At 35.1% G+C, this 282,491-nt stretch overlaps 1 protein-coding gene and 1 long non-coding RNA gene across 11 annotated transcripts; one reads left to right on the top strand and one right to left on the bottom strand.

The window, feature by feature from the left end:
* Positions 1-20,271: 20,271 nt before the first annotated feature.
* On the bottom strand, positions 20,272-43,616 carry LOC145684716 (uncharacterized). Its single transcript, XR_014131374.1, has 3 exons — positions 43,488-43,616; positions 26,695-26,816; positions 20,272-20,315 (listed from the first exon to the last, which is right to left on the bottom strand). It is a non-coding gene; the product is annotated as an uncharacterized LOC145684716 (long non-coding RNA).
* A 27,177-nt stretch (positions 43,617-70,793) lies between these two features.
* On the top strand, positions 70,794-282,226 carry Srrm1 (Serine-arginine repetitive matrix 1). 10 transcript variants are annotated; one of them, XM_081759294.1, is made up of 19 exons: positions 70,794-70,919; positions 82,318-82,407; positions 112,580-112,705; positions 143,683-143,853; positions 189,508-189,617; positions 201,567-201,596; positions 201,716-201,745; positions 201,869-202,060; positions 207,473-207,616; positions 229,263-229,346; positions 243,772-244,000; positions 247,209-247,588; positions 249,569-249,656; positions 254,738-254,836; positions 262,769-262,857; positions 264,003-264,231; positions 266,149-266,304; positions 272,347-272,475; positions 281,153-282,226. In XM_081759294.1, exons 1-19 carry the CDS (start codon positions 70,896-70,898, stop codon positions 281,264-281,266), a joined length of 2,514 nt encoding a protein of 837 aa, XP_081615420.1. In that variant the 5' UTR covers positions 70,794-70,895; the 3' UTR covers positions 281,267-282,226. The 10 variants fall into 10 exon arrangements, with proteins under 10 accessions (XP_081615420.1, XP_081615412.1, XP_081615411.1 ...); XM_081759286.1 differs by having other exon boundaries at positions 229,161-229,346; positions 249,572-249,656; XM_081759285.1 differs by having other exon boundaries at positions 229,161-229,346.
* The last annotated feature ends 265 nt before the right edge of the window (positions 282,227-282,491 follow it).

The raw sequence follows: 282,491 nt of genomic DNA, 5'->3' as shown, positions 1-282,491 counted from the left end.
ATTTTTACTTATCAATGATGAGGCCCGGTTGCGATATGGCGGAGTTAATTTTTGTATTGTTCTGTTCATTACTGGAGGGTTGCTAACTGATGTTGTTGTTTGCAAAGCAGTGGCATAGCAATAGAAACCCATAATGGAATCCATAATGGTTTTCATATTTTAAGATAATAAGACGAATGAACATAGTCCAAAACATTAAGAGAGTTTTCTCAATACTCATAGTTTAATTTTCAAATTAGTTTTTAAAAGCTCATTTCAAATTAGATGAATGAGCACACCTCGCAAGTATATATAGTTTTAGGGGGGGGGGGCAGTGGGAAAGAATTCATAAATCGTGTCACATTTAATCAATTAATATTATTAAAGTTCGTTTATATTCTTATTCATAAGACTATCTTTCTTACTAAGCCGCGGCGATAGAGCCGATAAGGTGTATACCTACTAATCGGAAGTTACGGGTTCAATCCTTGGAGAAGGAGGAATTTATTCTCTCGTTCTAGTCAACGTCCAAATACGACTTTGTGGTTTGCTCAGCGTCTTTCAAATGATTACTGGGAAAACGTTTGGGGAAGTTAAAGCTCTGGGAGTGTGGTGTTGTCCATCATTTCACATTACCCTGTCCTTTATGGTAGGAGAACGAATCTTTTTCTTTTATATTTTTTGTTGCTTAATAGGTATAATCAATCTGTCAATACAGGAAGGTCCAAAAGTCTGGAACAGATGCTGTAAGTGGATAGTATATGTATAGGACAAAACTCAAAAGAAATGGTCATTGTGAGTGTAAGCAAAGTTGATAACCATCTTGCAAGCCCACCATTCTGTATACAAGTTTTTTTTTTTTTTTTTTTTTTTTAATGGGAGGAGGTGTCATTTGATATATCGACTGATGCAGTGAAAGTTCGGGAAAACAGTGATAGCATCGGATCTTACCTGAACGCAACGGCGTGATTAATAATCGAGGATTTTTGCAGTAACATTTGGAGATAACAGCTCAAAATGTTCCACTCTATGAGTTAATGTCGGTGCTATGTGCTTTTTTCCAGTTCGCATGTGTCTGAAGATGAACGTCAGGTTAATAGTTGTCGCGTCTGGCGAATGCACTGCCGTAGATGATCAACGTCCTGGATATTGACAGCATAACCATTACCTTCAAATGATCACACTGGTAGAAGTCCAATGATGTGAGGTAGGGAGAATATGACAACAATTCAAGTAGTCCCCGACAAATTATTAACGTTGAAGAGATTTGCATGTTCTCTCGCACTGCGTTGGCGTAGTCGAACGGGACGACCTTTTACTAGAAGCATTGAGGGAATAACTCATCGGGTGAAAGCAACGTTGGTATAAAGAAATGATTTGACAATTACTGATATTCTGGTACACTGATGGTACCTCCAACGAACAATAGTTCAATGGGTCGTGTCCCGCTGTAATGTGCCATTACAGGTAATGAAATTTTTGTTTGGAGGAGTTCAACTTTTTCCCTTTTCAATATTTTCCCCAATACTTTTTCAACGCACTGTACTATGTGATTTTTGAAATTATAACTTCGGTCCATGTAGTGTCTTTACTATTTCTTATCCCAACCAAAATTATTGTGGAAGCTTTGAATAATTTAGTAGGAATCATATTTTGGGGAATAATATCTTTATTTATACATTATTTTATTACGAATCCCGTATATGGGCATTTCAGATGGATAGGCATCGAAATTATCATCTTAATGCGATACAAAAACAGGCCCGCTATTGGACAGAAATTCTTGTAATTACCCACCAATCTGATATTTTGGCAGAATAATTTAGACCCCTTTCCTCTCTCTGAGATGCCCATATCCTACTAAGATCCGGTTTTATCCAGTTTTTGCTATTTTTCATTCTTTTTATAATTTTCCGCCGCCAAAACACTCTTTTCTGATTGAACGATTTCTTGACGCTCACATATCAAGGCGCGAGAATGCTTATTCTAGACCCGGAAACGAAGCAAGCACAACACCTATCCTCTAGTCTTCCAAATGTTTGGAAATGTAGAAGAAAAAGCAGCATAAACAAAGTAAAATCAGTTTTATTTTACAAATAAACTGACAGGAAGCTGAAGGGAACCCGAGATAGTTAAAATTCAGCAGTAAATCAGTCAAAAACATTAAGATATATAATCCGATTCAGAAGACGCCATGTTTGCTGCATATAAATAGTGATGGACAGGATTTGCAGTGCTGTGTGTTAATACTCGATTTTCGAATGAAGTTTTAGTGATCTAAATATTTAAATCTCCTTTTCAGATCTCCCGAAATTCAGTTTAAGGTTACGTTAGGCCTGTTCATTTATATATCGGGGTAGTGTATATATTAGTGCATGTAGTAAATATGATTTTTTTTTACTATTACCATTAACATGGCGGTATTCGTAGGCTTCTTTGTGGATAAGTTGGTTTTCATTATGGTAGTGTAAACGAAAAAAGGGCCTCTCATTTACTCCTAAGTTGATCAAGCTTCCAACCAAAATGGGTTAAACGATTTTTCATTAGTGTTCTTTTCCCTTCAGGAAAGGGATCCTCACAATTAGCAGTGTTGATATATCTTTCAGTGACGTTGATAGTACCTTGGGAAACATGATTTAGTTTGCAGAAGGGCTACTTGGCCCTGATCATTTCGTTTTCCTTTCTAGTCCATAGAGCCGATTGGTAACATTAGATAATCTTATTTGGTTCATATATAGTTGAGTGGTGCGATAATATATGTATTAGTATGTATAGTTATATGTATCAATATTTACTTTGTTGGGTATGTGGAATGTAATGTGCATGTGTCTAAGTGAGTATGTAGATACTAGAAGTAAGGTGCGAGTGAAAGTATGAAATAGGTATCGATGGACAGTGTATTGTTGTTGGTTTATTTATCTTTTTGGTCCGTCATGAGAAGTACGTTATTCCATAGTAAATTATTTCGTAATAGTTCGTACCATAATTAGCTAATACATGACTTATAATAAACAATAATAGTGCAAAATATTTTTAACAGTGCAAAGATTATTCAGTTGTGCATGGGTTGTTTTTATATTACTAGCGCCACTGTGTCTGAATTTATTATTATCCTTTGCTAATGTCCTTCAAATACTTATGATCTGGTGAACACGAAAATGACTCCTTTCTCGCTATAAATAATAAGTAAATATTAGTTTAGGCCATAAAAATTGATTTCAAGATAAATCACATCGCAAGCTACCTTTCTGGAAAAGCATTTATATAACCTAGTAATTAAAATAATAATAATAATAATAAACTTAAGTTTTTTTTTTTTAGTTTCAGTTTCAGCTATCTCCCTTACGGGAGATTCATATAAAGGAAGTCTCGGCCTTAAAGCTGTGTAGACTGCTTCACTAATGTTGTTTTAAATGAGAATTGTTTGAAATAAGATTGTGTATTAAGATGGCTCGTGCCAAAATGGCCAAATTAGCTTGTTTTAACTATAATTGTTTTTCACACTGTTAATGTAATAAGGAAGGATAAGCAGTGCATGTACACATTGAAATTGCATATCAGTATATTAAAATTGTAACAAATAACAAAATTGTCAAAAATATTGAAATGTAAATAGTAAAAATTGAATAAAAACTGAGACCAAAGCTCCCCAATACTTAGTGTTTACAGCACCATCTCTTATCCTCCTCTCAATAATAAACTCGAAGTTTTGTCCATATGATATTGTTTTGTTGTCAGGCTGCATTTACTGCATTTACTAATCCTCTTTATCCGTTGCTTGCTGTGAGCAATCTCATTGTTGACATTTTCTGATATGTAGTTGCATGCTATTTAGCACATTGAACTTTCATTGCATATAAAATAAATTTCGAAGCCGTGAATTATACCATAGTTTGTTACGAAAAAGATTCATATTTAGTGCATATAGGATCACACGTGTTAATTAATGGATTATGGTAATCGCTGATTTTAATATAATTAGTTAGACTGCTTTGAACAGTCTTGGGCTTATCGAGAAAGTATAGGGTGTCTAAAAATAAATCAACGTCGTAGAGAAAAAGTGAATAGATAAATAAATGAGTGAGTAGTGATATTATTATTAATATTCAAGTGCGTATAGTAATGAATATGAGTAAATAACCTAACATGTGTATAGGTGCCTAGTGGTAGTTTGCTATGAAGTATTGAATATAATAAATTCCTTAGTGCAATAATTGTCACGTCAGATTTTTATATGAGGGTAGTGTAATATGTAGAAAACGATGGATAGTATTTTTCACTTAGTGGCTCGACTTTTCCACAGCAAATATACCAGTTACTTGATCAACCAACTTGCCAATACAAATAATAGCCATATGGCAAATGATCCCGGATACCTCACAGTTAATTACATGACAATAGCTGTTTGCAGAATTATTACAGTTTAGATACATGCGTTTGACTTATATTTATAATAATACCCAGCAACTTTGAAATTTTGTTTTTCTCCACGTCACCCGACCAAGCTAAGTTTATTATTGTGTGTAGAGGTGACGAAATAAACAGGATCAAATAATCTAGTAAATCTATTACAGTAGACTATAGTAATACCGTACCAACCCGTCGAAAATCCCCAATGCCCATGAATTTTCGTTTCTTCTACTTCTAGTAGATATAGTATCTTGAAATTAGTTGACACCTCAAGATGTAGCGAATCTTGCGGACTGGAAGCGACTAGTAAGATTTGGCAGACAACTTACTAGTATAAAATTTAGTTTTTTTAATCTGGCAAATCCCTGTTAGAATTTCTTCTGTTTTATCGACTTTAGTCTAGTTTTCCATACTTTACTCGTAACTTTCTCAGTCTCTGAGCGGTCGCATAATTTTTTTTTATTATTTTAGAAATTTCAAATTAGAGACTACATTGACTTCCCGGTAGTGCCGGAGTCTCCAAGGTCTCAGCCAAATTACAGCGAGGAGGGGAATTTCTTTAAAGCTTTTGTCTTTTTTAAAATTTCCTTGTGGGCACGGACTTGCTGTTGCTTAGGATATACTTATTTTAGGCTACGCATTTTAGTAGGACAACCATTTTCGGCATATAAAAGTATATTTGGCTGTGGATTGTTGTATGTTGAAATTCGACCACTTAACTTTGTAGTTTTAATGTCTTATTTCTTTGGCGCCGCTTTTGCTAGTCTTACTTTCTCTTCTCTATCTATTCCTCTATTCTATTCTTCAAGATTTTAAAATTTTTTTAACCTTCTCCTCCTCCCTCGAGTTTTGAACTTGACATATATCAATCATTCGAAATGTATCATTTGAACCGGAATTACCAACTAAGACGTCGCGAGACACAATTCGTTGAGGTATTCATTGATGTGAAGTATGAAGTAAATGCTTTCCACCATATTGACAAACAGCAGTAGCGAGCAACTGTCCGGTCTACTATTAAATTCTACTTCGTTTCCTTCTATCATTACCCGCTTAGAATATTTTGTCAAGTTATTAGCTTTTCCTACGTTTGTTTCCACTGGTAACTCTGAATGTGAAGGTTGTTGTAGTTGTTTGGGCCCATTTCAATATCTTTAGCTTCATCCATATTTATATATTTTGTGTTTACGTGCCTGTCTTGCACATTGAATGTCTACTATTTAAATAGAATATTTGAAAATATGATTTTTTTTCATTATGAGCGGGAAATTAGTTGAATTTATATATATATATATGCTATATATATCGGATTTAAGATATAAAGTGTTGCAACCACAAAATTAAATTTGTCGGGGTTAATAGTCTGAAAGATTGAATAATTAATGAATATAGATATATGTTGAGATATGAATATGTGTTGAATATGAATATAATATTAAAGTAAAATGTATAATATTGAATTGAGTAAATGAATATATGTATAAAGGGTCTTGGTACCTTACCCCGAATAGATCTTGGTTGCCACGGTCACAGAATATCCGATAAATATAAAAGTGTAAATGTTAAAAATACCGCCGCATGTTGTATATTCTTTTCAAAATGTGTGATATTCTCTAATAACAGATGTAAGAACTAACATTATTAGTACTGCACTAACCGCATGTAGCGTGGGTTTAAGGCAGGTCGGCGTAACTCTAATTTATTACTAAATCTATCCTCAGACCAGTAAACTGAAATCCTATTGTATGAATTACATTTGATTCCATCCCTCCTGTACAAATCCTAAATCTCAACCAGTGTTTTCACATTTATAAACGTGTTCTTACCAACGACGATCCTTCTGGACTTGAGAAATTCTCGTTTGCTAGTTTTTGTTTTCCCCTTGAGCTGTGCAAATTTACCAATAAATGCGCTTATTTAATGATATAAGGCGATAGTGATTCAAACCTGGTCAAGGAATTAGTAAATCAATCGAAATGACCAGAGAAGTAAAATAGTCGCCTTAATAATAGAAACAAAACTTTCTCCTCGTCATCCAAAAATGGGAGAAATATAGTAATAAGTATATCTACAGATAAAACATGTGTCGGTTATGATTAGTAACCTAATTTCGTATGTGTACACGAAAAGTTAAAGTAAAGTGAGACGTTTGGACACCAGAAAAGGGTGCTTTGATATTTAGTGTGATATTAATGCTCATCGCTAACTACGAGACAGGACTCGTAAATTTACTTAAAATCTTTATATGTGAGAATAGACTCATTCAAATCTTCATATAAAAGTTTATTTCTTCTTTTTCTTCATTCAGCTAAGATCTTGTAAAATATAAATATTTTTATTTTTTTTTCTTTGTACCGTATGTTCCAAAAATTTAAGGAAATATATATATATATATATATATATATATATCCAAATATAAAATGTTTTTAAACGCTATTGTTCAAATTCATATCTAGATCAATATATTCATATGTATGTTGATAGCATGTTCATAATAATTTGTATCTAATTTTAAAATAGATACATATAATAAATGTTCGCCAAATTGTAGTTAGATAGTTAGTTTTACATTATTTACATCCATGTCGATACGCTGTCCTCTATGTATGTGAGTGTGTGAATGAATGACAAATTTAGTTTTTAAGTAGTAGCATTAATTTTGATTTAGGATGATAGTATCTGTAATATATGGGTAATAATATGTTATATGTATTAGTGCATGACGGAGGTCATGAAGGAATAACTAACTCAAAAGTACTCAAAATCGGCTCTGTGAGAAAAGCCAAAATAAAAGGATAAGCCAGAATAACGACGGTCTTTTCAGAAACCTCAAAACTTCTATTTGTGGAAAATATATACGTGACTTTAATTTTTTTTTTTTTTTCCTGGCCGATTCAAAAGTGTGGTTGATTTTCGCCTTGGGTATTCAGATACTGGATACAGGTTATACAACATTTCAAAATAACAGATGAACTATTTAGTAAAACTTTCTCTCACCCGGGCTGGGTCGAGGCAACTCCCACTTGCGTAGTTGCCTGGATCCAGGTCAGGGTCGTATGAGGGAACATGTGTCTCTTCCGGATCACTTCAGCATTGATCCTCAAGTAATAGCACTTGGGTGTGAATTATCTCTTAATAACTATTAGAGTTCCTTCATCATATTCCCATATTTATCCAGTAATTCCTTCTCCTCTAACTTCCTCTACCCTTCTTCTTTTCCTCCTTCTTCTCTCCTACTTTCTTCTTCTTTTTCACTCTTTCTTTTCCTATTTCAAAAAAACTGAAGGGGGGTCGTGACTGGGAGTTGTCGCTATTGACACGGTTATTAAATCGCTTTGACGTTTCTCTTCGGAAGTCATATATGAATTAGTAAATTCTATAACAAGCATCTGAAGTTAGAATATTCTAAAAGTTCATTTATTTCAATTTTCATATCTTAACCGATTTATCATAAAATTATATCGAATAAGAAATTTCAAATTCACAAACTAGCGACACCCTTTTCCCAATCACGACGTCTTATTTCACCACATGTTCCGCATCATTTCCCTATCCACTAATACACTGTTGCCTTCAGTTAAGATTTGATGCTACCATCGATTTTCTTAATTTTGCTACTATCTATTGATATATCAATATATGACCCCTTCCCATTATAACATAGAAGTTGGATCGATAATGGCAGAGTGCCAAGATGGCGACCTACTCGATGAGATGGTCAAAGTACGGAGCAACTTTCATGTAAATATAAACAGGTATTAAAGAACATAAGGTATACGTTTCTTTTCCTTCTTCTTTCTTAGTTTAACATCATACAATTAAAGTAAGGAAAAAGGAGAATCCTGAAAAAAAAACATATATATATGATGTCTATTCACCACAAAGTCTATGTGGCGCGATTTGGGATCGAAGCAGAGAACCTTAGAACCAGAAAAGGACGCTCTCTATCATCCATCATGCTTCCAAAGTTAAAACAAATACAAAAAGGAACTTGTTACAAACATAAGAAGAAAGTTTAAATTTATTTTTTGTTGTTTCTTCAAAATTGATTCTGTTCTGTTATATTTAAAAAAATACTTAAATTTAGACATATCTTTCTAAAAACATTGAGCAATATCAATGAAGATACAAGTACGTATTAAGCAACTGACATCCCTTTCAAATTCTTTTAGTTTAGCATCCCACGATTATGGTCCGAGGCTAAGGGAGACTATGATGATTAGATAAATGATAATGGTATAATGAAGAAACTCGGAACCAACGGGAGAATCCCGAAAAAACCCACGCAAACGGTGTTCATTCACCACAAAATCATTTGGTGCGAGCTTGAGTCGAATTAGTAACTACCATCGCCAGAAATCAGTGATCTACTGCTGATCCACTGCAGCTCTACCTTTTCTGATTCATTGGCAATTCTCATTTCGTGCGAAATGAACTGTAACTGGACTGATACCTCTTATGTCTGGTGTTGGTCTCGTACACTGTTTCTCCCAGAGAATCTCGGATCACTCATAGTCTACAGTTTTTTTTTTTACAATTACAAGTTTATGAGTTCGAATTTTATCAAAATGACCCATGTTAGTTCGGATTTTATCTTAAAATGTAGATCCATGTAATATTAGCCTTACTTTTAAAAGTAAACATATAAATATAAAATAAAAACAAAGTTCCTTTATCCGTGCCTAATTTTAATGAACATTTCTTTCAAGAGCTATGCTATTTTGCAAATAACAATAAGGTTTATATATAGTGATTAGAGCGAAGGAATCCAAGAATGACAATGGAAACAAATATTTACCGAAAACTAGTAAAAACATTAAAACGAAAAGTACAATGTAAGCATTTTTTTTCTGTCAGATACGGAAGGAGATGGTGAATTCAGAGAGTTTCTAAGAAGCCTCCTTTCTTAATTTTTCACAATCATTCTCTGTTCTTCAATTTTTCTATCCTTTTCTTTCTTCTTCTCATATCAACCTGATGAAGTATTTGGCGAAAGGTTCTATTATATTACCTTTAAGTGTTGTACATATATGAGTTATAACAATATTTCCGAATAACATAGATTAAAATTTTAAGACTGGTGTTATGCTTTGTGTCCGTTTCAATTTTTAAATTGAAATTCTGCTCTTAGAAACAATCATTTTAGATTATAGGAATAAATTAATTTCACCCTAAAGAACTAATTTAGACATTGTCCATTTTTGAAGTAATATATCACCCTAAAGAGTAAATGGCTTTCAAGAAACCACAGTGTCTATTTTCAATATTTCTTCCAAAGCTCTTATAAAAGTTTTGAAATCACTACAATTTCATTCAATATCAAGTAGAATGATTCGACAAATTTGACAATTTGTAAATTACTTGTACAGATATAGACTTAATCAACACCAATATGTTTTTAAGATGTTCCATCTTAACTGTTGGTACAAACTATGATTGCTTTCTGCTTAAAGAAGAAACATCTTGTCAATTTTATTGTTGCTATCTAATACATTTTGTGTATTCTTCCCTAAAAAGGTTATTAAAATTCTGTATATTTTCATCATTAAATAAGTTTTTGTAAAGTTATACAGCTTCCACTTGTATTCCAAACATTCTTAATAGTGTTTACATGGATATCAAGTGCTTGGACAAGGTAGTCTGAGAAACTACTGTTAAAGACTCTACTGTGTTGTGGCTAAAATGTTTGCTCACTATGAACTAGTCAATTGCTTTCTTGAAATATAAGGTGTTTCAAAACAACATCGACAATGTTTGGGAGGTAATTCCTGACACCAAGATAAAACGAAAAGTATAGATTAACCTGGTTGTACAAATGCTTCCTTTTGGAGTTATAGGTCAGAGATGTTCACTGTCGCGAGGGTGGTCCTCTCGAGAGCATCCTCACCCTCAAATTCCCTCGTCCGAGAACAAATTTTGACAGTCATGGCAAGGGTGCGCGAGGGTGAGGAGAAATTAGCAACATGAGGGCGAGGGCAAGCGAGGGCGATGCACAACTCCCTCGCGAGGGCAAGGGTGATCGAGGGCGAGGTCCAACTGCCATTGCAAAGGCGAGGGTACGCGAGGGCGACGACTAGTTTCCAGCACGAGGGCGAGGGCAAGCTTGGGCGATGGACAATTCTCTTCGCGAGGGCGAGGGTGATCGAGAGCGAGGACCAACTGTCACTGCAAGGGCGAGGTGCGCGAGGGCGAGTTCGAAGTTTCACTGCAATGGTGAGGGTGCTCGAGGGCGAGGAACAATTTCTTTCGCGAGAACGAGGGCTCACGAGGGAGTAGGACAAGCTTTCTTAACAACAACTATTTTGAATTTTCTGTTTGACAATTTTTGGAGGAAGGTAACATTTGAAATAACATCTACCATGTCCCCTAGATGAAAAGTTGATGTCATAGCAAGATTATAGGTAGGTCATGCTATTCCTTTCATTTAATTGCAGTAGACAATTTCTCACTTCGTCATAATTACTTACATAATTATTCTGCATAATTATTAGAAATAATAATGCAAATGAATATAATATTTGCATATTTCTCATGAAAGTTTCCGGATAGAAATAGCGCTACGTTTAGAAGCGAGTCTGCCTCATTGTTGCCCTGCCTGTGCTAGAGACTTTTTAGATTTAAAAAAATGTCTACACTGTCATGTTTAATGAGTGCTAGTAGACAGACAGTCACTCACGTCATTCAGCAGTAAATGACATAATCTTAAGAGCACTGATATCTGCACAAACACAATCAGTGAGAGAACCAACAGAATGCAATAAATCAGATGGAAAAAGACTTGATGGAATTAATTTGGTTCATAGATGGCCATTTTGCACTGGGCTTGCTCGGGTTCGTGCTCATTTCTCCCAACTGGACTCGGGCTCATTTCTTTCAACTGGGCTTGTGCTCGGGCTCAGTTCCCTCAGTTCGCCCCGTGCTCATTTATTTCACTGAGGCTCGCGCTTAATTATTAAATGAATAGTTTATATTAAGTTTCTAATTCAATAGTTTGTATTAAGTTTCTGGAAACAAGCAGTGTGTTCTGAAATTGATTGAGCAGTAATTTATTTCTTTACGTTTCCAACTTCTGTTGTAAAAATAGATATTAAGTGATATGATACGTCTATGAACACCCGGATTTCTTTGTATGTTTTTTTTCTCTTCTCCCACACAAAATTAAGTTTTATATGCTCAGACACACACACATGTGTGTGTGTGTGTGACTTGGGGCAATATAGTATATGCAATATATATGCAAGTTAGTTGGGAACCTGGGATCCCGTAATATTGTTTCCAATCAGGCCCTGCACCTTCTATGTCCATTCAAGGGCGCCGATTTCTCTGTAAATTTGGGGGGGGGGGGCATTCAGATTCAGAAGGTCTATATGTAAGGATTTTAAGACAAATTGCATTCAAATTATGCCAAATATTGTATATTCATAAATACAATAGGGGGCCCACATGAGCTTTGGGGGGACCCGGTCCCCCCAGCCTCCAAGGATCGGTGTCCTTGTGTCCATTAGATTACCTTTTTTTCCCCTTACTTTGAAGCAAGAAAGGTTTAATTTCTTATTTCCCTCAGGAACAGCCTCTACTTTTAATTATGTGTTTGAAGACATATTGTCCTGCTTCAATACATCCTGCTTCAATTCCTTATTATTCACCTCTGGTGCTTGGGGTCCCGGGTTCGATCTCAGCCCCCGCCAAGTGAACTTTGTGGTGGACAAACACCACGTGCATGGGTTTTCTCGGGGTCCCCCTGTTTCCTCCCACTTTCTTCATTCCACCATTTCATTCATTACTCATCATCACCGTTTCCTTTAGCCTAACCGGCATAACCGTGGGACGTAAAACTCAAAGATTTCATTTTTTCAATTTCTTATTGCTATTATCCAAAACTATGAATTCAACAGTAATAGAGTAAGTTCGGGTATTATGGAATGGTCGGATAATATGGAATAGATCATTATCTCGCCTGTGATATGTTGCTTCCAAGCAGAGAGCGAAGAAACTATTACCTCACATTCCCATGATACTCTACATTCAGTCTCCTTTTGATTGTGACATTTGTTGTATTGGTAGACGTGAAAATCTGATTTCGTGTTCGTGAAAACTTTTACAGGTAAGTGTTTTACAACCTGTATTTTCCCATTGAAATGTAATAGAACAACGATTATCTGTTTAATATGACGTTGGATATACAGAATGATAGTTTGATAAGCGACAGTATCCTATACACCTTCGAATGCGTTTAACAACTCTTTCGTTTCCAAGATGGCGTGGAGAGCAATATGCCCGCAAGAAAAGCATAGTATTCCGTATTGCGTATGATATCCCGATTACAAAAATATCTATTGGTGATTGGACAATTAAACATACATTTATATAACTGTTTTTGAATGTGAATAGTACTCTACGTGCTATTCTACTTGCATTGACGCTATGGTTGGATCTATATTGACTTTTTAACAATTTAGCTCTTTGCCACCTACTACAGATCTTAGTGGAGAAACTGTTTTTACTGTTGCAAATAAAGACAGTCGAACAACAGGATACTATTGTCGCCAATGAACCAAGATCTGCTAGAAATTCAAATGATGCTAACTCAATTGAGTGTTTTGTATCGCCATCCTGTTCACCTCTAGCTAGATACAAGAACAATATGCCTGAGATTGTGATTACACCATAAAATAGTTTCCAAGATCCAGAAATGCAACAAGTGACACGTTCTTCTAAAACCTCAGATGTTATCCTACCACTTGAAATATCTCCTTTACCACATGACAAGAAAACCTTTGAATAAAGGATTAAAACGAGGAACCGCCTCGATTATTACCGAATCTCTTTACAAAACACAATTAGAAACTTACTACGACATTAAGCAAAAAACAAACAAGAAAAGTGATGAATGTGTGAGAAAGAGGGTTTTTCAACGTAGTTCTCATCTGCCAAGTCAGAAGAAGAAGTCGAAGAAAAGTGTTATCAAGACTTTAGTGTCAGTTTACGAAGAAGAGTCAAGCAATGACGATATATAATTTAAATCTGACACTTTATCTACCTGTAACAGTGCCTGATAACAACGATGCTAAGTTTTTTTTTTTTTTTGTTACAGTAATTTTTCTGATGATAAAAAGGGTGAGCTTTGGGTCCAGTGTTCATGTTTAATGTGAGCGCACAATGACTGTACCGTTCCTGAAGCAGAGTATTATATTTGTGAGTTTTGTAAGTAATCAGGTTCAGTTATGGCTTGACATTCAGAAGTTTCATATATTGATACTATGTCCATTGTATTTACAACAGAAAACTCATTTATTTTTATATAACATTTTTTATTCCATATTGCCCGACTATTTTATATTACCCTACAAAGTGGTTATCTTTACAAATTATCAATTTTGCCCACCCCTGTAACGAAACTTCTTTATCAAGGTACGGATAAATAAAGCCAAATATGTAAAGCGTATATTTGTTTTCCTTTTTGTTTCAATGTGCAATTATTAACTGAGGTACAAGCGAAACGAAAATGGTATTCCATAATACCCAAACTTCCTCTATCTGTCGTTTTTGATTACTTTTAAATCTCGCTCTTTCTCTGGGGAGTGGAGTATGACGTTAAAGTTGAATTGGATTAAAACTGTCAATATTCATCTCAGTGACCCCAAAAACTATGAATTCAACTCTAATATTGGTCGTTTTCGATTATTTTTAAAATATCCCCACGTTATTCTTATGGAGGTTTGCACCCCCTATATCAGCTCAGGTGTGACCTAGGGACCTGGAATAAGTCATTTGGATCATTTCTCTAAGAGCGTTAAAACATATTAAAATTTCATATTTCTATATATTATGGTTCTCGATTTGAAAGGAGCTACAGATAGACTTTTTTAATTCAATATTTTACTATTACAATCATAAATCTAAATATTTAAGAAATTCAATCATAAATCAATTAAAGTTATGAAATATAAAAATTACATAACGGTTGATTAAGAATTAATAGAATGCATTTTCTCTGGATAGTAAATTAAAACCCACATTAATAAATTACATGCCAGTATTGAGAAAATGTGTTCCCAATGGAAGAGTGGTTAAGCTCGTTGCCTTTTAATCAAGGGGCTGGTATATTTGCAAAATCACGGCTTGTTTCCTTGTTTAAGACATAAGTTTGTTCGGGGAGGATGGCGGCAAAATTATTTAGAGCACAGGGCACACATAATATAAATACAGGCCTGCCTACAGGTAATCCAGGGCTGGATTCACGATGGGCTCCCGGAAGGGAAGGGGGGCGTGAAAGGTTTCTCCAATGATCTGAAGCTGCCACAAGGCAAACGACTTCGTCCTGTGCTAACGTAGAGATTTCTTTGAAGTTAGTAGAGGCATCTTTCTCATCACCGTACTAAAAATAGAAACTAACTTCTACACACAAAAGCAACATTAAAAAATGAGTCAATGATTTTTGCACATAAGAAATGTATACCACATATTACGAAGGGTGTTATTGCTGGAATTGTAAACGAAATTCACCAAACTAATTTCGTGTAAATAACTAACTCAGTCCTTTACGTAAATCTTATATATGTATATCCTTATATGTCAATAATTATAAGAAACAATATGTTGAAAACAACACTTTTTAAATTTCATTACCGTTATCACTCATACAATGTGCACTACGAGACAAGACAAGGATTTTTTCGAATTTCGAATGCAACATTAGTTCACCCAAATCTTAGGTCTCAAACACTATTTAAGTGCGAAATGATCCGTACCAAAAACCTATAAATTGATAAAAGTGATTGTACAATCACAATGAAGAGTATTTATGAACGTTTAAAGATACTCAAATCATTACACATTATATTCCAATAATAAATATGGTTTAAATGTGGTTAGATACACCCTTCACACCTCTCGTGACGCAGAAGGATTCTGAGAAATTCTAGATAAAGGAATACATTTTGTACATAAATTTACAGAACGAGACAAGAAATGAGTCGTCGAGAATCGAGACAATAAAGGAGTTTCCGAGAATTGAGACGAGACGAGATTTTTATAAAATTTACGAGACGAGATGATAAACCTTATTTTTCGTCTCGTCTCATCTCATGGGCAACACTAGTTTGCACCGAAAGATGTAAAGGAAACTCTATTCAGATTTTATCTGAACATATTCATGGTAATATTAAACGTGGAGTGGTCAATGATTTGTTCTAATTTAGGTGATCCGGAGTAAGTTATATGATGGTATGTTTAGTTTTCTTTGTTTAGGACGTATGTTAAGGAAATAATTCAGCAAATAGGCTGGAAAATTGAGGATCTGATCCTTGCGAGGGAGGCCCTCGTGAGGGCTTCCTCAGCCTCAAATAGCCTCGCCCTCAATCATATGAGGGCGAGGGAGAGCGAAGGCCATGGACAACTCCCTTGGCGAGGGCGAGGATGGACGAGGGCAAAGGCCGACTTTTACTGCGAGGGCGAGGGTGAGTGAAGTCTGAGTAAAATGAACACCTATGTTATAGGCTGCCGAAAACATGAAGAAATTAACTTTAAAGGTCAATAGCTCCAAAACTATGGGTCCTACCGTAGCCGGGTCAAGACTTCACTTAGGAACTAATATGTGCGCTATTCAAAAATGCATGTTTCAGAATCCTAAGATACTTCCTTAACAATTTTTATAGAGACAGTTTGGATACGAGCATATAATTTGAAGTAATCACTAACTGCCTCCATAAAAATTGTTAAGGAAGTATCTTAGGATTCTGAAACATGCATTTTTGAATAGCGCACATATTAGTTCCTAAGTGAAGTCTTGACCCAAGTACGGTAGGTACCATAACTTTGAAGCTATGGATCTTTAAAGTTCATGTTTTCATGTTTTGGACAAACCATAACTTCGAAAGGAAGCACTTGTGCACTCAGGTTGGTCTATACTTTTCATCTTATCTTGGTGTCAGAAATCACCTCCCAAACGTTGTCGGTGTTGTTTTGAAACACCCTGTATATTGTAACACGAGTAGGAACTTTAATAGTCGTTTCCATATTAAACGAATGTAGAAAGTGTTCTACCTATCTTTTTTTATCGGCTTTAAAAGTATCAATGTTGAAATCCCCAACAATTATAACAATTTTCTTTATTTTTTAGAAAATAATTTAGCATGGTATCCATGTTATTTATAAAAGTTCTTATATCACTGTCAGACGTTCTACATACACACACACAATTACAAGGTTATAATCTACAACTTCTAGTGTGCAACTTCCAAAATATTTTTCTATATTTAAGTATTGAAATCTAGTACATTCTTTCGTTTTTAGATTCATTTTAGTGTATGTGCAAGCTATTCCTTTATCTCTATTACTTTTGTAGTATCCTTTTTTTTTTTTTTTTTAAAGCTGAAATTGTGGAATATTTTATATGTGAAGTGAATTATAAGCAATCTGATTGAGACCAGTGTTCTGTCATACAGATTAAATTTACATCCGAAAATAATTCTTCTAATATGCTTGATTTTATAATATAAAACGTAAATCTTAGTATATTTTGATGAAAAATAACTATATTATCGTTATTACAATTGTCTACTATGTTATGAGACTGTATAATTTGATAAAATGACTTCTATTGTTTTATGGGCAATGGCATTGTAAAAATATTATTTTCAATTTATTGGCCATTAGCCGTTATGGAAACTGGAAACTACAATTATCTACAATACTTTTGTATCTCGAACTCATGACAAGAGAAAGATCAGAACCTAAATTTTGTATTGACCAAGTACCATCTTCAAAATTGCGAAATCTCTTAGAAGAATAATTACATGGCCTTACTCTAGAAGCATTATTTACTTCCATAAAAAAATCACTTGAATATTCTTTGGGTTTCTTATTTAATCTATGTCGTTGAGTAGAAATACTTTCTACAGTTTTTGTTTTCATGTTTACCACATTTAGTACATATAAAAATAGTTTCTACGGGCTCTAGAGAACTAACATAAATCTTATTTTGTTGCCCTGTGGACTCATTAGTGGTGTTTCCAGATGCAAAATCAGCTAAATTACTGGTAACTAATTGTGAAACAAAATTCCTACTTTCACAGTATATATGAGAGAGATACAAGGTTTTACAATAAATTTATTTGTAGCATCTCTAAAAGCTTTCTGCATATAAACCTCTTACCGTTATAATTGAGATATAAACAGTGGTGCTATTCTGCCAGTTCGCACCAGTTTGCTAGAACTGGGTATTAAAATATTTCGAGTTTGCAGAACCGTTTTTTATACCCAGACATAACAGTAAATTTTACCCAGTTATAAACAGGAACAGTAAAGTTTAGTTGAACTATCTTTGCTTTTAGAAATTCTTACAGCTACAGGGTTAAATATATGATCTATAAGAACAAGGTATGAGCGTTTATTTCTTAATCTCAAATGCTCAGATATCAAGAATGAGGACTGGGATCACATGAGTGTAGGGGTGAGGGTTATTTATATTTGAAACGCATACATGCCATTATCAACGATTGTCGATCCATTGCTGGATTAAGACCTCTCCAATACTTTTTGACAACCATCTATCTTGGATAATTCGTTCCCAAAATATTCAGTGCTACCTAATTTCGTAACACCACCTTTTATTAGGATGCTGCGTAGGTCACTACTTGTCTCTTGTGGTATCCAGTAAAAAAAATGGTATCTATCTTGTATGGGTTGTTTCCCAAGAGAGTTATATCTATCTATCTACTCTCTCTCTCTCTCTCTCTCTCTCTCTCTGTGTATATATATATGGTATATATATATTGTAGATACATATTAAAGGATTATAGGATTTTTATTAGGTGATTGGAATAATTATAATTTAAAGTCAAGTCTAAGTTAAGAAACTACAAAGATATGAAATTGTGATATGTTGGAATGGCACGTGTTATTGTTATTGTTTGTTATTGTTTGTTTGTTTATGTAATCAGTTACGCATGGTTGTGTTTTGATGTTCATGAAATACTGTCGAGACGCTAACTCGCAGTATGATGTAAACAGAAATTAAGTAAATGAATGTAAGCCTGAATTTCAGAAAGATGTAACGAAACCATTTGTTAACATAGACACAATTCGGATATGGCATAATATTCAGATTCGCAGAGATTGACAGTCTGGGAATTCAGTCACAATGTAACGCGGTCTGCAACGAAAGTTTGACCAATAGCTGAGGTAATCAACGTCGAGTCATGAAATGACGAATTCCATCGTCTGGAGAATAAAAAAAAAAAAAAAAAAAAAAAAAAAAACAGATCTAGATGGGATCAGGATCAGAAGTCGGAGAGCAGAAGTCGGAGTTTGAGATCAGAGTTTGATACGAGAACTCTCAGTTTTAAGACTCGACGGTTACGAGTATTACGAACTACCATCTTATGATGGTTGGATTTTAGTCGGCCAGCTGTGATAAAGCCGAGTTGCCGATACCAGTCTTCGTAGTTATCTATTCAATCAACGTAAGCGCAATATATTCCATGATCATCACCTGGGACTAAAGACTTCCGATTGTTCCAGATCCGTCAACGTCGTCCAGAGAGAAGCCCAGGAGTGGACATTCGTCATCCCAAGAAGCCTGAACATCTAAAGGTATGTGTACCTCAGTTATAGGTGTTACTTGTGATCGAAGCTCCAGACATTTGAGTACTGTGATCTGAATGCATTAAGTCATATCCACTAGCACAACACAATTACACTATTACACCTTTCATTGATTCAAATACATGAAATTCTAGATGAAGTGGAGTGTCTCTGTAATATACTAAATAATCCTCTCGCTAGCAACTAGATTTACTCAAACCTACTCATTTCAGACAATGGGTAGAAGCAACTTCTTCGCGTCACAACGCAGTCATCCCCGAAATCTATAGGCACGGCGCGAGGAGGTTGTTAAAATATATATATATATATATATATATATATGTATGTATGTATGTATGTATGTATGTATGTATGTGTGTGTGTGTGTGTGTGTGTATAGATAGAAATAGATATAGATATATACAGAACCGGTTGTTAAAAAATTAGAATAACACCACTGAACATAAACCATACTTCGTATGTTGGTCTCTGGAAATTTTTCTGATGTATATTACCTGAACATTTCTGAACCTGTTACACAATTTCTAAACCTTTAAGTTGACATTTTTCATTTCTTCATTGACACAGGACGAATCTACAAGATCGTACCTATGAGGTACACTTAGAATGACTACATTAGTATGTGTCAACTACATTAGTAGTTTTTACGTACAACGTTAATAACCTCAGTAACTTCGTGAATGAAGATGTCAATTGTTCTCCTAATATAACAAGAAGTTCTTCTGTGTAGTTCGATTCTTCACTGCAAGAAGTCTATCAGCTGAACTAGGCTTGTCAAACTACCAGTTACCAAACTACAATTATCTTGAGTACTTTTGTATCTGGAATTCATGGCAAGGGAAAGGTCAGAACCTAAATTTTGTATTGACCAAGCACCATTTTCAAAACTGTGTAATCTCTTAGCATCATAATTGCATGGCCTTACTCTTGGAGCATTATTTACATACATAAAAAATCATTTGAGTGCTCTTTGGGTTTCTTCTTTATGAAGAATTTTCCAAAAACCCCTACTATATTTGTCAGTCAAAAGTAATAATTGACCTTGTAAGTTAAGTGTTTTAACAATAATAATAATAACAATAAAAACGATAATAAATTTTATTATCATTAAACTATACATAGCAACAGACAATGTAAGAAATATAATTTGCGGTACAAAATATGAATGAAAAATAAACTATAATTAAATTTTAACACAAGTTTCCCATAAGATAATGAATAAAATGAATAACAATAAGAGCATATATTACAAATATTTACTAACACAGTTTACAAAATCATTCAATACATTACATCTCTATTGAACAGTCAAAGTACTCCTGTAAAGAATAATAAAACGACGTTACAACTAACCATCTATAAATATTAACTCTTAAATCTATTTACATGTCGATTTGTTAGTGTTTCAGGCGATTTATTATACAATGCTATTCTGATTACCTCAAAGTTGTTTAACGTTTTAGACATCCGCTCATATGAAACATTTATATGTTTGTTATTTCTGATGTTATACGAATGAATCACTTATTTAATTTGTAAATTATGAAGATTACATTTTATATATATATATATATAGAAGTACTGTGTAAGTATATAAATTCATTATTATCATGATTTTAAGATTAATAAACGAAGGTCTAAAATGAGCTAATCTGTGTGAATTTGAAATTATTCTGATGGCCTTATTCTATATTGGAAGAATATTGTTTAAAAGATAACTGTTGCCTGAAAATAATATACTATAAAATTATACTATGAAAACAAGCAAAATAAGCTAGTCTACCTTCTACTATACGTTTTACTTACTACAATACAATACAATACCTACTACAATACAATACAATACCTACTACAATACAATCGGCTGCCATATGCCGCTATGCAGAACACTTCAATAAATAAAATGCATGATTTTAACTAAAATAATAATTCAGTGAATTTTATGATGTAATCTTAGTATTAGGTTAGTGCGAATTAAATGTCCACCACAAGTGCGTCATTTCCTAGCGTAAATAATAACAATAATAGTAGTACTAATACAATAATTGGTTAATCAAAAATAGTTATCGTTCGCAACCACACAGTTTTGCCATGGATCAGATGACAATTGGATTCCGTGGCGATAGAGTGCTGAAGTCTGTGATGCGAAGGAATCCTCAATCGTACGTTTCATCGCCCAATCATCAGAGAAGATCTCTCTCCCAAGAAGTGACCAAGATACCAGAAAAGGTGGTAGTCAGTAGGAGAGATATCGGAGGAATACTGCGGGTGAAGAATGGTTTCATTTTGCAACTCATAGAGAGAACGTGCTGACCTTTGAGCGACTTGTGAGTGTGTATTTTTGTACAACGTGAGGACACAATGTCTGTTGGCCACTACTGGATGCTTAAGATCACATTCGCAACGCATTTCATCGAGTTTAGCACTATAACGTCCTCAGTTATAATTTCACCTTATTATGAAAGGAAATCTTCCACAATATGCTTCCTTTGTTTGATTTTCATTAGTATTTGCCAGTAATATACTGATTAGTGTGAAACGACTTTAAGGTGCATTTTATGAGAATTTTGAACAATTACTGAAACTATTTCCTTATGAAACTTGTTTTAGTGATAACTATTTAGTATGTGTAATAATTTTGTTATATTTTGTATAATTTCAAGTTAACTGTATCATATTTTTAGCAATATGGTGAACTAGTGGCTCTAAGTAAATACAACTTTCAATTAAATTTAAAAAAAACTAAACATCATAAGAGAAACATTTTTTCGTCGATGAGCCCAATGGAAGAATGCTGATGTATCCAGGTTCAATGCTTACTGTTATCATGGGTTTTGTTGCTGAATGAATAGCATCCATTTCCCAGGAATTCCATCAGGTTGGTAGTCGAGTTATAGAAGATAACAGTCATTTGAAGTGATCTGTCACCATGTATATAAGATCAGCTGTAACCTTTCTCGGATTTGATTAACAGCATCCTCAAAATACTCTTCACCTCTGTACTCTCCGAGGTAGTCTTGGTCCGAATGACTTCGGATAATCGGGACTGTACTGTAGTTTATTTTGCAAAACTTCTCTATTTACACACTCTATATACATGTACATGCATAGTAGATAAAGAACCCCCTGTTTGAGAAGAATATAGTTGCTTTTTTCTGTTATGTATAGACCTTGAAATTTGTAAATCGTGACCTGGAAAACCTGGAAAAATCATGGAATTCGTGCTTGCCAAATAAATGGGAACCCTGTCTCTTCGAGAAGGCGAATAATTGTAATTATAATGATGATACAAACAAACAGTTACCGTAACAACTAAAATTCACGTAATGATTATATATATATATATATATATATATATATATATATATATATATATATATATATATATATATATATATATATATATATATATATATATATATATATATATATATATATATATATATATATATATATATATATATATATATATATATATATATATATATATATATATATACATATATATATAATTTGTGACCCTTTTTTAAGTTTCGAGTTTTCTGAGTCTCACCCCGCTAAAACGCTTCCATATGAGACTAAAGTAACCCATGAAGAAAAGTAGCTTAATTGAATAATATTGAATGGTGCCTCCAGCAACCTAAATTTTGAATGCGTTTACAATATCCAACATGAGGCAAAGATCTGTAACAGATCTTTGTAAATTACTAACGACTGGAGGGAGTAAGACCATATTTCGAATAGAGATAATGAAGGTACATTTGCATTCATTAATGTGTAGTATCGTCATGGCGGCCATCTTAAAGTCCGTCATCTTGGATTCAGGACCAAATTTCATAATAGGAAAGTAGTCATGTGATATATAGTTTTGGGATAACGTTTGTCACTAACACAAATCTCATATTATTTATAACTTTAATCGTTTAATATTCATTATCTTCATAACTTCATAATGTGTTTTTAACTTCTCCCTTAAAAACAATTAAAAGTTGAAAAGGGGAATTTCGAGGTTAGGCACCCTTTGAACAAAATACTATTGAAAAATAACAATTTATTATATTAAAATATCGATACAAAAATCACGCTTGTCCTGAAACGAAATGCGATTGATTACTTAAACTCCCTATACTTAAACTCCTTTTGCGTAATCCATTGTACGTATACATACCTATGATGTATATATGTCTTTAGAATACCAATGTTCTGACTTGGGGCATCATCGAAGACTAAGAGCAATGTGAATCAAAAAAGTGAGAAGTTCTGCCACGGAGTAAAGCTACAGTAAATATCCAAGAATTTTTAGTTTATGCTAATCCTGATATCCAACGTAACTAGCTCGCACAAGTTATAATCGAAAACAACAAATATAATTACAAACAAATGTCTTACACATGAAAATGTCTGTCTGTGTTGCCTCTATTTGTTCAAATTCATTGAGGAAACAATTAAAATAAAGCCTGTGCCTGTGTGCTTGACAAAACGTAAACGTACCGGATGATTATTTCTCTACTTGCCTTAGAAAACCACCTAAGACTTTCTAACTTCTAAGTAACGCTCGATTCCACCCATCTCATGTCGGCAATGAAAAAGAGCTAGTAGACCAAAGATAGTCAATCTATGGTCATTTCACAACAAGGGTTTCATTCAATAAGGGGAGGGGATGAATCTAACTTTATATCAATATACTTTTTCCTGTTATTTGAAGGATCGTTTCCTCATCATTTCTCTACATCAGAATTGAAACAAAAATTACTAGAATATGTTGAATTACGCTAAATACAAGACATGATCAAAAAGTATGGTGAATGTAGTTGCACGGTGCAATCTATCGATGTTATACCCATTTCAACTAGTAAGCCCGGTAGCCTAAAACTTTGGTACAGTTAGTGTCGAGTTTGAACGAGTTGTGATATGTTAATTGGCTTCCAGAGGCAAAAGAGTGAGGACGTGTTCAGTCGCGCGCCAACATTAAGTTTTGTTCTAAGCTACAAAACAAAGTGCCAAAAAAGCTTACGAAATGTCAAAATTAATGTATGGCGATGAAACGATGGCATTGAAGACTATTTACAACTGGTATGAGCGATTTAAAAAACCTTGCAAGGAGTCGGTTGAAAGCGAGCAACGATTGAGACGACCTTCGAGGTCAAGAACAGATGAAAACGTACAAAAAGTGGCACAAATGATTTGTTTAAGCATGCGAGTTACTATTTATGAGAATTTCGAAGAACTAAATATCTCGTATGGGTCCGTGAAAAGCATTTTATCCGCCGATTAAATGGACAAATGGCTTCCTTCTTCACCACGAAAACGCGCCGTGCCAAAACCTTGCTTTTAGCCTGCGAGTTTTTGGCCGAAAAAATATTTATGTCTGTCCACATTCATTGTGCTGTCCAAATATAGCACCACGCGACTTCTGGCTCTTCCCAAAAATTAAAACCGTGCTAAAGGAAAACGTTTTGACACCATTCCTGACATTGAGACAGCAGATGAACGCTCTTCCAAAACAAGCCTTCCAGTCATGAAGTCAACGTTGAGATAAATGCATTGCTAGACAAGACTGTACTTTGAAGGATATTAAATCAAATTCCATGTAATCTTATTACTTTGTTTCCAATAAAATTGTTCGCCATATTTTTCGATCACTCTTGTCCATGCTAGATCAGTAGTTTACTAATAAAATCACTAAATTTAGTGCGATATCACTAAAATTGGCAATCCTATAGAACGGTCTAGTATGCAAAATAAAGCAGTCGACAGCAGTAAGGAAATGAATAATACTTCAAGTAAAATCGTACGACGTTAAGATTGTTTGTCTACATCAAGCATAGTCATAAGTTGATTACTCAGGATGTTTAGCGCTTGTACAGTAGTCTACATAATATAAATAAACAATTAACTGTATATATTTAAGAAGTTTATCGTAGAACGTATACCTTCTAACAAAATTAAGTGGGTAGAAGACATTGACGAGTGATAATAATTAAACAAGTATATGTTATATAAAACGTTATAACAGAAAACAGTTCTTGCTCTACAAATATCGTTAAATCTTTACGTGTATGCGTATGTATGTGTTAATTCTTTTGTCCTTCGTCTATTTTGATGGTAATAGGATTAATTCTTTTTCTCTTCTTCTTTTCTTTCCTGTAGAAAATGCATCTCATAACTTCCTACATGCTATCCCGTGTTCATTTTCACTCTTCATAACTCTTTGAAGTAGATGAACGGAAAGGGTCACTAGGAAGGTGGGTTAGAGCAATGGTTCTTAACCGGTGTGTCGTGATACATTAGTGCGTCGCGCACTCTCATAGGATGTATCACGAAATGTTGCAATTAAAAGTTATGATGCATTGAATAATTAGTTAGAATCAATTTTGAGGTGGACTGTACTAATTCTCTATACCACATAGAGTTACTAATCCATAGAAACTTATAGTCTAACACTACGTAACTTATATTATTATTAATTAAAAAATCAAGTAAGTGTGTGGATGTCATGGAATTCAATATAGTGTGTCGTCAAGCAAAAAAAGGTCGAGACACTAAGTTAGAGTACGTGGACCTAGGAGATGTGAATTTCATGTTCAAGAGGAATTTTCTGTGGGTTGTCTGAGCCTGACGTCTGTAGTTCCTTGACGAGTACATTGACACGTCGTATTCACATATGAACTGTAAATTGGCAAGCTATGTCAGAATGTGAGGATGGTGTAGTACTCGGGTCATCGAGGAATCACGAGACAGATAGCGTCGTAGTTTCAATACCTCTTTCCTTAAGAGTTTAATATTTGATTTACTTATTTATCAATTTTCAGTAGTGTGCTATAGCATGAAGTACAATAAGCTATTAAAATCTTACAACCATGAGGAAGAGAATGATAGATCATCTCCACTATAGACCACTATACAAGTAACAAAATATTTTGCGTGATTTGGAAACCGTTTTGGACGTAGCTGATGTATTTTTCATTAATAGAATTTAATAATAGAAAATTGAAAAGAAAAGATAAACATATGTTCGCATAGTTCCTCGTTCCGATTCTCTAAATTGAATTGTGAACCTGAGAGTTGTTCATGAAATAGACTTTCTCTAAAATTCGACCGAAAAATCGTATTAAAAATATTGTTCGAAGAAAATCTTAACATTACTAGTAAGCTGTCTTCCTAGATTACCCGGAGATAAATGAATAATATCTGGCAATACTGTTATTAATAAGATATTTAGTTTTGAAATTAATAAAACCGTTCGAGACATTTTCGAAATAACTTTTGTTGTTGAGCGGCCTTGAAACGTATTAATTCTTTGGAAACTGATCAAATGTAAGTTTTACTCCTCAATTTCTGTCCTCGAAAGTTGAAAGAACACTTTATCAGTTAAATTAGAAGATTGAACGTTCAAAATGCCATCTAAAATTTAAGCATTTCAAATTTTCAAATTTCCTCACGTGGTTCGGATCCCACGTTAAGCTGTGGGTCTACGTCTCATGTAGCCTCTCTGCTGAAAGAGACGATAAACTGAAAATACAAATCAGATTCTCAAATTGATGTGTGTGTGTATGGTAGTAATGACAGTTTGGTGAAATTATAGTTTCAAATTGTTTTTTTTTTTTTTTTTTTTTTCAAAATACATTAGAAGGTACAAATACAAACTTTTCAAGTATTTAGCTTACAAAGCTTCAGAACAAAAGTATTAGTACTTACTTGTATTTTACAGTGTAGAGATTTCTCAACATTAAGAGCATCTTTCGGACATCTGTGTTACAGTGGAAAAGTCAAGGTATCATCTTCGATGTGAGCTGAGCAACAAGAAAGATAATTTCGTTCTGAAATAAGGGAAATAATTTTATTACTTTTCACTTCGAAAACTAGAGTAAATGTATATAAGAACAAGAGTGCATACAAGAAACTCTTGCAGATCATTGCTCTACCATCATTTTCAAACTCTGCAGCTTAAAAGATATTCACGATTATTTTATTTTATTTGAACACAACAGGAATACATCTAATACGGTAATAATGTTCAGTTAAGTCCTCTAATGTTACTGTTACAAAATTAATTATGTGAAATTTGTCAACGAGTAAAGATTGACTATTTAACTCATTTATTTCAACAATAACAACAACAAAAAGAAATTTAGCCGCCAACAAAAACTTAAAATTACTACAATTATTACTTAAAACTCTTTCTCTATACATTATGTGCATTTGAATGAATAAATATGACATTCCATATGAGTCAAATGCCATGAGTTTGTAAAAGCTGTGTCCAAGGTTTTGAATGGAAAGGCAACTGAGATAGATAATGTATGGGAGACAAGGGCAAGAAAGAATTCTTTCAACTGTGCAATGGAATATATAAAATAGGAGAGTGGCCAAAAAAGCTTCCTGACGACGATCATTATATCGATGGCTAAGAAATAGAAACCAAAGGGGTGTGAAGATTATAGAACTATTTGTATCATATCTCATGCAGCAAAAATTATGCTTCGAATTTTAAATAGAAAGTAATATGGAAGAACAAATGAAAAAGTTGAGGAGGAACAGCTCAGGTTCAAGAGAGGTAAGGGCACAAGAGATGCAATTGGATTATTAAGGTTGATAGGTGAAAGGTTTATAGAAAAAGAGAAAGAGGCCTGTTGTATTTATTAATCTAGAAAAGGTTTTTGACCGCGTGAATTGGGAATTATTGTTGGAAGTTCTAAAGAAACTTGGGTTGGAGTGGGAAGATCGAAGACTCATAAGAAACTTGGTAGTTGGGTAGAAGAAGAGTAGTTGGTTCTCACCTACATTATTTAATATCTATCTAGAAGAAATAGTGGAAAAGAGACTATAAAATGAAGAAAGCATTTCAGTAGGAGGTACAATTATTAGATGTATACGTTTTGCAGATGATATGGCGCTTTTTGCAGAATTTGAAGAGAAAATCAATAAGATGTTAGAAAACTTGAGGAAGGGCTGTGGAGAATATAGGATGAAAATACGTGTTAGAAAGACAAAAGCCATGGTGATTGGAACGAAGAGGATCGGTGTCAAATATAGAAGGAGGAGGTGAGAAAATAGAACAGGTGACTAGTTTTCGATACCTGGATATATTATTAGTAATGATATGAAATGTGAACATGAAATAAAAGCAAAGATAGAAATGGTGAAAGAAGCCTTTAGGAGGAAGAAAATGCTATTTTGTAGAACCTTGAATAAAGAGTTGATAAAAAGATTCATAAAATGCTTGGTGTGGAGTGTTGTACTGTGTGGATCAGAGACATGGACATTCTTTCAAAATGTGGGTGTGGAGAAGAATGGCGAGAATTAGGTGGGTCGAGCAGAAAACGAATGAGAGGATGTTAGAAATGGTGGGGGAAAAAGAACTATTTTAAATATTACCTAGAAGAGGAAGAGAAACTGGTTGGGACATTGGCTAAAAAGGAACTGTATTATGAGGGACATGCTAGAGGGTATGGTAGCAGAAAAAGAGGGAGGGGGCGAAAGAGATTACAATTAATGGATGATATCAAAACATAGAAATCGTACCTGAAGATGAAGAGGTTAGCGGAGCGGAAGACCGTGGAGCATGGAAGCTTCTCAGTTGCAGCAGGTGACTTGAGAATAATGGCAGAATACCTATGATGATGATTTGAGTCAGTTTTAAACAACTCAAGATTTAAAAAAATACAAGAAATGTACACATGGCCTGTTTGTTTTGGACGCTTTTGTTTTCACTCAAAACTGGCTAACTTACAGAGAATTGAACTAAAAGAAACGAATAGCAATAAGACAAAAGTTATAGTAGTGAGTATCTAATGGCCTTAATGAAAAACCATATAGATTTTCATAAAGAATGCTTAATATTCAAAACACTTATTGTAATAAAAATAATGTAGATGATACTATGGTATCTAATTTTTCTCCCCTAAAATTTGATATAAATTCAGCACTTATTCTTTAGTCGAGACCAACAGTGGCATTTCCCGTTAGGAAGCTTTCTTTACATGTTTCGTATGCCACAAACAATTTGGAAATAAGATACAGTAGTTTACAGACGTTTTCGTATTATTTGATAGTGCACAAACTTTGTATGAGTAACTTAGCATTTGAAAGTGTGTAGATTCAGTTTTCGCTTATCATGTCTGAAATTTCTATAGAGGAGGGAGCAAAGGACGCTCATTATCAAATTTCAATCGAAATTGAATCTCTGTATGTTGCAGTGGACGCCACAATTGATTCATACACATTAGCAACTTGTTATGTGTTACAGCCCACTTCAAATATTTCCCAGAAAACAAACACTTTGAAGGCAATACATCAAAAACAAAGAAATGCCATAATTTAATAAATCCTTACAGCCACTTGGCCAACTATTTGATGGTGTGGATTTTTAGAAAGTGAAAAGAATCAGTAGAAAGCTGGAAACATTATTTATAAAGATGCAATATCATCCATCTGTTAAACTATACATAGATGAGTAGGTGGGTCCTTTCTCACTTCTTCACATAATCCCTATTGAAATTCAGGCATTTGTCTCACCGTTGCATCAGTTTGTCCAAACCCTTTACCAAACAAAAATCAAGTCTCTGGCTAATTAGTACTTTCCTCACATTCCTTCTTCATCTGTTTCGAAACGTTTACCTTATAATGCAGACGACTTTAATACCGGGAAAAGATGAAGACAACTCGGCATTAAATTGAGACTGTATGGAGACAGGTGCAGCCGTTCCTATCCTAATTCACTAATTTTGTTTCTTGTTTGCATACTGAGTGAGTGTGGGCGTTATCGTCAAGAAGGAGAGATCATGTTGGTTAGCTTATATCAAACAGCATTTCCCTGAAGAAGGGTTCTGATTCTACATAAGCCACCTGGTCCTCTGTCAACTGGTGATGAAGAAGTGGAGCGGCAAGTGAGTAGAGTGCTAAATTGCCAGAGCACCGATTTTTTTTTTTTTTTTGTAAAGGGTTTGGACAAATTGGTGCAACAGTGAGAAAAAAAACGCCTGAATCCCAATGAGAATTATGTGGAAAGGTGAGGAAGAACCCATCTATTCATGCATGTATAGTTTATTTTATTTATTTATTTACAGCTTTGTTAAACATATATTGAACGAAACACGTATATTGTCTACAGCAAAATCCGAACCACTATTTAGCAGGGTGGCTTTAGGATTTTAATTTTGGGTAGGTCCGCTCCCTCGCCTATGGATACATATACACAGTGGCATATTTAGGGGGTGGCTTCCGGGCTTAAGCCCCCCCGAAATCTTACTTAGTATAGTAAAGTAAATGAAATATCTTGCAGAATTTTGACATTTCCAGGCAAAGCTCCCCCGAAAGTTAGCAAAGCCCCTCCCGAAACAAAATCGTAAATACGCCACTGCATATACACATTTGATTGATTGATGACAGTAGGAAATTACGTTTACAGCAGTGTTAAATAATTATCTACCATTAATATAGAGTGGAAACTACATTTACTCTTTATTGTATCTTCTAGCATTTATATATTTTTCAAAATTTTGGGTAGGCCCATGCCTACCCGACCTACTCGCTAAAACCGCCACTGCTATTTAGCTTTTTACTTCAGGTAAGCCCTCCATAAACCAGAGACCAGACGCGTAGAGATCACACGTGTTAAACACATTGACACAAGAGAGGTATTGATTCCATTTCTACTCCCAACGTTCTTCTTTCCTACGTTTCTTGTCATCGATGTAGGGTGTACAGTTATGACAGCAACAAAAACTTTGATAAATTTTGTTATACAAGCTTTAAATTTCATTTTTATGAGTCTCAAGAGTGAAGAAATTTAGGGATGACAATAACCATATTTGGTTTATACTAATATTTACTGCGTTTGTTATAGATTAATGTAAGCTACTACTTACTTGAATGCAACTAATAAAAGTTCTCATTTGTGCTGTTACTCTTGAAATAAAGTAGTCTTGTGACGTTATTTTTTTTAACACAATATGTTTGCACTTCTTGTAATATAATTATCCACTATTTATGTAGTGTTATATTTTAATATTTCCGAAGCACTTTGCTCTCTGTTGTGTGTTAAAATATCGTTAATACTCGTTTCTAGGTTTGCCAACAATGATTTTTCTTTATTGTTATTATTTTGAAAAAAAAATTGTTTTAAGGATTAATTGGAAACAAATTAATTTCTACCTTTAAGAGGTAAATTTAAAAGTAATATTATAAACCAGTAACCTACTCACTGTTTTGTTCTCGGTAGATGGACCAAATTATTTCCCATAATCATAAATCTTAATTGACAGGATATTAAAATACTCAACTTAAAATATACGGAATCTTCATTTCGTAAACAAATGCGAACAAACGAAAAGTAAAAAAAGAATATACAGTGAAGTATGTGTATGTTGGCCACTATCGATTCAATTAGGAAGTATCCAACTTACAGAAAATAAAGCTAAATCTTTGAAACAAAAACAATTTTAAATCGTAATAAGCACTTCTGATGCAGTTACTTATTATTATCTACGTATAAGTTTGTATTTTATAAATAATGTTGTACAGAAAAATTTATTTCTGGAATACGAAAATAACCTTTGAAATAAATATCTATCTTAGTCCGTCATTAGCATATGTCATCATGTCTGTCCGTTATTATGTGTAACTTCAACATGCTAATTAGCTCCAGAACGCTACAGCACATTGTTTTATCCTTTCTATCCTATGTCAGTTCTAGAAAATACTCAAAACATCCACATTCAATCGCCCACCTCTCTTAGCAGGAAAATATTGTAAGCAATCGATTGTGCATCTAGAAAATGGTTGTATTATCTTATTGCATTTTTCTTTTTGTTACTTTGTAACATGTACCCGATCGTCATTTGTTCTCAATTTCCTGCAGCGCCAAATAAATTAATGTCTAATATAAAATAAGCTCGAATGGTAATTTTATAAGACATTAATTTGATAGCTTGGCACAGACTTCAAAATATTTTATACATAATAGTAAAAAATACAGTCTATGAGCCAATATAGGTGAGTATAATTTGAGGGTACCAGATTTACTTCAAACCACAATTGTATTAGTACCTAAGGACCACGAAAAACTATGATGGCCATCTTCGAACGGTAGCTTTTCAAGATGTCGTCAAATCAAAGATGGCGCCCGAGTCGATTTATAAAACTGGCAATATCTCGGTTCCTAATTACCGAATTTTAAAGCTCTTTTTTTAAACGATAGCTCATTATATTTGCAACAAGTAGTGTTGCCATCATTTTGCCGTATCTTGGACAATATACGAGGAAAATAACAAAAAAAAAAAAAAAAAAAATCGAAGCGCTTTAAGTTTTATTTAATCTATATTAATTGTAACAACAAAAGATTTTATGAAAAAATACTTTGGACAAAAGAAAAGAGACATTAATTAGCTTTCGTTTGATGCATTTGTGAACATTCTATCAAAAATACAGCCGGAAATATCAAGATTGAATGTTCAAAATTGCGCGCGGTAGTACTGGAATTCAATGTAAACAATGAATAGTGTGGCGAAATGTTTCCATAAACTCACCGAGTTAATGGCATTATAATTCAGAAAGTATCAGACTCGTATTTACATCTGAGACCTATATTTTATCATTATAAGTAGAAAAGATACACGGTATTTCACCATTCATCTTTAACAGAATATATTGCAGGTAAGAAGATTGAGCCTCCCAACATTACAACACAACCAATTCCTGATTGCCTTAGCTTGTTTCCGGAATTTAAACGGAAAAACTTACTTTGGGTTCTAAGTCGGCATTGCAACTCTTAGATAGTTAGCCCTTGGACAGGATTTAATATAGTAGTCAGAAACAACGTTAGCTTATTTGCCTTCCATAAATCATCCAGAAACTGATACGTCAACAGTTTATGAAATATTGACTGGTGCAATCAAATCAAGTCAAGGCTAAATTTGGAAAATATTGTTGTAAATCAGGTCATTTTTCAAAAGCAACAGAAATTAAATGGATATATCTCAATGAATTTGACAGTATTTTCATAATGTTGGGACCTTTTCACATAGTTTGTAACCTACTTTTTAATATTGGGAAGTTATTGGTAATGCTGGACTTAGACTTAGCAGTAGAATCAGAAAGAATTGCAGTTGGCTTCATTTGTCAAATTTTAGACGGAAAGCAATACAACCATGCTGTGAGATTCCACGAATGCGTCTGCGAAACCTTAATGAGAATAATTTGAATGAGTTCTTGGATCATGTCGAAGTCGAAAATATTTAGCTTCCTTTTACAGTTACAGAATTAAATTAGTTATTTTGTTCATTTGCTGAAGACATACAGTATGTCAAAACAGTTTTGAAACGTTGTACGGAGACGACAAAATCAAAGGAAGTTTTATTCTTTTCGAAGGCTGTATGAATCATTTGAGACATGAGAATGGAGTACTTTCATCTTTCTGGATGTTTTACATAGATTTATTGGAGTTACTGTTGGACTTGATTCGAGCTCATAGAGAAGGTTATTGGTTACTCTACTTTTCGTGTTTACAAGAAATGATCCCATGATGTTTTCTTTAGATAAAATAAACTATACCAGGTACTTATCAATTCAATTGGCTGAACTATCCCAATTGGAAAATACAAATCTTTCCATTTTTGATTCTAATGTTTGTAAAATTTTCTGTCCAGCTTAAATCAAAGAATCCATTTGCACGAATTCCGGTTGATCAGGCTTTAGAGGAGACAGTAAACAAAGATACACAGACAACAGGTGGGACAAAAGGGTTCAGTTTAAAGCTTTGAGCAATCAGTAAGAACTATTTAACCGCAGAATATCGAGCTTCAACACTTGGGAAGGTGTGAACATTTGTGGAAATCATTCCAGGCAAGAAATACCAGTATCCGGACTTTCATAAGACCCGTATCTCTAAAGATGAAGAACAAGTCTCGGCCTTAGTTGAGCTTCTGTAACATGAGTAGACCAACCCTTTTGACAAAAATCCCTCAACATTATGCATATTTCAAAGGCTTAGAAGTGCAGACAGAAGTTCAAAATTATTTATTGTTGGCAAGACAGAAAAGGAAAAAAGCTTACCAAGATTTCCAACATGATCGTTTAGAAAAGAATAAATGTTTCTTTGACTCTACTAAAAAAAAAAATGCAGTTGCAAACTTTCAAAAATAACCAGAAGTTAGGCGTAAAACAGTAACAAAGAAATAATTTAAAGACAGATAGAAATATTTTCGGGAAAATGATTTTGTTAGCAGAAAACCATAACCTAAACATAGAAGAAGCTTTCAGTCATCCTTTGGGTTCTTTGCCATGGAGTCCAGCGAATCCTAATGGTACTTTAAGAAAAATTAATAAAGCTACACTAGTGAACTTTCTTGAGGGTATGGTTTCACCTACTGACCGTCCACAAGGTAAATCTGCAATAGTTATTGACGCAATAGAGCTAGTTCATAAGTTACATGGAAAAAATGTACCTTTGATGAAATATCTCATTTAATACTGCGAGAAATTTTGAAAGTAGATCATTTCAGTGAACGAATAGACGTAGTTTTTGACACTTATAAAGAGAAATCAATAAAGTCCGCTTAAAGGACTTTGAGAGGTGCTGATGAAGTGATATCATTTCATGTTTTGAAGAGTGCACATAAGTACAAACTGGAAGCGACTCTTAAGAAGTAATGACAGCAAGAACAAGCTAACGAGAATCATAGCAGAAAGCTTCCAGCAAAAGGAAAAAAGAATGGATTTGAAAGGGAAAAAATGTTCGTAATGCATGGAAACAAATGTTTAAGAAGTACAGGAAAAGATATCAATGAAGTGCCAGAACTGTGATCTCAAGGAGAAGCTGATACGAGAATAATGTTACATGTTAAACATGACTCACAAGAGCTTTCAAATGTCATATGTAAATCAAGTGACACTGATGTGTTCGTTCTGTTTGCATATGCGTCTGTGCATATTGAAAATCAAAGTAATGTTTCCAGTAAACGTGAAACAAAAAACAGAATTCGACTTGATGTAAGGAAACTTATCTCAGTTTCGTGATCTCCTTTATTGTTTGCTTTGCATTCCCTTCACACAATGACTGGCTGCGATTCAGTTAGTGCTATGTGTAGTCAAGCAAAATTAAATGCAATTGAACTGTTGCGAAATGATTATGAATTTATAAACTTATTTTCTTTCTTTGGAAGAGATTGGAATATAAATAGTGAACTTTTCAGCAAAGTACAAAAGTTTGTTTGCTACCTGTATATGAGACATAAGTGTATTGATCAAGTAAATGACGCACACTACCAATTATTTCGAAGTAAACGACGTGCAATCGATTCTGTTTAACTTATTCCCTGCGAAGATTGCCTCTATCAGCATGCTCTCAGAGCAAATTACCAATCTGCAATTTGAAAACGATGCCTGGAGAACTTTCCTGAAATTCCCGAACCTGGGAACCATGGTTGGAAAATTGACGAGAGTAGACATGTATCTGTTCAGTGGATGACGGATTACCAGCTCCAGAAGCTGTCTTGAACCGTTTGAGCTGCCATTGTTTTCGTTCCTGTAAGCTACCTAGCAGTTTTTGTTTCCTTAATAACATGAAGTATACACCTGATTGTAAGTTCGAGACTGTGACAATCTACCTCAAATAGATTCTCAGGAGTATACAGTTAACGAAAAGGTTGCTTTTTCAAACAGTGAAGAGGAGAACTAAAATTTGCAAGGTAAGTTCATATTTAAAGAGAGTAAAATAATATGAAATGTAGCTCATTTTACGTTATTTTTGCAGAAGAGAAGTTTTATTTTAAAAATCAATTTCTTATTTGAGTTTGCTGAAGGCCGCGCACCTTTGAACATTCAAATCTTGATATTTAAGGCTGTATTATTGTTAGAATATTCACAAATACATCAAACGAAAGCTAATTAATGTCTCTTTACTTTTGTTCAAAGTATTTTTTCATAAAATCTGTTGTTGCCACGATTAATATAGATTAAGTGAAACTTAAAGCGCTTCGAAATTCCTTTTTTTTTTTTTTTGGTTATTTTTCTCATATATCGTCCAAGATATAGCAAAATGATGCAACATTATTTGTTGCAAATATAATGAGCTATCGTTTAAAAAAAGAGCTTTAAAATTCGGTAATTAGGAGCCAAGATATTGCCAGTTTTATAAACCGACTTAGGCGCCATCTTTGATTCGACGCCATCTTGAAAAGCTACCGTTCCAAGACGGCCATCATAGTTTCTCGTGGTCCTCAGGTACCAATACAATTGTGGTTTGAAGGAAATCTAGTACCCCCAAATTATACTCAAATCTTGTCTGGTCCATAGACTATTTAACATTTAATTGCTTGATTATTATTATTTTCCTTTCTTTAACGCTTTTGTTGAAGTCGGCTTTTTTAAAGTTTTCTCTTTAAAAGTCAATTTTGTGTAGCGTGCTGGATGTGAGCACAAATACTTCCTCAAGCTTATTACAGAAGAAAGTGTTTTTACCTCTTGAAGTTAATTTTCTTAAGGAATTTTGGAAATAATCAAACCGAAATAAAGGTTTTAGACTAAAAGTTAAAATACTTTGGGAATACGTATTTGAAACGTTTCAACCACAGAAAATTTTATGCATGGTAATGTGCATATTTCTTCATTAATTTAAATTAGTAAATTGAACATCATTTGAGGAGCCCCAAGCCAAAACGTGCTAAATCCATCAGCGGACGATGTGCTTTTTTATGCGCATTGTCTATAAATCGCGAGCACTGAAGCGATCTGTACTACCCATTAGGTTATAAAAAGTTACTATGTCACTGGGTAAAACGGAAGTGAAATACAGCATTTGATGTTGAAAGCGCTACGTCTACCGTGCTGTCCGGAACAGAACGAGCTATTTGAGAATGCAGGAAAGTGTAGTCACATCAGCCCATAAGTTGTTTCGCGTGTTATCAGTATGAATGAGTCTACTGTGATTAGGAACGTTGTTGATATCACTTGGTGTCAGTACGGCGATACTTTGACGCTTCTACAAAGTCCATTCGATTTTTTTTTCCGACGGATGCGGTAGTCAAAATAAAACACACATGTTATCCATGCCTGAATCATGTGGTTCCTGCAAAAATCTTCTCTCAAAAATATTAATATGCATTTTTCAGTGCGAGGGCATTCCTATCTCCTCTCTGACCAATTGTTTGGAGTGTTAGAAAAGTCTTTTCGTAAACATTCCGAAATTTTAACCTTGATAGTTACACAGCGATGTACAGCAAAATTTTTGGCGTCGACTTGCATTTGAGGGATGTGAAAGTGTTGGGCAAATCCCTACATAAAATTACATGTGTTAGTGACATGAAACATGTGTTCCTGAAGAAAGTTTTGCACCAAGGACATCCCGGGGTTGTTTGCAAAATGGAACCAACGTACAATTTTGACGATCCTTCTAAATAGTATGTGTTACCACCAGTGGCGTATTTAAGATTTTGTTTCGGGGGGAAGGGAGACTTTGACTGAAAATGTGAAAATTTTGCAAGATATTTTATATACTTTACCATAGTAAGTAAGATTTCGGGAGGGGGCTTAAGCCCAGTAGTCCCCCTAAATACGCCACTGGTTACCACTAAAACAAGGGATGAAGGTTGCCAGCGTACCAGATACCCCAGCACTACCTGTAGAAAGCCCAATCGCCGATGCAAAGAAAGCTGACGTGGTAAATCTTTTTTTTAAAAAAAAAAAAAAAAAGACTCGGAGATCGCTGGAGACGTGAATCTGTGCTTCAGTTCTATATTGATACACTGGATGCACAACCGGCACGTTGTACTGAAAACGAAAGTGTGTCCCAATGTGACTGCTTAGAAGAAGAAATGGATATCGTATGAAACACAACACGAAATTGAGAGCATGTTACTGCTGAGCATATTAATGTGCATGTGTATTCTTATAGCAAAAGTTCATTGTTTTTTATTTGTAGTATGTATGTTCGTTTTATGACGTGTAACTCTTTAATATTCGCATGCAGAGCGAGAGAATTATACTTCTACACTGTTGTGTATACCATTGTAAATGAAATATGTTCAAATCTATTTTTGTATTTCATTTATGGAGTCTCAGTTACATTATTTTCGATGTGTTCGCATCAAAATGCACTTTATCCGAAATGGTTTTAACAATAACTCGGCTATTACTGAAATATTGTTTTTTGTAATGACTCCATCTCAACTTGTAGTACTTTAATTAACATATAATATTAACAGTTGACTTAAGTCCGTGAGAGTTTCGGAGCTAATAGTTTTTCTGCTATCTTCAACAAATATATATATATATATATATTTATATTTGTTTGGACTCAAAAAAACTATACAGTATAGCGTCGATTATCCGAACGTCGGTCAACCGAACGACCGCTTAACCGAACTGTGTACTCGCTCACACCTGTTACTCTCCCACCTTACCGTCCATCATCCCCCTCACTCCCAAACCAAGTTTCCCACAGTAGTCGCCGCACTGAGCCACCGCTGGCGGAACATTGCTTCTAATGGGGCCTTCATAAGGTGCTGCTGAACGGCCAAGCCGCCAGTCGCTGTGTTTCAACAATCAGCACACTTCTGTCGGTTTGGCACTTGCTGTAGAAGTAGCGGCAGTATCAAAGCTGTTCACAGCAACAGCTGCGCCAGCTTAGAGTTGAGGCATGCCGCTCCGCGCATGGCAAATAAACATGCACAATTCGATTATCCGAACAAACCAGTTTTCCGAACACCCATATCCCCCAATTACTTCGGATAATCGACGCTCTACTGTATATATTATGGACTCAGCGCTTTTCGATTTGGAGCTTTGGAGCTCTTAATTTCCACAAGCTGCTAAATTTCTCATCCATCAGAATGAACCAATTTGTAGTGCCTAAACGCAAACAATTATCATCATAATTTTCGAATAAGGATACTCGAAAGGCACGATATAGGGTCATTTCAAAAGGCTTTTTTTCTGTTTTGCAGCGATATGATTTGTAACTAGATTTTCTAAAGTGTATGTGTAGGTAATACCAATGATGTCGTGTACTGTGAAGGCAGTCTTTTTTTTTTTTGGGGGGGGGGGGTTGAAAGAGCCCATTCTTTCCACGATATAAATTTCAATCAATAGAAGTAATTCTTAATTCCAAAGGAAACGTCAGTCATATTTCATAAAAGTTACATTTTTTAAATTACAATTGAAACGTTTTATTAAATTTGAGATGAATAATTACACATTGTTAATTATTTCAAACCCAGGCAGTAGGATTCATTGAGAAACTTAAAGGAAAGTACGAGAAATATTTTCACAAAAATAGGCTATTTCCAGGAAATTTACCGTTAAGCATATTTTACACAGTGGATGTAAATTTAACCCTTGTCTGTAATGTTGGCCCCAGGGAATAAGGATAATATTTAAGTTTCAAGAAAAGAACATATTGTGTGTTATATAAATCGAATACTCTTTAACATTTATTGATTTATTGTAGAATGATTTTTTTAATGGAGTAAATTCATTCTCTTATTCTTCCTATCAGTCCTAAGAAAGGAAAATTATTGAGTAGACTTACAGAAAATATATGCCATGCTGTATCCAAACTCCCTTTCGTACCACCATATTCTTGACCGATATCAACAGATAATATATGGAAGCCTTAAAGAAAATATACATCATATTTTATGACATGAATAATATCTATGGAAGTTACCATGGCAAAATGTTTTGAAAAAATGCAATGAAATCTATAGTTTTGCGTCCCACTATTATGTCCTTTATACTAAAGGAGACGTACGATTATTGAAAATGAATGATTATGAGGCAAGATCATTGGCATCTCTGGCATATAAAATTTGGGGGGGACATCAAAGGAAATGATCTAACTGCTAGTGAGTATCTAAATAAATTAAATTAAAATAAAATATTGAATATTTCGTATTTCAAAATATTGGGGAGGACGCGTCCCCCCGTCCCCCCGCCAGAGACGCCCATGGGCAAGATTAGTATATAGTATTAAAAATTAGATAAATGAAAAAAGTATAGTGAAGAAGAAAAGTGCAATTGATAGATTATATTAAAGACAATAATTTTTAAAGTCAGCCGAAATATATTGAAATGTCTCAAGTGCAGACAGAAATATCAGAAATTGAAGATGAAGTATTCCATATTATCATAATATCATCATAAACCAAGAAAGAAAAGAAAATCTTAAAGAATATACATTCAACGCTTATGTATTAGCTGGTTATATAGCTAGAGTGGGAAGAAAATAAAGAAAGAAAAAGAGGATTACGTTTACAAATAGCAAAAATATATATCAATATAAATTATCAATTTGTTATGATCTTAAGGACTTCTATTTTCCTACTTGCCTTGCTATTTGATGAACCATTTAGCGGAAGTGCTAATAGTGTACCTTTCTTTGCCTATGTTTTTACGCAAGAAAAACATGTTACAGAAGAGAACACGTGAAGCGTTTAGTTGGGCGCCATGTTAGAATGAAAGGATAGAGTCCAGAACACTTCAGTACATTTTAAATCTTAATTCCTTAATATCGGAGCAGAGTCGCGATTACAATGATTATAGTTTATAATTTGAGATTTGAACCCTGGATTTAAATTTAGCGTTAATTTTTGTTATACAATTCCTAGATTTGTACGCATCATGTGCCAATAAATATGATTACATAGTCACCACACTAGAAAAAGAACGCAAATCATTATTACTTAGTTGATAATCTTACTCAAATCCATATTGAACTAGCACTTACTTCTTTCTTTCCTTTCTTCTGGTAATATAAACAGAAAGCAAAAATCAGCTTCAGTCATCAGTACGAGTAGAAATCAATATAGGGGAATGAGACCCAATTTGCAATTAGTTCATAATACAATGTTCAGGAAACTATCTGATACGGACAGACTATTCACAATCGATTCTCTTCTTTTTCTTGGGGAGTACGGTGGCTCAATGATAGAACACTCGCTTCTGATGTAAAGGGTCCTGTTCGATCTAAGGCCATGTGAGTTTATCATGTTCGTGGATTCTCTCGGAGTTTTCTGTTTCCTCTCATATTCTTTTTCCATCAATTCGCTTTATAATAATTCATTTTATTAATTATGGGTCTCTTTTCGTCTATAGAGTATATTCATGGAACCGAAATCTAAAAGATTTCATTTCTTTTCGTAAGATTAATTTTAGCGAACTTCGCATTGATATGTATAAATTTTGTCACTTGTACATGTATATTCTTTTTTCAAGTATAAGTGCCCTCTCTAATAAGTGCACACACTCTTGGTGTGTGTAGAACCTGGTTCGGTTTCTGGTTGGAGAACATTTAACGCATTACGGTGGTTGGATTTCACTTTAACTGTAGGTTCGTGTGTCGTATAGCCTAGACGATGATTTGAGCTTGAGTGTTCATTTTCAGATAATAGTTGGGTGCACTTTCACTTAACTTCCAAAATAGTTCACTCAACAGGACACAATATGTAACTTCGTATTTATACTGTAGTACAATTACGTTATGCAGAAATGCACTGGTTCGGTAAAGTTAAAGAGCATTTTGAACTTCCTAAATGTTGACTTATATTGAAGTGAGCATATCACTTCTTTCAATATGAGCCTTAACTAATTATTCAGTTTTTGTTTTTAAGGGATGTGAAAAGTTTTTAGATCAGTAGAGAAATAGTACATATTCTTGTGCCACAATTTATAACGCCTCTCACACAATATGAAGATGTTAATAGTTCTATATACAGTAATATTCTCGATAAGAGAAAGTCCATGTCTGTAACTGAGCTTTAAGATTTCTATACAGGGTGGTAAGACAATACACCGACAAACTGAAGGAGATAGAAGTAGACATGATATTAAGCAAAAAAACAAAACAAAAAAAAGTGTAATAAACATGGGTAGAAAGCGGTACTATTTCCACGGAAAAGACGTAAAAGCGGCGAAGGAGCTAATATAATGTCGAATATCTCATGAGCATGAAAAGATATCGCTGTCGCGTCAAAAGACACAGAAACTCGCATCCGCCAAAATGCAATGATGTACAGATGGAAGCGGAGCATGCGCCACACAACAGGGATCCCTACATATATGTAGGAAATACCCAGTGAAAAATACGTACCAGACACAAACATGCACTAAAAGGACGACACATTACGTGTAATTATATTTTACGGATTTCCTTCATTTTTGAATATAATACTTGTTTTTTCAGCAATGTATAGGATTTAGTTAAATAAGTACAGTTCAGCTGTTTACTAAGAATATCAATTTATCATTTTCAATAGGAATTTAGTTTTCCTTTTTTTTAAAAAAAAAAAGTGTAAGAAAATGTATAAATAAAGAGCGGTCTCAATACGCTTCGTTATTGACTTGTATCACAATCCTTTATATTATTTTTTTAACATTGTTTAGAAAATTATCTGCCTTCCCCACTGGTTTAATGACTAGTGCACATACCTTTGGTGCACGCGGTCCCAGGTTCGATTCCCGGAAGGAGAGCACAAAAATTAATTTCACAGTCATTTACTTTCATTAGTCATCCGCCTCCTTTAGTCTTTAATCTCTATAATGGGATGATAAACTTAAAAAAAGAAAGTACTCATGCAAATGTCATTAACTTATGAGTTTCGTGTTCAAGATTTTTCTCTTAAGCCTAATGAAAGAAACTTCGTGTAAAAAAGACGAGCGTAGTAATGATGTCACTTGTTTGAAGTTCATTTAGTTAAAGTAATTTCGGTACACATACAGTAAAGACTTTTATAATCAATGGTCTCAAGTATTGACGGATTTGATCCAATCTTTGATCAACCAATTGCGCCGATTGTCTAGGATATTTTTTAAATAAAGTCGATCTTCGGTAGTGATTGATTTCAAATTAAGTATAAGCAGATAATTCTTCAAATAATGGGTCAACAACGAAAAAAGCTATATATAGTTTCAAACATATATTTTGTCAAATTAAATAACAGTGTAACAGAACTAAAGAAAAAATATTCATAATCAAATTCGGAGGTCGTGTTGACAGCAGATACTTAGATATTGTCTGATAACTTCTCCATGGGTCAATCTGGTTAACTCAGTATTTAAAACCTCCAAGAACATATTTCAATGATGATGAGACCCCTTACAACAAGGTTTTCTCCTTATGCTCATAGTTTTCAGTGACCCTTCGAAGGATTAGTCATTGCTTTCTGTGTTGCCTAATAGAAGGCTGCACGTACATAAAATACTGCTAACTCGTATCATCTAACAGACTTTGTTGTGTAACAAACTTGATAATAAACTTGATCTACCGATCAATTGTAACTGTCTTGAAACTATCTAAAATATTAGCGAACCTCCATACCCAGTATACACTACAACTGGGTGTCAGATATGGATATAAAGTTTAAACAAAATACAGCAATTCTTAAAACCTATGAAAAAATCCATATGTATGTTATGACTGTGTGCATGTATGGATAACACAATAATAAAATAACCACACAACTACGTAAAGCTGGACTATAAAGCAAGTTTCTTACCTTTTACTCTTCTTGTTCAAATCCGAAAAATATGTGGAGTTATCCTACTTTAATATCACTTAAGATCTGAACTTAATCTTTCATTTTCTTTAAATTAAAAAAAAAATAAAATAAAAAAATAAAGAACAAAGCTCATCCAAAGTGCCAAGGTGATTTAAGGGCAACAAAACGACAAAATGAATCCATGAAATTAAAACAATGAAAAAAAAATAATAATAAAATACAATTTTTAAAAGTGACTGCATTTTTAAATAATAATAATAACAATGATTTATAATACATAAAAACTATAGTTCTAAATCAAAATAATATATTATGCATAAGAGTGATTCCATTTCAAATCGTCCAAGGTGGTCCACACGACTATCTCAGATTTAACTTATTTTTTTAAATAAGAAACTACATACAAAATTATTAGACCCATATTTTTTCTTTTTGCTGAAAAAAATTTTTTCTTCGATATACAGCCTTCCAAAATGGCTGCCCTCCTCTCGGATTGCTCGAAAAATTGAAAAACATGTCAAATTAAAAATTTTATTGTAGAGAAACGAGTGTACTTAGCAACATAATCGCAATAGCAGGAAGAGTATACAGTTGTATGTTTCGTTGGAGGGTAAAAATTCGTCTATTGGTCCAATAGGAATCGCGCAATTCACTCGCAATGTTGCCAACTTTGATGAAATTTTTGCTAACTTCAAACATTTTTTTTTTTCTGTCCTCACGAGCAATATCAACCATCTGCTTGTAGCATCGAAATCTACTCCATAAGGTCTCTTGAAAATGTAAAGGACTTACGTTTCTGATTATTACATCCCACGTTATAGCATGATGAAAACCTGAAAATTTCATTAAGACGCCATGTTTGGACGCCATTTTCTCAAAAACCCCACCTTTTAAAAAGCTGAATTTTTTACATGTATTGGAAAAGTACCTAAGTATTTAATATCCGTTAACCGTTCATGCGGCTGAAGCCCCTAATATTCGCAATTAATTATTGAAATTTCGATTTTTGTACTTGCAATGTAAATATTTCCTATGGGCATTTAGGTCCTATACACAAGGCGATTTGAAAGGGAGTATGAAAATTTTGAGAGATGAATTCTTACATCAAATCCAGTAAAAAAGTTCCTATAAACATGACTCGAATTCCGTTTCGTTTTCGAGTTACAGGGTTTCCAACTCGGGACCAAAAATCGGCTCGCGACAATGGAAAATAAAATATAAATTTCGTGTTAAATCAGAAACTATGTGCAAAAGTTATGATGAAGTTCAGAAAGTTGATTTGTATCAATATGAAAATTTTTACGTGCGTTGCAATTCGGTTGGCAGTGTTGCCAACTTGGTAGAACTTTTATTTCTTTCCAAATGACACTACGTGGTTTTTATTTGATATTTGGTATTCATTAATAATTACAAACATCACATGAAGCACAATTTTCCCCACATCACCACAGTTTTCGAAAATTTACATGTATTTCATTAAAAGGTTTATCTCATGCGGTATTGATAGTTTGTGTGATTCGGTGTCGTGAACATCGTCCTAGTGTTCTCTGGAACCATGAAAATTGTTTACACTGGTAGCATGACATTCTAGTGCACTAGTTAAGTGTTTGTGTGAATAACCATGGGGAAGTCCTATTAGAGTAAGGACCGTATTAAATGTGGTGGTTATGCTAAAAGCCGTAAGAGGATTGTGCACAGAAAAACATCTAGACAAAAAAATTATCTTGCGGTAAAATATATGGATTGCGTACAGCGTGTCAGCCCAAACGTACTATTAGGGGAGGATGATTATTTGTGTCCTGTACACAAGGCGATTTGAAAGTCAGTATGAAAAATTTTGAGAGGTGAATCCTTCACCGTAGTCTAGGTTTCGCCGATAACGGCCGTTTTAATGGGGCACATTCATGTTTCGCATGTTAACTGTCTGGTTAATGGTTTCAAAATCTACATTCAGAGGAACAATTTTTTTATCTTGCTGGTGCATAATTTTATATTTACATCTCTTTCGTGGTCACCAATATCTAACACACATTCACGTTGTTCACGGTAAATATTCAAAGCACTCTTTACACAAATAATCATCCTCTCCTTATACTACTACGTTTTGGTAGACGCGCTGTACGCAATACATATATTTTACCACAAAATAAAATGTTTGTCAAGAAGTCTTTCTGTACACAATTATCTTATGCCTTTTAGAATCATCAACACATTTAATACGGTCCTTACTGTAATAGGACTTCCTCATTGTTATTCACACAAACACTGTAACTAGTGCACTACAATGTCATGTTACCAGTAAAAACAATTTTCATGGTTCCAGAGAACACTAGTACGATGTTCACGACACCAAACCTCGTAATAAATTGTTTCGTGGTTTCAGCAGAACTTCACGAACAAGTTCGAACTTGATGCGTGGAGTTATGAGAGGTTTTGCAATAATAAAGATTATTTTTTCTTCTTTTTCTTCTTCTTTTTATTATTATTATTATTATTATTATTATTATTATTATTATTATTATTATTATTATTATTATTATTATTATTATTATTATTATTATTATTATTATTATTACAACTTACACAGACGTAGTTTTTATTCGACATTTTGGTTTTACTAATGATGACAAACATCGAGTGAAATTCACACTTAATGTTGCAAACTATCAAAAACGCACGAGATAAACCTTTTAATGAAATCCATGTAAGTTTTCGAAAACTGTGGTGATGTGGGGAAAATTGTGCTTCATGTGATGTTTGTAATTATTAATGAATACCAAATATCAAATAAAAACCACGTAGTGTCATTTGGAAAGAAATAAAAGTTCTACCAAGTTGGCAACACTGCCAACCGAATTGCAACGCACGTAAAAATTTTCATATTGATACAAATCAACTTTCTGAACTTCATCATAACTTTTGCACATAGCTCTGATTTAACACGAAATTTATATTTTATTTTCCATTGTCGCGAGCCGATTTTTGGTCCCGAGTTGGAAACCCTGTAACTCGAAAACGAAACGGAATTCGAGTCATGTTTATAGGAACTTTTTTACTGGATTTGATGTAAGAATTCATCTCTCAAAATTTTCATACTCCCTTTCAAATCGCCTTGTGTATAGGACCTAAATGCCCATAGGAAATATTTACATTGCAAGTACAAAAATCGAAATTTCAATAATTAATTGCGAATATTAGGGGCTTCAGCCGCATGAACGGTTAACGGATATTAAATACTTAGGTACTTTTCCAATACATGTAAAAAATTCAGATTTTTAAAAGGTGGGGTTTTTGAGAAAATGGATGTAATAATCAGAAACGTAAGTCCTTTACATTTTCAAGAGACCTTATGGAGTAGATTTCGATGCTACAAGCAGATGGTTGATATTGCTCGTGAGGACAGAAAAAAAAATGTTTGAAGTTAGCAAAAATTTCATCAAAGTTGGCAACATTGCGAGTGAATTGCGCGATTCCTATTGGACCAATAGACGAATTTTTACCCTCCAACGAAACATACAACTGTATACTCTTCCTGCTATTGCGGTTATGTTACTAAGTACGTTAGTTTCTCTACAACAAAACTTTTAATTTGACATGTTTTTCAGTTTTTCGAGCAATCCGAGAGGAGGGCAGCCATTTTGGAAGGCTGTATATCGAAGGAAAATTTTTTTTCAGCAAAAAGAAAAAATATGGGTCTAATAATATTGCATGTAGATCCCATATACAAAAAATAAATGAAATCTGAGACTATGATGGGGACCAATTGTGGTTTGCCTGGACGATTTGAAATGGAATTGGTCATAAATAGAATGAATGTTAGGCGGTGATCGTGGAAGTGACAACTTCCCCTAGTGCGATGTTAAGAAGAGGAAGGGGTTAAGACAAAATTTCACACTTTACATTGCTCACACTTATTTACACTTAACCATAAACACTTCAACATACACCCATAAATATCCTACACACTTTTATTTTATTATTTTTCCACTTTTCCCAAATTTTACACCCTGACCATCTGGGTAGCTGGCTCTCTTCATCCCGCTGAAATTTCTCCCCGATTTTCACTATTATACATCTTTATTGTGATAATTCATTTATTTACCTGATTTTGACATCTTACCTAGGTATATACCCAACTATGACTTTGCAGAAATATAATTTATCCCCTTTCAATTACTCTAATGTACAATTGAGGCATTGCGACTTGTAAGTCTGCTAAAAATGCAAGTGGCGTCGTCCGCCATTTGCAAAATTTCTATACATTCTATTATATAAATATTTCAATTTCAATATTAGTAATTTACTAAAACCACATTTTTAGCGTACTTGACGGTAAGGCTGATGCACCTAATTTGTAAACACTAATAATGTTGAAGATGACAAGACAAGAGTGAGTGCTAAAGATACCTAGAGAAGCCCTCTCAAATATCATAATCGAATAATTAGATTTTCTTCTAATATTTATTTGAAAATCTAATTTATCTATCTCCTTATTTTATTTATATTGAAACTGAAGTTAGTTTTGAGTAAGAATATAATTATCGTTCACGTTAGTACTAAAATAAGGAAAGGAACAGGTGTAATTGAGGGACACATTTTCAAAAGTTAACATTTATATTCGTACTATTTTTGAGAAGTATTTGGAAAGTTGGTACTTCTGAGACAAGAAACTGTTAGGAGTGCTGGAATTATTTTAAATTATTTAGTAATATAGTATACTCTGTAGTAATCGTCTTCTCAGGTGAGCAATCTTTCGATTGGTTTGGCGCAGCTTTTCACTCTTCCGCACTCTGAACCAGACTTTTCATTTCTATGTACTTTTACTTCCCTATATCTTATATATTATTTGGTATTCGCATATTTCAATCAAGGCCTCCCTTTAAGTATTTTTCCTTCTGCCATTCCCTCCATAGCTAATAGTATGATTCTTCCATGTTTCATGATGTGTCCATCTATGTGATAATTTATATCTAATAATATACTTTGAAAAGAAGAAGAAGAAGGGTTAACTGTTGCGTTTCTCGTGACGAATCTAAAGAAATATTGTTACTAACTTTTGAAAGTTCTTTTTTCTTCTTGCAAAAGTATTTGTTCCCCTAAAATCGTGTATACTTTGATTTTAATTTGAAGCTATCTTTCCAATCTCTTAATGTATTCTTTGTCTGTAACTGAACAATGATTCACCGATGATAAATTTGAGTACACCATTTTCATAAAATATGGATAATATATTAACTTTACGGTGCCTGAAGTAGATCCGTCAGCATCACAGTTCAGTACAAAAAAAAAAAAAAAAAAAAAAAAATCTTAAGGAACCAATGATCAAACTTCAGTTTTAGATCAAACAAAGTAATTCGGGGGGAAGCGAGTTGAGTTGAATTTCAGTTTAGCGTCCCTTTCAGCAGCGAGGCTATATGAGACGTGGACCTACTGATTAACGTGGAATCCGAACCACATGAGCTCCCGCCGGGAATCGAACCCGGGTCTCCCGCGCCAAGGGCGCGTACGCTAACCGCTTAGCCATGGAGGAGCTCTCGGGGGGAAGCGAACATAGTAAGCATGAAAATAAAAAAGAAATCTTACACAGAAATGGTAGCACAGATGATTGTCAATTATATATGAATAGGACAGACCTGCATTTTGAAAATAAAGTATGGTTCATATCGTGTCTGAAGTAATGTGCACCAAAAAAAATAATAAAAAAAAAATAAAATAAAATAAAAAAATAAAAAAATAAAATAAAAAAAATGAATCATACAAGGTAAATTATTCGCTACACCCCACACGTAAGGGTGAAGTGAATATACATATGGAGTGAAGTGATGAGAAGAAGTGTCCTTGACATAATGTAAATAACAAGATATAAATTGCTAAATAATGAGTATACAGCTAACGAAGAACACCTACATGATGTACAGGTACATAAGCTATTCTTGTAGAAATGCTTAAGAAGCAAATAAACATACCAATCCGAGATCGTGTCCAAAGCACCGTCTCGGGAACATTGAGTTATTTGACCTTACAAGAAAGGGCACAATATTTGAGTTTCCAATAGGTCTTGAACCCAGGTTTCTCCTATACGAGACTGAGGTTAGGAGGACAAAAAATAGATGTAAATATGTTCTTTGGTCCATATTGTATACATGGAATGGTGAATGATACATGGAATGATTAACAGGACTTTTCACGTCACCCCAAAATATGTTAGTCATTTCACCAGACCTCGTCATATTTTTTTTCAGGAAATGTTTTGTACCTTTATGTTCGCAATATATTGAGCCATATCTATATAAATGCGTAACTAATAATCGCCTCATGCTACTCTGAAAGTATTGCGTACAACATGATTACGTCAGGAAAGAACTGCCCTAGTTTCTTACTGTTCCATATTACAATAGCACCAAAAAAGGCTACAGAGCTATTCACTCCTGCTGTCCATGTTCGCTGCATTCAATAGTTCGCTTCTTTACTCTGTACACTACCTTCTTCGTCAACCGCAGACTCAATACTGAACATACAGGGGCATTGCAAGGTCAGCGCCAATCATGTTTTGTTGCCACATAACATTAACCTTAACTCTATTCACTTCACCCTTACGCCATTTCCTCCGAATTACTTCATATTGATAGAAAAAAAATGTCACCTCCTCTCTTGAATTAACTCTAAAAAAGGTATTTCGCCTACACTGCTCCATGATGTACCCAAAATAAGCTAATAATCACCGAAAGAGTTTATGGATTTTACGAATGTGGGTTTTATTTATGACATACATGATATATTTATTCAATTTATAGTTCCTCCACAGTTCTTTTTAGATTCAAGCAGTTTCGTTAATAGAGCAGTTATCATGTATGTTTCCTTTATAATTTCTTAACCAGTTCATTTGTTCCAATCTCTGTAGATGCTGCAAAATGATTGAGCCTTTAGTGATTTTTAATAACATTTTTATTGTGGTTCCTACGAAAACATATGAAATAAATGTAATCATAACTAAACTTGTTAGTTTAAAGTTGCCTCTTAATTATTTTTATGTAAGTTATTATTTTTTATTATAAGTAATTTTTGATATGATGGAAATACCTAACATAGAAATTTATTCTTGAACTCCAAATAATAGATTGTCAACGAATGCAGTTGCTTTAGAATTTCTACTTGCACGTTGGTAATTATTTTAAATAACTAAGATAAACGAATGGTTAATTAAAAATGTTAGGTAAGATATATATCTTCTTTAATTCGTATTTTTACGTTTAATTAGCAAAAACTACCATAGCATTGTTGTTGTTGTAATTAGCATGTTGATTTTTATTGCAATGATTCGTTAGGTTGGTGTCAATATAGACTTATCGTATGGACATTAGAATAAATTTTGGAACATTATCTTTCAGCATTAAAGTTATGGTATGTTTGGTACCCCTGACCAAAATTTGGTAACTGTCGGTCCACTCGTCTGGTCCCCAGGCCGCACACAGACAGACAGACAGACAGACAGACAAACACACAAACAAGCTCTTTATTTTATTTATATTAGATTAGATATATTCCAAAATTGACAACAGTCTGGAGGATACACATTTTGTAAATTTATCGGTTAGTATTAATGGGTCTATTGGATAATGTTATTTCGGTACTGGTGCGGTTACTATAATTGTTTACATTGTTTTTCACATACTACAGCAAAATTTCTTGTAATCAGGGCAATGAATCAGAACATAAAATCGTGGGTGCCGTAAACTATAATTGCTCCATATTATGTATATTGGTAATTCTGTGAAAACAGTTAAGCCCAAAATACAATAAGGAATATGTAGATGACGATGTATGAACTACGAAGTATAAATGTTATAGATGATTATGAGAATGATGAATATTTACTTTTCTGTTTGAATCTACGAAGAAAAGCTACCAAATGACAATCAGATGATTGTTTCAGAAGTCTAGTGTTGTAATTTTGTCCAAGCAAATTAATTCTTAGCTATTTAGATGCCAAGTTTAGTTCATTCATTTATGCTTATGTTATGTTTGAACATTATTACTTAGGCCCGGTTACATTTCCGGTGGGAGTTCATGTGATTTGACGTTGTAGGTCCACTTCTCATGAACATGAAGTAAAATGAAATCTTTGACTTTAACGTCCCACGATTATGCCGTTTAGGCTAAGGAAGACGGTGATTACACCAAGTGAATGATGATGGAAGAGTTGGTGGAATGAGAAAACGGGAGGAAACAGAAGTACCCCGAGAAAACCCACGAGCACAACCTTGTCCACTACAACCTTACTTGAAAGGAGATCGAACCAGAGATCCTACGTAACAGAGGTAAGACATCTACCACTGAGCCACTGTGGCCCTTCCATGTCTCATATATCCTAGATGCTAAGAGAGATGCTAAATTGGAATCAAACCAAAATCAAAAATATTATTACTCATCTATTTAGAAACTGCTTGATAATATTAAAGAGTTGTACAAATGATATCTATTTCAACTTTGAGTTGCACAACATAATATATTTGTATTTGGCATGCATTTGGTTTTGCTTTTATTGCAGGTTAGAAAACCTTGTCGACGAGTGAAATCCTGTCATTTGAAAAAGAACGTGCATACTAAAATTAAATCACGAAAGTTCAACTACGAAGGCGAAATAATACAATTCTCATACACTTTTTATAAATATATCATGTATCATAACAAACAATATGTATCATAACAAACAATATGTATCATAACAAACACAAATTGATGTTCTCTATTAACAACAGCTGAAGGTTATTTTTTTAAAAGAATATTGATGAAAGTACTGGTAACCTTCTCTTGTATTTCCCCCTTCTGTTTGTTAAGATAATGGTTTTAAATTCCGCATGTTGCTAATCGTTACATAAAATAAAGCAAGTTTTCTGCATTAACATTACTACTACGAAAGTATTTAATTGCAAGTTAATATGGATTTAATAAACTCTACCTTTTGCATAAAATTCACGGAGGATCAATTTTATAAGATTCTAATTCCTTATTGTACCAAATCGTAATCATAAAAAAGTTTTCAAGTTAAATTCTATTTAATGTGAATACGATTCTTATGTAAAATCAATATTAAATGTATTCTTGTTATTCTGGTTTCCATAATAAACTGTGCCATTTGAAAATCAATATTTCTTGAATCTTGTTTATTTGTTTATTTATTGGTCACCTATTACAGGAAAACACATTCTTATTTCCAACAGGCTTACATATTTATATGCTTTACAAATATTGTCACAAAATAAAGCAAAAGAGAGAAAGTTAAAAATAAACATACTAATAACAGTACATCCATGAGAAAGCGCCAGTAAGAAATATATCTGTAGTTATTCCACAAGACTATGTGCAAACATACAAATAGAATGTTATAAAGGCTATAAATCTATTCATGAAATTAATGCAAGGAAATAAATAAAATATTACCAATTTCTGACATGTAATAACTTAAAGAATAGTGTAAGCCGTTTTAATAAGAAATGTAAGCGATCATTATATACCGAATGTGTGACCTTATGCAATCTATTAAAACTAATTTTTATATTATGTATTTCAGAATCATAACCCTGAATCAAAATAAAATAAATGGTCAAGTTTTATCTACTATATACATACAGAGTGTTAATATGCAAAGTTTAAACGATTAGATATAACTTCGACCAAAAAGCCGCAAAATACAGGCAAAGATGTTTCAACATAATTGAAATATTATCTTGTTAAAATCACCACAATCATTGCAGAGTTTAGCTTAAAAATCTCTTAAAATCAATTATTGTTTTTAAGAGTTTTTATATAAATTGAATAAATTGAGTTGGACGGAAAATGAATTGAGATGGAGTATATTATTATAAATGGTTGCTATTTTTTATCTAATTTTTAATGTAGTGATATAACAAATAAAATTGGTATTAGTAAAATTGGAATAAATAAATAAAGTTTAGGTATTAATAAAATTATTACACTGTAGATCAAATTCAGAATATCTTTATTTCTAACTTACAAATTTTCACATATCAGAACAATTAACGTAAGTACAATATAACAAATATGTAGCAATATAACAAACAGTTATACAAAAGAACAATATATTCACCATATAGAATTATTGATTCAAAAGACAAAAGTTAAATGATAAAAACAAACAGAGGTGTACAATATATTTTCTCAGTACTAAAGTGTAGTTTACTCGCAAAAATACAGTACAAATTATAATTACATCTATCGCTTGTACAAGGTAATATAAAATGTACAAAAATATTTAACATAATTGTATATGCTATAATTACTTATACCTTATTTATGTTAAATGGATAGTTTTTGTGTGAAACAGTTACAGAGAACTTAAGACAGTTTTCATAGAATATTCTGTGAAGATTCAGTATTGTTTTGTACTGATTTTGGGTTGTAGGAAAAAAACAATATGTACATAAATATGAGCATACCTTACGTTAAAAATTATTCACTGATTTAAAAGGGTAATTTTCGATCTACGAGGCATTTTCAAATGTGAAAGCAGAATACTAATTTTAATATTTTGGGATATATTAGATTTTCACATCCTCGTCATTTCTCGACAATAATACGAAAAATTTTAGATAATGCATTCTTTCATTGAACTTTATGAGAAAGTTGTGGTTGTGACTTTAGTGAGACTCACTTTATTATGTGTGTAGCACAATGGAAATACTTGGTAAAAATGAAACCACTAGAAATTATGTTTCTGAGGATGGAAGTGTTTGACTTCAGGCAATTTAGTTTATTTAGACAAGTTTATTATTATATTCCATTTTACTGACATGAGTAAAACAGAATATAATGTTAACAAATGTTCTTACTTTCTATACTCAACTATAGTTTATTATTATTATTAAATTGTTATTTAACAAGAATCTTGAACAGATTATCTCCAAATCTAAGAGAGATTTAGGCATTCTCAAATGGATCTCTGGACATTTTATTAATGACAACTTGTGTTACTTCGTACCTCGCTAATGTTAGAAGTCATCTTAAATATTGTTCTAGTGTTTGAAACAGAAGCGTACAGTACTTTTATAATAAAAATTCAAACTTATTTCCTTCCTGATTACGCTGGAAATTTAAGTTTTGTCATTCAAAAGTAAAGATGAAGTTAGACACTTACTTAGACACTTGAAACTATCAGAAAGAAGTTTATATGATCTTCAATTATTACACAAAATTCTGACTAGTAAACTATTTAAATAATATTGTAAACTTGCATATTCCTTACAGCCAGTGTTTCTTCTAGACATGTTTCTTGGGGGCACTGCCCCCCGGAGGAGACCAAAGTAATACGTGTACAGGGTCAGTTCTTAAAGTAGGACTGAGTCAATTAAAAATAAGATGTTGACAGAAATAACACGCTTAATATTCTTAATATAACGCTGTGTGGCTTGGCGCATTGTAATGATGCAGTCGCCAGGAGTTGGCGATGGTTGGGCGGACGCGGACGATGCGTTTCCTAAGCCGTTCCAGGACCTGGAGATAAAAAACTTCATTGACAGTCTGTCCGTGTGGAACAAATTCCCTGTGGCTCACTCCTTGTGAATCGAAAAAGCAAATTAGCATGCTTTTCACTTTTGATTTCGACATGCGCGCCTTTTTGGAGCGTGGGGGATTTCAGGTGTGCCATTCCGCGCTTTGACGTTTGGTCGCAGGGTCATACTCAAACGTCCACGTCTCGTCCCCAGTCACCACATTGTCTAATAAGTTTGGATTTTCACTCACTTCTTCGAGAAGGTACTGGCAGATCCGTCTGCGAACGATTTTCTGCTCGCCTGTCAGCACCCGCGGAACCAACTTTGCACAAATTTTCCCCATTTTCAATTGTTCGTGCACAATTTCGTGAACTTGAGTTTTAGCAATGCCAAGTTCATCGGCAATCATGCGAACAGTTAATCTGCGGTCACTGTCCAGCAAATTTTTCACTCTTGCAACATTTTCCTCCGTTTTGGAGCTCGAAGGTCGTCCTGACCGTTCAGCGTCTTCAACTTCTTCTCTCCCCTCCCTAAACAGCTTGTGCCACTCAAACACACTCGATCTTCATGAGTCTTTTTCCTAGTTTTACCGAGCTTCACGCAAAATTTGATGGCGTAACGCTGTTCCAAAAAATTGGCCATGACGCCGCGTGACGAGGGTCACTCGCAGAGGTTACGATGACGAGCGATCTTTACCCTGCTATGGCTGGCAGCGGACTAGCGCTGCTTCCTGTCTTTCCTTAGATCCACCTCAACCAACAACAGGTGGAGTAACCGCCGTCAGTCTGTAAAAAGAAAAGAAAAAAATCAGTCCTACTAGCTCTACTTTAAGGACTGACCCTGTATAATATAATAATAAATAGAATAGTAACAACAGCGCCCCCAGAATACTAAATGTGTTCCCCGAAACATTCTTTCTGAAAGAAACACTGCTTGCATCACTACTAGAAATTACATATTTTTAAGTGTACTTACAAGGAACATCACCCAATTGTCCGGCTCCGATTTCAATGAAATTTTTGTTGCTAATAGAGGACATGTATTCATTACTTGTGATGACAGAAATTTTTGCCATGGTGCATTTTTCTATTTTTTAATAATTTTTAAAGGTTGTGATGTGGTTAATAGAGATTACTGCAGAAGTCCCTTACTACCCTTTGTAAACGGAGTGTTAATGAAAGAACAACCATGTAGATACGTATAGGGCCTAGGGGGAAGTCGTATGGTACGTATGGCTTTGACGCCAGCCATCTTGAAATCCGCCATTTTGAATTAAGGTCAATTTTTTTAAATGAGAATAGGGTAATATGATACATAATTTCGGGCTAGAATTTAATCAGGAAGACAAAGGTGAAGTTAGTTTTAAGATGCGTTCATTTTTTGAAAAGTTACAGGCATATAAATAGTTTATACTTACTATGTGCGTAAGTCCCTTACCTCCGCTTCTAACCCGCGTATTAATGATAATAAGTGGATAAAGGTTTCGGTAATACATATTATGCCTAGAGGGAAGTGATACGATAAGGGTATCATTGACGGCAGCCATCTTGAAATCCGCCATTTTGAATTAAAGTGAAGTTTTGAAAACTGAAAACCATAGCATATGGCACCAAATTTTAATAGTAAATTTTCCCCAAAAGCCAATGGTATGCTTATTTTTGTTCTATAGTTAACCAGTATGAATTTATGACTCTTCTAATGTGCACGAAACGTCCATTATTCGATCTTTCAAATTGGCAACACTCCTAATTTTCACCGCATGTTTTAAGATTCCAACTGGCACTTTGAAATTGTTTCCATGGCTCATGTTTTCTAAATTTATTACATTTTTTAAGAGTTGCAATTTGTCAGTTCATGAATAGCGTTGGGATAAGCATCCAGCAATCTTTCTGAATTTTGAAGACTTGCCATGTAATTATTAATTTCCTAGGCAGTGTAATTATTTATTTTAATCCACAGTACATGAGGAACCTATGGACTTATGTGACGTAAAGAAATACAAATGGAAATATAAGAAATTAGTGTAACACGAACTCAACATTATCATGAAATGTAGCCTACATGTTGCGCAAACGACAAACAGTACGTTTTTTAATTAATACAACTTTAAAGGAACAGCAGCTATGATAGAAAATATCAAAGAGACATAATATGACTGTTCCCAACACGCTGTTTGTACCATGAACAAAATATGAAAACAGGTAACTTGTTTATAAAGAGGTGTAAGTTAATCGAGTTCCCGATCAATACTGATTATAAATCTTACAAACATGAACCACCGACAACAATCGCGAGAAAACGAATGGCTTTTTTGTCTGACTAGCTAAAATATTGCCATAGAAAATAAATAAATAAATAAATATACAATAAACAAATAAATATAAAACAAAACAAAAGACCATTGATTTACACAACAATCATATTTCGTTTCCTTTTTTGAAGTGAATTTTCAACTTATTTCTCGTCTCATCTACTATCCATTACAAGCTACGTCTCCGGTATTACCTGAATGCAAAGTTGTAGTTCTTTTGTTCTGCGATGATTCATGTCAGTAAATGAGTTTCTGAAGGACAGGTATACGAAATAAATAATTACATTGCCTATGAAATTAATAATTACATGGCAAGTCATCAAAATTCAGAAAGATTGCTGGATGCTTATCCCAACACTATTCATGAACTGACAAATTGCAACTCTTAAAAAAATGTGATAAATTTAGAAAACATGAGCCATAGAAACAATTGCAAGTGCCAGTTGGAATCTTAAAACATGCGGTGAAAATTAGAAGTGTTGCCAATTTGAAAGATCGAATAATGGACGTTTCGTGCACATTAGAAGAGTCATAAATTCATACTGGTTAACTATAGAACAAAAATAAGCATACCATTGGTTTTTGGGGAAAATTTACTATTAAAATTTGGTGCCATATGCTATGGTTTTCAGTTTTCAAAACTTCACTTTAATTCAAAATGGTGGATTTCAAGATGGCTGCCGTCAATGATACCCTTATCGTATCACTTCCCTCTAGGCATAATATGTATTACCGAAACCTTTATCCACTTATTATCATTAATACGCGGGTTAGAAGTGGAGATAAGGGACTTACGCACATAGTAAGTATAAACTATTTATATGCCTGTAACTTTTCAACAAATGAACGCATCTTAAAACTAACTTCACCATTGTCTTCCTGATTAAATTCTAGCCCGAAATTATGTATCATATTACCCTATTCTCATTTAAAAAATTTGACCTTAATTCAAAATGGCGGATTTCAAGATGGCTGCCGTCAAAGTCATACTTACCATAGGACTTCTCCCTAGGCCCTATACGTATCTACATGGTTGTTCTTTCATTAACACTCCGTTTACAAAGGGTAGTAAGGGACTTCTGCAGTAATCTCTATTAACCACATCACAACCTTTAAAAATTATTAAAAAATAGAAAAATGCACCATGGCAAAAATTTCTGCCATCACAAGTAATGAATACATGTCCTCTATCAGCAACAAAAATTTCATTGAAATCGGAGCCGGACAATTGGGTGATGTCCCTTGTTAGTTTAATTGCTGTACCTATCTATAAGTGTTTGTCTACAGGCAATACTTATTCTCATCTTATCGATATATTTATTGGAGATTTTTGTATTATCAAAAACAATCTATCAGATGTCACCTTTTATATAGATAATGTAGTGATTCTTGTGTTTATTATCTTTATGCGTGCCCATTTGTTTTTAATTTATTTTAATTTTTATCGTTATTATTACGTTTTGTGTATTTTTTATGGTGCAGGAAATTGTTATTCGACCTATGTCTGCTATTTCTTGATGAATAAATAAATTAAAAATGAAAAAATCAAATTATTATTATTTGTAGCCGCCACTCTGCTTAATCTCGGCTTCCTTCATGGTCAAATTAGAAAGTAACGCCAAAAAGATAAACAATGATTGTAAGTGTAATAAGTCAACTATATTAATGAAATAAATGAAGCTCTTAAAAATTAATAATAATATAATTTACAACATTAACTACTAATCTACGAGGGTCGTTCTGAAATTTCTAAATGTTTTCAGTAATTGTTGAAAGAGATGTTGGTGGAGAATGCATAGTCATGAATTCTTGATTATTAACATATCATTCGACTATGTCTTTGAAGTAATTCATAGCCAACAAGGAAGGAAGCAATAATTCCCAAGAGCTTTTTCTTTTTACATCTGTTCATATTATCGTCCAGGTTATATAAGAAAACTCAGATAAATGGGTTTCTCTGAAGATAACGTGATGAAATCTTAATTTGTGTCATATCACTCGACTATATTTTCATACTAAATGAATAACATTGAGAGAGGGAGGCAAAAAATCCTGACTGATATTACCCCAGCCACGTTTTTGTTTAGAATATAAAGTGCTGAGAAAAATGGCTTTCTCTAAAGATTATGTTATGAAATCTAAATTAGTAGTATACCATTCGACTATGCCTTCAAAGTTATTGATAATTATGAGAGGAGTAACAATTCCTTAGGAATAATTTCATTTTCGCTCAAGTTTTCATTCAGAAAATAGTTCGAATTGAGGCAAGTGGCTCTCTGTAAAGCATGTGAAGAACTCTTAAATAATACCAATACCGTAATTCCATATTAGCTGACTATCTCAAAGAAATGGATAACAAACTGAACAATTGTCACTCCACTCAAGTTTTCATCGAGAAGGTAGAGTGAACTCAGACAAGAGGCTTTATGTGAAAATCACGTGATAACCTCTTAGTCCTAGTATATCATCCGACTACATCTTTGAAGTAATCAAAAACTGATATAATGCTAAGAATTCCCTTCATATTTTAATTGCCTTCTTAAATGCGTTTAGAATATATAGCTAATTAAGACAAACGTCTTTCTGTAACAATTATGTGATAAAACTTAAATAATACTATGTCATTACTGCGGCTTAAAAGTAATCGATAACTTCAAAAGAGGTAATAATTCCCTGGGGAACAGTTATCCCCTTAGCGGCGTCCTCATCTAATATATATTTAGATATTGTGTGACTATCCTTTAAATTTTTCAAATAACCCGGATTCTGTAGGGAAGATATAACTTTGTAGGGAATTTTTACCCTCCTCCTTCCGTTTGAATCATCTCTCTATGATGCGTATTTTTATATTTTTTTTAAAAAAAATATACCTGGGAATATTGATAATAATCAAAATTCTGGAAAGGACCAGGAAATTTAATCCCATCTTTTATTGTACCTTTTGATATTTTGTAATTATTCCTTGAAATATTTCAAATAGACATATGATTAACTAACTAACTCAGTAACTAACTAACTAACTAACCCTATGGCCTATGGAACCCGGAGGTTCAATGCCGCTTTCACAAAAGCTCTCCACTGACTTCTATCCTTAGCCAACTGGATCCAGTTTCTACTTTGTATTCCAATCTCTACGAGATCCATCTTAATATTGTCCTCCCATCTGCGCCTAGGTCTTCCTAATGGTCGTTTTCCGATTGGTTTTCCAGTGAAGACTTTGAAAGCGTTTCTACTTTCTTCTATTCTAGCTACATGACCCGCCCACCTAAGCCTCCTGAATTGACGACCCTAACAATGTAGGGTAAACCGTATAAATTATGTAGTTCCTCGTTATGAAGTTTCCGCCATTCCCCATTTCCGTTCCTCTTGGGTCCAAATATTCGTCTCAGGATCTTGTTCTCAAATACTTTCAGTCTATGTTCATCCCTCAGAGTAAGTGACCATGTTTCGCAACCATACAGAACAACAGGCATGATTATCGTTTTGTATATTTTAAGCTTCAAATTCCTCGACAGAATTCGCGACGACAAGAGATTTTGAACCGAATAGTAACACAAATTCCCTGCTTTTAGTCGACATTTAATTTCTCCGTGAATATGATTTTCCTCTGTTAATATTGATCCTAGATATTTGAAACTATCGAGTTTATCAAAAGTATTATTTAATATTTTAACGCATCCATAATTTGCTGTATTCCGGTCCCGACGCACTTCCATGTATTTAGTTTTCTCTGCATTTACTTCTAAACCCATGTCCCTGCAAGCGATCTCTGCATTTCTTTCTATTGTTCTCCTATCATCCCCTATTAAATTTACATCGTCAGCATATGCCATTACCTGGTGAATACCGTTGCTATCTTTGATTTTCCTTATAGCATATTCCAGAACGAAGTTAAATAATGGTGACAACGCATCTCCCTGTTTCAGGCCATTTTCACGTGAAAGCAGGTGGACAAAAATTTTCCTACCCGGACTTTGCTTTGGGATTAATTTAACCCTTTCACTATGGAAGGCGACGGAAAAAAATTTCCCTAACCTGCGAATGTCGATTATAGTCGACGTGTTAAAATTTGTCTCTATCTTGGGTTTGTCGATTGTAGTCGCCAAAGGTTTTCTGTGTGATTTCTATTGTTTATCGAAAACAATAGAACATAAACGAAAATGAACGGTACAGCTTTGGTGACTACTCTCGACAAAGCCAAGATACGGACAAACAAATTTTAACACGTCGACTATAGTCGACATTCGCATGTTAAGGAAATTTGGTTCTGTCGACAAAAGTCGACTTCCTCTGTGAAAGGGTTAAACATATATTAATTAATCTAATTAGCTTTCTCGGTATTCCATGTTCTGTGAGAACGTTGTATAATGTTTCTCTACTAACCGAGTCGTACGCCTTTCTAAAATCAATAAATGGTTGATGTACCGGGGTAATTGTATGTAGACATATGATTACAAAGGAAAAAAGAATTTTCCGTCTCCTGGTGGCATCTTTCTTTCATGCTTTTATACAATGCGATGATTTCTAAGAACGATGCACGATAGTTCAGTGATAGAGTGCTCACATCTGGAACGAAAGATTCCTCGTTTGATCCCAGACAATGTGAGTTATTAGTGGACAAATTGTCCCCCTGAGTTTTCCCATTTTACTTGCAGACTTTCGTTCTGCCATAATAATTGACTTTCGTTAATCGTCCATCTCCTTCAATCTAAAAAACATAATTGTGGGACGTTAAAAGTTTCATTTCATGTTTTCTTTAGGAAGTTTCAAAATAATCAAAATTCCAGCAATGTAATAATTCCCTAGGTATATTGTGAGCACAATTTGATTCTCTGTTGGAAACAGATAAAGATAGAAATGTATATAGTAATAATTCATTTTAAAATTTAATCTGTTGAGTAGCATGAGGGTTGTTGTTCACTTCTCCGATTTCCGTGGTGAAGACGACGATGATCTTATTGTTAAAGAGTTAGCAATAGCTAATCAAGATATACCATTCATACAAAGCTGGATATTTATACCTCCGTGCGCTACTACTGAACTGTGTGAAACAATAATAGAGGCAAACAAATACTTGTGTTTGTGATAATTTTTACGGAATCCAATCGAACGAAGGAGATTTCGATACTCGCACCTTAAAGAAATTATTCGCAAATATTGTATAAATATTTCATCTGTTTATACACTTTCGGCAAAGCTCGCTAGGACTTTCTGCAGGAAATTCTTCAACGTGATATTATCAATCTCGAGGATTTGGAGTGTCCACGGTACACATCTCAAGGATTCCATGTGTCAAAGTGTGCACTTAATAATTATTGCTTTAGACATTACAAGTGTAGTGTACATGAAGCCTTATTATACAGTAAATATGTAAAAGTGTGTGACTATGTTTTGTTTGTGAACAATACAGTGATAAATATATTCCTACTACAATAAAGAAATAAAAATGTATACAGATGAAATTTTGAAAGTTCTTCTCACTGATAAAAAATGGATCATATGTGAGTGGTATTTATTCCATTGATACAATTCCACAAACAGTGCAAAATTCTGTTGGACTAATCATTAATCTTGATACGTAAGATTCCGTAGGAAGTAATTGGGTTGGACTATACATAACCGAAAATTATGAAGGATTTTACTTTGATAGCTTACGAATGCCAGTTCCAAAATAAATTCATTCATTCTTATGTAAAATACTAAAGTTTATTAAGTAAATAGTCAAGCATACCAACACGAAGAATCCGTGTTGTGTGGATATTTTGTATTATTTTTCATGTATCATATAGTACGCAATAATTCATTCGAAAAAACTTTAAGTTTGTTTCATAAAACAAAATTAATAAAGAATGTTAAAATTGTATATAACCATGTAAATAAATTTTTAAAAAGAAAACAAAACATTTATCTGATATAATAAGTTTATTTTTTTATATATTATGTACGTAAACATATAAATCAAAATATTTTTATTTAAAAAGTTTTAAAAGTTTACTTCTTGTGTTTCATTTCTCAAACAAAAATTGAAGAAAGGTAATCTAATAACATTGAAAATGTGTTAGTTAATGCTGTTGATCGTTGAAACTTCCACCAATAATTAAGTTGTTGTGCACTTTGATATGCACAACCTATTTTTTCTCAAGTTTTATGTTTTGTTCATGAAAAGAATAATATTCCTTCATAACATTTGCACATAATTCATTTAATGGTGGACATTGTTTTGATTCAAGATCAACAACATTATCTAACGAAAACAGTTTCTTAATCCAAATGGATTTCTCTGCATCTTTACAATAAAAGGTTGCAACTTGCAAACATAATTGATATACAAGATTACGTATATGTGATACAGTATACCCGTTTTTATTATTCCAAGTTAGTCCATGTAAGTTTGATGTTAACCAATCAATTTTTTTTTGACATCCTAAAGATAATGGATTGTATTCAAACGTTGATTTTGCTAAACAATGCAAGTTTACTGTATCATCACACGCAGTGTAACAACATTCACGAATAATAAGTTCGTTATTTGAAATTTTAAAAGCTTGTATGTCAATAATAGGTGAAATTTCATGTTTACGATGCAAGAAAAACAGTATAATTTGTCCAACAAATTCCATGTTGTTTAAACATTCACGGTTTTTTTCAAAATAAAATTTGTGATTGAGATTTCACTATGTTGTTCTTCAAACACTTCAAACAAATCAATAAGAGTTATTTCGTTTTATAAATGCTGTACAGCAAAAGTTCCAATATCATGAAGAAGGAAACACTGGTGTTGAAGTTTCAACGTAAATAGTTCACAGGAAATAATATTTAATCATAAGTATACATTATAGTTTTTAAAACACACAGTTCACTAATATTATTGTCACTACAATATACACAAATATAATCACCACCACCAATATGAGAATAGATATTTTCTCAAACACAATCACTTGAATCAACAGTTTGCATATGATTTTTCACTAATAAGGAAATATTTACAGGCACACACTCAGATCATTAACTTAACATAAATTTCTTTTTGTCTTTATTTTCAAAAATTCTCACTATTTCCCTCATAAAATTCGCGTCCTTTTCTTGAATTAAATCATAAAATGTTTCATAAAAAGTTCTTGAGTAAATATATCTATAATATGTGATCTTGCGTATACATAAAATTTGTCTTCCAGTTCAACGTCTATCAAGGATTTCAATGCATGTTCTTCTAATTCTTCTGGACTCATAAACAGACACTCATGTCCCATTTGGTGTCGCAATCCTTCTGCACATCCGCCGTAAATTAATATTTTGTCAGTGTCCCAATTAGTAATGGCGTCAATTATACATTCACGATCCAATTTTTGACGACTACATAAACAATTCAAACTCCAGAGTACTGAAGTTGATCCTCTTAATAGCGTTGGTGATGCAGGCGGCGATGGCGACACCGTTGGAGATGGTGTCTTTGGTTCCTCCTATTCACCTTTTTCATCCGAAGTTGATGAATAAATTTCATCATTCGAAGATGATAAGTATACTACTTGCGAGGAATCCGGCCTGCTGTCGGACTTTACCGTCTTCCTTCGCGGCGGAGGAGATGATAGCGTATCCTCACCGTCAAGTTCGCTGAAAACTAACTTGCATACGGGAGCCATATTGGAATACACAGAGCAGTCTCCTCAAACTCAGTATTTAAGCGTTTACGTCACAACAAAATTGGATCCTAACAATAACAAGTTCAGCCCTACCCACTTACGTATCCAATCACGTGATCATTCCAATCACTTTACTGTCAACAAAGAAAAAACAATGCGAATCTGCATTCAACCTCTTCCCCAAACAATCATACGATTTTCTTAGAAATTCAAAACATTGTTTCCACTCAAGGAAAAAGTCTATTATTCGAGAATCTTTAATACAAAGAAAAAAAGGAAAACTTACCTGTCAATAAACTTCAATTCTTAAAAATTCCCACACGTACACGTGCGTATATTTAAGGACAAGACCTATTCTTCGAGAATCTTGAATACAAAGAAGAAAGGAAACCGATTTGTCAATTATCCTAATTTATTACACTTACAAACATCTTTGCGAAATTCCATACATTGTTTCCACACGAACACGTGCGTTTACTCAAGGTCATTCACCTATTATCCGAGAATCTTGAACACAATAAAAGAAAAACAACACACGCCTGGGCTCTCCTAAACAATCAGGGGTGTAGCCAGCAGGTTTGTGTAGGGGGGCCCCGTCGTTTTTGAGGGGGGGCCAGCTACAATATACAAAGCCAAAAAATGTATTGCTGCTAGTCTGCAAAACTAAAAACATTTTAGCTTCTTCTTCTTCTTCTTCTTCTTCTTCTTCTTCTTCTTATTATTATTATTATTATTATTATTATTATTATTATTATTATTATTATTATTATTATTATTATTATCCATAAATTATATTCAAGATAGTTTTTATTATGCTTAATCAAGAACTACTGCACGGGAACAAACGCTATACTTTTGTGCATAACTATAAAGGTAACCAAGAAAGTTCTGTCCCTTTTCGTGGAGGTCTGTGTTCGATTGGACCTCACATCGTGAGTTGAATGCGAGTGGAGATAAGGCGAAAGTCAGTTTTTGTTGTAGGTATATCCAACATACTACCTGGTTGTGGCAATTCAGACACACCATGAACTTGCATAAAGACAGAGGGAATATGGGACTTCCACAGAGCGCCATAGGAGCATGTATGCTGAACGAGTTCAAATGGAGGTCAAACACCACTGTAGCGGGACAGAAGATATGCCAGGCCTTTGGTGAGGGTGTCGTGATGACGCAGACATTGCAGCGATGGTTTAACAAGTTTAAGGACGATGACGAAACACCAGAAAACACCACGTGCCAGAAGACCAACGCATGTCCAAAGAGGAACTGGGACTACAATTCAGTGTGTGGAGAAACCATTCGGCAGCACATCCATCAACTTGTGAAGCACTACAAGTTGGGTCGATGGGTCTCTCATATTTTGACTCCAGGTCAGAAGGCAACGCGGCAGTCGCCTGTGTTTATTTACTGTTTCGGAGCCATTTCTGGACAGGGCGTTAACATGTGATAAAAAGTGTGTCCTATACGAAGCTCCACGGCGTCGTCATCATTGGTTAGTGTCCCATGAACCGATTTCAAAACAACCGAAACCAGCACTGTACCAGAAGAAGGTCCTTCTGTGTGTTTGGTGCATCGTGCATCGGGAACTGCTACCAGCTGGTCAGAGTATCAATGCAACTGTGTAATGTCAGCAGTTGAGCTGTGCTCAACAAAACTCAAAACTCTGGAGCCATCACTTCTGAATTGCAAATGTGTCCTCGTTTACGGGACAACGCTAAGCCCCACGTGGCTAGGATGACTCAGGACACCATTTTCGTCTTGGATGGGAAACAATATTGCAACCACTATATTCCCAGCGTATTGCACCGTCCGATTATCATCTGTTCCATTCTTTGGACAATCACATTAGAGGACGCCATTTCAAATCCCTAGTAAAAGTCCAAAATGCACCTCATACTTTCTTCGTTTCACGGCCCACCACGTTCTACTGCGATGGATTCCATGGCCTTCCAGAACGTTTTCAGAAGGTCGTCGATGCTGATGGGGACTATTTTTCATCTTCCAGGTTAGGTGATATATCGATGTTCGAAGGCGGTGGGTGAAAAAGCAACAACACGTTTCTTAGTTACCTTTATATTTAAATTTAAGACATTGTATACAGAACCTATCTACACAAGATTGATTTTCTTTGAAATTTCACTTAATTTCTTTACGGTTTCCTGACAAATATACTTATTTATTATTCGTGACTAAAAAAACATAATTATTTTATTACACTGACGAAGAAACGTTCTTAAGTGTAAACAACCGATTTGGCTGGGATCCGGATATGTGTTACGGGAGACCAAAGTAGCAGACACGTATTTTGGCGTTTGGGCCCATACATGAAATTTCCAAAATACGGGGCCCCAAAGTGGCCCTATATGCTATAACTAGGAAGCGAATGACGTTACTTGTACACAACCGATTTGGCTGGGGTCTGGGTGTGTGTTACGGGAGACCAAGGTAGGAGACACGTAATTTGGCGTTTGGGCCCATATGAAGAAATTTCCGAAATACGGGGCCCCAAAGTGGCCCTACATGCCATAACTAGGAAGCGAATGACGTTACTGGTACAGAATGTTGGCTTGGGTTGGAATGTTATAATATATCCAAAAGTATGAGACTTGTGTTTGTTGTTAGGTCCTACAAAAAGAAATGTCGAATGTACAGGGTCCGATATTGCTAGATTTTCAATAAGGCCATGAAGTTGGCATATGTGGTACCCATGCAATTCTCAACAGATGTTCAGCTGGTACGAGCCGTCGAGGGGGATCTGCTGACCACGAGGGTGTCAACGGAGCGAAAGAATGTTTGCGTTTTTCGCTTGTATTTCTAACTTCATGGCCTTATTGAAAATCTAGCAATATCGGACCCTGTACATTCGACATTCCTTTTTGTGGGACCTAACAACAAACACAAGTCCCATACTTTTGGATATATTATAACATATTCCAACCCAAGCCAAGATTCTGTACCAGTAACGTCATTCGCTTCCTAGTTATGGAATGTAGGGCCGCTTTGCGGCCCCGTATTTCGGAAATTTCTGCGTATGGGCCCAAATGCCAAAATGCGTGTCTCCTACTTTGGTCTCCCGTAACACATATCCCGACCCCAGCCAAATCGTTGTTTACATTTAAGACCGTTTCCTCGTGAGTAGAAATAAAAGAGAGAGCGAATGAAACCCAAATTGAATAAAAGCATTGTTTCTCACCAAATCTTCCATCCTCTATGTCTTTTAAAACACTTGTTAAAGCATATAAAAATACACTGTACTTACAAATCAGTTTAGTACTTTGTTTTATGGCTGTATTTGTAGTACCTTGTTAAAACGTTTGTCTTCAAACTGTCAAATATAAATCGCAGTAAATTGTGTAATCTGCTGTCACAAAAAGTATCCTATTTTTCGATCGGTATAAGGAAGAGATACTATACTATTTTTCGATCGGCATGGAAAAACAATATTTCTCCATACTATTTTACCATAAATTATTAATTGTCAATAAACTTTGTTACTTTTAAATGAATGAAGCGAGGTAATTTTACTATGATGTTTTAAAAGCTGGTCATTTGGGGGGGGGGCAGGAAACCATTTGGGGGGCCCGGCCCCGATGGCCCCCCCCCTTGGCTACACCCCTGTAAACAATCATACGATTTTCTTCAACAAAAAAGCCGACATGTCAATTATCCTAATTATTACACATACAAACATCTGTGCTAAATTCCATACATTGTTTCCACACTTACACGTGCATATACTCGAGCAGAAAACCTATTGTCCGAGAATCCTGAATACAAAAGACCTATTCTCCGAGAATCTTGAATACAAAGAAAAAGGAAACCATCCTGTCAATTATTCTAATTTATTACACATACAAACATCTGAGCTAAAATTCATTACATTGCTTCCACAAGTACACGTGCGTATAATCATGTACAGCGGGGGACACTTCTAAATCGTACACCTTAGCCGTAAATCTCCATATGGCTGTACCATTTAGAAGTGTCCCCCGCTGTACAAGACCTATTCTCCAACAATCTTAAATACAAACAACCTATTGTAAAGAAGAGCCCTCCTGCTGTCTCATTGTCCCCGAGAACGTCGAACCACAACTACTCCAGCTAACTATAATATTAAAATCACTAGATGCAAAATAATTTAGTACTGCTTTCCCAAGGTATTCTGTTAATTGAGCTTTCGTTTCATTGTGTGACAGTAAGGTTTTCGTGGGAACTAGCTTTATGTTTGACGTGTTTTTGTTAAAAAAATTATGGGAACGGTTTGGTCTAGCCTTTCCTTGCAAGTTTGTTCTTTCAATGAATTGTCAATGTATCTGTCAAAAGTTAGCCTGGCTTCACCCCCAACTCCCATAATTTGAATGACTCCAACAACAGCCTTTGCAAGATATGCACAAATATTCATTGATATTGCACTATGCATTGATTTTTTTATAGACTGCACTATTACCATACCATCAATGACGTATACTCTTTTATTCTGCTTGGTAGCTGAAGAGCATTCTTGGTAAAGATAGGGGGATGCTTCACTGATAACTGAACATGAGGTGTACTTTTATATGGGAGAAATGAAAGAACTCTTTTCAGATGGAATATGAAGACAACCATCAGAAGAAAACAAGGGTCATGGAATAACTGAAAATTCGTAATTTCCTATTACATCTTTTACGTATGAAACACAAGACGCAACGGCTATATTGGACCCTATCTTGAAAAAAAAAAATCTTTAAAGAAAAATGGCACACATAATTTTTGAACTCTACATACTAAATATTATATGCTGAAAAAATAATTAAACTTAGCACATAAATAAAGCGAGAAAACTTATGAAGCACAAAATGCGACGGACATGTCGGACGCCATATTTGAAAAATACAAAATCATTAAAGAAAAAAATGGCACCAATAATTTTTTAAGTTTACATCCTAAATACTATCTGCTGAAAAATAAAATCAAACCTAGCACGTAAATCGAGCGAGAGAACGTATGACGCCATATTACGTGGAAAAAGATTTTAGAACATTGTGAAAGAAATGTGGTTTTCCAACAATTACTTATTGTGACCACTTTGTACCTCATTCATGCCAAGTGAGATATTTTCATCTTGCCCGTCGCAAATACCTTACGGGGCAGTAAGAAGGAAATTACTGAAAGAATTATAATGGGCCTTTGTTTAGCGATGGAGAGCTTAGGTAAGGCCATATTAGATTAGGTTAGACATTTTCTGTAAACCACCCTGTTTTGCTAGTTTCCTCAAGCCTTAATTAAATTGAAAGCTTCAATCAGAGATAAAACATTTACCATTTATGTACACTTGCCATTTTAATGCTTAGGTTTTCTGGCTAATTTCGCCAAGAACAATCCCATTACCATCACCCGTTTCTAGTTTACAACGCAGAATATAAATTCTACTAGGTCCAAGCGGCGGCCATCTTGAATTTCAGGCCGCCTTCTTGGATTCTACCTGAATCAAACTGTAAGTCATATCACATTTTAACGCTGATCATCTGAAGATCACAAAACAAAAGAGTAGCTTCGGTAAAATTTTTCCTACTCATACCCTGGCAGATCCTGCACTATTTCATTTCTTCTACTCCTTTCCTCAAGAATGCCGTATACATAAATTACATGCTTAATTAGAACTGTTTCTTTCTAAGATACTACATTTTACGTATGATTTTTTTTACCTGAAATATTTATATATTACGTTATTATTTTAATAATAATTCGTTTATAACAGCAAATTAACAATTTACCAGTACAACAAGGGGTTATTTTCTTATTGGTTAGGTTTTAACTTTTCATCTAGTGGATGTGTTGTGAATTGCGAAATCTGATCAAGTGAAATATATTAGTGACTTGTTGGCTACACTGCTGGCGGAGCCATCTAACGTAGAAGCTATGATATTAAGTTTGTGAGTGTGGAAGTAGAGAAGTTGAAAAAATGACGGATGCCGGTTTCTTTCGGGTAATGTTCACAGTAATATACTTAAAAGTAGCATGTAATTCGTCGTGAATATTTCCCACAGATTACATTACATATAGTATTCGTCTTTAAGACGTATAGGGCAGGATATATTGGCACTATCTCCACAAGGTGCTGCAATGCATGTAGATGCGGCAAAAAGTGGTATTGGAGGAGGTCGATTGAGAAAATTTTTCTAGAAATATAGGAGTACTTACTAAGAGAGATGGTTATAATTTAATGATTCTCGTAGATTTTTAGTTTAAAACTATTGAACAATGAAGAACTAAATTATTATTACAGTGATATTGTTACAAATTTATTGAATAGTCTTCTACCGAAGTCTGTAAACATTCAACAAATTAGACAAGAAGGATAGTTGCTAAAGTACACTTAAGCCAGAATACCATGTAACCCTATTGAGAATTCGAAAATATAGTGAACAAGTGCCTCTTAAGGTACGTACTAACAAAATGTCGGTATAATTACCTTCTCCAAACGAGTGGCAAATTCGCCGCAAGCAGCGTAAACAGTAAACATACTATGTATTCGGTGAATGATAAGCAATAGCTGATTTCAAGACATACAATATTTGTTACTTATCACCCATTTTCTCGCCTGCATTTTGAGTCACATAACGATTCATTTCCATGCAGTCCTATTTTAGGTATCCATAGGTACCTGAATTTATGAAGTACAGTCTTCTTTATGAAAATGGGCTATTGGTGCCTTATAAGTTGTTCTTTTCGGTAGAGTTACATCCGTGAGACCGGATAAACTTTAGGACATTTGCGTTCATGGGAACAGGCGTGTAAGCGACGGTGGGTATGCGTGTAAGCGAGGGTAGTGACAGTACACTGTTCCTCATGATAGGTGTTTAATCAGGCGGAAAACTTTATCGTTACCGATCATGATTTAGCGCACTGCATTAACATACGAATATACTTCATCATATCTTCCTTATAGCCTATGACGTACTTAAAAGCATACAGCTTCGATTTCGTTTTTTGTTAACATTATTATGGATGTCAGAGTTAAAATCTTTATATATGTTGATCAGGGTTGGCTGGTTTAAACCAGCTGTTTTTTTCAAAAAAACCAAGTGGTTTAAACCAAAAAACAAAAAATGCTCGTACAAGTGTAAGTGTTTGTAAAATCTTGATGAACACACATTTGTGGGTTATCACGTTTCACTCCCGTATATTATTCGTATTATATTCAGACCTAAATTCTCCATTCATTACTCAAAAAGATTATACTACAAAAGCAACTTTTTTTTTGTTTATAAATGTTTATTTTGTAATTTTTTGTAGTTATTATTATTGTTATGTAATTGCAATCGAAGAAAAATTTTAAATATTGTTTCGTTTCAATCTTTACTATTGATAAAATACATCGAAAATGCCGTACTTTTTGTGTGTGGGGGAGGGGAGGGGGTCATACAGACTCCACGAGAGGCATTTAGTGAAATAAGTATCTTTGGTATCTATTTATGTATAAATGAGTCTGAGCCAAAGTGGACTCAAATAATTCGTATCTTTATTCACTTTTCTTATTGATTAAGTCGGTGTATTTCTTTAATTTGGACCAGTAAAAGTCGTTAACTAACTTGAATTAAATTAGTTCTTCTATACTCCGTAGTACTTTGAAATTGTCCATATGTAATTCTGTATAATGGTTTCACTTGTGCAACTGTTTATCTTCTTGTCCTTCTGAAATGACTCTAGACAGTTATATTAAGAAGCATGTAAAGATCAGTACAACGTATTTTTATCAGGATTCCTTCGTAAGTGAGTCGGCAGACGTATCGCATTTGTGGCCAATTAGTCCCGGTTCCGAGTTCAAATGTAGGACAATTTCTCTGGGCTGTAACTCGAGAAGCGGTTTTTATTCCGCTTTAAGCTTATGTGACCCCTTCCAGCATAACCCGGTTGTTGCATAATAACATCAAGGCGAAACAAACTTATTTCTATCCATATATGATATGAATATATAGAGCAAATTATTTAAACCATAAAAACCTGGTTTAAACCAAAAACACCTGGTTTAAACCAAAAAAAAAAAAAGTTTTTTTGTTTTTTTTAATAAAAACCATGGTTTTTGCCAATCCTGATGTTGATTATCTATATACTGTTCGTTTAGAATAACATTCAATATTTCTTGTCTTCGGAGATGAGTTTGATTCCCGTCGATTGCTCAATTGTTTTGGATGCCACAGTGAGCTGTAGGTCCACGTCTCATATAGTCTTGTTGCGGAAATGGATATTGAACTATAATCCATCCAGCGATATTTCTTCTGTTCATTTTTTCGAATCTGGATTTGAGCTTGAGATTTTACGTCCTGTTGAGCAGACGTGGACCTACTGATTACCGTGCAGGGTTGGCAAAAACCATGGTTTTTATTGAAAAAAAAAACAGGTTTTTTGGTTTAAATAATTTACTCTATGTATTTATATTAGATATGAACAGAAATGAGTTTCTTTCGCTTTGGTGTTATTATGCAACAACAATGTTATGCTGGAAGGGGTCACATAAGCTTACAGCGGAATCCAGACCGCTTCTCGACTTACATCCAAGAGAAATTGTCCATTTGGACACGGAACCGGGACTAATTGGTCACAAATGCGACTGCCGACTCACTCACGAAGGACTCCTGATAAAAATACGTTGTACTGATCTTTACATAGGCCTATTTGTTAATATAATTGTCGAGTCATTTCGGAAGGACAAAAAGATAAACAGTTACACAAGTAAAAAAATATACCATAATTATATATAAATCGGGAAACTTCCGCCTTAGCCATTGGGAAAATCCTGTTATTACTTTAAATGTATTTGTATGTAAAATTTTAAGGTCAAAGTATCATAATCACTACGCCAGAACTGAGGTATTAAATTACAAATTTGGCATGTAGATATCATCAATAAAATTCAAGTCAAATCCAAGTTGATGTTGGAAGCTACGTAGGCAACACATAAATTTTGCCAATTTCTATCAATATATTTAAACAACGTTACTTCTTTGGGGGCCGCGGTGGCTCAGTGGTAGAGCGTTCACCTCTGGTGCTTGGGGTCCTGGGTTCGATACCAGCCCATGCCAAGTGAACTTTGTGGTGGACAAACACCGTGTGCGTGGGTTGTCTCGGGGTTCTCCCGTTTCCTCCCACTTTCTTCATTTCATTCATTACTCATCATCACCTTCTCCTTTAGCCTAACCGGCATAAGCGTGGGACGTAAAACAAAGATTTCATTTCAACGTTACTTCTTTATAAAACAACAGGCAATGATTCAATAGAAATGTATAATTTGGTTTCGTTTCGTACGTTTAGGCTTAACATCCTTATGAAATACCAAGGTTACTACGGAGAAGACTTTCGCTTAAAGGGACTTGCGATTAAAGGAATCGCTACTTGGTTTATACTTGAAAGATGGGTTGTGGTTCGATCGAGAATTGAGATAAACGTAATGCGGATAGTTTGATATGGAAACGTCACCATGACACGATTTAAAGCATTTTTCGTTTTTTTTTTTTGGGGGGGGGGTTAAACCATGGTTTAAACCAACGTGGAATCCGAACCACGTGAGTTCCCGCTGGGAATCGAACCCGGATCTCCCACGCCAAAGGCACGTACACTAACCGCTTAGCCACGTAGGGGCTCTTCGAATCTGGATGTTTAAAAGGTGGGTTAAGTTCCAAAGTTGGACGTCCGTTTCCAGGAAAATTTGTAAAATTTACAGGGAAAATATGGAGAATTTGATCGTTTGTGTGCATGATAATATGTAAGGATCTCGAGAAATATGTTTATTTGTTATATGTAAGCGATTATAAACACGGGACTATTCGGGGAGAGGAGGGAGCTAACCTAACCTAACCATTACCCGAGCTCACGATGTAAAGTCAGTTAAGAACGTACAAATTGAAAAAATAGCTTAATAGCTTTTATTAAGATTTTGGTAGAAAACTATCGGACGTCCAATTTCGAAATAAATTCCCTTGTCTGCTGTTACTTTCATATACTTTACTTACAAATACATCTTTTTCATTTTAGGCGTTTACTGTTCACTCTAGGAGACGGTTCTACCAAGTTTTGACAGATTTCTTACATTTTCAGGTTTGGTTCTAGCTTTGCTTTGCTTTTTATTTAGGCAGAGCATGCACTAAATAAGAGGCTCCATTACTGCTTACAGATTGATTTTGGGGAAGCTCAATGTAAATACAGTGTGCAACGTATGGCATAAAAACTATAGTGCATAAAACTTGAACCAACTGGTCCTAGGCGACTACTAAAAAGTGTGAATGTTATCCAACCGAGTTAGGGCAGGAGCGCAGGAGGGGTGCCCGAGCGGTAGCAAGGGGGTTCATCCGTAGGGAGCAGTCTCGTCAGCGAGGTGTATACGCATAAACGAGGATAGTGGAAAAAGCACAATTACACATACAATACTTTCACTCGTTTCAATATGCTGTGCACTGACAGTAATTCCGTATATTCGAACTCTCATTCCTTCACGAAAATTGTTTCACGTCGTATTTTATATAAAAATTTTCTATTTAGTTGAACCGTCAGCTCGAGTGAACCTTTCACGTTTGATCATAAATATTTCTTATTTTATATTTCTTGCGTCGTTTGTTCCATATGGTATTACTGTGGAAAATTAGTACAGTACCTTCGAACTGTTAACTGTTGCAAACTACGTAATACTCAGAAGTTACTAAAACAATAACTCCTAACTTTCTTACTGCGATTGAGGATATAGCTTCGAAACTGCGACTAAATATTTGTGGATGATGATATCTTTCCTTGTTCGTGTTTCAGAGGCGTTTGAGTGTGCAGTCCCTTATCAAATACATATCGCTAAGATATTGAAGGTTACGAAACGCTTCTTTCCTGTGCGCTACCCATTCAATGGAGGAATACTTACGTTCTCAAAAAATGAATTCCTTTCAGTATCACACGTAGTCTTACTGCCTTAGAAAGTATTTGTTAAAGGAGAAACTGTGTATAAGTACTGTGTCTAAATGTATGACATTCAGGAGGAACAGGCGCGTCAGTAACGGAGGGTATGTCCTTCAGCTTCAGTAACGGCGGAGGATGGTAGAACAACACTTCCTACGGTATAAAACATATGCATTATGCGTCACAAAGCTTTGTGACATTTGCATTATTACTTTACATACTACCTTGACATAATTATTCCTTTCATCATGTCTTTGTTATTGCGTATTAGTGGTACAGAGCATACTTCCTATTTCGTGCTTCTTACTTATTTTACATTTAATGTGTAACATTCCGATATACTTTTTAATTACTCTTGCAAAATCAAATTCTACAAATGTATTCCCCCATAACACCAGATATCATCCAAAATTTTGCTCCATTTCAGTGCATTTATCTCAGATGCAACTCCCCTCTTATTACTCTCCGCTCTACATCTATATATTTCCCTGCATTACAGCAGCATATACATCCTACGTTAGTTGATAACTTAAGGAGTTTGGAACATGTCATGGTATACTTTAGTGCCTATTCACCTCATAGCCTATCAGTCCGCTAATTCATATGGTCCAGAATTTAACATCGGTTTTCTCACTTATTAATCAGCGTACATTCATGGTCTTCGTTATCTTTTTTGTTACTCATGATTTCTCCGTAAATTTTGCATTTCGGAGCCACCATCTGCACCACTCAACCAATCTGAAATACGATAGCATCATTATTTCATGGCTAGTGTCTAAAATTCTCAAGTTATTGGAAACTTAGCCCTGGATATGTATTGGCACTCGGATTTTTATTATGCACCTCTTATTCTATGTATGTAAACCAAGATCGGAGAATGTATAGAAGCAGTTCAGATCTAAGATGTACGTTAACAAGGAATGATTTAGGTTACCGCATAGCTGAAAATTATTGTGAAGACATCCAGTATAACATTAATTAATTATTAATATACGTAATTAATTAATTAATTAGTTAGAAGTAATTTGTTTATACAATGTAGAAACAATAGAGTATAAAACGATACAAATATAATATTGTTATGTTGAACAATGAAGAATAGGTGCTCAGAGTATTATATTCTTGTGCACAAGACGCCGTCGCAGTATATTAGTTCATCTGTAGTGCATTTTTAAGCCATGCAGTTCATACATATTTTAAAAGCGAGCTGTCAGTATCCTATAGTGGGGCAACGGTATTAAATGTTAAGATTAGAAAAATGTTAATTAAATCATTCACTATTATGACTTTTTTCTGTCAGCATTTTCAAAAATTTCCGTTTTGAAGTGACGCAATCTATATTTTTTTCGTCTCATTGAAATTGGCGTTGTTTGTGTTACAAGGAAATGTCTGAACCGTGTGAAATGAATTTTGGAACATTGTTATTACCTACCTCAAACCTTTTTTTTTTTTTTTTTTTAAATCATGTCACTGATTAAAGGGTATATCCTAAGGGAATAGAGAGGTTTGAAATGTATCCCTAAAATTGAGTATTTTATGGGTTTTTATCATTGCTATCCCATATCGCTATTCCATTATCAATGCTGTCCAAAGTGAGGATTTTTTCTCCGTGTAAAGAGCGGACATTTGAGCTAGTAATAATTAAAGTAACGTAGCTTTCCATTGTCACTTATTTTGTGTATTTTATTCAGGGTTGGCTGGTTTAAACCAAGGTGGTTTAAACCAAAGTTTAAACCAGCTGGTTTTTTCAAAAAAACCAACTGGTTTAAACCAAAAAACAAAAAATGTTCGTAAAAGTGTAAGTGTTTGTAAAATCTTGATGAACACACATTTGTGGGTTATCACGTTTCACTCCCGTATATTATTCGTATTATATTCAGACCTAAATTCCCCATTCATTACTCAAAAAGATTATACTACAAAAGCAACTTTTTTAAAAAATAAGTTTATAAACGTTTATTTTGTGATTTTTCTTGTAGTTATTATTGTTATGTAATTGCAATCGAAGAAAAATTCTAAATATTGTTTCGTTTCAATGTTTACTATTGATAAAATACATCGAAAATGCCGTACTTTGTGTGTGTGTGTGTGGGGGGGAGGGGGGTCATACAGACCTCACGAGAGGCATTTAGTGAAATAAGTATCTTTGGTATCTATTTATGTATAAATGAGTCTGAGCCAAAGTGGACTCAAATAATTCGTATCTTTATTCACTTTTCTTATTGATATGCAGATTAAGTCGGTGTATTTCTTTAATTTGGACCAATAAAAGTCGTTCTTAACTAACTTGAACTAAATTAGTTCTTCTGTACTCCGTAGTACTTTGAAATTGTTCATGTGTAATTCTGTGTAATGGTTTCAGTTGTGCAACTGTTTATCTTTTTGTCCTTCTGAAATGACTCTTGACAGAGATCAGTACAACGTTTTTTTTTTTATCAGGATTCCTTCGTGAGTGAGTCGGCAGACGTATCGCATTTGTGGCCAATTAGTCCTGGTTCCGAGTTCAAATGGAGGACAATTTCTCTCGGATGTAACTCGAGAAGCGGTTTTTATTCCGCTTTAAGCTTATGTGACCCCTTCCAGCATAACTCGGTTGTCGCATAATAACATCAAGGCGAAACAAACTTATTTCTGTCCATATATGATATGAATATATAGAGCAAATTATTTAAACCATAAAAACCTGGTTTAAACCAAAAAAACCTGGTTTAAACCAAAAAAACCGGTTTATTTGGTTTTTTTAATAAAAACCATGGTTTTTGCCAACCCTGATTTTATTTCACTTCAGTAACAACATAATTGGTCGGAAAAAAAAAAAAAGGTGTTAACATTACACCGATTTGAATCTTTTCATTTCCTCCTAAGTCAAAATTTTAGATATACTCCCTTTTAAGTTACATTATTCCTTTATACTAGAAACGTAATGAGTCTCAAGAAAAAATACACAAGTTGAAGATTGATATTTCGTGCTTCACTCAATCCACGGTATGTCTTCCCACTTCCAAATTTTACAGATTATTTTGACGAACTTACGGATTTTTTACACTGATTCAAAGTATCGATGTGATGGGTGAAGCTTTGCCAAACGTATGTCTGCTCAAAATCTGTCACGTTCTATAGTTACGTGTGTCAAATAAAATAAAATTTAAAAAATGATTAATAATTATGGAATTAAATTGGATTTACGATATATTAAATGAAAATATCTGTTTTTCAGTTTTACCCTCTCTTCCCCTTCCCAAAATTATTACCTTCTTATAGTCTTTGGTTCAAAATTTGGTAATAATGGTAATAGTGTTATCCCATTCCTTCACACAATTTTTTTTGACCAATTACGTTATTAGTGGAGTGAAATAAAACAGGCAAAACAAGTGAGACTGAAAATAAATGTTTCTTTAATTATTATTAATCAGTTACATAAAATACCAGTTAACACCATAAAAGGAAAATGCCTGTTTGCTTATTGGTTGTGAAACGTGTTCACTTACTCTGATAAAAGAACGAAAACTCAAAGTATTTTAGAATAAAGCCCTGAGACAATATTCGGACTCAAGGGGAACGGGAGTGGGGAATGGCGGAAACTTCGTAACGAGGAACTTCATAATTTATACCGTATACAAAACACTGTTAGGGTCATCAAGTCCAGGAGGCTCAGATGGGCAGGTCATATGGCCAGAGTGAAAGAAAGTGGGAACGCTTTCAAAATTTTAACCGGGAATCCAGTCGGAAAACGACCATTAGGAAGACTTAGACGAAGATTGAAGGACAATATTAAATGGATCTCGCAGAATGAAGGATACAAAGTAGAAACTGGATCTGGATCCAGTTGGTTAAAGATAGAAATCAATAGAGAGATTTTATGAACGTGGCATTGAACCTCCGGGTTCCAGAGCCTATAGAGTTAGTTTAGTTAGTGCTTATGAATACAAATATTGAGATACAAAGGAAATTTTGTGGAGAAGTCTGGAAATAAGAAAAGTAATGCTATTAGGAAGAAGAAGAAAAATAGAATGTAGTTCCATGGAAAGATACGTGCTGAAGAAAATAATAACTTTTTTACCGAAGTGTTCGTCTTTAGATAAAGAACATCCGATCATGGCTTAGTAAAAAGTGTCCACCCATCGCTAAATAATTTCTAATTGCGTTTTTTTTATCCTAGTTGAAGGGCGCTGAATCCAAAGAAACTGTTTTTAAACTTATCCGTCCATCGAATCACGAAAAGAGTATATCACTTCAAGAGAATAGAGTACAGGGCCTCGCCACTGGTGTCAACTGACAGTTCAGTGTATATAGCTACTCAAGTACATGGAATGCAAATGACGCTGTTGTCTCAAATTGTGTATGGTTTTGGGTACTTAATGTTTCAAAATCGTTCAACAATAATTCGAGTCGTCTGTTTAGGTGTTAATATGAGGAACCTGATCCGCTGGTGATTTACCATTGTGCTTAGTACGTCAGTTCTAACGGTTCTCCAGGCATGCCACCCATACCCTCAAGGACTGCGCTGAGTGAAACAAATACTCAATACTGGTTCAATATTTAGCATATGGTGTATTTACTGTATCGAGTAATGTGAGATAATTCTTTTGTTATTCTGCTGAAGATTAGCATGAACAATACATCAGTGGTTGATCTCCCTCGTAGCTATATGGTTGTTATACATTCCTTTGGGGCGGGAGATCCAGGTTCGATTCGTAGTGGAAGCTCGTGTAGTTTGCATCCTACAGTAAGCTGAAGGGTCAGATTTTGTATATATATCCTTGGTACTGGAAAGGGACGTTAAATTTCAAGACCAAGATAGCAAGCCAATGGAAAACGGTAGTCTTATTCTTACCAGTCGGTGATTTATTTATCATATAGAGATGAAAAAGTGAATATGAAAGAATGATGATGTAGAAATATTTCAAATCAAAATCTCCAGTTTATCGTCAGTTACTGTATATGCTAGGGAACATCAGTATATATATATATATAACTGTTGGAACTATTTTGTTCCTTCTATAAGGAATATTGATAGGAAGATGTAATAAATGAAACTGGAAATAAATATTTCTTTAATTATTATTAATCAGTTGCATAAAATATATATACAGAGAAGTTGTTGGTCGTTGCAGCCATGCTTAAATAGAAATTAAATTTACGTAAGTTTTGCACTATTCAGAATGTTCGTAAAATATGTATAAATGTAAGTAGTTTCGCGTCATTATGAAACGAAGCACACAAAACAGCTTCGATGTTACCACTCGTAACACTTGATTGTCAGTTTATAAAAAGGTTATTGCAAACCTTGTTGCACCAAATAGCTTAGTGCTAAGTGTTCGCTGAGTCAGTTTCAACTCTAGCGAGTTAATTCTGTCCAGAATGTAAACTAACACAAATTGGTGGAAATATACAAAATTTATTTCTTACGAAAACACTCACACACGTCAAGATGAGATATCTAACATCTGTTAGCCACAATAAAACTTCATGTGTCTCTATATTAAAATAATTAGTCAGTAGTAAAAGAATACATGGTAACTCTTTAGTCCTCTTTGCTCTGTTGTCCAGTGCGCCTTTGCAACATTTGCTGGAGACTATCCACACTTCACTTAACTGGGCATAGTACTTAACCCAAGTTCAATATGTGGCAGCTCAAAGTGTACAGTTCCAGCGCCGTCAACCGAACACACAATGATAACGAATTTGGGTTCAGTGGGAGATTAATGTGTGGTGCCTGTTCCCGTGGAGTCCACTGATATGTCCGTTGGGAATTTGTGTACAACACACATTTCTCATGCATAAGTGAGAACTCTATGCAGAAAAAACTTTTGTGACAGAGTAGTAGCGAGGAACGTATGCTAAGACATTCAAGTTTTTGCCTGGTGTCTTGGGGTATCCAATTGGATAGCTTCCGCGATTTACCAATTCGGTGTAGATGTAACTGGAGACTATCATCGGTCGCCTGAAACTTTGCAAGTTACTGGCAAATTTGGCGTGGATCTACCCCTTCCAATCACAACGTTCAATTCATCATCGTTGAACAATGGTTATTCTGCGTAAGTCATCTTCAAAAGACTCTTGTCCCGAACTAGTTGTGGGTTGTTGTTGCGCTTCCTGCGTTTTCTTCAAATGTCGGCGTAATGGTTCATTTGTACCCTGTTCATAAAGCAGGTATTCGTGAATAACAGATTGTTGCACTTTCACGTTGCAATATTTTTTGATTACTGCAGATATATTTTTTACGTGACTAACAGTCAGTAGACTTTCCAAGGTATACCTCTTACATGTCACGTGCCTATGCTTTGTGCTGTCTCGGAGTGCAAGTGAGGGCCATAAACTTGTTAAGTAAGCTGATACCTGCTATTTGAAATCTCTGTAATATTTACAGAGAATTGAGAACTATCTCTATGTGTACTAGATATTTCAATTTATTTTTTTTTCTAATATATCTTATTATTTTGCAGGGTACGTCAGCTGAACAGGATAATCGGTTTAGTGACAAAGAAAAGAAACTGATGAAACAAATGAAGTTTGCAGATAATTTAAGTAGAAAAGTAAGTACACATCTTTGTTATATTTATGTATTATTGATTGATTTTGATTACTGTGTATCGAATGCAGAGATTTTTAATAACATTCAGTGAAATTTCTTTGATATATATGAGCCTACCCATATTTGCGTACAGATTTATTTTAACTGAGCTACAAGTAAGACTTACATTATGTTAAAACAAGGAGGTTAATGGTTCAGTTACAAACGGGAAAAAGGGTAAAGAATTATTTCTGCGAATTACTCAGAACGCATTTTTACAGTTCAAGCATTGCATAATACATAGGACACAAAGTTATACACACTGTAGGATGCAAAATGTGTAAATATCATTGTAACTTACAAGGTTTTACTGAGGTCGATGGTTCGCTTATGACACCACTAATACCAATAAGCCTCATATGAAGCAGTTTGTTCTAAGTTGCAGATTTCACTACCCGTGAAAGTCTATGTTACTCCTACGTAAAATACAATCTGAATTTTGTGATCACACATACAGGACGTTTTCTCCGCTTCCCCCGGTCAAGAATAACATGTGATGTCACTGCGTACTCCTGCTCTCTACCGTCAACACTTTGAATAAGTCAGCAACCTCGTACGAGTTAATTCTGCACGATCGGAGTCAAACAAATATGTCACACAGTTGGCAATAAATAAGACATTTTCGGGCCTCGAGGGGGTTAAGTAGAGACTAAAGGATAGATATGTAATGTATTTTTGGGACGATTAAGCGATTACAATCATCTTTCTATGATTACCGTTTTTGCTGTATTGCAATCAACATTAAGACGTTTTTTTTTTTTTTTTTTTTTTTTAATTTTCTGTCACTTTCGGTTGTAATAGAGAGATTTAAATATATTCTTGGGACGCTACCCCTTACAGTGTTCAGTCTATATCGATTAAATCCGTCTCCTTTAACCTAGTCGGCAGAATCGTGGGACGTAACACTTACAGATTTCATATATCGATCAAAGTTAAAGTCAGAAGTGGTTGATTTGTACCACTCCCGTTTTAATAGAGAGATTACAGTGAAAACAGAATATATATATTTAGGACATTCATATTATTACAGAATACCGCTTCTCGCTGTGTTACTCTTTTCGCTCTGTAGTAATCAACGTTAAAAAGAAAATGGTTGATTTCTACCACTTCAGGTTTGAATACGGGTTATTTACCTTAGCGTTTTTACTGTGTACATCAATATTGACACTGGAGGACGTAGTGAATTTCTACAGTTTCCGGGTATAGTAGAGGGTTTAAGATGAAAATGAAATTTTTTGTTGAGACGCTTAATCGATTCCAGTAAACGGTTTTTCTTTATTATTGTTTTTACTCAATAACAACCAAGTAAAACCGGTATTTGATTTTCTGCCAGTGTTAAAAGAAAGAGTAGAGTGGAGATGAGATATATGTTTTGGGACGCTTAATCGTATTAAAAAAAAAAAAAAAAAAAAAAAAAAATCGCTGTTACTGTTTTCACTCTATAACGATCAATGCTAATACAGGAAGTGGTTGATTTCTGCCACTTATGGTTTGAATAGCAGGTTAGAAGAGAAGATAGTACCTATTCTGAGAACGCTAAATCGATTTCATGAAAGCACTTCTTGTTATCTCTTAACGTTTTTGCTGTATGTAGATCAATATTGAAACCGGAAGTCGTAGTTAATTTCTATCTTTTCCGCTTTTAGTAGGGACTTAAAGGTGGAAATATATTGTTGCGACATTTAATCGATCGCAGGAAAACTCTTCTCTTTCTATCACCGTTTCAACTCCATAGTGATCATCGTTAAAACCAGAATGGTTAATATCTGGCACTTTCCGTTATAATAGAAAGATTAGAATAGAGATGGGATATATATTTTTGGGACCCTTTATCGATGGCTGAAAACCGCTTTGTCTTATCAATTTCACTCTATAATGGTCAACGTTAAAACCGGAAGTAGTTCTGTTAGAGTAGTAGAGTAGAGATAGAATATGTTTTTGAAATGCATAATTGATTACAGAAAATAATTTCTCACTATCTGTCTTACAACCAGAAATGGTTGATTTCTGCTACTTCTAATTTGAATAGAGGATTAAGAGAGAAGATGATATCTATTAGAACGCTAAATCGATTAGAAAGAAGAAAGATTTCTCGCTATCTGCTATCGTTTTAGCTCTGTGTAAACCAATATTGAAACAGGAAGTTGTAGTGAATTTCTAGCATTTTGGGTTTTAATAGAATTACGGACGGAGATGTAGTGTATTATCGGGACGTTTAATCGATTCAGAAAACTGCATCTCTCCATTAATGTTTTTGGTCTATAAAATCGGAAATGGTTAATTTCTATTACTTCGGTTTGAATATAGACTTCAAAAGAGAACTTGATTCTTAACTTTTGACCCTATACATTTTTTTACAAAATTTGATGATGATTGCTAAATAGTTCTTCAGAAATTTGTCTCCCGAATGGACATACAGGGTGAATATATAAACTAGTTTAGGTAAACCAAATTCCATTAAAACCAACGGGCAATTCAAATGAAATTTGTGATATAAATTGTTCACAAATCGATGCAGTTATACAACACGAAGTAAAAAAATACATATAAAAAACTGGCATATGGTATGTTCAGATTTTCTATTTTTATTTAATTAATTTTCTTTTAAAACTGATATCTGTTGCTTTAGACCAAATACAGCGGCGCAACAATAGCCTTTCCCTTAAGTACAACAAGAGTACAAGACACCATTTATACAATACAGATTCAAATGAAATGAAATGAAATCTTTGAGTTTTACATCCCACGGTTATGCCTGGTTAGGCTAAAGGAGACGGAGATGATGAGTAATGAATGAAGTGGTGGAATGAAGAAAGCAGGGTGGAAAAAAATCATGATTTTTTGTAAAAATCATTTTTGTTGATTTTTTTTATTTAAATCTATTGTTTTGGATTTAAATCAAATCCTTCTTTTCGCGTAATACAAGTCACGAACTGAAGATAAAACATTAGGAATTAATATTAAATGTTAATTATGCCATTTAAGTGAAAGTATTGGGCTTGAATTTTGAATTGATTACCAGTCGTTAACTTATTTCAATCCCAAATAGAGATGCAAGGGTTCGGAAAAAACAGTCTTTTTTTTGGAGGGGGGGACTCGTTTTTTTTTTTTTTTTGCTTCGCTTTTTTGCTTGGGAAATTTTGTGCTTTTTTCCAAATTCTGCTTTAAATTGATAAAGCAGGTTTTGTTTCGCTTCTCTACATTACAAAAATTCATTTAAGTAGTAATGGATCCAGATAATAATAATAATAATGTCTGTTTTTGCTACACCTACAGAAGCTTCTTTGAAATGGAACAGAAATGTTGAAAATGTATTTTCTATTCATTTATTACATACGTAATAATCTGTTACCACCTATCAGGTGCTTTGAACCTGCAAAATCGGTAAAGTCCCAAATTCTGTAATGCACTGACTATTCCTTAAGCTTGTTTAGAGTCAGGAAAGTACTGAATTTTCTGTTCATGGATCATATGCGTAATACTGTTCATCTGAGCGTTTGGTTTCCAAGGCTCTGGAATATATAACCACCATCACAGTTTACCCAGTCCTGGAGGTTTCTGAATTTTTAACAAGAATGCAACATGTCAATACGGAACTTTCCCTTAAAAAAAAAAAAAAAAAAAAACACCTACGAAATACATTTAAGCCAAGCACAACAAACATGAGTGGTAGTTAGTTAGCTTTTCCGCTTCTATTGGGAAATCTGGGATTCAGTCCCGCATTCGACCATTCCGACAAAAGTTCTTAATTCCATCTGTGAATGTAGAGATAGTGCGTGTATTGTGATTCCTGGTTGATTTCATTTCTTATGTTTTAAATTGTTACCAGCAGAGACGGATTTGCAAAAGGGGTTAGGGTGGGGGTGTCTTTCGGACTGAAGCCTGTTCTCCGAAATTACGGAATTTTTAAAACAAACGAAATTTTAGTTGTGTCTGTACTCATAAACTTCAAGCTCCCCTTAAATGAAAATCAGGCATTTTTAGAAGGAAAAAAAAAAAAAAAAAAAAAAACTAACCATTAATAAGAAAAAACCCTCCCAAAACACTTTTCTAAATCCGTACTGATTATTTGTATAAAATGGTATTCAAGGTTCCATCCGGAAGATTATTGCTACATCATTACACAGCTACAGTATAACAAGAATGTGGAAGTATTCTCTGACGGATATATTGAAAAACATAAGTTTAACTATGTACTAGAAACTAGAATACTAAGCTCTAAGAATTGAAACACGAATAACTAAAAGTGAAATGATCTAAAGAAGAAAAAATGTCGATAACTCAGAAGTTAAAATAAAGTTATGTAGCCTCTAAAATTGCTCTCAAATACTACGTACTTAATGTTTAATTCATAAAACATGTACTACATCCATCATGATGGTGAATTCTACGGAGAAAATATGGCATTTAGGTTATGAAATCTTGTTTAACTATAGAGTATACTATAAGAAAGCTATTTAGATAGAAAAATCATGAAAATGAAAAAAGCCAAAATTTCTGTTTTTTCCTTAAAAAGCCGGCTTTTATGTAAAAAAAAAATCAATTCAAAAAAGCCGGCTATTTTGCATCTCTAATCTCAAACAATGTTTCTTAAGCACTAAGGAAAAAGTACGACGACGTTTATCAACATGATATTTTTTTCGCAAAAGTTACTTATACTTGGCAGGGGCATACCTAAAAAATAAATTGGAACAAGCTGCGGCACGGAATACATATAAAATACGTAAATTTCGCCTAAAGTTGTAAAATCTAAAAAAGATTTAAGTTTTGGGGAGGGAATCGGACCCCTTTATAAATACGCCCATATTATCTGGGAACAAAAAAAGAGACGCGCACACAAAAGAATTTTCGTCTTAAATGTCCATGGTGATTTATTTTCTCGTTGGAATAGTTAACGATTTAAAAACCTTATGTTACGAAGATAAGAAAGCAGAATTCCCCCGTTACCCGCTCAAAACGGGATTTTCGCTAATCATCCTCTGCATGACACTCGTTTTCATACTGTGCTGTATATACATTTGCATCTTATTGTAATATGATTATCTTCCATAATTGAAATAACATAACAGAGGCTGGATTTTACTTATTTTCCCTTTAGATTAATTTATTTCGGAATTTGATTTAAATCAACAATTTTTATTTAAAAAATCAAGTGATTTAAATCGTGATTTAAATTAATCCGCCCTGGAAGAAAGTGGGAGGAAACCCACGCACACGGTGTTTGTCCACCACAAAGTTCACTTGGCGGGGGCTGGGATCGAACCCGGTACCCCAAGCTCCAGAGGTGAATGCTCTACCACTGAGCCACCGCGGCCCAATAAGGTTCAAATTAAGAGAGAAGAGCAAAAATTCTTGATTTTCATATATGATATGACTCAAATCAGGGTGGATTGATTTAAATCAGTCTGATTTAAATCACTTGATTTTTTAAAAATAAAAATCGTTGATTTAGATCAAATTCCGAAATAAATTAATTTAAAGTTAAAATAAGTAAAAAATCCCTTTCTGTTCTGTTATTTCGATTATGGGGGATAATAATCATAATACAATGAGACTCAAATGTATGTACAGTACAGTATGAAAACGAGTGTCATGCAGAGGATAATTAGGGAAAATCCCGTTTTGCACGGGTAACGGGAGAATCCTGCTTTCTTCTTTTCGTAACAGAGTTTGTAAATCGTTAAGTATGCCAATGAGGAAATCGCCATGGATTTAATACTAAAATGCTTTTGTGTACATTTCTATTTTTTCCCAATTAATAGGGGCGTATTTAGAGAAGTCCGAACCCCTCTCCGAAATTTTCTCTTTTTAAGATTTTATAACTTTAGGCGAACTTTATGTATTTTATATGTATTTCGTGCCGGAAGCTAGTTCCGATTTTTTTTTTTTTAAATATGCCTCTGCCAAATGTCAGTAACTTTAATGAAAAAAAAAAAGTGTCATGCTGATAAACGTTGCTGTACTTTTTCCTTAATGCTTAGAAAGCATTGTTTGGGATTGAAATAAGTTAACGATTGGGGATTAATTCAAACTTCAGCCCCAATACTTTCACTTAAATGACAACATTTAATAATAACTCCTAATGTTATTTTTCTTCAGTTCGCGACTTGTATTATACGAGGAGAAAGATTTGATTTAAATAAAAAAATCAATGAAAGAGAATTTTTTAAAAAAATCATGATTTTTTTCTACCTATTCAAATACCTTTTCTTTTTGGTACTAATGAAGAGGTCTTGTGTAAAATGTTAACATTCTTAATTGAATGTTGAGACTCTTGCAGCTGTTCAGGCAACTCCGAGACCGCTATTGTCACTGGATTTAGTAGGTATATGATTTGACAGCGCTTACTTTCGGAAATTTTTATGACAAAGCCACTTAAATGTTTCATTTCTGAACTCAGGAGCAGCTTGCTTGGCGTGTGGAATTTGAATGCTCACTAGCAAGCCCCGTCGTGTCGTTTCTCTCTCTGACATCTATCACAGTAATTTTTCAATACGTAATCATTGTGTGTGGACTTCAAACCTAGTTATTATTTAAATTTATTCTTAGCTAGACGTGGAATATTAGAATTCTTTTCTTGTGGAATAATGAAGGGCAATAGTTGTAAGAATGAAGTTGGGTACACGAACAGGATCTTAAAGATTGGCTATAGAATATATTATAATTAATTTTAAATACGAGCCCGAGCAGAAAATTGTAAATCTCCAGCATTAGAGATCTCTGCTTTGCCCCATTTCAGGAGAGAACCGTAGGTACCTGTAGTGTAAGTTTACGAACGATGTAGATAATAGTGAAGAGGGGAAATTTTGGAAGCATGTCTCCGTCAACTCCCTGGCTTTTAAGATAGAGTACCAATAAGACAAATTACGAATACACAAGATATACATTTTTAGTCCTCACTGGCCTAGTGGCCTATCGTGCTTGCCTTTGGTGCGTGAGATCCCGGATTCGACTCCCGGTTGGAGGGCCATGAAAAATTTGAACGCATTACGGTGGTTCGGGTTCCATCTTAAAATGTAGATTCATTTCTCTTGTAGCCTTGGTGCTGAAAACGTACACTAAACTTCAATCAACGATTCCATCTAATTTTTATTTCATCTCCGAATCATTGTAACTGAAGGGAGCGTTATCGAAGCTTCTCCATTTGACTCGATAGGTATTTGTATATCTGTCCATCTGTCCGTCCGTCTGTTTCACGATAACTCTTGTAAAACTTAACTGATTTTGATTGAACTTGGTGTGTGCCTTCCTTCAATATGCATAAATAACCCTGTTTGAAGTTGCAATCCATGAAGAATAAGGGGATAAAATCACGTCCATGTTGCAAATTTGAGTATGTGAACACAAGACAATTTTGCACGATAATCTACGCAGAAATTATTCTGTTTCGGCGAAAGGTATTTACATTTTTTAAGGGGAATCCGATGATGATCCCCACAGCTTGGGTTTAATACCTGCCAATTATGAAATGTTCCATGAAAATTTTATTTTAAAAAAGTGTTTGATTTTTATCGATTATACCGAATACTTTCTTTGAGGATTGCGAATCATCCCCTCTGGTGGGACCTAACATTACAAAAGAATAAAGGGTGGATTACCCCTCCCCGCCACATACATACTTATTTATTGGGAAATTTCCACGATGACTTTCGTAAAAAAAAATATTCCATTTTGTTTGGATATATAAACGTTTTCTTTGAGGGTTTTCCACGGTACTTAGTCGTTGTGATTAAAAAATGTCAGGGGTGAGTGGTGATTTTACCCCACTGATGGATGGCGAATGCTCTCCCTCTTTGATTTAAAAATTATATTTCACTGTAACTATCGTATATATATATATATATATATATATATATATATATATATATATATATATATATATATATATATATATATATATATATATATATATATATATATATATATATAAAGATACAATATGGCCATATTTTGTTGTACTTTACAATCATCTGGGTTATTTAAATGTAAAATCGATCAAAATGAAAGAATGAACTTTTCTCTGTGACATACCCTCGATGTGAAAACTGTGTTCATCGGTTATGTACGTAATAGTTATTCCATTTAAACACAGTATAATATGTATGTTTAAGTTTATTGATGATCTCATACAATCCTCAATGCTTGGAGTTAGCAGTTCCCTCGCAATACTTATACGCACACAGTGGCCCCACGTAGCGTAGTCGCTAACGCTCTCGCCTTCGTTGCGAGCGGTCCCGGGTTCGATTCTCGGTGGGGGCACTCGATCGAAAAAGTGTAGAAAGCTTTTTCAGGTCAGTCATCCTGAATGAGGTTTTCCTCATTCACATCAGGAAAATGCCGGGGTGGTACCTAACATAGGTCCCAGGCCGCTTCCTTCCTTTCCCAATCCTTTATTCTTTGGGAGCCGCGGTGGCTCAGTGGTAGAGCGTTCACCCCTGGTGCTTGGGGTCCCGGGTTCGATCCCAGCCCCCGCCAAGTGAACTTTGTGGTGGACAAACCGTGTGCGTGGGTTTTCACGGGGTTCTCCCATTTCCTCCCACTTTCTTCATTCCACCATTTCATTCATTACTCATCATCACCGTCTCCTTTAGCCTAACCGGCATAATGGGACGTAAAACTCAAAGATTTCATTTCATTTTTTCCTTTATTCCTTCCCTTTCCCTGGACAGTTTGCTCGCCGAGGGCCGTCAACTGTCGAAACATGATAGGTTAACATGGCCATAGACGCCAAAAGTCCAGAAATCTAAATTCTTGTTCAAAAATAGCTTTCATTAAATAAAATCATTCGATTTTGGTGGAATGTTGCGTATTTTTTTTTCTGAGGATTTTGTATCAATAATGAGAGAGTGAATCACTTCCTCCCATTCTCTTCACACATATTTGTTGGTGAAAAAACAGTTCCGTCAAAATGTCGAAACAATATTCCTATTTTTTTGAAACAGCGTGTGTTTTGCTTGACGTTAGATACTTGCTTTTGTAATTCGGGGTTCAAATTAGTGAGAAAGAAAAGGAGGATCTCTCGCTTTAACAATTCACGGCATGAGTAAAAAAAAAAAAATAAAATAAAAGTAGCATTAAATCTAATGTGTTTTTTTTTTTTTATTTCCTAGGGTATTTGAACCCCCTTAGCCCCCATGAATGTTTCAGTGCTTAAGATATTTCAAAACATGCGTATATTGAAACAACAATTATTTGCTTTATACAAAGTAAACAACATTTCTATGATGCAAATAGATACGAAGGGTAAGAGGAAAAAAGAAGGAATGTCACAAAACTACATTTTCGAGAAAACGGCGTTTTAATAGTGAAAACCGCGTAAAAAGTATAGGGTTAGTTAAATGATTGCCTCTTTTTACACCCGAAAAAGCACATACATGGACATTCCTTGTTTTTTCCCCATACCCTGAAGAGGCTGACATGCAATAATGTACTTGAACAGTTCATTATAGATAACATGTCATTTATTATGCTGTTTTTATTTATTTATTTTTATTTATTGAACAGTTGAAGCCTAACTAACAATAATTACATTACTTCTAGCTACGATATAGGCTAATGCAGCTTTTGTAATGTATCCAATAACAACTTAAAGAAAACACAAGGTAGAGACGTGGAATGGACGTAAATAGTATTAGCAATTTGATCTTTGTTACTTTGATATTTCTATCTGTAATTCCGCAAGCTCGAGCTTTCCTATCCCGCAGTCATTTATGTGGCAGCGTTGGATGAAGTTCTTCCCGACACGGTGCGCAGTGCTAGCAGACTATCCACAATGAGACTTGTTCCCAACTCTTAATTTGTGTAATTGAACAAGTTGCACTTACATTATAATTCTTGTTGTTACGGTGACACAGTTGAAGCACATCTATGTATATGATTCTTCCAACTCTAATACCTAACTTAGTTACTATAATGGGACAAACATGTAATGGAAGAAAATGTAAGGTAATGCGAGAATGAATTTGCATTTTATCATGACTGATGAACAGTACAAGTTAATACCGAAACTTTCCAGTATAGTTCTTCCTTTGGTCTAGTGGTAGTTTGCATGACGTCCCGGTTTCCATTCCTGATGTGGAGCATTGAACGCATTACAACAGTTTTGATTCAACTTTAAACTGTACGTCCACGTCTCGTATAGTCTCATTGCTGAGAAGAAATTCTAAACTTCTGCGAAGAAACAAACAATATCAAGAGACACATGTTCATCTTTTGCCGCTAAGCTTTTTGAAAATATAAACCACAATAAGATTTTTTATTTTATTTTTATTTATTTATTTATTTATTTTATTTTATTTTATTTATTTATTTATTTTTTTTTTTTTGGCAGTTTATAATAATCTGGGTATCAACAAGGGCATAGTGGTAAAGATACCCATTTTTGTTTGTCCACTCTTATTACCAACTTCACATAACTGTTCTTGTTTTGTTGTTTTGTAAGCGACGGAATTTTCGCCCAAGAGTAGCAAACCTACAATTGGACCAGTATGGCACGTCGGTGACCCCACGGTGACTTGATATCCGCATGTAGGTGACCTACGATGACGTTGCACAAATTACGAATCTACCTGGTGTTCGTGTCTCGACCTAAATAGTTTGCAATCGACTCCACATGGTGACACTAAGATCCGACAGGCGATTTGATATATGTCTTTATAACCTCGCCATCTGGTGAAGAGATGATGACCATTTCAGGTAGGTTTTCAAGAATGACAATATCGCCTCTCAATATATGAGAATTGCCAGTATATAGTAGAAGTCAATACATTCGACAGTGTTTATGTAGGAATAATGTATGAACGTCGGTTATAACTGTACGTGGGAGATTTCCTGACCAAGGTAAGTGGATGATGTCCTTCAGTCTTTTGTCCAACCATTTCGCGAACACTATGGTGATGGATTTCTGTTTGTTCAACGCGCCAACATCGTGAAGCACCGAAACTGTGAGCTTCCTTGCGCGTGGCTAATATGTACTCGCCACATGAACTTGCCCTCTGTCACCATTTATCAACTACATTTGAACGTGGATGGTGCTGAAAGCTGTCGGAGTCCACGGTCTCCACCAACACAGCATGACTTAATTTATTCTACCAAGATGAGATAAGACATTCTTTCAGGGATACCACCAATCACCATATACCAGTGATACTTCAACGTATTGCACAATTCAAGTGAAAGTGTTGTACATTACTAAACTCCTGTGAACATGAGAGTTTGAGCACTATTTTACAAAAACTAATCGCAGTCGTCTCGTACTGGACAGCGGTGCAGTTGCTTTGTTGCCTTACTTGTGCTTTATTAAAATCACTGAGACTATATCCCCAGGTTGTATGCGTCATACAATGAACATTGTGCTTTCACATTTCCTAGTCGTATTATTTCAGATTTTTTGTGAGTTTATTTTAAAGAATTATAACTATAAATATCAAACATATGATGTGCAGATTTCGTATAAGAGTAACGGAGTACTGTCTTTTTATCGAATTTAGGGATGGAAGCGAGACGAGACTGAAATTTGTAAGTAAACGACTGATCGAAAATACTGAATTGCTTTTGCTCAAAAATTGTTCGTTGCTATCTTATATATGAAAGAGTGCGACGTTTGTTCAATGATAGTAGCAGTCACAGGCATATTGGCGATTGGCAAGAGGGTTAAATGCCATCCTTGGTTATTCGGAATACTGAAAATACTTGTAGACATTAGAGAATTTAAGCTGGTGTTTAATACAGTTTTATTATCTTCTTGGTCACTGTAATACATGTTTAAAGTTGTATGTATATTGTGAAACATATCTTCAAGTTTGTCAAATTTTAAATAAAAAGTAAAGTATGATTAAAGCAGACGATGATTATTACTAATCTGTGTTATAGTATCGGCAAGATATTATTGCCCTCATCAGACACATTATCTGATAGTTTTTGGATCATAATATTAATTAGGGTTTTATATAGATACATTTTATTTTTAAGTTACATGTTTCCAAAGCTATAATGAACAGTATTGTAAAACATCGTTAAACTAAGTTTGCACAAGAAACTATAAGATCTTAACTTCCGAACAGAATATGTATTTTCCCATTGAGTTCAGGAAACTATTTTGTTTCTAGTTCTTATGTATTAAAAAGCCATTGTCGAGGCAAAGATAACTGTAGAAAGTTGTTGAATTTTACTTTCAGTCTAATAACTAAACCGTAATGTTACCTGTTTTGCTTTGAAACTAAGAATAAAGTCTTAGGCGATGAGAGCATGGGAAGTATGTACAGTTTAAACCAAAGTATGAATAAGGGGTGCGGTTTTCTAAGACAGTGGTTTTCAGCCGCCGGTCCGCGAAATTATTTTTGGTTGAGTGAGTAGGAGTGTGACTTTCTGTTCTGCCGGTCACTAACATATCTCCATCATTTGCGAACACAGTAGCAAAAGGTTGAAAACTACTGTTCTAAGATTTCAGTATCTTACATTAAAACCTACTGGTAATGCGAGAATGAATTTGCATACGGAATAAAGTGACATTAGCGAATATGGAGGGCTGATAGGGTTATATCCAATCGATTTTCAGTGTGCTTATCCTATGAAAGACTGCCCAACATCGCTATTTCACTGCGACACACTACATTAGAACATAGCCTATGAATTCCATCCCTGTTGTTTCCTGCAAGTTTTCCATAAGTCAGTGCGGCATAGGGACGATGATGTAAACATCGCATTAGAAATCGAAATACGTAGAGATACATTGGACTGGTATTACGACTTTGTACAGGATTGTCATAAGGAAGTATATAATGGATTCCTGTTTCATACTCAATCATGGTAAAATCGGAGTGATTAACATGGCGGTGTGGCCTGACGATGTGAATTCTCGTACAAATGAGGGATGTCTTTCCGATAGATAAGGTCATGATAGACTTCTGAAAGTAAGCAGCATTCACCATCACTTTTTTGTCCATTTAAAGTACTTTAAGCTTCCCCTCGTAACCGTACCCAGCGACAGTCATAATTTCCTGCCGAAAACTTCCTCAGCGCTGGCAGTAAAACTCCGTACGGCCCTTGCCAGAAGTGTCACTGTATGTAATTGTCTGAATGTTTCCATTATGTATGAATAAATGTAGGTCTCATACAGTGTAAGTACACCTCAACACAGTGACCGGTGAGAGAGCATAAAAATTTACTTTCACAGTCGGTTCACTTTCATTAGTCATCCGTTGCTTTTAACTTAAAAAAAAGTAATAATAATAATAGTAATGATAATTGGAGTGATGAATAACGTGGCTGACAATAGATTTTCTAGGGGGAATTTCCATAGGGTTGGTTTCTTCTCGGCCTGACAGTCAACAATTTTGCAACACATCTCAGGCGATACTTTTGCTGATAACTGTTGGAGGTTGGACAAGAGGTGCTATAGAAATTGTGCACATATATGTATTGTAGGTGGGCCAGCCTAACTGGTAACTTGTAAATGAATGTTAATGGTGAACTGAGTGAACTTTGTGGAAATAAAATAATGATTATTCTTTTGTGGCGGGTTAGAGAGAGTGTACTTAAGTAATATAAATACGGTTTGATGTAGTTCCTAGTTAACAAATAAATTATTATACTTATGCTATAAAATTCTATTCACTGATACTTGAAGGCTTGGGTTCTTATTGTTGTGACTTACTTCGAAGATATCTATTAACCTTACACATCTTTAAATTACCTATCTACATGAACACAGTTACCAGTTCGTATCTACAATGCCTAGATAAACGACATGAAAGAAACAACAGCTCTGCAGAGATAAGCAAATTTTGAAATTGTTGCAGAAACTCAAGGAAAGGAATTCCATTATTCGTCAGCTACAAGGAGTCAAAATTTCGACTGAAGAACTTGAACAGGAAAAAAAGTAAGAACCCGGTGTCACAATTTACTACATGCAGGATGGCGACAAATCTGGGAAACCGGGAATAGTCAGGAAAAAGTCACGAAATTTGCTTATCGGGAAATTTCGATTTGTTAAGAATGAGATTTTATAAACGTTTGAAATGAAAATTTTAAGACGATTTCAGATGGTTGAATTTATTATTATTATTATTATTATTATTATTATTATTATTATTATTATTATTATTATTATTATTATTATTATTATTATTATTATTTTTATTTTTATTATTATTGTTATTGGCAACTTCAAATACCTAAACTACTCTTTTCCACTAACGATGTATAACTAATGTATGTTCTGCAGTTGTGCGCATTAGCTTTTGCTTTCGCTTTGCACTGTAATATCATATCGGTGAATCGTCTACAAAATGCAGTAGGGTTAACGATCCAATGGGAAATTCATTTTCGACGCACACATATTCGAGACTTTTTTCTTCCCCATTAGTTTCGATTTTATAGAAGTTTGATTAGTGCATTAAGTGAAGTAGCTTATCACAGAAATGAGAGGATTTTGGAATACATTTATAGATACATACTCGTATTTGAGCTTCTGTATTTCATTGTAATGTATTTTAATTGTCAAGGAAGTTTATTTTAAAAGTGCTTGTGAGCTTACGAATATAACTGATACAGTTGCACGTCAGTGTGTCCATTGGATCAATACTTAGTGTATAGCAGAACTGATTTAATCGAATTCTGGATCTTTACATATGGGGAATGCGTATGGGCATCAAAGTGTACTTTCTGCTTTGTAATTATAATGCAATATTTGTTGTGGTACATTTATAGATTGATCAATAATTATACATTTATAATGATTTGTCTCATAAATTAAAAAAACATATAAATTTTTTATTGTTATTTTAAAATTATTCTGACATTAAAAACGGCACAGGGATTAGCGAACAATTTTCACGGTACTTGAGTACAAATTAAGTTTCAATCTGTATCTCTTTAGTCATTCTTTGAACCAAATTTTTGTATGCCTTTTCAAGGGCAGTACTTGTGTAAAAAATATTTTGTAACTTAAATCAAGCTTTTGAGAGAGGGCACAAAAACTCTTCTAGAAATTGAAGGGTGTGCCTCCATGGGGACACCCCTTTTCAAAACCACGTAACAATTTCAAGAAAAACGCGTAGCAAGACTGGATTTCTTTATTTAGCAATTCGCAGTGAAATGAAAGACAAGAGAAAGGGATGGTCAAAATACTGTAGAAAAAAATCGTAAATGGGATCTCCATCGTATTCCTTTTTTTTCCCCTAAGGTTTTGAAACTTGGGAAGTAAACAGGTTCCTTTTTTACTGATGGTTCATTATCACGTGGTACAGTGAGTGAAGGAAACTGATCCAGCGATCTATCATATTTCAGAGTGTGGGTTTGAAATATTTTGCATGTAGATTCTAACTTAGAACACTAATTCGGTAACGCAGTCGGTAGAGCGATTTTGAAGCCAAAGTTGTGTACAATCCATGAGCGTAAGATATGAGTCTCCAATGAATAAAAACCTAGTGGGGGAGTTTTCTCAGGGTTTCTCCTGATTTTCCCCCCTCTTCACATTCTCTTCGTTCTTCATTAACTCAGCAATTACCATCTCATTTGTAAGACGTTAAACTAATGCTTTAGTGTGAAGTACAAATGTTAAGCAATTAGTTTTCATCTGTCAATAGCTGGAGGACCGTCTAGAATTGTGAAACTACGTATTCGCAGTGATTGATTCAGCCATGTAAACAATGTTCCGAGATACTATTTTATTTTTCTCAAGAATAAACTCTTCTGTACTTGCTCTCTGGCGTAGGAATTTGGTTTACTTTGGTGATAGTATTCGTTACTGGAGACAGAACTTTGTAAATGCCCAAATGTGGGAACCTAATAGTCAAGACAAAGTAATAGAAACATTATTACGAGAAATTCCGAATGAAAAATAGCAACGTGAGAATGAGTATATACGCATTATTATCATGTATTAAGTGCACGATCGTATTTAATATTTAGATGTTTTAGTTCAGTATTTTCATTTCCTATTTTAGAAACTTAACAGTACTTAAACGCCTAGACTAAACACAAAAACTAGTTGTGTCCTAAAACGAAAAACAGATGCAAGTTGATATATGTAGTGGATCGAGGCGGGTTACATGGCAGAAGGAAATATTTAATGCAGTCGTCAGCAGCTGGCTTTGTTGTTGTATAGAAAGGCGGTCGAGAAGCGGAGTGCATAGTAATAGCTTTTTGCTGGTTTAGCGGGATTGTCCAAGTTGCAAAGACAGGATCGAAAGTGAAGAGGAGTGTTCGATGTTCGTTGTATCTAGTGTTCCCGTTCAGGTAACAAGCTTGTTAGTTTCCAAGTATTGCAAGATCAAATTCAATCCTTCCTAGTTGTCAGGTAATTCTTTATCATGAATTCGGGAAGTATCAGGCAGGGTTTGCCCAAGTGGGCCCAGCCCGAAAAAACCCACCGGGTTTTTTCGGGTTGGACCCACCTGAAAAAAACCATCTTAAAACCCACCTGGGTTTTTGACTTTTTTGTTTGTGTATTATTGGTACAACTAAGGTAATCACATCGAAAGTTATTTTTATTAGATTTTAAACTTTCTTTGGGTGAATTATATGCTTTCATGTTAAGATAAATAACAATATTCACCATAAGACCTTTATAAAGCTCTAAATGCACTGAATAAATAAATAAATAAATAAATAAACAAATAAAACCTCACCTTAGCTTGAGATAATTGTAGACCATTAATGTGTGGATTATGCTTATAGCCTATTTGAAGTAAAGTAAGCGATTGTATATTTTAGAAAATACTTTCCGCGAATAGTGTGTTTCCTGACTCGGCGCCGCCGTGGGACGTTATCCCTCATACGTTGACGGGTTTAAGGTCATAGATGCCGGTACTAACAGTAAATATATAAATACATTACTAAAACTATCAGTATTATTTCTTACCTTTGATGGTAACAAAAGTATTCAGTAAAATTTGGTTTTCCAACAACAGTTAAGTTCAGTCATTTGTTGCTACCCTTCAGATAAGCATTCTGTAGAATAAACACCAGCAATAACGTAAAAATTCTTGTCAGAATTAAGAAGCTTAATGCTTGGAGCTCCGAAGACTACGTAACGCTTACTATTTCAAGTACTGCATTCAAACTTCAGTATTAATGGAAGTTTCGATGTACAGTAAAGCAAGCTGCATTTTCAGGAAAAACCCGTCGTGAAGAAGTGTTCGGGAAATTCACGCAATTGAACCCACAAAGCATCGAAAGTGAAAACTTCAACAATAAAACTATTTATTTTACACTGGAGGATATTTCATTTCATTTTAGACATTTTGAAACATTTACTTTATAAAATATGAATTATAAGCCTATCTTTGTTAATTGTTTTAAATTAATTTTCGGAAAAGAACGGTCTTGCAACAAGTGCTCGGGTAATTCCCGTAATTGAATGCACAAAGCATCGAAAGTGAACTTCAACAATAAGACCATTTATTTTACGTTGAAAAATATTTAAGACATTTTGATGAATTATGTCTTTGTTTTAAATTAATATAGCTATTTGGTATTCATATTTGGTGAACGTCTCTGAGGCTCCTGGGATGACTCGAGCTACATTTGTTCGTTTGTCTGCCTTTTCCACACAGTGTTCAACTTTCGGTCTTTTAAATTTTCAGAATACAAACCAGAGACACTCTAAATTTTCTGTTTAGATTTTGGCAGCATACCAACGTAAAATTACAAAATGACGCTCTTATTTTTTTTCAAAATATCTGATATCCACTGGCGAAAATCCCGGGGGGATGATGGGTCATATCCCCTTCAATCTTGGAACTGTCCCCCTCAATAATCCGATTGGAAATGTGTCTTTTAGGAATGGGATGATTTGTGTCCAACTGCCACAAAGGAAAGTGAGATGAAATTGATACATCCCAGAATAAGCCTCAAATCTGACCGCCTCCTAATGTTGAAGACAACTCTGCCCCCCTACCCATTGTCCCGGAGTCCCACACAGGGAACATAAAATATCACGATATTATTATTGCTTTACAACTTTAAAATCAGACTGGCAACATTGAAAACTGTTTGCAGGGAATGATCATATATTTGGATCATCCCTTGTAAACTGTTTTCACTGTTTCCAGTCGGATTTTAAAGTTGTAAAGCAATAATAATGTCGTCATATTTTATGTCTCCTGTGGAAGACGCCGGAACCGACATGGGTAATCCTCCTCAGGATTGTTTTTCGCCTTTATAAATATTTTGTACATCGCATATATATATATATTGTGGGAACGGTTTTACCCATCCCCGCAATGTTGAAAACAAATTTGCGCCGCTGCTGATATCCACGCTACAAAGCGCAATTTTAGGTCTTTCAAGTTGAAATTTAACTAGAAGCACGAGAGACTAAATTAGCTGTAGCTATATATTTTGGCAGCATAAAATTTCAAAATGGCGGCCATTTTTCAAAATAGCGGGTATCCATGCTACAAGGTGCAATTTTCGGACTTTATAAGTTGATATTCTGAGGGTAGAAGCACAAGACATTCTAAATTTGCTGTAAAGATTTTTACGGCGATCCAATATAAAATTTTAAAATGCCGGCAATTTTTTTCAAAACAGCAGTGAATAGAAAGTTGTTGCAAGTTGTGACAATGACACTCATGAAATGTAAATCATATTTTAACATTTTTACCCCAAAGAGATTGAAATATTTCGAAAAAACCCAATTAAACCCGAAAAAACCCAATTAAACCCGAAAATACCCGAAAAAACCCACATGGGCCCAGGTGGGTTGGGCTTTTTCAAAAATACCCGGGTTTTTTCAAACCTTGGTATCAGGTGACATATCTTTTGCTCGCTGCAATATTTGCCTAGCGTCTTTTCACTGAGGAACGTAGAACGGCAACGGTAACAAGTCACAGGAAAAGTTAAAACGATATGCAGATGATCACATCCGTTTTAATATTAAGAACAGTGAGTCAAGAAAACAAGTCAACACCTTCTGAGTGGGAATGTCATTCTATTTGTACCTCATCTGTACAGAATTAAAGGTAATGTTGCGTGTTAAATGTGCATTCTACGATTCAAGTGGGTATGAGTTCTGGGACAAAACAAAGTAGTTTATAGGAATTCTTAGCAAAAGACAGCATTATGAAAGTAGAATTATTATGATGTGTTTAAAGTGAAATTACGTACATAAATATGTGCTGCTGGTCAAGATGTGAAAGCATCTTAGTAAGTGATCTGAAAAGTTCTCGGCTTGATGCTGAAAATGATAATTGTTTTCAGAAACATTTTATTTTTCTATATAATCTCAATGTCAGTACATTTTTTCTAGTGGCTTTTCAAGGCCATTATTCCGTTTCTGTAATGTTCCACGGGAATGCTGCAAGGTATTCATTTACAGCTGCAATCACTTCTTGATTGGATGAAAAACGACCAGAGAGGTATATTTTAAGTATTGAGAAGAGATGAATATCTGAGAGAGTCAAATCTCGAGAATATGGTGGATATATCGGCAATTAATAGTGAAAACTCCTTAATTTCTCCATCGTCAAGACACTTTTGTAGACAGGTACATTGTCCTGATCAAAGATTTTTTAAATCTGCAAACCAGATCTGTTTTCATGATTTTTTATGTTTTCGTTAGGAGGTTAGAATAGTATATTCTCCGGTTATTGTTTTATCCTTTTTTTTTAGATTGATTAAATTGATCGACAAAATCTCTTTCATATCCCAAAACGCCGAAGCCACGACCTTTCCTGCTGATAGCATTATCTTCACCTTCTTCGAACTAAAAAAACAGGTTCTGCCCACTGTGTGGATTGTCTACGATTCTAGTGTGTAATGGTGAATTTATGTTTCATCCATTGGCACATATCAACCCAGAAAATCACTCTTGTTCTTCCGGAAAGTATCATGCGAATGCGTTTTTATGCACAGTGAGCACTCGTCTTACACAATGCTTTTTCATGTGGAATTCCTCGTGCAATATGTAACCAGTGCGTTCTTTTGATATCTCTGTAGCATCAACAGTTTCATGTACTTTTGTACGCCGATCTTCCAGAATTATATATGCACTTTTTGGATGATTTCTAAGTCTTAGGCTTTTCGGATGTCATTCACGTGGATCATCTTGGACACTTTCACGGCCACGTTTAAACTCGGCTCCCCATTTCTTTACAGTAGAAAATTAAATCGCCAGAAGCGTCTACTATCCTTAGATGAGTTTCGCTTGGCGTTAAACCTTCTTTTATGAAAAATTTAATCACTACTGTACTATCTCAGTTTTTTCATTTCGAAAGATACACTCACAGCTATAGTGTCAAGTGGCTGCTCACAGGCAACTACTGGCTAGAATGACTTGCAATTTCAGATGGTGTCTACTGAGAGTTCACAAACATGAGAGAGAGAGAGAGAGAGAGAGAGAGAGAGAGAAAATCACTTGTCTAGTGCTGTCATCGATGGTTGAGGACAATAACTTTTCGTACCACCCACATACGCTCCCAGACAGTGAGATCGCCTGGAAAATACAGCTTCAACGTAACAAAATAGCATATACTTAAGTTCATTTGTTATCACCATACTTGTTGAAGAAGACATAAATGTATGATTCTGGAGCATCGTAAAAGGATAACATGGGCGTTTTAGGGAAATCTACAGCTTCTGGCCTTTTAAACGCTTTCAAAGAAACTTGTTTCATCCTTGAACTGGAATAATATAATTCAAATTTCAGTGATAGCCCCAATGGAAACTTTACATTTTTGCATACCTTCAAGTCAGGTATCAAGACGTCGCCAGATGATTCTGTAATACTTGATAGGAAATAGCATGTTTTTTTATTCGAGTGGAGCATTTAACGTTGCAATTGAAGAACGAACTGGAGGATTGTTGAATTTCTAAGAGCTTTGCATAACTTCCTTACGAATGTTTTAGTACACAATACCGAATGCACTCGTATCCAGTGAAGTTTTGTTCCGTGTTGACTTGGAAATAGTAGTATTGCTTAGCAAGCCATTGATATTTATCCCTGTCTTCTGGTCTTCTTTTGTATATTCAAGGTGTAGGTGTTAGGAAGGATTAAGATCGTGTTGAGTATGTTGGAAGGTGATAAAATGCTTCTTCTTGAACTTACATTATTAAAGCACTTACTTCATAAGTAGAACCTTTCCTTACAGAATTTCAGACTAACTCTCCCCTCAGTCCATTGACAACACTTCATTGGACGCGATAAAATAGTAATGCAAAATAAATTTGTAAAACCAAAAGTTTTTAGTTTGTTCGAGTTCATGTATACGAATTGATTTTGAAAATGAGAAGAAAATCATCATCTTGTGAAAAGGTTGACCTTGGTTTAAGAAATATTAACCAACAACGAATTTGAACATTTTGGTTTTTCGCTGAAATTGCAGAAAGTGTCTGCTGACATTTGTAGCACGATTCAGTAGCGTCCTCGAAAAACTATGCAGGATTCATTGTGCACGAAACGCTCGTACTCGTTTGCTGAAACAACAAATAAACGACGAGAGAGAGGAGAAATAATGATAGTAATGGTAAAAAACAAATCTGAAGATAGGATAATAAAGACCATTCTGAACAAGCTTGAAACTAAGAAAACTAAAATAATGAAAGATATGCGCAGTATTGATGAGTAAATAAAGCGTTTGGGGAGGTGAAATGAATTACATAAAACTATTGATTTTTCTAAACATAAGTTGTTAATACGCTGTAGCCAGTTTTATGTACACTCATGTCCAAAATGATTGTCGCATGTCTATAGATAAGTTGTTGTAGGAATATATTTGATAACGATTTCGCCTGGTATTTCTTATAATGTTAGTACGTGTTTAATCGTCAGAGACATGTATGTGGCAAATTTCATGTCAAAAGATCAGTAAATAAGAATAATATAACGAAAAAACTTTCTTCTTGTTCATTTAGCAATATTTTGTGTTACTCGTTCCAATTTTTGTATTTATAATTCTTTTCCTATGAAATTTACTACAAATATACATTTCGTGATTATACACATAGTGACAGTATTAAAAGTACCCTGCAAGATCATGATCAAATTATATTCCCACAGCAAGACAGTTATAGATATGCGACAATCATTTTGGACATGACTGCACATATATCCATCCTTTTTCGGTGAGTGACTCACTGTTAGTTTTTCCTTTCATATGTGACGAAGCTTTCATCATGTGACTCAAGTTACAAATTCAAGTTTCATTGAAGACGTTTAATTTCTTGCTTTGTGCAGAAATTTTAACTTCATAATAAAATACTTGTATTTGTGTTGTTCATTTTTCTACTTGATTAGTAAAAAATATATTACTTACATTGTGGTTACCGGGTTTCCTTGATCTTTTTTTCCCTTCCAACATGGAAAAGCCTGTAGGGCTAATTGCATATCAGGGAAAATTTCAAAAGCATGTTCTAGAAAACCAGGAAAAGTCAAGGAATTCTTCCTTGTAAGTTTTGCCGCTGCCCTGTACGTGTGTCCGCTGTAAAATGAACTATAAATTAATTTCTGTTCAGCGAAACGCTGGAAGCGGTACTTGTGTTCCCAATACAGTCATTATGCCTCTTTTTGTATTGCTGGACTACGTACTGTCCACACCAATGTTTTGCAAGATGATCTGGATAAAGGAGGCGAACGAACACATCAGTTCAACAAAGTCTTTTCGCAGTATATTCATTGTGGTAAATGTATTCGTTACAACTACGTCAGACAATGTCCTGCCTACAGCAAATTATGTTTTTCATGTAATTGTTACAATCATTTTGCCTTAGGCTGCACTAAATGGAAAACGAGATCGGTCATTTCTCCAATAATTTTACCCCAAGAAACGATAGGATAAACAATGAAATACTAGCTCAAGGAAAACAAATTATTTCGTCAGAGGACGTCAGCTATAAGGACACTTTGGTTAACGCAAATCAAGTGGAACGAAATCAGAAAAACGGAAATTTTGAGTTTCAAAAGGCAGGCAAGAAGTTAACGAGTAGAAACCAAACACTAATGGTGGTTCAAAAAGCCAAAAGAGCGTGGACAAGCTAAAGGCTTGGCGAATTAAATCAGTGGTTCAAGAAGAAGAAGAGGTAGATTATCTATGTCTCGTTATGGTAAGAGGATGTGGATTTTGGAGGTTTGACAGGAGGTGCTATGGAAATCGTTCACATACAATATTATAGGTAGACCAGCCTAACTAGTGATCGTCAGTTATCTTGTGAATAAGTGTTAATGGTGAACTGAGTGAACTTTGTGGATATAAAATAATGGTTATACTTTTGTGGTGGGTTAGAGAGAGTATATTTAAATAATTTAAATGTATTTTGATGTAATTCTTATGAATTTAAAATACTATACCTACACTGTAAAATACTGTTCACTAATACCTCAAGGCTTGGGTTCTTACTGTGATCACTTACTTTTAAGATATCTATTTACGCTATAACCTTTAATGTAGCTATCGTTGGCGAATATTTCTTCATGGGTCCCATTTGTGTTTGCCTGACCACATTGTTTTTAGTTGTGATCAGTCCGATGGATCAACATTTTCCCGACAATGTTTCACTATTCGGTTGTATGAAAAATGTAGGAAAAACCGTGATGTACACATCTTAATAACATTCACTTTCGGCAGCATTTCACGAGCATCAATACGATACTCCGGCACCTGCGAACTGAGACTTTCGGAAGTTCATACGTGCTTCGTTGTTCGCATGATAACTTTGTAATATCAAACGGTACAGTATTTGCAAGGTACACGTATAAGAATATTTTATATTTATATTCAATTTTACTGCTTCATCCTTCAAGAAATACATACATTTTGTAGCAAAATTTTAGAATTTGTGTTGCAGAATTTTCAACTCAACAAAATTTTAAATGCGATTATATTCACACAGTAAATAATTGAAAAGGAACTTAGGATAACACAATGGTTCCTTTAAAAAAATTTTCTTTGATCGTTCCATAAAAAAAAAAAAAAAAAAAAAAAAAAAAAAAAAGAGGGGAAAGCGTTTAATGACTTCCTTGCTGTAAAATGAACGAATTCCAATGACGCGTTTTTTTTTTTTTTTTTTTTCAAATAATGCAAACATACACTTACAAAGTACATACTGTAAAGGTAACAGAAAATAGTGTAACATTTCGATACTAACGTTACATTGGATATTTTCTTTTTCAGTATGTACAGGAACGGAAGTTACGTATAATCCTCCAAATGTTTTAAACATACCTATTCAGAAGCAGTAAATCTGCTGTTGGTAGCAGCTTTTTCTCTCAGTTGTCTGTTCGTACTTGGATTCCTCTCTCCTTTTCTGCCAACGGACTAATTCAGATTCAGATAAACAGAAAACAAGAGATAGGGATTGCTTGAAGGCGTGAGCACACATAACACACAGACTTTGTGCAAGCGAAGTAAACAAAATAGATCAGCAAACTTAATAAACAGTGAATAAAGTAGATTCATAATTAAACCAATAAATAGTAACTTACAGTTGGACATTCAATTTTTAGTATGTTTAAAAATATATTTTATTCCTGAGAGCATTACGCAAACTGACTGCTACTATGTTAGAAGTGCGACCATAGATTGTGTAACGACAGAAGAAGGATTTTTAAGTAATTAAATTGTTATAGCTTTAGCTGCATAAAATACAAAGAACACTTCTAGAGTACTACAAGAAATGCAAAGAGCATTTCTAATAAAAGTAGGCCCATACAATTTTAACCACGTAGTTTACTGAAAAATTGACGTAGCATCTGAATTACGGCTAGTGAGACTTTATATAAGCTACGAACATTGTATTGATGCATGTAAAACTGCGAAGAAAAGACATCCTTTTTAAGTTTGAGAGTAGATAGATGTAAAATTTTAAAAATTTTTAGGTATTTAAATTATCGAATCCTTATCTTGCTTTTTATCTCTGTCTGTCATCATTGCATAAGCTCATATTCTTGTGGTTTTAGTGAATATTAATCGTGATATTAATATAGATTACATTTTGTTGGTAGTTAACATGGAACATTGAAAGATTTTACAACTGATTTGAATATTTCTGTTGTTTTAATTCATTATACACATATGGTGAATTAACATTTTACTTGTAGCTACAAGTAGCTACTTCATTGGTTGAAGTAAAATACAAACAAACAAACAAAAAAATGTTGACTCCAGTTGGAATCGAACCCGGAACCCTTTGCAAGTCAGTCACATATGTTACTGATTCTACCACGCCGTCATTTCATAAATTCGTGCAACGTACAACATATGCGTCGAGTCGAAAACGTTAAGACGCCTTTTCTCTGCTATATTACGCCATTGCGCTCTCCCAGTTTGTAATATGAACACTTTAAATGTGCATTATCACCTTGCAAAAGATGGCCCCGAAGTTCATTTACCAAAGTCTGCTTTCTCCTTGTTAGAAAAAAATGGCGGGCTGTTTATCCTGAACCAAGAGTTAAATGGTTTTGCGAAAGGTAAGCTTGGTAGTTTTCAGAAAATCCGAATGTGGAATTTCTAACATTCATAGCGTTGCCATTCGGTTGAATACGAATCTTGTTCCACTGTTTTCTATGGTCTTTAGCGTCTGTGTTTCGCACATTATGTGTTATATATATACACAATTTGTCCGGATAAAAATATACCAATAAGAAGTTTGAATAACTCGAGAACCAATAGTGATAGAATCGTCCTTTTTTTTTTTTTTTTTTTTTCGGAAAGAATAAAATTTTTATATCGAGCACAAAAAAATCACTCAACTCACCTGAATACACCTACACTTGTACCCCTTTTGTTGCTTGGTAAATATCAAGCAGGTTCTGAACTTCCCTCCAGGTGTTGTGTAACAGTTGAGATGTCACGTATCCACAAGCATCGATTTTTTTTTTTGGGTCATAGGTCGTCCAAATCTTGAATGGGTCTGGTACACAAAAGTCTTCACGTATCCGCAAGAAAAAAACCCAGGGATCAAGTCGAGCGATCTCGGTGGCCATTCAATAGAACCTCTCCTTTTAATCTACTTGTTCTGGAAATGTTTATCCAGAAATTCTTTCACGTATCGGGCATAATGGGGAGGAGCTCTGTCTTGTTGGAACATGTATCCATGTGATATGCGAGGTACAACATATATTTTCCAACATTGCCTGGTATGTTGCTTCTGTAATTGTAGCGTCTTGAAAGAACACTAGGCATATGACAAAATTTTCGGTCAACACACTTCACACGTTTAATTTTGTGCTGTTGCGTTCATTTTCCACAAACTGATGTGGCTGTTCCTCATTCCATATCCTGCAGTTATGCTGATGAACCTTACCTGACGTATGGAAGGTTGTTTCGACAGAAAAAACCTACTCTTTAGGGAAACCATTGTCCTAATCTATATGCGATACCATTTCAACAGCGAATTCAAATCTGTAAGGCTTGTCATTAAACTGAAGTTTTTGAATAAAATGTAGCTTATAAACTCTGAGACGTAACGTTTATTGCACGATATCATGCACAGTCGAACACGGAATTTGCAGTTGTATACTTACACACCTTATCAATTTGCATGATCTTCACTAAAAGGCTTCCTGAACCATCTCAACTTCTTCATTCACGAATTTTTTCTCACTGCCTTTCTTTCTCAACACAGAGCCTTTTCCAACAATTGTTTGTGCCATCTAAAATGCAGTGACGGTCAGGTGGTTCCTGTCCATATTGTTGTCTAAATCTTCTTCGTACGGTTACAAGGAACTTGAATTATGCGGATCAAAAACAGCACTTCACTTTCTGATGAACAGTAAAGGCAGTTTTGCTCACGAATAATGCGCATGCATACAGTCCTGTTAGGTTCCAGTCCAGTTATCTGCTGGACATAAAATTCTATTCTTTCTCCTTTCCGAAAAACAAAACAGGACGATTCAATCACTTGGTTCTCGAGTTATTCAAATTTCTTACTGGTATATTTACATCCTTACATACTGTGTAATGAAAGAGACAGGGTACATAGTTTATATTAAGTTGTTTCTAGGTACATTTGAAGGAAATCGTGCCCTATTTTTCGCTATATTTTCTTTTCCTTTTTTTTTTCGTATGAAAAAGTTCCGTAAAAGTCAATTCAATGGTCATCATAAAGAGGAATCATTATACTTCATGAAGAACTTGTATTTTTGTCAAGGGCTTGTTTGATCGCTTCGTAAATGTTAGTAAATTGAATAGCTTCTTTACATATCAAGAATTAAATGACACTGAACTGAACTGGAAGTAGCATTAAAAATAAGGGAAGTTCTAGAAAAATGAAACTTGAATCATAATCTGTTTTCTTGGATAGAATGGGAATGAGGCCAGTTTAAGGATTATAACTTAGTAAAACAGTGTCTTCTACGGCTATTACTTCACTGAGATGAGAGGAAAACAGGGTGGAAAAAAATCATGATTTAAAAAAAAAATAATAATTTTTGTTGATTTTTTGATTTAAATCGATTTTTTTGATTTAAATCAAATCTTTCTCCTCATAAATTACAAGTTGCGAACTGAAGAAAAAGCATTAGGGATTAGTATTAAATTCTAATTATGCCATTTAAATGAAAGTATTAGGGTTGAATTTTGAATTAATTCCCAATTGTTAACTTATATCAATCCCAGACAATGTTTCTTTTAACCCTTTTAAATTACGGCCTTTTTTAAAGGTAAATTACAGACTTTCAATCAAGCAGCTACATCATCCCTATTTATCTTAGGATCATACCTCATTCTCTTCAGAATACAACAGCCTTTGAAACGGTAACATTCACATTTCCCTATCGTGTCCTTGAAGCGGGAAATTTTGAGAGAAAATGGGATTTTTCTGATTTTTTAAAAAATTTTGAACTCCTCTGGATTCCCTTGTGTTAATGCACATATCTCAATATCAACTGGGAAATACTAAGGGGTGTACTAAATGTGTATATAAAATTTCAAGCTATCTTGAATAGTAAGGGCGGGGAAAATATTTAACAATGAGCTAAGGACATCCCCACAATGTCTCAGATTACCCACATGTAATATAAAAATTTCCTCAGACATTCCTATTTATCCTAGGGTCGAGATTTGTACATTATTCTCTTCAGAATAAAAAGAGATTTTCAGTCGTACCATTCAGATGTTTCCATCGTGTATATGGGGCGGAAAAATCACGAAAAAAGAGATTTTCTGTTAAAAATATCCGTTTTTACTTTTTACCCCTCTGGACCAACCCCCTGTTTTAAGGTAAAGATCTGAAACACTGAAAAATGCTAAGGAGTGCATTGAACAAATGTGCAAAATTTTAATCTTCTAGGTGCAAAAGTAAGCCCGCGAAAAATAATATTCCCCAAATACCTCAGATTCCCGCATAGAACAGGATCTCAGGTAACAGTTTCCTGAAACATCCCTATTTATCCTGGGATCATGGTTCGTACATCATTCTCTTCAGAATAGAACAGCCTTTCAAATAGTACCATTCATATGTCTCCATCTGAATCGCGAAAAAAGCTATCTTGTTAAAATATATATATATATATATTTTTTTTTACATTTACCCTCTGGACCCCCCTGTTTCCACGCAGAGATGTGAAAACATCTGGAAAATGCTAAGAGGTGCACTGAACGAGTGTGCAAAATTTCAGTCTTTTGAGTGCAAAATGTAAGCCCGCCAAAAAAAAAAAAAAAAAAAAAAGAATAATAGGCATAACAAAAAAATATCTTTTTTAAATTTATGATGTCATCATACAGTATGTCTCGATGCAGAAAGGCGTGAAAGCATATGTAACATGTTCTATAATGCCTCCAGTCTTGGAAAAAAAAAAGTAAAAAGGTTTATTGGTACTTTTTTATCGAATAATGAAGATTCGATTTTTAATAGAATAAAAATAAGTAATATAATTTAAAGGGTTAAGTGTTAAGGAAAAAGTATAGCAACGTTTATCAAAATGACACTTTTTTTTTTTTACAAAATTTACTGATATTTGCCAGGGGCATATTTTTAAAAAATTGGAACTAGCTTGAGACACGAAATACATAAATTTCGCCTAAAGTTATAAATCTTAAAAAATCGGAGAGGAAATAGGACCCCTCTAAATACGCCCTGTTATCTGGGAACAAACAAGCTGACGCGCACACAAAAAATTTTCGTCTTAAATGTCGATGGTGATTTCTCCGTTGGAATAGTTAACGATTTAAAAACCCAAACCCATTGTTACGAAGAAAAGAAAGCAGGATTGCTCTGTTACCCGTTCAAAACGGGATTTTCTCTAATCATCCAGTGCATGACACTTGTTTTCATACTATGCTGTACATACTGTACATTTGAGTCTCCCATAACCGAAATAACAGAATAGAAACGGGATTTTACTTATTTTCACTTTAAATTATTTTATTTCGGAATTTGATTTAAATCAATGATTTTTAAAAAATCAAGTGATTTAAATCAATCCACTCTGGAGGAAGATACTACAAAGTGAACAAACTTATTTTTTTTCCCTCCAAAATGTTTAAAGAATAACACAGAATCCTGATGTGCCTCCAGAAAGAAAAGTGTCCGTAATTATTAACCTCGGGCAAACGTAACAGTTAATAAACATCATGTAAATTTTCTGAATCGCTTCAGATTTATTAAAAAGTTCAGCTATGTAAGCAGGATGTACACTAATGATCCTCTTACTCCTACTTTTTGACAAAATATTCCTATCATCATTAAATGTCACTTGTCTGAACATAGATCATTCTTTCGAGGCTTCATTTGTACTGTACCTAGACTCCTTCTCACGCACCATTGGGCTCTCGTGGCTCTTATTCCCGCTTCTGAAAGTTAAACCACAGACGATCACCTAACACACTACTAAGAGCCAGGCGGTGCATACACATCCTCAGTTCACTACCTCACACATCTTAGGAATTGCAAACTTCAGAAGTTTCCATTATTTTGCCAACTATCTATACTTCTTACGTAGGTTTTGGCTGAATTACTGTATATTTCTTTTTAAAATCTGTTTCCAATGAGAGTTTGCTGTTACAGATACATTACGGAGAATACTTACGTCTCTCCTTTTATTTCCCGGATGAACATATTATAAGTGTGATATATAAATATGTCAGCTTTGTGTTGGGGGCATAAATTTATTTATTTACTTATTTTTCAATGACTACAGGGCTGCAATGTCCTGTATTATGTATAATACTAATTCTCTTTTCTTTGTATTTTAGGTAGACATGTCCAAGGTGAAATTAGATGTTATAAAGCCTTGGATAGCTCAAAAAATTCAAGAAATACTAGGCATGGAAGACGATGTTGTGGTTGATTTTGTTTTTAACCAATTGGAAGCTGAGAAGGTACTGTGCTACTAATAGTTAGAAATGTTAGATTAGCTTATAGACATGTAGAGTTTTAAGTTCATAGTTTTTTGCTAATGGTTGGATTGGATTTCAACATTTGTAATGTGAACAAGAATAGACATTCGTGTTTCAAGCTGATACTTTTTATATGGGTGGGATAGTTTTTTTTAAATTTACCTAATATTTTCTTTTTCTAATTAATTTATTTTCTGTATGTAAAAATATAAAAAAGTATATTTAAAAAAATGAAATATAAAAGAAGTAAAATTAGCCTTAGCTCAGAAGTTGAGGACTATTTTTAGATAGGTAATCCAACACATTATTAATAATAACTTTAGTGCATTTTGAAGTTACTGAATTTAAAATGCTTAGTTATTACTCAGTAGCTCGTTTTGTATTGTCTACTTGCAAATCAACCTATGGTTTTTACTTTAACCATCTGAAACATTGGTTGATTTTTATGAAAATACGTTTATACCGTAGTTTTGGACCGGTAAGAAAATTGCCAATAGTCGTCCGAGAGACTTTTGTGTTATGTACAAGATTCGAATTAATCTGATTAAATAGGTGTTTTCTTTACATAGACGCTTAAAATTGAACTGATATATTTTATTGTTGTCACATTCATTACATTACGCTCTATTTGTTTTTGCTTCTTCTTTAAAATGCAACGTTTTTATCTATTGTGGCAGTATGAATTCAGTACTAAGTGGTCTTGGCAAAACTTACACAAATAATTGCTAATTGAATGTAAGGAACACACATAAATCACAGTGTTAGCCTAGAACTATTTCTATAGGTCAAAAATTATTTTCAATTATCATCTATATTTCAAGCACATACCTCGAGTTCCCATCCTCGGGATGTCTCAGAGCTTAAATCATGTTACACTGATGGTAAACACAAGTTATGAACTGAAGTGACACATCAGAAAATGTGAGTTACTTTCAGTTTAACATGATTTAACCCTTTTGAGTACCAGGGTTTTCAAGCAATTCTTTATACCTTTATTTAAATAGCCAATGCCTTAATAGTATTAATCCAAATTTCATGATTTAGTATGTCATTCTCTTCTGAATAAAGCAGGGTTTCAAATGCAATATAATTCATATTTATATGACGTACGAAGAAAGGAAATTTAGCGAAATTCGGGAAATTTCTCTGAAAAATCCCTCTTTGCAAGTTTAGCACCCCTACACTGCCTCGGGTGTGAGCACACAACGCTAATTTACACTAAAAATATGTTCTGATACCCGACTTACCATGCTCATATTCCGAATAGTGACGTGGAAAAAAATATTTCCCAATCCTGTTCGAATATACAAAATATTGTATACAAATTGGAAAAAATATGATGCAAAATACAAATTTTACTTTTGACATTACACCTCGTAGCTTTTTGACACGTGCTTCAAAACAGTCACTTTATACGTTGTAACCTTTCAAAAAAATAGCTTAAAAAAAAAAAAACTTTTAGTAAATCAAATAGCTTATATCAATAAAATACAATAGTGATCAATAAAACACAAATGAGGGAAGAGAGGGAGAGGAAAGAAAGGGAAGAAGGGAAGCCAAATAAATTTATGTATGTTTTGCAATGCATCATAAACCCTCACAAACACATATCCTACTTATAAACATTACTCTCGGGGTAATAGCGTCACAAAACAATCACTTGAGTCACGTGAAAATCACGTGAAAGCAACATGCTTGTTCGCTATTTACTTGTGACGTCATAGCCCTCAATCTTCGACCCAGGGTATATAAAGACTTGAGATATATTTCAGTACATCTTCCGAAAAGAGGAAGTTAAAAAAAAAAAAAAAAAAAAAAAAAAAAATCCGGAAATGAAATAGCTTCTATTAATCAATATAAGACAAATGAAAGGGTAAGAAGGGGAGGCCATGTATTTATTTCCGTAGCGAACAACCCATGATGCAACCTTTACAAACACGTAGAAACATACCTACGTTTCACTGTAGGGGTTATGACATCACAAAATCACAATGAAATAAAAATAGTGATGGAACAGAAATTCTTCCCTCCCTTACGACGTCATCGCCCTACTAGTGCATGTACCACGGAGAATTCGATTTCATTATATTCAGTGGCCCTTCCAAGAATAGGTGGAACCAAAAAATACAGCCGTTGGTACATGTATGGGCTTCTACAGCCTATCAATTAGGGAACTACTCCCATTGCACCACACTGGTTTGGTACTCCAAAGGATTAAGCTTTGAACCATCCTGACGATGAACACTCGAGATATGTGCTCGAAATATAGATGATAGTTGTTGTTACAGGAGTACTTCTAAATTAGCATTATAACTTACACAAATACTTTACACATACCGGCAAAGCATGCATATGTATACCACATATCTCTTCACTTTAATATGTGGCATGCATATGTATATTGTGTTAAAACCGTAGTTCCTACACTATTACGAAAACTTACTACCCTTTGCGAATATATGCGTATGACGAAGTTGCAATGCAAATATCATTATATATATCTTGCACATATGACACTGGAATTGAAGCAATATAACAAATCAAGGTTTTTTTAGTGCCAATTAAATTATATTTATGCTGATACTTCGATATTTAAAATTGTTGAAGCTTCTAAGTAAACCAAAAGCGAATCAAATTACTATCATATCATTTCTTATTGTATCAAAATTTTCATTACAAATAGAGCTTTCCATTTTGACATGGTAACCTTTTTGAGTTAAGCAGAGACGACAGTTGCTCACTTAGTTTGTAGGGTATCGTGTTTATTATCTAGTATAAATAATCTTGTTTCTAGTTTTAAAATACATGTTAGCTACACCAAGCAAATACAGTATTAATTACAGTGATATCGTTTTTCTCGGAATTATGTTCTTTGAGAATATCTTTTTCTAAACAGCAATTGGCTTCGGTCATGTAGCATGTGACTTTTTGCTTGTAGCATATACAAGGGTCCAAAAGTAAACAGAGTATAAGTAAAAAGCAAGGTAAAGTTTAAAAAGTGTGTCTATCACTACATAAAAATATTCTAATAAACTTAAGTTGATAACGGCTTTCGCTAAATACTACAGACAGGGGAATTTAATACAGTAAATTTTATCAAGTTCTGGTAATTCAAAATTATTATATTTTCATATCGTATAGCCTAGCGCAGGTTTGTTATCGTTTTAATTTTCATCTGTTTCTTAAGACATTCTGTAAATTTTTCAGTAACGTTTGCACTGATTTTAACTAAATTTGGCAAGGCATTTTAAGTAGGTCAGTAATTAACCTCTCACCAATTTTGGTCCAAGTTCGTGTAGCTATTTCTGAAATATAGAAGTACACGGTTAGACGAGTGTGATGTAGGACTAAAGTGGCCGGTCATGAGAGCTGTAATTTGTTGTAATGTCATCGTGATATGCTGGTTTAAGCTATGATACCGTTCACTGTAACATTTATTTGATCGTCTTTCAAATGATTCAATGAAATAGTAAAGATTAATTTGAGTAAAAAGTATGAAGATATAAACACCTCCGCGTTTAACAGCTAACTCAATTTTTCGTTGAGGAGATGGAGTTCTTGTGTGATAAATGACGATATTGGTAAAATTGTACTTCATGTGTTTAATATAGAAATATAATAAACTGAAAATTATTAAGTATTTGGTTTGATATCTACATTACACCAGAAACAGAAAATAGGTAAAGTAGTTTTATAAAGATATGGAATAATGCTCTCTGCTCTCAGTAGCTCATCAAGTGACAGTTTTACTTTGAAAATAGTGCTTTGACTCACATCTTAATCACTTGGACAGCATTCCAATATGATATTTCGAACATACGTAATATTTGGTATAGGTCCTTCTGTAATGCAAAGGAAGGGGTGATTTAGTTCGTACGTTCAGAAGTGACAGAAAATCAGGTATTACTGATGACACTTTTAAGTATTTGTTTGTTTAAATCACATTATAAAGGTGTTGAAATCCAGTTGAACAATTTACTTATACTGTAATAAGAACTGGGCACTAGTACTTGCAGTTAGTCTCCCGGAAGGTAATTTTTACTATAAGACAAAAATTATTATACTTCTGATGGTTATGTAAGTTACCATATTTGTGGTGTTGATGTTTCTGTATAAAAACAATTCTTCGTAGGTCTACATTTGGATTTAGATATCTTTTGATTGATTTACTCTTTTATTGAGTATTTTGTGATGTTACCGAAGTTCTAGAAAATTAAACTTGCGAATATTGTACCTAATTATATCATAAATACTGTCACAAAGTTTGGAGTGGCACTGTAGGCATCCGTAGTGGCACAGTGCTGCCATCTGTGTATAAAGCGGAAGATGCATATAGTGTGTGTTCGACTGTTCATGACATACGTTGATATTGTACTGAGTTCTGATGGAGTGGGGTGATTACGAAAATCGTGTAGCAGTAATTGCACTATACAAGGTCGGGAAGACAGCAGGTGAGATTTTCAACCTCCTGAAACCTCTACAATTTAGCAAGAGATTCGTGTATCGCGCCATTCAGCGATACACCGAGACTGGAACGGCAGCTGACCCCGCAAGGAGTGGCAAGCCACGAACGGTACGAACCCTGCAGATCTAGAAAGCAGTCGCGGTAAGAATTTGAAGAAATCCTGTTCGAACACAAAAAGTGATGGCTGCTGAGATGGACATCAGCAGAAATTCCATGTCTCGTGTGCTCAGGAGTTACCTACATCTACGGGCGTATAAGAGGCGGACTGGTCACTTTCTGACCCAAACATTAATATCGCAGAGGGTCCTTAAATCAAAGAGACTGTTGCAGCTTTACGCCAACAATCTGCACAGAAAGATTCTGTTCACTAACGAAAATGTGTTCACAATTGAGCAGGCCTACAACGCCCAAAATGACCGTGTGTATACTACATCATCTACTGCAGCTGCTGAGGCAGCTCCAAGGGTTCAGAGGGCACATCATCCTACCTCAGTGATGGTTTGGTGGGAAGTGAGCTACTCAGGCACAACCCAGCTGCATTTTTGCGAAAAAGGTGTTAAAACATCTGCCAAAGTGTACCAGGACACAGTGCTAACACCTGTAGTAAAACCACTGTCTGCTACCATGTTCCTTGGAGAGAGGTGGACCTTCCAGCAGGATTCCGCTCCAGGCCACAAAGCGAAAACAATCGAGGAGTGGCTGGCACGGAACGTCCCGACTTTATTTCTACCGCTGATTGGCCTTCTAGCAGTCCGGACCTTAACCCGTTGGACTACAAACTTTGGGCAGTCCTTCAGGCAAAGACCTGCCATAAACGACATCCATCTGTCGACAGTCTTAAACAATCCTTGACCCGAGCAGTGAACAGTTTTCCCATGGACGTGGTGCGTAATGCCATTGACCAGTGGCCGGACAGACTTCGTGCCTGCATCAAGGCCAAGAGGGGGGGGGGGGGCATTTCGAAAAATGATTCGTGCGTTAGGTGTGCAACATATTAATGTAAAACATGTCCAAAATAAATTGCCTTGGTGTTTATACTCTGTGTTTTCTCACATTCAAACTTGTGACAGTATTTATGATATAACTAGGTATAATGGAAACAGAAGATAATGATGTGTCATGATATTCATTATTTTTAGAGTGTGATAAACACGACAAAAATAATAATTATAATTTTGAAATAGTCTCGCAGAGTATCATATACATAAGGATAATACTTCGTTTAAACATTAACGCCGGAAGGTCATAGATTAAGTGAAAATATTGTTAAATTAACAGCCGTTACAAAATGTGTTGTTTCCCAAATAGTGAATTTGGTGATCTAACACTAATATCGTACATAAAATACGCTTGAAGTTAGGATTTGTAATTGGATTATATAAAATGCCTTAAAATTTGGGAATTTACAAGTTACCAGCGCATCATCAAAGTAATCAAGGAGTTCCCCCTTCGATAGGTTGGCAACCACGAGAAAGAAAACTGAAAGTCTCAACAAACGTTCTTAAAGTAACTCATTATTTTTTAGGGTTCATGAGCTGAAGATGCTAAAATTAAGCTTCAGTAAAGTTGAAAGAGCCTTAGGTTTTAGAGTAAAGGATGGGGGGGGGGGGAAGAGATAGAGGGAGGTTGGAGCTGATGAGTTAGAAGCTGTATGAGTTCCTTCCTTGAATGCAGTCAATGAAAGTCTGTTGTAACAATATACCGATAAACTGAGTGACAGGTGACAAGCTGTCAGGCGAAAATTTAGTATTACTAACTATTCTTGAGTTCAAAAATTGTTCACATGATAAGGAATGTAAACTGCGAATATGTGACAACGCGGACTCAACGAATGTGTATGGTGCTAAATGAAAACCGCGAATAAAGTAGCGTCGGGGTTTTAGTGAAATGATAAAATATTCCATCTCTGGGTATCTAGTAAAATCGACTTTAGAAAAGAAGTAACGAATTTACTTTTCTAATTGTAAATTTATTATTATATCAATTAAAATTCAGCATAAAGTTGCAATGCGCGTGCTATTGATGTAAATGGATTAAATATTAGCATGGAAAAGAGAAAATGCTCTCGCAAGATCTGCAGAAAATAACATCGAAGAAAGGCAAATCTTTTCCATACCGTTATCTATACAAAATTAACGTAGTTGTATCTAATGACTTTTGTCAAATTATTTATGTCTTGCATGTTAATGATACTGGTACTTCAATAGAAAAAAAAAATGATATTTACTTTCTGAATAAAGATAAACTTATAATTTAGCGTTTATAATATTTTCGTCGGTACATAGAAGTTCTACAGCTCTCATATATGCTTTCGTTAAGTATTAATTTGAGCACACGTTAAGTAGTCGATGAAGGTTACCTGTGTCCATAGTTGTAGCAAATACAATAACATGTAGAATTTTTCTCGTTCATTTCGCCTGAAGTGTTGAGCGACATTGTAAGTGGCACTATAAGGAAGGAAAATTTCAAGTTGATAGATAAGGGTGAAAAGTAATATATCATTGAAATTGAAAGTTAAAAATAATTAAATAGTAACAAGAACAGTTTATAATGTTAGAAGTGAGCATTGAATAGAGATGTGAAATAAATCTCTAATCAGGTCTCGGGATTACTAGTTATGGCATAGATCAATGAGGCCAATTTATAATGCTCTGCAGCCAGGATAAAATAAGAACCAGACTCGAGGCCAGTTTCCATTTTCCTTTGAGATAACTCTTTGCTGAATGTGTGTAACTCATACATTTTCTGAATTTTCATTCTATTCTGCCTACCCTGCTTCTTGCTCTATTTGTCTAGGCCAATTAAGACTTGACTATGAAATCGGCATTTTTCTAAAAATCGGTCCGTTACTAACTGTCAGACCTTGCAGAATGACATATTCAAAGCAAAAATTCAGGGGTTGGTTGTGGTATGTTATGATGGCCAACTACACTCTTCCTGTATGGATGGAGATAAAAAAGAATGTAATACAATTTTACATTTTTAGTGACCATCACCGGTTTAAATGTATCAGACCAAAGCCCTGTTTCAAGAAATAAAAATATGTACAATTACCTCACTAGGATTAGTAACAAAACTTCCACTCATAAATATTCTGTGAAAGTTCAGACAGTTAATAGTTCATTAGAGTGAACTTCTTTATCAGAAATCGAGGCTATATGATACAGACCTATGATTTCAAGTAGGATCCGAACAAGTTGGGTTCGTATCCAAGACCAGTACCCCCACCGGGAAGCGAACCTAGGACCTTACATATAGTAAGCACGTACTTTAGCCAGTAGGTTAGAAAAGGATCGTGATTTTTCTTTTGTTTACCTACTTGGAGAAATAAAAACTGACTTGTCCTTACTGCAGTTAATTGTCTGTTAACAAACAATAATAGTAACTATATACAGTAATACATTTTCATCCAGTAACACATGTCTTTTTCATCCATCTTATCGCGCCGTGTGGACTTTGTGGTGGACAAACATCGTGCTCGTGGGTTTTCTCGGGGTACTCCCGTTTCCTCCCACTTTCTTCATTCCACCATTTTCACTCATCTCTCATTATCACCGTCTCCTTTAGCCTAACCGGCATAACCGTGGGACGTAAAACTTAAAGATTTCATTTCATTTTCATCCATCTTAATCATAAATTATGTGTTATTCTTTAATTATAGTAAGACTTTTTATGGCTTTGGATTGATTGTTTTAACAAAAGAGACACTGACCAAAGCTTAAAACCCACTTTATTTTAAATTATAATTTGTAACTGTTTCGGATATCTAGCATATCCTTCTTCAGACACTATCTTTAATTATCCTACTTTCCAATAATTAACTCCCTTTTATTCTTGAGTATATTGTTTTAATTCTTTTTTACTGTTTGCACACAAACAAAAGCTTTCCCTTCGAAAGTCAGATCACAGGTGATATATTGAAAGGATGAGCAGATAATTCTCCCGTGTGCCTTCTGGTGACAGTGACAAATGGCTAGTCCTTTGTAATTGTGACAGCATGGCAGTCCGCTAATGTCGTTTGACAGTTTCACTGCTGATAAAAAAGAAAGCTAGTTTATCTTGTAATTCCAGTGTACACGCGCCCTCAATGCTGAATTCGTGGAAGTGAATGATGATGAAACAGGAAACTCTGTTAATAATCTTTCGGACTTTGTCAAACTGTTCAAAAGCAACATGTGATAAAGGTGAAATGTCTTCCCTTCTCCATTCGATATATATATAATTTTTTTTGATGATATAAACTTTCCCCAATTCGTTGAGATTCAAAGTGTAACTTTTCCATGATGATATATTCTTTTTAATGTAATGAGATATTCACTCTTCGTATGTTGAATTTTTATATGATAAAAATTTCATTATTATTATTATTATTATTAATAATAATAATAATAATAAGAAAATAAATGCGTGAAAGTGTGACATTCAAAGGCACTGAAAACCTTATATTCAGCCTCTTGTGACCGCGTAATTGAATTCGCGTAGCAGGGTTGGCTGGTTTAAACCAGCTGGTTAAAAAAAAAAAAAAAAAAAGGTTTAAACAAAAGAAAAAAATGAAAAATGCTTTAAATCGTGTGAACTTCATGGTGACGTCGCCACATATCACACCATCTGCATTCCGTTTATCTACTTTTCACCTTTTAATCAAGGGGTCCCGTGTTCAATTCTCGGTCGAACCACAGCCCATCTTTCAAGTGTAAACCAAGTAGCGATTCGAGGTGTCCCTTTAAGCGAAAGTCTTCTCCATGATAACCTTGGTATTTCAGAAGGATGCCTAAACATACGATACAAAACCAAATTATATATTTCTGCTTGCCTGAATGCCTGTTGTTTTATAAAGAAGCCAAGGTTGCTTAAATATATTGATAGAAATTGGTAAAATGTATCAACTGCCTACGTAGCTTTCAACATCAGCTTGGATTCGACTTTGTTTTAATTTTATTGAATGATATCTACATATCAAATTTGTAATTTAATACCTTAGTTGTAGGGTAGTGATTATGATACGTTGACCTTAAAATTTTACATATGAATACATTTAAAGTAATAACAGGATTTTCCCAATGGCTAAGGCGGGAGTTTCCCGATTTATATATAATTCAATATAATGTTTTTACTTGTGTAACTGTTTATCTTTTTGTCCTTCTGAAATGACTCTTGACAATTATATTAACAACTAGGCCTATGTAAAGATCAGTACAACGTATTTTTTATCAGGAGTCCTTTGTGAGTGCGTCGGCAATCGCATTGTCCCAGTTTCGTGTCGAAATGGACAATTTCTCTTGGATGTAGGCCGAGAAACTGTTTGGATTCTGCTTTAAGGTTATGTGACCCCTTCCAGTGTAACCTTGTTGTTCCATTATAACACCAAGACGAAACAAACTAATTTCTGTCCATATCTAATATAAATACATAGTGTAAATTATTAAAAAAAAAAAGCGGGTTTAAACAACAAAAAAAAACTGTTTTTTTGTTTTTTCAATAAAAAACATGGTTTTTGCCAACCCTGTCGCGTAGTGAATAATGTAATTTGTGTATCAAAATGTCCTACATATATCAGATTTCCTACTTGTACTCAGCGATTTAAAACACAGTACGTAACAATAGTAAAGCTTATTCTCATTCTCCGCTTCTGAACTTCTGAAAATTCGAAACCTTAGAAACTTGCTCCAGGCGATATAACCTATGATACCAGTAATCCCTATCCATCAACATATTGTTTTATTTAAAATTTTGATATTCATTTTTATTAATATGAAGTAGATGTCTCCGTGTTTTCTGCAGACAGTATTTCGTAATTTCTCCCTAAAATTTTGAAGAAATTATACAAGAAAATTAGCAATCTGTGTAACATGGAGCCCATACAGATGGTCATCAGAAAAATGGAAATACCTGAACGAAATTGCAACTTACCAGATTAATATGGTGTCGGGCCACCTTTCGCCTTCAGAACAGCCTTGATGCGACGTGGGATGGAAGCATAGAGGTCGTGAATGGTAGCAAGTGGAATTTTACACCATTCCTCGTGCAGGGCATCGGCCAGTTCTGTGAGAGAGGATGGAGGTGGAAATCGTCGCCGGAGTCGTGTTTCCAAGACGGACCACAGATGTTCAATTATGTTGAGATCTGGGGATTGGGCGGGCCAGGGGAGGTGTTGAACTTCATCCCGATGTTCCTCAAACCACGCTGCAACAACGCCAGCTGTGTGAATGGGTGCATTATCATCCTGGAAGATGGCGTCATTGTCCGGGAACAACATCCGGACCATAGAATGCAAGTGGTCTCCTAAAATTGCGACATAATCGTTGGCAGTGATTCGTCCGCTAAGTGTGACCATAGGACCTAATGAAAACCATGATATGGCGGCCCACAGCATCACCGAGCCGCCGCCATGTTTCACAGTTGGGAGGAGAAACTGCAGATCATAATCTTCTTTGGGCGTTCTCCACACATAAACACGTCCCGTGGTTGGGAATAGGGTGAAGGATGACTCATCCGACCATATCACACGTTTCCAGTCCTCAACGGTCCAATTTGCATGGTCGTGGCGAAAGCGTTATGGTCCCTGATGAGCGGTTTGGCCCATGCAACACGACCCCGTATGTTCATGTCATGTAATTTGCGGCGGACTGTGATTGTCGGAACAGGGTGGAGGAGATGCTGATTGAGTTCCTCCGTCACTTGCTCCGCAGTGGCACGACGGTTCTGCGTGACAATGCGCTTTAATACCCGGCGTGACATGTCACTCATGATTTTCTTCCGCCCACTGTTCCGCTTCTCCGATGTGGTTTTCCCGTGTGTTGTGTAGGCCGTCATCACCTTCGACACTGTCCCACGCGACACATCTAACACAGTAGCCACTGCCGTCACACTCACTCCACATAACCGCGCACCAACAATTTGCCCTCTTTGAAAATCTGAGGTGTCTCCCATTTTACACTACCTCCGTCTACTGCAGCCACTGGACACTGCTGTTCCACTGCGCCTGACGTAGTGTGGAGACCGACCTAACACACCACCACCAGCGGTCCGGCGCTGCGGGCGCGACGACACCACTGCCAACCCATACATCTTGACGTGTTGCCAACTACAGGTGTTTCCATTTTTTTGATCACCATCTGTATATCAAATTTTGTGTCTTCCATTAAATGCTAAAGTTAGTGAATAAATATGTGCCTAACAGTTGAAAAGAAATTCATAGCAGTAGTGAAAATCTTTTTCGCTTCTTGGACATCCTCTGTGCTTTCTTCATAATGAATTTGCGCATGTAATTCTCATATGCATATATTTTTGAGGGAAAAAGTTCTAATATGCGAAATTTTGTGCCTTTATGTTCAACACTTCCAAGAGGAACTTACAGCCGTAATAAAATCGAGATTTTGCATTTCTCTTGCAAGAGAAATTTCTGAAGTTTGTGCAAATGAGAGATATTTTGTATAAGTAAGAACGCGTCATGCTTCAGAGCTCATTCATGTACATCCTGTAGTTCAAAAGAAATAATTGGTAATAGTGAAATACCCCTCACCCCCTCGAATGGACGTTCACTTTTCAAGTTCATGAAACCGTAACTTAGTTAATGATGTGTCCTCATACGAAAAACAGCGATTTACCAAGTAGGTTTTCACAAGCAATGTATTAAAAATGTATATATAATATTTAACTTTACTGCTCATTCTTGCTTTGAAACTACATCGTAACTTAAAAATAAAATCTGATCAAAGGACATGTTTATTATTACTAATATTTGTTATAGTTTCGACAGTATATCATTGCGTTCACCAGACGTACTATGAAAGTACAATCTAAGGCTACAGCTTACATATTTCAGAAAATGAGAATCAATTTACATACTTCTAACAGCCAATAAGATTCTTTCTTTCAGTTTTTACAGTTCATAATTTTTACTTAGGTACAAACCTCAACTTTTAATTAGGCACACCTGCGCTATTCTGTCCTTATATCTCACTATGCTGCTATATGTTTTGTCTTTTTGTCCTCTTTCTCCTTTATTCTATCGAGTACTTTGTTCCACAGATCTTGTATACTTACTAGAAGACTTACGGAAATGTCACTCACCGATTTGAATGAAACTTTGCACACTTGTAGAACATCGAAAAATAATCGACACGTATATATATATATATATATATATATATATATATATATATATATATCGGCTATGGTGAAGATTTAAGGGCGGAAACCATCCTTTGAATGTTGGGGGTGTTCTCTAAGCATAGACAGGAAAACAACCATTTAATTTAAAAGAAAACATACTGCCGGGATCCAATATAGTGCTTACAATTACAAAATGTCTTCTGGTTTGAAATTCTCTGCACTTAGTCAAGAACAGTTATAGTTGTCAGAGATTACTGCGAGGAGGTTGAAAATCAATTTGAAGCCCCTTTCTGTACTCATTTTAATGGGATGCTTGATTAAAGTGAGTCTGCATTTCTCACTATAGAGTTAACAGACACACAAACAGTAGAAAGTGCGGCACAGTCAATAAATCTATGACTCACAGCTACACCATACAGTCTTACAAATTATAATTTAAAATAAAGTGGGTTTTAAGCTTTGGTAAGGTTTCTTTTGTTAAAATAATCAATCCAAAGCCATGGATAGTCTTACCATACAGCTCTTAATTTCTGAAAATGGTGTTCTGTTATCACCGTGGTTAATTATTTTACAGGAAAAGAATTGGACATTTGACCCTATAGTCCAAAATAACCTCTTTTAATCTGAAAATGTTCTTGTGAAAGCATCAAATTCGGAAAAATAAACATCAGGTTTTGTGAGATCATGGTTTCAAGAGGATTTTCTCCCAGCGTCTAATGCAAAGTTCAGTTTGTTATTTGATTCGTGGAGTGGTCACAATTAATTAACTTTTCAATCTATTTTACGAACAAAAGAGTACCTCAAAATAGAAACCATTCGGCACTAACAACTGGTAGGATTCAGCCTCTTGATGTGTTCGGCTTTAGACCGTGGAAAAACTTTTTGATACATTTTACTGATATTGTCCTCTACAACTATAACATAAATTTACATCTCCGTAATAATATAATTTAGATCCAAATCACTGATTCATAAGCAGTTTTCTTCTCCCAGATTTGCAAATCTTATTAGATATGTGTGATACAAAAAGTTATTTGGAAAAAGATTGTGTTACATTTTGCGATTTGTCACAGTTATTGCTGTAATAAGATGAGCTTGGTGTAAACAATGTTTATGCATCGTTATGCCAACATTTTTTCTTTCTTTCTTTTTTTTCTTTCTTTTTTTTTTAACGAAATAACATTACTGTAAAGCGTTTTCTCAATAAATTCATAATTATAACAATTGAGGATATGTGAAGTTCTGACATAGTGAGAGGCGAGGGGACTCACTATACATAAGCAACCAGAACAGGGAGAGGTGCAGAGACTCACTTTAATCAAGCATTCCGTTAAAATAAAGGGGTTTCAAATCAATAGAAAAGGATTTCAAATCAGTCTGCAGCCTTCTCATAGTAACCCCTACCAACTATAATTGTTCTTGGTTAAGTGCAGAGAATTTTAAACCAGAAAACATTTTGGAATTGTAATCACTATATTGGATCCGCCATTTTAAATTTTGTAATTTTGACGTTAGATTCTGAATCAGCTGTTCTAAAACCCCTCTGACAATATGTTTTCTTCTAAATTAAATGGTTGCTTTCTGTCTATGCTTAGAGACCACCCCCAACGTTCAAAGGATGGTTTCCGCCCTTAAATCTTCACCATAGCCGATATAAAAAAATATGTGTCGATTATTTTTCGATGTTCTACAAGTGTGCAAAGTTTCATTCAAATCGGTGAGTGACACTTCCGTAAGTCTCCTAGTCAGTCCACTAATTCAGTTAATTAATCCCTCTCTTCTCTTCTTGTTCGCTGTGTTTCTTTCGACTTACAATATTTCTTCTTCCCCTTTCAAGTCCTACACCTTCTCATTCTTTTTAATGTCCTGTTTCTCTCACGTTTATAAACCACGCTTGTTTTCCCTCGTTAATCTAACGTCGTCTTAGCTCGGGCTATGTTGTTTAATTCTCTAACTCCATCTCTCTTCTTATGGGGCCGCGGTGGCTCAGTGGTAGAGCGTTCACCTCTGATGCGTGGGTCCTTGGTTCGATCCCGAGAGCTTTGTGGTGGTCAAACAGTGTGTGCGTGGGTTTTCTCGGGTTCTACCATTTCCTTCCACTTTCTTCATTCCACCATTTCTTGTCATCACTGTCTCCTTTAGCCCAGCGGACATAACCGTGGAACGTAAAACTTAATGATTTCATTTCATTTCCACCTCTCTCCTTCCTATATAATTCGTATCCCACTCTTTACATAGTTGTACACATTATCCCTTCCACACTTTTGTTGTATCTTATTCTTTCTCCTCTTTCCTTTCACTAACTGCAATATTCTACTCCCTCCTTTTCTGTGTGTTCTTACTCTTTTTTTTTTAACATTCTTAAGGACATCTGTTTTCCCTCCAATGTTTTCTTTCCTAAATCATCTTTTTCTTCTTTCACTCTTTTTCCTTTTCAGTCTTGTTTCTTATCCTCAGTAAATTCGTCTCTACTGTATCCATTTCGTGCCTTTACATCCATTGCTTCGATAAAATGTTATACTAAAAATTTCTTCTCTTCCTCTTTCACGTTGGAGAGTCTAAAAATTCGTGTTCATAAAATTCTGCCCTAGGTAATGACCTATTCTCACTTTCAAGACTGATCCTGAGCCACAAAGTAACTTTTGTATAATGGTGCAGCTTTCAAAATGTTGACATTCAAAATATGTTAGTGAAATAACTGTATGTTTGTGTAATAAGTATAACTAACTTTTCCTTCCCTGTTGCACCACCTGCAAAATAAAAGGGGAAAATTCATTAAGTTTATCGGATTTTCTACAACTATGGAAGCTAGTAAGCAGACCGAACTTTAATTAAATTTGTAATAGATCTGAACGTAAAGATCCTTTTCTTTTTGATTAGTTATTTTGACTAAGTTATTACGGAGGCTGTTCCGCATATGTGAGACCAAACCAAGTAGTTACGAAAATTCATGGCGCCTGTTCTTGATACTCCCTTGTTCCGAACGATGACCCGGCAACTTAGTCTCCATTGCAGAAGGCTTTGTTAGAGATCTACATACGTGATACATCTTATTCCATTTCTTTTTTCGCAACTTTCCACAGTCCATTAACATTAGTCGCACGCCTCTTGGTCAAAGCTCTTTTAAATAGTCCAAATTCACGTAAGTCCATTGAACTTGCGTCTGGCGAGTCCACAGGTGTCTTGTTGAAAGGTAGGCCTGTATTTTTATGTAGCCTCTTTCATATTGGCATTATGCAGGGAACTATCTTGAGGTGTGTGAAGATGAAGCTTTGTTTAGATAGATGCGAAGCTCCATCCGTTGATCTCACTTGCGTACATTTCTGTTAGCTTCTGGTCGTAGATCGGCCTCGGGATCTCCTGTCGGTAGTACTGCTTAGTGATTTTGCAGTTCTTTTTCATCTTGCGAATCTTCAGGTGGCCTCGGTGACAGTCATGAACCCATTCGAAAAAGCCTTTTGACATGCTCGGACCCATTTTGTGAAGTGCTTCATACCTTTGTGTAGATAATGGCTCTTGTTTTGCTGCAGTCATGAAGGTACAGCCACGTTTCATCCAGTACAGAGACTGTACCGCTACCTTATTTTGCCAGAATGTTGCTCGTACAACTTCCGAGCGTTACACTTGCGTTCTTGTCGGTGAGCTTTGGTAAGATGATATTAGCTAATCTTTACAACGTTTTCTAGATTTAAGTCGTTGGCGCAAAGTGTGGTTGACAGTTCCCAAAGACATATTTAGACAATTCGCCATCTGTCCTTTGGTCGAGGGATTCAATTTCGTAATCATTCTGCGAAGTTTAGCTTGTGTGCTGATGGTGGCTTCTGATGGCCGTGTTTTCGTCTTCTTTGTTGGAGAACCGAACGCTTGGGACACAGAATACTTACTGATTACATCCTTGGTTAAAATCAAGCTAATGTCACAACTACTACACTGTTTCCTGATCGTTGAAACACTAAACTTTGCGTCTAAAGGGGTACAACATAATCCTCCCCAAAAGTAGTTCAGGTTGGCGGAATTTTCAGTCCAGCAAGATACCACAAACACTCTCACAACGCATACACTACCGTGACAGATACACCAGAGCAAGGCTGGGCAAGTTCACTTTGCGCACGTAGGAAAGAATTGCGTTTGGTCAAACATACGCGGAGCAGCCTTTTGTATATGTTTACACACTTGACTTCATAAAACTTCCATTGTTTTCCTTTTTTTTAAATGTATTTTCTAAAAGAGAATCATTACAGCAAGAAGCAAATCTATTTTATGTATATACCTATGTACATTAATATAATTCTGAAGTATAAATGTCATGTATCTCTATCCTTGTGTATAGCAGTGGTTTAAGCTTTGCCATTTGACTAGGTCGCCAATGTGGAGTACATATGGATACTGTAATTTGTTCGCTGCCAAATTAAGTATACGTGGGAAATCTAAACTTGCTAACGATAATACAGATATCCATGTCTTCAAATCATAATCATGCTCGTGATATTTTCCATTCCAATTTTATGTATGTGTAGACTCGTTGCCTTCCTTCTTATACTTCGAAATACTTTTTATAATTATTTATCAAGCAGGAGGTTCAAGTTCAAATTCCGCAGACCGGAGTTTGTCAGGGTTTTCCACAGTCCTACTAGATAATTATTAGGATGGTTCCTTTAGAAGCTGTGTCATGCTTCTTCCAAAAATTGATTCTCAATTTTCACTGTAAATACAGTATTCCTGTTATATCCTCATTTTTCTTTGTCGTACACCTCTTCTTCACCAACCACACCATCTCTGCGAAGTCCTAATTGACGTCAGAATTCATCTAGAATTTCATCGGCTTCCTTATAACGCTGCCTTCGATACCCTGCCCATATGTCTTGGCTTATAGTTGTGCAACTGGAGGTCAGTCTTTACTACGGATAATGCTTCACTTTAGCTGTTGCAGAGAAACTTCATGTTATCGTGGCCTCAACTATTCGACCATAAAAATTTCAATAAGAAAACACTTGGTTCTACCATGGAACATTGTAACCGTTAAATATGTCTTCTACTGTCTTTTGCAAGAAGGAACCAACAACATGGAGCATGTGGGACAGTGGTATTTTTGAAACCTTCGTCTCCTATGCCATTAACGGTTGGTGTTAGTAGATTTCAACGATTTCTCGTTACCACTCCTTTGACAAGCTTAAGTATGATTACTTACGATTTGTGGACGACTTGCTCGAGGATGGATATAGACTGTCGCAGTCTCTGAATTTGCGAATGGTCCGGTAAACAGATCTCATAGCATTTTCAGCTTCCCCAGGGTTTGGAAAATCTTGGGAGGTTGATTTTTTCAACCTTATAAAGCACTACGGTTATTTGTGATCTATAAAAACAAGTTTCAAATGTTACAGTGTCGCTTTGGCAAAAGTGGCGGCAGTGAATCGAAGTCCTGTAGTGTAAAATATCTGTAGCTTTGCTGCAGTGCTATTGTGCTCATAAAATAAAATGCCGCAAAGAATAGACGCGTTCTAGAATGATTACGTTATTGCCCTATCCGATTTAAAATACTTAATATGTTCATCGTCCGCAATGCAAGACGCAAAGATCATCTCCAAGAAGAGTTGTATGTCTACTGATCAAGACATGTTCACTACTAAGATAAGAGACAGTTCTTGCTTGATGCCTTATTCACCTTACAGCCTCTGTTTCAAGGCCAGCAGTACAAATAGCTGTTGCATTGAAATTGAGAACTAGTATAAATATCATTATTAATCAGGATATAAACCTAGTAATGTAGCATAAAAGCAATCCATATGCTTCTGCGTCTCCATATTCCCGAATTAACAACAGAAATTACCTTACCAGTGAAAAGTGGAGATACATTATCAGGTTAAATGTGACATATCTACATTTAGGTTACTGCAGTAAACAAAACGGTTAGTGTCAGAAGGAAATAAAAACATTTTCAGAAGCGTTTTTGACAATTGTTCGACAGCGTACTTTCCACTAGAGAAAACTTTCTTGCAGGTGCAAATTTTATTCCACTCCCGCTGTGACATTCTCCAGACACCGGCAGCTATATTCACCTTACGAGAAAAAAAGGCGGTGTTTAAAAAGTCTAAAGGCACCGTAGTTCATTAAGGTGGCATGAGGTTCTTCATGGCTATGTCAGTAAAGGGAAAGCACAAATTCAGATCGTAGCTTCAATCTTATGTGGAGAGCGACAGCAGTAATTTGACTATGTAACTGGATGCCTTGTCCTGATGTAGTCTCACCTAGTTGTGTCCGCTTCATACAGTGTGGGAATATCGCTGTGCATCCGTCAAAACATGTTCTTAATATATGCAGCATTGATTTCTATATTGTTGGTAAGCGATGTAGTTATAATATTCCCCTGTAACAAAATCAAGCCTCAACAATGAATCCGCGTTAACTTTCGGTACACTGGCGAACGAAGTTGTTTCTTCCTTTTCGCATCGACTCTTCTACACGTAATTGCTCAAAGTTTTCTTGAATCGGTTAGAAATATTCACGCCTCCAGACTTCTACTACCATGTCGTACAGTCTTCCTTAGTTAATTTTCCTTTGCACTTGTTGCGTGGCTTTCAGTACATGAACATTTGCCTTGACCACTTTGAGATGAATGGCATGGTTGGTGTAGACATAAGGAACCTGACAGTCATAGCATGCTATGTCAGTGGATTCTCCAATGCCGTTGACGTCTTTAATTCCGCGCAACGCCAGTAATATCAATTTCACTGAGTTCCAGTTCAGATATATGACTTAGTCGGTGATACAGTCTGGGGAAGGTCACGCTGCATATCGTGGCTGGAATACCAAAAGTGTGGAACGGAATAAAAAAATGTAGCATTCCAAGAATAAGACAAGAATAGCATTCCAAGAAGATTCATTTTTCTGCGCCATTTGATTTCGCACAACTACTAATTTGCTATCAGATACATCACACACTACTGAGCTTTCACGTTTCAGCACTTTGCATGGGCTGTACAGTTACGAAATAAAGAATTCTATCTTTCTAGTGATGCAAAAGAGAAGAAATGTCTAGCCTGTTTTATTAGCAGGTATTAAAAGCTCTTGTTTGGTATGTGACGTTTTACTTTCAGGTAACACAAACGATTAAGTGGATAGTCATGAGGGTTTTGTTTACCTTCATCTGGAAGAGAATGAGAGTAAAAAACTAGTATATGGTATTTATTTCACGAAGAAAACAGAATAAGACTAAAATATTTATTTACTCCTTGTCGTTTGGTGTTTTAACCCATGTTTGGAAACATATCTGTTTTTTTATTTCCCACAGAGAAATAATGACCAGTGTGTAATACTTGTTTCACAAAGATAAAATATTAAACTTCGCCATAGCAGGTGTGTAGGTTTAGAATTTTTTTGTTTTTTTGTTTTTTGTTCGTTCTACGTGTGAACACTTTATGTCGTAAAAAGATGGCACACTTTCGGGACTGGGGTCAAACCCTTCTGGATAAGGCTAATCGCCCCCTCTCGCGTAGCTGATGTAAATTAAGTTTCGAATACATGTCACTCTTGCTGGGCACGCTCTTTAGCGGACAGTGTCCAATTGTGTACCTCCCTCACACTTTGATTTTTCCTGCGAACAAAAATTTTTTTGGAAGAAAGCATGGTTGTACTGTACAAAGTAACAAAAAATGTTCTTATCGTTTTTAACTTCCCATTAATCATGCGTTAAAATTCCGGTTTTGGTAGAGTGACGGAATACCAGGAATAGGTTCCATCTTCGTTAACCCTCTATTCAATACCGGAAGTGTTTCAAATTGATAGTTTCCGGTTTCCACATTTATCACCATAGAACAAAAATGGCAATAGCCACAAACGGTTTTCTTCATTCGATTAAGGGTCTCAGGAGAGCATATAATCACAACACCCAACACTACCAAAACCGGAAATGGTTCAGATTTACTGTTCCAGTTTCAATATTGATTTCCATAAAGTAAACGCTAAGAGATTCGGAGATTCAGTTTTTGAATTCGATCCAGGTCCTGAGAATAGGTTCCATTTTTTCCGTTAAGCATATATTCAAACTGGAAGCTGGTCAAACTAACCATTTCCTGTGTCAACATTTATTACCATAAAACAAAAACGATAGTAGATAGCGACATAGGGTTTTTTGTAATCAATACGAAGTCTCAAGAGTATATCATAACTCGCAACACTATATCGAAACCGGAAGTGGTTGAATTTAATAGTACCTCTAGACCCAATATTGATTTTCATAGACCAAAAACTTTGAGATGTGAGAAGAGAATTTTTTGCAATCGATTCAGTGTCCCAAGAATAGGTTCTGTTTTCTCTCTCAACTCTCGATTCAGACCTTGTCGTAGTTGAAATAAACCATTTTCGGTTTCAATCTTTATCACCATAGAACAAATACAGTAAGGAGTAGCGAATAATGCCTTTTTGATATGGATTCAGCGTCCGAGGAACAGGTTCTATATTTGATCTTATTAGTCTCTCTTGCAATAAGCAGTTATAGATGTATTACTATTTGAAGTTTGAATATTTAATTCGCGTAGTTTGGAAGTCTACCGTAGTTTCACACTGTGAAACGAAACTCGCTTGTTCTATGGTGATTAACGTTAAAATCGGAAAGATTGATTATCATGGGAGTTTGACAGAGGAAATGAAACCTATTCTTGGAACTCTGAGTCAATTGAAAAAAAAAAAAAAAAAAAAAAAGACCGAAAGATGGACGAACATAGCCATTGTAGAATACTTCCGACACTTACGTATAGCACAGTTTGGAAGTCTAATACTTAATTATGAATATCTTTTGGGGTGATAGAGACCTCACCTCTGGTGCTTGTGGTCTCTGGTTCGATTTCAGCTCACACCAACGGTTTTGTCATGGACAAACACCGTCTGTGTAGCTTTCCCTATTTTCTCTTACGTTCTTCATTCATTACCATCATCTTCGTCTCACTTAGGATCGGTGCATAAACGTGGGACGTTAAAGCAAATAAGAAAAAGAAAATTTTTGATCGAAAGTACAAAATTGTAGCAGGAGGTATAAGCGGACAAAGACAGATTTTGTTTTAAAAGGAGGAGGCAAAGGCAACCAAGTGAAGTAGTCTTTATATATATTTGCGGGAGGTGGGGTAAATTTGGGAGAATTGCGCTCAAGCACTTGGGAGAGATGGGTACTGCTGGAATAGAACGTAAATATTTTCATATTAAGTTTATTATGACAAGTAATAAGACATTCTAAACTATTACGTATGAATTATTTTGCTTGTTTCCCTATTTTCGTCAAGAATAAATTCAAGAACTTACCCCCTCCCCCACTCTATCTTAAAACAGTAAGCTTAGTATCTAAACCAAGATTGCCTTCAGCAAATACTGGATGTGCTTCGGAGAGCCGTTTACAGTAAGCTTAGTATCGAAACGAAGATTGCCTTCAGCAATACTGGATGTGCTTCGGAGAGCCTTCTACTTGAAGGCCTCACGTGAAAGCGGCAGATCTTTCGATGTAGTTACGTAAACAGGATTGGGAACATTTTTCCTAGCAAGACAGAGTTTATTTTTATTTTTATTTATTTATTTATTTATTTATTTATTTATTTATTATTTGGTGACTGTACCGTACCATTTGCATTTCGTCTGTGTGGAAGCCTCTCAGCAGTTGTGCATGCTATATTATAGTAAGATGATGAACAAGGCTTTTGGAACAGTCCACATAGAGTAGGGTTCTCAGAAAAGCGTACCAGCAAGAGTAGGATAAAATCATGATTGTACTTATCCGAACAGCTACAGTAAAGTCTGAGATGCAGAACTAGCCCGTGGTGGCTGCACTGTTTTTCATAGGCAACCTTCTGTATATAGACACCGAACACTATTTCGTAGCAAAGTAATATGTATATAAAACGCTGTTTACGTACTTCGAGTATGCTGTAGAGTTTCTAAGATGTTAATTTTTTTGCCTTTCCCTTGCGCAGCTACAGTTAACACTCTTTGTTAGAAGCATATAATCGGGTGCAAATTTTAAATCAAGATAAAGTGCATCAGACGGTTGACACATAAGTTAAAGATATACTACTGCAGTTTACACTAATGTATCGTAATGATTCTGAGCTGCAGTGTTTTCCCGTAATATTTCACTTATATATGGAAGGAGACTTTTTAAATTCTTATAAATTATTGATATATATATATTCGGGAATTAACTAGATACATTTTCTGTATTTACGAAATATTTTGCATTAAAGAAACAGTAAGTCGAATATAGAATGTTTATTTGTTTTGAAGTACCTTCGATTTACGCTACGCAGGATGAAGTAATACTGGGATATTAAAGACATTTAAGGACTGTCCCAGAATAAAGTAACCACTAGAAAATACATGTCAGAACTCCATAGACACTTCAGTAGTATCTCATAGATGTCTCTGAATAAAGCCACATAATTGTAGTTGAAATGCCACAGCAAAAAGTCGTTCTGTGTGTGGACGTGAGCGGTTAAGCCACGGATTAGCGAAGCGAAGCGAAAATTAATTCTGCACAAATGGTGCACTCAGAAGGGACTTTCAATGCGAAGGATCGCAAAGTCGGTAAATGTGTCGTACTTTGGTGTCAGAAAAGTGATACTCAAGTTTGGAGAACATTATACTATTAAATATTTAAAAGGAAGACGACGAAAAAATCAGGTATGTCTACTAAAACTTTGGATGGAAAGATTCTTCATATTTTCAAGACGAAAAGACATTTGTCAGTTCGTAAAGTAGCCAAAAAGTTACATATTACCAAATTAACAGTGCAACGGGTGAAGTCGAAACATAACATACGATCGTATCGAAAGCAAAAAACACCTAAGCAGAGTGCAGAGCAGAAACAACGTGCTAAAACCCACGCCAGAAAACCTTATGACCTCCTAGTGATAAATCCTTCTCGATGCATTCAAATGAACGATGAAACATACGTCAAAATGGACACAAAACCATTGCCCGGGCCCCAGTTTTGCACAGCAATGAAGGGTGAAGTGCTTCGTGATGCGGATAAAACTATCCGGGTGTCAAAATTTGACGCCAAAATGCTAGAATGGCAAACGAATGGTACAATTGGAGGCGAGATTTATAGAAATGAGTGCATTAAAAAGCGTCTGCTCCCTTGTACCATAAACACAAAGTTCCCCCATTATTCTGGCCAGATTTGGCCCCGGCCCATTACGCTACTGCCATCACAGCAGTACAAACCACGAATCAGGAGTGTTCCGTGACGAAAGAACTAAACCCACCAAACGTTCCCCAACTTCGCCTTATCGAACACTACTGGGCAACTGTGGAGCGCATTCTCAGGAAGAAGGGTCGGGCTTGCCACTAACCTCCAGCAATTCAAACAAATGTGGAACAATGCAGTCCGTACTATCAGTGGAACGGCTGTGCGCAACTTAATGCAAGGTATCAGAAGCAAAGTTCGAAAATTCTTTCGGGAGCAGTAACAGTTGTTTTTTGTATGGGTTGTAATATGTGTTTCGCTCTAATGTTAAAGTCAAGGAGAACGCTGAGGTCAATTTGTAAACAATGTAGTAGATAAACGCAATTCCAAGTGGTTACTTTATTTCTGGGACAGTCCTTAATTAACTTTATCATTCATTCCTACATTCGAGTAGGAGGTATTTTCTTGTCGGTATGTGAAAAGCGAAGATTCGATCGTACGGGATTCGAAAAGGCGTGTACTTCCTCTGTGAATCATGAAACAAAATTTGCCAGCTATATCTCTATAAAACATATATTTAAAAATTACCAGTTTCTTTTAAAGAAGATTGTTGTGGTTATTTTTTTCGTGCAAATTTCGAAACTATACTAGATATAATTGGATATGGTTTGGGTAAGAAACCAGCGTTTCCTGGAATTTTATTAATGTTCATTTTTTCCTACTAATTGATGAGAAAAGAAGAGAACCATTTAGTAGTCCGTTGAAAATATTAAAAGAAAATCAGCATCAATATTTAAATGGGAAATTTTCTGTAAAGGGAAATATTCTGTTAAAAGTGTAATATAAAATTTTTAAATATGTTAATTTTTTACTTTATTTCATTTTTCTATTAAACGTTTTGCAATTTTTTTATTTACGCAATGCTGTTGCAATGGAACGTTGACAATGTCATCTACTCAAGCAAGACCTGAACTTTAAAAAGAAGCTCAAATTCTGTTTCTCCATTGTTACCATTCCGTTTCTTCTTGTGTGGGTTCAGTTGAATTGCACTCTAGACACTGACGCCACGGGCTGGAATTTGCTGTCGAGTTTTTTCCTGTTGAAGTGAACACGTCGATCAGTAATCAAAATAATAAGATACAGGTAAATCTTGGAGAGAAAGACTTTTATAAAAGTGGCTGATGTATATGGTTATTTATTTTAGAACTTGTTGACATTAACAAGTTCACCTCATGGAAAGAAAACATACATATTGAAAACCTTCGCGGTTAAGAAACTTGCAGATAAATAATAACTTTGAAATGTTAATGTTCCATAGATGAAGATGGATGTGGGTATCACTATATTTAGTCAAGTAATACTTGGGTGGATATTTTGATATAAAAAGCAGTAGTTACACTTTCAGATACATACATAAAGTACGTTTTTAAATTGAACGAGATGCAGAGTATGTTCTTGCCTCTTAAATTTTTACGAATTTAATTTGTAGGTTATAAGAGAAATATCACCACATACTGTAATAGGATATTAATATGTACGTCTATCCATACATTTTATATTAGTAGCAAACTATAAACGAACTGACTTACAAGAAACTAAAGGTCAAGGAAAACGATAAATTATTTAACGAAAACCATAGACAGCTTTTCTTCACTAATATTAGTATTTACAAGGAAGTTTGTCCTTCGAACTTGTAGCGAAGGTTGTGAGATGAATGTAGAAATACAAACTATATTAAATTCTAAAGAACTATGTGACACACTCAAAAAAGGTTAGTTCTTGTTTATCATAATAAAAATGTGCCAAACTTTAATTGCATTAAAATACAAGACTTTAGAAAGGGTAAACTTCTTACAGGACTTCAGTATATTTATCAAACACTTTCTGACCTATTTTATGTTCTCTAAAATATCAGCGAAAATTCCACAGCATAAACTAATTGGTGGGTGTTACAATAGCAGGCTTAATCTGATATACATTATTTGAGCGAGTAAAGAACTATTAGTCATCTCAGACTAAATGTACAATTTAGTAAAAATAAAATGGTATGGGGACTCTCTACTAAACTGGTTATATTATGTATGAAACACATATTAAGTATGTTTGTAGGTATCTTTATTAAAATTCTTTAACGTAAAAATCTGTTTGTTTGCTTCCATACGTTGTCATTTCAACTCTCTACATATAATGATGATAAAAATAATAAATCATGTAACTAAATTTTTTTGCAGAAAATGTATATATGTAGTCATGTTCTTATTTCTTAGAATTGGTGAGAACTTGAGAAGTTTTAATATGAGCTATGTATGCTTTATACACTTACAGATAATTATAAACCATTTATAGAATAATTTTGTCATAGTTAATGATTTACATATAACATAATAATATACGTTCAATTTAAAAACGTACAAAAAAAAAAAAAAAAAAAATAGTGTAAAATAAAAGGATCATGCATTCACAGGAATTGATAAGAATCGTTAAGTACTTATTTCAGTATTTCCTGTAGAAGTTTGTTCTTCAGAATTTGAGTGTGACTTTTGACCCTTTGTAAGGACAGTTGTGTATGTATTCTATGCCTCTCACATGATCTTAATACAGTATATAAAGTTTTTAATTTGTTTTATTCATTTTGCGTGTGTTTTAAGGCTTTAAATAAATTTTTATTTACAGTTGTCTTTACAAAGAGCCAAAAAATCCAGCTTAATGCTAGAATTAACTTTTACTAGAATTACTGGAACATTCTTTAAACAATGAAGTGCTGGATATTACTGGTATTTATAAAATGTTAAGTTGACTGGAGAATTAAGTTGCTAAGATTCGGCAAAGTACACGAAGAAATCTTATTATTTATATTACAAAATTACCATCAGTAAATAATCTCTAGATTATTGATTGGTAGATCTAATGCAATGCAAATAAATCCGTGAACTTTCACTTGTTTAAAAACGCAGTATTTGTGAAAGTTCAAATGTCAGATATAGCATTGCACGAGATCTTCCAAATTATGGTGTAATTGAATGTTGTGGAAAGATTAAAAGCTACATTAAAGTAAGTTCTTAGAAAGTACTAATCTATTAATGTTAACATCATCATCCACGTTCTTTTGAATTTCTGTACTTCCTTTTAAAATTGATCGACTCGAATCAAAAGTGTTGCATTGAATTCATCTTTCGAAGATATCTTTTTAGAAACATACACCTAGTTATTATATCATTGATGCTTCAGCGTCTTAAAATGTGTATGTTTGAAGCAAGAATTGTTTCCCAAAATTTATTAAATCTAGCTTTAAAAAAAATTATCAATAGTTAAACAAAGTAGAACGTGTATAAAGTGCTATAAATAATACTTCTTCAACTTTCCTTCATTTCTTGCGTATATGTAGTTCTCTATAGTAGAAATAGTAAAAATTAATCTATGTCCTACTTTATCTCAATCTTAAAATGAGTATTCATTAGGAGTGACAAAAGTTTCGATCAAAGTTACGCACATCTTGTTCGTTGTAACTGTTTTGAATGTAATTCCGATTACTCTATGTCTGCAACCGTGTACTTTATTTCATATTTTTATTTCTTTTCTTTTTAAGTTATACTATTAGAACTTATATAGTATTTGTTCTAGTATAATTTCGTCTTTTTTAACTATTGACCGAATATGTTTTTCTAGAAGTATTAAAATGTTGTTGGTATTTTATCTTAGTATGTGAGAAGTGACTGTAGTTATGTGCGAAATTAAAGTAACAATTGAAACTAAAATTCGAATTCAATATATAGCATCGTTGATAACGTAATTTGTCATTGTTATCATTCGTCATATGAGCTAAAGAATTTACACTAAAAGAATCTATTACTTCATTTCTTCTATACTCAAAATACATCGCCATTGTATTGTTTCGAAGAAAGAAAAAAGTGAAGGAGGAAGTCTTAAGTTCATTTTTCATTTAAAAGAAACAGTACTTACATAAGAAACTGAACTCTCTTAATTTACAGATTAGAAAATCATATCTTTTTAGAATGTATTCATCAATTTATCCGTTCTTTTTCTTACGGCTTATTTTTGAAAATAAATGCAGTAGTTTAAATACAGATTTACTTGATCAATGTTTATTGGAAAAGAGTGAAATTAGTAGAAAACAATTTCTTAAATTTGAGTGACAATTTCTGTACTAGGAACTCACCAATCAATTAAACTGGAGTTAGTTTGGAATTTTGTTTGTTTGTTACAAATGCAAAGTTGTGATGAAATTAAGAAATAATTTGGTTTTCTTTCGTTATCATCTTATTTCACACAGATCATATTTACTGGATTTAGGAACATTTTTGTCGATAGTTTTTCAATATTGTATATATGTATATAATTGCATCGTAAAGGAATGGACATTTGCCATTTGTTATTAGTTCAGGAGACAACCCGATCAAAGAACGAAGATTTTGATAACAAATTGATTGTAACATTAAATGCAACATCTTATTTGGATACTGCTTTTACTGTTTCTTATTTCTTTAAGGAAATCTGTTCCAAAGTGCAGATTTAACTCAAAAAGTTCTCTAATGATTTTGCAGTAAGACATACATTGCAATCTTAGACGTCCAAATACTAAATCAAAATATAGTTAAAAAAAAAAAATTGTCATCATAAGTGTATCAGTCCATCTATCTTAAGTGCGCTGCATAAATATTTTTTTCTTTATATATTTTATATCCATAAATAACTTCAAAGTAAAGTTCTAATATTATCAGTGCACCTAATTATTTTCAGAGTAAAAATAAATGAATACATGGTAAAGTAATTCAATTTATGTTATAATTATTAGTACTTTTTTCATTAATTCATGATTACTCTTATTACGGAGAAATATTTTAAGCTGTATGCCGTAATACTTTTGAAGATAACAGTTGACTGATTTGTACGGTTTCTTCCACCCAATTAGATAGTTTCATTAAAATTAACACAGAGCTACCGCCCAGCATATGAAAGACATACTCATCATAAGTCTACAAGTATGTTGGGACCGTATCGCACAAGGATTTTCTTCATACCATCAGCTACCTAGTCGTGGGCACTGCCACAGGAAATGGCCACTTCGTGGCGTGGCCGTGGCTTCTTATTTAAGCTGTCACCTTCGAAGTTTTTCACTCTTCATTGAGTTGTCTTTAGTATCAAGAATTGAGCAGAAGGTTGGTATCTTTTTCAGTGTGTACAGACATAAATAATCTTTATTTACAAAACAAGTGCATGAAATGAAACAAGATTGAATTCCGAATGTTAAAAGAAAAACTAAGAACATGTGTTGTTAGAGATCATTTTTATATAACGTAATGTAGTTCTCATTTATATGAAAATTTGTAAAAGTTTAAAGTTTTCTTTGTCAATATTGGGAGACTATCCACGCAGGTGTGGTTAGCATTTGAACTAAATGGAAGTAGCAGGTAAACGTTAAGTGTCACTAACTTAGCTGTTTTGTTTATGTATTGTTTAAAGCTATATTGTCTAATATTGGGAACTCGTTGCTATATGTGATGAAGCAGTGAACTTATACTGTGGTTCAATTCAGTATTTTAGGAGAAGAGGAGATCTACGAAGAGAGCTGTTGCTATACGGAAGATCCGACTCAGGTGGTATAATCATTGCAGGGCACTGGTATCTTTCATTTTCCTCACTATCTTTCATATTCTTTTAGCTGTGTGTTTTGTTTTAAAGTGGGGAACATAAGAAATAATTTCCTCTTTGACGTACCTAATGTCTACTATACTTTCGCATTGTAAGTAGGAAGTTAAGTTCTCGTGCTCATTTTTTTAAGTTTGGTTTTTATATTATAATGAAAGAAACTTAGTTTAATTCTTATGTCTAGCTTTTCACTTTTCGCCTAAATATTCATTCTAACAATCAAAGAATAATCATCGTACACATTGTGACTTTTTTTTTTTTTTGTTTGTTTAATTAATACAATACAGGTAAGTGGTAAACAATCTAAATGGAAAATGATAACTCAGGTTCAAACATAGTTCAAAACGAGAATCTTTCCATGTCATTAAAGCTCGTTAATAGTTTGCATAAATGTTATAGAACTTTGGGATGACAATCTATTCAAAGAAATATTAGAGCCAAGGTGTCATAGCAAGATTAATGGTGATTGTAGATAAGTGGTGCAATTCCTAGGCCTATTTGAATTTACAATTGCACGAATGATACTTCTCGAAAGTGGGATGTTGAGTTTTTCTCCAGTATTTCTAGTTGTATTGTATTTTTTTAAAAGGTTAAAATGACTACCCAAAATAAGCACTGCAATGTCATGTAAATCATTTCATGTGAATATTAAATTTAATACTAGACCAACTAGTATGAGAATATGAAATTCACAGTGAAACAACAAAATTGAGACAACGATCGAACCCTTATCTCTGAATTACTTTGTCAGGTGCGAACTACTATGGTACCCAATTCTTCCCTAGCCAACCATGTATATTTCTGACTCTTCGGTTGATATTCAGCAATTTAAAGCACATGGGACTTTCAGTTGGTGCAATCAGGCAAGGAAGTGTCTGTTTATATTTTCATGTATCGTACATCTGTGACACTTGAAATAGATGCGCATGTGAGAAATAGTTGAAGATCGAACCCAGTCTCCGGCTTGCGGACGAACTACTCATTTTTTAGTCTTCAAATCGGTGTTCAGAGTTTGTCAAATGCTACATGTTGATATAGTGTTAACATTCTTTTGAAAAATACTGAGACGGTTTGATTAATTGAAGACTATAGTATAAAATTTCGAGTGTAGATTTTCTCATGTAAAGTAAAGGGGTCAAAATGTTAAATTTTCGAAGAAAAGAGCCTAATGAAGTATTCGGAGTGAAATTGGATGTGTTGACTGTATAGAATAAATCTGAATCTCTGAAGCAGTAATCCGAAATTTTTATTCGATTGAACACGTAAACTGGAGTATTGAATGACATGGAAGGTTCTTGCTCCATACAGTTTGTACCTGTGAATATTTCTTCTAGGATGACAACAAAAGTGTTGAACTTACCTTCATGAAAGATTGGGTTCTTTTCCACTATGATTATTCTTTGATCATTATTAAACAGTTCATTAGTATAAGAACACTGTAGAAAAATACTTGTATTTGAAAGGGACTTTTTAAGCACAGAAAAGCCATTATGGAAAAAAAAAAAGTATTAAACACGGGGTTCTTCCCACCTTTTTTCTCCGCAGAATCCTGATCCGAAGAAGATGCAAATCAACCTGACGGGATTTTTAAACGGACGCAATGCACGAAACTTCATGTCAGACCTTTGGGAATTGCTGTTATCGGCGCAGGACAGCGTTAGTGGTATCCCGGTTCAGTTCTTGGAACAGAAAAAGGAGGAGATAAAGAAGAGAATGGTATGTACATAAATATTTCATCCTGTATTGGTTCCATTAGATATTATAGTTTTTTTTTTTTTTTTTTTTTTTTTTTTTTTTTAAGATGAAAAATATTACATTTTACTTAAACAGAACTGCAAGAAAAGTAGATCCTCAGGGCTTATATAAAATTTACAGTTGTATTTTTTATGTTAGCTGCGTTTAAATTAAAAGTTTTATCTTATTTGGAACAAGCTTTAAATCTAGCCTTTATCAAATATTTACTTCTGTTTTCTTCGTGCTACTTTACTTAGATGTTACTAGATCCAAGTGTATAAGCAGACCCATTACGAGCGGGAAGCATTTCCCTATTTGTAAATGGTGATACTACGGAAAGTTAACTTAGATAATACAGTATATCATGTTGTTTTGCTGTATCATATGCACATCGTTATTTATGTTTTCCTTTGTAATTTGTTTTATACGTGTATTGTTTATTCTTCATGTCAGATATGATAGTTAACTAATGGATTTGTCATTTAGGAAAGAGCAAAATTGCTGTAAGAGGAGGTATGGCAGTCTTTTTTTCAGGTGGTGTATCAGTTAATGTGACATACAAGATTGTCCGGGCGCGAAAACATACAAAAGCTATTACAGAAAGTTAAAAGGCGTAACTACAAGACTACATCCAAAGAATTGATAGGTCCTTAAGTCAGGGTTTGAGGTGAAAATTAAGATACCGAAAAAGATGTTCGATCGAAGCCTTTCTAAATTCATAACGCAGGCCACATGGGAAAGTGTTATGTTCACCATGTTATGCGTGTTGTGTTCCATTGACTTTAAAAGCAACCTTGTGTCCAAGAATTGTTTGCAGAAGGTTGTTCCAGGTGTATAGAATTTTGTAAAACTCTGTATAGAGAAGAACATGCCGACTTATTTGATAATATTCTTGAGAGTGATGAAACTATTCCTCATAGGGTAAAGGAAGTTCGTTAACAGACATAATAATCAGTATTGGGCTGATGGGGACTTCGTGGTAACGGTTCGAAAGAATGTAGAGAAAGCCGAAAATGACAATTTGGTGCAGAATAATTCCTCGTATTCTTGACCTACCTGCTACAAAATACATAAACGCTAAGATTTTCGAAGTACCACAGATATTTTTGTAAGCGAAGAATGGTTTAGGACTCTCACTCAAACTAAATAATCAAATTGACTGTTTTTTTAACAATCCAAATTTTTTCAGTTTCATGGTCAGAATGTTTATATAAATAACCATTACTAACTGCACAAGGAGAATAAAAACAGTAAAGTATAGAACGGAGAAATGACTCAAAACGACTTTATCTTCTTCTCATAACTGTTTTCGTATTAATTTGAAAATTTTTCTTGATTTTCAAGATTTGATAACGAAATTCACTCTCTTCACAGTTGGGTAGGTACCCTGTGATTCAAATTTGTATTTTGTTTATATTAACATTTTTCTGACCAGAACAAAATTAATTATTTAATAACTATACGATTTTTGTTACAGTTTCAATCCTATATCGATTATTTTTTCTCAGTGTCTGATGAAGAGGATGTTAGGTCCTTGAAACTGTAACAAAAATCGTATAGTTATTAAATAATTCATTTTGTTCTGGTCAGAAAAATGTGTTTTAAAATGTTATTGTGATTATCCAGAACTATGGAGTATATTTATTGTTTATATTAAAGAAGAATTTTACTAAAAGGCAAGTGCTTTCACACAAGAATAGATTGAAGGTTGTTCAGAATTTAGAAGATACGAATTACTAATTTACTATTGCAAAGTTCGCAGTAGGGAAGTGATTGTATTACTTAAAACAATTCGTTTCAATAATATGTGCCTAGTTATACCTATATAAAGAACAGTCATATATAATGTAAATTTAGTGTCAATATTCTTGTATGATTGACAGATATTTCAGATTCAAAATCATGAAACCAAATGTGAATGTAAAAGTATATAATACTGGTATGATTAAACGTAATATAGTTAACGAACATACAAGAAATTCAAAAGAAAGAAGTGCAGCCACATCAGGGTTGGCAAAACCTCTGTTTACAAATATTTTGCACATACAGTAATAATAAAATGTGTGGCTTTTTCTGCAGCCACGCAAGAAGTCCAGGGCTCAGTAAGCATAAGAATTTTGATATGGCGTGAGACATCAGCATAAATAGCTTGATTAGCATAAACTAAAACTATAATAGCAGAGTTGTTACATTAAATTCTACATTTGCACAAACAAGAACTTTTCAAAACTGCAAACATACGAAACCTGCTGACGTAACACTCATCTTTTAACAGTATTGAGAGTAAGTAGAATTTCCTCCAAATTATAGTCCTGACATCTCTCTCGTAAAAGACTTCTGTACATTAAGTCAAAATGTACATTGAACATAGACTCGGATGTAGAATGTTTCCCTGTGTATTTCTGAAACACCTATTTTTGGTAAAATACTTGAAGACAGAGTGAATTTATATTTACAGTACTAAACACAAATAAATTGTTTTCATAGCAATGTTTACCTTGGTTCATTTTGTGATGGGAATCATGTATTTCAGATTCTGTCTTCAAGGCCCATTTTTTGTATAGCTTCAATGCTGAAAGAGAGAGCAACCAAAACAAACATAACCTTCGTTTTTATACTTGCACACTAAACGGTATCATTTCTGTAAAAACGAACAGATAGTTAAGAAAATCTCCTATACGTGTACTTAAAGGTATTTTGTATTTTTTCTGATTGTATCTTATTACGAGAATATTCTTAAAGGTAAAATTTCTAATGGTTCTTCATATAAAACCAGCTTGCTCGTATTATTTATCGTTCATGTTATAGTAGTCATATTAATGTAATGAACATAGGCATTTGATTCCATCTAGATGTAATGAATATAGGCATTTGATTCCATCTAGATGTAATCAACGATTACATTAATGATGTAATGAACGATCTAAAGATGTAATGAACGATTCATTTGATTCCATTTAGATGATTTTATAATGAAGATGTAAAAGTGTTACGCATGGACATGAAAATTAAAGCAAATAGAACAGATAGTATTGTAAGGTTCGGGTTAAAGGCATCCTATTTATAGTAGCAAAAGATGTTAGTCTATGCGTACTGTTATGCTTTAATAGTAAAGAGTCAAGCTAATAGTTTTCGCTGCCTCCCTGCATGATGCTATCAGATGTCGCTAGCGTGTAAGCAGTTTGCAGATTCAAAACTATTACTGGATGTCCACATTCTGGAAAGTCAGTGGAAGTCAGGGAAGTAAAAATGTATCAGGGAAAGTCAGGGAAATGGTAATTGGCCAGGGAAAAGTCCATTTACGTCCATTGTTCAGTTATTGAATTTATGAAATAGTAAGTTTAATATCGGCCTAATGCATATGTTTGTAAATTTACATTCTTTTGGATTAAAGAAAATTGTAAAAAGAAAGAAACAGAAGTACAGAGAGAACAAGGCCAGCTATGAGGAAGGTAAAAGCTGGCATTTCTTTCTTTTTTCTTATTTTTAAATTATTAAGTAGCCCCATAACAGAACATAACGTGATCTGCGATGTGATCGCAGAAAATTTGCCGCGCCTGTGCAGATTTTTTTTTCTTCACAGCAAAACTCTTTCAAAAAACTGTGACTTCACAGGTTTAACTCGAACTACGGATACCGCTGAAAACTGTTTACCATGCTACCGTAACGCTGTAATAAAAACATGATAATATCATTTTGATTTTTTATTTTGGAATTCCTGCAGAAAATTTTTGACTTACAAAAGTTCATCGCAGAAAGACAAAGATAGTTCTATTATCAGGTTCAATAGTCAGGGAAATATGGAACTTTGGTCATGGAAAGGGTTTTTTTTTTTTTTTTTTTTTTTGCTAAATTGTATGGACATCCTGTATTATGACTATTTAATTGCAACATAAACGTTGCATTGTGCCAATTTAATGATCTCAAAATAGGATTACGTGTAATATACAGCAGGGTTAAGGCTTGGTCGCAACAACTAGTGTCATTAAAAAAATTTCAATAATGAGTTGCAACTACATTACATTTTTTGGTCATCGAACTTTTTAAAGGTGCTAAACTGGATACATGTGTGATAGTTTCTGCCTACCTGTGGAACTTCCCTGAGAGAAAAATTTCACTTCTCAAAAGTGTGACGAACTAGGCGTCTTAAGAAAAGTATGGTACACAGTTTATAGTTTTATTAATGTCATCGACTCGTTGCCCTTCGTAGAGTAAAATTGGAGTCAAGTTCGCTGATGTTTATTTATTCAGAATAGTTTAAAATTGAAACAGACTCTGCTTCTTGGACAATACTCGATACACAAATTACATGGTGTTAAAAAAAAGAAAAAGTCTGTTTAATTAAATTCTGTTTCTGTCAGGTGAAATATGTCACAAATATGATCTGTTGTGTACTCCTACTTCCGTTTAATCATTTCTCTGTTCATAATGGTCAGTTACGCAGTTTACTGGTTTGTGTAATGTAAGCCTATAGTACGTTATCTGGTCATAGGTAATCTGTTCAGCCATATATTGTTAATCAATCTAAAATCTGTTTTATCTACACTACAGAATCACATTGATCAAATATGGTTTCTTCCTATGTTGAAAAGGAAAATGCAAAGTACGAACGCAAGTAGAATGCCTTGTAAGTTAGGATAAGATTTTTGTACCTCCTTTGCATATAAAGCTTGATCTTATTAAGCAATCTGTAAAAGTATTAGGTACAAATTCGGACGCCTGTAGGTATCTGCAAACTGTCTTCGCTAATCTGTGAAAGACTGATATCAAGTTGTGGTCTTTGTGGGTTCACCGGTTCAGAGGGAAGCCTGGAAGAGCTTCTGTGATGTAGCGCATGAATCGTGGATAATCACAGAATGGACAATTACGGGGATTTAGTACAGGGTCTTGTGAAAACCTACTAAGAAATGGGCTGTAAAATGTCATTAAATTTAAATGCCCTCCATTTGCGTTTAGATGTGTACAAAGTTGTAGATGGGTGCATTAAGTTGCACATTGGTGCATATTGCAAGTACCTTCCACATGTACATCGCTACTACGTGCATAGTGTAAACATCAACAAAGGCAAACAACACTTCATTATCATGGTACTAGTATGTGACCCAAGAGGAGCACCAATGCTACCGCCTACGAATATCAACGAGAGTAGCCGAACCAAAGGTTAAAAGGAGCTGCAGAACACCTCTCCGCATCAGTTTGTGTTGGGACTGGTCACTCTTACCTACGTTCTCCGTCTGCTATGGGCTAGAGAAACTTGCGTGCTGTGGGTTGGAGAGATCCTTATACGTTCTCCGGCTGCTGTGGGCCAGAGAGATTCTTATGTCTTCTTGACTGCTGTGGGCTGATAGTCTTTGTCCCTGCTGCTCTGAACTATGAAGTGTTCCAGACATTAATTTTATTCACCCAACAACAACTATTAAGGGAGTTCAAAAGGATCTTATATATCTCATTTTGTAAAGATACTGTAACATAGGTATATGTACTTCTAATTTATTTTGTAATAAACAAGATGAGGGAAACTAAATCCGTGTACCGTTGACTCTACCAAACACCCGCACAAGAAGTGTTGCAGTATTGAGAGGAACAGGATGAAAGATTCCGTCAGATCCACAACTGTTTGCAAACAGATACGAAGGACAGTATAAGGAGTGGATGTTCGGCGACTACATGTGGGGACTGCAATAGTAAGAGTAGGAAAACGGTGCATTTTTGAGACCTTGTGTATGTTTTCATGTACTTTCACAACATTTTCACTTCTATTCATTGGATTCTGATAAGTGTTCTACATTAGTATATTCAAAATTCTGTTTCATGCAGAATCGTAAAGCCACTTTATGTTAAGAAAGAAAGGTATTTTCTTAAAATTAAGACAGTTATTGACCTAACACCAAAACAATTTACTATATGAAAAAAATTGTCGTCTTCTGGTCTTTCGCAGCATATTTCATCAGAAACAGAAAGAAATAAGAAGAAGAAGAAGAAAAAGAAAAAAAGAAAATGTAAATGAAAGTGTACCTATATGGTGTTATAGGATTAGCACTGATTTCAATTACTTGACCTTGTGTAAATTTGGAATCAGTTTTTAACTCAGTTTCCAGCTGCTTGTCCACTTCGTTACAGTTGTTTGATGGAGTTCGTTACAGTTGTGAACTACTCTGAGTGAATTACAGCTATCAGAAACTTCACTGTAATTTTACTCCAGGACGGACAAGAAATTAATATCACTGTGCATCATATTTTTTTTTTTTTCCTAAGAAGCTTAATTCGTTACACTTTTGAGAAGTTAGGTGGTTTTACTTTTCTCCCTGATAAGTTCCACAGGTAGGCAGGAACCTTCACTTATGTGCCCAGTTTAAGAACTTCTAGAAGTCTTCGACAAAGGTGTCAGCGAATACTGAAACTGTTTGATTAAAACTCAACTACTTCGTGATACAAGGTAAGGCTGTACATTTGGGTTATTTATAATGTATTTTATAACATCTGTTAATAATTGGAGAATGACTAATGTGGCAGCGGTGATTATTTGTCTTTAGTAACTAATTCTGTTGCATAACAAGTATTCGTGTTCATCGTCATGGAAACAGAAACTTAGCAGTGAATTCTATTTTGTTGTAATCCCGTGCAATTAAATTTGTTGGTTCCAGTTTCCCAAAATCTCTCTCTCTCTCTCTCTCTCTCTCTCTCTATATATATATATATATATATATATATATATATTCTCGTCGTCTTTGTCTACTCAAAAGTATATTTCATACAGTCTTTTCCCTATATTTCATGCACACTTTTCGCGTACAATTTGAAGATCCGCCCATCTCAAGAGGTTTTCAACCTTAACTTTGTTTTATGATACTCAGCCGTGCATTTATTGCGAAATTCCGCATTCTTATTTTCTTTCACTTGAATTACCTCTCGCTTTGCACCAAATAATTTTGTTAAAACTGATTTTCGAAAATCTTTCTCTCGTTTTGCAAGGTAACATTCAGCTCTCACATCTACAATACAATCAGATGAATTATAATTTTAACATTTATGACGTTAATGTAACTTAGTATAAGAAAGAAAGAAAGAAAAAAAAAAAAAAGGTAATTATAGAGAAAAGGAAGGCTTTTTATTTATTCGTTTATTTTCTAATGTAAGTCAATATGGTTTTTCAGTATTGCTCATTTTTACTTATCTACCTGACCTATTTTGTATAGAGGGTTAATAATAGTAATAAGAACAAAAAGAAAAAAAAACAAGTAAATTTTTATTTGTTTACAAAACGTATCATCACTTATTGTTTTCGTGTAACCATAATGTGTTAACGTAGTTGTAGGTAATGGAATTTTGTTTTTATACGTGGATTTAAATGCAAAGCTGTTTATCTTATGTTAATGTTAAAAATTATTTCTTGTATCATTATTGTGTTTAACTAGCTTTGTCTCAATCTATTTGTCTTGTATTCTTGCTTTATTCGTCGATATTGTTTTCTCGCTGTTTAGTCCACTATTTCTTGGTGATATTTATGAAGGGTAGGGAGTTGACCAGATTGTACTAAGTACATTTGCCTTTCGTGGACATCTTCACTGGTTTTGTGTGGTAGGTGCGCTGCTATTTTGATGGACATACAAGGGTCACCAGAATACTTTTCGATTAATGAAAGGAGCATTTGTGTCTCTTCTGGAGACCATTTTGTTGTTCTTGCCTGGTTGTTGAAGTCACTTGATTGTGTTCGTGCACCGGCATTCTCTTGAGCAAGCGTTTTTTCACTGTCAGAATTCGATGAATGATACGCAGCCTTATGAACTAAGAGTCCTCTCCGAGATACACATATTTTTCCACAGACATTACATAACTCACCGATTTTGTCCTCACGTATACCTTTGCATCTGATGTAATGGCTGCTGATACCGCGGTAAGTAAGATATAAGGCGTTACATCTGCCACATTGGAAGGAATACGAGCCGTAAGTATGGCATACGTTTAAATGCTTGATAAATTTTCTCACTTGAATGAAAATTTCATTTGGGTGCATGGGACACACTAGGATTATAAAAGGATACTTAATAACTGCTGATTGCATTGTGCTGCAGCCTAATTACATAAACTAGATTTCCAAGTTCAGTTGGATTTAGCGTTCGTTTGGATGAATATTAGATAAAGGTGGTTGTTTGCTGTCAAATCCGAACATATGGTATTGAAATTTTCAGTACTTATTCATTAATTTCATTAAATTGAAATAATGATCCTATTTTAATATAGAATTTCGTGAATTTTACAGATGAAGAAATACCACATACTTCTTTTTTTTGTAGCTCTTGATCCTTTGTAGATTCAAATATAACTTTTCGGGTTTCACTTATTACTGCTGTTTCTACCTATATGTACCAAAATATTTGAAACCTTAGCAATTTTCTTAGCACTTAGCTACTGTTAAAACAACAACAATAGTGCTTTTAACAGTAATTCAATATATGTATTTCCGTATCAGAATTTTAAAATATAAATACTGGTTCTTCCGAACTTTCGGTTCGCTGCATCATCAAAGAGCGATAAATCGAAATAGATGCAAGCCCAAAAAATACATTAAAACATTATTTTTGTCCTTCATCCGTGAATAAAATGAGAGTACTTGTAGTAATTAAAGTATATTTGTACCAGATACATGAAGTGAGGTTATTAAGTGGCTAAATATGTGGTTACACTAATATTAATGCTCAGAGGTAAATATGCTTACAGCCCTTGCCCTATTTTGAAATGATTTAGTTTAAAACTATAGTTCTAAGCTGCAATTAAGTCGTCATTTTTGAAATAATTAAATTGAAACAATTCATTTTTAAGTTGCAATAGTTTTAAACCGGCAAATTGCATGCACAGTTAACACCCACTTCAAACTCCATACCATATTTATGCAATTATTTAAGGACTTGATTGTACAGGTAAGCGATAGCGACATTTGTTATCGTGGCTGTTTATTATGAGGATTAATATGACGTAAACAGACTAATTAAATTAACTTTCGAGTTCAGTTCATTTGGATAAATATAGATATAAGTGGTTGGCGTCACTCGAATATATGGCATTGAAATTATTAATTTTTTGTAAACAATTGTTTAACTTTTTATGCAAACATTAGTTCTTACAAAACTATCTGTTTATCAGTGGGTACACCTGAAAGTATGTTAAGATTTATACGACGCCTTTCATATTAAATTGAGATTACTTTATCATTAGGGAGTGAATCATTAAGTGTGCAAAAAGTGATAACCATAAGTCAAAACTTTAAAATTGTGTAGGCACATGAGAGAATGATTCAAATTAACAAAAATTGGATACTTACCAATAAATTCTCCCGTGGGAAAAATTTGGGGAAATTTTTTTTTCCCGCAGGATAATTTATATGTATCTTTTTTTTTTTTTTTTTTTGTTTGTTTGTTAAAAAGTCAAAGCTGTTTTCCTTCTGCTTTGTGGAAACATAAGAAAACACAGGATTTTATAATGTGCTTTTATGTATAAAATTGTCGCGTGATATTTTTGAAGACATGCATTTGAGGGTTTTGAGATGTGAATTAAGAATAGAGAATGGAGAGAATATTTTAGGGGTTATTTTTAAAGGGTTAATATCTGATTCATCACTTTTCATCGCGTACATTCAATGATGATGTTTTAATGATTACACATTTTATCAGTCAGTTCATTTGAAATTTTAGTAGTTACTCAATTCATTTAGTCTATAGTGTTGTATAAGAAAATTGTAAAAATGATTCACTTAACGCCCAAGACACACTACTGTGTCTAGAAATGTGGAAATTGGACAGAAATCTCTAAAGCAAGTGATAAGAAAAGATTTTATAAATGCGTATTCTAGAAAACAGTGAGGTAGAGGATGCCGAGAATTAAGTATCTCACAAATACCTGAAGGTAGATGAAATTGACATATTAATACATGGGTCAATCCAAATGAAATCGACCAATGATGGTTGCTGATTTTTAATTTTTTTCAAATTTTATTTTTATTATATTTTGTTTTTATTTATTTATTTATTTTTTTTACCTAAGATTGTACCAAATTCAGGGAGTTGAAAACGGGTATTCATTTATGTTTTTAGCCGCGCAGGTTTTGTCGTAGCGGCCATTTTGTATAGGTGCCTGATCGCATTTTGAACTTTCTAGTGCATTCCGTTAAACACTGTAACTTTTTAGGTTTTAAAGATAATGAGTTCAAACCAAAACTGTATGAAAGATAATGGAATGGACAATATTCTTTGTTCTGTGCACATTGAGACGTGCATCAGAACGTCGAGAAAAGAAGCTCTGAACATTGAGGTTGGAAACCTAGAAATTGCAATTTTGGAATGTACATTTTAAAACGAAATAAATGAGACTCACCTTCAATTCTTTGTCTACATAGAGACTATATAATAGACAACATCCTAAACAAGTTTTAGATCAGAGAACTATATACTTGATTTTTTGGAAATTTTTAAACATTGCTAATTTTCGAAAATCGTGTATTTTCACCATCAAATATCTCAGGGATAACAGAAGTAAAAAATCCCAAATTTGCACAAAATAGACGATAGTTGTGCAGTAACAAGTGGGTACAAACGCATCACTGAGACTCGAGTAGTTTCTGAGTTATAAGGTTTTTCTTCACTGGTGCTTAATATCATGATGCGCTATTGGAATGAATATAAACTTTGTAGCAAAAGTCAAAATAACAGGACAGTAATGTTAAATGGGTAAAGTATGCATAATTTATGAATTATATCTTGTACAAAACGACAGTTGTATGTTATTTCTTTTCTGCCTACAGCGATGCTGTTAAGACATGAGTGAGGTAAATAGTTGACTAATTTGTGTACAGAGTTTGGTACTGATAATTGAAAGTACGACCTGTAGGAGTTGTGAACTCGGTGGGTGTGAGTTTCCGGCGAACATTAGTGATTGGCATCCACACTTTATCATTTGTACATAGTTTAAAGGAGATTCTTGGGCCATGGAGATGGAAAAATTGATCAAAAAGATAATTATTCTTCTGACTGATGTCTTCAATTCTCCCAATCCACCATTTCTGTCAGAAATACAGGCTACGGTATCATTAGGCGCAAATGACAACATCCTGTGTTCTGGAAGTACTGAAGTACTGCAATCAGTAAATTCATCTGATTGTGAGTATTCATAACATCTGATTTGTGTTTTCGTCAGAGGTACAAATCTATGATATGATAAGGTATTAAGAATTCTTTTACAAGTAGCAAATATCCAATTTATTGCTGTTTCACTGCATTTCTTCTGATGAAACAGATAAATTGTATGCCTGAGATACTATATCAACACAAAACCTGCACATCTGTTCAGTTTTTAAAATTGTGAATTTCACATTACTGCAACATTTTATAACTCAGAAACTACTCAAGTCTTAGTGATGCAATTTTACTCAGTTATTACTGCACAACTATCGTCTAATTTGTACAAATTTGGATTTTTTCACTTTTGTCCTCCCTGAGATGTTTGATGGTGAAAATACACGATTTTCGAAAATTCGCAATGCTTTAAAAATTTCCAAAATATCGAGTATACGATTCTCAGATGTGAAACCTGTTTGGGAGGTTGTTTACTATCTAGTCTCTATTTAGACAAAGAATTGAAGGCGAGTCTTATTTATTTCGTTTCAAAATGTACATTCCAAAATGGCCATTTCTAGATTTCCAACCTCAATATTCAGAGTTTCTTTTTTCGACCTTCTAAAAGTACGTCTCAGTGTGCACAGGACACAGAATACTGCCCATTCCATTATATTTGATATGATTTTGGTTTGAACTCATTATCTTTAAAACCTAAAAAGTTACAGCATTTAACGGAATCCTCTGAAAAGTGCAAAATACGCTTAGGCACCTATACAAAATGGCCGCCATAAACCTGCACGGGTAAAAAATAAACGAATACCCGTTTTCAACTCCCTGAATTTGGTACGATCTTAGATAAAAAAATAATAAAAAACTAAATTTTGTCAGCAATCTTTGACCTGGAAATTGGTCGATTTCATTTGGATTGCCCCACATTAAAAGTAACTGAACACATGTATCAGTGCTTTCGAAAATTCCGCTACTAACCCATTTATGCCCAGGTGGGTCGTTATTGACCCAAGAACTATTTACGATATTTCATGTTTCAGGGCATGCAATACTGAAATGACACCGGAGTGTTGCTAAAAATAGACCAAACAATAAGTGGTATTTTTGTTATTTTAGTTGGGCGACTTGCTGATTCATAGGGGGCCTGAGTCTGCAAAATGTAATTTTTCATGTATGTGAAAATGTTTCAAAGTAAGTTTTATTCTCATCATAGATAATACGTTACATTCAATGCTTCGTTTATAATCACAAAACATGATACGTTAATACTGCCACAACGGTAATTATTATATCCTTGTATGTTTTTCAAAATAGATTATTTTCGCAGTGGGTTGGTAACAACCCGCTGGGCATGACCTGCATTTATTTTGAATTGAGAGTATTGGATTTCGTATCTTGTATCTTTTCGAGTTCTGTCCATAAATTGTGATTTAAATTAGGTTGAATAGGGGCGTACGCAAAGAGGGAGGGATCTGGGGTCTGGTCTCTGATAAAATTGACCATGTTTTTTATACATTCCGTCTAATTTGAGGAAGAATTTTGTATGTTTTATACATAACCTTACATTTTGATATGGAACATCTTTCAAAATTTATGAACCTTCCAAGGATAATATCCGGCGTACTTGTCTAGCCATTTCCCCTATTCAAATAATGTTTATTACTGTTAAAAAGACACTCGTAAAGTTTGTGGAAATCCTCAATGTGAATCTTTTGGAGTAAGGTTCAATTTCTTTTTCGACAATTTTTTACAAGTGGTAAATTATTGGATGGTCTCACACATCGTGACATAAATGGAACTGGGACTGTTAGGGTCAATCGTACTGTCCTATTCCCACAAAAAAAGAAGTGAAGAAGCTTTGAGGAGGTGAATTTCAGTCAATGGTTGACAAATCTGCCAGGCTTAATGTGGTTACTTGGAAAGATAATGGTGTAATGAGTACTATTTCAAATCATACTCGCGTGGAACCTTTACACAAAGTGAGGAGATATCCTTTGCAAGATAAACAAAGAATCATAGTGCAACAACCCCATGCCTTTCACGAGTATACCCGCAACATGGCAGGAGTAGACTTGATGGACCAGGACATATCAAACCTTTGTATAGGAATTAGAGGAAAAATTGAGTACGTGCCTATTCTGGTCTGGTAGTCGATGTTACAATGAATAACGCGTGAACACTCAGCCCAGCTCACGGGAAAAGTCTGGATAATCTGAGTTTCAAGCGGGCGTGCACCAAGGCTCTGTAATACAGAACAGCGCCAAGATCTGCAGGTCCATGAAAAGGTCTTGTTAAACATGAAAACCCAACTCGACTTCACTACTATGACATCTGATCATTACACGTCAAAAGCTCCGTCATTTAAAAATTTGTAGTGACAAGACAGTGAAAGCATGCAAAGTGTGAAGTTCCATTGTATGATGGGTGCTTTGACAGTTATCACGAATAGTAAAAGAAACGAGAAAAATAATGGGTTAAAATGAAAGTATTTATATTATTGTGTTTTCTAGCATTTATATTACTATGTTAAATAATATTGTTCTTTTGGCTTAGTAGATAGCATGAGTTTCACTTTGTATTATCCATATTTTAGTATCAAATAAAAATGCTTATTAATAATGCCAAGCTTATATATACTAACAAATAACCTCATACTCACATGTACTAATTTATTTGTAAATTTAAATTATTTTATGCAGCTAGTGCCCGGTGGGTCGTTAACGACCCATGAAATTTCGTGCCTGTCAAATTTTGAAAATCGAAAAAATAATAAATTTCGTGTTTATTCGTGTTAAATGAAAAGATTTATGACAGTTTTTATTTATTTATTTATTTTTTTTAATTCGTGACACAAAAAGTTTTGGGCATAAGTGGGTTAAAGGTGGGCAATTTGTCTCACTTCTCTTCGACAACATCAGGCATAACAGTTTCCACTTTCGTCTTCATTGTCGCTAGTCGTTTGGCGTCATATCGGTCTGGAGTGGCAGGTTGATATATGGTAAAAACGTCCGATGCGATTTTTTACTGGTAGATGTGCAATACGCGCATGACACCGGATGTGACAAAAGGTTTGAGTCAGCACTAGGTTAATGGGAGAAAACGTTTGTGTATCATAATTTTCCGTGGGCGAAAAACATGGTATTCTCAAGAAAATGATGGTATAAGATTGACAGTTTTCGTACATTTCGAAATAAAAATGTAATCAATTCTGCAACAAAGTATTCAGAGGACAAATATAAGATGTACATTAAGAAACGTAAAAGCTCAACAAAATTAACTACCTAAAAATAAGATGGATTAGACAATATTGATATAAACATTAGATATGTTATAAAATTATGAAATATACAACAAACCATAAGGAAATATTCATATATATGTTCATTCAGAACAATGATTGCATATCAAAGTCTCAGCGTCTTAAGTTGTTTCAAGATTATCATATATGCTTCATCCCATACACTGATTTATTAGGATCATTCATATATCTTTGAAATTAAAATCAATAAACAGAACACAGATTAGATAGAAAAATCATACAGGAAGGTACACAAGATAATACAATTGAATATCCAACGTCATAGAACTACACATAAAATAACGCAAAGACGGTACATACATAATGGAAAAGCGTTATGTTAGACATTATTTAGAAATGGTTAGAAAAGAAAAAGATGGATAACGTAGACACATTTTATACTGTAATATCTACAAACTTTTATTACACTCTTTATTCTTAATATGGCGATGTATTATTTTCATAACCGACCATTTAATTACTTGATTACTATATTTATTTCATTTACCTAGTAAATGCCCAAGAAGTACTTGAAATGAGATATTTTTGACAAAACTTTCTATGAACATTCAAAACATTTTTTTTAACGTATACATTTGTTTAGGATTATATCTTCTGCCGATCTGGAGGTACATGTGTATACATTTTAAAGTATACTGGTACAAACGGTGGCGGTAATCCTATTTATATGAGTTGGTTTTCGCTGTGCGCAAATTAGCAAAATAATATCTTTCCAGCGGATATATATACTTTAAATTTCCTATATTTCCTGACACTTCTTATTTGTGTATTGAGCAAGATTGCACTAATGCTCTGGTGAACTACAGAGTGATTGAAACCAAGGGGAATCAGTTTGCCACGAATAAATTGCTTTGATGGATAATGACGGAAATATTTCAGCACCCATTCATCACGATGAAAGAAACTAACTAAATCTAAAAAGGGTTACCTGTAGTATGTCAAAAGGAAGCGGAAACATGTGCATTCTATCTTCCTTATTCTCTGTTGAGTTATTTCTCATATTTAAATATTCTCTATATTGTTCCTTTAGATTGTTAGTTCACATACAACAGCATAAGGACACAGTTCATATTCTGGATCTTCATCTAGATACCAGTAATGGCTCTCTCTTTTCACTGTATATAAATCTCAACAACGTGAAAACCTCAAACAAGGCCAGGGAAACACTAAATTTATGATTGATCTTTTGCTAAATGTGAAGGTAGGTCTATTTGGCAATATCTTCAACCATTTCTTCAAACATAGTCTTTCAGGGAAGAGCTTATCCATAATTTGAATGGTCTGTAGTTCATCCTAAGACCAAACACTTTACAGTAAACATCTTATTCACGTAGTTTCTCAACATTTTCTAATTTCCTTCCGCTCATTCGAACTGTACTTACCTTCCAAACCAGTCGGATAAAAAACATCTATTTTCTCCCACTTTGAAAGTAATTCACCTTGATTAGTTTTAACCCCTTTCCGTTCTGGAGAGCCTTTTATTTCTTTAGAACACAATACTTCAGTGTTTACGCCGTGAATTTCAACTACTACGAAAATTCTCTGAGATCCACTTGGTCATTATCAACATCACAAGATTCTTTCTCGTTTGCTGGTGCATCTGAAGGTGGTAGAAAGCAACGTCAGTTGCAATACAATCACTGTCCACAGACTGTTCTAAAAGAAAAGATAATGCTGACTAGAAAATCTGCTCTCATTTTGAAATCAGTGTATATTTAGAGATACACCAACATTACTGAATATCATAATCAATCACAACGTGAATGAACTACTTGTAAATACTTTCAATTCTATCAATGCTTCATTCACTCACAATGTAAGTTCTAAATTGTATAAGAGCAGCTCTTTAGTGTAAGGTGTTAGAGTTAATTATGTAAAACACGGCGGGAAGGTGAGCTAAACTTGGCAGATGGTAAAAATTACTTCAATATTATTTAGAAGTTGTACAAAAAAGCAGTCTTCCGTGGATCAGTTCAATACCTGAAGTATAAGACTCATGTCTGCAAAATTACAACATATTAAGCCATCTATACAGCAACCTATAAATGAAAACTTAAGTGTACGTTTCAAGGTACATTGGGCGCTAAGAAGCTAAATTCATATCATTATTTCCTTTCAAATTAAATCGTCCTTGATACAACCATACATATTATTCATTGTTTACCACGTTGCAGCCGAACTCAATAGCGTATTTACTTATTGAGTCCATTCTTCCTTCAGTTGCAGTAGTAATAACTTTTAGTTAAAGTTAAGATACTTCATTTACTTCGTGATCTTCATTCTTCGTGCAATAATCTTCAAATCAGTCTTCTACTTACAACAAATACACCACAGTTATGTAATCTGGATCTGTACCTATGTAATTAAATATATGATATACAAGTAGTCTATTACTAAAGTGCTTTTAAAACTAGAAACAAATTGACAGCTCAAAAACACGTGCAGATTTGTTTTGAAGAAGGGACTGTACGTCACATAGTTATTGCGATTACTCAGCGACGGTCGAATCATAAATGTCATTTTAGCAACAGTGGGTGGAGGGTTTCCTTGGGGTAACAGACCTTAACATTCCAATGTTGCCGCTAGTAAACACGTGTTTTCAGAAGAAAAGAAGCTGTTTTATCTTACGTTTCTTTGTGCATGGAAGTGATTTTGTATAGCCCCCCTCCTCCCCGCTTTCCAAATGCACAAACTGGGATGACAAACATATCCTTTCATCCATCCAAACAAACCAATCTTTAAAGGTTTTCCTTTCCGTTCAGACTCACAGGACAGTTCCAGCTGATGACTTACTGGGACGCGCACGAAATGGCAACATCGTGCTTCTCCAAACGTCAATTTGTTTCTAGTTTTGAAAGCACTTTAAAAGTAAGCAGTTAGAAGTTACTGTTGCTGAAGTTTAACGTTTCAGTAACTTGTGCTTGGTAAAATTCAAATGTGAATGTAAAACTTAAATTTGAAGGAAACATTGTTGATAACAAAAAACACAAAATGCATTACTTTAGAATTTTGACTATCCTGCAAATTTATTGATAAGATGTTGAAGTCACAACTGTTTTCAGGAACGCAATAGATTAATTGAAGGAAGAGTACTCTTTTCACGTATTCCTGCATCTTAGTGATCCATATTATATTTAGATATCTCCATTAATTTAACCATCATAACGAAATCATATGTAATAGGATGAAAGTTGTGTTCCGTATCTCTCTTCAAAATTATGTTCCGTATCTCTCTTCAAAATTATGTTCCGTATCTCTCTTCAAAATTATGACTTTTGGCTGTGTTATTCAGTGGTTTTGCTTGATGTTTATAAATTCTTCTCTAAATGAATTCTATGTAGTGATTATCCGTTTATTATTTAAAATATTTTAAATAAACAATTGAATATTATCTAAAATTATAAATCACATGGAAGCAGAATTTGTTAAGTGTTGAAAATAATTTATATTTTCGAAACATCATCGAAGGCAAGCGTTATAGATTTGAGTCTTTAGTCGCGAATAACTTTAACAATAGAATGGAGCATGCAAATAAACATAATTACAATAAAATAAATGAACATCATAGTCACTTATAAAAAAAAAAAAAAAAACAATGAAATAGAATTAGAAATAAATGTAATGTGCGAAACGGATAGGAGCCACGTGTAGATCATTAGAGATTTCTATAATATTAAAATTTTAGATTATGTTATGTTACTTGATGAACATATATATATATATCTGAGCGTTAGCTTAAAGTATCAATAAAAGTATCCATTTGAAATCCACTTAAATGTAAATAATGTTATGCACGGCTAGCATCTAGTGTACTCAATAGTCGCTAAAGTAAACGTTGCAGAACAACTGATTCCACAATACATTCTTTTATTCAATTTAAATACCAGGGCTGCCATCATGCAAGAACATCATCATCTGATGCGAGTCACTCCTATTTTTAACAAAGTTCTATGAATAACCATTATAGAACTACCAAAAGTCCTTCCACCAATAATCAAAATTATTAAACTACCAAAAGTTTTTATACGTCAACCCATATGACCTAGAAACCAAAAAAGTCGTGCCTTCCACAGAATATCTCAGGTTGTCTAAAAAGTATTGAACTTTTGGAGGTCAAAATCGAGAATACATTTATTGTTATTTGAAAATAATATTATAAAACCACATATGCACCATTTTGTTCCATAATCTTCTGCCATTTTTCAGACAACACCATAATCACATAATCATAGAATTAATGAAGTTTCTAGTCAAAAATTTGTAATATGTGGTTTTTTACAGGCCTCTTTTGGAGCTTTATTAATAGAATCCAGGGAATTTTGCAGAGTTTAAAGAAATTAGTCTGACGGTGCCAACTATGGGCAATACGGTGGATGCATTGAAACCTCCCAGCGAAGTTTTCTCAATTTTTGAAGGACAATTAAAAATTTATACTAGCTGATGTTTTGAGTGTGGTATACAATATCCTTTCTATTGACCAGTTCCAGACATTTCTTTTGAATTACTAGGTGCACTTGTGCTAATTGTCTGAAATACAGATCCGACTCAATAGTTCTGCCCGGTGGCAGCAACGATGCCCTCGCACGCATGATGACCTTCCAATCCCACCAAACGCACAGCATAACTTTCCAGGGCGCCATTTTGGGCTTTGCCCCAGACTGTGCAGCTTCTCACTTTAACCATGATCTTTTTGGTACTTTGTTGTTGGTTATCTACTTTCCATCACTCGTGATCAATCACTTCAAAATTACTTCAGATTCTTTACGTTCGCAGTTGGAAATTCGATGGAATAAATGTTTTTGAGTGATCATGTGGAAGCCAAACGCCAGGCATTTTTGGAGCTAGCTTTCTACACTGCGAGATGCATCATAAATTCCATAATTTCCAGAATGAAAGCGACTAAACCGTCTTTTGACTGTTAGTTTTGATAACATATTTTACCTACAAACAGCACAAATGTCTTCATGTTACAGCGCAGCATTTACATCTTTATCGAAATAAAATTGTAAAATGTAGCGCAGTTTTGCGGAAAATTCATTCATCTTCACGGCGCAATACCTTCCGTATGATTATAAGAATTTCAATACTTTTCGCTAGAGATGCAAAAAAGCGAATCGATGGTTTTGAATCGATGGTTTTTTTCACATAAAAAGCCGGCTTTTTGGGGGAAAAAACGAGAATTTTGAAAATTTTGGCTTTTTTCATTTTCATGATTTTTCTATCTAAATAGCTTTCTTATAGTATATTCTATAGTTAGATAAGAATTCCATGACCTAAATGCCATATTTCGCTCTGAAATTCACCATCAAGATGGATGGAGCACATGTTTTACGAATTAAAGCTAACATAAAGAATGTAGTATTTGAGGGCAATTTTAGAGGCTATTTAACTTTTGAGTTATCGACATTTTTTTCTTCTCTAGATCATTATAGTTTGTCATTCGTGTTTCATTTCTAAGAGCTTAGTACTCTAGCTTCTAACGCAAAAGTTAAACTTACTGTATGTTTCTCTATATATCCGTCAAAGCGTACGGTTTTCAGTATATCCGTCAAACCGTACTTCCACATTTCTGTTATACTGTAGCTGTGCAACAATTTAGCAGTAATTTTCCGGATAAAATCTTCAACACTAATTTATACAAATAATCAGTAGCGGATTGAGAAAAGTACTTTGGGAGGGGTTTCTTTGATTGTTTCGTTTTCTAAAATGTCCTAATTTTATTTGGGAGGAGTTTGAAGCTTATGAGTACAGGCATAATATTTCGTTTCGTTTATATATTTAGCGATAATCTTCTGAATACAACCTTGAAGATCATTTTATACTGAGAATCATTGGCGGATTTAGAAGAGTATTTTGGGAGGTGTTTTTCTTACTAATGTTTAGTTTTTCTAAACATTCGTAATTTTTATTTGACGGGAGCTTAAAGTTTATGAGTAAAGGCATAACTAATAGATATTTCGTTTGTTTTAGACATTCCGTAATTTTGGGGAACAGGCTTCAGTCCGAAAGACTTCTCAAAGCCGTCACTGCTGGTAATTAGTAATAATAACGATTTAAAAACAAATAACAAAGGAAGTTGAATCCCGAACTTCCCGATAGAAGCGCAAAAGCTCCACTCAGTCATGTTTGTTGTACAGTTGTATTTATCTTAAATATATTCCGTAGTTTTTTTTTTTTTTTTTTTTTTTGTGGTGGTGGGGTGGAGAGAGTTCAGTAATGAGGTAATGATATAAAGCAGGGTTGGCTGGTTTAAACCAAGGTGGTTTAAACCGGCTGTTAAAAAAAACTGGTTTAAACTAAAAAAAAAAAAAAAAAAGAACGAAAAATGCTTTAAATTGTGTGAATTTCATGGTGACGTTTTCACATATCATACCATCCGCATTACGTTTATCTACTTTTCACCTTTTAATCAAGGGGTCCCGTGTTCAATTCTCGGTCGAACCACAACTCATCTTTCAAGTGTAAACCAAGTAGCGATTCGAGGTGTCCCTCTGAGCGAAAGTCTTCTCCGTGATAACCTTGGTATTTCATAAGGATGTTAAGCCTAAACATATGAAATGAAACCAAATTATATATTTCTACTTGAATGAATGCCTGTTTTATAAAGAAGCCAAGGTTGCTTAAATATATTGATAGAAATTGGCAGAATTTATCAACTGCCTACGTAGCTTCCAACATCATCTTGGATTTGACTTGGTTTTTATTTTATTGAATGATATCTACATACCAAGTATGTAATTTAATACCTCAGTTTTAGTGTAGTGATTATTATACGTTGACCTTAAAATTTTACATACAAATACATTTAAAGTAATAGCAGGATTTTCCCAATGGCTAAGGCGGGAGTTTCCCGATTTGTATATAATTCTGTATAATGTTTTTACTTGTGTAACTGTTTATCTTTTTGTCCTTCTGAAATGACTCTTGACGATTATATTAACAAGTAGGCCTATGTAAAGATCAGTTCAACGTATTTTTAGCAGGAATCCTTCGTGAGCGAGTCGGCAATAGCATTTTTGACCAATTAGTCCCGGTTTCGTATCCAAATGGACAATTTCTTTTGTATGTAAGCCGAGAAACGGTTTGTATTCCTCTTTACCTTGTTTGACCCCTTCCAGCATAACCTTGTTGTTGCATAATAACACCAAGGCGAAACAAGCAAATTTCTGTCCATATCTAATATAAATACATAGAGTAAATTATTTAAATAAAAAAAACTTTTTTTTTCAATAAAAACCATGGTTTTTGCCAACCCTGATATGAAGGGTGTGAGCCAAGAACATGGTAACCAACAAATTTTCAATTGCTGAGTTATACAGCAACGCATACCGCTTCGTTTAGTCCTTCATGTATAGTCTTATGTGAAAAATCAGCTTTCCGACTTTCAAAATGGATTGTGCAGCAGAAAATCTCTAATTTCTTAAAATAGTGGGTTACCATGTTCTTGCCTCACACCCTTCATATGTTGAATCCCTCTTGTTAAAGTTCAGAAAATTTGAGGACTGAGTAAACCGTGATGGTGGTTATACAGAACTATAGAATTTCAAGAATATACAGAACCAAAAGCTCTAGATGTGCAGCCTTTAAGTGTATTATATAAATCTAAGTATTTTTCTTATGTTTTATTTTAATTTTATTTTGTTCCAAAAACAGGGTATGGAATATTTTGAAGTAAAAATACTACATAGAATGTTGCTAGTTATTTGCGTATTTTATTTAAAGAAGTATTTACTTTTAGGGTTGGCTGGTTTACACCAGCTGTTTTTTTTTTTTTTAATAAACAACTGGTTTAAACCAAAAAAAAAAAAATAAATAAATAAATAAAAAGAACGAAAAATGCGAATCGTGTGAACTTCATGGTAACGTTTCCACACATCAAACCATCTGCATTAGTTTTATTTCCTTTTCACCTTTTGATCAAGGTGTCCCATATTCAATTCTCGGTTGAACCACAACCATTCATGCGTAAACAAAAGTAGCGGTTCGGATGTAACTTTAGGCGAAAGTCTTCTCCTTGATAACCTCGGTATTACGTAAGGATGTTAAGCCTGAACATACGAAACGAAACCAAATTGTATATTTCTACATGCCTGAATGCCTGTTGTTTTATAAAGAAGCCAAGGTTGCTTAAATATATTGATAGAAATTGACACAATTTATTGATTGCCTACGTAACTTTCAACATTAGCTTGGATTGAAATTTCAATGATATGTACGTACTAGATTTGTAATTTAATACCTCAGTTTTAGCGTACTGATACGTTGACCTTTAAATTTTACATGCAAAGCAATAACAGGATTTTTTCGTTATTGTTTTACATTTAGAGTAATGACGGGATTTTCCCGATGGCTAGGGCGGGAGTTTCCCAATTTAAGAAATTTACTGACCGGACTTCTTTTAAGCTTATGTGACCTCTTCCAGCATAACCTCGTTGTTGCATAACAACACCAAGGCGAAAGAACCTTATTTCTGTCAATATGTAATATAAATACATAAAGCAAAATATCTAAACCCAAAAAAGCCTGGTTTAAGCCAAAAAAGCCTAGTTTAAACTCCCCCCCCCCCCAAAAAAAAAAACGAGTTTTTGGCATTTTCAAAAACAACCATGGTTCTTCTGCTTACTTTTGTATATAGGAATTTAAAAAATCTTATTATATGCATTGGTTAATCCTTTGGAATTCATAATGTAAATACGTTGAGAAGTAAAATTGTTTGAAATATCTTTTCGAAATTCATGGTTTATTTTCGAGGTTTTATATTATTATCGGCATCAACCACTAATTAAATGACTTTTTGTGTTATAGAGAAGCGAAACAAAATCTAATTTATCAATTTAAAGCAGAATTTTGAAAAAAGCCCAAAATTTCCCAATCAAAAAACAAAGCAGAAAAAACCGAGTTTTTTTCAAAAAAGCCGTTTTTTTTTCCGAGTCCTTGCATCTCTACTTTTCGCACATTACTAGTTTCGATTGTCTGTTGTCAATGACGTTAGACCTGACCCGCTGCGATTCATACATCTTGATATTTAAGGCATTAACGCCATGTGCGCAAAAGGCTTAATACTTTTTTAGACAACGTGATATCTTGTCCATGACAATACAATTTTACCACAATAAGCATTTACCACCAAATCGTCCTTGTAGTCATCGAAGACTACTATTAATCATCAACAGAAATTCCATATTTAAACTCGTGATTGAAAATAAGGTTAGCACTTTTGCAAATTCCGCTTCTGAAAGAAGAAAGGGTATAATATATGGATTAAAATTCTTTATTCAGAAAATGTCCAATGTGGAAATTCGATTAAGCTCGACTGTCAAATTTGGTATGTAAACTCGTAATTAAAAATAGTGACATCCACGAGAGCGTCCTCGAAAATGCGCTCGTAAAGGGGAAAAAGGGCCATGTTTATATATATACTTTATATTTATACTCTTGTGTAAAACAGTGATTCAGTCATGAACTATATTTAGAAAATTACGTGATTGGAAACCTCCAAGGAAAAGGTTACTTTATTTTGAGCTGCGCGACTCATGCTAGATTTAATCATGAGCCACTGCTTACGAGGCAGAAAAGTTTCTTTTGTTTCCAATCGAATATTTCTGGTGTGGTGGTTATTGATCGTTATTCTTCAGTTTTGCGAGTTATTCCACCAAGTTGAACGATTCAGTTACGTGAGAAATGTTTTTAGTAGTCTTCTCGAGCTATCAGCCAGGTGAAAGTATTTATATCCGACGTTTCAAATGCAAACATCTAATTCATCTTCAGGGATTGTAATGAAGGGACCGAAGATCTGAGCATGTATATGTGGTGACTATTTAGGGGCAGAGCTATGAATGGGGCTTGTGATTGGCTGAGGCAAATGCTGGCTGCTGATTAGCTGAGGGATGCTGGCTCCTGGTTGGCTATTGTTGAATCTTTTTGTTTCTGAAAAGGGCCGATCAGATAAGGCTGAGTTGAAACCCATTGTCTCTGTTTAAACTGTTCCTTTCCCGTGAGATCGCTATGGTTTCCTTTATTGTTTTTTTTTTTTTTTTTTTTTTTTTTTTTTTTTCTCCCAAAAAATTGCTGCACTTGGCTACTATGGTGGTATTTGTAAAATCAATTCTGTGTCCAAGCTCTAGGCTATGCTGCTAGTTCGGACTTTTTGGGTTACTAAAGTCTTATTATAGCTGTTGTGTTCTTTGTATCGTTGTTCCATTGTACGTCCAGTCTGTACTACATATGCTCTTCTACATTCACATGGTATACGGTATACACTAGGAGTGCACAGGGAAGGTCGTCTTTCACTGGTTTGAGTAATGCTTTGATGTTGACAGGAGGTTTATAAATAATTCTTATACCATGTGTGGCAAGTGTTCTGCTGAGTTTGCCGGAAGTGCGACCGATGAAAGGCAATACAGTGATAGAGAGATGATCCACATTCTTAACTTTTTTGATCACTTTACGCTGCGAAGTAACAGCCTTTTTTATGGCCGTGTTGGTATCCGTAAAACTGTAGCCATTCTTTTGTAGTATCGAACAAAGATGGTTGAATTCCTCTCGTAAACTTTCCTGGTGACTTAACGGAGACTGCTCTGTGGAATTGAGAAATGTGTTGAAATAGAGTTTATACACGGTGTATATATCGGAACTTCATTACTTTTGTTAAAAAGTCTATGTAAAAGAATGTTTGTGTGTACACACTATCCGAATATTCTTATCACTTTCTACTACTCAGGGGACCGTTGTAGAGTGGGATTGATACGTGGAAATTGTAAACACACTTCACGAAACATAAATACCCATTTACCATTGAACAGACCTCAGTCCAGGGCAGCGCCGTAACTTAAGATTTTTTCTGGGAGGGGGGGGGAAAGCATTAATACGCGTGTTTGGGCCCCCTAGAAAAAGTTGTTTTTCCAATTCTCGGGCCCCTTTTTCCATCTTTCTCTTACTCTTTATACGCCCCCGGAGCTTGTGGGCCCTCTGCGCGGTAAGGTCTGCGGGGTTGTTGGTAACGCCCCTGGGTCTGTTCCATACATAACAAATTAATTAAGAGGACAATGTTGACAAATCTCAAAGCCATACGAATAAATATCTATTTCTAGGGCCCCTAATAGTATGCATTTTTTACTGAAATGGGCCCACGACGCATTGTTGTTTTATTTATCTTTTGTGCGCTGTTTTGTTTATGTAATGTAGTTGATGAGTTGATTTTGAGTTTAACGTCCCGTTCAGCAGCGAGGCTATATGAGATGTGGACTTACTGATTAACGTGGAATCCGAACCACATGAGCTCCTGCCGGGAATCGAACCCGGGTCTCCCGCGCCAAAGGCGCGTACGCTAACCGCTTAGCCACGGAGGAGCTCTGTTTATGTAATGTAGTGAACTTGCTTGATGCTTCATTTATAATTTCATGTTCCTATCATATATGGAGTAAGAAAATTTTTGTCTTAAAGTGGGCCTCTCGAACTGCGGGAAGCTTCGCTGGGGGGGGGGGGAAATTGCCCTCCCTGTCCCCCCACAAGTTACGGCCCTGGTCCAGGGTTGCTCAAAAGAAATTTTGGACACTGGTTGCGCTCAAGTTTTTTTTTTGGGGGGGGGGGAGGGATTTTAAATGTAAAATGACAAATTTAACTGTAATTATACCATATCGGTGGTTTTATGAACGCTAAATTGAATAAAATTTAGTCTACAAAGCAAGTTATCTTGGTTTTGCCGCATCCATCTTCGGACTCCTCTGCTACTTTTTTTTTCCTTCTTTTTTTTTTTTTTTTTTTTTAGGGAGGATGGTAAATGTGGAAAGATTGCGCCCAAGTACTGGGGGCTGGGTGGAGGGATGGTCACCGTTGCTTCTTTCTGATCCACCCTTGTATTATCTTAGTAACTAAGTGGATCAGACCATATATTGTGTGAAACTTTTCTTTTACTTTTCAGTAAATCCTTCTGAACCACTTTGGATGATTATAAATCATCCTGTTAATGTAAATCGTGTTCAAGAAAATCCAGTCACCAACCTGTTTTTTTTTTTTTTTTTGAAAGTAATAGTCCCGCAGCTGTTCGTAGGGAACTCTAATACTTGTTAAAAAGAAAACATTGGCCGAGAAAAGTTAACATTTATTTCATTTCATTCCACGTATGGATAATACAGGAACTTTCAAAGGGGGATGGGTAGCCAACAGTGGTGCTCATTTCCACTCAAGTGCTTGGCTCGAATCCTTTTTAAAGTAATTCTTTCCCCTTTTGCACCCAAAAAAGTACAACCACAATTGGTTCTGGCAAATTTGCTTTATAGATTAAATTTCATTCAATGTAGTATTCTTTAAAACCATCATTATGGCATAATTAAAATTTGATTGTATCTTTTTATGAAAAATTGTCCTCCTTTCCGCCCTGAAACTTGCGTGCACCCCTGGTAGCCAGGGTTTTCGAACAAGATTACATACGAGGTATGATCAAAAAATACGGTGAATAATTTTATTATAAACCACAAAATAATAAGTTTACATGGAATTTAATTTAATCTTCTTCAAAGTACTGTCCTTGGCTAGCAATGCACTTATCCCAACGTTAAATGCATGATTGGAAGCATTTCTGGAAGGCTTCTTTTGTAAGGACATTCAGCTGCTTTGTCGTGACCCTCTCATATCAGTAATGATGGTCCTAACGGTTTTCTTGAGGTACGGTTTTAATTTTGGGAAGAGCCACGGTGGATGTGAACAAATAGGAATATTTTTTTTCAGTCTAAAACTCCTGTTCGTCAGTCAAAAGTCGGGGAACGAATTTCCCTCCACTCACTCTTCTCATTTCCAAGTCTGTGGTTAAAATGCTTTGTACGGACCCGTGCGAGATGTTTAGTTCTGTGGAAAGCTCTCGAATAGTTATTCGCCTGTTTGAACGAACAATTTTTGCACGTTTTGTTCTGTTTTTGAGGTTAATGGACGTCTTGAAATTTGCTCGTCTTCTACAGACACATTTCCGCTTTTAAATCGCTCATACCACTTGTAAACAGTCTTCAGAATGACAGCATTATCACCATACACAAATTTCAACATTTTATGAATTTCTTTGGCACGTTTTTTGCAACTTGAAACAGAACTAACAGAACTTAATGTTCACGCGTTGTTCGAAATCAGTGATCCGCGACAGACATGGTGAACACAACCTCATTCTAGCGGCTCTGGACGCTGAATGACAAATCAGAACGTGTTCCAACTTTACGCTGCCTGTCTCAAGGGATCTGGATATAAGACAAATTACATCAAATGGTTGTAGCGTCAGCAGTAGCTGCTAAAAAAATCATTCATCATATTTTTTGATCACAACTTGTAGAAGTAACTTTCATAGCTCGCGTTTCTTAAAATTGATTTGCAAAATAGAGTATCAAGAAGTTCTTCATTCCTGTGGTGATCTTCTTCTGATTGAAAGATAGTTGTGCACCAGACGAGTTACCAAGTAACCTTATTGTGATTGAAATGAAACATAGTGTGTTCTGTTACAACTATAATTTGTTCAATACTGTTGGCTACCTATCATACCTAAAATTTCTTCATTGCCTTTAGCTATCTTTTTCAGTTTCCATGTTAACAGAAACTAGATTTTAGAAATGTAGATAGCGCATTTACGAAGACTAATAATGCAGTAGCCCATGCAGAGGTAGTACTTTAGGTTCCGTAGTATTTCGTCTCAGTAGCGTTTCGTCCGAAGACAAAATCCGTAGCATTTCGTCCTGGTGTAGTAGCGTTTCGTCCCAATGCAAATCCATGGCAGTTCGTCTCGAGCCACCGTTATGTTTATTGACTAGTGAACAGACTAATGAGTAGAGTTTCGTCCAGTGACCCACACAGGTGATGACACACGTAGATCAACCGGTAGTTGTGAAAATTAATCTAGGTGGCAGCACAGGCGGATAGGCCTACTAGGCACTTCGAACACTTGCTAATGAGCGTTCTCCAATGGAAGTACGGGACTCAGGGTGTGTGCTGCCTTACCTTTTTGAAGCCAGCAAAAATGGAAAGATGACTATATATCCACAGTATCACAGAAGACCACGAAAAACTGACTGAATTTTTCATTACAGTGAAACCTGTCTATGTTGGCCATCATCCGTTCCATTGAAAAGTGGCCAACTTAGACAGGTGGCCAACTTGCAGAAAATAACTGTGATTGGTGTATTTTTAGAATAGAACTTCTAGTATTATTTGATTGTAAAATTTTAATAAGCAATACCACGACATCTACTTTTAAATAATGTATATTGAGTAATTATAACAATATACAGTACTAGAAAAAATACTACAGTATATTTAATATATGTATCTTTTTCTTCTTGAAAACTAGTCTGGTACACTGAATTATTCGGATGGAAAACACAGTCAAACAAACAACTATAAAATTGAAACACATGTACGCAGTTTATTGAAATTGGTATTGTAGCAAACTGAGTTATTCAGATTGAAAACAAGAAAAGCAAAATTATAAATTCAAAATTTATATGCAGTTTATATGATTTTTTTCGGCAATGACAATTCTATGTAGATACTTTTCGTAAAGTAGCAAATCAGCTATTAATAACAAATTTATTCATTGTGGTTCATTCTAGACGTATGTCTTTTATTCTTTTTTGCACATATGAACATTCTAATTTTGTAGTAACTACCTCCTCTTAATGGGCTACAAGTGTTTCCCTTGGAGCGAAAGACGTTTTGAGAAAATCTTAAGGGAATTCATATCTCAAAACCTCCGCTACCTTTCGGCAAGCAGTCACGTGCCAATAAATGACAATTGAGATGGTTAGCTTTAACCTTGAGAATTTTTCGGAATTACTAAAGCTCCTCACTGATGAAAGGAGCCGATATAGCTAATGGCTTTATCAAAACAGACCGGGTAAACAAATACATACAACCATTTCGTGAATTCCTGTACGTGCTTTTTCTTATTCGCATCTTCCTTCACCACCCCTTTATGAGGGTAGTGTTCTGGCCATTGACCTCCAAGAACAAATCGTGGGAATCTATGCAGGTAAATTTATCATTATCAACATAGGATAAACATTGCTTTAATGCGGCCAACTTCCAAGATAGACAGGTGGCCAACTTAGAGAGTAATAAGTAGCGAATATCTTATGGGAAAATGCAGATTCAAGACGAACCAGGCCAAGATAAGCAGGTGGCCAAGTTGACAGTTTTTACTGTACTTTGTTGACCAGTAGTTTGAAAATCCACAAATATCAGTTGACATGTAGAACTGCTATCAAAGACGACACTGACCAAGTAACGTTGTAGAAGATTGGAACCATCGCATAAACCCAGTTGTGCGAAGTGCGGACCCCCGAATGAAAGTTTTGATTGATGCAAAGCTTATGAGGATAGAATTGAATTTAGAAAGAGTGAAAAGGAAGAAAAAATATGTTTCCATGGATGACAGAATTGTAGGAGCAACTTACTCACTAAAAAAGGCAGGAGACATCGGGAGCTTTTTAAGAAGTGTCTCTTACATAATTCTTAGAGATTAAAGAGAAAGGAAAGCCGTTAGGACTGACATATGAAAATATTGGACGAAGCTATTGATAGTGAAGAATATTCGAATATCATTTAATAAGTGACAAAGCGCTGGCTGCAATTATATTTTTGACACTAGGCCTTAAGTTTTAAGGCCAAGTGCGGTAATTCCGTGGATTTTTAGTTTATGAAAATAATAAAAAAAATAATCCATGAATTAACCGCGCGTGTCCATGAAATTCGTGGGTTACTTACTACCCCTTTCGTATATGTTGAGTGCCAGGCTTATACAGCAGGCCCACCTCTGTTAGAGAGGTACCAATAAAAGAGGGCACACAGTCAAGGCTGGTGACAACAGTGAAGCTTATCGCACTGTAAACTTAATAAATGTGTGTGTGTGTGTGTGTGTGTGTTTGTGAGTGTAACTACTGGACGAAACGCTACTCGAAACCTAAGTTTCGTGTCCGTGGAATTGGGACGAAATACTGCTTGGGACGAAACAATACGACACGTGGTGGGATTGGGACGAAACGACACGACACGGTACATTAATATGCATGGAAGAGAAAAGGGAATGCTTTGCTTGTAGATCATTCCCTCTCTAGGCATTGAATAAAGAGTTGGTACGCTTCTAGGTCTTCTGAAAGTGTAACGGATAGTATCATATCTGAGGATTTTCTTTACTTCTTTTTCAATTTATTATTTCATTTCCTCTAGCCTACAAAGCATATATAAACATTGAATTAATTAATATTTCGTTTTAAACGGCAATAAAAGCAAGTATAGGAATGAGGAAGGAGGCCTCTAGGTGAAAAAAAGATCTGTATATGTAAGTCAGTGAATAAAGAGTTACGAGAAAATATTTTCTGTGAAGTATTGTACTGTACGGAATAGGAACTCGGACGTAAAGAAAGATCACTATAAAACGGTTAAAAGTGTTCGAAATATGGATATGGATAAGACTTAAACAAACACTCTCGCCCTTGGTCCCAGTGGGCCACTCGGTCGAAAAGGTGTAAGAATATTTTCAGGCCAGCCATCCTCAGTGAGATTTTCCCTGGGCTTTCCTGATTTACACCAGGCAACTGCCAGGCCGCTTTCTTTATTCTTTCCCGGGTAGTGAGATCGTCGAGGAACGTCTCCCTCATACATGATGGGCTAAAATGGTCATAGATACCGAAATTCCAAAAATATAATTCCTAGTTTCGTGTTAAGACTTAAGAAACCTAATGGAATAGAACGAGAAACAAGTGAGACAGTTCGGAATTGTGGAAAGAAACGGTGCAAGAAAAAGTTCACAAGAAGAAAGGAAACTGATCAAGGCGTCTAAGAATAAATTGTCTTACTAGTTTAAGGATGTGATAGAATGGTAAAGATAAAAGAAAGCCAAAATAGACTTCGGCAGAGGACTAAACTGCGTCAAATGGTCTTAATTCACCGCAAGAGAATTGCTAATGATGGTAGAATTTTGCATGAATTTAGATAGAATTAGCGAAATCAACCATTTCCGTTACTTTTCCGTAGTATTTGTACTAATAACTATTGGGTTGTTGCGACACAAATGCCCAGTTTTACGTTTCGTGAGAAACCACCCTCTGTAATGCAATTAATGAATAGACGAAATCACGAGTACGACGTCACAAAGACCGTACATGTTCAGAAAACAGGCTGGGATGCCCAGTCAATTTGGAGGCAGAATTTTAACACAGCCGTGTGAATATACCATGGAGAAGACGCAGCTATGAGGAGTTTTCCTTTACGATTTATAAAAGTGGAACACTCTGCACATCTAGACATTAAAAAAATATCGTCGGTGCATTTGGGCCAGTGGTAAGTGAACGCATCACACGCCGTTGGTTTGTGAAATTCCGTGCCGGTGACACACCATTGAACAGTAAGCCTCTCCGTCGTTGACGAGCAGCATGTTTTGATGAGCTCAGGAAGGTGCAAGCGAATAATCTGGAAAATGTTCGTGCAACCGTAGACCATACCACTGTCTTCCAGCGGCTCCGCATAATCGGTAAAATGAGAAATTTGGACTTATGGGCGTCACATGTGTTGACTGACATAAGGCAACAAGGATGAGCGACGTCCATAGTGTACAGTTCTCTGAGTGCATGGAATAACCGGTAAGATTTCTTATATCGAATAATCGCTTCTGACTAAAAGCAAACCTGCTGCGATAATTGTAAATAGTCAGAACAGTAGTTGGATTGTTATCAACGTATCACGATATTTTCGAAAACCACTCTTCCCCCACATAAGGAGTTGTTTCGTCTCCCTTACCCTAAAGGGCATAATCGTGGGACGTTAAATTGAAAGATTTCATTTCATAAGGAATTTTTGCTATTGTGGTGTTCCGTTATGCATGTGAGTCATTTCATTTTTCGTCGAGGCGGAATCAGCACTGCGGATTGTTACAGTGCTGAACTCCATGAAATGCACTGCAGACTTGTTTGCAGGCATCCAGCAATGATCAACAGACACGGTGTCCTCATGTTACGAGAATCCACGTTTAAATTTCGGTCAAAGGATGGAACAGACTCTCCATGAATTATAGTATGGAACCCTTCCTCACCCACCGTATTTTACTGACTTCTTTCGCACGAACTACTACCTTTCCTGCCATCTAGATCACTTACTGACAGGGGAGGACTTATCTGATGACCGGACGGTGCAACATGCGGTTGAGGGTGACTTCTCATCGCATACTCTAGCTTCTTTCGCCATATAATTCAGTCGTTGGCGAATCAATGACAGAAGTGTGTGGCTATAGCCATCGACTACTTTAACTAAATGTGTCGTTTCTGGTTCTAATTCAAGTCCAACGTATGATGGCAAGTTAAATCATGCATCATTACATGGTGACGACTTTTCCTGCAACCTATGACATTTTTATCCTATAAATTAGTTGTTTCTTGCTGTAAGCTACTCAACCGTATTTGCAAATGTTGCAAAAAAACATCAGAAGCATATCGGTGTGGAGATTTATATTACTTTCCTTGTTTCGAAATTCTCAGTAGCATATTCGACAAGGTTTGTCCAAGTGGCACGGGTTGAGCTAAACTTAAAAAAACTTAAAAGCAACCTGAGTTTTGAGCTTTTTATTAGCATATTATTGATATAACCAAGGTGTATCATACTCTTTTACAAGATTTTGGTCGTTTATTGGGAGAATGATACATTTTCAAAGTATTAAGATATGCTATACACATAGACTTAATATTTAATAAATATTAAGACTAGTCTAAGACTACCGTGAAATTCTGAATGTATTGAGTGAGTGAATTCTCAGCTTAATCTGAAATGATTGAAGGACAAATTAATGGATAGGTTGTATTTATATTTGAAATGACAAACCCAATTTTACATTTAGATAAATCTGTAAAACAAAATACAGTAATAAAGTTTTGAGATCGTAGGTGCCTAAAATGGAGGAATTATCGATTTGAACCATTCTCTTCACAAAGCATGGTCTGCGAATGTTTCTTTGTATGTATTTATACAAAAGAAGCGGTAAACAAAGGGGAATACGCGATAGAGGGGGCCTAAAGTTTGAACTTGCACCGCAGAATTCAAATAATACGATATATAGTATTCAGTTCGGCCCGAAAAAAAAAAAAAAAAAAAAGGAGACACGTAATTTCTCTTTAAGAAGACACGCTATAAGGAGACAAGGCGGTTTAAAACTTAAATTCGACAGTATTATACAAATCTTAATCCGATGTTCAACATTCTTGGTACAAGTAGAATTTCAGCCTTGTAAAGTTCATAGATGTATATACTCATGTTAGGGCGAGAATCAAAAGAGCTAGCGCCAAGAAAAGAAACCAAAAATTAAAATTCGACATTATCACGTAAAACCGACTAACAGATTTGCTTTGATCATATCTGGGAAACTTCCAAGAAATTTATAACAAATGATCGGATTAATATTACAGACTGGAAATAGAAAACAGATAACGACAGCTCGTACTCAGTCCTTGGTGGTCAGATTCAGTAATAGTATGAATTTGTTTATGAATTCAAATCTAAGAGGGCATGGATGGTCTTTTTTCTTTTCCTGGAACTGACAAGCTGTCTGCATCTGTTTTCGCAGATGGAAGGGAGAGAAAAATAAAGAATATACCATAACTTTTTGTAGATAATTAGCATATTGAAATTACAACATTTAAATCATAAAGTGTAAATGGCAAGTTGAGCTTCCGCTTGCAATTTTTCCACATCCGTTTACTTTTCTAATAATAATAAAAAAGTGATCTTTTATTACATGTAATGTTTTTATATTGCAGAAATAATATTTGCTATTTGTTATCCCCATAGCAGAACATGCCGCAATCTTTTTGCCGGGCTTGTGCAAAAAAATTGCAAAAGGATATATATATATATATATATATATATATATATATATATATATATATATATGTCCAACAGAAAAGTGTAAAAACATGTCTGCTATGTGTAGATGTCTTAAATGTACGGACAACTTGCATAATTTTTTTTTTTACGTCGCGTAAAGCTTATTTTTAACAATCACAAGTATTTCTTCTGCAGAATTCCTGCAGAAAATTTTTGACTTACATAAGCTCATCGCAGAAAGGCAAAGAAAGTTCTGCCATCGGGTTTGTTATTTGGTTAATTGATTTGGAACTTAGTATCTGTTCCAGCACCTAGGCTATGTAAGGCGTAACTAACGCGGAATCAACAACTTTTGCGCCCAAGTTGCTTATACTACCACATAGCCACGAGAGAGTTCTGGTACATATTACTTATATGATACAAACTAATAAGCACGTAGTAAGTACTTGCTGATTTAGCCATGCGTACTATATGAACTATAATAGTTATTGCTTCAAAATGCACCTATTTTCTGTTCTTGCCACTTTTCAATGGAACCGATGATGATGGAACATAGACAGGTTTTATAGTTCATATTATCAAATGAAAACAACTTTTTACTGTTTTTATCGTTCCCGAATACAGTTTGGTCTTCGGCCATGGAAAGCTTGCGAAAGACCCAGGTTCGATTCCCAGTGAGGGTTCATGTGGTTCTGATTGCATTTCAAGCACGTCTCATATACACTAAGAGTGAAAAAATGCATGGCTGTATCGTGACCGAATCCGTAACCTTCGGTGTACCGTGCTAGTGCGTTAACCACTACGCTACCTAGTCCGTTTCCTGAACAGCTATACTCTCTCTCATACTTGAAATCGGTGTTCCTTCACTAAGACCACATGGTATGTACCATAGTTTTCCTGTTGTGCTTGGACAATCCAGTATCCATATTCAGATCACTTCTGACGGTTGTATTATCATTATATTAACGAATGGAGAAAACAGCCAATTTTTAACACACCAGTTCCTCCAGCACGCCTTTGTTCCACGCGGTCCCCGCACAAACATGGTGTTAAGCAGCCAGTTTTATTTATTTATTTATTTTTACGCTTTACAATTACGCCATTTAGGTTAAAAACGAATGATAAACATTCAGTCATCTTTATCCGCATCCCCCATTCCCTTAGGTTTTATATTTCATGGAATTCCATCTTACACATAGTCTAGGGTCTAAGGGAATATTCAGTTTCCTACACCCAGCTGTTTTGAAGGTATGATAAAAGGCGGAAAAAAGTTCTCCCTAATATTCACCGCCTTCCATCCACTAAAGGTCACATTTCGAAAAAGAAAGAAAAAAAAATACAGCCCATATTTCACAGACAATAAACAGATTTAATTTCTTTGGCTCAACGGCTGCAAAAGTTGGTGAGCAGCAGGAAAAGTTTAAATCTCTTTATTTCTAGATAGCATTTCGTAGTACCCGGTTTTACCTAGGTCCTTCAGTTTATGGAGAACATTTGCACAAAATTTTATTTCTAGCGTAGAAGGGTTTTGGAGATCTATTGAAAATCGAAGAAAATAATAACTCAGTATCTTGCAGTCCCCCGTGAGGGTCGTATTCTGTAAAATTTCGTTACATTCACGTACATGAACATTGTTTAAACAATTTCAATTACCTTTGCAAAATGAGTTAATTGTATTCCTGCGAATTAACAGGAAAAAGACATGCTGACAGAGCTTTTTAAGTAACAGTATAGATTACGTTTATTTTTGACATTATCCCTAAAATATCCCTAGTAATAGCTTTTTGGAAACATTTGGTTGGAGAAAGAGGAACTTCGTCAGTGTGTTGATACGATCAAATTGATTTCTCTGCTTTGAAAAATATAAGTCGTTGTGAAAATTGTTTGGTAACAGGTATTACAAAAAACATATTTCCTACGTCGCACAGTGGGCCAGAATCAGAATCTGACTGGAAAAAAGTAGTTTTGGCAACTACGTCTAATCTACATTCGAACAGCACAGTTGTGTTAAGTAATAAATAAGGTTTCTTGCTGCGTATCAGTAAATACGGATAACAGCATATAGTGGCGGCAGCAGCACTTCAAAATTGATAGTTCATTATCTGTTTTGTAGCGCGCTGAATTGGGCTAGTATGAACGCAAGGTTTGCGGTTTAATTGCGCATGTGAAAAGGCAACGAACGATCGTAAAATAAGCTATGAGTAAAGGTATGTATATGTACTTGCTCTTTGACTAAAGTTTTGATTGATTGGTTTACGTTGCTGTTCTGTAGAAGCATTTCTAGAGAGTCGAAGTATTCACGTATTGAAGAACTGCTATTGGAAATACAGGAAATTGGAAATACCTCGTACAGGTTCTCACGTCACGAAGAGCGTATCTGGCTCGCTACACCTAACTTTGAAAAGACGATAAATATAAAAATCGGGCAAGAACGGGCAGTAGATCACAACTGTGTTTCGAAATACATATTTCAAACTACACCATGACTAAAGATCTCAATACAGACATGAACGTACATTTTTAAATCTCAATTTCAATTTCCAATAGCAGTTCTTCAATACGTGAATACTTCGACTCTCTAGAAATGCTTCTACAGAACAGCAACGTAAACCAATCAATCAAAACTTTAGTCAAAGAGCAAGTACATATACATACCTTTACTCATAGCTTATTTTACGATCGTTCGTTGCCTTTTCACATGCACAATTAAACCGCAAACCTTGCGTTCATACTACCCCAATTCAGCGCGCTGTAAAACAGATAATGAATATCAATTTTGAAGTGCTGCTGCCGCCACTATATGCTGTTATCCGTGTTTACTGATACGCAGCAAGAAACCTTATTTATTACTTAGCACAACTGAGCTGTTCGAATGTAGATTAGACATAGTTGCCAAAACTACTTTTTTCCAGTCAGATTCTGATTCTGGCCCACTGTGCGTCGGTAAGTTGACGCAACCAGCTTTACTTCTATGCTTTGAAAAATACTGAGTCGTTGCAAAAATTGTTTCGCAACAAGCATTACAAAAAAGAAAAAAAAGTATTTCCTGCGTCAGTAAGTTTGTAAAAGAAGAAATTTACACTTTCTGGTGTTGCATATTTTTATTTGGAAGTTAAAACAGTGAGATATGTAATACACAATTCAGGATTGGTATTTCTTTGAACACGAATTAGTCGCCGTGATAATTATATTTGCAATTATATTTTATTCCACCTTCTTTGTGCTAACTTATTTCTAAAAAGTCTGATGTGATATAGTTGATAACAGTCTATGAATTTCACAGCAAGGAAGTATTATATAAGGTCTTCAAGTCTGAGAGTTGAAATCTTACTTATATATCCAGCTGGATAATTCCTTTTATCTGTGCTATTGTGAACGTTAATCGAGAAGTTCCTGAAATAAAACACTGAACTGCTGAACAAGACTGTACTATTCATAAAAATAAATACTTTACATGTTACGTTTCGATCTTCTAACCAAGATCCTCGTCAGACCTAAGTCAGTATACAATGCAACCATACTAATATAATTGCCACAAAAACCTATCTGCTCCCTCATTGGTCGGAACAAATAGCCAATCAGCGACGCCCATTGAAGACAGCCTAAGCCAATCATAGACGCACAAATCTATGACGACTCGACCAATAAGGGAACATCTCAAAATAACAAGAAAAACATGATGAAGCAGCATTAACATATAATTCCCTGTGTTTGTCAATAAACGTTGTCCATTCTTTATTAATACTGAAGCCTTTACTCCAGTTCATTAAGTTCTTATCTCCTTTTTCTATCTATCATGCCTCCTACCATTTCGCAGACAACATACTTTCTTCATATTCTAACACAATAACTTTCTCCCAATGTCCTTCTTCCTTGACATGTTTGAATATAGCATTACTTTCTCTACTATATTTTACATCACTCTTATGTTGTTTAATTCTTTCATTCAACAATTTACCCGTTTCTCCAATACATTCCATATCACAATCTAGACATTTTGTACAATATATAACACCTTTTTTCTCCTTTCTCTTTTTATCTCCTCCTTTACTTCTCATTTACTTTAACAACTTCCCACTGCCTTTTCTGTACACTCTCAAACCCTACTTTCTTAACATCTTTTTTAAGAACTTCTGTCTCCTCCCCTAACCCAATAATACCTTTCCATATTACCTCTTTACCTTCCTCCCCTTCTTCACCTTTCCTGGAACCCACAGAAGCTTTAAAAATATCCCTTCTACTATACCCATTCCCGTATAACTGTTTTTCGAACTTTTTAATGTTCTCCTCTACATTTTTGTTACTAATGTTGGTCATTCTTGTCACGATATTTCTTATAAAGTTAGATTTTGTGCTTTTGTCCACATTAGTCTCCGCATTGCATTCTTTCTGGTACCATTGTGTTCTAATTCTCTTCCCTTCTTTACTCATCAAAATATCCAGATAACAAAGGCTACCTCCCTTTTCTATCTCTATTCCTGTCTCAAGCTCTAACTCTATTCCTTTTTCCTTATCCTCAATGCCTTTTACAAAATCCAGAAGAGTTGTAATGCTATATTCAAACATGTCAAGGAAAAATGACATTGGGAGAAAGTTATTGTGTTAGAATATGAAGAAAGTATGTTGTTTACGAAATGGTAGGAGACATGGTGGATAGAAAAGTAAGGAAACAGGACCTTAATGAACTGGAGTAAAGGCTTGAGTATTAATAAAGAATGGAAAACGCTTATTGACAAACACAGGGAATTATATGTTAATGCTGCTTCATGATGTTTTTCTTGTTGCTTTGAGATATTTCTTATTGGTAGAGTCGTCATAGATTTGTGCGTCTATGATTGGCTTTAGCTGTCTTCAACGGGCGCCGTTGATCGGCTATTTGCTCCGACCAATGAGGGAGCAGGTAGGGTTTTGTGGCAATTATATTACTATGGTTGCATTGTATACTGATTTAGTATGTCTGATGAGGATCTTGTTTAGAAGATCGAAACGTAACATGTATTTATTTATTTTTATGAATAGTACAGTCTTGTTCAGCAGTTCAGTGTTCCATTTCTGTTCTTATTTGCAAGACGTGCGGCAATGTTGTGTTGTCAGTGAGAAGTTCCTATTAAGAATTCTTTGCTTTGACATCAGGATGCAGCCTGCGGTGTTTTGTGCTGGATTAAAGAAAGTTAGAAATGAAACGAAATTCCTACTTTTACGTCCTACCATTATGCCCTGTAGGCTAAACGAGACGGTTGATTATTAATTTCCAACAGAGAATTATTTTCCAGTTTGTATAGAAAGTTGTACACAATTAAAAATGACTTCCATTGATATATTTACTTGGAATTAACGCATACATTAAACATTAAAGGAACCCACATGCTAATAATGAGAGTTTGATCCAGATTTGCGTCAACCAAAGATCGAACCCCTCCCTCAAAATGTATGTTCTAGGGATTCAGATGTCTTATTTCCTAGTTTCATTTCTTTCAAATTACTATATGAGTCTTATTTCATATTACAGGTAACTACGAACCATATTTGAGTCATAAATTGTAGCTAGTCATTTCTGTTCGTTCATAGTTCTCAATACTGATTGCTGTTATATCGAATTGAATGACATAACTTCGTGCATCATGTGTAGCTTGGGTTGTACACGTTGAGAAAGCAATTTTATAATAGTCTATAAATAAACTTACAATCATATATTACCTGCTTATCAATATTTCACATATTTCACAAAAGAAAGAAAGAAAAAAAAACTCGGAGTGTATTTTGTAAGAAATTAAACCAGCTAACCTCGCAGATACACCTAGTCATGTTAAATGGTTATAGTATTTTATTTATTTATTTATTTATGACTTCTTTTACGTGGCGAAGTTAAGGCTCTGCAGCCTTCTCCGAGCACTTAACCACGTGCATACATTATGTATTTTTTTTTTTTAAAAAAGCACCAATATATAGAAAATATTAACAATTACAATAAGAAAAGTACTGAACCACATAAAAAGAGAATATACTACTTAAAATAAAAAAATGGTTAAACACTTCAAAAACAAAAATTGAAAATATCATACAATAGAGGAAACAAAATAACATGGAGAAAACCTAAATTGCATATTGCCTATAGCGGTAAAAGAAGTATGAATATATAAGCTGTACAAATTAGCATAGGTTACCTATTGGTTGTGTGTTCATATGTGGGTTATTAATAGTCTGGTAAAACGAAGATGCCTCATGTGCTACCAGTATCCTTATCTTTACTTAAGAGAAGGGAATTTACAGATTTTTTAAATTTGGCAACTGTGGAAACGTTGTGTGTTAATTGGGGTAAACTGTTCCAGAGGCGTGTAGTACTTACTGTGAAGGATTTTGAGTATGAATCAGAATTGTGACTGGGTATGGAGAGCAAGAAATTATCTTGTGATCTTGTGCTTCTAGTATGAAAGTCAGATAAATATAAAAATCTACGGGCTAGATACGATGGTTCTGACGTAGTCAGTATTTTGTACAATAGGGTAAGATTATGTAAATTTCTTCTTCCAGCTACCGTCAGCCATGACAGTTTTTTATAAAAAGATGTGAGATGTTCCCTGTAAGTTATATTGAAAATAAATCTAATGCAGGCATTTTGGACTCTTTGCAAGCGCTTTGATTGATTTTCTGTTAGATCAGAATAGACTGAGTCGCAATAGTCAAGATGTGGGAACACCAGTACCTTGACAAGTTTGATCTTCAAAGATATTGGTAAGAAATTTCTTAGTCGATTTAACGTATGCAGGGCACCAAATGCTCTCTTACAAACTCCATTTATTTGATCTGACCAGGAGAGATGTTGATTTAGTATGAGTCCCAAATTTTTGACAGTTGTAGAGAATGGAATAACAGTATTGGACAATTTTATATTTGGGAGCTGATAGATATTAATAGAAGAAAGAATTCTTTGGGAGCCAATTAAGATGCACTGCGATTTTGTTGCATTTAATTTTAACCCATGAGCCGTAGACCAGTCACTGATTTTGTTTAACTCGGTATTTATTTTCTCAATCGCATTATTAATATCTTGTTGGGGAAAAGAAGCATATAACTGAAAATCATCAGCGTAAATGTGGTATTTACAATATGTGAGAATTTTAGGGAGATCATTAATGTAAAGGGCAAAGAGAAGGGGACCTAGTACGCTACCCTGCGGCACTCCACTGTTGATACAATGCCATGTCGATATGTGATCCTGATTGATCACTACTCTTTGTTTACGTTCGTGAAGGTAAGAATGAAACCATTTAACCACTGGTTCAGAAAAATTAAACAATAATGATAATTTCTGAAGTAATATGTCAAAATCAATCGTTTGAAATGCCTTACTATAGTCAAGTAGGGTAAGGAGCGTCAGTTTTCTGTTATCAATAGCCCATCTTATATCCTCCGTTACGTTTACTAGTGCAGTGCATGTGCTATGATTACTTCGAAAACCAGATTGAAATGTATCCAATAAATTATTTGTTGTTAAGTATTCCCGAATTTGATCATTTACAATATATTCAAAAATTTTTGAAAGCACGGGAAGGACACTGATAGGACGATAGTCTGCAATATTATCAGCGTTGTTCTTTTTTGGAAGTGGGCGGACCTTAGCGAGTTTCCATACTGTGGGAAAAGTACCTGTGGCAAGAGAGTAATTAAAAATGTCAGTGATAGGATTAAGTACATGCGGTAGGATTTTCCTAATCATGGTTATTGAAATATCATCTGTACCAGTGGCTTTAGATTTAATTCTTTGGATCGCTTTTAAAACATGTGCAGGCTGTACGTGAGAAAACGAGAACATAGAGTTAATTTCCGAGGCTACAATATTATTCATTGTTTGCAGTTTCATGGAGGCTGGTATCATATGGCTTTGACAGAAAAAAATGTTCAATTCATCTGGCGTATAGTTAACTGCGTTCTTGGCTATGTTTCTTCCAACACCTAATACTTTTAGTCGTTTCCAAAGAACTGCTCCATTATTTTCGAATTCAAGTATTTCATAGGCAAAGCGCCGTTTTGCCTTCCTTACTTCTTGAGTGCAACGGTTTCTTAATATCCTATAGTTTTCGAATTTTGTATTGGAATTTATTGTGCTATCACTGGAAGGATCACTATTTTTAACATGTTTCCTGTATGCTCTATAAGCTTTATCTCTCCGCGCCATTAACGAACGTAATTCATCGGTTAACCATGGTGATGGTGGTCGCGAAACACGTTTCTTAACTATAGGGACGTGTCTATCATACAAATTTATTATTAAAGAATTTAGAGTATTTACCTGCTCGTCAACTGTGGGGAGGCAGTTTATTAAGTGCCACGGCAAGCAGGCAGCGTCGATGTTCAGGTCTACTTCATTCATGTACCTAAAGTCTCTGTATGATGTGAATTTAGTTTTATATTGCGGAACTCGAAGTTTGTAGGATATATATAGCATATCATGGTACGAGATGTCCGGTGTGTGGATTTGACCGTGGCTAATTACATGTTCTTCCTTGGATACCAGTATCACATCTATCCATGATTCTGAGTTCCTTATGTGATGGGTTGGACCAAGAGGACATATAGCAAGGTTAAGGCCCGAGATCGTATCCCGATATTGCAAGACTTCGTCTTTCGCTGTTAAAAGATCCCAATTTGTATCACCCATTATTATGGAATGCTGATAATTGGGTAAATGTTTTGCAATATCGTCAACAAAGTTTATGAAGGATGTACGGGGGGGACGATACACAACACTCAAAAGCAATGTCTGGTGACCTACAGTGACTTCGAGTATAATATATTCTGAACTACTGTTATATACACCAGCTGACTGAGACAGAAGTTTGACCTGGAAGTTGTCTCGTACGTATATTGCCACACCCCCGCCGCGTTTACCCTTTCTATTGTTTGTAAAGAGATGGAAACCTGATAAATGAACAGATAGCAAGTATAAAAATAGGAATGTACGAAAAACTTACTACTTTGTTTATAGCCTAGGATGTTCAGAGTATCAGTCATTAATTCTACTTTTCTGACAATAATTAACTTTAAACAGTAGTTATACTTAATAATAATAATAATAATAATAATAATAATAATAATAATAATAATAATAATAATAATAATAATAATAATAATAATAATAATAAACACGGTTTTCAGGTTTTTTATCATCATGCGATTGCAGAAATCTTATGATAGTGTATGTTCGAATTCTTTATCTATTTTTCCTCATTGTTTTCGACGAATTACGTACGATACTTGAGGCGTTATAAATTGAAAATAATTGCAATATTGGATTACCGTATCATGGAAGTGAAGAAAACCACAAGAACAATTATAATGAGATAACAATCTTACTTGAAATGCTTTGAAATTTTTCAGTTATTATCGGCAAATAGAAAGTTTTAAATAAATAAATAAATAAATAATAATAATAATAATAATAATAATAAAAGAAATGATATGAAACTTCTAGTTCTATGTTTCACGTTATGGTCTGTGGGATAAAGAAGAGTGCTAGTTAATGAAAATAAGCGAATATGAAGGAATTGGTAGAATGAAAATATGAGTGGAAACATGAGAACTCACGGGCAAGATACTTAACACAAATCTATGTTGCCTTTGGTCAAACTAGAGATCCCACGCACAAGAGGTGAGCGCTCTGCTACTGAGCCACTGTGCTCCTCTATAAAAATAATAAAATGGAACAAATGAGTATTGTGATAATGATAAAATACAAGACTAATGCATTGAGGGATAATTTACGAGAGAGACGAAGATTTCGAATTAAGAACTATAAATATTTCAAACTTAGTTACTTGCTACGTGCTTTACTCCTTTTAGAGCGGTACCGGGATCGATTCCAGGTGAGGGCACTCGGTCGAAAACGTTTAAAAGCTTTTACAGGCCAGCCATCCTGAATGAGGTTTTCCTGGGTTTTCCTCATTCACACCAAGCAAATGCCGGGGTGGTACCTACCATATAGGTCCCAGGCCGCTTCGTTGTTTCCCCAATCCTTTTTTCCTTCCCTTTTCGCGGATAGTATGCTCGCCGAGGGACAGCATCCCTCAAAAAGTGACGGACTAACGTGGTCATAGATGCCGAAAGCCCAGAAATCTAAATCCTAAATCCTTTACTCCTTTTAATCCGAGGATTTGACAGCTGAGTCCAAGGGCCTGTTGGGGATTTTTTTTTTTTTTTAACTCAGAATTTAGAAGAAAACTACTGTATTTCTTTTTACTGTTTCGCTTTGGCAAAGGACATTGTTCACAGAAACTAATACTACTACAGTATTTCTAGAGAATCACTAACATAACATACAAGGTAAAGCAATATTTTACAATCATCATCATCGTTATCACCATTTTGATAAGTAGTAGTTTTGAGTATAATAAACCTTGAAACAAAACTGCACAACATGTGATACGAACTGTACAACAATGTATTTTTCAGTAACTGAAATAGCAAGACTGAACCGTAAGCGAGACATGTCTTGAAAACAATCAACATCAGTATTTGTAGAGCTCCATATTTTTAACAAATGACTAGTTGCACAAATTGTTGTCAGAGCTCCTAATGTATTACACAATAAAAACTTCCTTAAATATGCTCAATACATTTTAACATGTATTTCTCAAAATGCAATATTTATGTCGACATACACATAGAGAGAAATATAATGCACTCCTAGAGCGTTTAAAATCGACTTATACAATTAATATAAGAATTTACAGACGGTTAAAAGCGATTCACCCAGCGTTAGTAGAAAAACGATCTAATATAATCTATAATTGGTAAACTTCCAGTGTTTGACAGAGTATATACCTATTCCGCAGTATATATATAGGGCTTGAAAAATGCACTCGCTTGCTCGTCAGTGGCGAGTACTCTTTTACATTTGGCGAGTAAAATCCGATCAATCAAAAACGTGAAATCATGTGAATTACGTCACACTTTTTTTTTTTTATTATTTGTAAGAGACATGCTAATAAACAAAATAAAATATATTAATATGTTGACTGTGTCGCAAAGTGATTTTTGTTTATTTGTATAAACACTGTGACTGCAGAATAGTCTGGCTAGTGGAATTTTTGGCTCGCGAGTACTTGCAACTTTTGGCTCACGAGTATATATATATGTAAACCGTATATGCTCTGTTGAATAGGTATATAACTTGTCAAACCCGGGAAGTTTACAGATTATATCAGTAATCTCATAGCTTGATGGAGTGTGTTTAATCGTCTGTAAAATCTTTTGCGTAATCGTTCTTGTTGCGTAAGCAGATTTTAATACTTACTCGTTTGTGCTTGTTAAATTTTTTTTTTTAAATAATACTGATTTTTTATTTACTTTTATTTTTAGGAGGAGCAAGAAAGAATCCAGGAGTCGTTAAAGAAACAGTCAGATAAAGACAGAGACAGAAGGGATAGAGATGATGGGAAAGATAGAAAGCGAGATAGGAGTAGAGATCGGTGAGTAAGCGAATAATGTTGAGATTTTCAAATAGCAATTCTGTTAGCAACTGATAACATTGAAATTTTGCAATTAAGAGTGTAGTATGTGGTATCTATTTAAAAAGAATGAATTTCATTTAATTTTGTAGTGGTGATAGATTAAGATGTTATCAGATGCTAATTTAAATTTTCAGATGCTAATTATTTCCTCCCTTCCTTCCTTTTACTACCAAGACCATATAAGCACAGATAAATATCACCTGGAATGGAGAAGCTATACATTGTGAAAGTGTCGTTCAGAGTGATTGTTCTCTTCTTCTGGTGTTCTGTTAGTGCTTTGAGATGAAAATACGTACTGCCAGCTCATACAGCCCCCTCTCCCATATACAGTATATATATTGCTTGCCAAAAGTTAATGAAAACATCAACCAATGGGGGAGGCAAACTGCAATTTGACGCCGATCCCAAGCTAGGTAAAATGAGAAGGGTTGACATCACGACACCCAGTCATAAAAGCTACTCCAAAACGAGCTTGATGGATTCTCTAAAATATAAGACTCAGAAAATGCTAGGGCGTATCCCGTAAGAAACACGTAGTCTTCGCCCGACTTCTGTGAGAAATGGGCAAGAACTACCGAGTCGAGGACAGGTTCAATTAAATAAGCTAGTTGACGTGAGGGTAAAAGTGGCAACGATTAATGTTGAAACGATGGATGGACGAGAAAGAGAAGTTGTAGATTTGATGAGACAAAGAAAGTTGGAGATCTTGTGTTTACCATATTGATTGGAAGTTCATGAGTAGATAAAACAGGACGACGCAAAATGGAGAGCTGAAAATTTAATTATCTATACCGAAAGAGAAAAAAATTAGGTAATCGTTCAAAGAAAGGCATGAAAAGAGTAAACTTGCAGGAATAGGATGTGGAAATGGAGCGTAAAGAATAGAATCATGCGAATGACAGCAGAGAAGACTTTGAGTAAATCATCAAGATAGAGTCGTCTTGATCGAAAGAGAAAGTTCAAGAAGCTATTAACGCGAAGGAAGAAGCAAGAAAAAGTGGAATGCTTCTGGGACAGCAGGGGGTAAGTGTAGCTTCAAGACGGCTAATAAGGCAACAAAGGGAGCTTTGGCTGTGCTGATAGTGAAATGTATGACGAACTTGAAACACCAAGTGGAGTGAAGAAGCTATACAGGTTATGAAAAAGTACAGGCAACAAAGGATATTACTCATATTATACAAATTAAAAAAAAAAAAAAAAGACCAAGCATTCATGCTTACCGATGATAACACGATCATTGAGAGATGGCCGGGAAAAAGTAGAGGAAATGTTAAAAAGAATGAAGACGGAAAAACAATATGCCCAAATGATATACTAGCAGAAATATGGAAAAGTTTGAAGCCAGAAGATATAGATACTGTATGGCAGGAAAATGTGCCAAGTAAATGCAAGGATATTGTTACTGTACCTAATGTTAAGGAGAAGGGAGATGTCCAGAACTGTAGAAACTACAGAGAAATCAAATTAATGACACACAAAATGAAGATTTGGGAGAAAATTATAGAAGGGCAATTATGGGAGAAAACTTCAATAGGAGAACAGTAATTTGGATTTATGCCCCCCCCCAAAAAGTGCAACGGACGCAATTTTTATACCAAAACCAGCCGTGGAAAAGCAGCAGGAAAAACAAAAAGAATTTAATAGATCGTGGTCTTTATTGATTTCGATAAAGCCTACGATAGAGTACAACGTCAGGAAGTTCATTAAAGTGTGCGTATAAATCGGAGACTGACTGTATGATTCATAGCAGAAGAAGTGAAATTTGTGGAAAATTTTAACTGTAGACCTTGACAGCACAAAATGTGTGCCAAAATAGTCCCAAAATATCTCACCGATTAACAAAAGCAAAGGAGAGGAAAGTGCGCAGAGACCCGTTAGAGAGGCAGAACTAAGTTTTCGGCTAATAATCACAGTCGAGGACTCTGAAGCAAAACGACAAAGTGCCCAGTGGAAAACAGCTGACTCCTATGACCGTAAAGTTCCAGCAATCAAAATCACAAATCAGAACTATGTTGATAACATTTTTTTGTATATCTATGGAATCGTACATCATGTCAGGTCGGTCATGAGGTCAGTTAACCAAGTGTAGTATTTGGGAATGCTACAAATAATTTGTGAGAAGGTGAGACGCAAACAACCAAAACTTTTCGCGAGAAACTCATGGCTTCTCCATCATGACAATGCACCTGCCCACACAGCACTATGGTAGACCATCCGCCGTACTCATCTGATCACGCACCGAATAACTTTTTTCTTTATCCAAGGATCAAAAGAGAGTTGAAAGAAAGGCATTTTTGATGACATTGGTAACATTAAGGCTAACACGACGACAGCTTTGAAGGCCTTCCTAGAAACACTTTTAGAAGTACTTTGAAGGGTGGAGTAGACATTGGCATCAACTTCCCAAGGGGAATACTTTGAAGGTGATCACACCAGTGTACAGTAAAAGTTTTGTAGCACATTTTATGAAATGAATTCGTGAACGAAATTATTAGACCTCATGTGTATACAGGAGATAAGACCCAAGTAAGAAGTAGTGCGATATTACAAGATAACTAAAAAACTTCTTACCGTCCTAGAGCAGTGATAAACAAAGAACAATACAGTGGACGGTACGTACCTTTAAGTTTCGAAAGAATCTCCATCAGCATCTAACACCTTTTACCAAAGTTACTGCAGCTGCACAATACCCTGGTGATAACACCCAGCGGTCATAAATGCAAAGAAGTCCGTGAGTGCGTTCCGCAGGTCTCCCTCATTTGCGAAGGATCTCCTACAGAGGTGGCTGTTGAGGAAATGAAACTGGTGGTAATTTGTTGGCGCGAGGTCTGGTAAGTATAGTGCATGGCACAGTGTCTCCCAGCCAAGTTGCTGAAGGGTATTTCGGGTCCTCTTTGCCACATGTGGTTTGGCTTAGCATTGCTGGGCAGGAACAGCACATCCTTGCGATTCCCCAGTGCCGACTCCTGCCGCAATGCACGGTGCATCCTTTGCAAATGCTGAGAGTAGAGTTCAACAGTGATGATCTGATGAGGTGGAAGAATCTCGTAATGCACCACTTGTCAATTTCACCATACAGAAAGCATAAACTTTCGTGGGTGCATATGTGGTCTTGAGATGTGAGGAACAGGGTCACGTGGCAACAACTAATATTTAGTACTCTCGGGAGTGTCATAGAGGTCCCATTTTTGTCACCAGTGAGCAAGCAATGAAAGATGGGTGTGTTCAGGTGCCGAGTGAGCAAGGACAAACAAACTGTCACTCGTTGTTCCTTATTGGCTGCCGACAACGTGTTGGGTACCCACTTCTTGTGTGACTTTTTATTATTATTATTATCCCCTGCAGGTTCAGTGTGACTGTTTCAGCGGAAACATGGAACCTTTCTGTAGATTCATCACGTGTTAGACCACCGTTCTCCTTGATGGCTGCTTTCAGGGCCTCGTCATCCAGCACATGTGGTGTTCCACTACGAGGTTCATCTGAAACGCTTACATGTCCCGAACAGAATTTCTGGAACCAATGCCTTGCGGTGCGTTCGTTTATGGCACTCTCCCCAAATGTCTGGCATATGCGGCAGCTGACAGATGTACTTTAAAGTGATACAACAAACACACGTGAACAAGCTGCTTAGATATTCCCATTTCTCTTCGTTACTGGAGGAGCTATGACATGTGTGCGCGCAGCGTATCTATATTACTGACGGTCAATGGTCAGACTAACTGCTGATCGCTTGGCACGTGCTTCATTTTAGTTTCCTCTCTATGAGTGCATGATTAATGGGACCTCAAGAACGGCAAGAACTTTTGTGGTTATCTTGTAATACGCCAAATCCCTGTTAGGGCTGGATTATACCAGAGCTCAACCTTAGGGGGTACCTCTTCAAAGTTATTATGGATGTTATAGCTCAAAATGTGCGGCATGCAGCCTTCTGGTGTTTGATGTTTGCCGACGATATTGTACTGTACAGTACAAGTAGAGAAGAAATTGGAAGAAAAGTAAAGAAGTCTGTGGAAGATAGAAGCTTAAAATTTAGCAGAAAGAAAACGTAATATCTCGATTCCAACGGAGAAGGTAATGGGGACGAAAGGAAGACTACAAGAGTAACACTTGAATGTTGTGGAAAAAAAATAAATATTTAGACTGGTCTGCTGCTAATAGAATGGTGGTTTGTACGTAAAAATAACACTGAGAAGGCAAAATGGATTGCGACATAGAAAGAAAGTATGTGGCGCTCTGTGTGACCGCAGAATCAAGCTAATTAATAAAGGGATGATTTACAAAACAGTGGTTAGATCGGCAATGATATACGGAGAAAAAACATGATCAGTAATAAAACACAGGAGAAAAGATCGAATGTTACTGAAATGAGAATGCTATGCTGGATGTGTGGGGAAACAATAAGAGAGAGAGCAAGAAATATGAATAAAAGAAACAGTTAAGGTTGTAGAGATATCTAAGAAAATCCAAGAGAGAACACTACAGTAGTATGGCCATCTAATAATTAGAAACGACTATGTGGTCAGAAGAGTGATGGCAATGGAAGTGGATAGGAAAATACATAGAGGGAACCAAGAGGGAAATGGAAATGAATGGTTAAGAATAGCCTCAAGAAAATATCTAACAGGGGAATAATTGCAGGACAGGGCTTTATGGAAATGACTCATCACAAACATAGAACCACAGAAGTGGGAAAAGACTGAGAGAAGGAAGACGATGATTGGAAAACAATAAGTCCTTTCGTTAAACGCTTCACTAAGTAGACAAAGGAGAGAAACAAGAAGAAAAGAAAGAAAAATTAAATGTGAATAGGCTAGTAGGAACCATGTTGGAACGCAGAACGCAGTCATGTTATGTTACCATGTAAATATGTTTCTATATATATATATATATATATATATATATATGAAGCTTCCAATGAATGTTATTGCATACATAAATATAATCCTGACATAGGCCAACTCCGTAACTATTGAAGATATGAAAAAATGATAAGACAGCATTTTCATTGCCAAGTGTGGGTTGTGAATCTAAAATGGCGGATTTTTCGTAATCGAACCAAACGTTTAAGCTCGACACTGGTATAGCACCCAATAATAAAGAAAAATGCAACGTTGTCACGTCAGTGGAGGACAAGATGGAATGAAATAATCTGGAGCGTAAAATCATTCGTTTGTCTTCCTTGTATACCTCCTCTCTTCTACCCCTACCCTTTATGGTGCTGACGTCACTGTCGTGGACTTTGCAAATAGGTCTGCTCCTTTGTTCTTTAATTTGCTCCCCTTTCTATTCTCCTTGGCCCTGGGTATTTACGCTCCAGATTATTTCATTCCATCTTGTCCTCCACTGACGTGGCAACGTTGCATTTTTCTTTATTATTAAGTGCTATACTAGTGTCGAGCTTAAACGTTTGGTCCGATTACGAAAATTCCACAATTTTAGATTCACAACCTACACTTGGCAATCAAAACGCTCTCTTTATCATGTTTTCATATCTTCAATAGTTACCGAGTTGGCTATGTCAAGGAACTTTTGACTCTCTCGGTGTATATATATATATATTAGGGTGGCAACGTAAATTCACTTTTGTATTTTTAATAGTCTCAGAGTCAAATTTTATTCCTTTTTACCTCTAAAGTTTAGTACAAAAATTTTGAAACAAATACACAATATTTAGTGGTCGCTCAACGCATCCATAAATTAACTTAAAACCACTAAAATGTGAAAATTCACATATAAATACTATGAAATTCAAAACTGTTTGGAACCATGCTTTAGTAGCATTTATGTTTTTCCAATGTATATTTTTTAAGTATTTAAGTTTGCGAAAGTATATTCAACGCAATAAACAAAAAAATGCTTTGACTGAGAATGAATTTACTTGTGGTGAGCAAATTTCTTTCTGTGCTGCTCTAGAACGTGAAGAAGAAATTGGGCCTGATCTCCTCATTGGTCAGTTTTCCATTGAAGTTTTGAATCAATGCAATCCCTCGTTCTGCCAGATAATTTACAACATGCAGAGCTTTCACATGCTCTCGAGACTGAAGGAAAATATCGTTCGTTTCCCATGTTTCAGGGTTTTGTAATAAAAACTCTGTGGAGATCTCTAATGCTTCAGATAGCTTTCTGATGTTCCTTGAAACAAAGTCACTAAGGACTTTATGCTTCATGGTCTCCTTATATCTTAAGCGCAAGAGTTGTTGTTCTTCACTTCCATTTCTACATAACGCTCTAACGCTCTTTCTTCACTGCTGCGGGATCTTCAGGATCAAAGAAACTGAGACCAATAAGTGGTTTGCTCAAATACCGCTGATGCCATGAGAAACTGTGCATTGCTGTTTCTGCAAGTTTTGCATTAACATTCTTGTAGGAATGAATGCGTCTTAAGATATTCAGATCATTCCTTGAAGCTGAAAGGGCAAGAGAAGAGGAATACCGTGCCTTACAATACATTGTGACGACAAATATATTGAAGTCACGAAGCCCGTTCAGCTCACGAATTGTAAGGTGGAACTGTGACCGGAAAATATATATTTTCAGGCAATAAATGAATTTCGCCATTCATTGTGCATGATGGTATGCTCCAAGAACATAGAATGTGATACCTCCTGGAAGAACGTTGCTAAGAAATATGAGAGCAAGTTGTAAAAGTTCTCTGTAATCATGTCTGGGTTGATAGTGCTTCAGTTGCTGCTTGAAGGAAGATATCAGTTCATATTTCTCCGGTGTCAAAGTCTCTGCGACAGCTTCGTCCTGCATTCCGGTGTCGAACTTCAGCTTGTCAATTGAGTTCCATGCCTCAGAGAAACGTTGAAAGTGTTTTATGTTTGGACCCATTGAAACATCGGAAACCGTGTCGAACACACCGCCACAATTAGTTCCATTATGTGATGTCTGCAAGGACTCTGATCTGGTTCTTCTGCATTTTCTGTTCCCGCAGGGTACAAGCTCCATTTTGTGACTCCCTATTAGGTGATGATGTCTCAAAGCACATGAAAGTCATAAGTGGTTCTGACATAGTCTTATATAAGCACTTCCTAGCACATTTAAGCATTTATTTCACTGGGTTTTTGTTGCAAAAGTAATTGATGTGTCAATTGTAAATATAATTCAAAGAACTCAGAAGCATGATTTTTACTTTTATAATAAATGTTGGACTGTTGGTAACATTTTCTGGATAACCGGTTCGTACGCATTATCCGTCGATTCTTTCCAAAATTTATTTCTAGAAAATAATCTCATCTAAGAGAGAGCATCCCTCAGCGAGTTCTCCTTGGAAAGAACAGAAATACTTAAGAAGAAAACTTAGGCTGGAAAGAACAGTGACCAGGGACTAAGTAGAATTACTTTCCCAAACTGCATTCATGATTTCCTAAAGTGTATTTCACATAGTATCTTGTTTTTAAATGTCAAATAATGGAAATAAATGCTAGATTAGAGAAGAAAATCTCGAGTAAAATGAGAAAGTCAAATAACGTTACAAGCGCCCAATGTAATATACTCGTCATGCGCCCTGTATATGAGACCTCTAAACATATCATCATCAAACTCTACAATGCGTCTGAATACATTTAGAGGTCATATACTGTAAGTATGAAAACTGTACCTCAAAGAGAAAAAGTTCGGTTGATCCAGGTTAAGACACGCTGAGTTTCGCATGTAATGTTAAGTTTCGTAAATGCAGCTATAAGTTTGAGCGTGTTGAGTGATCTTTAAATATTAAAATATTTAAATGAAATTTTGCACACATGCTTAAGTGACCAAAAGGAATAAATTTAAGGGGTGAAACTGTGATCGTGTTGCAAGTGTTCCAGGTTTGAAAAAATTGAAGAACTGTTATGGAAGGTAATGCTGATGTAACTGTTGACAGTGACATGAAACCTTTGCAAATTACGAGCTTTGCAAATATGCTCGAGTGACATCTGTAGATGCGGAAAGATCGTTTTCACATCTAAAGTGAATTCTTTCTGACAAAGGACAAAGTCTTGCTCATGAAAATCTTAAGAACTTGTTGATAATTTCTGAAGACAAAATTATGAGATAACTTCCTTAAGTGAAAAGAAACTTCTAGTGTAGTATAATTCAACTTGTTTTGAATGTTTTCTAAAATGTTAACTTTCGTGTGGTGGTGTTTTGCTTTTATCGTTTTGTTTCATTGTTAGTAATGAAAAATGATAAATGGATAGTTAATGTCGTCTCTTACGGGTTGCGCAGTTTGCCAGTTCCCAGAAGTTTTAAATTGTAAGCACTAACTGCAAAATAAATCATTTTATTTCTTAGAATCCATATTTTTTATTCCATACGGGTCATTTATTGGCTGTTGTTTCGAAATATTGTAGTAACGAAGCATGTCCCACGCATGTTATAATGGGTTCAAGTTTGGTGATCGACTGTTCTAGTCAAGTCGTCTAACCAAGTAATTCTCAACGTACTTATTTCCTATGGTAACTCAGTTGGTGTGCATTATCTTCCATTAAAATGAAATCAGTGCCCATTGCACTCCGAAACAAACAAACATGCTAATCCAAGATATCATCCCGATACCGTACACCTATGACGGTACCCAGTGACGGCCGTGGGAAGATACACAGTGATCTGGAATACGCCAACATGATTCCACATGACATCATGATTCTTCACCTTTGTAATAATCCGATTTAGTAATGCTACGTGGAAGGAACCATGGTCCAGGTTCTCTCCAGCTACATACACGTTGAGAATCACTGGTGAGACTAAACCGCGATTCATCTGTGAAGAGGATATGACTACATTGCTTCTGGGTCCGTGCGTTTTGTTTTCTCCACTAATCCAGGTAGGCTTTTCTATGGAGTGAGTTAATGAAACGCACACTGGTGGTCATCTGGCATACAAATGTCCCTCAGCTAATCGTTTGTACAGTATGAACCTTAAAACGGTGGCTCCTGTAGCAGCTGCAATCTTCCTACCGGATCTAAGGTGATACTGTGCCATTGCGCCTGGCTATTAGGTGTAATAAACGGTCCTCTTGGGCAATAATACTCCTTGGATGATTTTCATCAACCTCTGATAGACGTTTTCACCATGTTGAAATCGTCATCAGACCCTTGAGATTCTACTCCGTGCGAACGAGTTTCCGCGGCACTTCCAACTGGGTCTGGCTCCTCTCCAGTCGTCTGATAGTTCTTCCATTCATGATGTCCTTCTCGTACACATGGATTGCCAATAAGATCGACTGTACAACAATATGTGATTTCTCGAATACAAGTGCTTTCGTATTAAGAGAGCGTTCTTCACATACCCAACATCAGTAGAACATAGGGTTAGCATAGGGAACCCCATGTTTCAGACAGTCAAGAACTCGTCCTCTGACAAACACCTTGCATGTACGACTGTTTCCAACAACAGTTTTATGCAATTTCGTATTATTCTTAAGTTTTGCACAGGAGTGTAGCTGTTTCAGTCTAGAGCTGTTTTTCCGAGCTCTCGCTGTTTAATTTATATTCGTTCTAAAATTAAAAGCTGGGTTGAAAATAAACATGGAACCAAATTTGCCATATTAGTAGAAATTTTGTCTCTCTATTTACAGTTACACCCTGTCATGGCCAAATAAGTAACGCGCATGCTCTCTGTGCGTGTAGTCCTAGGTTGAGATTTCACTGTCAGCAGTAGTTGCGTTATCTCATATTTAGTCTTGGTGCTGAAAAGGAATGTTAAATTTCAAGCTTTCAATTCAGTTCATTTTTCTTAATTGTTGCATAGGAGTTACATTAAGAATTTTTAAAAGATCAAAGTAGCAATGGGAAAAAGAGAAGGAAAAAGGGAAGAGAAGAAGCATGATTTGAATCGTTTGTCTCACTAAAATGATGAGTTCGAACCTTTTGTGTTGATGTCATTTTGCAATCTTCCCTTCATTCTTTCATATTCCTAACGGCTTATTAGTTTGAATTCATATATTTGTACATTAAAGAAAATATAGTAATTTTGCATTGACGAGTTTCTAATTCAGTATCTACTGTTTGCCCATTCGGCTGAGACCTCTAGTTGGCAGAGTGCCAAGGGGAGTCTATCGTACTGAAAGGAAAAAAGTGTTAAAAAATGCGTTGGTTATTCGCGTCGGCGGTAAAGGTATTGTGTGAACAGTGTTATCAATCCGGCATAGTAAATCTATACCTGATAAGATTTATAAATAATATATATGAGAATGAAATCAAAGTGAGCCTACATCACTGAAAGCACGATAATCGGTGATTACTGTCCGTGTGACATGACTGGGGATCTACGGTGCAAGATTGAAAAAAAAAAAAAGAAAGAAAAAAAAAAGAGAACACATTTATACACACACATTCACGCTCACGCAAACATAAACACGAAACAGATAAGAGAAAGAACTAGAAAAATACAGTAAACTGCACGAGCACAAATGTATCTCTACTGTAGAGGAAGACAATAACTTAACAATCCTCCCGCGAATTGTTGGCGCAATCAATCGAATATCGAAGCCCCTAAAACACAATGCTAGGCTGCACTTAAAATCCGCGCGCTCTGTTCACTGCGTGACATCATCGCCTGACCAGAATGTACTACTGACCTGGAACCAATTTACGTAGGCTGGCAACTATGTTTAAACCTCCAACTTTCTTTCTCTCGCTCCCAAAGGAGAAAACGAACACTTGTTGTCCGTACATACACATACCTATTTTTTATAATGGACTCTTCTACTTCTGTCATGCGCAGAAGTGTCGAGAGACCTAATATCCGAGGGTAAATAGTATTTAAGTGATCCAGCTTATTACAGTAGTATATTTCATGTAAGCAGAGATGTTTCTTCTAGTTAAAAGGTAATAAACATAGTGACCTTCCATACGTATATAAATGGATTTTATACATATTGCACAATATCACTTTTTTTATAACAAGATACCTAATGTAAGTGGATATTCATAGAGTAAACTACATACTATTCACTCCAAACATAGTAGGCGATCAAAACAAGCTTTCTCCGCACCACGTTCTCATCGGGGTTTGATAAACGTAACTATTAGTGTTCTTAACATAATCCATCCTCCCTCACACGGAGGTTTTCAATGTATCGAAATATGTTTACATTAATCTGTATTAAGTGAGGTAAGTAACACACCTTTTAGTATAATTGTAGGTTTAGTTCAACATTTGCAGTTTATTTATAGCTGTGAGATAATGCTGGAATGGCAAGCAGCGATAGAGGTGGAAGTTCAAATTATACTCATGGTGTTAATATGGTAATTTCGCAGTATGAATATAAGAGCAAATACTAGATAGAGTATTTAGTATCTAAATGAGTAGAGTATCAGAACGCTAACATGATAACTTCGGAATTTCAAATGGTTTAAAAAGAAATTCTCGTTCGTCCCCTTAATAAACCTACTTCTGTCGGTCTTCGCATTTTGTTTTCGTTGCAACTGCAAGACACAAATTTTCCCTTCCACCAAAAAGACAGTAAGCTACGAATGCATATACAGCCCAACTTATTGTAAATAAATATATACACTACACAGTATCTTAATGTACACATTTATTATACAGAAAACTAAATGTATTATTTGTACATGATAAATTGTTAGAACACAAAAATTAAGTAAAGTTATTGTTGGTAGTAGGGATTGGTAGTAGCTAAGAGGAACATCAGTTTTCTCAACAACACCAAGTACGAAGAAATTGGAGTGGAAATTTAAATTTTAAGCAATAATGTATGTCATAAAAAGCTTTCTTCCCAGACGAGGTCAGTGCCTTGCTTTTCTGTTTTACATTGACAAAGAGGAGGAAGTGAGTAAGTTTATTTTGATTGCCTATCACCTTAGAAGGAATGAATAGTAATTATATATATATGTACGTTTGGCTGTTTTCATTTGAAGAGTCAGTAACACCAAAGTTGCATACTCCTTTATATTTCAGGAGACGAAGCAGATCACGTGATCGAAGTAGGTGAGTATTTTGATTGCCTATCACCTTACAAGAAATGAATAGTAATTAAAATGTACGTTTGGCTCTTTTCACTTGAAGAGGCAGTAATACCAAAGTTGCATACTTCTTTTATGTTTCAGGAGACGTAGCAGATCACATGATCGAAGTAGGTGAGTTTATTTTGATTTTCCTATCACCTTAGAAGAAATGAATAGTAATTAAAAATGTACGTTTGTTTCTTTACATTTGAAGAGGCAGTAACACCAAAGTTGTATAATTCTTTTATGTTTCAGGAAACGAAGCAGATCACGTGATCGACACCGCGATCGAGATCGCCGCGACAGGGAGAAGGATCGTGATAAAGAAAAAGAGCGCGAGAGAACGAAGGAACGCGAGAAAAGCAGAGAGAAGGAGAGAGACAGAGATAGAGAAAAGGAAAAAATGAAGAGAGAACGATCACGATCTGAATCTGCTTCACCAAAACGGTAAGTCCAGACATTTTATGTCTATGTTATTTTGCAATTATTCCTTGATTCTTTCATATCTTTAATTGCTTCTGAATTTGGTCGTATGTGTATGTAGACTAAAAGTAATAAAATTATTAACTTTGGTTTATCGAGTTCTCATTCAGTATCTATACGTAGACTACAATTAAGCTAGAGGTATATTGCTGCTTATTTTTATGTGGAAATGGGGGCCGCGGTGGCTCAGTGGTAGAGCGTTCACCTCTAGTGCTTGGGGTCCCGGGTTCGATCCCAGCCCCCGCCAAGTGAACTTTGTGGTGGACAAAAACCGCGTGCGTGGGGTTTCTCGGGGTTCTCCCGTTTCCTCCCACTTTCTTCATTCCACCATTTCATTCACTACTCATTATCACCGTCTCCTTTAGCCTAACCGGCATAACCGTGGGACGTAAAACTCAGAGATTTCATTTCATTTCATTTCTTATGTGGAAATTTACTTGTAAATTAAATAAAATGATACATAATACAGCACACAAGAGCTTTATGCCTTATGATTTAAAATAAATATGAAAATTGATATGTGCTGTCAAATAAATATATAGAAAGCGTCTGTAAAAGATTGCATCAACGTGTTTCGTCTATAGAAGATTGCATCAACGTGTTTGAACGTCATTACCACCAATATTGATAAGTATGTAACTTTTGGAGAACAGTGATGTTGAATTACTTTAATTCTGAAATACACTTTGTGGGAAGTATCAAAAGGGGGAAAATAATAAGATAGAGAATATCCGTCAATACATCGGTTATTTAAAATTTTTAGAGTTCTGGATTTTGTTAACGGCAGTTACATGATGGGATTTTAGTGATGGGTTAACATCGTTCATGAGCTTTTTCTTGAAGTATTTCATTTCGTTCCAACTTCATTATTTCGTTAGTGTATCATTCATTGCGTTTGCATTTATGATCGTTTCCTTTGACATCTAAGCCATTCGAGCCAGACGTTTAGATAGTATAGTATAGTCGAGCTATCATATCTAGGCCGTAGGCGAACGTATTCGAATCTTGGCCATGCTATGCGAGCCATATAAGGACAAAATAAGAAAATAAGTTATTCCCGTTCGAGTTTTTTTAATCTCCAGATTAGAAAATATAGTAACCGGAATCTTGCTCAGGTTCTGCCTGTCAAATAACGAGATTAGAAGAGTATATATTTCTGATATTCTAGATTACTTAATAGTGTTGGTATTAGGTTGTTACTGGGGTTATACACTTCAGAAATCGGTGGAATGAATTCAAATTCTTACTCACAGAGGATTCTGATTAGTTAACAAATAATCTCAGTACATACAGGAGTAGCATATTAATTCCTATAATAAAATAATATATTTTTTTAAAAAAATTCTGCTCAGAAAGTAAATTATTCCTTTTTAAAAGTTTGGGAAAAGTATCAGGGTGTCTACTGATACTGGAAATATACTGTAATTTTGATGCACATACTGGAAAAATCATGAAACTGGTAATTTGTCTGCAATACTTTTTTGTAATTGTTTTAATAGTCTTGGAAACAATTTTGTATTCATTGAGATTGTAAATTTTTCCAAAGCAAGACTTGTATACATTTTGTAATTAGACATTTAAAGCAATGGGTGGAGTGGAGGGCTGTGAGGGGAGTTTGAGGGTACTTTAAAAAATGTTAAAAATTCATTTTAATTCAAATAAATCAAGGCTAACTAAATTTATCTATATATATAAAAGAGAACGCACAAATCCTTTGTTCCCTCATCACGCTAATACGGCTGAACCAATTTCTTTTATTTTTGGGGGGTTATTAGGATTTGGACCCTAGATGGTTTTTATCATATCACTTTAATTTTTAATTACCAGTGTCTTGAGATAATTGACCATTCAAGTGTCCATAACGTACAAATCCTTTGTTAGTTCATCATAGGTAAAAATAAACGTATTTATATGCAACCCGCATGACCGTGTCACTCGGCGGGTTAACATAAATGACAGGCGATATAATGTTAACATTTACTGCAATCTACTATGGTTTTTATCATATCACTTGAAAGCGAAAACTTCCGGGATGACCGCAGCGAAGCGGGGCGGGTTAACATAAATGACAGGCGATATAATGTTAAGATTTACTGCAATCTTCTATGGTTTTTATCATATCACTTGAAAGCGAAAAAGTACAAATTATCTAAGTAACAAAGTTTATTGCGTTCCGGGGTGACCGCAGCGAAGCGGGGTGAACGCTGCTAGTTAAAAATAAAATATTCTTTTGATGGTCAAACAATTACAAACCTAAAATCATCAAGCGTGTGATTATTTCTAAAGAACTTTAAAAAAATCATTGTATTAGATACTGGAATTATGCCGCTAGTTATACTGCATATACTGGAAATATACTGGAATTTTGAAAATGAAACTCAGTATACACCCTGAGTAGGTAAAATAAACAAAACACTGGAGTAGACATTGTAAAATGTCATGAAATAAACTGTTTTCTACCTAACTTCCCGTACACATATTTCATAGTTATATTTATTGTGTTCTAAAAGGAAGAAGAATGATGGTAGAATCGCTGTGCAGTCTCAAGAGGTACCGTATTTACGTGAATCTAAGACACTCTCAAATGTAAGACGCACCCCAATTTTTGAAGGAAAAGTTAAAAAAAAAAAATTTGTATTATGTGACAATACATATGAGGTTATAGGGGATAAGGACATGAAGGAAGAGGATCTATTGAAGAAAGTAATGAAAGAAGGAAGAGGTTTCAAGAAATGGATAAATATACAAGGAAGGATACCAAGAATGAAAGGTTTCCCAAAATTACACAAGAAAGAGGTAAAGCTTAGACCAGTACTAGACTGTAGAGGCAACTACTGGGAGCCACTAGAGAAGGAGTTGAAGGAGATTTGTGAAAGCATAAGAGAAGGACAAGAATCGTGCAGAGTGAAGAACACAGAAGAAGCCAAGGAATTGTTAAGAAGAGTATATCTTATTGGAGGCAGAAAACTTATGTTTAGTCTTGATGTTAAGGCTATGTTCCCGAGCCTTAGTAGAGAAGCAATAATAAGTGTCATAGAGGAAGAAATGGGTAGTAAAAGTATAAAAGGATGGACAAAAGAGAAAGTAGTTAAGGCTCTGAAGTTAATATGGGAAAACAGTTATTGTATAATCGGTGAGAAAGTGGTAAAAATAAGAAAAGGAATCAGTATAGGTTCGAGGCTGAGCCCAGTACTGGCAGAAATAATTATGAACAAATGGGAGAAAAAGGTGAAAGAAGAAGGGTGTAAGAACTTGATCATATTTTGTAGGTATGTGGATGACTGTCTAGGCTTGTGGAAAGGGACTAGGAGACAATTAGAGAACTTCAAAGATAGTGTGGAAGATAAAGAAAAAGGCATAAGCTTGGAAATGGAGTTGGAAGAAAATGGAAGAATAAACTTTTTAGATATGACCATAATAAAACAAGGAGAAGGCCTGGTTACGAGGTGGTACCAGAAAGAGTGCTCAGCGGGAGTGTACTGCCATGAGAGGAGCGACGTGGATAGGAGTACAAAGAGAAATTTCATAACAAATATGATAAGAAGAATAGAAATGATGGAGGACGAAGAGGAAGGAAGGAAGGAGAGCATACAGAAATTCTACAGACAGTTAGAGAAGAACTGTTACAGCAAGAAAGAGTTAGAGAAGGAAGAAGAACGCAGGAAGAGGAAGAGAGGGAGAAAGAAGAATGAAGAGGATGAGAGTGTAAAATGGCATGGCATAGAAAGTATGGGAGAAGAAACGGAGAAACTGAAGAATTTATTGAAGAAAGGAGGGGTCAGAACTTATAGAAAGAGTGGAGAAACTTTATTAAGATCAATAAAGAAGAAGAATAGAAAAGGAACTAAAAAGATTAATGAAGAGGAAGAAGGGGTCATTTACAGGGTATGGTGTGAGGACTGCGATATGTCATATATAGGAGAGACAGGAAAGAGAATGAAAGAAAGGATAAAACAACATGAAGATGATGTTAGGAAGAAAAAAGATACCAATGCCATATACAGACATGTTAAGGAGACGAATTACGCAATTAATTGGGATAAGACGGAAGTATTGGAGATGGAGAAAAGAATGATAATAAGGAAGTGGAAAGAAGCGGATTGGATAAAGAAGGTAGGAAGAGATAAACTGATGAACTGGACAGGCGGCTTACCAATTAATGAATCATGGCAAGGAAGTTTGAATAACATAGAAATAAATAAATAAATAAAAATTAAAAAAAAATAAAAATAAAAGGCCCTTATAAGAACCAAAAATAAAGGAAGTGATTAACTGGAAAGTGAACACGAAGACTTATAGGATGGGATGAAGGCCTCGGTAAATAAGAAAAATAAATAAATAAATAAAAATAAAAAAGTACAACAATGACTCTATATATGACTGTTAAAAGAATTTAAAAATTTTTTATAACAACGAATATATATATGACGGTTAAAGAATTTAAACTCTGTTATAACAACATTTATATATATGTCTGTATTTTCATTAATTTCGATCGTGTCTGAAGAAGGATATGCTAGATATCCGAAACAGTTACAAATTATAATTTAAAATAAAGTAAAATTTTAAGCTTTGGTCAGTCTCTCTTTTGTTTAAAAAAAAAAAAAAAAAAAAAAAAAAAAAAAAAAAAAAAAAAAAAAAAAAAAAAACATTGATTTTAAAGAATGAAAAAAAAAAATAAACAAGAGAAAACAAATAATGTTATGGGAAAATAAAGACACGTTGAGCTTACTGCTGGAATTTACGATATATTCATGTGCATCTGCTGGTTTTTTGTAATGCAATTACAGTACAACACTTGTTTGCGTCAGTTTTATAGCAATCCATTATCGGTATCATATATATCACATTATTCCAGTATGTTTTGTGCCTCCAACTTCCTGATTTGGAGCAGGATTTTGTAAACTTCTTATTTTATTATCAATTGTCGTGCTTCAAGATATGTGACTCACTTGTTTGTGCTCTTTAAACGGAGGAAGACACCAGCCATGGTATGTGGGAGGGGAAGGAACGATCGCCACTGTCGTAAATTCTTAAGAATGATTCATCTCTTTCACATGCCACTGGTTTGCGGGCTAATTTTAAAGGGTTTTTATTTCGCGTAAAATGCACGATTTTCGTTCTGCATTCAGTTTGTACACACAAAATATACATTCTTTACAGAATCGGACTAACGGGATTAGCAATTCTTGGCAAAACTCCATCTAATCTGGCCTAATTTGCATAACTCAAATCTAAGACGCATCTTGATTTTGGAGGCAAAAAAGCGACAAAAAAGTACGTCTTAGAATCGCGTAAATACGGTATTTGTTTGTTTTATAATGTGAGATCTTGTTAATTATTTGTTTTTACTATTATCCTACTGTTAATTCACAGAGAGGAGTCTCCAGTGGAGTCTGATGAGCCACAAGAGAATATGTCAGAACCGGAAATAAAACAAGAACCTAACAACAATGAAAGTAGAGAATCTTCCCCAGAACCTCCTCCAAGAATGGAAGAAGACAGAGATAAAACTCCTGGGTATGTTTTTCTTATATTCTTAATCTTTTACTGTAAGTTAGTTCAACTAATTGGCCAGTTGTTACATATGATATTTAATATTATGCATCCAACGGATTCTATTTTTCACATTTAATGTGAAGTTAGAAAACAAAATTACATAGGTAATTGCATTCTTTCGGTTAGGATGATTAAACACTTTTAGACAAAATATTACAGCCGTTACAAGCTTAGGCTCGAAGAGAGTACAAGAACGTTAAGATGACCATATACAATTTGCTGTAATTAACGAATAATCGAGACGTGAAAAAGTGAAAATAGAACTAATAAACATTTATTGATTTAGTAATCTATCGAAGTCGTTAATGCATGACTGCATTCTAGGTTTCCAGGCCAAATTCTTTCGAAAAACCTTTTGAGAAATATCTTATTACATTGTGTAAAGAAACCCCTGCTTTAAATTGAAATTCCAATACTTATCAATCGTATAATTACGTAAGATTTACATTTTAAATATAGAATCGTTCTTATTTTTAGTTCATATTATGTAGTACTGGCTGCTTTCACCTGTAGTCATTACAAGTACAAGATAACCAATAAACTTGCCTTTTTTTACGTCCTATTTGAAGAAACGCTCACAAAGAGGAAGCGAAGTGACTCGCGCGCCAGGAAAGTGATGTGGGGGAAGAGGTTACTGTACCAATATAGGCACTGTTGTACTCACATAGCAGTTAAAGCTCGTAGAGCGTCGAGTTGTAATTACTCCATAGCGATTCCTCCAATAACTACACCGTGTGCGTGGGTTTTCTCGGGGTTCTCCCGTTTCCTCCCACTTTCTTCATTCCACCATTTCCTTCATTACTCATTATCACCGTCTCCTTTAGCCTAACCGGCATAACCGTGGGACGTAAAACTCAAAATTTCATTTCAATTTCATTTCATTTTCCTCCAATAACTAGAACATGGAGCAAAAGTGATAAAATTTTCTGTCGACAACAGATACCGATCCGTGACGGTATGAGTATTCACTTGTCCCAACGCAAGACGTTGCCGGTTGTCATTGATGTTGGTGATAAAGAGATCTCTCGGAATATCATATGGTCTTTGTTTCAAGTCCGAAGACTTGAAGACATCTTATCCCAACTAAATGTTCCTTTACGAAAGGGTCTCATTCAGATTCTAAAATGTTAAACGTCGCGAATTAGTGCGTAACAAATCTCTTCAGGGCCCTGGTACAGGGGGATTTGTGTGCTGTAAGAGTTAAGGCTTGAAGCGTGATAGACATTCTCCTTACCATCCATATTATAACGGGCCGTCTTGAATTGATTTGTACGCTTTCGCCTTCGATGCGAGCGGTCCCGGGTTCGATTCTCAGTGGGGGCACTCGGTCGAAAATGTGTAAAAAGCTTTTTCAGGCCAGCCATCCTGAATGAGATTTTCCTGAGTTTTCCTCATTTCCACCAGGCAGATGCCGGGGTGGTACCTACATATAGATTCCAGGGCGCTTCCTTCCTTCTCTTTCGCCGGATAGTGTGATCGCTAAAAGACGTCATCTCTCATACGTGACGAGCTAACATACGTGCCGAAAGCCCAGAAATCTAAATCCTACATCTTAAATCCTTGAATTGATTTGTATGTAGGCTATATTAGCCTGGTCTCTTCTACCGGGCCTTCTCTTGCTGCAGTAATGGCTGACTCTTTTGTTTTGGAAGCCATGAGTGGGTGACACCATTAAGATGAAGCAAGTTAACTATGAGATCTTTTTATAACAAAGATAGTATACATAAGTTTTTGATAATTATCATAATGATAGACTATTTTTATGATGGATTTCGCCGTCGTTGTGACTCGTAACTATTCGTTGTGACGGTGGCCCACAAAACCTCCAACATTTTAAAGGCTAATAAACCAGAAGTATTCCAATTAAAAAGTTGTTTTAATCAGAAATATAAAATGGTTTTGAAAACAGTTTGTAATTACTGCAGGTCTTCTTGTGAGATTCTTCCTTACTCTCTCCCTCGAAAGCCCAACAGCTGTATCTCACAATCCTTCTCCCAGACCCCTCTACGTTTCTCAGAAAGAGATAGGTAGAAACATACACTCTCGTGAATCTCCTCTACTATACCCACTCCGTTTCCCATACAATACTTTTATGTTCACCCTTGTTTAAATTCACTGGTATTTTTTCCACGTACGTTTCGTTTTATATTATCCCCTACTTGTTATTTTATAGTTGCTTAATAGATTACTTATTGGTAAATTATATTTTGTATTTATCTATTTTTTTTTTTTTTTTTTTTTAATTTCTGTTGTAAAAAAGAATTTCCTCTTTAATTCCAGCACGTCATTAACTTACCCATTCAATAAATATTTTTTCAACCCAATCCTTTCCACTTTGAAACTGGCAATATTATCGTGTGACTGCTACTTGTATTCCTTTATCTAAGATAGCGTTTAGCGAAAGCGTTATAGTTTATCTTCTTTATAGTGTTGTGTGAATGTTACCACTCTTTTCCCGTAAACATTATATGTGGGATCACGTATAATATGATTGGATACCCTGTATTATATATTTTCCCCTTTTCTCTCGTAACCTTACCAAATACAAGACCTCGATATGGCACTGGTCCATAAACGCATAGCATATATCTGGAGAAATGATGAGCGATGACATTAGAATGATTACTCACAACTTTCTATGCTTTAGGTGTAGAATCTTAGATGCTAGTGAATGTCTTTACCACATTCTTCAAATACTGGATTGGGATCTTACCGGATAATCTTAATGGAAACATCATTCATTCGTCGACTTGTATTTGGATGCTACTCTAATTATTTGTAAATTCGAGTTCGTTCTGACAACTTTGTGTATTAATCTGCCGAAACATGCCATCATGATGATACATGTGAAGTTGTGAAAAGGATACAAATGGTTACCAAGCTGTTCGCGTTAATGACTCAGTGATGTGTTAAGAAGATCTATGCAAGGAGAACTCACTCCTCACAACTACATAATCTTAACCAGCAACCTGCACGGTTTCTTGCTAGTGGCTGCTAGGAAAGTTAGGGATTCAAACTTTCGACCAGTAGGTGTAGTAAAAATAAATTACAAGTAGCCATTTGTCCAAATTTGCGAATCTAATATGTTTTTCCTTTTTTATGTAGATATAAACCTGAAGAGACCTTCGACAGTTGGTTTTTTTGACTTGTTGATAGCAAATACACACCAGTTGTTTCCGTGGATATGCAGAAAACTAGATGATAATTTCATGTTACGAACACTGTAGTTTCTCCATAGACATGTGATATTAGAGAGAAGAAAATGTTAACTTGTACTCTGTTTATTTTATGCCTGTCGGTGTGTTCTGAATAATTCAATTTACTGTATTTGTTTTAGTAATTAATAAATACTATTAAAATCAGTTCATTCGGATGCTTCGTTGACTCGTATGTAACAACTGTCTCCTTGAAAGGTCTTTTTGGTGTTACATAATGAATGACTATATGTATTTTTATAACGCTTTTTTTAATGTCCTGTAGTAATCTCTCTCTATCTCATAGAGTAAACAATATATAGCATTATACTTGTGTGTCACGATTCGTGTTTCGCCGGTTGTGTGGTTGTTTAGATTAAAACTTAATGAGACAATTGATACAGATACTGGGACAATCTTTCGGTTTTTCTTGGTGTGAAGTTTCAAAAATATAGTATGAACAATGTGTTACAAAATACAACATAAATTATGGTAATGTTGATACTCGTTCATTCGTTTAGTTCTATAATTACATGTACCTTCGTAAAGATTTTAAAAAAGATACTTAAAAGTTGTGATGCGGAAAGCGGAAAGGGAACTCTTGTCGGAGAAGTAGAATGTTCAGTATGAGCATTTTCAAAGGCTTAGGTCAAAAAATAGTTTCATTTTTCTGTTTTTGACTGATTTTGATGTCCTGTACCGGTCTCAGTGACTTAAATATGCATTGGGAACCGAGAAATACTTAAAAAAAAAAAACGCAATTAAACGAGGTAAGAATAACATTGGTCCCGACAGTAAGTCCCTTGTTTCTCAACTCAAAATATTTTAGAGAATTCCTCTTTGTCCTGCTATCAAGCGGTCATCGAGCAAAATAAAGAGGTTGTTTCTAGTATAGTATTCCTGTCCGACAAGAGGTCCCGTTTCAACACAACGTAATATGTTGTTACATTGTAATGACAGCTAATCTAAAAGACAACTGCTGTTGTTCACCGGTTTATTGATTAACAAACAGTTTCGTGTTTTCGGCTTTTTGTATCGTGGTGATTTTTTGTTTGTTTAACGTACAAAGTATGGAGGAAGATAGAATTATACAAATATTATTCGACATTGGTTTGATCGTGTTGTAAGTGATGAAGATCGTTAAGTGTTTCAAGATTACTTTACTGCAAGGGCAGCTAGTAGTGATAGTAACTCGTCCAGCAATGGTGAACTTAGCTTATCGAAAAAGAACCGTCGTTCAATTTTCCAGATGTTCAATGCCTATCTTGAACAATATTCTAGGTAATTCTGTTGAAGTAGCAATAGACAGTAGTATCATTATTGAAATTGATCAAAGTGAAGCCAAAGCAGAAATTGATGACAAGAGGGATGTCAGTAGTGACATTATCAGCTCCGAAGGAAACTGTTCTACTGAAAAAGACAGTGAATTGGTTTCGGTTTTTTGGAGGAAGGATGTGGATGCAAGGAAAATTGTTGGAGAAGGTTTCATGTTGATGAATATTTAACAGTGCGCCTTGAGTGCTCCGAACTAGACGGACTAAAAATCATGTTAATATAAAATCATGTTAACGGCTTGGACCAAGTTATTGTTGCCCAATTCAGCTGTTTAACCTCATGCCTTTAGAGCGCGGTCTCATAATAAACAAACCTAAAGAAAACAGTCAAAAAACCAAATATTTGGTTCAAAGGTTAGCAAGTATGCAAAAATACCTACTGTTTGCACATCAAATCAAAATAAAACGACTGAATTGAATGGCAAAAATGTACATTCAAACCGATGTGGCTGCAAAAGCTCGTGGCAACGCGGGAAAAATTGGAAAGAACGTTACTGAATTTTCTGATGTGCAGTATGTAGTCAGATTTTTTTATAAACTACGCAAAAGAGCATGCGATTTTCTTGCCAGGGACGAAGCACCGTGTTTAATGACAGCCTTTTAGTGATCCGAAATTTTTTTCCTTGTAGTATATGTCATAGATTCCACAAATCTCTGAGGTATACATTCGTTTACATAGGTAAAGTCGAAAAAACAGTTTCAGTGTTTTCATCAATATTTTGAAAGAAGTCTGTCCTGACCATCATAATCAAGCCCAGGTCAGATTTATTCTTATTTTGCCAAAAATCATTTCACATCTGGGACAACAATGGTCTTAGAAATAGATGTTAAAAAGGTAGAAAAGATTAAAAAAAAAAAAAAAAATCACATTTGAGTCGTGTTGTCAAGATGAGAAAGAAGATTTCACAAATACTATCAGTAATGAACCTTGAAACAATAAATCCGTACACTATAGTTTTGATATGGCGCAACAAAGGCACGTTCCAAGTAACCTAGTACAGCTCAGGCCTATGTATATTTTGGTAACCTTGAAAAATTGGAATGTTTGGAGTGGTTGTGAGATAGTGAACCAAGTTAGCTATCTCATCCCGGAGACTGTAAGTTCTACGAAAAGCTCAGAGAACCAAGTTAGCTATCTCATCCCGGAGACTGTAAGTTCTACGAAAAGCTCCAATCTCATTATTAATCTCTTTCATTATAATTTGGAACACTGGAAGCACGGAGGGGACACCATGTACGTCCATGCAGACAATTGCGTTGGGCAAAATAAGAATAACGTCTTAATTTGCTACTTTTTGTGGAGAATTTGGAATAACAAAAACAAACCAAAAAATGCTCTGTCGGTTATCCTGTAAGCCATACTAAATTTTCTTGTCTCCGGCCATTTGGTCTACTAAAGAAAAACAAATTCGAAATACATTTTTTTTCTTCCATATAAGATTTATCCGACTGTATTGTACAGTCTATACCAAACTCGAACGTCAGTTATGCCGCAGTTGTTACGAGTGAAAAGGATGAAGTCAGTATATTATGCTTACAACTGATTGACATACTTGAAAAAGAATAAATCTAAAAATTATACCTCACATCACACAGTACATGCAAAGGAAATTTTCACTGCAGAATTAATATTGACAACAGTAACCACTCATCCATAGTGACTTCTCGATTGCCAGTGAACCAGCTGGATTTCCTAAAGTGCTGATTCGAATAATGATAAGTAAGCAGTGCAAAGAGTACTTTTTCCAAAATATTTAAAAAATTTGTAAAGAAAAGTGGAAGGATTATGTGTCTCCTGCTGCAGAAGATGGCGATCCGGATGAGGACGCTGAGCCAGGTGCGCCAGAGTCGTCCCGCGCAAAAAAAAAAAGACACAAATTCTTAATTTTTTGTGTTTTCCTTTTTTTAGTGTATTTTCAATTTTTTTAAATAAATAAAATGTAAATTAAAAATTGTAAATTATTTTCATTGTATAATGTTTTTTCGATCCCAAAAATACCAGTAACACGCAAGGTATGCAACTGTGAGTCTCCCCTCCCCCACCATATTTTCGGTTCAACAGTTTGGTGTGCAGTGTGTATTTCATAATTTTGTAGTATTGAATTTATAAAAAAGTACTGAAGGCAAGTAAAGTACAAGAACAAAATTGTCCTATTACACATTTTTACGATCAGACTCAAGTTATGCAATAGTGCAATACCTTCCCTTCCCCTGCATTTTTCGCTAACAATGTTTTATTATTTGATCGAAAGTGACTTTATGAAAGTTTATTTTAACAAGTGTTTTTTTAGTATGAAAAATTAAACCGGTGCATTCTTTAAAACTTTTAAAGACGATTTTCCAATAAAACTGCTTTTTACAGTAAGGCATTTGAAATTTAATTACTTCCTCAGTGTTCGGGGTATCAGCGTAATCTTAGTGTCAAACTCTTTATATTTTAGCGCTGAATACTAAAATGAGAGTGATGAAAATCTTACTTCCCCGCCAAGAGGTCTCTTTTCGCTTTCCCCATCATAATTATCTTCCGAATTGGAAGAATTTGTGATCATCAGTTAAGTGAATTTTGTCCGAAATATAGAAGTACGGCGAAAGATTATGTACTCGGCGAAGTAACGCTTTATAACATTTTTAAAGCGCTATTCTGAGTAGAAAATATTGCACTTTACCCTTAAATTTAGTATCTGTTAGAAGTTTGTAATAGTAGGTTTTTTGTAATTCACTAAAAGTATAAAACTCTGCTAACGTCTTTTGCTTTAATTAGGTGCAAATTGAAATTCATGATATATTGTAGCACAACTTACTGGTATGAACGGATATTTGTTAGCATTGAGATAAACGGAATACATTACTTTGAAATTTAATGTATTTCATCGTAAATTACGATGCTGCGTGGAAAATTCAAATTCATTACTGATAAGAAATATGATCTCTGTTTTTTAATTGCAAGTATTTTATTCCAACTTGACGAATGATTGTTGGTAATTGCTGGCAATCGGGTAAGAAAACTGGAAGGAGGAAGGAATTGTCAAATACGTGAGGGTCGAATGTCCAACAAGTGGCGTACGCTTTCTCGGGCTAATCAGGTTGGAACTATACAAACCTAAATGAAATTACTGTACAGTGTGTCCGGAATGGGACTGATGGTTTTTAAAAGAGTATAGTTTTAATATGGTCAGAGATTCAAAAAAAAAAAAAAAATCTTATTGAAGGAAAACTCAAAAAGTTTATTTCAGTAAATTTTCATACTTGAACAACTCGGTAACGGCGCTAATATCGCCGATAAACAGAAATGGCGTCAGCAGTCGAAAAGGCACAATGCGTGTGGTGATTTGCAGAGACAGAAAGTGTGCCCTGGACTTCTTCCTGTGGAGGTATGTTAAAGATCTTGTGTATTCTGGTGAAAAGGTGCGTAATCTTGATGAACTGAAGAACCGTATTAGGAATGCGATTGTTTCAGTAACACCTCAGATATTACAGAATACGTGGAGAGAGATTGAGTTCAAGCTATATATTGTAAGAGTTAAAAATGGAGCTCACGTGGAGTTACACTGAGTTAAAATGGCTTGTAAGAAAGACCAAAAAACTTTTTGAGCTCTCCTTTAAAATGCATGTTTTTTTTTTTTTTTTTTTCTGTATCTCTGACCATATTAAAACTATGCACTTTTAAAAACCGTCAGTCCCATTCCGGACACCCTTATAATTTTATTACGTCATTTATTCTTTCGCTTTTAAATACATTAAACAGTCATACAAATTAAATGCCATTTCAATGGCTTAGATTACCGAACTAAGCTACTACCATAGCCACTAGATTTATTAGAACTCCTCAATAAGTATATGGCAACTGATAAAAGAAACGCTTTCATTTCAAAATTGATCTAGACTAAGTTAGAATTTCGGATTGTTAAGGTAAGGTTTTAAAAAACAAGAAATGCTTATTATATAGTATAATAACCATCTGTTGTTAGTTACATACAAAACCTGCAGAGGCTGATAGACTTTCACATGGACGAATACAGAGGTCACAGTACGGAGCAGGAACAATGGAAGAACATTAAAATTGCACTACTTGGGCAGTAATATATGATGTGTATGGGTAAAGAGCTCGTGTTGTGTTAAGTGGCTATGACAATGAATCGATTCAGGAAAGGGTAGTTTGTAATGCTTTACGACTCTCAGCTAAAATCTTTCAGCTTAGATAAACAGTATCAGGAATACAGATTTGGTGTTAGACCTTCTAATGTGAATGCTAAAGTGCGAGGATATGCAACGCAGCCGCTCCCGGATTGTTTATCATCGAGTAAACCACGTCCGAAACGGACGCCAGTGAAATTGACGCCATCAGTGTTGCGCAGAATTAAGACAGACGGCATCAGAGAATTCCCCAACACAGTGTGCCATGGCCACCTGGTTCCATATATATCACAAACAACCATCTATCATATCAAATTATCACCTGGCAGCCATTAGCTAGTCGTCATATTGACGCCAAACAGATGTTTTGCATGTTACCGCTGGCGGAAGTGAAGTCTGTGAAATTTACTCGTAGCATCGTCGCATTCATTATGGTGTCGGTGTAAAAGAATGTACATATCCGTCAAGAAATGGGACCAACAATTATGAGAAACGGAATCGTTGTTGCCGATGACTAGTAGGCATGTAAAAAATGTTTTAAAAGAATGTATTCGTGTTATATTTAACATACCCTCTCCCCCGAGAACCCATACGAGAAGCGAGCAGGCAACTACAGATTCCAAAATCAACAATGCATAGGGCACTTAAAAAAAAACGCCTGTATGCGTACAAGATTCAACTTCATCTGCGCATAAAACCAGGTGACAAGCTGTTTAGGATACATTTCGCAGAAGAAATGTTTGGGAAAATTGATCAAGACGACTCATTCCTGGACAGTCGCTTTTCGATTGAAGCAACCTTCTATGTGAGTGAAAATGTTGACAGACATAATTGTAGGGTATGGAGTTCAGGAAATTCTTACGAAGTGCGCGAAAGAGTACTTTCTAAAATCGAAAGTGTGGTGTGGTGTGGTGTTAAGAAGAACAAAATAGGCGACTCCTTTTTCCCTGAGGTTCAGTAAATTCCAACAATTACCTAGACATATTGCAACAATATGCTTGTCATGGCTACCACCCGATACCATTCTCAAATGAGACAGTTACATGGCATTTTTTATCGTCGTCAAAGTCCTCCTAGATTATCATTCCAATGGAAGATGATGGATTGAAAGTCCGAATTTCATAAATGGCCATAGCGATCACCAGGTTTATTCTACACAAGTTTAAAATTTGGAAGACCTGCATAAAAGAATCGTTATTGCAGTATGCAAGGTCATTTCACAGATGCTTGAGAATATTTTGATTAACGTAAAGTTTTGACTTCTGCCATGCCACACTACTAACGGTGTACATGTTGGAGTTAGTTAATTTTTTTCATTTGAGAAAATAATAATAAAACGTTATATTGTAAGCAGAACGTAGTTAAAGGCAGTTATGTAGTACAACGGAAACTAATTGCAAAAATCTATATGAGTGCCAACTTGTCTGTGATCGGTGGACGTTTGTAGTCACCGTAGAGGCGTAGATATATCTGCTTGTTGTGGAAAGGTTCGAGCAGTTATGTACAAAAATACCGATGCAGAAGGGGGGAATTCGTCATTGTACCAAAAGTTATCTACGTAGATTCATGATTGTGGCTAAAGTTTGTGACAGGGAAAATTAAACCTTAGTTGCGTTGCTAACAGTGTAAAAATAAGTTAAGAGGAGTGGAATAAAATACCCTTGTACATCTGTAAAGTCTTCTTCAGTGGAAAGAGAGAGCTGTTAGGCGATCATTAAGTGTGCTAGTCGTAACATAGAAAACAATAACACAACCTGTAGTGAAGAGGCAGACTGTCATAGGTGAGTGAGCACTTCAGACTCGTCTATGTGAAAAGCTATCGATCTCTTTACTAACATAAAAGAAAAATAATTAGATTATGGTCAGTTACATTATACATTAATGCTTCAACTCGAAAATTGAAAACATGATATGTTGTTATATTGAAAAATTAAATTTTAACGTAGTAAATTAGAAAAAAAAAAAAAAAAAAAATCGGCTGCAGCAGTTTCTCATGAAATTTAGCGAAAAATATGTAAAAAATATTCAGTGATTAGATGCATGACTAGAACTGAAACTTAAAACCGGGTGTTGGTGCGCTAACTACTACGTTACCCAGTCCACTCCCTGATAAGCTGTACACACGGTCACTTTTGAGGTTAGTACTCAGCCATTCAAACCACATGAATTGTATCACACATCCTGTTGAACCTGCACAACCCACTGTTTACATTCAAATCTCTGTTGAATTATGTGCAGCGTGCCCACAAAAACACTTCTTTGATTTGAAGTGACTATAAAATCAATATTTATTAAATTATTCTTTAACTTTTGTGGATACAGTTTTATCAGCTTGTCAACTTTCATTTGGTATCAGTTCATTACGTTCACTTTACGCGTTGTTTGGCAAACATCGATAAGATGATCTAGTTCGGATTACACTCCGAATCATATCCCTTTATTTATTCCCTGTTCAGCGTAAGCTCTAAACTCTGATAAACAGAATATTTGTATCCGTCCGCTTGTCACAATTACGATTGGCTAGTAATGTATCACTCCGACTCCCCACGTGCATTTTGACAATACTGTCTCGTGTTGTCCAGATTCTTACAACAACAGCAGAAAAGAAAGGAAAAACTCGAAAGATTAAAAAAAAAAAAAAAAAAATGAATTTCGGTGGTAAACAATTGTTACTTAGTGAGTAAAGGTTTATCTTGTTAGTGTTTCACCACAACACTCGTGAACAGGGATTCATGCCAGCCGTCGTCTTTCAGGCTTGAAAGCAGAACACGCGTCCACAGTTGAATTGGCGCCATAATTACTGCGCATGCTTAGTGTTTATTTCTATTGTTTCATTAACCACATTCGATTGCAGTATTATTAGGTTATCCGCATTATATTTTTGTCATTTATAATAATATAGCAGTTCTATATGGAGCTTCATAGTAAAAGTAATCATAATATCATATGAACTATTTTGCGGAGGAGTACAAGTGTTGGTAGGCCAACAGCAAATCAGCGAGATTTGGTTTCACGTGGCTTTGTTTATTGTAGTTTAGAGCTTAGGCCGAACAGAGAATAGTCACAGATGCATCCCTCCTCAACAAAATATTGTCTGTCTCAAAGAGCGAGCAGGCGTGGGTCAGGAGCAGACTAGGTAACGCGGCAGTAACGAGCCGGCACGTAAGCCGGAGACGGCTTTTCAGTAGGTTCAGTAATCCAGTAAGTACAGTAGGTCCTCGGTCCAGTAATGCCGACCATTGACTAAAGATTTTATCTCAGAAAATCATTCAGTTCCTATCTATGTAGGATGTAGTGTAAAGAAAGAAGACATGATAGGACAAGGCTATAATGTAAGAGTAAGAAAATGGGACTTCTTTGTGCTCGTCTAGACACTATTCCTGTAAGTGATAGTTTTGTAATGAAAAAGAAGAAACTTATGCACATAATAGAACCGAGTTACCATATTTACTCTTGTATGTTACTTTGTTTCCCCGTGTTAGCTAGATATTAAGATGTTTAATAAGACTCTTTGACTTTATGGTGGATAAATAGGACTAGTTACAAGCTTATCTCTAATAGGCATTCGAAATATTATGTAGAACCACTAAAATATAAATTGTAAAGTTATTGTTGATGTTTATATCTTTTTTGCAGAAACAGTCATTAACCTTGTAGTTACAAATTTGAATGAATAATAATATATTTAATGCCAACACTAAATGTATATTATCTCTGTCTGTACCCGAAAAATTAAAAATTCAGTTAAATATCGCATCTTCCTGCATTTGCGGGGATATAAGTTTCCATTGTAGGCCCTACATAAATTTCATGAGTTTCTTCCGAAATCCATGTAATATATATATATATATATATATATATATATATATATATATATATATATATATATATATATATATATATATATATATATATATATATATATATATATATTCTAGAATTTATTATACGTGAGTAAATACGGTATATAAATACGTAATATGTGTAAATACAGTTTTGTGTAAAAGTGACAGTCTGCTTCTTGAAAAATCTGTGTGCTTATCCATTAGAAGCTAATAAGCAAATGTGAATCTTGGTTGTCTAATTGAATCCTTACTCCAAACTAAAGTGTTAAAATTTCTTTATATAAGAAATGTACGATTGCAAATATGTAACCTTTAAAAGAGAAGTGGGTGACAAGTGTTTTAAAAAAATGCTTTGCAAAGTGTATGTTGCTTAAATAAATAAATAAATAAATAAATAAAATAATGAAAAAAGAGGTAGTACAAATTTTTGTAATCCCTGCCAAAAGAGAAAGAAGTGTCTTAATAATCTTTGGTACATGATAAATGCTACTAACGTTTGTTACAATGATACTTAATAAATATACTTAATAAATACTATTAAAGAGACGTAATCAATACTTCGAGGAAAGAATTTACTATTGTCTTCATTGTTTGTCTTCAATATGTTTATCCAGCGTGTCGATAATTCTTAACAAAGATCGGTTAAATTTAAATTACAAATTACATTGAATACTACCTGGTATAGCTGTAGAGATTCAAGGAAATTATTAATTGAGTTTATAGTAGTATCTGACTATGCTACTATAGGCGGTCACCCTGGTTTAGTTTTCCCTGACTTCTTCACTTTTTGTGTACAAATTCAATTAAGATTTTCAGTTGAGACGATTTCCTTGCAATATTATGCAGTCGTGACAAATTTTGTTCCTAATTTCAGTGAATCCGTGAAAGCAATTAAACTATTGCCAGCAAACGACTTTGCTTACATTACATTGAGTGGAAGCTGTGGTGCACAAAACTCCTCAGTTTGGGTCGTTCAGTCATGCAGTTGACATGAAGTGGGGCGTCAAGAAGTATCGTTCCGCTGTTATAGCGCTGCACAACTGCGAAAAAATTCGCCAGTGGAGATTTTCAGTCTGCTAAAGCTATTGAACATTTTCCAAAAGTTTGTTCATTGATTCATTAATCTGTAGGATCAGATATTTGTTGTCGATGATAGAGCTAGAAGCAACTCAATGCGCACTTCGAGGATGTCAGCTGCTGTGAAAGCTGCGGCTGGGCGAATTGTCAAAATCCTCTGCACAAACAGAAAATCATTGCACGGGAGATGAAAATACAAAGAACCATGTTCCGAATCCTAATAGAGAACCTAAAGCTTGGGACTTAATAATAGAAGAACCACAGGACAGAAGTTAATGCCAACTTTCAGGAAGATATGAACTAATAGATCGAAGGCGTTACTCTAATGGTACGTGAACGAGAGGTACAAACAAATCCTCTTCACTGAGAAAATAAGAACGGTAGAAGAAAATTCAACGGGGTTTAGCTTAATGCCGACAACTCTCGTCATGCTGACGAAAATGTTCCCAAGATGCAGGGAATCACCATCCATCTTAAGTCATTTTTCGGTGGGAGTTTCGTACGACGGTGTCTTCAGTTGCATTTTTGCGAACAAGGGTTAAACCAAGGCAGCAAACTACCAGAGCAACGTTTTGCAGAAAGTAGCCAACCCTTTGAATGATACACTGCTTTTGGGAGATTACCATTCCCCAGAATGTGTTCCGTGCTGCCATTTACGAGTGGCCTGATCGTTTGAAGAGGTATGTGAATGCCAAGGGAAACCATTTTGAGCAATGTATACATTTTTGTTTTCGTTTGTTACGGGAGAACAAGTGACAATAAAATATTTTGTTTACTTTGACGTTTTGTTTTAATTTAGCTCATTGGAACAACGGACAGAACTTATGACACGACTGTGTACTGTCTCGCGACTGTATGCTTTTCATAACATGCCTTAGATACAAATATAATAGTGATCGCAACGACTCGTGAACCCGGGCTCTACAACAGATATAGAAATGTTTTGCTTCATCTCTGATACATCGGAAGGCTTCGGTACGATTCGCGGAGCACACCTGTGACAACGTCAAACAGCTAGAATTCACCCACCAATGTTACCAAACTTCGAAGACATGGTAAATGAGTGAAAGAAGAAGGAAAAATCTTATCTATTCCAGACTACCAGCAACGGAACGAGAAATGTAGTTTCACCACCAGGGATAGAAGGGGTGTTTGACATTTCTGCTACTTTGTCCAAGTTTTAAGTTTAGTTTTGTGGTCTTTCTTCTGTTTTATGTCATTAGTGAAGTACATCTCATTCGTTTGTAGAGTGAGCTAACTTCATGCTTGGTTTGGGTTGAAGGAAGCAAGAGTTCCAGCAGGTGCAACCAGGCATTGAGTGTTCTTCCCTGTTTGTATGAACTTGTACAAAGTTTATTTAAAGGGGGGGGGGGGGGGAATTGTCTTCTTGCTATCTGTTACTTTTTTTTTTTTTTTAATTTGATGTTCGTTTGGTTGTTTTTTGGCTAGAATAAAAAGAACAAAGAAACAAGTTCTTCGGCCTTTTCATCCTCTTGTCCATCATCTATGTCTGTTTCCTAGAGAAGTCACTCCCTGTATCACTGCCTTGTAAATTTATACTAAAGTTTTCCTTTGCAATATCAGCAACCACTTTCAGACGAAAATCTTCGTTTTCCTACATGACCAACTGTATCTTCCAGTTGATCTTTAGATACGTTTTCCAAAGCAATATTTACATTTTCCATGTCGTTTAACATGAATGTTTGCCTGCAGTTATGCTCAGACCATCTTGTTTGGATTATAATGGCAGTGATAGGGAGGCAGTCTGATTATAGTATGCCCAGAACTTGCAGCAGCTTCGTCCAATTCGTACAACTTGATGTTAGGTTTAAATAATAATGTAAGCTTCAGAAACTCAACATGGGTTTGCTTCGGATCGTAAGGAATATTGTTTCTTGATAACTATTCAGTTGTCATTTTCTTCGTATTTGTAGCATTCATATTTCAAGATTACTGAATAGTAACTCACATTGACCATCTCAATTACCACATTTTTCACCTCTAGCTCATTTAACTTAATAAGGATATTTCAAAATCATTCATTAAAAACTGCTACATTCATTTCATGGTGGTAATCTGCGGAGCTCTATTTGCCACGGAAAACTAGTTTCCATTCTGACATAAATCCCCTTTTTGCGGAACCTAGGTAACATACTATTATTCTTTTCCCTTTTTTTTCACAGGTATCTTCAAACTATACTTCTGTCGTTGTGTTGCCATATATTGGAATGAGATTGTTTTTTATGTATCAGTGTCTCATCAAAGTAAAATATCTTCGGGTCCTCGTTTCTTGGCCTGCAAATTTTGCGTAAAAAAGTTATATACAAAGCTGCAGTATTATTTCTTTCTGGAAAGTATTTTCGACCATCTCTTGTATTCCCGTACTGGCAACCTATTGACTTTAAATGGAACGTAAAACTGTTTCTCTTCTTTTAAAAGTTAATTCACTCCCCCATCATAAAATCTCATCCTTTGGATAGTAATGGAATAGTCTTCTTTCAAGAACATTTCTATTAAAATTATTCAGTTCAGTGCTGAGAGATTTTCTGTTTGTTCATTTCCTTGGAGAAACGAAGGATGTTTTACCTGTTGAAGCTTCAGATCCCTTTGCCTCTCCAGTTTTCAATCGAACACAGATTCTGCTTATCCCATAAGCGTCTGCTTTTCTCTCTTGCATTGGTATTTATTAGAGACTTTTCTCTCTCTCTCTCTCTCTCTCTCTCTCTCTCTCTATATATATATATATATATATATATATATATATATATATAACTCTGCTCAGCTTGTGAATTAATTTCTTATTGTTTCTAATGTCACTCATATTACATATCCGAGGAATATTTCCTAAGAACGAAACATGAGCATAAATAACCTATACAACAATAACGGCATTGTAAATAACTATTAACACGAACGGTAACAGTTGTTCGAATGAAACTGTATCAGCAACACAAACAGTTACAATTGAAAATGCAAAACGACAACAAAAATTAACAAAACGAAACTTAGCGACAGTTCAACAACACTATATTCTCAGTAGATATTCTCCGTATAGCTAGGGGCACGAGTTTTTCGTAATGTGCGATAAAACTAAATGCTTCAGAATTAAGTAATTTTCAGTTTCTTGACGTTTTATGATATTCTATGTGTATTTTCATTGGTTTCCGTTGCGCGATAAAACGAGTGATTGGCAGTTTTGCGCGAAATTTCTAACAGTGCGTGAAATAACGCGAAATTTAAAAATACGTTTTTATTAATTTAAAAACGCCCGTTTTTCCCTGACGGAACGGTAGAACGTGGCATGAACGATGCATTTAGGGTGATTCAGTCACTGCTATAGAAAACATGTTGCGCGTTAGCTATCACCATTGCAGCTGGATGGGGAACAGCCGTTTTAATTAGCTAGCCAATAACATGGACTGGTGATATGTGACAAACGTACAACAATGGAGGAGAAAAATGTAGAAACATGGAACATGCTTAAGTTTAATTTTTAAATGTGCCTATGTGTTTTCAGAAGACAGCAAAACTTTCGTGCTCATAATAAGTTTAGTTACTGATTTTCCTTCAGTTCGATTAAAAAAAAATATTTTTTTTTATAAGTGGAATATACAATGTTAATTGAAATATTCAGTGTACGTTGTTGTTTGATAATTAATGGTTTATTTCTATAGTGATCTACGAATAAAAGGAACAATTTTTAAAATGTCAGGAAATATCTTTTCCACAAGAGCTACAAAATGCAAAACTTTATTTGGAAAATGCCACAAAACGCGAAATATGAAAAACGAAACGCGAATTTTCGAATTCTTAGTGGGAAAAACTCGTGCCCCTACGTATAGCGCAAGAGACTATACTGACAAAAATTAATGGATAGGGGTTGATGACTGGAATATCACCTAGCGATCTATTGGGTGGTGAAATCGGTAGATCTAGATCAGGCTTCACGACTCCTTCCGATCAGTATAACTGATAGTTTAGAAGCTAAGCCCAGTATTTCAAAGTAAATAAAATTAAAAATTTCTTGATTCAGGATTTTACAATTGCAAATAAATTTAAAATATTACTAGGGTGTTACGTAAGTTAACCTCTTTATGAATAAAAAATGAAAATGTTCTGACTAAAACAAGAAAAACAGACTACCTTCTAAGTACAATCCATTGTGTTCTTTAAATTTAGCCATCTTTGAGCGAACTGCTCGATTTCGTCCCGGTACCACTCAGCGGGCTTAGAAGAAAGAGCTCCCCAGCCACAGTATCTACGTCGTGTAGGTTGTTAAAGGTTCTAATGTGGAGAAATTATACCATTGTTCAGAATAAATAGTAGTAGCGAAATGCAAGGTTGAGTAAACAAGTTGGATGGGGAAGAATTTCGATTTCTTTCAGCACTGTGATTATTTTATTGGGAAGGGGAGTATCACAGCGACAGCACGAGCCAGAGCATTGTCTTGTTGAAGTAGGGTTCGGTCCTAGTTGACCAAATACGGATAGCTTCGAGTAATAGCGTCGCTATACATTCGATAGAGTTATTGCGAGTAGAAGTTAGTATGCATGTAAAAGCAGAGTGAGACCATCTAAAACTAATTCAAAGTGGAATCACAGTTTCGAAGTTTCCTTACACATCATCACTTGGAACCTTCTCCGTTTGACCACTATCCCCCACTGACCCACTGACCCACTGACCGTTTGGTGCTGGAAGATATCCTGGGTTTAGTTGCTGGTTTATGCAGCCACGATAAGTTTTCCATCACGAAGAACAAGTCGTTTGAAGTCTCGATCATCAAACGTCTGAGCGATCAGCAAATGACACAAGTCGACTCGCCTTTGTACCAGAACTTAGGTCGGCTTACGGAGTACCTCTCGACTGCACCTATTGACCTTCCCGAAGTTCGACGAGTTTTCAATGCACTGCGACGTAATTACCAGCTCGGACAACATTCTCCACGTGCTTATTCGTGGATTCGCTTGGATAGTTGACGTGCGAGCCGTGGAACCTCAGTCATACGTCTTCTAAAACGTGTTTAATCTTGAAGGTTGGTGTCTCCAGCCTTAAACCATTTGAGTTTATTTATTTATTTATTTATTTTATTGCAGCTGATTTGACAATACCCGGGTCTTTCACAGTACCAAATTTCAACAACAGTGGGTTTTGGTTCTAGCAAATTTTTCCTATGGGACTTAATAACTACTCTTAGGGTAATCGTTTCATCCATGGTTTGCAAAGACATAATTTATCATGAAAAATGCATATGACATTCAAAACCTAAAATAACTACTACTTACGTATACTGTCATGGAAAATTAATAGCAACTCCATATAATTTTATGCGTTTAGAAGGATTCGAAAGGAGTTACTTACATCTACACCAGTGAATGATATTTAAGACAAAGTGGCGAGCATTGTTAACTAAAGGGAAATTCACTTGCGTACAAAAATTCTCGTAAATTAATACTTGAGTGGATGTACATGTGATTTAATAACTTCATTACACCGTTTTAGCATGGAGTTCTTAAGTTTTGCAATGCCTCTAATAAAATGAAGTTTTGTCTGGGTTCGTTTATTGCTTCAATTCTTGTTTTAAATGTTCTTGCATCAACCTATTCTCTTAAAACATTCCAAGAATTTTCGATTAAATTTAAGTCAAGGCCAATGAATTGGTGTAGCATAACATAAAAACAGGATATAATCGTTTTTAACTCTGGTACGTTGGCAAGAAGCAAAATTATCGTGAAAAATAAAGGATTCGCCGTTAATTAAATATATCTATACTCGAAGATATAACTTTCGCCACAAAAATAATTTTGTATATTTGTACATTAACATCACAAATATGTGTCCTATCAATTCCAGTAAGAGAAACACATCTCCAAATCATAACACTTGTACATTATTTCGAAACTCCAGCTAGACATGCAATACACCATATGGTAAACGCGGAATGACCGACACCTCCTCCGTTTTGGGAAAAGAAGGATATCCATAAGATAAATAGGGAAAATATGGGAAGTTTCGGAAATAAAGCTCTATATTTCAGTAATTTATTAAACAACTGAAACAGCATTCGACAATAACAAAACTTGAGTATTATGCCATAGAAATATTAGTAGACATTAGTACATTACGCTTACTGTTTAGTACTACACGAAAAACATGCGACACATGTGAAATAAACCATATTACTCCAAAATTAAGGGTAATATTGGTTAGAGTGTACGGAATATGAGCAATACAAGTACATTAACTAACCGTCTCACAGTACACGTAAGTTCTGCAATAATAAGCTTCAGAACAAAAAGTAGTGACAAACATACTCTTATAGACAATATTAGGAACTCAATATTATGAAAAAGGAACTTACAAATAAAAATATTACATGGAACTGGTGAAGTTAAGAATTCTGCCTAAGAACACTGAGGAGAGAGAAACTTTTTGGTTTCAAAATGAGTACACGTAAACAGATACCATATCAAACATCGTGTACACTTGACCCACTCTTCTCCATTGTGATCATCATGGAATCACCCTTGGCACACTCAACATTGAGAGTCAGTGTTCTTCTTAGAAACTTCGGCGTCCATCGTCGTCTTACTTCTCTTTGTCATTGTAGACTTCCTTCTCTTTTTCAACATTAGAAGATTTTCGTCTGTTTGTCAATTCTTTGGAACGGCCTACTGTTCCTAAAATTTATGTACAACAGGAATATTCGTTTTACGTATAACAGGAAATTTCCCAACTTTGAATGTGTTTGTTTTCGATGTTTTATTTACTATTTTTCACGGGACGGAACAGAACTCATACTTACAAGGCTTACCCACTGTTCAACCTATCGAGCCCTGTATTTGAAACGTATCCTGTGTCACTTTCATGAGACTTTTTGTCTCTTAAACATATTCCCCACGTAAATCCACGTACCCATATTTCTCGAAATGCCTCAACTCATATTACCCCATGTTGCTCTATTTTATTTATATTTGCAACACTGTTCATATACGATTCTGCAACTCGCGCCATGTCTTGCGAACAAACGGAAACACCTTGGGCTCTACACGTGAGTAACCAAGTTTTCGTAATTGTTTTATGTATTCGGACAATATCTTATGTTTTATAGGTGCAGAATAACAACAGACATTTTATTGGGGAAGAAAATTGTACATCACTTATCTTCAAACCATTAATATTCTGTTAAATTTCTGCTTCCACGTTTCACACAATTTACAGTCGCAACCAAGACTCCAACAGTGCTGCCAACCCGCGCAACAAGAAATATCTTGTACTTGCTGTGCTACGAGGAAGGAACCTTCTTTCCGCCCATATTCCCTCTATTTACCTTATATTCAATAACTATTTTAGTTCAACAAGTAAAATTCCTGTTTTTAAGATGACGTTCTTAACGTGCTAAAGTGCCGTGTCAAACAAAGATTGATCCAGAGGATCCATGGTTATGTTTAATGTATGCTTAGGGCTATACAGTGTGGCACCATCAGGGTAACAATATGTATAGTTCCAAGCTGTCATACAAATATAGATTGAAAATCAGTATATGCAAGAGCTTTTTTTAGTTTTTAATTACAACTTGTGAAAAGTACGACCAACATAGGTTACAAAAACAAGAAATTAGAAAACATGTTTTAAACTGTTGATTTTATTGATCAAAGTATATGATTTTTTTTTTTTTTTTTTTTTTTTTTGAATTCCAATAACCTTTGGACTCTTTTGAGTTGATACTTTTGATAGAAGTTTTTTCCCCTCCCTTGGATTAAAACTTGAGAAATTTCTTTTCTGAAAGTTCTTTAACCCTGTCGTATGTAATTGTAATGGAAAGACCATTTTGTTTGAGCATTGAAGTTGTTATATCTATGACAGTGGTCGTGTACCCAGTGTGTTCAATGCCGTTTTCACTGGATGTTATTGCATTTTCCAGTGCTTTTCCTATGTCCAGTGTGCAGGCCAAATTGCTGAGCATGGCCGCTGGAAGCAAGCCAGAAGAAAATACCGAACAAAGACGCTCTCGATCTTCTTCCAGGTCTCGGTCTCCTCCTCACCTAAGAGACCGCAGGCGATCTTCGAGCGTCAGCAAGTCACCTTCCCCAGGCTCTTACAAAGCTCGGTGAGAGATTTTTTTTTTTATCATGTTCACTTCCTGTATTCTTCGTGCATGCTTATGTATGGACTTTTTATATTTATAATGCATGATGGTAGTAGATCTGTTAACTCTTGAACCTGTTAATAATGTGTGTGTTTGTGCATAAGTGGTGTAGTAGATCGTTCAAATAGAAAAGTTAAAATTTCAAAGCCAGTAACTTTTGGAAGAGATTTCTAACAAAAATTGTTTAACATTGATTTATTTTTTAATATGATGGCAGTGTATGCTGTAGAATAAAGTTACAGATAGCGTACTTCTTCAGAACAAACTACACACGATAATAAGTAAGATACATTTTGGATAGAGATTACTTTACAGTTCGCAATCAGCTGTGGGGATTGATATAGCGTCTCTTATCTCTTGGGATAGGACACTAGACCTAAATAGTGAAACTACGTTACTGCTTATACCATATTGCTAGATTATGTTCTAATTTCAGAATCAATGGGACAAATTTGAAAGAAAAAGTTTGTATAGGTGACTTATTGTAAACAAGACCAATTCATTTGACTACTTCTCTTCTGGCTCCAGTTGATCGAACAGAGAATCAATGCTATTGACTATTTCCATCGAAAGTCGTATAATTAAACCTGTAATGTTTGCGAAATAAATAAAATTAAAAAAATAAAATAGATATAATAATGCAATTTGAATTCTTAAAACATTTAGGTATTATCTTTAAAAATAATAAAATAATGTGTGTCTCAGCTTTTCGTATAGAAAGGAGTCGCCTAGAACCACCAAATCGTATACATAGGTATTTTCAGAAGATCTATTTACCTGTGAAGCCCGCTTTTTCGATTTTCGTTTCGGGAAGGTGAAATTTTCTAGGCACGGTTCTTCTCGGGTTATTTCTAAGAATTCATTACCTGTATGCAACCCACGTTGCTTGTATGTTATGTGGGTTTACATAACAATAGACGATAACGAGGACAATAAAATGCTTGTGGAGACATTCTTCAAGGACATTCTTGTTTTGTTTCTCTTTTTCTATCCAGGGTCTGAATTTAGACCGGGAACGACGGGTACTTACAGCTAGTATAATATAAACTGTTACAAATGAATATTACATATTTTGTTAATCTTCAGTTGAAGTAACAATTTGAAACTTACTACATTTACTGATGTAATTTATTTCATATATAAATACCCCCATTTGCACACTTCACAACACATACTGGCTTTAATAAAATCGTAAGAACGTTTACCTTTAAAGATACAATGCTGTTCAGTAATGTACTTGAAACGTTACTTAAAATACTTACCTAAATAAGAATAATATCTACAGTAAAATAAACATGGAATGCACCTAACATCAAGTTTTAATATTAAATTTGAAAAATTGTATGATTGTTAGATTTGTTTGTGTAAAATTTTACGTCCCTTTCCAGCCAGAGGCTGTATTAAACGTGGTTCTACAGCTGAACGTAGAACTTGCATCATATGTTCTCATCGCGATTTGATCTTTATTTTCAAGAAAATTCTTGTCATGTTTCTCCAAATTTTTAAAATTTTCACATTGCAACTTAATCTGTAAATCAGTTCATTCATCCTATCTAAATGAGAATGAATACCACGACTAAGATCGTTATACTTTTTCGAGACCAAAATGATGTTTCATTGTTGTCATAATTAAAGCCCTGAATTAATGGCGAAATAAAAGCCCGAAAATGGCTGGCAAAATTGCAAAATATACACCCAAAAATGCCAGGTAAAATGGCAAAATAAAATAAACAAGCAATCACGAACTTTGGGGGAAAAAATAGATACTAAAATATGTAAAAGCTATAATAGGCTCTAATCGAATAAAATGTTTCATTTTGCTCTTTGTACTTATCACTTAAAATTCTGGAAACTTGCGCAACCCGTAAAGGGACGACATCTAACAATTCATCCGCCATTCTTCAGTAGTAACAATGAAACAATAACTTAAAAGCACTATCACATTTTATTCACACGCGGTTACATTAGCATAAACATTCAAAGCAGAAGAAATACTAAAGTGAAGTCATTTTACACTACGCTAGCAGTTTATTTTCACGTACAATAGGATTTTCATATTTTTGTTCTCTGAAATTATTAACATCTTTTTAAGATTTTCAAAGGAAAGACTTTGTCTCCTGTCAGAAGAATTCGCTTTAGATGAGAAAAAGATCTTTCCACATTTACATATGTCACTGGAGCATACTTGAAACATGCAATTTGGGAAGGATCCATGTCACTGTCAACAGTTGCATCAGCATCACCTTCCATAACACTAGCGATGTCCTTCAATTTTCCCAAATCTGGATTAGCACTTACAACACGATCACACTTACGCCGAATGTACTCGCCCTTGTCACCAGGTACAACACTCAGATCGTTGAGAGTATCATTAAAGATTTTCAGAAAACTAGTGAGTCTTTTTTAAAGCTTGGCAATAGCATCTGGTAACTTTGCAAAATGTGATGCAATGAAGATTAAGTCCTTTGTCAAGGAATTCTTCTTAATCAAACTTTGAGCAACCTTAATTGAAGACGCATCATCCTCATCAAAAGAATCAATAAATCTTTTGATAGGTTCAAAATTGTTAGCATAATCAGGGTGTCTATCGGTCACGAATGTCACGAAAAAGTCACGAAATCAGAAAACGGTCTTGAAAGTCACGAAAAAGTCACGAAATTTAGCTTTTGGGTCACGATTTTCTAAATTGTACAAATGTAAGTACAGATTTGGAAATTTTGTTCTATAAAACGTCAAAATTCACCACCAAAAATGTCTATGGTCGGCTTTAGACGCTACCAAATCGCAAGCAAAGTACGTTTCTATCGCATGGATGAAAATTCAGCCTAATTCGCACGCAAATTCGCTCTTGAAAATGTTAGGAAATTTTATGATTTGGTAAAGAAAAGGTTACTAAAAAGTCACGAAATTTCATTTTGGAATTTTAATAGACACCCTGATAATAGAGAACAGCTGTAATCCATGCAGCCCATCTCGTTAAGACAGGCTGTGGTGGAAGCGGAAATTCAGGGTCTAATTCGCGAAACGCACTTGTTCATGAGGGTGCTTTCAGAAATACCTTTTTCACATTTGACACAAAAAGGTCAACGTCAGGAAAATGAGAATGAACTTCCTCTGCAATTCTATGTAGCGCGTGTGCCAGACAGGTGAAATGCAGCATACGTGAGAATAGAACCTTAAGGGCTTTTGCTGCACTTTTCATGTATGCAGCTCCGTCTGTGACAAAAAGAAGGACCTTATCGTATTTTACACATTCTGGCCACAGAATACTCAGCGATTTTGTAAAAACCTGTACAATTGTCGTGCCGTTTACTTTTTCCAGAACTTCCGATGCAATCAAAAATGTTTATGTGCCTTCTTCCCCTCCCAAAGTTCCAATTACAGCGTTGCCAATGGAACGTCCTAGAATATCGCAAGTTTCATTAATTGAAATCCATATATTTTGTCAGCTACACTTTTACGGATGTCGTCAATAGTTCTGCTGTACGCTCTGTCAACGTAAGTCTTTCTCAAAAATGATTCACTTGGTTTTTGTGTGTGTGTGTGTGTGTGTGTGTGTGTGTGTGTGTGTGTGTGTGTGTGTGTGTATATATATATATATATATATATATATATATTTATTTCTCGAGAAAGTTTCTAAAGGAAACATTTTCTAACTTCCATAAAGGAATGCGCACGTTAATTAGAGCTTCACACAGATCATTCGTAAAACTGTTACTACGCGAAGCGGGATTCGTGACTGTTCCAAGAAGGTTTTGAACCTTTACATAACTGCTGCGTGTTCATGCAGAATTGTGTTTTGCAGTGCTTATATGGAGTGTTACGAAATAACGCTTTTCAGCAGAAATCACAGTTTCACATAACTTACAAAACAGTACAAAACCGTCTGTTGAAAACACAGTACGCCCGAACTCACAAATTTTTCCAACTTCTGTTGCCTAGAAAGACCAACTTTCGGCATCTTGTAATACTGAAACGCACATAAATATCAATTCTGTATCACACACGCCTAAGATTCACAATAACTGCCCACCTGGCTACTTCTTGAAAGTAAGCATCTTCGTTTGTCATTCCTAGAACCAAACACTGCTCCAAAATTCCAAGAACTGAATACGCACTAGCATCCCCGCCCCTCCACTTGTCACATTCCAACAGGAATAGACCAGTTATTATCAGACACCGAGATCGCTTGGCCAGATAAGAGCGACTCAGATCTGTGGTATGGTGTCATTGATGAGTAAATAAAGAGTAGTGGAAGAGAGAACCTGTGACAATGGCAACAACTTGGTTCTAAATTGAAGGGTTTGATGCAAGAAGGAGGCAGCTCCACTTTTCCCAGTATGCAGAAAAAAAAAAAAAAAAAAATCAGGCTTGTGTTAGGTTATGGGGTATCAAATACAACTGACCAGAAGACACACCAATGCATGAGCTCAGGTACGTGCAATGGCGTTTTTCTTTTGTATGTGATAGGGTGTGCAACTCAATACCGGCACAGAGTGGAGCTGCCTCCTTGCACCAAATCCTTCAATTGTGAAATTGTACTTTTCCTGGAAATATCATGAAAATTGCAATAATGGCACTTACGGTATTTTGCCATTAATTCCGGGCTTTAGTCATAATCCATTCTTATAAAGTTTCAGTTTGTAGAGAAATGTACAAGCTACGGAATTTTACGCATTTCCGTAACAGTAGATAATTAAAGAAATAGGGGGAAGAGGAGATTGTACAGTGCACTGCAGTATCAAAACGAACCTTTAACATGAAAATTAATAAAATCACAGGGCTAAATGAGAGACTGACATTCAGATAATTTCGAATAGTTCGGTCACGGGTCATTCCATGTATGTAACATGTAAAGATAATAGACAGGGTTCGCGCAACTCCCATCTCCTCTAAACATTATTAGTAGAGTCTTTTTTTTTTTTTTTTTTCGAAAGTTAATAATCACCATTAGATTTTGTGCTAGACATCTGTTTCAAATACCAATATGGAGTATGTATCTTACTTCGGGATGTTTTTGGCAACAAATATCAGAAGACATAATACAAGAGGGAATCACATTTCACAATATTTCCACCACCCAAAGAACAGGCACGTTTATACGCCATGGTCGAGTGTAACTACAAGCTCAAACTGGGCCAGGAGATAGTGTGGCAAGTGGACTATTTAACATAGGAGCTGCCACTTCGTCAGATCTTCGTCAGTTGCAGTGACGATGAGTACCCAACAACGCCTGACACTTGAACTCTTACAATAAGAGTTCGAACTCGGGGTATTACGCTGCGGCAGCAACTCAAATAATTTGTTATGTAAAAGGGGAAGGTGCAGTGGATTACAGTATAGCACCTCGTTGATTCTGGCTGCCCCAGAATAATAAATTCTGGGGTCATACTACACGTCATTGAAGAAAATCCATCCTTTAGCACGCACGACGATTATCAAACCAACTCCATATCCCAGTTAACTATAGTGTGTCATCTCGAACTTGGCAAAACCATGAGAAGCTGCCCCATTGTGAATCTTTAGATCAGGCCTAGAAAAAAAGAGGATGTGTGTCGAAAACTGTTGCAAAATCTGCGTGATATGGGTTTCCTGAAACGGATTCTCACATGCGACGAAAAGAGAGTTTTTTTCTTTCTTTCGAAATCCGGATGTGCAAAAACTGGGTTAAGCAAGAATCAGCTTCCAGAACCGGTCATCAAACAGGGCTGTTTCGTGCATAAAGTCATGCTCTGTGTGTGATGGAACTACAAGAAGGTAATTCATTTCGAGTTCGCTCCTAATGGTCGTACCATCAATTCCGATCTTTATTCCAAACAGTTGGGGCAGACACGTGCTGCACTACGCCAAAGATATCCTGCATTATGAACAGAAAATACGCCCTGTTGTAACAGTATAATGCAAAATTATTCTCGGCTCGAAAAACGCAACAAAAAATCAGTAACTTGATGGTATTGAACTGATGCTACAGCCGGCATATAGTCCTGACCTTGCTCTTTCGGATTACCACCTGTTTTTCGGTCCATGGCGCACTGACTGACTTCTTTGTCTCTCAGGACAAGACGTGGTACCGACATGGAATCGAGGAACTGGCAAGAAGGTGACTACAGACGGTCCAACACAAGAGGTATACTTTGAATATTATCCTCCTTTCATTGTGGTGTAATAAATACTGGTATTTTGCAAGACCTGTGACTCGTCCTTGTAAAATCATTCCATGCTACATCAACTCACGGTTTTGGATCGATCCTTACAAATTGCAGTGTTATTGTATATTCCGACCACTATCATCCATGTGGAACAAATGGAAAACTTAAGTTGATTTGTGAACCGTTTTGTAATTACAGATCTCCAAATTTCTCAAATTTTACCAATAATTGCGTGAGTGGCATTTGTTCGATTGGCATATGTGGCTGATGTAAAGGGCTTAGGGCGTTGGTTAAGGTATCATTTTAATGCCTATGAAAAGAGCTTACAAATGGCGTATTTCATACTATAGATGTTTATTTATTTATTTATTTATTTTTTTTTGTGAGAAAATCAAAATTTTGAATTTGATTTTCTGAAAATGTCACGTTTTGAAAAAGTTATAAAATTATAAAACAATATTTGAACTTTTATGAATGTATCCCCAAAATTTATTTTGGGATCATCGTGCGATCATAAGTAAGTATATATAATAAAAGATTGTACAAAAGAAATAAGGATGTATTAAAATCAAATTAGTAATATACAACTAATAGTAATAACTAAAACAACGTTCACCAGATTTTTGTCTATATGTGAAAGTTCAGTCTTCTTTGGATACTGTTTACAACTTAGTTTGGAGTGAACTTGAAACACTTTTTCGGTTGTCATTACATCGTTGTCAGGCATGGTGTATAGTCGGCCTGTTGGCGTCACAGTTTATCTTGCGGAGTACATTATTCTCTCAAATCTAGAGAACACCTAGCTTTCCAGGACATGCAAAAGGTTGAGATGGGTCAGTTGAATAGAGAAACGTCACTTTCACTTCATTTTCCGGGATAGATGGACCTGTTGTTATAGATTGGAGTGATGTATCCATTTATGTATGCCACTGGCAGATTGTCGAATTTAATGAGTGTATGTTCTGGTGAACTCTGACAATACGAAAATATCCTCACAAAAAAATTGGGAGTATCTGAAGCTGCAGCAATGAACGTTTGAAATTTCTGTGTTCCGGGAATTGTTTGTGCTTTGGGAATGTAGCTGACTCAGTAGTCTCTTCTTGACTAACAAATGTAAATACACTCCAGTAAAATTGGTTGCTGCCTGCTCAAAAATTTGCCAAGGTAAAGAATTGTATTATCGTATAGATGCTGCAAACTTCCTCTCAGCCCCTATTCCAAAATCAGCTTTATGTAAGCATAAGTCTGAGAAAGTTCTTTTTTGTTTCTTGTACTGTGCACTTGATCCATCAGAGCAGTATTATAAACTGGTTTCTCAAAAACACACTAAACTTCTGCTGGAAGTAGTACACAGTCGTAGTGTTTTCTTCGAGATACTCCAGTATTACAATATAACTGATATTTTCCCTTCTATAGTACACTAAAAATAGTAACGAAACCGGCTTTAATTTCCTTCCGGAAGGGAAAAGCAGAGAAATAAAGAAAATATTTGAGAGGCAGGCGTAGTCCTCAGAGGTACCCTCCGTCTTGCCCTCTATCTATGACTATAAATGGATGAACAGTGGCATGCTCACTAATCCAGTGACAGCTTTGCGCCTTGCCGTGTTCCACAGAATTATTATTTGCATCTATTTGGAAGTATCTAAATTAAAGCGATTTTCAACTAAACGTTTGGAGGTAGAAACTCTCGTAACAAATGAGTTCATCTTAATCCTAAAATAAAACTTTGAGATACATTCATAACAGTCTGTATATTTGTTTTATGTATTTTTTGAATTTTTCAAAACATGGCATTTTGAGAAAATCAAATTCAAAATTTTGAATTTTTCAAAAAAAAAAAATAAAGAAACATTTTATAGTGCTGTATACCATACGAAAGTTGTTTTCATAAACTTTAATATGACATCTTATCCAGCGTTTCATGTTCTTTAGGTCAGCCACAAATGCCAATCGAACAAATGCCACGTACGCAATTTTTGGTGAATTTTGAGAACTTTGGGGGCCTGTACTTTTGAAATCAATTCACATATCAACCTGAAATATCAGGGTTTGTCATTTTCAGGGGTACCAAGAACTACTAAATTTCATCAAAATCTGGGAAGGTAGGGTAGAATTTGTTTGGAAATTGTGTTGATTTGACATTGAATTACACAATAGAAGCATTTTAATATTACTTTAGCTATTCATAATTGGTCCTACTGTTGTGATGTGGAACATAAATCGGAATTTTAAGTTAAAATCCGTCAATAAATTAAATTAGATTTTGCTTTGAAATTCGAATATATACACTTCTACGTATGAAACAAATGTATAATGCCGTGACACACTACTCACATATGAATACGCTCGGGGTTGCATGGTCTTTGTTGGAAATTACAGTGGAAACGGCTGTTGGATTGATTGACTAAAAGGTAGGAGGGTAATATGAAGTAGCCCTTTAGATCTATTTGTACCAAAATGAAATCAGCAGTGGATAGGGTTCACTAGCGGGATTTTGTCTTTCCGGGAATTAATCTTCCAAACTCCTTAAGACGTAAATTTAGTGTTACTAGACGTAATTTTGATTCGATTTGATTTTGTGTTTAGCGTCCTTTTCAGCAGCGAAGATATATGAGACGTGGACCTACATCTTAACGTGGAATCCGAACCACATGGTCTTCCTCCAAAGGCGCGTACGCTAACCACTTAGCCACGAGGGACTTCTAGACATAATTTTAAATAAGTGAAAAAAAATATAAATGTGTGTGTTTTAACTGTATCAACTATTCAGCTAGAAGTTCTTGTTACAATAAACATTTGTAATTACATATATTTGATAATTTTATCTCAAAACGTCTTAGAAAATAAGAAACTGATGTATAAAACACAAACAAAAACCGTTGTAAGCTTTTCTGCCATATTGCATATTTCATGTTGAAATACCATTTTGAATTGTATGTTGTTAAGAGGTACACAGTGCAAAATGGAAGTATTCGAAAAGTTCGACAAGAAAATTAAAGATCTTTTTCAACAAATTGATCATGATGCGTTTTGCGGTAAATCAAGACTTGGAAAAGGAATCTACTTAAAGGTTATGTGTAACAGTAATTGAATATATGTGCGGTTTTTTTATAATGCAAAATGTCTAAGTAAAATCCGCTTCATATTTTTCAAGTTAATAGATAGGCATACGTAATTGACATAATGTTTTAATTGAACGACATACTTTGGCTTCTAAAATAGGAATTTTTGGAAAGTAGTTTACATTAAGATACTTGTGAATCGTTCTTTTATTTGAAGTGCATATTTTCCTTTCACCTTGATATTCAACTCCTGTATATATATATATAAGCCCTAGGAAATTATCAGATTTTTTATAACGTGTGACTCAAGAAGTGCGGAAATATAATCATGTTAACAATTGTGAACATTCAGCATGAAAAAAAAAAAAAAAAAAAAAAAAAAAATCCTCCGAATACTATTTTCGAAGTAAGGTAGAGAAACTAGGTAGATTAGAATATTGCTTTGCTGTATTACTTCGAGTTTGCAGTTTCAAAGTGGTTGCGGAAACCAAAGATTCCTCTTCACATTGGTAATAGAGTAAATAGTGATTCCTGGCAACACAAAGGAGAATTGCAAAATAATAAATTTTTACTGCAAGATCATACACTCGGTAGCAGTGTATTTCTTGATTTTTCCCATGGTCTATGTTCTCGTCTATTTGAACATTATTACAAAGATTTATATTAGTGAAATTAAATTTTACCTTTAAGCCGAAGTGCTTACTTTTATATACAAGTAAACCATAAAAACGCAAACAAAGGATATGCGCAATGTTGCTTCAGTTGCTGTACGAAGATTAATTACTTGCTGTAGAACTTTAATTTACGTGATGTTTTGAAATGACTATTTGTAGCTTCTTCCAAAGCGTTTCGTCACAGTGAAGTCTTTAGTTAAACACAACATATATTTAACTAAGTTTTCGAACTAACAAGTTGGCTTCTCCATAGGACTCGAGATTTGTTTTCGGTACATTTATTTTTGTGGTAGATATTGTCGACACGATATCTACTACAAAAATAAGTGGACTGGAATCCAATCTAAAGTATTTATGGAGATGCCACAAATCCAAACAAAATAAATGTGACTATGGAATTATGCAATGTCATAATGTGATATCATATGGCACTTTATCTTAATCTATTTCATGTACAGTCCGCAGCAAAATACCTGCAACATGAGCATGTAAATTTATTGTGAAACTACGCCTAACAGCCCAGGGAATCAACATAACGTCTAAGTGGCACGAATCCCGTCTGCACACTTATTTCGGAGCAAAAGACTTCGTCGTTTCACAATAAACTTACATGCTCATGTTGCAGGTTTTTGCTGCGGACTGTACAATATCGTGTTTTTTTACCTACTGTTTTTATAAAAATCTGAACTTCGTCAATATTTTGAACTTATTTTTCTTACACGAGCTTCTTTTAAAAAGTATTTCCTGCAGTAGGATCAAGAAGAAATGGTCTCTGAAGTTTCTTTCCACGTGCGGAGGGAAAATGCAACCCCTGCTTTAGTACTAGTGTTACCAACCACGGTCATTTTGTCTTACACTGTTAATTAAACTGTCATTATAGATGCACCAAAAAAAAAAAAAAAAAAAAAATAAATAAATAAAAATAAAAAGCATTAACACGTGAGTAGTAGCAACGTCGCTGCGAGCTGTCAGAGACTTGCTGGCTCCTTTATCACACATTTCTTTCTGAAGACCTCTATACTCTTTTTAATTAAATAACTTACCTGTAGACGAGAAAAATTAAGTGGCACAAGTATTCTTGATCAGTTAAATTAATCTCCTTCCATTCAACTGGACATGTGTATGTATGTATGCTTGTTTCACACTTACATGCGTAAAATTTATTGCATAGATTATTTGTTATATATATTAGGGTGGTCCAGCATAGAATGATAAAGAAAAAAAGATCTCTGATCTAAGCGCATAGTTGCCAATTTCGATCCATGTAGTCTAAATATACTGAATAAAAAATTTCATCGCAGTAAAATAATATTTAGAGGTCGCTCAAAACCTTCAATTATGCTCCATACCTGTTATTTGAAATATTGAACGTATTCGCATTTAAGCGGTGATGGACCTTTTCGTTGTTCTGTGCAATGCATGTGAATTTCATCCAAAAACAGTTAAAATGGCCAGGATTTAGTAATAGGGGAAGAAGGGGTCCGTGGCATGAAATAACCCCGTTACAACAATATCCATTTTTAACTTACACCCCCCGTTTCCTCCACAGAAAGCTGCTCATAAAAAAGAGTAACCAAACGCTTGCTGCAGCTTTTTATTTTTAACGCTGATTCTTCTTTTTCTCGTTTCTTTTTGTTTAATCCTTCCTTAATTTTTCCATTTTTTGGTTTCGAAGGGGGGTCCATTATTCGCCCCCTTGGCTACGTGCCTGAAATGGCGTTTCTAGTGTAGGCATAAATGTAATACGTGTAAGTCCACGACTGGAAGAGAAACGGAGTTATATTTATGATTGGTATCGTCTGAAATACGGATAAATTTCACCTAATTAATTATGCACCGCCCACAATTTTGGAAAACATACCAGAGGTCCAAATTCCACTGTTTCAACGTTTCCAAGAGTTTTGACCAAACCTTAAGCATTATAATTTTAAGGCACTGGAAGACGAACGCCTTTCCATGCCATATGTACGAACACTGAAAAATGAAGTTATGTTTCTACAAAATTGTCTTGTACATAAGGAAGACAATAACTATGTTTCCCGTGATGACTATAAAGAAATGATAGAGCTTTGCCTTTTGATACTTGATGAATTTCCAAAGGAGTACTGTTTCAAGTCACCAGGTGCTTACCATGTGGCTCGGTGGATGGGAAAGGTAATATGCTGCTTCAAGATATAAATTTTCCGCGAAATGTTTAAGCTTACAGTCAAAGAGGAAAAAATCTGCAGGAAGTGTGTTTATTTGCAAGTCTCATATACGTGAAAGCATGGATTTCGTGTCCCAAGACATGTGATGCCCCCGTCAACGACTTATTTCTGTTCAAGCAGATCAAACAATACGCCATAGTGAATAAATCTGTGTCTGAATCTGCAATGAACAAGTTTCAAACTTACTTGTGGTATCTTGAAGCAGAATTAGTTCCTCTCTCACTGTTCTCTGAAAAGTTATCTTTCGAGGACAAGCGGAATATTATAAATCGTCTTAAGGTTTGTGAAGAAAATTAGAGTTCAAGAGGCATAAAACTCACAGACTGCTACGGGTAGAAACAAAGAATCTTCATAATTTGATTAATTGAGCCTCTCTTTGCTCCTTACGTTCTCTTCGAGTTGACATCAATTTCATGTTCCCGAGCACTGGAGTAACTCGGACAAATTCCAAAAGGAGAAACGAATCGTCGATTCACTTAAGGTTGTCAACGATGCTGCTGAACGTTCAATGGCCCTTATGTCCAATTTCAATGAGTCAATCACAAAGAAAAAAAGTGAAATGCAGAGCCTAATTCAGGTTGTTGAGGACCACAGGAAGCGCGTTTCAGACACTCGAAAGAGCACTTTGAAAAATTACCAACTTCGTTAGTAACCTTATTTTTTCTGTTTAAAATGAACAGCAACTGCATATTTAGAGATATCTCACTTATTTTGAAATCAATAAATGGTAATTTGGCTAATAGCTATTTGTAAGTTTAATAATAATAATAAATAATTCATTTTGTAGGGCAAAAAGTACAATTTACTTTATAAGGATTGAATTTTTAAACCTCCAATATGTGTCGTATACGACATAATTATATGCATCCTATGGCACAATTTCGTGTCGCTTGAGCGACCCCTAAATATTATCCAATTGAGTTGATTTTTTGCAGTGAAATATACTTGTAGGAAAGGAACAATATTAGCAACTATGCGCAATTAAATTCGCAAAAAAAATTTTTGGACCACCCTAATATGTATATTCCACCTTTCTTCTTTCCAGCTTCATCTGAAGATGAAATTTCTTACGTAAGTAAGTACAGCTTTTACACCTTCTCTTTAAATTTAACTTAAAATATATGAAGTTCTTGTGAAAACGCTGAAAATATTTTTAGTGTTTTGACAAATCCGTGGTTTTTGATCCAATTTAAAAAGAAGATGTAGAAGTTATACTTAATTACATAAGAAATTTGATCCTCAGATGAAGCTCACAGGAAGAAAAATGGGCGAAATATATATAAGATACATTTTTATTAGAAATATTCAATTTTGAAGGAATATAGCATATATTATTTTCTTTGAGATTTCCCAGTCAGTTCCGTTCCTAGGGTTTTTAAATTGCGTCAAGAATAAGAGGATGAATTCATCCATTCGCATGTGTTTCCACTGTATATTTCGTAAACGTCTACCGAATTTTATTAAATGTGTACATTTGAAACCTGCCCCTATTATCTTGGGTTGAAAGTAATCGGGGGCAAGAAGTTGGATTTGTCCTTTATTAGAAATTTCACATTTTCATGTACTTTCTTTGAGGCTGTTGAGTGGAATGTGTTTCTTCGAGATTGACATCAGTCAAGGGCAATGGGAATGAATTGACTCCAACTTGAAAAGTATATTCTAAGATAACTTTGATTTTGGTAAAGCTTCGGTTTTCATGAAACATAAACATGATGAACCTTTCCTTTCAGGCTTATGGGTTATATCCTATTGGTGAGGTCGAAATCCGTTTGATGCAAGGAAGTGAAAAGCTTTCAATACAAAAAGTTCTCTTCTACAATACGTGACACCGCTCGTAATAATTATAATATATTTAAACTTAGATGTCTGTTTGTATCTACTGTTGTATTCCAACGTTGAATGAGTCAGTTTATGCTAAACTTTCTAATACAATTGATGAACGCAGTATGTTCAACTTTCTTGATACACACATTACAGTCTCATATAAATGTCCTCCACGAATTGTATAAACGTTGAAAATATAACTTCATCCCTTTAGACTCGATTTTAAACGTCTTCTGTGATAATATTATCTGTGGAAACATGTACATTTCCAGAAATTGTGTTCTGAACTCTCGCATAAAATGATGATAATAATAATAATAATAATAATAATAATAATAATAATAATAATAATAATAATAATAATAATAATAATAATAATAATAATTCTTTGTCTCTATCACATATGTATGAAATAATGTTGCTGTGTAAAAGATGTCATTAAGGAATAACGTGGTTGTGTTTGTTTCTAGAATGAATCATGAATCTTCAAGGTCTCCGTCACCGAAACCAAAGAAGCGATCGCGTAGCTCAAGTAGTGAATCATCAGTAGGCAGTGAAAAAGGTAGCAATCCCCCTGTGAAAGAGGAAGACGACTTTGAGATTAGAAAGAAAGAAGATAGTATTCAAAAGAAACGACATTATAGGAGTAATAAAGATACTACCAGTGAGTCAGAAGACGAGGATGGCAGGAGGAGAAAGGTAAGGCATTTTTATTTATTTATTTATTTATTTATTTATTTTATTTTATTTTATTTATTTATTACATACTTAGAAAGTCGTGGAAAGCATTGAAGATATCTTAAAATTAATATAACGATCCGGGGATCTGGAAATCACGGAACCTAAATAGTTTGGCTTCTACCAAATTAATAGAATATCTTGCTTCATATTAAAACAGTTAGGTTATTTTTAAATATTTTTTTAAGTGTGTCTACACTATTTTAAGTGTAATAACGAAGAGTTGTTGCTGCACTATTGAAGGTGCTGTTAAGTTTCAGCGTACAGAAGTATGAAGTGTATTGTATAATTTTTGGCTTTTCATCCTAATACGAAGAGGAGGTTCAGACCTGTATGGCTGAGGATTAATGTACAAAGAACATGCTGACTACACAAAGAGAATGTATAGATGGGAAAACATCACTGGTTTATATGGTGAAATCAGAGACGATGTTTAACTTAGTACATAGTGCCATTATGTATTTCACAAATCTTCAGAATACAAAGAACCACACGCTGATGCAATAATTTAAAAAAGATAATTTGTTATAATTAAAATACATCGTTGTATAACGTGGAAAAGGGAATAGGAGCGAGAAAATAAATAAATAAAAAGTTAGTCATATGTGGAAAGTTAGTCTTCAATAATTTCTCATGTAAAACTACAGAAGGATTTTCAACCACCTACCTGACTAGTATATCCCCTTTCTTTACCACCAATTATGGTCGATGTGACGAGCACTGGCTGAACGATTGCCCGGCATCATACTTCCCATTGTAGCAAGTTCCAGCGTAGAATGGGAAAGGGAAATGCCTCACCACACCGCTTTGGCAACTTCCATAAGACCCTGCAAGATACAGGGACAGTATTAAGCAAGTGCCTGTTTGGAAGTTCGGCCCCATAGTAGTCCAATGGTGAGGAACCCGGGAATTTCACAGGGATGGACGAAAATATAACTCGACTTCTCGTCTCTTCTGCCTTTCCTGCGTAGAACGCTTGAGATGATCGATCTTTATGACTGGAGGTCTTGTTGCCATGTGGGTCCATACATTTCCGGTCTTGTCATGGTACAGGTGGGAAATGTGTGTGCCATACACGACGCTGTCCTGGTGGAAGTAAGCTGCGTTGACTTTGGAGTTGGAAAGCACTTCAACGAGGGACAGCGTTTCCCGACTTCAATATTCCACCACCACCACCAGAAATACCTTGCAAAACTTTTTCTTGCACTGCAGCACATCGTCACAACAACTCTCATGACCTATTTGACAGTAGAAAATGGATCACACCCTGCTGGTCTTCTCTAGGTAGAGCCATCTCTCATCCAGAGTACACACCCATTTCACTTGCATTGTGCAAGTTTTTGGTATTTGTGAACTACTTATTATGGCGCTCTGTGAGGCGGTGTTCGTACGCTTTGTGACGCGCTTCCGATGCGAAGTTCTCCCGAATGATGATGGAAAATGTACGTTTTGGAATACCGTGTTATTTAGTTAAAGTTCTCTGTGTTGGGGATTGTCCTGTGTTATTGCTCTTCTAATGGCACGTACTGTATTGAGAGTTCCAGTGGGCTGGGACAGTGTTCCTCACAATTTCCTTACGACCGCAAGGGTTTATTAGGTACACCATCGGATGATGAGTTCTACACCAGCTTTGGTGACAAAGCCTTCCTTCTACCATTTCACTATTGTTGAGTGACTATAATATGTAATGGAAGTTCACAAACGAATCCCTCCTAGAAAACTGTCACTTTTACCTTCATCGCTCCACAGATCGTGCTCAACTGATGCTATTATCAAGTACAGGCCCTAACGTAGCCAGCAATGTATCGGGACATAACAGTGGTTAAATGGGTCATTCGAAAGGGTCAGTGAAAGTCATCTATTTTTATCGTGGACAATCTTTGCAGATACTTTTTCACTCACGCATTCAAACCTTTTTTTGCTGAGCCGATTTTAAGAACATAAATTGCTAGTTTTGAAATGTAAGCATTCAGTAAAACATAAAGCAGATAGATATTGTGGCAATCATTCTCGTATGTTCACAATAGAAATAGAGATTAGAAAGAAAGTTGGGAAAAATTGATAACTCAAAAGTTGGTAATATTTACAAGCATCGTGCTTTTTACATCTTTTATTCTCTATCAGATTAATATCTTTAGCCATAGAAATCACCCATAGTAATAAATTGTTCGTAACCAGTCACACATTTGTGAAGAATTTGCTAGCATGGAACATCTATTACTTCTAGCAGTTTTATTAAAAGTTAAACCATTCTGAATCTTACGATTCTTCGAATACTTCTAGGAGTTTGCAACACATGCATTGGCTGCCGTTAGTAACCGTAATCTTTGTATCATGAATTATTACCTTCCTGAAATTTCTTTTCTTACTGTATGAGCATTCATATTGACGTTACAGTTAAATACCTTAGTATTTTTCGTTTGCAAACTCGCGTTAGTAACGATCCATTGTAACCAGTAGATCAATCTGTTGTTTTAAGTAATAAATAACTCGTAATAGTATCAGAAGGGCAAAATTAATGAGAAGTAAGGTAATGTAAAGTTTTTGAAGACGTCAGTCTAAGTCTTAAATTGCTCCTGACTAGTCTGACTTTTTCGTAAGGGAACTTTTCTTATTTGTACGTGATTGATAATAACTACTGCAATAAGCCAATGTGGAGTCCTTAAATGCAGTTTAGTCAACGGTGTAGCAGCGCAAGTATATAGCAGTTTTCGTGAGATCACCAAACCAAACAGTATTGGGCTTGGTCTGTACTTAATGGGTAACCGCAGAGAAAATCGAGTAGTGTGGGGTTCAGCGTTCATCGAGAATCGGAAGAGCAATTAAGGAGCTATTTATATTAAGAACAATTCGGCTTAAAAAAAATCAAAGGAATGAAATTAATAATGTAAGTTTGTAAAAGGTTAGTTATATTTTCAACGTGTCATTTGAATTTTCTTGATCAATAGCAAATTTTGTAGTTGCTTAATTTGCCTGTAAATGTTTTGAAAGATAGAACTTGTATTTGCATAGCTGTAACTAATTTTGGATTTAAGAAAAGCTTTAATCTTCTTGTCAAATTTGTACATCTTTCGAAACCACAAGACCCTATTTTGCTTCTAAAGTTACTGCTTGAAATAACTAAGTTATTCAAGTTATTTATTTATTTATTTATGTTGTGTATTTCCAGGATCGAAATCATGACAGACGTCGCTCTGCTTCACCTCCTCGCCGTCCGAGAAGCCTGTCCCGAGGTAGAGACAGGGATTGGGAGAGGAACCGCAATCGGATGAGAGAGAGACGACGTTCTCTAGACAGAGAGAGAGATAGGGAGAGAGAGCGAGAAAGGGAACGGGAACGAGAATGGAATAGACGGGAGCGAGAAAGAGAACGAGAGCGGGAAAGGGAAAGAGAACGTGAGCGAGCGAGGGAGAGAGAAAGAATAGAGCGTCAGCGGGAGCGAGAAAGAGAGTGGGAGCGAGAGAGGAGAGACAGAGAGCGAGCCAGAGACAGAGGTAGAATGCCACCGCCTACATCACGCCGACCCCCGCCTCAGTCAACGCGGAGGAGGTAAGATTACATTCTGTGCATTTTTTAAAACCATATATAAGCAAATACAGTAGTTTTCTCTACTGTTTTACTGATCTCTTCAGCTGAGTTCGATTGAATTGCATTCTGAGAGTGTAAATCAGATTATATAATGCAATATTTATTTATTATCACTAGTAGTTTTATAATGAAAACAATAAATAATCAAGAATGCAAAGAAAAGGAATTTTGGGCATGTTAGCCAAGGGCATGTGTTGAAAGCTTTCATCCTAGCACTCGCGTAGGTGAAACTAAATAAAAGTTTAGCTAGAATAATTCTCGTTTGGATTCGAATACTGTTATCAAACGATAACACTACGTGTTAATCTACATTATTCAGTATTAAACAGAATATTGCTATTTATTAATAGGCAAGTTTACTCCAAAAAATTTTGCAAGTCGCATACTAGCAAGTCAGTAATTAGGCAGCTGTTTTGTAGCTTCAAAGATTGTTGTAGCTGTTTTGTAATGAAAAATGTGCATAGATTAAAATAAACATATTTTGTAGCAACATATTTCAGTAATATTGGAAATCAACTCTTAACAGTTCGCATAAATCAGGAACTGTCATTGGGTAAATATGTAGAGATACAAAATTATTGATCTATTTCAGTAGTTCTCAAAGTGGGGTCCATAGGACCTAACCAGGGGTCCGCAGCGCATAAAAATTGAGATGTGTTATAATAAAATGGAACTCACAGCTGTTACGCAAAAAGTATTTTTTCAGTTACGAAAAGAAAGCAATTAGAAATTATACCTGCGTTTGTAAATTTAAATGTCTTCCTACTTTACTAAATTTCTGCCCTGAAGTTAGTCAAACGTTATATAGGACTACTTCAAGTGAGAGAAATTTCTTCTTTGCTAGGGCACTTTTTCAAAAACAGTTATACATTAACTGTATACGATGCCTCGAAATTTCATGGATTTCATCTTCAATTGGCGGAAAGCTTCCACCACTACAACCAATTCCATTATATATATATATATATATATATATAAAAAAAGTAAATGCTAGTCATTCCTGTGCTTATAAACATCAAGCCTCCCCCCCTCCCCAATTCTGGGATTTCTGAAAAAGCGATGAAAAACCCCTCCCAAAATGTTCCTAGATCCGCCACTGCGAGTAACTCCTGACTCAAATTGGTTTGCGTGTGTGCTGTGAGTATGAAAGAGTTGTCTAAAAAGGCATTGCAACATTTGATGCATTTCCCTACTACTTACTTACGTGAACAGACCTTTTCTGCTCTTAGCGGTATTAGAACCCGAAAGCGAAATAGTCTTAATGTGGAATCGGACCTAAGATTGATGGTGACAAAAATTATACAAGATTTCAATGCAGTTGTGGAAAAACACAAAGAATTTCATTCCTCACATTAGTGACCCCATATTAGAGAACGTTGTTTATCAAGTGAATTTCGTGTTTTAAAAATATTTTAATTGAAATTCGTTCACTAGGAAACAATCATGTATCTTTAAAGTAAATTCTTATTGCATTATTTTTCTTGATCTTTTTCTTGTCAGTGATAATTCTAATTAGTATATTTTTAATACCATGTGAAATTTCAGATAGCATTGCAAGGGAGTGCGCAGATCGCTTCCCGAATGAACGGGATCCGCAGATCACTTCCCGAATGAACAGGGGGTCCGCGTTATCGGAAAGTTTGAGAACCACTGATCTATGTAAACGTCTGTGCAATTGTGAATTGAAAATGTGATATAGAATAAGTAGGAAGCCATGCTAGGATTTCGTACTTTCACCATTCTTATATAATGTCAGAGCAGATACCGAACAATACAAAAATCATTTGATGCATAGGAAAACCTTTTGCGATAATGTTTTATGGATTAGATATATTACACTAAATTAGTAATGTATTTTTTAAACTTAATGTCACAACAAGCTTCTAAGTTATATCTGTAAGAATTGCGTAGTCGTAAAGCTGATAATTTTCTGCTTTCTAGAAGTCCACGGCGCAGTCCAGCTCAGAGAAACTATGGCTATGGTTCAGTTACACCACCTGAAACAAGGCGTTCTAGGTCTTCTGAAAGTGTGAGTTTTTAATTAGTAAAGTTTTGTTACGTTGCATCTATTTATTTTATTTATAATAAGCTAGTCTTTTTATTATTGTTGTTAGTTTTGCTATAATTGTGAAAAGTTCTGTTGATTTTTGCATTCCTGTTGCTAGGGGAGAAAAATGAAAATCCTGAAATATGTCTATATGTCTGCAGTATACGAAACGTCATCTAACATTTTATTTATTTATTTATTTATTTATTTATTTCGCTATCTCTGTATGTTCTGCCATATTTTGCTTATTTCTAAGCACGTACTTTTAAAGTGGTGTGATGTTTCTTGCCTATATGATAATAGAGACGTTTTAAATAGAATTTAGAATTTTCAAATTTATTAATATGGATATGATTACAAAACAGTTACTTCAATAATCTTTATAAATGAGTCAGGGAGAGCCGATATTTTGTTCTTTATGGTTCTCCCTTTCAGTTTTTTTTTTTTTTTTAACATAAGATGGCGGGTAAATGATTGATATATGTAGCTAACATAAAATTACATGAGGTTATGAATACTTAATAAGTTAATAATAATAATAATAATAATAATAATAATAATAATAATAATAATAATAATAATAATAATAATAATGACACACTAACATGGTGGTGTCTCAGTTTTCAAATACACTTGTCAGTATTTTAAATTTGTAGTTCTCTGACACTTAATGGTAGGGCGTTTCAGGCCTTAACACATTGGTACCTGATACTTTTGATACCATAATTTAGCCATGGTTTTGGTTTTTCAAGTTCTTTTTTGTCTTTGTACGGGTACTAACTGAGTGCTTTAGTTCAACAAATTGTGGTGGAAATATATTTGCAACTTTTTTGAGGATTCTGTACATTTAAGCAATTTATCTTATAAAAAATAAAGTTTATCTCATTTTATTATGTTCAGTTTGTGGAATAGCGGTTTTGCATAAGCAAGGGAATGTTCATTATTTCTTGTTCTTGTTACCTTCTTCTAAAGAACCAGGAGCTTATATGTAACTTGAGTACTTACGTTTCTACACCAAGCCTCGACTCCGTATGAAAGATATGGGTGGATGAGTGTATATTCTTGCAATCGATTCCGGAAACATTTTTGATATTTTAAACATTAATCCACTGTGTAGCGAAACTTTTTTCTAATTTCTTTTATTTATTTGAGCGATGACAAGCGGGAACCTGAGGAAACCAGTCGCGAAAACCTCGATATTTGTCTTAATTGTATAATTTTACTCCCTTCCTTTCGCTCTCAATTTTTGGGGTACGTATTTCTAATCATGACAACCTAACAGTCAGCAATGCGCAGGTAAACTAGATGATATTTTTTTTTTTTTTTTTTTTTTGAATATATTCTTCCGGGAATTCAACAAAATTTCTTGCAAAATTTAGAGAGAAAATGAAACAGTAGATTTAACTATGTAATTAGCTAATGAACACATTGAGTACACAGGTCATTAATACAGCATTTTGTTACAGAATATTCTTTGTTTTAGTGATTGGTTGATTAGGAGTTCAGCGTTGCCTTCAACATCAAGGGTATCGTTGCCTTCATCATCAAAGCTATATAAAACGTGGACATACAGCTTAACTTGAAATCCGAACTTCATGAGCTCCCACAGGGCATGGAATCCGAATCTGCGCCGAAGGCGCGTATGCTAACCATATAGCAACGAGGAACTCTTTGTTTTAATGATACAAATTATAAAACATAGTAGTTAAAAAATAATCTTTTTCTGTTATAATTGTCTCCAAAGTATTGCTGACTTTTAAATTCGGACATTTTTATCCCCAAGACCGAATATTACAATATTGTCTGATGCAATAGACAATTGAAAATAGTGCAATAGAAAATTGATTAGGATACAAGATGCCCATCTCCCAGTACAAGTATATATCGAGAGCGAGAAGACGGTGAGAGGGCTTGTGTGTCTTCAATTAATCTTTGAGAAATAAAACTTTAATCCTTAAAGGAATACAAATGTTTCCAAAATCAAAATATATTTTCCACAAAAAAAGTTTTGTATAAATAGTTATCTCAAATACTCAGAAAAAGTTTCAATCCGAGGAACATATGAACAGAGTTATCGATTTCCTCTAGGAGCATCCTGTATATACGTGTAAATCAAAATATTCAGTAGGTAGCTTTCTTTCGTGTACATATAATTATATAGATAAATATTACAGCTCATCTACAGAGTACAATATTTCTCTCTCAATGACTGCCACATTAATCCTAACGCATTACTACAATTCTTGTATCCTCAAGCACTTACTATCCCTAGGTACAACAATGTAATCGTTACAATTACATCTCAGTGATATTTCTAACATATACATTATAGGACCATTTGCCTCTAATTCCCCACCATGAACTCCAGACTTTTTGCTCCTCTAAGACTCTTAACACAAGTTCCTACAACCACATTGTTTTCGAAGCTTGACAACCCTACATCTAGATATTTTCGCTGTCAGTAACAATTTCGGCCCATTTTTGGGGGAATTATTTTTTCTTTAATAGCTGTAGCAGTTCTTGCTTCTGTTGTATCACAATCAGACAGTTAAAAACTATACCAAGGAATTGACAACGAGCTTGTCACGGTTGTAAGTAGGAACTTACTTATTCTGAAGCGTGGACACTACTAACAACAACACTCGTACTCAAGACTAATGGTGATAATACCAATGATTGTAGGCCTATTTCTACAGTGAATGTTATTCCTAAAATTTATGAAAAAATGATGTACAGTTACTTCTGTAGCACTGTCTGTGATCACAACATGGGTTTATAAATAGTAAATCAGTTATTACAAATTTGGCAAGTTTTATGCAAAGCCTGTTTTCTGTCATTCGATCTGGTGGCCAAACTAATGTTAATTAATTAAAAAAAAAGCTAGATTCACATTTAAATAATAGAAAATTTAGAGTTAGGTATAATGTCTATACTTCCTCTATTCATATCATAACAAATAGAGTACCACAGGGTTCTAATTTGATCCCTTGCTGTTTTTACTTTACATAAATGATTTACCTGGTAAGTTAACCTGTAAATTCTGACTCTTTAATGAAATTAATACAGTTCAAGATCAAGTTATGCTGCAAGAAAACATTTATATATTAGTTAAGTGATCAGAGAATGTTCTGAATTATAGTATGCACAGTAACTCTTTTAACTTGAATTGGCGCTCGGCCAGTAGAAGAATTTCTTACCTATGAATATTGCCAAAACACAAGGTATAACGCTTTTCTAGGAAAACTATTCTTTTGTCTTATAAATATATAATAGGCGATCAGGAAATTGAATTTGGAACTTACGTTAAAGATTTGGGAACAATATTAGATAACAAATTATTATTTCAAAACATTTACAGGTAATCACATCTAAGACCAGAGAAATTTAGTAATGTTAGAAAACTTTAATTTTTCAAACATTAATACTTGCAAAATTCTCTATATGTCTAATTCGCATTTGAAATATGGTACGGTAATTTGGGACAATAAAGTCAAATATTTTGTAAATACTATTGAGACTATTAAAATATTTTCCTAGCCTGGTTACAATGGAAGTTCAAAGATATGAGTTTGTCTAGATATCCAAAGAACTGCAACTTTTGTCTTTAGCCGATGAGCGATATAGTTTTGATTCATTTTGGTTTCTTTATAGATGATTTTGTTTCCATAAGAACTCCACATAACACCAGATATTTTGTTCCTTTTGTCTCTCAAGCTTCTACTCTAAAATCACCAATTTATAAAACTATTGATAGTGCAAATAAATTTTATTCTATTCTAGATATTTTCCAAACTAAATGTATTAAAGTTCGTTCAGAACTTATTCAGTTACTAAAGAACATTTAATGTTACATATTTAATTTAGTGTGGTACCATTTGAGTTTTTTCTTTGTAAGGATTGTTAGTTCTGAATTTTAACTATCTCTTTCTTCTTTGATTTCCCCTTTCATCTTTTCATTTTCTTCGATATTTTTTGTTTCATGATCGGATACTGCATGATATTACCGTATCTAAGTTAATATAAGTTTTTATTTATGATGTGTCATAATTTCAAAGTTTATTGTATGTTAATTTTTATGATTTTTGATTTTTGTGATATCTCGACTGCATGTGCAGCTTTCGTGTTACAGGTGTAATTTGCTTGTTATGAGAGATATTCTATGACATTGTAGTATGAGTTTGGTTGCATGTGTCATGTACCTGCTGCCCGGACACACCTGTAGATATCGTTCCTCTTGAGACAAATGGGCGTATCTCATTTCCTCAGCTTTTTCAGGAGACAAGTTTAAAGATTTTATTATAACCATATTCTATCGTGTTCTGTAAAATATTAATTTGATCTTGTAAGTTATATACTTGAAACGAAGGAAATTAAACTAAATTTTAAAAGAAGATGATAGAATAAATAATTAGAAAAGGTTTAAACTTGTCTTCTGGAAAAATTAAGAAAATGAGATACGCCCTTTTGTCTCGAGAGGGACGATATGTATGCTGTTTGCTGCCTAATAAATGTATTATTATTATTATTATTAACTTAAAAAGGCCTCTTTGTTTACGGTTCTTAGTTGCAGTATATTTTATGTTGATTGTCCAATATCAATGAACTTCCCGGGATTTCTGTATTTTCATGCCGAAATCCTGAGAAGTTTCTAAGAAAACGATTCATAAGTTTGTTTGTGTAGAAAATATTATTGATTACTTAAGAAAGCGCACAAATTTGAAGTAACTATATTTGAAGCATCTGCTCGTCGCATATGTAGTAAAATTGTAGTTGTTTTTGGCGTAAAAAGATTGGTTAAATTTTACTGCTTCATTTTTCATCACTTCAACACTAGCAACTCCTTTCGAATGCAGATAATTTAACACATACATTTCTAGTTGTACTAGCTAGACTGTAAAATCTCACTTACTTATTTTGTCTTTACTAAACGTGAACACAGTACTAACCTCATATAAGGGGTGTGTGAATATTGAATGTTTCTACTTCGAGTGGTAGTTACTGTAGTATTTAACTGTTTCTGTTGTTATATAATTCACTTTATTGTATGTGTTTACTTCTTCCAGAGAGGTAGTAGTGATAGACTGAGATCACCTCCTCGCGACAGAAATAGAAAGAGAGGGCGGTCAAGGTCGAGAAGTGCTTCACCTGCGCCAAAAGAAAGGGTGGGTTATTTTCTTACTTCTTGTGTGTGTGTGTGTTGCATCACAAACATGACGAATCGTACTTTTCTTCAGGATGAATTCTGTTGATACTGCGTTCAATCAATGGTAATCGTTTGCCACAATCAACATTCAGCTTGTGAGTTTTAGTTTTAATAAAAAAAGAGGTGCAAAAACTTTAGTTTCAATGTTATTTTCTATTTTAAAATTTAGAATCTTTACCTATTTTATGTTGGGTGTCCCATATTATCTGGATAGTCTTGATTCTAGGTTTCTTATTTATGAAATCCGTAATGCTTCCTTTATTTTGATGTGTATGGTTGCGCTTGATTATTTTTATTTAGCTTCTATTACATTACTAATTGGTTTCGTACATGCTATGAAGTAGATAGTCTGTGAATTTTTTAATTTTTTATCATATATATATTATAGGATGTCAACTTAATTTCTGACCCATCCTTTTTTTTAAGTTACTTGATTTTTCGCGTTACACAGTTCTCTCAGATCATCAAACTGAACTCTATAAAGTTCCATATTTTAATTACCACTCTTTCATAGGTTAGTTTTGACGAATATTTTTTTTTATATCTAGATCACTTCCGTTTTTTGTGTTTATCTGTGTATATTGTTATCACGAACCTAAAACTTCTTTATTCTCACATATACTGCGCATGACGAAGTCTATTTTGTAAGCAACAATGTTTATTATCGGACAGATGATCGCATTGTTGCCTTTGGGATTATTTAATGAGTAAACTGTAAAACTTCCAGCGATGCTGCTTCAACCAGTGTAAAATTGTGAGCATTTGTTTGGCGCCACCTATGCCTGAAAATTACTCAAACGGGTCAGAAATTAAGTTTACATAAAAAACAAACCAGTTTGATCCCCTTGTAATGTAAATTTATTTGGTAAATTTGCTCGGATTTTGAAACCACATACGTGTATATTTAAAATGTTCTCTTTTTAAAATAACCGAAATGCTTTTTAAAGCGCAAACTTATATTTTTAAGTGGAAAAGTACAACGTGCAATACAGTACAATGTCAACATATAGAGAAATGTTTCGCCATAAAATTCAAGTGCTTAGTACTGGTGATGAAAGTATCCGAAACATAACTAAGAAACTGAGAATTAGCCGAAAGACTGTAAGGAAGTGGGTACCAAAGAATGAAGGGGGTGTTAAGGATGCACAAAAACCAGGGCAACCAAATTAAGTTACACCAAGAACAAAGAGGTAAATAAGGGAATGGGTCAAAGACAAACCAGGTGTTGGAACAAGAATTGTAGCTAAAAGACTGAACTTTTCAGAAAGATATCAATCTCAGGGAAAGAAGATTAGTCACACGGCATTCTCTAAATATCTTCAGACTACCGATTTGGGAAGAAAATGTTATGTGCAGTCTAGAAAACCGCTGTTTTCGCAGAAAAACATATCCAGGGTGTCTATCGGTCACGAAAGTCATGAAAAGGTCACAAAATCAGAAAACAGTCATGAAAGTCAAGAAAAAGTCACGAAATTTAGCATTTGGGTCACGATTTTTTTTAAATCTGTACAAATATAAGTACAAACTGGAAAATTTTGTTCTATAAAACGTCAAATTCACCACCAAAAATGTCTATGGTTGGCTTTAGACGCTACCAAATCACAAGCAAAGCACGCTTGTATCGCGTGCATGGAAATTCGGCTCAAGTCGCGCCCAAATTTGCTCTTGAGAATGTTACTAAATTTAATGGTTTGGTAAAGAAAAAGTCACGAAAAAGTCAGGAAATTTCATTTTGGAATTTTAGTAGACACCCTAATATCCTACAGCTACAACTTTTGAAAGAAACTGCAAGATAAAGGCTTTGCTGATGACTCTTGTGAGGGACGGATGAAACGTGCTCACGTGCTATTTACTGATGACAGTCTGGTGGTCTTTCCTGTACCGAACCGGCAAAATCATCGGGTTCAAACATTGTCTTCTGAAACGATTCCTTCTATACGAAGGCCCAAGTTCGGCCTAAAGGTTATGGTGCAGGAGGAATTTCAAGCTATGGGAAAACGGAAGTTATTGTTGTTGAAAAAGGAAAGACGATTGACTCCCAATACTACCGACATAAAATACTTCCAGTTAACCGAGCGTGTCTTACTAATCCCATCATGTTTCCTGTTCAGCAGTACGCGATTTTGATACAGGATGGAGCCAAATGTCACACTGCAAAGGCAACGATAAATGTGATCGCCAAGGAGTTCCCCGGAATGTGTTACGATTGGCCAGGTAATAGTCCGGATCTAAATGTTATTGAGCACTTATGGTCTCGACTGCAGGACAGCGTGTTCCAGAAACCAAGGCCTCGCAATAGAGAAACTTTGATTCAACGCCTCAAGGAAGAGGGGTCCGTCATCGCACAAGAGGACTGTCACAACCTAGTGGAGAGTTTCCGAACTATGATCTTACAATGCTTTTAACGTCAGGGAAACAGTACTGATTACTGTTAAATTGGTCGTTTTCTTTTCAAATAAATCAGATGTGCAGCGTTTCTTCATTGTATTCTTACTTATTCATGCATTTAATAAAATTTCTAGGTGAGTCAGAAATTAAGTTTATACCCTGTATATATATATATAATATTTATTTTGAGTTTGAAAAGTTGATATGGTATGTAAGTCGTTCCTATGATTTCGATCACCTTTTGGAAATTTAGTTAAAAAATCTTCGCTATTTACACATTCTTTAAGAACTCATTGTGAATATACAGTATAAGAATTTTAGGAACTGAATCACATACGTATGTAGTGCTATTAAACTTGTATTTTCAAGACCTTTCATCTATTGAAGAAATTTTGAGTGTCCGAAAGATATGAAATCATGGACTGTGTTCCTACATTTCTGGCAATAAGAAGAGGACTGGAAGAAGTTCTTAGTTCATTTAATAGCATTTCTTCGTTTCGTATTTTTTAAAGTTATTTCGCTAATCAAAAATGTGTAAAGAAGACTTGTAAGTTCCTTCTGTAGTATAATCCGTTGTTCTCTACTAGGCATAATGGCAATATGTGGTGTAACGTTTTCTTTACTAAAATCTGGATTCGTTTTAATAACGATTACATATAAAAAAGGAAAGAAGTAGGAGGTAAAAGAAAGAAACAAAAGAACAGAAAAGTTCCAGTTGCACACTATCACGGCTACTCTGGGATTCCTTTGTTCCTACTACGTGCGTAGCAAAACCTAATGTTTGGTTTATGCTTTATATTTCTTCTTTTTCCCTTCAGTCATGTTTTCTCTCAATTTTGTATTTAGTCTTTTTATTTCCAGTTTGCTATTTATATTTATTTTATGTATTGACCTTAAATGTTTATTTAGTGTTTTCATTACACTTTTTCATTTTCTCGTCGTTTCGACTAGAACTCTCTCCTCTCCTTTTTATCATTTTTAATTCATTGTTGTCAAGTTTTGTGCCATACTTTAACTTCTTTTCTGATTTCTTGTTTCTCAAGGCGCCCATCCAGTTGTGAAAACCGTAAAATTGTGAATAAGTCATGGATTTCTTATACCGTGAGAAAACCTGGAATGAGCTTGAAATTTCGTTATCAAACCTTGAAAATATAGAAAATTTTCAAATTAATGGAAATAACTTACCACTAGACGCACCGGAGGGCTTTATGTAATGTAGCCAGTAAAAATTATTGTTTCAAACTTTCCGACAGTGAAATTGAAAAATATTTGACTGTGAAAACCATGAAAAAGAGCTGTGAACTCTATTGTTTACTTTCAGTGGGAACCGTGTTTTTGTCAGTTTTTAATTGTTTTTCTGTTTTGTGTCATTCATTCGTTTTTCACCTGTAAGTTACCTTTGCACTACCCTTCCATGCGGCTACTACTAGATTAGAAGTCTGGAATTCCGTTACAAAAGAGGTCTGTGTCTATCTGGACGCTATAACTGTTTGTCTTTCTTTCCATGATTTTTTTTTCTTTTTATCTGGTGAAATGTTAAAAAAAATTCTTGAGCTATGTATCCTGACCAGTTATGGTGGACTTTCTTTGTTGCATCTTCATACTGTCACAGCGAGATTTAAGATTTTTTTTTTTGGGGGGGGGGGGGTTAATGTTCTATACTTTACTGATAAAGCAAACATTTTCCTGTTGTAATCTGTTAAGACCACTTTCCTGTGCTTTTTAAAAAAAATTTTTTAATTGAAGGCACTAGGAAATGCAGATTCTGTTTAAGATAGAGAAAAATAATGGATATAAGTGACGTGCTAAGAGAAAGTGGTTGTGGGTAGGAAATAATTCTTCGAAATAGGTAAATGTAAACGATATTGGTGCTCAAACTATGATAGATATTCCTTTGTATTATGATGTTTCCGAAAGTACATTTGAGATATTCTTATCTAGCAACATAAAACTCATCTTTTCAGCCTTTGAGAATTTAGGACAAAAATTTAGTTACAAGACAGCCAAAGAGGGAAGAAAAATGCACAACTGGAGCATACATTTTTTTCGCTTTTGAGGTTCGTTCTCAGCCATTCTTATCAGATGCACTGTATCAACCCTTTCAATTTTCGTTTTACAAAGGCATAAACGGATGAATGTACGTGATATGTCTCAAAATAACTCTGGAATATCAAGAGCAATTTTGCAAAATTTGGAGGCTTACAATTGACTTACAATCTGCAAACGAATATGGGAAATCAGCGATGCTATCAAACAATTTCACTCGGAGGCGGGGAGGGGGAGGAATCAGTACACAATGGATGAAACTAGTACTGAAAAAAATAGTTACTCTTCTTTAGCACTTGTTTTGTAAATTTTTCCACGGTCCATCCCTGAAAGCATCACTGGGTAAGACGCCCGTGGCACTCCTAAGGGGAAGGAGTGACATGTAAAAATAATCAGAAGCGACCATGTTAGTGTTGAATCCGTGGTTTTTGAAATCGTTGAAATGAATGGTGAAGCTTTCAACAGTGTACTGTGTTAATAAGATACCCTTAGCACTCCTCGGGAGTGGAAAGAAATGTTAGTAAAAACAATCATAACCCTTTATATTGATGTCGAACCTGTAGTTTTCTTGTTTGCTGAGATGAATAGTGACACTGTTGATGCCTTTTAAATCAAATCCAGCTTCAGTGGAGGGTAAAACACCACTATCACTCCTAGACGGTGTAGGAAGGTTGATATGTAAAGATAATCGTAAAGTACTGAGGTTTGTGTCGAATTCATAGTTTTTATGGTCGGGAGAACGACTGAGACATTTGAAATGACTTTTGTGATCTAATACCCACATCAAACTGGGTTTTATCATTCACTTGATTTTAGGGGGTAGGCTGTTTCAAAAATTATGCCAAAAGTAGAGTATCTTAAAGATTTTTATCAATACACTTTCATTAAAATGCATATCCTAACGGATGGGGATGGGATTAAAGTATGTTCTATAAAGTATTCCCTTGTACAAAGAACGGGCATTACAGCTAATACAGTGGTGTGCAAAACTTAAGAACAAGATAGATAAAGTAACAGAAAATATTGCATAATCGGTAAAAATGAATGAAAGCCCGGGATTATGTTGGCAGAAGTCTCCTACGCTACACATGGAGCAAGACTTTGCATAGTGTGACGGTAGCACTGAATAATTCTGCTCCTGCAACACATCACAGTTGATTTAAAGGGTCGAGATTGTGTGTCCATTAGAGAGCTGTTAAGGTGCATTATGATGGTGTTACAACAACATAGTCCGGAGACAACATTTGGATCTCTTCACACGGGGAAGAATCATTGAAATATTTTAAGAGAGGGGAAGAGTGACGAATGTGGTCCAGGAGTTTGGTATTTTTCACAGTATTGTTCCACGTGCATGAGAAGCGTTCCGAACTGCAGGCAATGCTGTGCGAAAGAGAAGTGGTGGTCGACCTTGGTCAACTACAGCAGCGGACGACCGCTACATTGTGCAGTAGGCAAGAACGGACAGACATCAAACAGCATCTGCAATTACAAACGCATTTAGCAAGACAGCAAGGCATCCAATACCACGCTTTACAGCAGGACGTCGATTGCTTGGACGTGGTCTCTTTGCCCGATGACCATTACGTTGTGTTTCGTTTAACATCGCTGGAACCGTTTGCGGTGGTGCCAAGAACTTCTGAGCTGGACCGGGGTCGCAGTTTTTTGTCAGATGAGAGCAGGTTCAGTCTGAGTAGTGATTTGGCCATACACTCACCTGGCGGAAGGTGCGAATACGCAATGATCGTTTTGATGGTGGTGGTCTTGTGTAAGAAGGTGTAATGTTGCGTAGGCGTGTCGATCTCTAAGATTTTGAATATAGTATATTCACCAGTCAACGTTATTGTGGCGTTGTACCCCTTCCCGACATGCAATTTGTCAGAGGTGCAGTCGTTCACAATTTCATCTTTATGGATGTTAATGCACGCCGAATCGAACAGCGTAGGTGGCGGAGTTCTTGGAACGAGGGAATATTTGACGAATGAACTGGCTTCCTCCCCCCTTCCTAACAGTTGTCAACGGGCTAGTGGAGGAATAAAACTCCATCGTGTAATAATTGCTTACCAAGCTTGTGGACAGCGTTGTAGCATGTTGCAGAACATGCATCGCTGTCCATGGTAATCGCATATCCTTCTAAGAACCATTTCACTACTGTAATGGTAGGGAGTCCACCATGAGTCGCAGAGACTTCAGTGTAAGTTATTTCTGCATAATACTGCCATTTTCCTCTTCTCATCATGTGTTTCTTCCTGTTGTTTCCTGTATCGTACTGTGGTACTACTTTCTATGTATGGTTCAAGTTTCACTGATCAGCGCCACTTGGAAGGGGCACAGCTTGTAAAACTTAGTTTCGCCCTTAAGTTTTGCACACCAGTGTATTATATAAATATGAGTTGATATTCATTGAACTCGCATCTATAGAGGATATGATATGTCAGAAATTGATCGTTTTCTCCATTTATCATATAATGATAAAAGAAATATTTTACACATTCGGGTGTCACTCGAACATAAAAGGATTATTTCCAGTGTAATAAAAATATAAGAATGACAGGTGCAACATACGTACTAAGGTAGTGAACATCTTTAGAATTCTATGCAGAGAAACCTACACTCAAGACTATCCAGACACAAATTTATTTACGAAAGGCAAATGTGATGTCTGATGGTAATTCGAATGTCTTCCTATATACAAACTAGATAAAATACAGAATGTTTTCAAAGTCCTACCGAAACAAGCGTTGTGGCATCATTTTTTATCCAATTAATCATTGGGGGCGCGGTGGCTCAGTGGTAGAGCGTTCACCTCCGGTCCCTGGTTCGATCCCAGCTCGCGCCGTGTGGACTTTGTGGTGGACAAACACCGTGCTCGTGGGTTTTCTCAGGGTTCTCCCGTTTCCTCCCACTTTCTTCATTCCACCATTTCACTCATTTCTCATTATCACCGTCTCCTTTAGCCTAACCGGCATAACCGTAGGACGTTAAACTTAAAGATTTCATTTTTTCCCAATTAATCATTCTCTCCCAATATTTCATGGAAATGTCATAAAATCTTCCTTACTTTAGTCTTATACTATTCATATTTTAAACAGAGTTGGCTCGTAAGTTGTTTATTCATTACCTTATATACCATTAAGTTTATAAACCAATTTAAACGCTTTTCTCATACGAAACTTTGTCCAAACCACAGAACATTACGCCTCTTCCTGATTCTTCGCCCTCTTGTAATCAACTGACTGCTTGTTTGTAACAAGCGACGTCACAGTATTGCCAGTTCTAAAAATGTAAATTATTTATCATTCCTTGTCAATATGATTGTTCGTTTCGAGACTATGATGCTTTCAAATCTGGAGGGACCTTGTAAACATTCTGTATGTATTCGTTATTCGAAATTGAACTGTTAAATATGTAATAAAATGAATTTGAAAGTAATTTTATTGTTGATTTTTTATCATTCTAGTTTTCCCGTAGCCTTTCGAGAACTCCTTCTCCATTTAGGAAGTCTGAAGAAAGCGATAGTTACGATAGGCGAAAGATAAAAAGGAAAAGGTATGTGCTTTTATTACTTGATAATTGTAAGTACGTAATCTATGTAATGTCTATTAATAAAAGAATGACATTATTATTTTTATTGTTGCTGTTTCTGGATCAGACACACAAATATATAAATGGAAAATATAACTACAGCTGAAGAGAATGAAATAACAAGAAAAAACGAAAGAAAGAAATTTGCTGAAGTTTAATATTGATAAGTTAATTATTATCTAGTTATATGAGTAAGGAAATAGCAATAAAGATTCACTCATTTTTAAGATTTAAGAAATTAGCGCTCAGTATGGTTTGAATTCTCTCTCAGTATGGTCTCTTGAGGTCGATATTAAAGCAACAATTTTAGTTTATTTAGATAAGGTATTGTATATTGCTGTTCGTCATTTAATATAAAAATCTTTTATTCATTGGTTAACGTTTTAGTCATTCAAATAATATTTTTTTTTTTTTAGATATGTACTTGAGATATCATTTATTTATATTAAAATTTAACATTAAAACCTACGTTAAAATAAAACAATCAAAGCATTTGTAAAAGCTAATAACATGTTATCCAGTAAAACAAATAATTAAAAGTTGTCCAATTGCATGTGAGGATTCACTAAAACTAAAGTAGAAAAGACAGCAATCATTCAGTTTACATTAACTTAGCATCCAGATTTTCAGAGCTAGTCTTTAAAAAGTAAATAGAAAAAATAGAGAGTTTAGAAAGTGTAAAAATGTGCGTAATTATAGCTTTAAAAAATATTTCATTTTACATAAATAGTGAAATATCAAATTAATACTCAAACAAATACGGCAAAGCTTTTGTGACCCTGGAAGCCGTTATGGCGCAGCTCTAGTGTTACTTTCATACATCTAGTGTTGGTGTTAAATGGGATAAAATTTATTTTTTCCTTTACTTCCTCCCGTGACTTTGCGTCAGTGAAAGAACTTATAACAGTTGTATTTGTATTTTGTGGTAGTGTTCTTAGGTAATTTTTGCTGAGTGATTTGTATTCCAATAATCGTTACGTTAGTTAAAAAATAATGTGAAGTTCGTACCTATACTCAGTATTGTTGTGTTCTTTATCGTACATGTGTATTTAGTCTCACTGTATTGTACTTTCAGTTTTCATTTAATGACTTGGTCTGTTCTTTTCTAGATCGCCGTCTAGAAAAGAGCGTTCTCCATCACCATATGCAGTACAAAGAGAACGTTCGTTATCTTTGTCACCAGAGAGGGAGAGAGAGGTTCGTAGCAGACGGCGATCTGAATCTCCTGTTCGAGTTGTCAAGAGGAGGTCAGAGTCACCAGTAATAGTCAAGGAGAAAAAGAGAAGAAGAGCTTCCACTTCTGAATCCCCTTCACCGAAGCAACTAAGTAGGAAAGAAGTAAGTATTTCAATGAGTGTAGAAAGTTTCAGTGATTTCCCCCTTCTTTATGTGCTTCTGTCGTAAAGTGTACACATTGCAATGTAGATTGATTAATAGCTGAATTTTACGGTTAAAACTTCAACACTTTTCTGACGATGTATCTCAAGCAGCCAGCTGCCAAATGAATAGCCTGCAACGCGTAATCTCAGATTGTTACACTCAACATTCTTGTACTGCGATTGCTATGTGTTGTTAGTTCTATATTAGGTAATAGTGAATAGTACACGAAGCGATGCAATACATATTCATGTATGCAATAGGCCAAAATGAGAGACTTGATTTTGAATGCGCAGCTAGTTGAAGTAAGTGTATTCACTGCCCGTGTGTTAAGTGTATCGAGAACAAGTGTGTCCAAAGTGAAACACCATGTTCAGAATTGGTGGCATGACATTGTAAGAGAAGAGGAATAATCGACGGAAACCAAGGATAGGCGAGAGGGATCATCAGATATTGATGAGGATTATCACTATAAACAGTGGAGCTAATTGCAGCACAACATATTGTAGAACTCAATTAGCATCTGCAACTGTCTTTCACTACAGTCATAATCAGACCCCTCATCATCCGCGGTCAGGTTGCAACTTCGAAACCTGTGATCACCTCCTCGAACGTGGTAACGTGAAAAATATTTTTTCATAGAAGATATTACTATTGTCAGATGAGACTTGGTGTTGGCCGCAATTCCATGGTATACGTTGGTTCTGTTATTTCTCTGAAAGGACGAATAACTCCTTGTAATTATGTGGGCATTTAGGTGATAAGGTGAATCGTATCTTACATGTGTTGTCTAACAATGATGTAGTATCCCTAGATGACAATGCGTAAAAGCATAGTTAGAGCTTTTTCATGCTTGGTTTGAGGAACTTAAGGATGAACTTCAACACGTACACTGCCGTCTCAATCGCCCGATTTAAATATTATTAAATATCTGTTGTCAGTTTAAGAGCTGCGAGTTCGGCGCAATTTCCTCCTTCAGCATCGCTTACGCAACTGAGTGTTGCACTACAGAAACAGTGATGCTCTGTTCCTCTTGAAATGATTCACTAGTAGTATGCCTCAATTCCGCTACGAATACAAGTCATACTATAGGCTAAAAGTAGTACGACTTCGTATTTTGTTTCAGTGTTTCCATTATTTTGATTACTATATATATATTGAAAGGAAATGGAAGTAAACAGCTAACTGAGAGTTGTTACATTGTTATTCATATAATTATATTTAACAAAGCAGAGATCAATAAGTTAATTCAAATTAGATAATTGCATTAGTTTAGTAAATAACAGAAAAAAGTCATACTTCAAATCAGATACTTTCATTAGTTCAGTAAATAACAGTAAAAAGTCATAACGTAACTTGCAAATAATATTAGATACATGACTGTAAAAACTTGTTGAACGCGAGCAGGAAGCAAAGAAGTCTAGGGTTCTGTCATTTATACGAGAACTTAGTAATGAAATTCGCAGAACGCTCTTAATGATTTCACACTTGAAATACGCACAGTCAGAAACCCACCTTAAGATATAGCTTGTTACTTGTAGATAAAATTAAAAGTATTGTAGTAAGACCGGCGAAATAAGAAAGTAAATTAAAACGTAAATCCTTGAATAATCTATCATTAAAGACAGGAATAGTGGTGGATTTAACTTTAATATCTGTTTTAGGAATTGAGAATATGTAAGACTTTGGCCTACAGCTTAACGTGGGATCTGAACTACGTGAGAAAATACCTAGAATCGAATCCGAATCTCCCACCCGAAAGTCTTGTACGCTCACCATATAACTACGAGAGAGCTCAAGAACATCAATAGTTGAATGTTAATGAAAAACTTAACATAATAATCTAGTGTATCTAATACAATATCTTTATTTGTACAGGGACGATCCCGAAAGACTGATAGCTCAGCTTCTGAGGATGAACAAGAAGATGATGAAGAAGAAATAGAAGAAGTTAAGAAAGAATCTAGTTCCGAGGAGGAAGTTAGGGTAAAGAAGAAACGAAAGAAGCAAAAGGAATCAAGTAGTGAATCCGAGGTAAGAAGACTTGGTAGCACATAAAATTATATTAGTATTTTGTATACAGTTGTTAATGGTAACGGAACTTATAACATTTTGGATTCCGGTACCACAAATTAAAAGTTTTAATCATGCTGAAATACGTTTCCACGTATCGGTTCTGTTCCCGGAACCGGAAACCACACTGTTTTGGGTTCTAGAATCCGAATTTAAATAAAAGATTTAATTCGGTGCAGTGCTGAGGACAGAACCGAAATGCATTTTTACATATCGGTTCTATTCACGGTTGTTCATTGTTTTGTGACGGTTTAATTCAGATAAATTCTTTAGTAATTCTTTTCCAAATTGAGAATGGTAATTCCAGGTAGTGCAGTAGTATTCTTTGTATGTTCTTTAATATTCATTCAAATTAAATAAAGAAAATGTATTCGCTAAAGAATATTCAGCAAATGTAGGAAAGTAACATCCAGGGAGTATTCAAGGAATGTTCTCCGTCTGTAGGCGATCAAATGTTAGGATAGTTTAGGTTATGAATTGCGAAGCATGTCCCTGTGTCACAGGTTTATGACCCTGGAAACTTCTGTCTCCGTATCAGTTTCTAGTTATTTCAAAGTCAGAGTGGATGTCATGTTATAAATTGATATTTTGCTTGCTATTTTGATTACATATTAGAAGGGCCCGAACAAAAGGGCGAAGAAGAACACGAGTCAAAAGAGCCCGGATCAAAAAGACCCCTGACCAAAAGGACCTGCAACCGCAGTGTGAAAGCTTCCAGCGTGCAACGCGGTAGAACACAGCCTCTGCTGTCGAGCTTAGCCTGTCCTTGTCAAGCATGATCACCAAATTTAGCGATCTTAAGTTCCAAGGCGATGGGCTACTTGCTCACCGAATTTCGTTCAGACCTGGCCAGTACCGAGAAACAAAGTACCACATATAAGGCGAGTCGAGACCGGACACTAAATATAGCCTTTTTTTTTTTTTCCTTTGGCCATGGGCTATTTGCCCACCAAATTTGGTTTAGATCCGGCCAGTAGTTATCGAAAAGTAAAGTACCATATACTCACACACATACACTTGGAGTGAAACTATAAGATCCTGTATACTTACTCCGAGAACCAAAAAATGATCTGTGGATAATACCTATTTATTTCTGTTGCAAGTATGTGCACTCATGTCCAAAATTATTGTCGCATGTCTATAAATATGTTGTTGTAGGAATATAATTTGATAACGAATTCGTCCTGTATTTCTTATAATGTTAGTATCTGTATAATCGGCAAAGACATGTATGTGGCAAATTTCATGTCAAAAGAGCAGTAAATAAAAAGAATAAAACGAAAATAAAACTTTCTTGTCCATTTAGCAACATTTTGTTTTACTCATTCTAATTTTCGTATTTATAATTCCTTTCCTATGAAATTTACTACAAATATACTGTACATTTCCTGATTATCAGTATTAAAAGTACCCTCCAAAATAATTCTCAAATTATATTTTGACAAGAAGATAGTTATAGATATGCGACAATCATTTTGGACATGAGTGTACATGTGTGTTTGTGTGTTTGCATGTTCCACATTTGTTGGCTTTCAGTTTGTTTTCTGTGCAACTGAACTAATGTTCAAAGGAATAAACTAGATATGTTCTTTAGTATACTTAATTTTACTTCATTCTACATAGTGGTTCGGATCTTGATTACCTAGCGCCCTTCTTCGTAAATCCTGCATACTTGACCCCCTCCCCTCCTTCCAGCTCGTTGCTCATACGTGCTTTTTGTCTGATCCCTTCTGTGATTTCAGAACATGCAGGATTGAATTCTCAATTGTCCTTTAACTGACACAAGCCCGAAAGGCGCGCTCACAATCTCGAGCTCAGCATCCGTGTACTTTCAACACAATAAAATAAATACTATCCACAGAATAATTATATTCTTTTTTCTTTTTCTTTCTTTATGCCTTTTTTTTTACTTGTATGTTCTTGTAATACTTTGGTCTTAGGCGATCAATTTTAGTCTCTTTTAATATAGAGAGTTTTGATCCTGGAATATTGTGACAGGGGGACACATTTGCTTGGGTTCCTTCTGAGTCGTAAGCTTTTCAACGTGTGGACTTCTTAGCCGAGCGTCTTTGACCGGAGTGTGGAACCGAAACCTGTTTTTCTGAGAAAATCAGTTTCAGTTTCAAAATCGAAACACAGTAGAACCCAATTACATCTATCTTCACCGTTACTGTTAATAACCCAAATTTTATAGCTATATTCATGTAATTAAATCATCATCAATTTCCAAACCTTCAGAAAGAGGCTGTACAGCATTTTGGTGGTGATTCCCTTTTAAATTTTAGTGACATTGAGGTCTTACCTATAAACCTAAAGAAATCGTATATATAATCAATGCATAGTGACAAAAATACGATTTCTTTAGGTTTATAGAAAAAACGAAAACTTACTAAAGTTTTCACATAGATGGCAAAACCATAGTATGCTAATGGTACAATATGCTCGCCACTTACTAAAGAATTCACAAATCAAACTTTTCATTATGATACAGGCAAGAAAATATACAGAGTGATCACAAAGTCCCGTTACCCCTTTTTTGTCTGCATATTCATAGATGGTCGTATTTTATTAATGTGGCATCATATCAGAGGACAACTTTGAGGTAGTGGGACTATTCTTTACTATTTATTCCAGAGTGTCTGTGTGTACACCATCGTTTTCATAACAGAGTGTGATTCTCATACATGTACGATTGAAATTCTTCTCAGCATTGCTATCGTGATGGCAGTAAATGTACGTCGAACAGCATCCTTAAGTTCGTCAACTGTCTCGTAACATGTGACAGCAACCTTTTGTTTTATGAAGTCATATAATGCATTGTCGCAAGATCGGGACTTCAGTGTGGCCACTCCAAAGGTGCAGGTAAACGCACAGAATCACGTCCAATCTATTTATCAGAAAATATTTCATTGAGATATTCTCTACTGGCAATAGCATAATAGGTTGGTGCTCCATCCTGCTGGAACCAGATACGACCGAACAGTCTTCAATCTTTGCAGATATGGAATAAACCAATCACGTAACATGGTGAGATACGCAATGTGATTCATATCATTGTCAAATAAATAGGGACCTACCAAGTGGGTTGCAGACATTGCAGCCCAGATCATGACATGTGATGGATTGTGTTCAAGTTCTTCATAAAAATGTGGCTTTTCTTCAGGCCGGGTTTTTGAGCTTTTTGTTAGTATATTATTGGTATAATTAAGGTAATCATTTTGAAAGTCATTATTAACAGATATTGGACTTCCCTTGGGCGAATCAGATGCTTTTACGTTAAGGTATACAAGAGCATTCAACATAAGACATTTATAAAGTTCTGAATGCACTAAATGAATAGCAAAAAACTTATTTTAGCTTGGGATAATTGTACAACAAATTAATGTATGGATTATGCTTATAGCCTATTTGAAGTAAAATATGCAATTTTATATTTTAGTTTCCGTGAATAGTGTGCTCGCTGACTCGGCGACGCCGAGAAACGCTATCCCTCATACATTTGACGGGTTTAAGGCCATAGGTGCCGGTAGTATTATTTCTTATCTTTGATGGTAACACAAGTATTATTCAGTAAAATTTGATTTTCCAACAACAATAGTTTATTTCGATCATTTATTGCTACACTTCAAATAAGCATTCTGTAGAATCAACACCAGCAACAGCGTAAAAATTCTTGTCAAACTTAAGAAGCTTAATGCTCGGACTTCCGAAGACTATGTAACGCTTACTAGTTCAAGTGCTGAATTCAAACTTCCGTACTAGTGGAAGTTTCGATGTATAGTAAAGAAAGCTTCATTTTCGCGAAAAACCCGTTGTGAAAGAAGTGCTCAGGAAATTCCCGTAATTGAACTCATAAAGCATCTCAAGTGAATATTTCAACAATAAAACTATTTATTTTACAACTATCTATTGGAAGATATTTAATTTAATTTAAACATTTTGAAACATTTAGGCTACTCTATAAAATATGATTTATATCTTTGTTGTTTTAAATTAATTTTCGGGAAAGAACCGTCTTGCAACAAGTGTTTGGGAAATTCCCATAATTGAACGCACAAAGTATCGGAAGTGAACTTCAACAATAAAACTATTTATTTTAAGCTGGAAAATATATATTTCATATAAGACATTTTGAAACATTTATTTTATAAAACTTGAATTATATCTTTGTTTTAAATTAATACTACCTAAATCTGCGCACTCTACACAGCGCATTATTCATATATAAGCATGAATTTACTTGCTATTTCTCACAGCATCTGTACATGTCCCTTTACAGACAGAAGTGAAGGACATCTTGATAAAAATCGGTAAGGAGTACCATAAAGGGGAGATTTTTTCGATTTTTTCAATATCTCGCACCGTTTGCAAGATTGAGCATGCTTCCGGTTAAAGCTTCTAATTCATCTATGATCAGTGTCTTCTTTCTTCATGCATGCAGTATGTAATAAGCAAATACATTGCATACACAATTAATTATATTGTCAGTGATATATGGTGTTCATTGGACAAATAGTTATCCTTCGTTTTTCATCATCATTTGGCCATGAAACAAACGCCCGAGATATACAACCCCTATATGTTGTGTTCAAATGTACAGTGTACAAAGTACCCTAAATTATCTGAAAAAAAAAAAAAAAAAAAAAAAAAGCCCAATTAAACCCGCAAAATACCTGAAAAAACCCATATGAGCACATTATTATTATTATTATTATTATTATTATTATTATTATTATTATTATTATTATTATTATTATTATTATTATAGATAAACCCGATTTTTTTCAAACCCTGGTTTTCTTTACTTCGGAAATAAACGTTTCGGGCTTTTGCACTGCGGTATATTGCACACTCGTCCGAAAAAAAATTATTTTTCCCTCCCTAAAGAAAGAGTTGTGAAAACATTGAACATTCTCCCGCAAGCCTGCTTACGTTTTTGCATGTCTGTATCACTCAATTCGTTTAAAAAACGAAGGTTTAAATGCCTTTAACTGCAAATTCTTCTTCATATGTTTTTGTAATGTCGAATATGGAACACTCAGTTCCTGTGATTGCTTACGAATTGACTTTTTTTTTTTTTTTTTTTTTTTTTTTTTTTTTTTTTTTGTGGCAAACGTTTGACAGACCCTGCAGCCTCCTCCACACACTCAAAAGAAATACCAAATTCGACTCTTTTCCAAAATTAACACATTATAAAAATTCAGTCGTGTTGGTGGTCGTCTTAAGTAAGGATTATCTTTTGTGCAACCAGTTGCAAAGAGATTTTTCTTCCATCGTAAAATCGTTGGTTTTGGAAGGGAACGCTTCTGAAACTTTACAGTGAAATCGTACTGTATATCTCTCATTGATTTTCCTATATGGGGTCGTCCATGAGCTCACGTTTCATTACGATCTGTTTCTCCCTTTTGTAAATGGACTCATCAGCCATGATTTAGATCTATATCAGCACTTGCAACAACAAGAAACAAGAGATCATTAGCATCTGTGTAATACATAGGGGGTAACGGGACTGTGTGATTACTCTGTACAGTGGTTAATGAGATGTAACCGAAAATGATAATTAACTCTTAAATATTAATTTTCTTTAGCTGTTATATTATCCAAAAACACATCTAACTGAACAAAACGAGATGCATGGGATTTAACTCAAGTGTGAAGTTTTCGAGAAAATGTGAAAACTTTTTTTTTTTTTTTTTTTCATGTTCGTCGCTAGTCTAATGCAGTTAATACTTGTTATTCTGCTAGAATAGATTATTTACTTATTTATTTATGCACTTATATGAAAAATATTAACTGTTAAGTAGCAAATTGTATTTGTTGTTTGATTGTTCCTAACAGTGGCACACGTACCGCATTAATATGTCACTATTTTTCGTTCAGTGCTACTATGATTGTTGTGGAACACTAAATAGTTTATAAACAGAGGAATTGTAATGAAATACCATGTAAATTAGGTAGTTCCATTAAAGTGAATTAATGAACATATTGTTTGACATTTCACAGGAAAGTGAGCCAGAAGGAAGAAAGAGGAAGAAGGAGAAGAAACACAAGAAACATAAGAAACACAAAAAACATAAGAAACATAAAAAACGCAGAGCGGATGACGACGATGAAGAAGAAGAAGAGGAAGAGGTAACAGAATAATGTGTGATCATTTCTTATATTTTTCTTTTATAACTTTTTTAGCTGAAAGTAATCTTTAACTCTCCAAAATTTCTGTTTTCTATCCTCGAGAAGTGAAGCAATGTACACGTAGTTTAAGTGTAAGTTCGGAATTGATTGAAAATTTGGTCAACTGTCTAGACGTGAATTTTTATAATGTGTTAATTTTGGAGAGTCAAAGTTTGTATTTCCTTTGAGTGTGAATAGTGAAATGGTTTATGGTCGTGACGGTCATGCTTATTTCTAAGGTCCGGTGATTTCCTTACGGAATATTCTAACTCTGTTATCAATACATCACCACAGAGCAAAGGGAAGAAAAATTTAAGTTCAGAATTAGATCTTGAATGTCACAGGCAAATCAAGAATAGACCAAAATACAAACAAAACTAACTGGAAACAATTTTGATTATCTGTAGCTCATTATCAAACAGGAACAGAGAAGGAGTAAATTTACCAAAGGTCAGAAGAAACCGAAAATTCCCTAACCAAATCTACAGCAAACTAGATATTTATGCAAGATGAGAAATATTGAAATTCAACCATGGGAATAGGATATGCTTAATGTTGTGCAGTCTTCGTATAATTGTATTCCTCCTATGTAGAGGACCTTAATACAAACAAAACAGTTGTTACATTTTCAACGGATATTCCTAGTCATCTTTTAGAGCCTTGTGATACTGACGACAGGGAAATAAACTGAAGTCAGTCTAGCTTATAAACTTGTGAAATCAAATTAAAGTGCAATTACGAAATTCCTTCTGAGGCACTGATATTGTGTAATTAACTTGTGGGAACCCTTGTGTATGGTGTCTAGAATGCAGACCGGTAGCGACGACTGTGTATGGTTTAAGGCGATGATGACGGGAGCATGTTTACGTAACGAAAACTACATTTCATGCTCGTTGTAGATGCACAGTGTGTCTGGTATCGCGATCTCACGTCAAGACTTGTGTCAAGACCGTGTTGCAGCAATCCCCCCTCCCCGTTCCATTGGTTCTAAGGCGATATCGTACCTTGCCATCGTTCATGTTATGTGCGGGAATAGTTCTATGAACACAGGTCTGATTTCCATCATCTTAAATACCCGTCAAACTCTCCAAGTTTGAACTGTATTAAGCACATGTTGGATGTCACTGAACGGCACATCTAGTCTCTCGAGACCTTTTACTTGCATATCAGCATTGAAGATCGCAATGTACGCAACTTGTCTGACCGTATATGACATTCTGTCACTGCTGTGTCGTATTACTGCTATACGAAAAGCGAAAAAAGACCTACAAACTCAAGCTTCCAAGAATAATTTTTGTCAGAGTTTAGGTAGAATCAAGAGAAGAGAAAGAATACTGGACAAAAAATGTCATTGAAGGAAGTGCCGTAACGAGAAGTCAGTTTTTTCTTTCTTTTCTTCATCTTTTATTAGATTTTGTTTTTCTTTTTCTTGACTGTCAACAAGGCGAGATTAGTCGTAAAAGTTTTAATAACTTTATTTAGTTTTTCAGTGTATTTTTGTCCACATCCATCATTTAAGCACTTCGATTGATTTTCTTATATTACCTGACCAGCGAACAAGTGCGGGCGGCCGGTTTTGGAACTAAAATACAAACAAGAGTGTTTCTAACCGGATTACTTGTAATTAATCTATCACAGTTATTTTTGTCCTATTCGTAATAAACCACTTCATGCATATGTTCAAGTTAAGACAAACATAATTTCAAAAGTTATGTAAGTTATTTCCAGAACATTTTAAGGGAAATACAAAAAAGTACATACACCTTCCATATTAATTTGGCAATAACTTGTGAATAAAGTAACCTCAGAGGTGTACAAAGAAACACTAAGAATTTCGTAGCATTTGAGTGTAAGGAATTCCTACTTCTTCTATTAACAAAACCTCGAAGTTCATCTTTATGAATCAAAGTTATAGTTTGGCAACTGCACTTAAATTGTTTAAAGCAGTTCTATTGTGTAGTTTTGAGATAAGGCGGCTTCGAAATTGCGACCAAGTTGGACCATGTGATCTCCGACCGATTGTCTAAGTAGTGTCTTGAGTAACAAAATTATTTTGCATTGAGATCATTTTCGGATGTGCTGCAAAAGTTCGGTCACAGGGAAACTGATAATTTTTCACCACCACACTCCTAACCGCCTCCGAAGAAGACTTGGATCCGCCCCTGATTGAGATGGTAGATAAAAATAACTTTCTCTGATGTCTAACCTGTCATTGTTTAGCATTGTTTGGTAATTTAACAATCAAGTATTTCTGCCATATTTTGAAAACTTTATTTAAAAGAAATATACCCAATGTTACATTGAGGGCGGTAGGGGAGCGTTTAAATTTAAGGTGGGGTGCCTGACAATTGAAGGTTCCTTATAACTCGCAGTGAAATTCAGAAAATAATACGTATTAAAAAAGAAAACATACAAAATACGTTTTGGGGGTAACTCTTACAGGCATTATATAAAATGAATGCTGCCTTCTAAAACTGATTAGAGTGAATACATAGATATGTACTTGAATAACAAAACCACTTACATAAGTTTCTCAAAATAACAAGTTTGAGAAGAACGAAGTTTGTCTTCCGCTGTTATCTCATTGCTGAAAGATACCGGTGATGAAACAATTGGCCGGATATCATGCGGCCGCTTCTTACACCAATCATGAAGATCGTGCTGAGTGCCAATGTTAGATACCTAAGTTCAGTATTTAAAATTAAAAAAAATTAAAAAAAAAAAAAAAAAGCGCCACCCAATTTCTTGCAACCATACGTAGCACATTTTAATACTTAGACTTGAAATAAAAGCACGGCTGTTTAAAGACGATTGCCTTTGTATATGAATTTTATGTATGGAATGTATAACTCATAGGGTATGATACTTTGCTTTTTTAAAATTTCAATACTTTCAATGTGCCCCAAAAAATGTACTAAAGAAATAATGGCCATGTTTTCTAAATATCCAGTTAGAACCGGACAATCTACACAAAATTTATAATCGACCAGCGAAAACAGCACGTTTCTAGCACTTGTGGTTTTCGAGATGTCATTGTCGAAGGGATTGGAGACAAACATATAAACCTAGCATTTTAATATATAGATAATGCATAAAGTTTATCGCGCTTATGCTGGACGTGACTCATTTCGGTGATTACCTATAGATTGAGTACCAAGAGTATATATAGTATAACTTCATACTCTGGCTTCACTGATTTAAGTTCTATATCGTAAGCTCAATATGATAATTGCTTTGTCTTGTTTAATTTCGGCAGAGTTATTCAAATCATCTTGTGTATCTGACAGATCTCACGTTCCACAGTTAACACATTTCTTTTCAAATAAATTATTTCTGTACCTTGCCGTTGTTGGTTACGGCAGAATTGTCTAATAATTTCTAAACATTGGATTTGTTTTTATGAAAATATAACAGATAAAATTTCGAAGATACGATTTCTCCAATTTCATTTTTCTTTTAAAACATGCCCTTATGCCCGAATTCTTAATTATACGTGTAAGCAACCACTACAATCCCGCCTTCAGTTCACTTTTCCTGCCAACATCGCTAAAAGACTCCTAATTATCTCCTTTGTTATAGTCATTCGGCTACAGTTGTTTAAAAAGAGACTATATGTCCAGTGAGAGTTTGATGAACTTAACACACATCATTAGTATTATTTTCGTTTTGTATGATCTGATGGTAGTAAAGCTTAAGATTAATTTAATTTAATTTTTTAAATCCAATATTTTGTTTTTATTTAGCTTTAATTATTTTTTAGGATATTCAAGAAAACCACGTAAGTATTTTTATACGCTCATTAATGAAAGTATTATATAATTAGAATCCTTGGACGGTGATAAATGTTACCCAACTTTTCAGAGTTACGTAGCTGTATGTACTACCTGTAAAAAAAATTATATATACATATATATGAGAGAGAGAGAGAGAGAGAGAGAGAGAGATAGAAAGTTCTTGTAAACCGAACTAATTCATTTTATAAAATATTCCCTACCACAAAACCGGGTAAAGCACAAGCAAATATGGAAACTTCCCTGACTTTTCTAGTTTTTTTTTTTTTTTTTTTTCAGCTTTTCGTGAAATTCCCTGGCACTTCCAGGGCTTTTTACGAGTAAGCTAAAAATAGGCTTTTCTAGGTTTTCCAGGTTGGTAGAAACCCTATTTTAGTTTCTGATGACAGTAGTTTTCAGCCGTGGAAAGCTTAAATTTACTAAGATCAGTAGAAGGTGACCAAGTGCAAAATAATATTTTTATTTTTTACAAACCAATGTTCTAATTTCATTGTGTAATCAGGCGCTGAACTGCCTTCCTTGCTGGCCTAATGGCTAATGTTACATTGCTGCATGTGGTCCTGGGTTCGATTCCTGGTGGGGGTGCTTGAAATTTCAAATCTTTATGGTAGTTCTGATTCAACCTTAAATTGTAAGTGTACATCGCAGCTTTGGTGCTAAAACGGGAAGCTAAATTTAAATAAATTAACAAACGCACTCTGAACACCAGAGAAGCACAAATTTCAACCATTAGAATAGAGAAATAGAAAATCTTGAAGTCTTTATTTACCACTGAATATAAAGTAGTTGTCAATTGTGACGGTGATATTACTTTTATATATAAATCACATTTTAACGTTTTTGCCTGAAAGAAACTTGAGAAAATTCGGAGAAACATAATTAAACCCGAAAAAAACTGAAAAACCCACATGGATCCAGGTGAGTTGGGTTTTTTCAAACGCTACTTCTTGGTAGTGTAGGGAACACTAAAACACGGTATGGTCATCTCATATTGCAATGCTGCATCACATTATGTAGGCGCCAATAAGAATGCATCAGGGTCACTTGGGGTAATATGACCTACTTGTGAATTAAAGATTCTTGAAAATCTTCGGGACTTAAAGAAAACTAACAACCTCCACACATCTCTCAAGGGTATTTCAAACCTACTTTCACAGATTTTAATTTTGAAAATCGCACTGGAGTCCATACGGCAGTGTTGCAAAGGTGTCGGTACTCAGTTTCGTGTGAACTGGCAGTTTGATTTGGTTAGAGAACAGGAACCATGTTTCAATGACACCATGTTTGAAGCCTTCACTGCTGGTCTTTTGGCTAATGTGCGCGCCTTGATACACAGGATTCCATATTAGATTCCTGGTGGAAGAATATTAAATATCACGATGGTTCGAATTCCATCGTAAATTGAGGAGTTTGATGTAATAAGGGCGTAAGCGATTTTTCGCCCTTTTTGCATCAAAAGCACTTATGGCTTTTGCCATGTTTGTTTAGCCTCCTGGTAACATTTCAATTCAAGATCGGAATAAAATGCTGCATATTATATTGTTTTATGTAAGAAAAAAACACTACTTAAATTTTCAACATCGTTTTTTCCAGCTGCATGTTTCAGACTTACGCCCATATTGCATCAAACTCCTCAATTGTAGGTACACGTCTCAAATAACGATTTTTCTGAAAAGAGACGCTTAACTTTCGAAAAACAAACTTTGTTTCAACATGTCGAGTTGTGTACCTTTAATCAAAATCATGTGTGTGCTCTCCGAACCCAATACCCGTCATAATTGAGAACGTTAGATGCTTTGAATTTAGTATCGGGTTCTTTCCAGATGAGGACAAATCAGAAATCACACGAGACGGAAGAGACTTATCGGAGAACTTCACATTCTTTTTTTGTTCCTCTGTTAATACACGTGCCCTCTATACCATCTCTTATAAGCATTCCTGTGAATTAGTGTTAAATGGACGCGACGTATGAGCTTCTGGGGACATAAGTTTTAGTTTTGCAGACGCATAACCTAAGCGTGCTTTGATACACAAATATCGTAGCTTCTACCTTTTCTCTGGTATGCTTCGTCTCCGACGGCTGATAGGAATGAATGGATGATGATCGTGTTAGACGGACGTGAAAAGAAGCAGCTCAAAACTGAAAGGTCAGTTGTTTTTCCCGTTAGAATTTTATCCATATTCTGAATATAACGCTATAATCATTTACTTCGGAAATGGTAGTTTAAGGTTAAAAATTTCGCTCCCCACTACGTACTGTCATTTTCTGCTTTATTCTGGTTGCTTTATTGACTCCAAATAATGGGATAAGACGTGAGACGTTTGCAATATGTTGGGGTTGCCAATACAATTCCAGCAAATTTAATTGCATATTTAATATATCTAATTCAAGTCAACCAATTTATGTAAGAAGCTATTCACTTATTCAAACTATCATGCCATTCAAAAAAGAATTTACTTTTTTCTAATACAAAATGGTTACAAATGTAATATCTTTAGAGAAAACAACAAATAACAATTTGAGCGATAGTATAGTTTTTTTAAACATAGAACATTTTTGTTTTTTTTCAGGGTACTATACAAGTTATATAGCGTTAATTATCGAAATTGTTCTACATATGTATATACCATGATGAATATAGATGATACAAGATTGTAGTTATAAAAGCTTTATCTGTTAAAATAAAACCCAGAACGTAGTTAATCAATGTTTCTGTTTGAACACAACAGGCAAAATCAAATAAAAATAAAAAAAAAAAAAAAATGGATAATTTGTTTAAGTGTTACAGTTGAAATTGGCCCCATACGATTGATAGTGTGCGACTAGAACGTGAAAGATCAGGGTCCTCGACCTGTAATTTATGGGAGTTTACTATATCCTTCTTATGTTGCCAATATGAGTACACATAACCCGTGTTTCACTGTCTAGACATGTTCGGTTGGTTCAATTAGAGTTGAGCGTCTCTATCAGTAATAAGACTATATGAATCATAGACCTAAAGCTTGACATGGAATCCGAACTACATGAGCTCCCACGGGGTATCGAGCAAGCCGGACGCTAACCGAGGGAGGTTTTACATTCGACTATCCATACAACCCGCAGTATACAATCAGCGCAGCGTAACTTCCTCGCGGCTGCATGGTTAGCGTCCGTGCTTGCGACATGGAAGACCCAAGTTCCATTCCTGGTGGGAGCTCATGTAGTTTGTATCCCACGTTAAGCTGTAGCTTCACATCTTTTTTAGTCAGTGCTGAAAGGAACACTAAATTGCAATCCAACTAACCAATCAACACAGCAATATGCACTTCCTAGGTGCGCCATGTCATTTCTGTGTTTTTCTTCTACAACACTGTGTCTTGTGTTTACACTCAGCAGCTACAGGTTGTATCAAATTCAGGAAAGTTTGATGACCTAATAGGCGATCACACAATCATTTAAGTTTGAATGTGTTTATATATATGTCATAATATGGATAAATCAATTAATAGTAGGTATTTAACGAATTCATTGAAAGGGAGATGTGTACAATACAGGGGTTGGACAAAAAAAAAAAAAGTTTGCAAAAGTGTGAAAATCATACCTAGTATGGTGTAGGGCCTCCTTTTCCGTCCAAAACAGCTTGGATCCGACGTGGAATGGACGTATACAGCTCCTGAATCGTGGTGTGTGGAATTTTGTACCAATGTTCCTGCAAAACATGCACCAGTTCCTTAAGGGATGCTGGTGGAGGGTAATGAGACCGAACACGCCTTTCTAACTCAGACCACAATGGCTCAATGATGTTCAGATCTGGTGATTGTGGGACCCAGGGGAGGTGTGATAGCTCCTGGTCATGCTGCTCAAACCATGATTTCACCGTTTTTGCAGCGTGGCAGGGTGCCAAATCATCTTGGTAGATGCCATCACCATAAGGGAAGAATATTTGGGCCATGGGTAGAATCTGATTCGCCAAAATGGCCTCATACGCCGTAGCATTCATCATTCCATGCAGGGCTATGATGGGACCTACAGAAAACCACGATATCATTGCCCATACTGTAACAGACCCACCCTCATGCTTTACAGTTGGGAGCAGACAGTCTGTATCATAGGCCTGCGACGGTGTTCTCCATACTTAAACACGACCGGTTGTTGGAAACAAGGTGAAGATCGATTTATCGGACCACATTACGTGTTTCCACTGCTCATGAGTCCACGCCTTGTGATCCTTGCACCACTGAATACGCCTCTTCGCATTTACTGCTGTGACCAGAGGTTTGGCGATAGCGGCCCTGCCATGAATTTTCATTTTATGCAGTTCCTGTCGCATTGTTTTCGATGAAACCGGGTTCTGTAGGCCCTAATTGAGTTCAGACGTAATTTTCATTGCAGTGGTCTTCTTTTTAGCTGCTACAATTCGTTTTAATGCCCTCCGGTCCCTATCTGACAGGATTGTCTTTCGACCCTGTTGTGCTTTGCAGACGTCGTTTGCCCATGAATTGTGTATATCCTCGTGACATTGGACACAGTGCCTTTCGATACCTCCACAATGTTCGCCACTGTTGCCACTGAAGCTCCAACCAGACGGGCACCAACGATAATGCCTCTTTGGAAGCGTGTCAGGTCGCCCATTTTATCACACGACGACCCTCACAGGTGAACTGGTTACTTCTGACGGAAGAGGAAGGTCCACATGACACATTGAAAACAAACCGCAACATGTGTTGTACAATGGAAGGCCAAACTTACGCGTCCTCTATGAAGTGTTTTTAGATTTTTTTGTCTACCCCCTCTAGATTGGATATAATTGTTTACTAAATCCTAAAACAATTTCGTAAGTGTAAATAATGTCTTTCCTTTTTCGTAGGACTCAGATAGCGACGTAGAAAACAATGAAGATTTGGAGCGCCGATTGCGGGAACGTGCGTTAATGTCAATGAAGCGAGCTAATAATGATCGTAGCCCAGAAGACAGAAAATGATACTCTTCTGTGACATGATCAAGTTTTTCTTGAAATGAACATTGGAAAAATGTACAAACCAATTGCTGCAAGCTTCGGGTCATAGTATAGGACTTTGAATTGAGTGCAAGCAAGACTTTAGTCGAGCGAAATATCAGCCAACGACAGAAAATAAGTGGTTCCAGTTCTTTCTGTATAGGAAAGTTGAGTGAGTGTTTGGTGTATTTGTTTGACAAAGTAATTTGCATGCAGTGGATAAATAAATAAATAAGATTTTGAAAGGAAAGGAAAGAATTAACAAATGAATTGATTGTGTGATATTTTTATTATGTGGCTTTTCAGCTTTACATAAAAGAAATACAGAATTTTCAAAGGAACTAAACTGTTATGGCACCAAAGTTTGAATGGTAAACTAGTACCGTTACAATGGTTCTCGATGCATCATTAGACCTTTTTTTAACTCACGTACTGGCATTGTAAACAGAATTATGACGCTTAGCCTGCTGTAATACTTGATTACGTTCTGGATCGGTTACAATAAGAAGATCATGCTCGGATATTTTCTGAGTTAACTTTCTAAATCTAAATCAACATGATCAGTGGTCACTCATGTTTTTCTTTCACCATGAAACACACACATACATCTGTAAACACACAGAACACTGGCATGTATTAATTTTAGGAATCTGTTTGTACAGAAACGTTACACAGCAGTATAATTAGTATCACTAAGTTTAGTGTAGAACATTCCAAGAAAGTTCGTTCAGTGTATGATCTGTTACAGAAATGGAGCTGCCATTGTTGTTTTATTTTTATTTGTATTATCTGATGAATTACAGATAATTTGACACAAAAAGAAAAAGGAACAATGTACAGTTTACGAAAATTGTAGCCTACAAAAAGTGCTTGTTTGTAATTCATTGTATATCAAAGAAACTGCTGTTTAAGTATCCAATGAATGATGGATCTTTGAGTCTTTAAGCATAGTTTTATTTGAATGATTAATAGATTCTTTGAGTCTTGTTGAATGATTAATAGAGGTTTGTCCAACTGAAAGTATTACTTAGGGTAACTGTGGTGAATGAAATTAAAAGAGTGGAGGGTGATGCTCCTCCGGTTTCTGCCTCACTTTGCTAGTGCACTACCATTATACACTCTCCAATTCTTCCCCAGACATCCTCGTTTCTGAATCCCACATCGACTGTACTGCATCTTATGTCTGTTGTGCTGAGATAGTCTAGTCTAT

Source organism: Thermobia domestica, chromosome 5, assembly GCF_964235325.1.
Source record: "Thermobia domestica chromosome 5, izTheDome1.hap1.1, whole genome shotgun sequence".
Classification (NCBI taxonomy): Eukaryota; Metazoa; Arthropoda; class Insecta; order Zygentoma; family Lepismatidae; genus Thermobia; species Thermobia domestica.
The sequence above is the reverse complement of the archived record's forward strand: the minus strand, read 5'-3'. Positions and strand labels throughout refer to the sequence as shown.

What these genes read in the sequence shown, in the direction of transcription:
- Srrm1 (XM_081759285.1), top strand. Translation starts at nt 70,896, where the DNA reads ATGACGGATGCCGGTTTCTTTCGG. An exon ending in CAGATAATTTAAGTAGAAAA is followed by an intron (nt 82,408 to 112,579) that starts GTAAGTACACAT and finishes TTTGTATTTTAG; the next exon opens with GTAGACATGTCCAAGGTGAA. An exon ending in AGCAACTAAGTAGGAAAGAA is followed by an intron (nt 264,232 to 266,148) that starts GTAAGTATTTCA and finishes TTATTTGTACAG; the next exon opens with GGACGATCCCGAAAGACTGA.